Source organism: Pristiophorus japonicus, chromosome 16 (assembly GCF_044704955.1).
Source record: "Pristiophorus japonicus isolate sPriJap1 chromosome 16, sPriJap1.hap1, whole genome shotgun sequence".
Classification (NCBI taxonomy): domain Eukaryota; kingdom Metazoa; phylum Chordata; class Chondrichthyes; family Pristiophoridae; genus Pristiophorus; species Pristiophorus japonicus.
Genome location: NC_091992.1, coordinates 45476991 through 45765348, shown reverse-complemented (window position 1 = coordinate 45765348; position 288358 = coordinate 45476991). Strand labels below are relative to the sequence as shown.

The 288358-nt window shown below is 47.6% G+C and overlaps 1 protein-coding gene across 1 annotated transcript; it reads left to right on the top strand.

Moving 5' to 3' along the window:
• Positions 1 to 192164: 192164 nt before the first annotated feature.
• On the top strand, positions 192165 to 193922 carry LOC139226163 (frizzled-9). The gene has a single exon (XM_070856801.1). It carries the CDS (start codon positions 192165 to 192167, stop codon positions 193920 to 193922), a length of 1758 nt encoding a protein of 585 aa, XP_070712902.1.
• Positions 193923 to 288358: the final 94436 nt, after the last annotated feature.

Here is a 288358-nt window from a genome sequence, read left to right as displayed (position 1 = left end):
TGTAATGTACCCAAGTTTTCTATGATACAAAGATGGGTGGGAAAGCAAATTAAGAGGAGGACACAAAAAATCTGCAAAGGGATATAGACAGGCTAAGTGAGTGGGCAAAAATGTGGCAGATGGAGCATAATGTGGGAAAATGTGAGGTTATCCACTTTGGCAGAAAAAATAGTAAAGCAAATTATAATTTAAATGGAGAAAAATTGCAAAGTGCTGCAGTACAGAGGGACCTGGTGGTCCTTGTGCATGAAACACAAAAAGTGAGTATGCAGGTACAGCAAGTAATCAGGAAGGCAAATGGAATGTTGGCCTTTATTGCAAGGGGGATAGAGTATAAAAGCAGAAACGTTCTGCTACAACTGTATTGGTAAGGCCACGCCTGGAGTACTGCGTACAGTTTTGGTCTCCGTATTTAAGGAAGGATGTACTTGCATTGGAGGCTGTTCAGAGAAGGTTCACTAGATTGATTCTGGAGATGAGGGGGTTGACTTATGAAAGATAGGTTGAGTAGGTTGGGCCTCTACTCATTGGCGTTCCAAAGAATGAGAGGTGATCTTATCAAAACATGTAAGATAATGAGAGGACTCGACAAGTTGGATGCAGAGAGGATATTTTGACTCATAAGAGAAACTAAAACTAGGGGACATAGTCTCAGAATAAGGGACCACCCATTTAAAACTGAGATGAGGAGGAATTTCTTCTCTCCGAGGGTTGTAAATCTATGAAATTCTCTGCCCCAGAGAGCTGTGGAGGCTGGGTCGTTGAATATATTTAAGGTGGAGATAGACAGATTTTTGAGTGAAAAGGTAATAAAGGGTTATGGGGAGCGGGCAGGGAAGTGAGCTGAGTCCATGATCAGATCAACCATGATCTTATTGAATGGCAGAGCAGGCTCAAGGGGCCAGGTAGCCTACGCTTGCTCCTATTTCTTCTGTTCTTATGTTCTTAAGGCAGTTTGGCTGTAGTGATATTCAGGAACAGAGGAGGATCACAGGATCAACCCATTTTTCCTCTGCATTGCATCTGTTTTTCAGGTGCTATTTGGAAGCAGGGCAGAGAAAAATTGTCCCTGTGGTGTGTTGAGTGTACCTTTAATCAAAGATTGACTGCAGTTGAGCAGTCTACTATTTTATTAATATTTCCTCATCTTGTTGCATGCTTTCTCATTCAGTCGGAAAACCAGGAAGTCCTGCGTTCCCAATCTGCCTGTGGCAACTCTTCAAGATAAGTGGTTTGAATTAACTTTAAAAAATCAGAGGAAGCGACTGCTGTAATTGGTTTAAACACTGCCCTTTGACATCTCAATTTAATCTGGTGCAGACTGATAGGATGAAAGTCTCCTCAGTCAGCTGTTACTGAAATTAATTTGGAATAGACTAACCCCTGATCCCAGTGGGCGCAACTCCCCTGAAACAAAGTTGCTCACAAGACACGAATCGCACTAAAGTGACAATCTCAATCAAAAGGTAACATGAAGGAAGCTGTGAGACATTAAAATGCCATATTGGTGTCAGGTGTGCTTGGCTCAGTGATAGCACGCTCACCTCTGAGCCAGTCGGTTGTGAGTTCAAACCAATGCTGACCGCCCCTGATGAGCAGAAATAATTACCATCAACTTATGAGAAATATATCTAAGTGTAATTACACTAAGCAACAAAGCACACTTATGATTTGATAGCACGTGACTGAATTGCAGGTAGTTGTCTAAAATTCAAGGCTGTAGAACTGGTCGTCCTTTCTGTTTCCAATTTTCTGCTGCCTACCCCGAGGGCACTGACCTAAACTAAACTATGGCTCATGAGTACTGGCCAAGCTCCAATACTTAACCTATGCTGGAGTACAGATCCAAAAGGATGTACAGTCCTCCAGTTCCTACCTCAAGTTGGGGTATAATTCCATGAGTACTGGCAGTCTTCCAGTTTCTAACCCAAGGATGAGATTGGTTCCATGAGTGCCGAGCCTTTAGTATTTAACCCAAGTGACCATGATCGTGAGCCACAGCTCCCTCTGTAACCATGAGGAAAATGAGAAGCCCGATCCTGGTCTCACCTGAATGCCCACCTACACGTCACAACAGGAATGACGGGATAGCAGTCAGGAGGATTTTTCTTTTCCCTTGGTCAAGGGCACTGAGGCTCGTTGCAGTTGCGCTAGTGCCATTGTGACTAAGATCAGGTAATTCAGCACAGCCTGGAGAGTGAAGCTGGAATTTCCAGGATCTATCCAGCTCAGAACCACACTATGGGCTGTATTTCCTCACTTAGTCAGAAGAGGCACCAGGGTCAGCCTTTCTCTCTTCTTTCCCAACCTACTGTATAGATGTGAGCCTGCTATTGCTTTTCACACCTTAAAGATATTAATGTTTCGATTCCAGGTCCTTTAGTATTTGTTTAACTTTATTTTTATAAAACCAAAAGCTGTGCTGTTTATACAGAAAGTGACTCCTTTGATGAGGAAACTGGCTGTAATGTTGTTTTTCTAAATGGAGCCAGTTTAATTTCAAACCAGGGGCCGTCTATCCCCCGAGGTTATCCACCAACGCACTGCGGCGACTTCAATCGGCTTTGGACAGAATGGCTGAGAGCTCATTAAGAACGAGGAATTGTGCACAGGTATGAAGGAACTCAGCCTTAAAGAAAGCTGCCATTAAAGTACAGGCCTGTGCTCCCCAGTTGATCGGCGATTTCAGTGATTGGATCGTGGCCTCGTGTTTGATGGGTTCATTGGATTGTCATCGAGGCGAGCAGACTGTCTGAAGAAAACCTGCCAGACAGTAGGAATATAAGCACTCAATGAAATGTAGACCACAACCCCGCAGCAAATCAAATGGGACAGCCCCAGGCTCTTATCAAATATGTATGATTCTTGAATTATTTAAATTCATATTAATTAGCAGATGTGCTTCCTATTGTGATGGGTTAATGGTGAGATGTTGCGATGTTCCTGTCCAGTGTTGTTACTGTTAGGTCCTGTTCGCACACACTTAGTCAAGGTTTTCAATGTTGTTACTGTTATGTTCTTTACAGCACACACTCAGTCAAGATGCGACCAGTTAGTCCAGTCAAGATGTTCTACACAAGCCTCCTCCCACCCCTCTTCATCTAACCCTATCAGCATATACTTCTATTCCTGTCTCATGTGTTTATCTAGCTTCCCCTTAAATGCATCTGTGCTATTTTCCTCAACTCCTCCACGTTGAGCAAATTCCACATTCTAACCACTCTCTGAGTAAAGAAGTTGCACCTGAATTCCCTTTTGGATTTATTAGTGACTATCTTACATTTATGGGCCTTGGTTCTGGTCTCACCCACAAGGGAAAGCATCTTCCCTATGTCCAGTTGTAAAACAATTGCCACAAAGTTCAATAAGAAAATCTGTGTGAGCGATGGTATCAGGAGAAGACTAAGGCAAACTCAACTCAGTCGAGCTGCAAACTCCTTCTCTCTGACATCTGGGAGCTGATGCTCCAGTTGGGAGAGCTGGCCCATGGTTTAGTCAAGTAACAGCCTCCCCAGTTCATGGGATGCTCTTAACTCCCTACTCAGCCATCACTGTGGGCAAGTGATGAGCAGAGGGGTTCAGGAAGAAACATTAATCACAGCCCTGGCAGTTCACCCTCTCAAGTGTAGTCGGTACATGGTTTGGGAGACTAAAGGATGGGGAGAACAAATGCAGTCTACTCTCACAATAAGCAAAAAACATCAAAATATTCATCTATCTTTCCTCTCAGATGGCAGAGACACCATCTTTGGCCTACAGAGGGTAAAGTTTACCTCAATACCCACTCCTGGTTGCTATCCAGTGACTCCTGCTGGAAAATATCTGTATCTGGACAGGATCAGATTCAGATATGATGCACCCTGCAGTCAAATAGCCAGCTAATATTTATTGTCTAACACAGGGATAATGCTCTGTTGGATGAGGCATTGGAAGTGGCTCAGCTGCAACTGGGTTATAGCAAGAGTCAGCCACTTTGGGAGAAGAAGTTGGAGGAAAAATCTATAACTTACAATTGCATCTTCCTGTGTGGAATAAAGTCAGCACTTAACATCTGGGAGCTTTGGTTGTCTGTTACCACTGATGCCAGTCATAACACATGATATAAAATCATGTCTGTGGAACACTATGTGGAGTTTAGGGAAGATTGTTCTGGCTCAGCTTTCTAAATTACTGTTTTTCATTTCAACAGTCTTGCAGCAATTCTCATGAGCAAACCTTCCCCATTATGACCTGGACACTTCGGTTTGTGTTATTTTCCCTTGCAGCGGTTGTGTTACCCAGGGTGAACAATTAGTCCAATTGCAATATACCATGCATTAAAAGTTGGATGTGGTATCTTTACATTTTCAGTCATTGACAATGCAAAATATTAATACAGACTTATGTCCCAGAATAACTAAAATGCTCCTAAACCATTTAAAATGAATCAGAATTGTGCAGTATTAAAAATGACTTTACAACAATAATTAAACATAGCATCAGTTATCAAGCTCAGTTGTTTTTCAATATGGTTGTGCCTGCAGGATTGGGAATGTTCCTCCATGTCAAATAATCGGACTCAGAATGGTTGCTTCACTCGCCTGTATCAGACTTTGTAGATGAATGTTAACTCGAAACCAATTGTCTCCCAGATAATCTCCTCAGCTGCCTCAGTTTTTAACCTTGAGTTCTCTTTGATATCAGAATTAACCAACAAGCTGCATATTAAAGGGACAGTGGACTAAAAACAGTTGGATACAATGGATTGATTGAATGCAAAATATTGGGAAAGCCTAATGTTTTATGCAAATCTATAAATGCATTGTCCTGAATCAGCAGCAGTGCCACATGGCCAGCCGTTGGTGCAGCTGCTTGCCAGATGTTTGCATTTCTGCAACCAGCAATCAACCACGCTCATCCTGTCATCAAATTTACACTTCAAGCCATCGACCCAGCTCATCACCATTCCAGACTGCTGGCAAAGCGACAGGACAGTTTAACTTTCTGTTACGTTAGATTTTTCAAACATATATATAGCTATCTATTAAGGCTATCACAGGAAATTGGCAGCAACCACATCACTGAAGCACTGGCTAACTGGGATCGGGGTTTTGCACTTAAATCTTACAACAGCAGGATCTGCAAGAGTGTGGAATGGAACATAGGCGGAAAGTGATTTCTTCGATACACTGAGGGCAGTGCTCAGCTCTGGCCTGTGCTTATCTGGAGTCAGTTTGACTCGCTCCATCACACAAAGCACCACTGTCTCAATCACACAGCCCTCCAGAAAATAAACCCTTTCTCTTCACTTCTCATTTGTAATTATGGATCATCCTACAAATACTTTCTTTTGGAATGTTTTTTGAAAACATTATACCTTGGAATCGTTCTCGGGCTGAAATCTGTTTTGAATTTCATGGTGGATCTGGTGGCCGATTTCTTCCTTATTAAGTCCTTCCGAAGCAAAAACACATCCTTTCAATTTTTTATTTCTCTTATGTTTTGCTATAGGCTAAGCATAACAATAGCATCTGCCAAATCGGAAGCAATATAATCAGATTGGAAATAGTTCCAGTTAGATTTTACTTAAAACATTCATTCACTATCTGAACATGGCACCACAAGAGGCCCCTGGGTAGGCGAGAACCCAAAAAGCTGCTGCAGTAAGTAAAAAACACTTTCCTTAATTCAGAGGTTGACTTTGGACCATGAAAAGCCTTATATAAGACCAACGTTAAACTCATACTGCACATATTTTCACTGAAAAACAAAGACTACAATTGCACACAGAGTCAAAGCCAAATGCCTGAATTAATAAGGGTAACGCTTAGAAACCCAATCCCAGACCGGGTCAACAAGCCATTCACAGCACAATTCAACAGTAAAACTGCTAAAGGCATCGTTACATGCGATAGACAGAGACTGTTGAAGGAAACACGCCTCATTTTTACATGGGAACAGAAGTAGGTTATCCAGCCCCTCGAGCTTGTTCTGCTATTCTGCTATTTAATTAGATTGTAGTTGATCTGTACCTCAACTCCATTTGCACTGTTCTCAGTTGCAAGTTTAATGCTCCTTGCAGGGTGACATGCCAGTTGAGGGGAAATAAACACTTCCTATTTCAGGCACACAAGCCTAGAAATTGGTTATGACCAACCGAGAGGCTGGAGCTCAACCCAAAATTGGGCCTCAAGTTTCAATGACGATGGCCTGGAAGTCCCGGCCTCCCCGGGAAGACATCGCAAAATCCAGTTTTCCGTGCACAATGCGCAGGTACTGAAAACCGGCTTTTCCAATTTATCAAGCTGGAGCTTGACAAATCTTCTGCATCTTGGGAGCAAGGACATTTGCCAGGGCAAGATTGCGGTATTTACCCATATCTTGCCCAGCAAATGTCCTTAAAATTCTTGTGCCTGATAAAAGCAGGCACATAGACTATTTTTACAGGCGTAAGAGTTTTAAAACATACAAAAATATAATTAAATTAAATTTAAAAAACACATTATATTGTTAAAAACCCTGCCCACTAAGGTAAGTTTATTTTTAACCCTAATTACAAAACTTTTTTAAAAATCGGAAAAATATATATTTTTTCTGAGGCATTTATTAACTTTAATTTCAATTAATTTTAATTATGTGAGATGTGTTTTTATTTTTTATTATGATGTTTAGTGTGTTTGGGTTTTTTTTCTCATTAATAGCAATGAGAACTTGTAGATACGGAGTTCCCATTGCTATTAATGAGAAAGCTGTGGAATACTGTACCTGTTGGTTGAGCAGTCACACATGACTGCACCTTCTGCGTGGGAACCTGGAGGATGGGAGCGCGCTTTGCAGCACGGGAAGAGAAGGCCTCCCCACCAGAATCCCACGCTCCTCTGGGACCATCAGGTACTTTCGTAGAAATGTTTCAGGTCGGAGGCATCCGCCCGTGGGAAGCCTCTGACTGCAATCATTGGGACCAGTGCCTGTCATGGCCCCCACAGATAACTCACCCATATTGAACATCGGGCCACCAGCCTTATCAGCAATGGGCCAAAGCTAAATTTGGGGAGGGGTCTGGTGGAGTGGCAATTGCGGGCGAGGGCGAGGGCGATCGAGAGTACTTTGGAGGGAGGGAGAGCAATCCCACTCCTCCTGGCTCCACCTCAACAAGTTTTGTTTTTTAAAATGCACCTTATAATGGAGGTCGTTGCTTAGGCTGCAAAGCGACAGCTCAAGAATCCCAAACTCTGCAAAATCCAATTTAGTAGAGGGGCCTAAAATGGGACCTAGGCCTTTCATTTACAAAGAGAGGGGACGAGCACCTGTTTTGGGCTGCTGGCAGAAACGTCAGACAGGCGTCGTTGGGTTGCTGGACATTGGTCCCTGAAATTATCCCTCGTTCCACTGTTTTTACGTCTTTAAACCTAATGCAACGAGGTCCAATTTCTACATTGCACCAGTGACTTCAGAAATACTGTAAAGTGCTTTAGAACATCCTAAGGTCATGAAAGCAGTTATCTAAATACAAGTTGTTTTTTTTAATCTCACAGTGTCAAGCACTACCTGATCAGGTACAGCAGGGTTAGATACAGAGTAAAGCTCCCTCTACACTGCCACAGGAATGAGCCTTGGTCCTAACCTCAGAATAGTGTTCCCTACTACAGCAGTGTTGTATTTGTTCCAGTTCTTTCACCATCCATTCTCTAGTCTGTCTGAAGGGATTGTCGATTAGCTTTGTACTGTAGGTCCATGTCCACTAGTAACTGGGTTGAAATTGGTGATTTTTTCAACTAATTTTAATGAATGGAGACTCATCACACTCCCGGTGGACAAGGTTCCATGCCAGGAAGGCTCACATAGAAATTGTACCCATTACAGCCATCAAAGAGGAGACTGATTGATAGGAACATTGGGAACAGGATTAGGCCATTCAGCTCCTTAAGTCTGCTCTGCCATTCAATGAGATCATGGCTGATCTGCACGTCAACTCCATTTTACAGCCTTTGCTCCATATCCCTAAGTAACAAATATCCACCAATCTCATCCACCAATCTCAGTTTACCAATCTCAGTCAACCAATCTCATCCACCAATCTCAGTCCACCAATCACAGTCCACCAATCTCATCCACCAATCCTAGTCCACCAATCTCAGTCCACCAATCTCAGTCCACCAATCTCGGTCCACCAATCTCATCCACCAATCTCAGTCTACCAATCTCAGCCCACCAATCTCAGTCCACCAATCTCAGTCTACCAATCTCATCCACCAATCTCATCCACCAATCTCATCCACCAATCTCGGTCCACCAATCTCAGTCCACCAATCTCAGTCCACCAATCTCAGTCCACCAATCTCAGTCCACCAATCTCAATCTACCAATCTCAGTGAACTGAGCACAGGGTATCTTCCCTGCTCTGGAATGGATAGATCCGAGGTACACTCGAGGTGCATCCTGTGACATCTTTCACGCAGCTTCCCAACCACTTCAGTCATTGAAGTAGTTTTGAAGTATAGCCATTGTAATAATGTAGGGATACCATCGACAGGGTGAAATAACTACTGCATTTTTACAGCATTTCAGTTAAGCAGACATTGGCACAGACATGCTGACCCAACTATTGAAGTACTTAGTTGCTTAGCTCGAAGCAATGTATTCCACTGGCCAGTGCCAAAGGGTATACTGTATGACTAGAGCTCATCTGGGGCACACTGTCCAAGCAAAGATTAAAAATCTAATTTGTACCTTAACCATTGTATTATGCATCATGGAATCGTACAATGATGCAGCATAGAAGGAGGCCAGTCGGCCCATCATGCCTGTGCCAGCTCTTTTAACAGCTATCCAATTAGACCCAAATTCCCCACAGCCCTGCAAATTTTCCTTTTCAAATGCAGTAGTTATTTCACCCTGTTGATGGTCCTTACAGATAGGGGCCACCGTGCTGAATGCCGGGTCGGGCCGCACGTTGCTCCATCGGCAGGTCAGGGTCTTTAAAGGAGCATACCACTTCAAGGTACAGCGCGTGCTGGAGAGCGACGGCTGTGAAGAAGGCAACTGGATTGGACATCACCAAGGTCCAGGTCACTGATTGGAGCGTGGGCAGGTACAGCAGGAGTGGCGAGGTCGGGCGAAAGAGCGGTGAGGTCAGGGCGCAGGAGCGATGAGGCCGGGGTGAAGGAGCAGCAAATGATCGTGGAGCGACGTGATCAGGGCCCAGGAGAGGCGTGAGTTCAGGACACAGAAGGGACGAGGGCCCAGGTACAGCACGGGCCAACCCACACTGTGATATGTGTGCGCACTAGGCCCGTGCAGCAGAGCTGGTCTCCAGTTGTCTTGGTTAATCCTTGCCACTGGACCAAGACCTAGCTCTGTCAAGCCCGTGTGGTGGCTAGTGTGCAACGGCCACCACACGTTAAAAAAATCCATGCATAGGCATCTTCCACCCTTCAACATGTAGTTCAGGACCTGGAGTATTAGGTCCTTCATTGAAACATCTGTGAACCTTTTTGGCGTGGAAGCAAGTCATCCTCGACTCAAGGAACAGCCTATGATGATGATGATGTAGGGATACGAGTACTAGCTGTCCCCCTGCAGTGTTCTAAGTGTGACTCTCTCATCACTTGGGTAGCGTTCTGACACTTTCCCAACACTGTGGTTAGATATTTTTTTGGCAGTTATACTGTAAGACAAAGAAACTAAAACATTATTTTTATTTCCCAAACCACAGATTTCAACAGAATTACTGAAAAAAGAACACATGAACTGATTGAGCAAGAGCCTCGCACGCAAACCCCTTCCATGCGCATTGTTGTAAAAACCCATCTGGTTCACTAACGTCCTTTAGGGAAGTAAATCTGCCGTCCTTACCCGGTCTGACCTACATGTGACTCCAGACCCACAGCAATGTGGTTGACTCTTAATTGCCCTCTGAAATGGCCCAGGGAGCCACTCAGTTGTAATAAATCACTACAAACAACAATAATAAGAATAAAACCGGAGCGACCACTAAGCATTGGTCTAGGCACCGGCTTCGGACATGACAACAGCACACCCAGCCCAGTCAACCCTGCAAAGTCCTCCTCTCTAACATCTGGGGATTTGTGCCAAAATTGGGAGAGCTGTGCCACAGACTGGTAAAGCAACAGCCTGACATAGTCATACTCACCTTTCAGTCAATGACCCAGACTCTTCCATCATCATCCCTGGGTATGTCCTGTCCAAGCGGCAAGACAGACCCACCATGGGTGGCGGCACAGTGGTATACAGTCGGGAGAAGAGGCCCTGTGTGTCCCCAACATTGACTCTGGACCCCATGAAGTCTCATGGCATCAGGTCAAGCATGGGCAAGGAAACCTCCTGCTGATTACCACCTACCGCCCTCCCTCAGCTGATTAATCAGTACTCCTCCATGTTGAACACCACTTGGAAGCAGCACTGAGGGTAGAAAGGACAGAATGTACTCTGGGTGGGGGACTTCAATGTGCATCACCAAGAATGGCTCGATAGCACTGCTACTGACCAAGCTGGCCGAGTCCTGAAGGATATAGCTGCCAGACTAGGACTGTGGCAAGTGGTGAGAGAACCAACAGGAGGGAACAACCCACTTGACCTCATCCTCACCAATCTACCTGTCGCAGATTGTCCATGACAGCATTGGGAGCAGTGACCACCACACAGTTCATGTGGAGACAAAGTCCCGTCTTCACACTGAGGACACCCTCCATCGTGTTGTGTGGCACTATCACCGTGCTAAATGGGATAGATTCAGAACAGATCTAGCAGCTCAAAACTGGACATCCATGAGGCGCTGTGGACCATCAGCAGCAGCAGAATTGTATTCCACCACAATCTGTAACCTCTTGGCCCAGCATATTCCTCACTCTATGATTACCATCAAACCAGGGAACCAACCCTGGTTCAATCAGGAGTATAGAGGAGTAGGCCAGGAGCAGTACCAATGAGGTGCCAATCTGGGGAAACTGGAACACAGGACTGCATACATGCTAAACAGCAGAAGCCGCATGCTATAGCCAGAGCTAAGCAATCCCACAAACAGTGCATCAGATCAAAGCTCTGCAGTCCTGCCGCATCCCATCGTGAATGGTGGTGGACAATTAAACAACTACTGGGAGGAGGAGTCTCCATGAATATCCACATCCTCAATGATGGGGGAGCCCAGCACGTGAATGCAAAAGACAAGGCTGAATCGTTTGCAAACACCTTCAGCCAGAAGTGCCGAGCGGATGATCCATCTCGGCCTCCTCCTGAGGTCCCCACCATCACAGAAGCCAGTCTTCAGCCAATTTGGTTCACTCCACGTGATATCAAGAAACGGCTGAACGCACTGGATATAGAAAAGGCTATGGGCCCCGACAATATACCGGCTGTCGTGCTGAAGATGTGTGCTCCAGAACTAGCCGCGCCTCTAGCCAAGCTGTTCCAGTACAACTACAACACTGACATCTACCCAACAATGTGGAAAACTGCCTAGGTATGTTCTGTCAGCAAAAAGCAGGACAAATCTAATCCAGCCAATTACCGCCCCATCAGTCTACTCTCAATCTTCAGCAAAGTAATGGAAGGTGTTGTCAACATTATTATCAAGTGGCACTTACCAATAACCTGCTCACCGATGCTCAGTTTGGGTTCCGCCAGGACCATTTGGGTCCAGACCTCATTGCAGCCTTGGTCCAAACATGTACAAAAGAACTGAATTCCAGCGGTGAGGTGAGAGTGACTGCCCCTGACATCAAAGCAGCATTTGACCGAATGTGGCATCAAGGAGCCCTAATAAAACTGTAGTCAATGGGAATCAGGGAAAAACTCTCCAGTGGCTGGAGTCATAACTAGCACAAAGGAAGATGGTTGTGGTTGTTGGAGTCCAATCATTTCAGCCCAGGATATCACTGCAGGAGTTCCTCAGGGTAGTGTCCTAGGCCCAAGCATCTTTAGCTGTTTCATCAATGACCTTCCCCTTCTTTATAAGGTCAGAAGTGGGGATGTTCGCTGATGATTGCACAGAGTTCAGTTCCATTCGCAACTCCTCAGATAATGGAGCAGTCCATGCCCACATGCGACAAGTCCTGGACAGCATTCAGGCTTGGGCTGATAAGTGGCAAGTCACATTTGTACCACACAAGTGCCAGGCAATGACCATCTCCAACAAGAGAAAGTAACTATCTCTCCTTGACATTTAATGGCTTACCATCGCCAAATCCTCCACCATCAACACCCTGAAGGTCACCATTGACCAGAAACGTAACTGGACCAGCCACATAAATAATGTGGTTACAAGAACAGGTCAGAGGCTGGGTATTCTGCAGTGACTGTCTCACCTCCTGACTCCCCAAAGTCTTTCCAGTGTCTACAAAGCACAAGTCAGGAATGTGATGGAATACTCTCCACTTACCTGGATGAATGCAACACTTCAGTAGCACCTTGCAAACCCGTGACCTCTACCACCTGGAAGGTCAAGGGCAGCAGACGCATGGGAACACCACCACCTCCAAGTCACACACCATCCTGACTTAGAAATGTTTTGCAATTCCTTCATTGTCACTGGCTCAAACTGCTGGCACTCCCTGCCTAACAGCACTGTGGGAGTACCTTCACCACACGGACGCCCACAGCCCAATTAATAAAAAAATGTAGAATACAGTAATACTCATGGATTGGTTGGAATGAGGTCCATTTGATCTCGTCCTTCCAGAATCCCAACCCTACACTCTTCCCATTACAGCGTTCAGCTGTTTTTATAATGAATTCAGTGTCCTGACTTCAATCACCCTTCTTGGTAACTCATTATAAGCGAATGAATGGGAATAAAAATAAAATAATTATTTGCCCCAATATGTTAATAACTTGCTTCAAGTAGATAATAGCCCAGAAATTGTGGTCGGATGTCTCCGACCTGAAACATTTCTACGAATTTACCTGGTGGTCCGGGAGGAGCATGGAATTCCGTTGGGGAGGCCTTCTCTTCCCGCACTGCGGAGCACGCTCCCGTCCTCCAGGTTTCCCACGCAGAAGGTGCAGTCACGTATGACTGCTCAACCAATCAGGTACAGTATTCTACAGCTTTCTCATTAGTAGCAATGGGAACTCTGTATCTACGAGTTCTTATTGCTATTAATGAGGGGAAAAACCCAAACACATTAGACACCATAATAAAAAATTAAAAACACACCTCACATAATTAAAATTAATTGAAATTAAAGTTAATAAATGCCTCAGAAAAAATATATATTTTTCCAATTTTTTAAGAAGTTTGGTAATTGGGGTTAAAAATAAACTTACCTTAGTGAGCAGGGTTTTTAACAATAAAATGTGTTTTTTAATTGTATTTTATTATATTCTTGTTGTTTTCAAACTCTTATGCCTGTAAAAGTAGGCTTTTATCAGGCGCAAGAGTTTTGAGGACATTTGCTGGGCAAGATATGGGTAAATACTGCAATCTTGCCCGTGTGAATGTCCTGGCTGCCGAGATGTAGAGGATCTGTCAAGCTACAGCCGGTTTTCAGTGCATGCGCATTGTACGCTGAAAACCGGCTTTTGCGGGTCCTCCCCGGGTCCGGAGACACTCCGTACGGACCCGGGGAGGCGGGATTCCAAGGCCAATGATCACAGAATGAAGCAAGGATGATCGGTAATGTCAGTCCCTGTTAGATTGCAATTACTGAGTTCATGGGAAATTAAACGGCAAAACTTAAAAAAAATCTTTTTGGTAAACATAGGCAAAGGAAGGACTTCAGTGCTGTTTACTGCTAGGCTGACCTGGTTTCACACTCACTCATCCTCCCACCAACATCCCTGATATCTGAGAGAACTGAGAAGCTTTCAGACAAATCACTGAAGACACACCATCAGATACCCCCTTGTCCTTCACACCCAGGGTTTTAATGGAAGCCTCCACTAAGCATTGCAGCTGAGCCTGAACCCCAAGACATAGACAGGCTAAGTGAGTGGGCAAAAATTTGGCAGATGGAGTATAATGTTGGAAAATGTGAGATCATGCATTTTGGCAGAAAAAAATCAAAGAGCAAGTTACTATTTAAATGGAGGAAGATTGCAAAGTGCTGCAGTACAGCGGGACCTGGGGGTACTTGTGCATGAAACACAAAAGGATAGTGTGCAGGTACAGCAAGTGATCAGGAAGGCCAATGGTATCTTGGCCTTTATTGCAAAGGGGATGGAGTATAAAAGCAGGGAAGTCTTGCTACCGCTATACACGGTATTGGTGAGGCCACACCTGGAATACTGCGTGCAGTTTTGGTTTCCATATTTACGAAAGGATATACTTGCTTTGGAGGCAGTTCAGAGAAGGTTCACTAGGTTGATTCCGGGGATGAGGAGGTTGACTTATGAGGAAAAGTTGAGTAGGTTGGGCCTCTACTCATTGGAATTCAGAAGAATGAGAGGTGATCTTATCGAAACGTATAAGATTATGAGGGGGCTTGACAAGGTGGATGCAGAGAGGATGTTTCCACTGATGGGGGAGACTAGAACTAGAGGGCATGATCTTAGAATAAGGGGCCGCCCATTTAAATTTCTTCTCTCAGAGAGTTGTAAATTTATGGAATTCACTGCCTCAGAGAGCTGTGGAAGCTGGGACATTGAGGCAGAAATAGACAGTTTCTTAAATGATAAGGGGACAAGGGATTATGGGAAGCGGGCGGGGAAGTGGAGCTGAGTCCATGATCAGATCAGCCATGATCTTATAGAATGACGGAGCAGGCTCAAGAGTCCATATGGCCTACTCCTGTTCCTATTTCTTATGTTGTTATGAAAGAGGATTACCTTTGTCCCTCTGGTCCTCTCACGTGCTGTAAACAAGAACAAAAGAAAAATTTGTATTTATATAGCGCCTTTCACAACCTCAGCACACCCCAAAGCACTTTGGAGCCAATGAGGTATTTTTGAAGGGTAATTACTGTTGTAACATAGCAAATGTGGCAAGATCCCACAACAGCAGCGTAATAATGACCAATAATCTGTTATTCAGTGTATGTTGAGGGATAATCGGGATGCCGGGCAGAATTCCCCTGCTGTTCTTTGAAATATGCCAAGGCATCATTTACTACTAGGTTCAAGTCAGAGGGGAGATGGGGGTTTCGGTTTAACGTCTCATCTGAAAGAGGGCACTTCCAATAGTGCAGCATTCCCTCAGAACTGCACTGGAGTGTCAGCCTGCATTTTGTGCTCAAGTCCCTGGACTCAGAGTTCTATCAACTGAGCCATAGCTGACATATCAAAAGGAAAATATGGAGAAAGAGAGAACAGCCTCACCACATAGCTTGGAAGAGACACAGTAGGGGTGTGGGTGGGATGGAATCAGATGGAGCGCTCCATTGCTTCAGCAGGTGAATGGTAACTGTGGTCTCTGAGCTGCTCAACTTTCACACATTGGAGATGTTGTGCGAGTCCACATAAAGGGCCCGAAATTGATGCTTTGCCGCCGACTGCCGCCGACTGCCGCCCACTGCCACCCACTGCCGCCCACTGCCACCCACTGCCGCCCACTGCCACCCACTGCCGCCCACTGCCACCCACTGCGGCCCACTGCCACCCACTGCGGCCCACTGCCACCCACTGCCGCCACTACCGCCAACTGCCACCCACTGCCGCCACTGCCGCCGACTGCCGCCCACTGCCGTCCACTGCCGCCCACTGCCGCCCACTGCCGCCCACTGCCGCTGACTGCCGCCCACTGCCGCCCACTGCCACCGACTGCCGTCCACTGCCGCCCACTGCCGCCCACTGCCGCCCACTGCCGCCGACTGCCGCCCACTGCCGCCCACTGCCGCCGACTGCCGCCCACTGCCGCCCACTGCCGCTGACTGCCGCCCACTGCCGCCCACTGCCACCGACTGCCGTCCACTGCCGTCCACTGCCGCCCACTGCCGTCCACTGCCGCCCACTGCCGCCCACTGCCGCCCACTGCCGCCGACTGCCGTCCACTGCCGCCCACTGCCGCCGACTGCCGCCGACTGCCGCCCACTGCCGCCCACTGCCGCCGACTGCCGTCCACTGCCGCCCACTGCCGCCCACTGCCGCCGACTGCCGCCCACTGCCGCCCACTGCCGCCCACTGCCGCCGACTGACGTCCACTGCCGTCCACTGCCGCCGACTGCCGCCCACTGCCGCCCACTGCCGCTGACTGCCGCCCACTGCCGCCCACTGCCGCTGACTGCCGCCGACTGCCGCCCACTGCCGCCCACTGCCACCGACTGCCGTCCACTGCCGCCGACTGCCGCCCACTGCCGCCCACTGCCACCGACTGCCGCCCACTGCCCCCCACTGCCACCGACTACCGTCCACTGCCACCGACTGCCGTCCACTGCTGCCGACTGCCGCCCACTGCCGTCCACTGCCGCCCACTGCCGCCCACTGCCACCGACTGCCGTCCACTGCTGCCGACTGCCGCCCACTGCCGCCCACTGCCGCCGACTGCCGTCCACTGCCGCCGACTGCCGCCCACTGCCGCTGACTGCCGCCCACTGCCGCCCACTGCCACCGACTGCCGTCCACTGCCGCCCACTGCCGCCCACTGCCGCCCACTGCCGCCGACTGCCGCCCACTGCCGCCCACTGCCGCCGACTGCCGCCCACTGCCGCTGACTGCCGCCCACTGCCGCCCACTGCCACCGACTGCCGTCCACTGCCGTCCACTGCCGCCCACTGCCGTCCACTGCCGCCCACTGCCGCCCACTGCCGCCCACTGCCGCCGACTGCCGTCCACTGCCGCCCACTGCCGCCGACTGCCGCCGACTGCCGCCCACTGCCGCCCACTGCCGCCGACTGCCGTCCACTGCCGCCCACTGCCGCCCACTGCCGCCGACTGCCGCCGACTGCCGCCCACTGCCGCCCACTGCCGCCGACTGACGTCCACTGCCGTCCACTGCCGCCCACTGCCGCCCACTGCCGCTGACTGCCGCCCACTGCCGCCCACTGCCGCTGACTGCCGCCGACTGCCGCCCACTGCCGCCCACTGCCACCGACTGCCGTCCACTGCCGCCGACTGCCGCCCACTGCCGCCCACTGCCACCGACTGCCGCCCACTGCCCCCCACTGCCACCGACTACCGTCCACTGCCACCGACTGCCGTCCACTGCTGCCGACTGCCGCCCACTGCCGTCCACTGCCGCCCACTGCCGCCCACTGCCACCGACTGCCGTCCACTGCTGCCGACTGCCGCCCACTGCCGCCCACTGCCGCCGACTGCCGTCCACTGCCGCCGACTGCCGCCCACTGCCGCCGACTGCCGCCCACTGCCGCCCACTGCCGCTGACTGCCGCCGACTGCCGCCCACTGCCGCCGACTGCCGCCCACTGCCGCCCACTGCCGCCCACTGCCACCGACTGCCGTCCACTGCCGCCGACTGCCGCCCACTGCCACCGACTACCGTCCACTGCCGCCCACTGCCACCGACTGCCGTCCACTGCCGTCCACTGCCGCCCACTGCCGCCCACTGCCACCGACTGCCGTCCACTGCTGCCGACTGCCGCCCACTGTCACCGACTGCCGTCCACTGCCGCCCACTGCCGCCCACTGTCACCGACTGCCGTCCACTGCTGCTGACTGCCGCCCACTGCTGCTCACTGCCACCGACTGCCATCCACTGCCGCCGACTGCCGCCGACTGCCGCCCACTGCCGCCCACTGCCACCGACTGCCGTCCACTGCCGCCCACTGCCACCGACTGCCGCCCATTGCCGCCCACTGCCACCGACTGCCGCCCACTGCCGCCCACTGCTACCGACTGCCGACCACTGCCGCCCACTGCCACCGACTGCCGCCCATTGCCGCCCACTGCCACCGACTGCCGCCCACTGCCGCCCACTGCCACTGACTGCCGCCCACTGCCACCGACTGCTGTCCACTGCCGCCCACTGCCGCCCACTGCCACCGACTGCCGTCCACTGCCGCCGACTGCCGCCGACTGCCGCCCACTGCCACCGACTGCCGTCCACTGCCGCCCACTGCCACCGACTGCCGTCCACTGCCGCCCACTGCCGCCGACTGCCGCCCACTGCCGCCCACTGCCGCCCACTGCCGCCCACTGCCACCCACTGCCGCCGACTGCCGTCCACTGCCGCCCACTGCCGCCGACTGCCGCCGACTGCCGCCCACTGCCGCCCACTGCCGCCCACTGCCGCCCACTGCCGCCGACTGCCGTCCACTGCCACCGACTGCCGCCCACTGTCACCGACTGCCGTCCACTGCTGCTGACTGCCGCCCACTGCTGCCCACTGCCACCGACTGCCATCCACTGCCGCCGACTGCCGCCGACTGCCGCCCACTGCCGCCCACTGCCACCGACTGCCGTCCACTGCCGCCCACTGCCACCGACTGCCGCCCATTGCCGCCCACTGCCACCGACTGCCGCCCACTGCCGCCCACTGCTACCGACTGCCGACCACTGCCGCCCACTGCCACCGACTGCCGCCCATTGCCGCCCACTGCCACCGACTGCCGCCCACTGCCGCCCACTACCACTGACTGCCGCCCACTGCCACCGACTGCTGTCCACTGCCGCCCACTGCCGCCCACTGCCACCGACTGCCGCCCACTGCCGCTGACTGCCGCCCACTGCCGCCCACTGCCACCGACTGCCGTCCACTGCCGTCCACTGCCGCCCACTGCCGTCCACTGCCGCCCACTGCCGCCGACTGCCGCCCACTGCCGCCCACTGCCGCCCACTGCCGCCGACTGCCGTCCACTGCCGCCCACTGCCGCCGACTGCCGCCCACTGCCGCCCACTGCCGCCCACTGCCGCCGACTGCCGTCCACTGCCGTCCACTGCCGCCCACTGCCGCCCACTGCCGCCGACTGCCGCCCACTGCCGCCCACTGCCGCTGACTGCCGCCGACTGCCGCCCACTGCCGCCCACTGCCGCCCACTGCCGCCCACTGCCACCGACTGCCGTCCACTGCCGCCGACTGCTGCCCACTGCCGCCCACTGCCACCGACTACCGTCCACTGCCGCCCACTGCCACCGACTGCCGTCCACTGCCGTCCACTGCCGCTCACTGCCGCCCACTGCCACCGACTGCCGTCCACTGCTGCCGACTGCCGCCCACTGCCGCCCACTGCTGCCCACTGCCGCCGACTGCCGTCCACTGCCGCCGACTGCCGCCCACTGCCGCCGACTGCCGCCCACTGCCGCCCACTGCCGCTGACTGCCGCCGACTGCCGCCCACTGCCGCCGACTGCCGCCCACTGCCGCCCACTGCCGCCCACTGCCACCGACTGCCGTCCACTGCCGCCGACTGCCGCCCACTGCCGCCCACTGCCACCGACTACCGTCCACTGCCGCCCACTGCCACCGACTGCCGTCCACTGCCGTCCACTGCCGCCCACTGCCGCCCACTGCCACCGACTGCCGTCCACTGCTGCCGACTGCCGCCCACTGTCACCGACTGCCGTCCACTGCCGCCCACTGCCGCCCACTGTCACCGACTGCCGTCCACTGCTGCTGACTGCCGCCCACTGCCGCCCACTGCCACCGACTGCCATCCACTGCCGCCGACTGCCGCCGACTGCCGCCCACTGCCGCCCACTGCCACCGACTGCCGTCCACTGCCGCCCACTGCCACCGACTGCCGCCCATTGCCGCCCACTGCCACCGACTGCCGCCCACTGCTACCGACTGCCGACCACTGCCGCCCACTGCCACCGACTGCCGCCCATTGCCGCCCACTGCCACCGACTGCCGCCCACTGCCGCCCACTGCCACTGACTGCCGCCCACTGCCACCGACTGCTGTCCACTGCCGCCCACTGCCGCCCACTGCCACCGACTGCCGTCCACTGCCGCCGACTGCCGCCCACTGCCACCGACTGCCATCCACTGCCGCCCACTGCCACCGACTGCCGCCCACTGCCGCCCACTGCCACCGACTGCCGCCCACTGCCACCCATTGCCACCGACTGCCGTCCACTGCCGCCCACTGCCGCCCACTGTCACCGACTGCCGTCCACTGCTGCTGACTGCCGCCCACTGCCGCCCACTGCCACCGACTGCCATCCACTGCCGCCGACTGCCGCCGACTGCCGCCCACTGCCGCCCACTGCCACCGACTGCCGTCCACTGCCGCCCACTGCCACCGACTGCCGCCCACTGCCGCCCATTGCCACCGACTGCTGTCCACTGCCGCCCACAGCCACCGACTGCCGCCCACTGCCACCGACTGCCGCCCACTGCCGCCCACTGCCACCGACTGCCGTCCACTGCCGCCCACTGCCGCCGACTGCCGCCCATTGCCGCCCACTGCCACCGACTGCCGCCGACTGCCGCCCACTGCCGCCGACATTCCTCTTGAAGTTGCACCCAGTGCCATTTTCCATTTGGTGTGGAGCGGGCGGGAGGGGCAAACCGCCGGGAACCGCCCGCTGATATCAGCGGATGGCCGAGTGGCGCAACTGACCTCCCGCCCGCCGTGATGCCATATTGATGCGGGCGGGTGTTGACGCCAGAACGGGGAAGGACCACTGGCTGGAGGCTGTTCTAAACCCGACGGTGAGTATGAAGAACTGAAAAAAAAGTTTGTAAACATTTTTTTTTTATTTTTTAACAGCGACTTACCTGGATGCGGTCCCCTGAAGATATTCTGATGGTTTTTTTTGATGATTTTGCTTTTCAGGTCTTCGACCCTCCGTGGGCCTGACTCCATCCTCGGCGGCACTTGGGCGGCAAGTGCCTCTGCCGCTGGGATTGGGAGCTGCCGCCAAAATTGGCGGCATAAGTCATTTATTTGCCACCTGTGCCCTTTCAAGGAACTTTTTGACGAAAACCCCACCCAAAGTACCGTCAGTTACATTGACGGCCATCGGTGGTCCTTTGGGCGGCACTTGGGCGGGCGGGGGCCTTCACCAATTTCGGCCCCAAAGGGACTTGCTTTCCTTTGCTAAAACTGCTCATTATTCCAGGGTCATCCTGGAATGCAAAGATAACCCCCCAGCTTCCTTTCTCTACTGCAGACTGTCTTCTTAAACCCCCCTCCCCACTCTCCACCTTCACCTCCAACAGGTGCGAGGATCTCATGGACTTCTTTGTCACTAAGATTGAGACCATCTGATCAGCTGCCTCTGCCACTTTCCCCCCTTCCCGGGCTAAACTCCCACTAAGGACCCCCCTGCCCTAGCCCTGAACTCCCATCTTTCTCCAGTTTCTCTCCTATCTTCCCCAATGCCCTCTCAGAACTCATGCTGTCCATGAGACCCACTTCCTGCTCCCTTGACCCTATTCCCACCAAACTGCTGACCACTCAACTTCCCTTCCTGGCTACTGCTGATATTGTTAACGGTTCACTCTCCTAAGGTACTGTACCCCTCTCTTTCAAATCTGTCGTCATCACCCCGCTCCTCAAAAAACCAACCCTCGACCCCTCTGTCTTTGGAAGCTACCACTCCATCTCCAACTTCCCTTTCCTCTCCAAAGACCTTGAACGTGTTGCTGCCTCCCAAAAATGTGCTCATCTTTCCCAGAATTCCAAGTTTGAATCCCTCCAAACAGCTTTCCGCCCCTGCTACAGTACCAAAACGGCTCTCATCAAAGTCACAAATGGCATCCTGTGTAATTGTTATAAACTATCCCTCCTCATCCTTCTCGACCTGTCTGCAACCTTTGACACAGTTACCCGGTTGACCACAACATCCTCCTCCAACCGCGTCCAGCTGGGTGGGACTGCACTCACCTGGTTCCATTCTCATCTATCTAATCATAGTCAGAGAATCATCTGTAATGCCTTCTCTTCCCACTCCCGCATCGTTACCTCTGTTGTCCCCCAAGGATCTATCCTTGGCCTCCTCCTAATTCTCATCTACAGGCTGCTCTTCAGCAGCATCATCCGAAACCACAGTGTCAGTTTCCACATGTACGCTGATGACACCCAACTGTACCTCACCATCACCTCTCTCGACTCCTCCACTGTCTCTTAATTTTCAGATTGTTTGTCCGACATCCAGTACTGGATGAGCAGAAATTTCCTCCAACTAAATATTGGAAGGACTGAAGCCATTGTCTTTAGTCCTCGTCTCAAACCCCATCCGCTAGCCACCGACTCCATCCCCCTCCCTGAAAACTATCTGAGGGTGAACCAGACTGTTTGCAACCTTGTGTCGCATTTGACCCTGAGATGAGCTTCCGACCACATATCTGTACCATCAATAAAACCTCCTAATTCCACCTCTGGAACATCGCCCAACCCTGTCCCTGCCTCAGCTCATCTGCTGCTGAAACCCTTATCCATGCATTTGTTATCTTTAAACTTGACTAGTCCAACACACTCCTGGCCGGCCTCCTACATTCTACCCTACTTAAACTTGAGGTCATCCAAAATTCTGCTGCCCATGTCCTAACTCGAACCAAATCCTGTTCACCCATCACCTCTGTGCTCGCTGACCAACATTGGCTTCCGGTTAAGCAACGCCTCAATTTAAAAATTCATATCCTTGTTTCAAATCCTTCGATGTCCTCGTCCCTCCATATCTCTGTAATCTTCTCCAGCCCCGCAACGCTCCGAGATATCGGCGCCTCTCTAATTCTGCCCTTTTGAGCACCCGTGATTTCAATCGCTCAACCATCGGTGGCCGTGCCTTCAGCTACTTGGGCCCTAAGCTCTGGAATTCCTCCCTAAACCTCTCGCCTTTCTTTCCTCCTTTAAGACGCTCCTTAAAAGCTTTTGGTCAACTGCCCTAATATCTCCTTACGTGACTGGGAGTCAGATTTTGTTTTATAACGCTCCTGTGAAGCACCTTGGGATGTTTTACTACACTAAAGGCTCTATATAAATATAAGTTGTTGTTGTTGATTCAAGATGATCCGATGAGCAGAGAAGTCAGGACAAAAGGAACGGGATAATTAGACAGGGAAAGGAGGATAAGAAAGAGGAGAGTAGAACACCTCAATGCCCGTGGCTGTGTCCTGCAACCATGTGACAGAACCAGTTTCCCACTATGGTAATATTTTGGGCACAAGACCACATCTCAGCCACATGATTTGCTGACATTTGTCCAATGCTGACAAACCTGCATTCCTATACAGCGGAATATACCTGGCAAACTAATGACTAAATGTTACTTTTAGAGAGAGAAGGAATTCAACCCGCTGCAAATATGTCTAAATTGCACACATGTTCAGTGTCCAAAGCCTTCATTATTGAGCCTAATTGTTGGTTTAGTTAGCGATTTTCTACTTGGCTGCTAATCCTTAATGCCTGAGATTAATTCTCAGTGGAAAAAATGATTGCAGTAACATCACCAAGGCATATTCAATGTCTCAAAAAGGCAAACTTACAATCAGCTAGCACAGTCAGCACTACTCCACAAAAGTACTGAGTTTGTTTCCTCCTCTGCTCCATGTGCCAGGAACTGTCCAGTACCTCACCCTCAAGTGACTGCTCTTCCTCTGTAAGTCCAGGCAGTGAGTATCCGCAGGGGATTTAACTGTGGAGGACCCCAGCAACTACCTGCAAGAATGTCATCAGTCAAGAGCCACATTTCCCATCCTGGCTAGAGAAGTGAAAGCCCTGTTTTGCTTTTCCTAAACCAGTTTACAGAGGCCAATTGTAGCACTGCAACTGCAAAGCCAGCTGAGGTCAGGAAATTCTGTCTAATTCTGTGTAATTCCACTCTCTGGGAATCAATGTCGGGACCTTTAGACCTGTGTCACACTGGGCAGCGGCAGCCTCTGAGCCACCAGGGTAACTCTCTGTGGGACTCTGAACAGCGCGGCATGCGGAGAGATTAGGCAATGCCTTTGCAGATGTGATAGTCATTCGATTGTACGTGTGTTGGGGGTGAATTCACACGCAACGGGCTCACAGCCAATCGGCAGCTCATTTTACACCGAATCTCATTCCTGCTGACTTCGATGGAAAGGAGAATGGGAGCCGGTATAAAACCGGCTGCTGATTCGCTGTGAGCCCATTCACGTTGCTGGCGTAGACCAATTTCACCCCCCCCCACCAACCCCCCCACTTGTCTTTGACAGTGTGCCCCTGTAGTGCTGTGACTGGACAGAATCAGGGCCCTCAGCTTAGATAGTGCTTGAGTTTTTAAAAAGTGAGAAATACTCTTTTCATCGGCTGTGAGGATTTTCAGGGAGTGCACAATCCCGAGGATCAGGTGTCAGCCCTCAGACCTCAGCACACAGCAGATAAACACCTCTGAAAACAACCTCACTGAGCAGCAGCACACCGGGCGTGCAGTACTGGTCCTGGGCCCACTTGGCAGGCCCTGCCCCTATCTTTCTTCAGCACACATTCCAAGCACACAGATGTGTCGGTTCACTGGACTCGGAGTCTAAACTTCTCACTGGCAGGCTGAATGATAACTTAAGAAGAATAATTGATTTGGATCATAATCTCCACAGAACAGCAATGCGGGACAGGAGCCTTCTGTGTGAGTCTGGCTGTCTTTATTGGTCTTGAACAAAGAATGTTATAGCAAGAGTTGTGCTATTTTATGGAATGAAACAGATTTGTGTTCCTGTGAGCTTCAACCCGCTGTGCACTGGGTAGATGAAGGGAGCGGCACAGTGCAGATACCTTGAGCTGTGACTTTGAACGGAACCAGCTGTGTGCTGATCCGGACAGGCTTCAAAGTGGGTTTTTTTTTGGGGGGGGGGAGTGATAGGGGTACAAAGTTCATGAGAGGTCAGGTTTAAAGGACTGGGACAGTCTGGGAAGGGAGCATTTGGCAAGGTCTAGGAGGGCAATTTTCCTGAGGTTTAGCACCCAAACAGCACCTGGAAAACTGGTGCCTTGCACAGGAAAAATAGGTGGTAATTGGGTGCTTACATTGTGCGCTTAAATAGCATTGCAGCTGAATTTCCTGCATGTTTTCTCAGGTAGTGTCAGCTGTAGCTCAGGGTAGCACTCTTGCTTCTGAGCCCCACTCCATAATCCAGGCTGACTGTATTGGAGGCCTCGGCTGCCCTCTCAGGTGGACATAAAAGATTCCATGGCGTTATTTCGAACAAAAGCAGGGCAGTTCTCCCCGGTGTCTCGGCTAATAGTTATCCTTCAACTAACACCTAAGGCAGGTGATCTGGTCATTTACTTCATTGGTGTTTGTCAGAACTTGCTGTACACGCATTGCCTGCCACATTTTCTACACTACAGCCAGGGCTTTAGGAGCTATGGAGAATGGTTGAGAAATAGGAGGGATCAGAGAGGGGACAAACACAAAGCAGTCGAAACTGGGTTTGAAGTGCAAGTATGTAAATGCACGGAGCGTGGCGATCTGCAGGCACAAGTTGCCATATGGGACTAAGATATAGTGGCAATAACAATGCAAAGAAGGGGAGGATTGGGAACTTAATATTCCTGCCTGCAAGGTATTCAGGAAGGATAGGGAACGGGAAAAAGGAAGGGGGGTGGGGGGGAGGGTAATTAAAGAAACTATTATAGCACTAGAGAGGGATGATGTAGTTGAGGGGTCAATAAGGTCTATTTGGTTAGAATTAAGGAAATATAGAGGAGCTATTCTGCTACTGGGTGTATAACTACAGGCCACCAAATAGTAGAAAGAAAATAGAGGAGCAAATTGCAAGCAAATTACAGAAAGATACAAAAACTACAGAGCAGAGATAATAGGGGACTACAATTATCCTAACATAGACTGGAATAATAACAGTGTAAAGGGCAAAAAAGGGGAGGAATTCCTGAAATGTGTACAAGAGAACTTTTTTGACCACTGTGTTTCCAGCCCAATGAGGAAGGAAGCAGTGCTAGTTCTTGTTCTGGGGAATAAGAACATAAGAAATAGGAACAGGAGTAGGCCATACGGCCCCTCGAACCTGCTCCACCATTCAATAAGATCATGGCTGATCTAATCATGGACTCAGCTCCACTTCCCCACCCGCTTCCCATAACCCCTTATTCCCTTATCGTTTAAGAAACTGTCTATTTCTGTCTTAAATTTATTCAATGTCCCAGCTTCCACAGCTCTCTGAGGCAGCAGATTCCACAGATTTACAACCCTTTGAGAGAAGAAATTCCTCCTCATCTCTGTTTTAAATGGGCAGCCCCTTATTCTAAGAGTATGCCCTCTAGTCTCCCCATCAGTGGGAAAAACCCCTCTGCATCCACCTTGTCAGGCCCCCTCATAATCTTATACGTTTCGTTAAGATCACCTCTCATTCTTCTGAATTCCAATGAGTAGAGGCCCAACTTACTCAACCTTCCCTCATCCCCGGAATCAACCTAGTGAACCTTCTCTGAACTGCCTCCAAAGCAAGTATATCCTTTCGTAAATATGGAAACTAAAACTGCACGCAGTATTCCATGTGTGGCCTCACCAATACCGTGTATAGCTGTAGCAAGACTTCCCTGCTTTTATACTCCATCCCCTTTGCAATAAAGGCCAAGATACCATTGGCCTTCCTGATCACTTGCTGTACCTGCATACTATCCTTTTATGTTTCATGCACAAGTACCCCCAGGTCCCACTGTACTGCGGCACTTTGCAATCTTTCTCCATTTAAATAGTAACTTGCTATTTGAATTTTTCTGCCAAAGTGCATGACCTCACACTTTCCAACATTATACTCCATCTGCAAATTTTTGCTCACTCACTTAGCCTGTCTATGTCCTTTTGCAGATTTTTTGTGTCCTCCTCACACATTGCTTTTCCTCCCATTTTGTATCGTCAGCAAACTTGGCTATGTTACACTCAGTCCCTTCTTCCAAGTCGTTAATATAGATTGTAAATAGTTGTGTCCCAGCACTGATCCCTGCGGCACTCCCACAAGTTACTGGTTGCCAACCAGAGAATGAACCATTTATCCCGGCTCTCTGTTCTCTGTTAGTTAGCCAATCCTCTATCCATGCTAATTTATTACCCTCAACCCCGTGAACTTTTATCTTGTGCAGTATTCTTTATGTGGCACCTTGTCAAATGCCTTCTGGAAGACCAAATACACCACATCCACTGATTCCCCTTTATCCACCCTCTTTGTTACATCCTCAAAGAACTCCAGCAAATTTGTCAAACATGACTTCCCCTCCATAAATCCATGCTGACTCTGCCTGACTGAATAACATAAGAACATAAGAACATAAGAATTAGGAACAGGAGTAGGCCATCTAGCCCCTCGAGCCTGCTCCGCCATTCAATAAGATCATGGCTGATCTGGCCGTGGACTCAGCTCCACTTACACGCCCGCTCCCCGTAACCCTTAATTCCCTTATTGGTTAAAAATCTATCTATCTGTGACTTGAATACATTCAATGAGCTAGCCTCAACTGCTTCCTTGGGCAGAGAATTCCACAGATTCACAACCCTCTGGGAGAAGAAATTCCTTCTCAACTCAGTTTTAAATTGACTCCCCCGTATTTTGAGGCTGTGCCCCCTAGTTTTAGTCTCCCCGACCAGTGGAAACAACCTCTCTGCCTCTATCTTGTCTATCCCTTTCATTATTTTAAATGTTTCTATAAGATCACCCCTCATCCTTCTGAACTCCAACGAGTAAAGACCCAGTCTACTCAATCTATCATCATAAGGTAACCCCCTCATCTCCGGAATCAGCCTAGTGAATCGTCTCTGTACCTGCTCCAAAGCCAGTATATCCTTCCTTAAGTAAGGTGACCAAAACTGCACGCAGTACTCCAGGTGCGGCCTTACCAATACCCTATACAGTTGCAGCAGGACCTCCCTGCTTTTGTACTCCATCCCTCTCGCAATGAAGGCCAACATTCCATTCGCCTTCCTGATTACCTGCTACACCTGCAAATTAATTTTTTGGGATTCATGCACAAGGACCCCCAGGTCCCTCTGCACCGCAGCATGTTGTAATTTCTCCCCATTCAAATAATATTCCCTTTTAGTGTTTTTTTTCCAAGGTGGATGACCTCACATTTTCTGACATTGTATTCCATCTGCCAAACCTTTTAACCTATCTAAATCTCTTTGCAGCCTCTCTGTGTCCTCTACACAACCCGCTTTCCCACTAATCTTTATGTTATCTGCAAATTTTGTTAAACTACACTCTGTCCCCTCTTCCAGGTCATCTATGTATATTGTAAACAGTTGTGGTCCCAGCACCGATCCCTGTGGCACATCACTAACCACCGATTTCCAACCCGAAAAGGACCCATTTATCCCGACTCTCTGCTTTCTGTTCGCCAGCCAATTCTCTATCCATGCTAATACATTTCCTCTGACTCCGCGTACCTCTATCTTCTGCAGTAACCTTTTGTGTGGCACCTTATCGAATGCCTTTTGGAAATCTAAATACACCACATCCATCGGTACACCTCTATCCACCATGCTCGTTATATTCTCAAAGAATTCCAGTAAATTAGTTAAACATGATTTCCCCTTCACGAATCCATGCAGCGTCTGCTTGATTGCACTATTCCTATCTAGATGTCCCGCTATTTCTTCCTTAATGATAGTTTCAAGCATTTTCCCCACTACAGATTTTAAACTAACCAGCCTATAGTTACCTGCCTTTTGTCTGCCCCCTTTTTTAAACAGAGGCGTTACATTAGCTGCTTTCCAATCCGCTGGTACCTCCCCAGAGTCCAGAGAATTTTGGTAGATTATAACGAATGCATCTGCTATAACTTCCGCCATCTCTTTTAATACCCTGGGATGCATTTCATCAGGACCAGGGGACTTGTCTACCTTGAGTCCCATTAGCCTGTCCAGCACTACCCCTAGTGATAGTGATTGTCTCAAGGTCCTCCCTTCCCACATTCCCGTGACCAGCAATTTTTGGCATGGTTTTTGTGTCTTCCACTGTGAAGACCGAAGCAAAATAATTGTTTAAAGTCTCAGCCATTTCCACATTTCCCATTATTAAATCCCCCTTCTCACCTTCTAAGGGACCAACATTTACTTTAGTCACTCTTTTCCATTTTATATATCTGTAAAAGCTTTTACTATCTGTTGTTATGTTTTGCACAAGTTTACCTTTACCCTCGTAATCTATCTTTCCTTTCTTTATTGCTTTTTTAGTTGAAGTGGGGCAAGTGGAGCATGTTTCAGTGGGGGAGCATTTGAGGAACAGTGATCATAATATCATCAGGTTTAGAATAGTTATGGAAAAGGACAAGGAAAAATCAAGTGTAAAAATACTTAACTGAAGGAGCCCTAACTTCAATGAGTTGCAAAGGGATCTGGCCCAGGTGGATTGCAAGAACAAATTGATATGCAATGCAGTAATTGAACAGTGGATGGGGGGAGGGGAAGGGGGTTGTTATGTCTTTAATACTCTTATGAATGACTCCACGAGGTCTAGTATTGTACTTGAACTGTTGTGAACTTAGTCCCATTTATTGCAACTCCAGAGAGAGGCACAAGCATGGTAGGCAGCCTATTATACTGGGCCCGGCACACCTATGGATGTGACCCTCAGGTCTCCCACTGCAGTGACCTCTAGTGGCACACATTATATGACTATACAGTTAGTATACATACATGACATCACATCCCCCCCTAAGTCTTTAATGCAAGTTGACTCGTACATTGATGGTGACCTGGGCTTTGCTCTTCCTGGTTGACCATTGGAGGATCACTTCTAGCTTGGTTGGGTTGGTAGTGAGGTTTGTTGCCAGTGGAGGTCCCAGTGGTTTCTAGTTGTGAGTCCATGACTACTCCATTCTCCCCCCACACAGAGATCATGCTAATGGCCCATTACAAGCAAGTCGCATTCAAGTTCATCACATGGGTTTTACATTTACATCTTGGTACATTTGGGTGGATTACAGTTGTGTTTCTTTTTGTGTGGTACATTTACATGATCAGTACAGGTATATCAGTGCAGGTACACAAGGACAGTCTAGTTCCAGCACGGCCGGATGAGTTCCGGGTCGTCTGGTGGCAGTGAATGCTAGTGGATCTGTGGGCGAGGTGAGCTCATTTTGCTCGAGTTGCCAGAGCTCAGGGTTCTTGCCGTTACTCCTAGTGTCAGGCAGGCTCAAAGACAGCTGATGTGTCTGTGACCTCCCTGTCCTTTTCATTTGCACAGTGTTGCTGCTGCTCCCTGGGAAGCGGTCTGAGTGAGTGAGCGTTTCGTCTAAGCGACAGTCGGGCTGCTTTGTCTTGTCTAGCAGTTCGCAGGGGACTGCTGACTCGCTTTCCTTGAGGGCACCGTTGTGAGCACGCTCTAGTTTGGGATCCTGGCTGGTCCAGGTCCCATTCGGAGGAGCCATTGCGGATGACCCTTCGCTCTTGGGCATTGCCGTGATAGCGAGTGGGTTTGTGGGCTGTACCTTTTCCACCCGGGTGGTGGGCGACGGTAGCTGACTGCGAGCATAGGCGCAGTTTACTGTTTCTGGCCCGTGGCGGTTCATACCATCGGGTGCCTGCAATATTAAACCGATCTGAGGCAGGGTATCGCGACCAGTGCCTCTGCTCTCCGGGGATCGTTTACTCTGCAGCTTGTCTACTTCTGTCAGCTGTAGGGATACTTTATGATACATCGTTCTGGTCCCGGGTACTCAGGCTACAGCATTGGGTAGCCCGCTGGACCTGTATACGAACGTAAGGTGTTCGCCCGCTACATTGGCTGATTGCAATTTGCACCCGACATCGCTCAACAACATTTTGCTCGTTACAGCTGAATTTTACATTGGTTACCAAATTCAAGCAGTTCATTCAAAAATGGTGGTTTGCTGGCCTCCTTTAAAATGCCTTACTACTTTTACTCCAATCATCGTCCTTGTGTGGAACCATGTGTCGTTGCTTCATTAATGCTGCACCTCGTGGTTTGGACACCATCTTTTCCCTGTCCATGATGTCGACTACCGCGATCTTCTTTCCCAAGGATTCTGCCACTGAAGCTGGGAAGGCGCCCTCAGATCCAATCTTTCTCCCCAGGAGTCCTGCCACTGACACTGGGAAGTTGCGTTCGGGTCATCTCGCCACGCTGTCATGATGAGCGGTCTGTGTCTCGGGGGCTGCGTGGATCTGCTCTCCGGTGCCTGGTCCAACCGAAGGTGGGGGCTTGCTCTGCCTCTGAGTACGAGGGACGCTGATCGTTGGGGGGGGCTGAAGTCTTCCCAGTTCCACTGAATCTTCCCCATCTATCTTCTTCCAAGTAGCGTTGGTCCATCACATAAAACAATCCACAATGGTAAATTGTGCACCGCGCCATCATGGGATACACTTACATCCGCACTACCAACAACTGATATCAGTGCCTTGGTGAAGGTGCGCAGTTTTGCCTGAACCGGGACCAGCTTGGGTCGTTCAACTTGATCATTCCATAGCCTCTTCCTGGCTCATTACTGACTGACTCGTCCCCGTGTCCACTTCCATGAAGACTGGAATGCCATTTATCTTGACTTCCATTATCACTGGAGGACAATCTGTGGTGCAGGTATATACTCCATACACTTCATCTTGGGACTGAGCTGCCTCTCTGGCCATCTCCTCGTAATCCGCGCTGGATTCACAGACATCTGCTGACTCCTCTTCCATGTGGTGAGTCGCAGCTGTTTTGCACATTCGCTGGAGGTGGCTCTTTGTGCTGCAGCCTTTGCACACATAGTCACTGAACCGACACTGATGAGCCTGTGATTACCTCCGCAACGCCAGCATGGTGCTACTCGACTTATGTTTGCACCCCTCAGTGGACTCTGAGTTAAAGGACTCAGGGGCCTGTACGCTCTGCCCTGGGCAGATTCACATTCAACAGTTCTGCCTGTGAAAGGCGCCATTCTATTTACAGTACTTGCCGGGTTTGAGTGCTGAGAGTGAGTCATCATCTGCTTGGAGCTGCAGCTTGAGGTCATGAATGCCTGGCTGATACTGATGGTCTTCTGCAGAGTGACGGTTGTTTTGGCAGACAGCAGCCTGTGAAGAAGGGACTCATGACCAATGCCAATTATGAAGACGCTCCACAATGCATCGGCGAGAAATGCATCAAATTCACACGGTCCTGCCAGCCTCCTCAGGTCGGCAGCGTACTTCGTGATTTCCTGGCCCTCGGAGCGGCGGTCTGTACAAAATCGATGCCTGGCCGTGAGGATGCTCTCCTTCGCTTTGAGTTGGTTCCGAATTAGCACTTTCAGCTCCTCGTATGACTTGGTCATTGTTTTCTTGGGTGCAAGCAAGTCGCTGCCGTGTAGACTGCGGGCCCACAACTGGTCAACAGGATAGCTCCGCGCTTATCTGCCAGTGTGCCCGGATCATTGCCTACCAGGTCGTTTGCTACAAAATATTGGTCAAGCCGTTCCATAAAGGCTTCCCAATCTTCACCCCCTGAGAACTTTTCTAATGCACCAACGTTAGTCATTTTTGCGTGAAAGTTCGTAATCTCGTCGCCAGTTATTATGTCTTTAATAGTCATGAATGACTCCACGAGATCTAGTATTGTACCTGAGCTGTTGTGAGCTTAGTCCCATTTATTGTAACTTCAGAGTGAGGCACAAGCATGGTGGGCAGTCTTTTATACTGGGCCCTACACACCTATGCAGGTGACCCTCAGGTCTCCCACCGCAGTGCCCTCTGGTGGCACACCTTATGTGAACATAAGAACATAAGAACATAAAAATTAGGAACAGGAATAGGCCATCTAGCCCCTTGAGCCTGCTCCGCCATTCAACAAGATCATGGCTGATCTGGCCGTGGACTCAGCTCCACTTACCCGCCCGCTCCCCATAACCCTTAATTCCCTTATTGGTTAAAAATCTATTTATCTGTGAATTGAATACATTCAATGAGCTAGCCTCAACTGCTTCCTTGGGCAGAGAATTCCACAGATTCACAACTCTCTGGGAGAAGAAATTCCTTCTCAGCTCGGTTTTAAATTGGCACCCCGTATTTTGAGGCTGTGCCCCCTAGTTCTAGTCTCCCCGACCAGTGGAAACAACCTCTCCGCCTCTATCTTGTCTATCCCTTTCATTATTTTAAATGTTTCTATAAGATCACCCCTCATCCTTCTGAACTCCAACGAGTAAAGACCCAGTCTACTCAATCTATCATCATAAGGTAACCCCCTCATCTCCGGAATCAGCCTCGTGAATCGTCTCTGTACCCCCTCCAAAGCTAGTATATCCTTCCTTAAGTAAGGTGACCAAAACTGCACGCAGTACTCCAGGTGTGGCCTCACCAATACCCTATACAGTTGCAAAAGGACCTCCCTGCTTTTGTACTCCATCCCTCTCGCAATGAAGGCCAACATTCCATTCGCCTTCCTGATTACCTGCTGCACCTGCAAACTAACTTTTTGGGGTTCATGCACAAGGTCCCCCAGGTCTCTCTGCACCGCAGCATGTTGTAATTTCTCCCCATTCAAATAATATTCCCTTTTAGTGTTTTTTTTCCAAGGTAGATGACCTCACATTTTCCGACATTGTATTCCATCTGCCACACCTTAGCCCATTCGCTTAACCTATCTAAATCTCTTTGCAGCCTCTCTGTGTCCTCTACACAACCCGCTTTCCCACTAATCTTTGTGTCATCTGCAAATTTTGTTACACTACACTCTGTCCCCTCTTCCAGGTCATCTATGTATATTGTAAACAGTTGTGGTCCCAGCACGATCCCTGTGGCACACCACGAACCACCGATTTCCAACCTGAAAAGGACCCATTTATCCCGACTCTCTGCTTTCTGTTAGTTAGCCAATTCTCTATCCATGCTAATACATTTCCTCTGACTCCGTGTACCTTTATCTTCTGCAGTAACCTTTTGTGTGGCACCTTATCAAATGCCTTTTGGAAATCCAAATACACCACATCCATCGGTACACCTCTATCCACCATGCTCGTTATATCCTCAAAGAATTCCAGTAAATTGGTTAAACATGATTTCCCCTTCATGAATCCATGTTGCGTCTGCTTGATTGCACTATTCCTATCTAGATGTCCCGCTATTTCTTCCTTAATAATAGCTTCAAGCATTTTAAACTAACCAGCCTATAGTTACCTGCCTTTTGTCTGTCCCCTTTTTTAAACAGAGGCGTTACATTAGCTGCTTTCCAATCCGCTGGTACCTCCCCAGAATCCAGAGAATTTTGGTAGATTATAACGAATTCATCTGCTATAACTTCCGCCATCTCTTTTAATACCCTGGGATGCATTTCATGTCACTATAGAGTTGATATACATGGCCTACATACATGATGGGGGCCTCAAAGAGGAGGTGATTCGGGTACAGAGTAGACACAATCCCATGAGTGGGAAAGAAAGGACATCCAAAGCTAGAGCTCCCTGGATGATTAAATAATGTACAAGTTAAAATGAGGCAGAAAACATTATGACTACTGTAAGGTTCAAAATATAATAGAGAACCAAGCTGAATATAGACAGTACAGAGATCTAAAAAAGGGAATAAAAGGGGTAAAGGGAGAATATGAGAATAGATTAGCGGCTAACATAGAAGGGAACCTAAAAGGTGATTATAAACACATGAATAGTAAAAGGGTAGTCCACGGAAGGATGGGGACAATGAAGGACCAAAAAGGAGATATTCTTGTGGAGGCAGAGGGCATGGCTGAGGTACTAAATCAGTACTTTGCATCTGTCTTCACTAGAGAACAGAATGCTGCCAATGTAGCAGTAAAGGAGGAGGCAGTAGCGATATTGGATAGGATAAAATTAGATAAAGAGGATGTAATGAAAGATTGGCGGTCCTCAAAGTAGAAACATCCCCCGATCTGGTAGGAATGCATCCGAGGTTTCTGAGGGTGGAAATTGCGGAGGCTTTAGCCACAATCTTCCAATCCTCCTTCGATATGGGGGTGGTTCCAGAGGACTGGAGGATTCCAAATGTTACACCTCTCTTTAAAAAAAGGGGAGAGGGATAAACCCAGCAACTACAGGCCAGTCAGGATAACATCGGTGGTTGGGAGACTTTTAGAGACATTGGCCCCAAGTTTCCACACGCGGCGAAAAAGGCGCACCTCAGGGCTGGGCGCCTGTTTTTCGCGCAGAAAACGGCGCCAGAAAAAAAGTGCGGTATTCTCGAGCTCCTTGGAGCTCGATGTCTGCTTGGCGCGGCGCACAGGGGGCGGAGCCTACCACTCGCGCCGATTTTGTAAGTAGGAGGGGGCGGGTACAATTGAAATGAGGCTTCTTGGTGCCAGCAACCCTGCGCGTGCGCGTTGGAGCGTTCGCGCATGCGCAGTCTGAAGTAAACATTGGCACTCGGCCATTTTTAAAAGTACTGCAGAAAAAGTGAAGATTTGTTTCTTGGACCCCTGCAAAGGCTTGTATTTTAATTTTCTTGATATTTCTGTGTGTGAGGGAGTGCTTTTAGCAGCACTGCTGAATAAATCACCTGCTGAAATCAGTGAGTTCAGCTTTTCACTGCTAAACTTGCAGAACCGGTGCCTGCAAATTAAGGACTGTGTGTTTGGAGAAATAAAAGTGCCAATTCAACTTTACAATGGATCAATTTCCACCAAGAACAAAGAATTTCTTGCATGAGGAAGCAAACCATTGCATAATATGTGGTGTTGACAATGCAGCACCCATTCTGCAAATTTAAATATAAAGATGTCGATGTGGCTGCCTCTCCCTGTCCAAATGGCCTCAGTCAGTCCCCCTCACAGCTCGAAGGCTGCTGCTGTTCTTTCTTCGGCTCCCGGCCAGCCACTGACGTCGCTGCAATCCCATGGCCGAATGGCCTCACGTCCACTCCTGATTCTTTGGCTGCCTTCAAGCCACTGACGCCGCCCCATAAGCGTGGCCGAACGGCCTAAAGAATTTTAAATCTGCAGCTGCGTGTGTCCTGTGTTCATTCTTCGGCTCCCGGCCAGCCACTGACGCCGCTGCAATCCCATGGCCGAATGGCGTCAAGTCCGTCTGGGTGCTGCATCGTCGCGGGGAATGAAGGCCTCTCTCAAGCACCGCAGCTCAGCTCGAAGGCTGCTTGCTGCCTGCCGCTGCCGTCGAGACGAGACACTGATGCCACACCGCTGCCTGTCTCCAACATGAAAGGCCTGCCTCAAGCACTGCAGCTCAGCTCGAAGGCTGCTTGCTGCCGCTGCCGTCGAGACACTGACGCCACACCGCTGCCTGAAAGGCCTGCCTGAAGCACTTTCACACAGGTAGGAACATGGTTTATTTAATCTTTTCTTTGCTTATAAATTTTTATTCAGGTTGGATTTATTTGTATAATATTTGTATAAGTATAACTAAGGATTGATTGTAGAATTTAATGACTTCCCTTCCCCCCCTCCCCCCCCCCCCCACCTCGTTCCCGACGCCTGATTTGTAACCTGCGCCTAATTTTCTAAAGTGTAGACAAGGTTTTTTCAAGCGTACAAAAATCTTCACTTACTCCATTCTAAGTTAGTTTGGAGTACGTTTTCACTGTGGAAACTTTGAAATCAGGCGTCAGTGGCCGGACACGCCCCCTTTTGAAGAAAAAATTCTGTTCCAAAGTGAAACTGTTCTACCTGACTAGAACTGGAGGAAACTAAGGGCCCAAGTTTCCACAGGATAAAAAACGGGCGCCCCTCTGAGCTGGGCGCCCGTTTTTTGCGCCTAAAACGGAGCCAGAAAAAAAACGCGCTATTCTCGAGCGCTTTGCAGCTCCTTGTCTGTTTGGCGCGGCGCCCAGGGGGGCGGAGCCTACACTCGCGCCGATTTTGTAAGTGGGAGGGGGCGGGTACTATTTAAATTAGTTTTTTTCTTGCCGGCAATGCTGCGCGTGCGCGTTGGAGCGTTCGCGCATGCGGAGTGTGAAAAAAACATTGGCACTCGGCCATTTTTGTAGTTCTTTGTAGCTGTTTAATTTTTGAACATTTTTTAATAAAAGCACATTGCCATCAGCACTGAGGCTTCTTGCAGCCTTCTCACTGTCTCCTTCCCCTCCCCACCCTCCGCGGCAACAAACGGCGGTTTCCTCCCCCTCCCTCCCCTCCGCGGCGGCAACAAACCGCTGTCTCCTTCCCCTCCCTCCCCTCCGCGGCGGCAAACCGCTGTCTCCTTCCCCTCCCTCCCCTCCGCGGCGGCAAACCGCTGTCTCCTTCCCCTCCCTCCCCTCCGCGGCAACAAACCGCTGTCTCCTTCCCCTCCCTCCCCTCCGCAGCAACAAACCGCTGTCTCCTTCCCCTCCCTCCCCTCCGCGGCAACAAACCGCTGTCTCCTTCCCCTCCCTCCCCTCCGCAGCAACAAACCGCTGTCTCCTTCCCCTCCCTCCCCTCCGCGGCGGCAAACAGCGGTTTCCTTCTCCACCCCCCGCGGCAACGAACGATGGCTGAAGCACTTTCACACAGGTAGGAAGATGGTTTATTTAATCTTTTCTTTGCTTATAAATGTTTATTCAGGTTGGATTTATTTGTATAATATTTGTAGAAGTATAAATAAGGATTGATTGTAGAATTTAATGACTTCCCTCCCCCCCCCCCCCACCCCCCACCTCGTTCTGGACGCCTAGTTTGTAACCTGCGCCTGATTTTTTAATGTGTAGAACAGATTTTTTCAGTTCGACAAAAATCTTCACTTGCTCCATTCTACTTTAGTTTGGAGTACGTTTTCACTGTGGAAACTTTGAAATCAGGCGTCAGTGGCCGGACACGCCCCCTTTTGAAGAAAAAATTCTGTTCCAAAGTAGAACTGTTCGACCTGACTAGAACTGCAAAAAAAAAAATGGCCCAAGTTTCCACATGATTTGCGCCTGATTTTTAGGAGCAACTGGTGGAGAACGGACTATCTTAGAAATCGCAATTCTCCACATTTTTTTTTCTGCAGTTCTAGTCGGGTCGGGTCCAGTCGGGGGGGGGGTTGCGGAGCGGGAACAGGAGCGCAGGTCGGGTCCAGTCGGGGAGGGGGTTGCGGAGCGGGAACAGGAGCGCAGGTCGGGTCCAGTCGGGGAGGGGGTTGCGGAGCGGGAACAGGAGCGCAGGTCGGGTCCAGTCGGGGAGGGGGTTGCGGAGCGGGAACAGGAGCGCAGGTCGGGTCCAGTCGGGGAGGGGGTTGCGGAGCGGGAACAGGAGCGCAGGTCGGGTCCAGTCGGGGAGGCGGGGAGTGGGAACAGGAGCACGTTCGGGTCGGGTCAGTCGGTGGGGGGGTGGGGGGCGCAGGTGTCAGGTCTGGTCCGGAGGCAGGCGGGCGGGGAGCGGGTGTCGGGTCTGGTCTGGTCCGGAGGCGGTGGGGGGGGGGCGGGGACCGAGTGTCGGGTCTGGTCCGGAGGCGGGGGGGGGGGGGGGAGCGAGTGTCGGGTCTGGTCCGGAGGCGGGGGGGGTGGGGAGCGGGTGTCGGGTCTGGTCCGGAGGCAGGGGGGGTGGGGAGCGAGTGTCGGGTCTGGTCCGGAGGCAGGGGGGGTGGGGAGCGAGTGTCGGGTCTGGTCCGGAGGCGGGGGGGTGGGGAGCGGGTGTCGGGTCTGGTCCGGAGGCAGTGGGGGGGGGGGCAGGGAGCGGGTGTCGGGTCTGGTCCGGAGGCAGGGGGGGTGGGGAGCGAGTGTCGGGTCTGGTCCGGAGGCGGGGGGGGGGGGGAGCGGGTGTCGGGTCTGGTCCGGAGGCAGGGGGGGGGGGGGGGGAGCGAGTGTCGGGTCTGGTCCGGATGCAGGGGGGGGGGGGAGCGAGTGTTGGGTCTGGTCCGGAGGCAGGGGGGGGGGGGGGGAGCGAGTGTTGGGTCTGGTCCGGAGGCAGGGGGGGGGGGGAGCGAGTGTCGGGTCTGGTCGGGGGGAGGAAGCTGGAGCTGGCCGTGGGAGGAGCCTTATTCACGCAGCCCCAGTGAGGCCATTGGGCCAGGGCTAGGGGCTGCGTGCTTCGGGCCCCTCCCACACAGTTCGGCGCCTGGAGCTACTGCACTTGCGTGCCGACTGTAGCGCGCATGTGCAGAGGTCCCGGCACTGTTTTCAGCGCAGGGACCTGGCTCCGCCCCCCCACAGCTCGTACTGCGCTGTGCCGAGGGCCAGAGGACCTGCAGAGAATACGGAGGATTTTTTTAGGCGCACTTTGTGGCGCAAAAAACGGGCGTCCAGGTCGGGACTGCGCCGTTCTAGGCGCGTGTGGAAACTTGGGCCCTAAATGTGGAGAATTCCGATTTCTAAGATATTCCGTTCTACACCAGTTGCTCCTAAAAATCAGGAGCAAATCATGTGGAAACTTGGGGCCATTAATCCTGGACAAAATTAATTGGTATTTGGAAGAATATGGGCTAATAAATGAAAGTCAGCATGGATTTGTTAAAGATAAATTGTGTATGACAACCTTGATCGAGTTCTTTTATGAAGTAATGGAAAGTGTTGATGAGGGTAATGCGGTTGATGTGTAAACGGTCTTTCAAAAGGCGTTTGACAAAGTATCACATAATAGACTTGCTAACAAAATTGAAGCTCATGGGATTAAAAGCATAGGTGCAGCATTGATACAATATTGGCTAAGGGACAGAAAGCAGAGAGTAGTGGTGATGGGTTGGTTGTTTATCAGACAGGAGGAAAGTGCACAATGGTGTTCTCCAGGGGTCATTATTAGGACTACTGCTCTTATTGATATATATTAATGACCTGGACTTGGGTATACAGGGAATAAATTCAAAGTTTGCAGATGACATGAAAGTCACAAATATAATAAATAATGAAGATGATAGTAACAGACTTCAGGAGAACATAGACAGACTGCTGAAATGGGCAGATGAAATTTAACAGAGAAGTGTAAATTGATGGGTTTTGGTAAAGAATGAGGAGAGGCAACATGCACTAAATGGTACAATGTTAAAGGGGACAGGAACAGAGAGACCTGGGTGTGTGCGCACAAATCTTTGAAGGTGGCAGAACAAGTTTAGAAGCCTGTTAAAACGACATATCGGATCCTTGGCTTTATTAATGAGAAATAGAGTACTAAATCAAAAAAGTTATGCTAAATATCTATAAAACACTGGTTTGGCCTCAGCCGGAGTATTGCATTCAATTCTGGGCATCACACTTTCGGAGGGATGTCAAGGCCTTCGGGAGGGTGCAGAAGAGATTTACTAGAATGAGAGACTTCGGTTATGTGGAGAGACTCGAGAAGCTGGGGCTGTTTTCCTTAGAGTAGAGAAAGTTAAGATTTTATAGAGGTGTTCAAAATCATGAATGGTTTTGATAGAGTAAATAAGGAGAAACTGTTTTAAGTGGTAGAAGGGTCAATAACCAGATGTTCAGGAATGCACTGCCTGAAATGGGTGGTGGAAGCAGATTCAATAGTAACATTCAAAAGGGAATTTGATAACTACTTGAAGGGAAAAAGATTGCAGAGCTAGGGGGAAAGAGCAGGGAAGTGGGATTAATTGGATAGCTCACATCATCATCATAGGCGGTCCCTCGAACAAGGATGACTTGCTTCCACATGAGTTCACAGATGTTTCAATGAAGGACCCGATGTTCCAGTACTGAACTCCAGCTGAAGGGGTGGAAGATGGCTGTGTGTGGATTTTTTTAACGTGTGGTGACTGTTGCAAATCAGCCACCACATGAGCTTGACAGAGCTGGGCCTTTATCCAGTGGCAAGGGTTAACCAGGATGACTGGAGACCTGCTCTGCTCTACCAGAGAGCCGGCACAGGCACGATGGGCTGAATGGCCTCCTTCTGTGCTGTATTATTCTATATGGGCCTGGCCAAGTAGACGTGCAATGCTTTCCCTGAAGGATATTGGTGAGATGCCTTATTTGGAGGAAGATGGGGAGCAACAGTCATAGATTCTCTTGACAGCTGCTGAAGATACCTGACAGGCCCCCTCCAGAGTTATCATCAACTGCTTTGTTAGTCAAGGGCAGGAATCTGCTCACTGTTCCATGCAATGGCTCCATACCACAATCAGTGCAAGGAGAATCCTCACTGTCAAACTTGCATTCTCCTCCTATTCCAAATGAAGCACATACACACTTGCACCCATGTTCCCTGTTCATCTGTAGCAAAATAGCACGAGTAGAACAGCAATCTTTTACAACACGCTGTTTACGGGGTGTTCTGGGTGTGGGGCTATCATAGTGATGTTTCAACATGAACTCCCACTGCCAGGAGGCAAAGCTGTGGCTCTGGTACATGGTGCTTGGAATGAGGTGCCCCACAATCTCTTCAAGCACAGACTCCAGATAGTCCCACTGCAGGATCTGAATTCTCTGCAGGTATGGGACAGTCTGGCCCAGCCTGCCTTCTGGCTCTTACACAGACATGGGCATTGTGAAGCTATCCTTTGAGAGACCAAGTCTCGCCTTCCTTGGCCACTAGCCTCCCAACTGCATGTCAAGGCTCCATGTCACCATGCCCTCTGATCCGCAGGTGCACAGACATGATCGCTTCAGTGACATCATAGATGCCTAAACCCACCTCGCCTCATTTGGGCAAGTTCATCAGTAACCATGCCGAATGAGGGGGGGGGTGGTGACAGTGCAGCCCAAGGCTTGAACCACAGCTGTTTGAGTTGTCACCACTACAGGAGGTGAATTCTCTGGCAGAGGGCTGTGCTGCAGAGGCCCTGGAGTTGGCACTGTATCACAGGACCCCTTCAGCTTCTCAAGCCACCTCTCAGCACCTAACTTATGTGGTTGTGTACTCCCGTACACTAGCTGCCTTTTGTTGGAATCTTCGCCAATGATCTCTATCGTGCTCAGAATGCAATCTTCAAAAGCTGGGCTCGAGAGTCCCCTGGCCCGAGGGCAAGGAGGTGATCTCAATCTTCAGCTAGAGGCTCCCTCCTCCTCTTCTTCCACATGCTCCTGCCCACCCGTGCTCCGCTATTTGCTGCCACCCATTTTGCCCAGCTTCTCTGCCACATCCTTTGCCCTCTGACAGACAGTTCACCTCCTGTAGTGGTGACAACTCAAACAGCTGTGGTTCAAGCCTTGGGCATGTGCACGCGACTGATGGTCCGTGAGGAAAGAGCTGGGCAGTGACAAAAAGGCAGGAAAATGGGCAGAAAGAGAAATGAAATAAGAGAAATCACGAGAGACAACTGTAGGGCCAAGGCAAGGGACTAGGACATATCAGCCAAGAAACCCAAGCATAGAGACATAGGGAAAGTGAGACCATAGACGGAAAAAGATTGCTGTCACAAAGGACAGATAGCAGACTGTAATGACCTTACATGTTGTAATTATGTTGGGCGCATTTATCGATCTATGATATTGCAATGTGCAGTTCAGACTGAGGTTTGTTTCCTATGTTAAACATTTGGATTGTTTCCAGGATGTTTTGTTTGAGGCTGATAATTAATTGTTTGTTACAAGGAGTTGAAATGAAAGCTATATCAAAACACTAGAGACCTGTTATACTCGAAGTGGTGCTTTAATATGTGTTCATTTAATTGTGCAAACTTTTCCCATTCATAATCCCAGTGATGGGAGATGTGTGCAGGACTGTGCAATGGCAAAAGTACATTGATGAAAGACAGCCTGAGAATGCAGCACACCCATAGGCAGAGTCCAAACTGCAGACCTGTCTCAAGTGAGGAGGAGCTCAGTCCCTCCATTAATGCTTCATTGTCGTTGTTCCAGGATGGTTTTCTCCAAGCTGGAAGGTATAATTAAGTTATCTATTAACAGAGAATATTATGCTTTAGTGAAATAACAAAACTGATCGCCAGGATCACAGCAGAAAGTGGCAGCAATTGGCCATATCACAGATTTCACCAAGTGCTGAGAGTAGTCCTGGTCGCTGCCATAACTCCAGACTCAGGGCGAATTAGCTGTTTTTAATATTTCACTTTTCAGCCAATTAATGTTCACGCCAGAGATAAAGAATAGTGAGAGCAAGCAGTGAGAGAAGAGATATCTACCCTGTAGTTAAGTATGGCTGAGGCACAATGATTCTCCTCTGTATTGTGCCCTGTGAGTTCCTAATTCCAGGGCGGGGTGCCCAGGACAAGGGACGGAGGCCAGCTATGTTGGGTCGCCACCCCTTTGTGTTTACATGTATTTTATGTGGAATCCCCAGGTGTGGTTGAGGAGTCCTCCCCAAAATAGGAGAGTGCATTTAAATTGAATACTGATTATGAGAGTGACTGCACAATGCTTCTTGAATCATTTTCTTGTGTTTTCAGCACCGCTGGGTGACGGACAGCCAAAGAGAAGGATTGCTCAGAGAATATGGGCCTTAGAGGTCGTGGCCAGCCCCTTCATATTGGGGGGATTTGGCAAGGAGCTGCAGCAGCCTCCTCCGCTCTTTGATGGTGATGGTGTCACTTTCTTTATAAGGAACATCGGACCAGGAGTAGGCTAGTTAACCCCTGGATACTGTTCCGCCATTCAGTCAGATCATGGCTCATCTGTGGCCTCATTCTATATACCTGCCTTTGCCGCATGTCCCTTAATGTTAATGGGGTCACTCTCTTTATAAGGGGTGGTGGTGATGATATCACCAAGTTATGTTAACTTGTCACACTGCTTGTCTGATAACCAGTATTGGATGAGCAGAAATTTCTTCCAATAAAATATTGGGAAGATCGAAGCCGTTGGTCCTGATTATAACTTTGCGACGAGCTGGGAGCGGAGCTGTCCGATAACACGCCGACAAACCCAGAGTAAGTGCAATGTGTCTGACAGTGACTTTCTAACTCAGCCAGCTCGGTATAGGTTTGCTGGCAAGTTTCCCGTCCAATCAGCGACAGCCGGCATGATGTGGACCTGCATGATGCAGTAGCAACTCCAGTGTTTAAAGGGATGATCCAAACACGCAAGTTGAATGTGTCGGGAAGAAAAGAGAAGCAAGTGTCTGAATGGATGCCACACAGGCAAAGGCTACATCTCGTTTCCATGACAACTCCCTGGATGTGCTGCTGGGTGCTGTGAGGGTCCGGAGAGAGATACTCTTCCCCACCAGCAGGAGGAGGAAGCCTGCAGCTGACACCAAGGCACGGTTGGAGGAAGCGGAGGAGGTCAGCAGCAGCTGCGTAGTGCCATGCTCCTGGACCAGTGTAGAAAGAGCCAATCACCTAACCAACTACAACTTGTATTTATATAGCATCTTTAACGTAGTGGAACGTCCCAAGGTGCTTCACAGGAGAATTATGAGATAAAACAATTTGACACCGAGCCACAAAAGTAGAAATTAGTGTAGGTGACCAAAAGCTTGGTCAAAGAGGTAGGTTTTAAGGAGCGTCTTGAAGGAGGAAAGAGAGGTCAGGAGGCGGAGAGTGTTGTGTATGTATAATATAAATATACTCTCTGTACACTCAATGTACAGACTACTGGAAGTACCTTCACACTGTATACACTATGCTTGTACCACCAGAGGGTGCAACTGGTGAAGACCTAGGGGTCACCTGTACACAATAGGTAACCAGGTATAAAAGGGAACTCACCATGCTGTACCCTCACTCAGGAACTGTAATAAATGGACTAAGGTCACCACAGTTCAAGTACAATACCTTGCCTCATGGAGTCATTACTAGAGTGCTTACAGACACAACAACTGGCGACGAGATTACAAATCTCATTGCGAAAATGGCTAACCTTGGCACGTTTCATCAATTCGCCGATGGGGAAGATTGGGAGGCCTTTGTGGAAAGGCTCGAACACTTTTTCATTGCGAACGACCTGGCCGGAGACAACCCGACCTCGCTGATAAGCGCAGAGCTATCCTGCTCAGCAGTTGTGGGCCCACCATCTATGTCCTCGTCAGCGGCTTGCTAGCCCCAGATAAGACAACAACCAAAACATAGCCTGAGCTCGTGACGATGATACAGGAACAGCTCAAACCTAAAGAGAGCATCCTCACAGCCAGACACCGGTTCTACACCCACCGGCGGCCCGAAGGCCAAGAAATTGCAAAATATGCTGCAGACCTCAGACGATTGGCTGCACCGTGTGATTTGGCGACCACCTCACCGAAGCACCGCGGGACATCTTCGTTATTGGAGTCGGCCACGAGGGCCTTCTCCACAGGCTGCTCTCTGTGGACATCACGGTCACCCTGCAGAAGACAATTAATGTGAGCCAGGCGTTCATGGCCTCGGCCTGCAATTCCAAGCGGATGACTCACCCCCAGGACTCTAACCCTTCAAGTACTGTGAACCGACTGCCGCCTGTTAGAGGCAAGGCTGCTGCAAGCAGTCTCTCTCAGGGAAGAGAGAACAGAACCCTGAGTCCCGCAACCCTGAGTCCGCCACATGGGGCCAACCGGCCAACCCCATGCTTGCGCTGTGGAGGAAATCACAGGGCTCACCAGTGCCACTACAAAGACTATACATGCAAAGGCTGTAACACGAAGGGCCATCTCCAGCGAAAATGCAAGAGAAATTGTACTCATCGAGTCGATGAAGAGTTGGCCGATCATCCGAACTCCAGCGATGATGAAGAGAGAGTCCATGAGGCAGCTCAGCCCCACGATGAGGTGTACGGAGTGTTTACCTGCAGTACTGGAAGTTCCCCGTTGAAAATGGAAATTGAAATCAACGATGCTCCAGTCACGATGGAGGTGGACACAGGGGCGAGCCAGTCACTGATGAATCAGGCGGCCTTTGAGAAACTCTGGGACAATCCAGTTGAACGACCTGAAATGATCCAGATCTAAGTGAAGCTGCTCACCTACACAAATGACACCGTCCCAGTCATTGGCAGCGTGAATGTCCAGGTGTCCCATGACGGCACTATGCACAAGTTACCTTTGTGGATTATTGCTGGTGATGGTCCAACGCTGCTAGGAAGAAGATGGATGAAAAAGATCCGTTGGAGCTGGAAAAACCTCCAGCCTCTGGCAATCGACGTCCTCTGTGGCCCCGAAGTTGGATCCAGCACAGCACCTGAAAAACTAGCCGCTCAACTCGACTGTGTGGAGATGACACAGACCGCTTAACCCAACTGTGAGATGATCCAGTCGAAACAACCCAACCTCACCTTCCAGGCTCCAGTGGCAGGACTCCGGAAGAAGAAAATTGGTGCACTTCCCTGCTACCATGGCAGAACCTGGGGAGAAAAGGATCACCGCAGCCTACCTCGTGGAGAGAAAGAAGATGGCGCCCGAACCATGAGGTGAAGTGCCTGAAGTAAAGATGGCGGCGGCCAGACCACGAGGGGCAGCATTGATGGAGCAACATGTGATGCCTAGCAGCGAACCGGATTGGGGTAAAGATTGCAAGGCCCTCTTAAAGGAGACCGGCAACCCATCACAATTAAAGGGACAGTTCCACTCTTTATACAGCGATGCCGGTGATACATATGTAAAAGATGTAACTGACAAATTCAAGTTTGCAAATGTAACTAACCATAATAAGTTGGGCGATTGCGGTCGGAACCAATGTATTGTGAGAGTAAATGAAGTGATGATGTGCGATGCCGGGTTCTGCATGTATGCCGACAAAACTAAGGGCAACCTCCCGTCAGAAGCACCCAGGTCCAGCGGGCTACCCGATCATGTAGCCTGCGCCTCCGGGATCAATGTGATTCCCCAGGGAGCGTGGCCACACACAGAGGGAGCATACCAGCTGCAGGGCCAGCGATCAGCGGACGGCAAAGGCACTACTACTGGGGTACCCTGCCCCAGATCGGCTCTACCTCTCTGGCCACCTGGGCCAGTACCAGGAGCAAGAGGCTAGCACTCTCCAGCTCTCCCAATGGGACCTGGGATGACCAGGCTCCCACTATCGCTGAAGGGCAGCAAAGAGACACCACAGCCCTCAAAGGAGGACAGGGAGGCCACACACCCCTGTGGCTCTGCCCACCACTAGGCCACGGCAAAGGCCCTGAGACTCAGCCAGGTGAGCGATCCCAGCTGGCAATGGACGCAGCGCCGCCATCAGACAACCGAGACACAGTCCGCTCACTCGGGAACTAGTGTCCTCACCCACCTGCACCTACAACCCAGGGGCAAGACTGTGATACCACATATGTACCTTACCTGTAAAATGTACTTGTTCCACTACTGCAGAACCCAAACAGTGATGTAATTAATCTTATGTTTTTTTTTTAATTCTTTCTTTTTGTACATGTATGCACATGGTCTATGTATGGGGGGGGGGGGGAATGGATGGATGTAGCCATGGATACATATGGATCACACCCAGAACCCACTCAACCCCCACTGCAACCTCAAACCGTCCACTGCTGACCATTTCCCAATGTTGCGGCAATAAGGACTTGGGGGTCAACAGGGAGAGAGCCAAGCCAAAGCATAGGCAAGGTGCAAGGGCTTTGGGCACTCAAGTCTAGGGCCAGAGTACACAATGCAAAGGCCAGTGGCACAAGACTTAGGGAAGAGTGATGTTGTGTATGTATAACATAAGTATACTTCCTGTACACTCAATGTACAGTTACATAAGACTACTGGATGTACCTTCACACTGTACACACTATGCTTGTACCACCAGAGGGTGCAATTGGTGGAGACCTAGGGGTTACCTGTACACGACAGGTAACCAGGTATAAAAGGGAGCTCACCATTCTGTACCCTCACTCAGGAGCTGTAATAAATGGACTTAGGTCACCACAGTTCAAGTACAATACCTTGCCTCATGGAGTCATTACTAGAGTGCTCACAGACACAACAGAGAGGTTTAGGCAGGGAGTTCCAGAGCTTGGGGCCTAGACAACAGAAGGCACGTCCACCAATGGTTGAGCGATTATAATTAGGGATGCTCAAGAGGGCAGAATTAGAGGAACGCAGATATCTTGGTCTACCAGGTCAGGAAAGCTGAGTACAGTGACATATTCACCTACATCCTGCTGTGCACATCATCCCAGCCCCTCGCTCTGCCTTATCAAACCTACTCCAGCACATTATTCCTCACACCCACTTACCTTACAGTCTGCACTTCCTCACATCCCCATCTACCCATCCACCACTCCCACTCACCCTCATCCTTATCAAATGTCACGCCTCTCCCACATGGTCACCCTCACCGCATGCACTCCACCCATCGGATGAACACCTAATTACTCTCACTCATGTCTTCTTTCCTTCCTTTCAGAAGAGAGAACCGAACACCAGGTAGAGGGACAGAGTTGCATGGGGCCCTCCAAACATTTTGCACCTGAGAAGCACAGAGGTGGAGGCATTGGAGTTCACTGGAGTTTCGGCATTCCTGGCCGTGTGAGCTGGGGAGACGGGGAGCTCCCAGCTACCCGGTGACACAATTAAGTAAAAGCCACTCATACCCATATGTCATACGGCACTCGATCATGTTGACTTGATTTCAACAGCAAGTGAAATATGGTCATCTTCATAATGATAACTTGCAACATATTCCTACCTCGCCACAACTAATACCTTTTAGCTCTCACAGGGCGCTCTTGCAGGCTGCAGCAGTCGGTGGAGGTCGCTGATGATGATTCCTCTCAGGAGCTGGGTCCTTGTGAGGGTGGGCCATCACAGGACTCTTGCACCAGCTCAGATAGACACACTTCGTTGGGACCAACAAGGCAGATAGTTGGGTTTTCACCTGGTGACTCACACTTCACAAGTGAGCAAGAGCAGACGGCGGTGCCGGGGGCAGCAGTGCAGAGTCCGTGTGGGAGGGTGCAGCGCACTGTAAGCTCTGCTCCGCTGAACACGCATGCCGTATCTTGGGGGCCGACAATGAAGAGGAATCATTGAGCAGCAGCAGAAAATGTGCGATGCACTGACAGGCCTTCAAAGTGGAACCACCATGCTTGCAGAGATTGGAATGGTCCACCTCAAGCATGAGGGGGTTGTTGTCACAGGCCACTGAGATGACATCTTCTTCCTTACAGGGCTGCACTGATCTGCACCAAAGTGTTCTCCAGCACAGTGGTGACAGTGAAGTGTGGCTGGGCCATGAAAGGGTTTAATAGGATTCGGTTATCTAAATGACATTTTCTCAGACACCCATGTGCATACCCTTGTGCAACTTGATGGCAAAAGGGATCATGGAACTCCACTTTGCCTCTCACCCCCAGCCCATCTCTCAGCACCCCACATGCTGTCGTGTCTCCCGATGGCCGAGTCGGTACCTGCACAGGTTGAGGTGGAGCAGTCTTTGGTGGGGCTCTCACGGGCTCCAAATCCGAGAGGATGTCCGCCCAGCGCATCTGAGCAGTCAGTGCGGGGGTATGAGCAGCCTGCCTCTCACTCTACATCGGAGCAGCCTGCGTCTACCTCTACTAAGGCACTGGGTGGCACCACGCAGGAGCAGCAGAGAAGGGAAGAGTGACGCTTTGTAGTTGCACAAGGGTATAAGAACATAAGAACATAAGAAATCGGAACAGGAGTAGGCTATACGGCTCCTCGAGCCTGCTCCGCCATTCAGTAAGATCATGGCTGATCTCATCATGGACTCAGCTCCACTTCCCCGCCCGCTCCCCATAACCCCTTATCCCCTTATCGATTAAGAAACCGTCTATTTCTCTCTTAAATTTATTCAATGTCCCAGCCTTCACAGCTCTCTGAGGCAGCGAATTCCACAGATTCACAACCCTCGGAGAGAAGAAATTTCTCCTCGTCTCTGTTTTAAATGGGCGGCCCCTTATTCTAAGATCGTGCCCTCTAGTTCTAGTCTTCCCCATCAGTGGAAACATCCTCTCTGCATCCACCTTGTCAAGCCCCCTCATAATCTTATACGTTTCGATAAGATCACCTCTCATTCTTCTGAATTCTAATGAGTAGAGGCCCAACCTACTCAACGTTTCTTCATAAGTCAACCCCCTCATCCCCGGAATCAACCTAGTGAACCTTCTCTGAATGTATGCACATGGATGTCTGAGAAAACGTAGTGTAGACAACTGAATCTTATTAATAAGGGCATCCTGACAATGATAAGGGCAACAATGTGGGCAGCTAGGGGTGCACATCCCTCATCACCCTCCTCCTTCTTCCTTTTCCCATTCCGAATCGTCTGAGGAGCAATTGAGCTCTTGGCCTTGCTCCTCCTGCAAGTCCAAGCCTCACTGTTGCACAATGTTGTGCAGAGCGCAGCAAGCCAGGAGACCCTGGCTGGTGTGTACTGACGGGCGCCTCCAGATCGGTCCAGACACGTGAAGTGCTTCTTCAGCATGCTGATGGCTTGTTCGATCACACATCTAGCCGTGATGTGGCGTTCACTGTAGCGTTGTTGGGCTTCAGTGATCGGGTTTCTGACGGGCGTCAGGAGCTAAGTTTGCACTGACTATTCCTTGTCTTCGAGCAGCCAGCCCTTCCACATCTGACAAGGTCAGGGAGCCTGGACTGCCATCATGGCAGCTGCCCAGGAATCTTGTGCACATCTGCGAAAAGGACTTTTTGTGGTTGCACACTAGCTGCACATTGATGGAGTGGTTGCCCTTGCAGTTACCAAATACTCCAGTTGTCCTGGGGGTGCCCGGATTGCCACATGTGTGCAGTCGATGGCGCCCTGCACCCATAGGCCACCATGCTAGCGTGGAGCCACGTGATCGGGGCCCAAGAGAGGCGTGAGTTCGGGGCCCAGCTGAGGCGAGGGCCCAGGGGCAGCACGGACCAGCCCACACTGCGATATGTGCGCGCTCAGTCTGTGCAGCAGAGTTGGTCTCCAGTCTTCTTGGTCAATCCTTGCCACTGTGTCAAGCCCATGTGGTGGCTGGTGTGCGACGGCCACCATACGTTAAAAGAAATCCACGCGCAGGCATCTTCCACCCTTCAACATGGAGTTCGGGACCGGAAATTGAATATCAGGTCCTTCATCGAAACACCTGTGAACTCATCCCTTTTTGATGTGGAAGCAAGTCACCCTCTATACGAGGGACCACCTAAGAAGAAGAAAAAGAAGCAGCCGTGGGAAGCCAGACAGTAACCCAAGCCAAGCGCCCGCTCATTGTGTCTGGCATCATCGGTCACCACACGTTAAAAAAACTCACGCACAGGCAACTTCCATCCCTCGATTGGAGTTCAGGACTGGAACATCGGGTCCTTCATCGAAACACCTGTGAACTCGTGGAAGCAAGTCATCCTCGTTCGAGGGACCGCCTATGATGATGATAATGAAGCCTTATGCATTTCTGTGCTGCCGGAGATCCTATATATGTCTGCGGCACAGCCCTGGAAGGGTCTGGAGGCAAAAAGGTTGAGGGCAGTGATGGCTGACAGCCACTGGTAACGTGTGGCTACCAGGTCCAGCAGGGAGCAGGTCTTCTTCGAGGTGGCTGCAGATATCTGTCACCACCCAATGCGATGTCCTGAACCTCCTGAGACACTGGTGATCAGATATGTCAAGGAAACTGATCCTCTGCCTGTAGACCTTGTTTTGTGGGTAGCTGCACCTCTCTGCTGGTCCTCTCTCTGGGGCGCAGCTACAGGTCTGTGAACTGCAGGATACTGCAGCACTGTTGCTGGTCATCTTGGCTCTCACCAGAGATCCAATCAAAGGCAGTATAAGCAGCATCTTTGCCTGAGATTGCTTCAACCCCCTCAATTGTCACTGTGCACTCGTCTTGGTTTCACAGGCAAGTTTCAGGAAGCCCCAGAAACCTCTGGACCCGACGTTAAACTGAAAGCAGTTCGTCAATATCGCTTCAATTGAGCGATTAGCTCAAATGGGACATCAGATTATGAACGGTCAGGTTCAGCCTCAGACAGTGGCAAGGGAGAGGGATGGAGTCGATGGCTAGGGAACGGAGATTGTGGCAGGGTCCAAAGAAAATGGCTTTGGTCTTCCCAGTCTTCAATGGAGGAAGTTTTTGTTCATCCAGTACTGGATGTCGGACAAGCAGTTTGATATATCAGAGGTGGCATTGACGTAGAGCTGGGTGTCGTCGTGAAACAGGAATGGTAGCATAGTGGTTATGTTACTTGTCTAATACTCCAGCAGAGACCTGGATTGTCCTCCTCAATCGCCTTCTCCCAGTGGCTGAAGAGCTCCTTCCAAAGTCGCAATGTGGATTCCGCCCAGTAAGGGGCACATTGGACATGATCTTCACTGCCCGTCAAATTCAAGAAAAATGCAGGGAGCAGCACCAGCCTCTGTACATGGCCTTCTTTGCCCTCACAAAGGCCTTCAACACTGTCACCCGAGAGGGATTATGGAATGTCCTCCTCAAATTCGGCTGCCCTCAAAAATCCGTCTCGATCCTTCAGATGCATGCCATGATCCTGACCAATGGATCCATCACAGACCCAATACACATGCGGACTGGGGTTAGAAAACATGGAAACATAGAAAATAGGTGCAGGAACAGGCCATTCGGCCCTTTAAGCGTGCACCATCATTGAATATGATCATGGCTGATCATTCAACCTCAGTACCCCACTCCAGCCTTCTCTCCATATGCCCTGATCCCTTTAGCCGTAAGGGCCACATCTAACTCCCTTTTGAATATATCCAATGAACTGGACTCAACAACTTTCTGTGGCAGAGAATTCCACAGGTTCACAATTCTCTGGGTGAAAAAGTTTCTCCTCATCTTGGTCCTATCTGGCTTACCCCTTTTCCTTAGACTGTGCCCCCTGGTTCTGGACTTCCCCATCATCTGGAACATTCTTCCTGCATCTAACCTGTCCAGTCCCGTCAGAATTTTCTACATTCCTATGAGATCCCCTCACATTCTTCTAAATTCCAGTGAGTATAAGCCTAGCCGATCCAGTTTTTCCTCCTATGTCAGTCCTGCCATCCCGGGAATCAGTCTGGTGAACCTTCGCTACACTCCCTCAATAGCAAGCATGTCCTTCCTCAGATTAGGAGACAATATTCCAGGTGTGGTCTCACCAAGGCCCTGTACAACTGCAGCAAGACCTCCTGCTCCTATACTCAAATCCCCTCGCTATGAAGGCCAGCATGCCATTTGCTTTCTTTACTGCCTGCTGTACCTGCATGCCTACCTTCAATGACTGATGTACCATGACACCCAGGTCTCGTTGCACCTCCCCTTTTCCTAATCAGATAATAATCTGCCTTCCTGTTTTTGCCACCAAAGTGGATAACCTCACATTTATCCACATTATACTGCATCTGCCATGCATTTGCCCATTCACTTAACCTGTCCAAATCCCCCAGCAGCCTCTTAGCATTTTCCTCGCAGCTCGTACTGCCATCCAGCTTAGTGTCATCTGCAAACTTGGAGATATTACATTCAATTCCTTCGTGTAAATCATTCATGCATATTGTAAATAGCTGGGGTCCCAGCACTGAACCCTGTGGCACCCCACTAGTCACTGCCTGCCATTCTGAAAAGGACCCGTTTATTCCCACTCTTTGCTTCCTGTCTGCCAACCACTTCTCTATCCACGTCAGTACATTACCCCCAATCCCATGTGCCTTAATTTTGCACACTAATCTCTTGTGTGGGACCTTGTCAAAAGCCTTTTGAAAGTCCAAATACACCACATCTACTGGCTCTCCCTTATCCACTCTACTAGCTACATCCTCAAAAAACTCTAGAAGATTTGTCAAGCATGATTTCCCTTTCATAAATCCATGCTGACTTGGACCGATCCTGTCACTGCTTTCCAAATGAGCTGCTATTACATCTTTAATAATTGATTCCAGCATTTTCCCCACCATCGATGTCAGGCTAACCGGTCTATAATTCCCTGTTTTCTCTCTCCCTCCTTTTTTAAAAAGTGGTGTTACATTAGCAACCCTCCAATCCATAGGAACTGACTCTGTCATCGCACCAATGCTCTTCTCGATCTTCCTTGCTGCAATGCTCCATCTCACCCTCAGTAAGCTAATCTACAGAAAAAAATGGAAAGTATTCAACCTCCGCTGCCTCCAGGCCAGATCCAAGGTCATCCCATCCTCTGTTATTGAATTACAGTACTCAGACGACGCTTGCATTTGCGCATACTCGGAGGTCGAACTCCAAAACATCGTCAACACCTTCCCCGAAGTTTATGAGAGCATGGGCCTTACACTAAACATCCGTAAGAAAAAGGTTCTCCACCAACCTGCCCCCACCACACAGCACTGCCCCCTGATTATCAAGATCCATGATGAAACCTTGGACAACGTGAACTATTTTCCATATCTCGGGAGCCTACTGTCAACAAGGACAGACATTGATGACAAAGTCCAATACCACCTTCAGTGTATCAGCGCAGCCTTTGGTTGTCTGAGGAAGAGGGTGTTTGAAGACCAGAACCTCAAACCTGGCACCAAGCTCATGGTCTACAGAGCAGTAATGATACACGCCCTCCTATATGGTTAAGAGGCATGGACTATGTACAGCAGGCACCTCAAAGCACTGGAGAAGTGCCACCAATGCTGCCTCAGGAAAATCCTGCAAATCCATTGGCAGGATAGACGCACCAACATCAGTGTTCTCGCTCAGGCCACCATCCCCAGCATCAAAGCACTGACCACGCTCGATCAGCTCTGATGGACGGGCCACATCGTCCACATGCCCGATACTAAACTCCTAATACAAGCACTCTACTCAGAGCTCCAACACGGCAAGCGAGCCCCAGGTGGGCAGAGGAAACCTCAAAACATCCTTGAAAAAATGCAACTTCCCCACTGACACCTGGGAATCCCTGGCCCAAGACTGCTCAAACTAGAGGAGAAGCATCCGGGAAGGTGCCAAGCACCTCGAGTCTCTTCGCTGGGAGCACGCAGAAGCCAAGCAGGAAGGAGCGCACAACAACCCAAGTACCCCACCCACCCTCCGCCCCCACCTGTGACAGAGACGGTAGGTCCCGCATTGGACTCATTAGTCACCTGAGAACTCATTTTAGTGTGGGAGCAAGTCATCCTCGACTCCGAGGGACTGCCTAAAGAAGAAGAAGCCAGAGGCCCAGACTAATGATCTGGAGACATGAGTTCAGCTGGAGAATTTCAATTCTGTTAATTAAATAAATCTGGAATAAAAAGCTAGTATTAGTAACCGTGACCATACCGGATTGTCGTAAAAACCCATCTGGTTCACTAATGTCCTTTAGGGAAGGAAATCTGCCGTCCTTACCGAGTCTGGTCTACATGTGACTTCAGCCCCACAGCAATGTGGTTGACTCTTAACTGCCTGCTGAAATGGATACTCAGTTCTAACAAACCTCTACAAGAAACAATAATAAGATTAAAACTGGACGGACCACGCAGCATCGACCATGGACTTCAATTTTACTAGTGCTCCTTGACGCCACACTCAGTCAAATGCTGCCTTGATGTTGAGGGCAGTCACTCTCACCCCTCCTCTGGAATTCAGCTCTTTTGTCCATGTTTGAACCAAGGCTGTAATGAGATCTGGAGCCAAGTGGTCCTGGCAGAACCCAAACTAAGCATCGCTGAGCAGGTTATTGTTGAGTAAGTGCTGCTTGATAGCATTGTCAAATGGAATTGGGGGAAAGACTCTCCACTGGCTGGATTCATACCTAGCACAAAGGAAGATGGTTGTAGTTGTTGGAGGACAATCATCTCAGCCCCAGGACATCGCTGCAAGAGTTCCTCAGGGAAGTGTCCCTAGGCCCAATCATCTTCAGCTACTTCATCAATGACCTTCCCTCCATCATAAGGTCAGAAATGGGGATGTTCGCTGGGGATTTGAGAAGGGAGCAGGGAGGTCTTACTGCAGTTGTACAGGGCCTTAGTGAGGCCTCACCTGGAATATTGTGTTCAGTTTTGGTCTCCTAATCTGAGGAAGGACGTTCTTGCTATTGAGGGAGTGCAGTGAAGGTTCACCAGACTGATTCCCGGGATGGCAGGACTGACATATGAGGAGAGACTGGATCGACTGGGCCTGTATTCACAGAAGGATATGAGGGGATCTCATAGAAACATATAAAATTCTGACGGGACTGGACAGGTTAGAGTCAGGAAGAATGTTCCCAATGTTGGGGAAGTCCAGAACCAGGGGACTTAATCTAAGGATAAGGGGTAAGCCATTTAGGACTGAGATGAGGAGAAACTTCTTCACTCAGAGAGTTGTTAACGTGTGGAATTCCCGACCGCAGAGAGTTGTTGATGCCAGTTCATTGGATGTATTCAAGAGGGAGTTAGATATGGCCCTTATGGCTAAAGGAATCAAGGGGTATGGAGAGAAAGCAGGAAAGGGGTACTGAGGTGAATGATCAGCCATTATCTTATTGAATGGTGGTGCAGGCTCGAAGGGCCAAATGGCCTACTCCTGCACCTAGTTTCTATGTTTCTATGTTTCTATGTTTCTATGACTACACAGTGTTCAGTTCCATTTGCAACTCCTCAGAAAATGAAGCAGTCCATGCCCGCATGCAACAAGACCTCAACGACATTTAGGCTGATAAGTGGAAGGAAACATTCGCGCCACACAAGTCAGGCAATGACTATCTCCAACAAGAGAGAGTCTAACCACCACCATTTGATATTCAATGGCATCACCATCGCCCAATTCCCTAATATCAACATCCTGGGAGTCACCATTGACCTGAAACTTAACTGGACCAGCCACATAAATGCTGTGGCTACAAGAGCAGGTCAGAGGCTGGGTATTCTGAAGAGAATGACTCCTCAAAGCCTTTCCACCACAAGGCACAAGTCAGGAGTGTTGTGGAATACACTCCACTTGCCTGGGTGAGTGCAACTCCAACAACACTCAAGAAGCTCTATACAATCCAGGACGAAGCAGCCCGCTCGATTGGCACCCCATCCACCACCTTCAACAATCACTCCCTCCACCACCAGCACACCGTGGCTGCAGTGTGTACCATCTACAAGGTGCACTACAGTAACTCGTCAAGGCTTCTTCGACAGCATTGCCCAAACCCCGACCTCTACCAGCTAGAAGGACAAGGGCAGCAGACACTTGGGAACACCATCATCTCCAAGTTCCCTTCCAAGGCACACACCATCCTGACTTGGAAATATATCGCCATTCCTTCATAGTCATTGGGTCACAATCCTATAACTCCCTTCCTAACTGCATCTGTACCTTCACCACATGGACTGCAGCAGTTCAAGAAGGCGGCTCACCACCACCTTCTCAAGGGCAATTAGGGATGGGCAGTAAATGCTGGCCTTTCGAGCGACGCCCACATCCCAGGAATGAATAAAAATAAACCTGATGTTTTTTTGGATGATGTCACAGAAGGGCAGCATGTAGATGAGAAATAGGAGGGAGCCAAGGATAGATTCTTTGGGGACTGCAGAGGTAATGGTGCTGGTGATTCTCTGGCTACAACTGGCTAGATAAGAATGGAACTAGGCAAGGGCAGTCCCACCCAGCTGAATGACAGTGGATAGGCGTTGGAGGAGGATGGTGCAGTCAACTGTGTCAAAGACCGGTCGAAAAGGATGAAGAGAAATAGTTTACCATGGTCACTGTTACATAGGATGCCCTTTGTGATTTTGATAAGAGGGAGGGGCAGAAACCTGATTTGAGATGTTCAAACATTTGTTTTGGGAAAGATGGGCATGGATTTGGGAGGCGACAACATGTTCAAGGGCTTTGGAGAGGAAAGGGAAGGTTGGAGATGGGGTGTTGGTCGTTTGCAAGGACAGGGGTAATGGATGTTTTTTTTGAGGGGGTTGATGATGGCAGATTTGAGGGGCCAGGGGGGATAAGTACCTGAGGAGAGGCAGCTGAACGGATGGTCTCAATCTTAAAGAAAATGAAGTCCATGAGTTCCTCGCACTACTGTTAGAGGCGAGGGTGGAGTGGGCAGGGGAGAGAATTTAAGAAGATGATTTGTACTGGAGCAGAGAAGCCAGGGTTATTTTGTATTCCAGGATGATCCTGGTGAGAGAGAGTATGGTTCAAATGGGTACAGGGGCATCAAAGCTGGAGGTGAGAGTTTGATTGAACAGAAATATTTGATTGAGCTGCAGAAATGCCACGGTCTAATGAAAATGCTGTTTTAAGTAAGTTCCAGAGTTTTTTCTGGGATGGCAACCCTTTAAGATCTCTGCACTCCTCCAGTATCCCGATTCCCATTGCCACACCAATGGCGGCCGTGCTTTTAGCTGCCTAGTCCCTAAATCTCTGCCTTTCCACCTCTCTCTCAAGGCACTCCTTAAACCAAGTTTTTGGTCACCTGCCCTAATATCTCTTTATGTGGCTCGGTGTCAAATTTTTTCTGATAACAGTTCTAGGAAACACTTTGTTAAAGGTGCTATATAAATGCTGTTGTATGTATGGTTGTTGTATATTAAGGATCCTGCTGATGAGACTTTTTTATAAGGGATCTCACCTTGAAAGCAAATATCTTGAAGTACTGGTTAGAACATGACTGGAGGAAAATGCTCATCAGAAAGATTTATTGGTAAATATTTTTTCTGCTGCAGAGGCTTTTATTCGTGCCACCTTCAAGTCTGTACTTTGATGCTGAATGTTTCCCTTCAGTCTCCAGCACTCTTTCTCTGACAAGCTTCCCAATCATTTCTTGCCAATGGAAGCAATACCTCATCAGGTTGTCCTGTGTTGATAGCTTGCCGTCGCCCTGCTTCATCAGAGAGTTACATCACAAGCCACTGAACTGGGAAAAATAACAGCTCGTTAATCCAGGCAGATACACGATCAGAAGCGTGCACCCAACCGAATCAGCCATGGGGGCTACTGCCAGAGAACTACACCCTGCTCATTCTCCACGAGACACTGAGCTCCTTTGTTATCCTATACAGACCTCATTCAGCAAGTTCTGAACTTAACTGGGTCCCAGTTATAGGAAATAAAGATAGGTCGAGGGGCTGCTATATTATTTTGACGGTAGTCGATATCTTAGAAAATCTTGATTTCATATTTACATTGCATTAACATTGTTATCCAGAGGCAACCTCCCTTAAAATTGAAAATTAACATAGAATGATGCTTTGGAAGGCAAGATTCATAATAGGCAGATTGAGTGAAATGGAGCTTCAGGACTGGGCTGTAATAGGCAGGGTGGGTGACTGATAAATCAGTTGGGGGCTGTAATAAGAACATAAGAACATAAGAACATAAGAAATAGAAGCAGGAGTAGCCCATACGGCCCCTCGAGCCTACTCCGCCATTTTATACGATCTTGGCTGATCCAATCATGGACTCAGGTCCACTTCCCTGCCCGCTCCCCATAACCCCTTATATCCCATAACCTAACCATTGGTAAGGCCTCACCTGGAATACTGTGTTCAGTTTTGGTCTCCTAATCTGAGGAAGGACGTTTTTGCTATTGAGGGAGTGCAACAAAGGCTCACCAGACTGATTCCCGGGATGGCTGGACTGCCATATGAGGAGAGACTGGATCAACTGGGACTTTATACACTGGAGTTTTGAAGGACGAGAGGGGACCTCATAGAAACGTATAAGATTCTGATGGGACTGGACAGATTAGATGCGGGAAGAATGTTCCCGATATTGGGGAAGTCCAGAACCAGGGGCACAGTCTTAGGATAAGGGGTAGACCATTTAGAACTGAGATGAGGAGAAATTTCTTCACTCAGCGAATTGTTAACCTGTGGAATTCCCTGCCACAGAGAATTGTTGATGCCAGTTCATTGGATATATTCAAGAGAGAGTTAGATATGGCCCTTACGGCTAAAGGGATCAAGGGGTATGGAGAGAAAGCAGGAAAGGGGTACAGAGGGAATGATCAGCCTTGATCTTATTGAATGGCGGTGCTGGCTCAAAGGGCCGAATGGCCTACTCCTGCACCTATTTTCTATGTTTCTATGTTTCCCTTATTGGTTAAGAAACTGTTTATCTCTGTGTTAAATTTTTTCAATGTCCCAGCTTCCCCAACTCTCTGAGGCAATGAATTCCACAGATTTACAACCCTCTGAGAAAAGAAATTTCTCCTCATCTCAGTTTTAAATGGGCGGCCCTTTATTCTAAGATTATGCCTCCTAGTTCTGCACAGGACGGGAGAATGGAGAGCACCAGTTCAAACTGTCACAGGACAGAGAGTGGAGAGCACCAGTTCAAACTGTCACAGGACAGAGAGTGGAGAGTATCAGTTCAAACTGTCACAGGACAGAGAGTGGAGAGCATCAGTTCAAACTGTCACAGGACAGAGAGTGGAGAGCACCAGTTCCCACTGTCACAGGACAGAGAGTGGAGAGCACCAGTTCCCACTGTCACAGGACAGAGAGTGGAGAGCACCAGTTCCCACTGTCACAGGACAGAGAGTGGAGAGCACCAGTTCAAACTGTCACAGGACGGGGGAGTGGAGAGCACCAGTTCAAACTGTCACAGGACGGGGGAGTGGAGAGCACCAGTTCCCACTGTCACAGGACAGAGAGTGGAGAGCATCAGTTCAAACTGTCACAGGACAGAGAGTGGAGAGCACCAGTTCCCACTGTCACAGGACAGAGAGTGGAGAGCACCAGTTCCCACTGTCACAGGACAGAGAGTGGAGAGCACCAGTTCCCACTGTCACAGGACAGAGAGTGGAGAGCACCAGTTCCCACTGTCACAGGACAGAGAGTGGAGAGCACCAGTTCCCACTGTCACAGGACAGAGAGTGGAGAGCACCAGTTCCCACTGTCACAGGACGGGAGAGTGGAGAGCACCAGTTCCCACTGTCACAGGACGGGAGAGTGGAGAGCACCAGTTCCCACTGTCACAGGACGGGGGCGTGGAGAGCACCAGTTCAAACTGTCACAGGACAGTGAGTGGAGAGCACCAGTTCCCACTGTCACAGGACAGAGAGTGGAGAGCACCAGTTCCCACTGTCACAGGACAGAGAGTGGAGAGCACCAGTTCCCACTGTCACAGGACAGAGAGTGGAGAGCACCAGTTCCCACTGTCACAGGACAGAGAGTGGAGAGCACCAGTTCCAACTGTCACAGGACGGGAGAGTGGAGGGCACCAGTTCCAACTGTCACAGGAGCATCCAGTCGTGCCCCGGTAACTGCCCCCAAAGGAAGTGGAGTGTGGGAAATTGCACTCCGCTTCCATTGTGGGGTGGAAGGCCAATTCTGCGGCGGGAGCAGGACTTCCACGCTGGGAGTTAAAATTCCCGGCCCCAGAAGGTTACCGCCCCCAAGATGGGAGCCTGTGCGGGGAGGCAGAGGGAAGTGGAGGGGAGACGGGGGCGGGGGATGGACGGGAGAGTGGTGGAGGTGGAGGGGCGGAGAAACCCAGGGCGGCGGGGCGGGAGGGGCCACATTGCAGCGAAGGTCTGAGGGGGCGAAGTGTGTTGGAAGGGCGGGCCTGGGAGCTCTGTGCCTCGGTGCGGGGAGTGTTCGGAGTGGGGTGGACGGGTTGACTGCGCAGATGGCAGTTGGTGGATGTGGTGTGGTTGGCGTCGCAGGGGCGTGGCTCCGGGGTGGCCTGGGCTGGGGGGCTCAACATCCGGGGGTGTTCGGCATTTGGGAAGGTTTCTGACGGGACGGGGCGGGTTGGGTGCAGGGGGAGTGTTCCCGATGTTGGCTGGGTCCGGAGCCAGGGGAGGGGGGCACGGTCTTGGGATGGGGGGTGGGCCGTTTGAGGCTGGGATGGGGAGAGACTTCTTCACTCGGGGAGTTGTTGACCTGTGGGATTCCCTGCCGCGGAGAGTTGTTGATGCCAGTTCAGTGGATGTGTTCGGGAGGGAGTTGGATGTGGTCCTTGCGGCTGGGGGGGTCGGGGGGTGTGGAGGGGGCGTGGGGGGGGAGGTGCTGGGGTGGGTGATCAGCCATGATCTTGTTGAATGGCGGTGCAGGCTCGAAGGGCCGAATGGCCTATTCCTGCACCTATTTTATATGTTTCTATGTTTCTATGTTCTAGTCTCCCCCATCAGTGGAAACATCCTCTCTGCATCCACCTTGTCAGCCCCCTCATAATCTTATATGTTTCAATATGATCACCTCTCAATCTTCTGAATTCCAATGAATAGAGGCCCAACCTACTCAACCTTTACTCATACGTCAACCCCCTCATCTCCGGAATCAAATCAACCTACTGAACCTTCTCTGAACTGCCTCCAAAGCAAGTATATCCTTTCGTAAATATGGAAACCAAAACTGCAAGCAGTATTCCAGTTGTGGCCTCACCAATACCTTATATAACTGTAGCAAGACTTCCCTGTTTTTATACTCCATCTCCTTTGCAATAAAGACCAAGATTCCATTGGCCTTCCTGATCACTTGCTGTACCTGCACACTAACCTTTTGTGTTTCATGCACAAGTACCCCCAGGTCCGGCTGCACTGCAGCACTTTGCAATCTTTCTCCATTTAAATAATAACTTGCTCTTTGATTTTTTTCTGCCAAAGTGCATGACCTCACACTTGGGAGGGTGGGTGAATGATGGATCAGTTGGGGGCTGTAATGTTTTCAATAACTGTTTACAGGAGTGGGTAGTCATTCCGATCAGTGCAAGAGCCATGCTCCTAGTCCACTCCAGGAACACTGAGAAGCACAAAAGAATCCAGACTGACACTCCAGTGCAGTGCTGAGGGAGTGCTGCATTGTTAGAGTTGCCGTCTTTCAGATGAGACGTTAAACTGAGGCCCCGGCTGCTCTCTCAAGTGGACATAAAAGATTCCATAGCACTATTTTGAAGAAGAACAGGTTAGTTATCCCTGGTGTCCTGTCCAATATTTATCTCTCAATCAACATAACAAATACAGATTATCTGGTCATTATCACATTGCTGTTTGTGGGAGCTTGCTTGTGCACAAATTGGCTGCCGTGTTTCCCACATTACTAACAGTGACTACACTCCAAAAGTACTTCATTGGCTGTAAAGCGCTTTGAGATGGCGGTGGTCGTGAAAGGCGCTATATAAATCCAAGTTTCTTTCTTTCTCTTTACATGTACATGATACCTTTTGTGGCAACAATAGGTTTCCAGAGGATGAGATGGGATTGCATTGTCGCAGGCAGCTATCTGAATGCTGGAATACGATCAGACATTGTGCATGCCTGACACCACAGTGACTCCTCACACTGACTGACAGTAACCGTGCCTCTGGTACTGCACCCGAGTGATTATTCTTCATGGGCTGAATGTTACGATGGGCCCTCCCCCGCTGGGAGCTCGTATCGGAAACCAAAGGCCTACTCCACATGATTCTCTGTTCAGTTTCATTATTGCAATATTATTGCCACTCAGTCTTCTGTTGCAAGAGGACGACAAATAATTGCAGTCAACAGAGAAGTGCCAGTTTTCAAAATGGATTCTCAATCTTTCTCCGCTAAAATATTGGGAACACACTTGCAGCACAGAGGGTGAAGAATGCTCCTCTTGTCTAACTGGACACGGTGGCATCGATGTTTGTCTTCACTGGAGTAATCTTCCAGATCACCCACCCATAGGAACAGGAGTAGGACATTCAGCCCCTCGAGCCTGTTCCACCATTCAATTAGAATCATAGTTGATCTGTATCCTAACTCCATTTACCCACCTTAGTTCCACATCCCTCAACTACCCTTTATGTGAAAAAGTGCTGTTTGACTTCACCCCTGAACGACCTAGCTCTAATTTTAAGGTGAAGCCCCCTTGTTCATGACTCCGCACTAAGGAAAATAGTTTTTCTCTATCTACTCTATTAATTCCTTTAATCATTTTAAACTCCTCAATTAAACCACCCCTTAATCTTCTATGCTCAAGGGAATACAGGCCTAGTCTATTATACCTGTCCTCATAATTTAACTCTTAGCCCCGGTATTATTCTGGCGAATCTGAACTGCAACTCCTCCAAAGCCAGTATATCCTTCCTGAGGTGAGGTGCTCAAAACTGAACACAGTACTCCAGATGTGGTCTAACCAGATCTTTCTATAACTGTTGCATAACTTCTACCCCTTTGTATTCCAGTTATAGAACTGAACTCGTTATGGAACCTACCAGATTTTCATTCTACAATTTTCCAATTCCCCGTATAGATAACACTCGGAACTGGGACCACCTGATTATGAAACCTTCCCTAATATATCATTCTCTATGGGGAGCTTTTAGTAAACTTGAAGTTTTAGATCAAAGTACATTGATTGACAACTGCTATCAAAATATCTGTGGGCCCAAGTCAGCAGGACATAATTATTTTCCAACTGAGCTGTTGTCTGTAATGTGTGCGTCATATTCAATGGGTGGAAGATATAACCCACGTCTTCAACCTGTTCTCTTGGCTGAGGAAGGTGGTGATACTTTTTTTGTGGTAGGGAGAGGAAGTCAGGTTCTAATGGTGAAACGAGTTCTTCAAAAGTTTAGTTTGTTCAGAACTTGCAGAAGTTTCCTTTTTAGGACAATAACCAAAAACCGTATTTCTTTCATTCTATTTTTATAGGCTTTATATGTTCATCGATGAATTTTCTTAGAGCTGCAGTAATCCTTTAAAAAAAATAATAAATAAATACATAAAGGTATTCAAGACCTGGCTGGTGCTTCCTCCATATGTCTGTGGTTATAAAAATTGATCATTTTGACGTGAGCGGCAAACATTCAGCCCAAGCCAAGAAGCCTCTGTCAGTCTTGTGATTTATGTCTCTGAGTACATTAACAAATTAACTGTATAATATGTTGCAGCATTTATGCGATGCAATTCTGATACTTTGACGGGTCTTGCAGCCTGATTTATAACCCCTAAGGTCACCAGCATCTGCAGGGAAATCTGTTTTACCTGGGGAGACCACTTAAAAATGTTAATGTGTAAGCGCAATAGACCAGTAATAATGCTGCTGAGATGTTGAAAGTAGCTTTGTTACTGTAACCATACACTTTTATAGATGAAAAACTTAAAAGTAGTTAACTATGTTTATTCTACTATTCTATTCTCTTCCCTCCTTTTTAAAATTTTGTTCATTTTGTGATCTTCATGTTTTAGTTTAAATCTCTTTCAACAGATTTTCTGTTATGTATGTAAATATTGTAACTGTGTAAGACTTGCCACCAGAGGGCGCAACTGTTGGAGGCCCAAGGGTCACCTGCACACCTCGTGCAAGGGAGTATAAAAGGTTGTCTGCCATACTGCTTACGCACTCTAGAGTTGTATTAAAGAGACTAAGGTCACATCAGTTTTAGCTCACAGTACTCAGTCTTGTGGAGTTCTTCCATACCTAACAATTGGCTACAAGTAACAGATTACGAACTTTCACATGGTCATGGTTGCCGTTGGTATTTTAGAGAGATTTGTAGAGGGTGATGATTGAGAAGCCTTCATTGAGCATCTCGACCATACTTCGTGGCCAACGAGCTGGATGGGGACGATAAAGCGATCATGCGCAGGGTGATTCTCCTCATCGTGTGTAGGTCCACAATATACAGTCTCAACAAGAATCTGCTACCACTGGAGAAACCAGCGGAGAAGACATATACAGAGTTGTGTACGCTGGTTCGGAACCACCTCAAGCCGAAGGAGAGTGTCTTAATGGCCAGGTATCGCTTCTATATGCACCACTGCTCCGAGGGCCAGGACGCGGTGAGTTATGTTGCCAACCTGAGACGCTTTGCGGGAACTTGCAAATTTGCTGGATTTTTGGGGGAAATGCTGCAGGACATTTTTGTGCCTGGCATTGGCCACGAGATCATTCTTTGCAAGCTGCTATCCGCCGAATCCCTAGACCTAAGTAAGGCCATCACGATAGCCCAGGCATTCATATCCACGAGCGATAATACCAGACACATATCTTCCCAGCATTGAAGCTCACCGGCAAGCACTGTGCTAGCAGGCAGAACTGCATATGGCAGGGCCTACACGTCTGCAGCTACAAGACCTAGGATGACTCAGAGTCCGCCATCGGGCGTGAATGCAAATCCATTAGCACCATGTTGGCGCTGCGGGGGTTATCATCGAGCCCATCAATGTTGATTCAAGCACTATGTGTGCAAAGGCTGCAAAACAATGGGGCAGCTCCAGCGAATGTGCAAGAGTGCTGCGACTCACCACGTGGCAGAGTCGGCAGAGGATGATCGATGCAACGCGGATCACGCAGAACAAACAAGAGAGGCAACTCAACCCGAGGAAGAAGCGTATGGGGTCCACACCTTCACCACCAAGAGCCCTCCTATCATGCTGAAAGTCAAACTGAACAGTATTCCGGTACCAATGGAGTTGGACATGGGGGCAAGTCAGTCAATTATGAGCCAGAAGGCTTTTGAGAAATTGAGGGGCAACAAGGCATAAAGGCCCAAACTGAGCCCGATTCAGACAAAGCTGCGCACCGACACCAAAGAGCTCATACCAGTCATTGGCAGTGCGGCAGTTAAGGTATTGTACGATGGAGCTGTGCATGATTTATCACTGTGGATTGTACCAGGCAATGGCCCAATGCTATTTGGCAGAAGCTGACTGGGAAAGATTCGATGGAACTGAGATGACATCAAAACACTATCTTCAGTGGATGATGCCTCGTGCGCCTAAGTGCTGAGCAAGTTTCCATCGCTATTTGAACTAGGCATCAGCAACTTCGCAGGCGCCAAGGTGCAGATCCATCTAGTCCCCGATGCAAGGCCCATTCATCACAAGGCTTGAGCGGTTCCATATATGATGAGGGAGAAAGTCGAGATCGAACTGGACAGACTTCAACGAGAGGGAATCATATTGCCAGTCGAGTTCAACGAGTGGGCCAGTCCGATTGTTCCGGTGTTAAAAACCAATGGCACGGTCAGAATCTGTGGAGACTACAAGGTAATGATCAACCGAGTCTCGTTAAAAGACCAGTACCCGCTACCCAAGGTGGATGACCTGTTCGCAACGTTAGTGGGGGAGGCGGGGGGGGAGTCATTCACCAAGTTGGACCTAACCTCCGCCTACATGACACAGGAGCTGACTGAATCTGCGAAAAGATTGACGTGCATCAACACACACAAAGGACTGTTTATATACCACAGATGCCCTTTTGAGAGTCACTCGGCTGCTGCCATCTTCCAGAGGAACATGGAGAGTCTGCTGAAATAGGTTCCGCGCACTGTTGTGTTTCAAAACGACATCCTGATCACCGGTTGTGACACCACCGAACACCTGCACAACCTGGAAGAGGTTCTAAGTTGACTAGACAGAGTGAGACTCAGGTTGAAACGCTCCAAGCATGTTTTCCTGGTGCCAGAGGTCGAATTTTTGGGGAGAAAGATTGCGGTAGACGACATCAGACCCACGGACTCAAAGACAGAGGCCATCAAGAATGCACCCAGACCACAGAATATGATGGAGCTGCGTTCGTTCCTGGGACTACTCAACTATTTAGGTAACTTTCTACCCGGGTTAAGCACTTTGCTGGAACTGTTGCACATGTTGCTATGTAAGGATGATGACTGGGTTTGGGGTAAATCTCAAGAGACAGCCTTTGAGAAGGCCAGAAACCTACTTTGTTCTAATAAGTTACTTGTACTGTATGACCCATGTAAACGATTAATGCTAGTTTGTGATGCATCTTCGTATGAGGTCGGCTGTGTGTTACAGCAAACCAATGTATCGGGCAAACTGCAACCGGTTGCTTACGCATCTAGAAGTCTGTCTAAGGCTGAAAGAGCCTACAGAATGGTCGAGAAAGAGGCTTTAGCATGTGTATATGGGGTTAAGAAAATGCACCTGTACCTATTTGGACCGGTTTGAGCTTGAAACCGACCACAAACCACTCATTTTGCTGTTTTCAGAAAGCAAAGGTATAAACACTAATGCTTCGTCCCGCATCCAAAGATGGGCACTAACATAGTCTGCCTATGTCTATGTAATCCGCCATAGACCAGGCACTAAGAAATGCGCTGATTCCCTCAGTCGGTTACCATTGTCCACTACCGGGGTGGAAATGGCGCAGCCCACAGACTTGCTTCTGGTCATGGATACTTTTGAGAGCGAGGGGTCACCGTTACTGCTTGCCAGACCAGGACCTGGACCAGCCAGGATCCTATGCTATCACTTGTAAAAAGTTGCGTCCTCAAATGGGAGCTGGTCGGCCGTTCCCGGGGAAATGCAAGATGAAATTAAGCCGTTTCACCGACACAAAGATGAAATGTCCATCCAGTTGGATTGTCTCTTATAGGGTAATCACGTGGTTTTGTCAAAAAAAGGCAGGGAAACGTTTATACACAAACTACACAATACCCACCCAGGCATAGTCATGATGAAGGCTATAGCCAGATCGCATGTTTGGTGGCCCTGCATTGACTCGGACTTAGAGTCATGCGTACACCAGTGCAACACGGGCTCACAATTGAGCAATGCACTAAGAGAGGCTCCATTGAGTCTGAGGTCATGGCCCTCCAAACCGTGGTCCAGGATCCACGTAGATTTTGCTGGCCCCCTTCTCGGAAAGATGTTTTTAGTTGTAGTGGATGCTTACTCTAAATGGATTGAATGCGTAATCATGTCAGCCAGCACATCCACTGCCACCATTGAAAGCCTCCGGGCTATGTTCATCACCCATGGCTTGCCCGACGTCCTTGTCAGTGACAATGGACCGTGTTTCACCAGCTCGGAAATCAATGAGTTTATGACCCGCAATGGCATCAAGCATGTCAGGTCTGCCCCGTTTAAGTCCGCATCCAACGGTTAAGCGGAACGGGCAGTCTAAACTTGTTTAGAGCTTGAAACGCGTGACGGAAGGCTCTTTGCAGACCCGCTTATCTCAGGTTCTGCTCAGCTACCGGACGCGACCCCACTCGCTCACTGGGGTTCCCCCTGCAGAATTGTTAATGAAGAGAGCGCTCAAAACCAGGTTCTCCCTTGTCCACCCGGATCTGAATGATCATGTGGAAACCCGGCGTCACCGGCAAAACATGTACCACGATCGCGCGGCTGTATCGCGTGACATTGATGTTAACGATCCTGTGTTTGTCCTTAATTATGGTCATGGTCTTAAATGGGTCACTGACAATGTCTTGGCCAAGGAGGGGAATAGAGTGTTTATAGTCAAACTATTGAAAGGACAAACGTGCAGAAAGCATTTGGATCAGACCAAACTGCGGTTCACCGACAACCAGGAACAACCTGAAGAGGACATCACCATCATCGATCCACCAACAAACACCCAACCTCGCTGTCAATCAAGAGGATGAACCCACCATTCCCAACAGTCCTGTCAGACCAGCCGCGCCGCAGTGCAGCAATGGTCTGACCAACTCACCCATGCCAGAGTTTGAACTCAGACAATCAACCAGGGAGTGTAAGGCCCCGGATCGTCTCAAATTGTAAATAATTTGAATCAAAGACTTTGGGGGGTGGGGAGTGATGTTATATATGTAAACATTGTAACTGTGAAAGACTTGCCACCAGAGGGCGCAACTGTTGGAGGCCCAAGGGTCGCCTGCACACCTCGTGCAAGGGAGTATAAAAGGTTGTCTGCCATGCTGATTAGGCACTCTGGAGTTGTATTAAAGAGACGAAGGTCACATCAGTTTTAGCTCACAGTAAACGTCGCAACTGTCCCTCCATGGGGCTCTCCGATACTCTAGTTCTTTGCTGCGCTCTGCTTGTTAGACCCCCTCTCCAAGTACTCTACTTCCTGTTGTGCAAGCTCCTAGGACCCCTGCTGTACACTTCTCCTTGGCTTCCTCTCCCCACTTTCCACCACTCCCAGGCTCAGAGTGGTAATTCAGTAAATGACGCAACTGCCTTACAGACCTCAGAACAACGCTGAGCAACACCTAGAAGAGATAAGCCTGTGGATGGAAAATGTTAGGTATGGAAGAACTCCACAAGATTGAGTACATGGAGGGACTAGAGAACTGGCTACCAAATTTTGAAATTTAAACTGTTGATCCGAGAGATGTGAGGACTTGCCTGACGAATAGAGCTGTGGACATGGGAAGAATTCTGAAGAGAATTCCTTTCCCCTGGATTTGATTTCTAATCGGAAGGCTGTATCTGGGAGGAAAGGTATTGTTTTCCCATTCCAACACTTGGGCTGTGTCATTTCGAGCACCAGTATTAGACGCAGTAGATGATGCCAGCTTTAACCTGTAATATGGGAGTTTTAGTTTGCTACATGTACAGGACAACACTGGTGCATTCTGGGAGTTGCAGCGAGTTGCTTGGTGAAGCTTCTTCATTCAAACAGGAACAATGTAATCTCGGGAAATGCAGCTGATCTAGGCCCAGGGATTTCTAACATACAATGACCATATGGGTCATTTTTTGTTCCCCACCAAGTGTTTAATTTTGAATGTATATATTATGTCAGGTATTTTTAGCTGTATAACGTGGGCTTTGTAGAGGACCAAAATTGTCTCTGTGATTTGTGCAACTTTGTTTTCAAGCATTTGATTGGTTTTGTGGCAGTTTCTTCTTCCTGATTAGTAGCTTTGATACAAATTGAGCTTTTTCTACTTATTTATATTTGAGCAGGGACAGCACGGGCCAGCCCACACTGTAATATGTGAGCACACTAGGTCCTTGCAGCAGAGCTGATCTCCAGTCGTCCTGGTTAACCCATGCCACTGGACCAACTCTTGGCTCTGTCAAGCCTGTGTAGTGGCTGGTGTGCAACGGCCACCACACGTTAAAAAAATCCACACACAGGCATCTTCCACCAATTGGAGTTCAGGACTGGAACATCGGGTCCTTCATTGAAACATCTGTGAACTCATCCCTTTTGGTGTGGAAGCAAGTCATCCTCATTCGAGGGACTGCCTATGATGATGATGATCTGTGGGTATTACAATGTGGGCAGAATCCTATCAGGTTTGAGGGTCAGATCCTGTGAGATCCTTCAGTATTCGCTGTGAAGGTCATAGGAATTTTCATGCTCTCTAGTGGCAAGGACTGAAATCCTCCAGAATATTTTCCCCAGAGCGCTACATTATATGCCACATGTTGGCACAACATGGTGCCAAAGAAAATAAGCTGTCAACGTGTTCAGAAATAATCGCCTGAGAGTTGACGCTTGTCAACTTTCCCTGTCGTAAGGCAGCACTCAACGCTGCAATCGGAATGAGATTCGAGATGGCCAGATGATGTCAGGAGGTGCACACACAAGGCCAGATGTAAAGCAATTGCAAATGTGACCCAGCCAATGATCCATGGCCTTCGTTGACACTTCCCCTTGGCTCTCGCAGGGCTGCTTTTCCAGGCTCCAGGCACCTCCAGCGATTCTCACATCTGATAAACACCAGCAGATTGGCTCTGGGATAATTTTCCAGACTCCTGAAGAGAAATAAAGGAATTCTTTCAGTGGAGCCAGGCTCCTGCTCCAGTCCCTGTTATTTTTGGCCTCCTGATCTCCAGTATGGTTCAGACCTCATTCTGTGTCATTTCAAAAGCCTTTTTTATTTAGTTCCCTATATAGAGCCCAGCCTGTGTGAATGATTAAATTGCTGCAATTTACTATAACTCTTTGAATTTCAGGGCCCGTTAGTCCTCGAACAGATTTTTCTTTGGCCCAACTAGCAGCTATATAATGTACTAATTCTTCAAAAAAAGAAAACATGTTAAGTGGCGTTTTGGCTCCCCCTGTTTATATGTGGATACAATATAGCCCCTTGTTCCTCGGAATGGGATAGCGTTACTGGGGCTGATTTTCCGAGAATTTTAGGAAAAGAGCTCGACTTTCGGTCAGCCCCTTTTTTTTTAAACTTGCAACAATAAAAATGTCAAAGATCAAGAATATTTTGTTGCAAGAAACAATAAGTTAAAAAGCTCCATTTTCCCTTTTGATTTTCTATACAACTCCCCTGCCCCTCACCTTCAGCCTTGCCCTCCCCTTCCCCTCTCCTGATGGATGTTACTCATGCTGGACGACAGTGCCACCATCACTCTCCCAACACCTCACCCAAGTGAACATCCTTCACAATGTGAGTGCAAGTGTCAGCAGATTATTGGCTCAGGCAGTTGACCCCACCTAATCCAATTCCGTCCTCACCTGACAGCTGCACACACAAACACGTTCCAGCAGGGGGCACTGGGTAGCAATTAGGCCTGATTTATCCTCTGTCACTCAGAAGGGGATGTCATCCCAGCTGAGACCAGTTAACTCAGCACACAGACTGTGAATTGAACCTGCAACCCTCCCACTCTGAATGGAGCAGTTCCACCCGAGGCAGTGGGCATACAGAGTGAACCATTGAGATTATTCAAAGGTATAAGATTCTGAGGAGGTTTGACAGGGTAGATGCAGAGAGGATGTTTCCTCTCGTGGGGGAGTCTAGAACTAGGGGGCAGAGTCTCAGAATAAGGGGTCACCTATTTAAAACGGAAATGAGGAGGAATTTCTTCTCTCAGAGGGTCGTGAATTTTTTGAATTCTTTACCCCAGAAAGCTGTGGAGGCTGGGTCATTCAATATATTTAAGTTGGAGATAGACAGATTTTTGAAAGATAAAAGAGTCAAGGGTTATGGGGAGCGGGCAGGGAAGTGGAGTTGAGGCCAAGATCAGACCAGTCATGATCTTATTGAAAAGTGGAGAAGGCGCGAAGACCAAATGGCCTACTCCTGCTCCTATTTCTTATGTTGTTATTGAGAGTCCAATAACCCCTTCTAACCTGTTTAATCGCACCCTTAATGAGACATTGGTTGCCCCAGTGTCATCAACCCAAAAAAACAAACAAAATGCCCCTTTTAGAGGGGGCACAAGTAATAAAACCCAAATCACACAAAAGAAAGGAAACTTAATTAATTACAACATAATATTGTTTCCACTCATCCACCACTGATGATGTCGACTCATCATCATAGGCAGTCCCTCGAATCGAGGATGATCCACTTCCACGCCAAAAAGGGACGAGTTCACAGGTGTTTCAATGAAGGAGCTGACATTCCAAGCCCCGAACTGCATGCTGAAGGGTGGAAGATGCCTGTGTGTCAACTACACAACCAGTCGCTATGGTCCCCACCGATCGCAGAAGTAGCTCGTTCTTTACAAACAGACATCCATATTGCTCATGACTGGGGACAGGATGCACTTGATTGAATGTGGAACTTATTTTCCATTGTTTGTTTAAGACACTTGATATTCATGCTGAGGAGGGGTCTACATCAGAGCAGACAAGTGAAATGAACACTTCTGGGTAGATTTAAATAAGTGGAACACTTTGGAACACAAATGAGTGTACTTACACCACTGAAGTCACAGCTGGACGACGCTGGGAGTGATAATCATTCGATTCTGGTCTAAAATTTAAGACCTTATTTTCAGCATGTCACCCCTCAAAGTGAAAACAGCTGCACATGTCTGAATGAATTTGCAAACATCACGATTTCTGGTTATGATCCTCACACCGAACATATCGCCGCGATTCAGAGCTGCGATGAAAAGTGCGCAGGGATAATGTCCCTGGCAGCAGCCTCATCAGCCCTCAGAAAATGGTCTCTTCTATTACAGTGTGAATGGACAACAGAGTGAGAGGCATAAGTAGAAATTAACGCGGCATGGACACTGGCTTTCCACTTCTGGATTCTCAAAGGAAAGAACTAACTTGTATTTATAGCACACCACCTCACACCTCTCAGGATGTCCCAAAGCACTTTATAACTAATGAATTACTTTGAAGTGTAGTAACTGTTGTGATGCAGGGAAACACAGCAGCAAGTTCACTATGGGTTGAATGACCACTTTATTATTTCTGTTAGTTAAGGAATAATATTGGTCAGGATACCAGGAGAATCTCTGCCTTTTATTCTTATTCTTTCCTATAGGGATTTTTACCATCCACCTGAGCAGGCAGATAGGACCTCAGTTTAATACACTGATGTGAAGGATGGCACCTCTGACAATGCAGCACTCACTCAGTACTGCACTGGATTGCCAGCCGAAACTATGTGGTTGAGTAAGCGCCAGCCCAGACTGAGTGGTCAGTCTCCTTCCTCTCTCGATCACTTGGCTTTACCGATCCTACTTCAAATGAGTCTGGGCGCCGACAGTCCAGTTCCTTGTGTGCGCGGGCCTAGCAACAGCATAAACCCTACCCCTAATTCTACAAATCAGGAGAGCTCCTCAGAGGGACTGCTCCTGGGCCTAGCCAAGATGGCCATCCACAACTCCATGCAGCGTGCGGTCGAGGGGATTGTTCGGCCATGTCCGCGCCCGGTGTCCCTGGAGATGGAGCACGCGGTATTCGCAGGGACGGTTGAGGCCTTCTGCGGCCGGTGGGACTGGCCTGCATCATCAACACCAAGGATAAAATTTTGAGTTAATTTGTTGAGTTTTGTTTTAAGGTTAATTAACAGTTTATTGTTTGTGCCCCTTTAAAAAGAGGACACTTGTTAACTCTTAATGATGACGACGATTAAGTCATTGGAAATTTAAAGAGTTAGTCCTTATTCAACACTAACTGGCAAACTCATTCAGTGAGGTCACAGAAGCAGATGGAAAAATGTCACAATGGCGTTCATCTAAGGCTGAGATAGTGGCACATTGTTCCGGCAGAGTAGGAGAAACTTTACTCTGCATCTGACTATACAAACCTGGCACTGAAGTGCTTGATGCAGACACTAGAAGCACTGAAGGGCATCGGATGCTGGCTTATCTACTTATTGGGTGCATTACTGAGACTGAAAAGCTCCAAGGCATCCGATGCGTACAAAAGCTGTGCAAGACTCATTTGGATCGCCAATTTACTTACATTTGGACATAATACGACTGGAGCACCTCAGATTAGGCCTGGGTACTTCAGTGTACATCCAGAGTAGGGGGAACTTTACTCCTGGAATGACTTTCTCCCTGGTATAGGGCCGCCTTTCATTTTCCTGAACTTTATTCCCAGCCTTCAACAGCCACATCCAGCAGCGGGACTTTAATGCCCAGCAACTATAAGGTTAAAACTGGCAGCAAGTTTCAGGCAGTCAGCAGCCCTTTAGCGGCTGCTGCCACCCGACATTTTAGCCCCAGTGCCCCATGGTTGCAGTGGGTCACGCTGAGAGCGCCACTAAATTATTTAAATGAGCTGACCATGCATAATTATGAGCTCATTATGACACTTCATCAGTGGCCGAATGGTTTTCTACTCTCCACCAATAACACTTTCCTTAATAAACACAAATTTCAACATTTTAGCCTCTAAAATGTGTCCATCTAAAATAATTAAACGAACACATCCAATCATATGGCTTAATTTTCTTGATGTCCCTGGAATGGTGAAAATTCCCTTGCTGTGATTGGCTTTGACTACATCTATCCAGCTTTGGGCTCCCTGTGGGATCCTTGCCCCCTGAGAGCGAATATCCTGGTAACATTCCTGGTGTGGAAAACAAGAAAAGTTAAAGGAAATGGAAGGTTTGCTCAGTCAACATGCCGCAGCCAGCAAGGTAGGCCCAGAGTGAGGGGACGAGGAGGCAGACTGCAAGGGTCTGCGAGGTAGAATGTGGGCCGCACTGGTCTAGTCCATGCCTGACTGTGTCCTCATGTCTCATGTCAATAAACCTTGTGTATCAGATGCACCAGGACAGAAGGTGCAGTTGTCTCAGGTTGCTGTGCAGAGAGAAACGTGTCCTAACTTCAACCTCAACCTGAATAGAGCATCCCTTATGTGTGAATGTTTTTCCTTTTCCTTATTTTGCTATGTGTAAATGAGGTTGCCTGGTTAGTGCTAAATTATTCATTTTTATCTCACATCGCGAGAAGTTCGGATGAGGTTGGCCAAATCCATGCCATGTGACTGCAGAGTGAAGAGATTTTTCATTCACCAGCCTGGACCTACTCCAAGCCCAGGTCTCATAGGTGTGGGAAAAGCGAGTTAACCCACGACACCAGCCAGTCTGTGGACGCCACTAACCATTCTGGGCTGAAACAGAGAAACATAAGAACATAATAAATAGGAACAGGAGTAGGCCATACAACCCTCGACCCTGCTCCGCCATTCAGTAAGATCATGGTTGATCTGATCATGGACTCAGCTCCACTTCCCTGCCCGCTCCCCATAACTCTTTATTCCCTCATCGCTCAAAAATCTGTCTATCTCCACCTTAAACATATTCAATGACCCAGCCTCCGCAGCTCTCTGGGGAAAAGAATTCCACAGATTTACAACCCTCTGAGAGAAGAAATTCCTCCTCATCTCAGTTTTAAATGGGCAGTCCTTTATTCTGAGACAATGACCCTAGTTTTAGTTTCCCCTATGAGTGGAAGTATCCTCTCTGCATCCACCTTGTCGAGCCCACTCATTATGTTATATGTTTCAATAAGATCACCTCTCATTCTTCTGAACTCCAATGAGTATAGGTCCTCAAACTATCTTCATAAGTCAACCCCCTCATCTCCGGAATCAACCTAGTGAACCTTCTCTGACCAGCCTCCAATGCAAGTATATCCTTCCTTAAATACAGAGACTAAAACTGTACGCAATACTCCAGGTGTGGCCTCATCAATACCCTGTACAGTTGTAGCAGGACTTCTCTGCTTTTATACTCTATCCCCCTTGTAAAAAAGGCCAACATTCCATTTGTCTTCCTGATTACTTGCTGTACCTGCATACTAACTATTTGTGTTTCATGCACAAGGATCCCCAGGTCTCTCTGTACTGCAACACTTTGCAATTTTTCTCCATTTAAATTATAATTTGCTTTTCCATTTTTTCTGCCAAAGTGAATAACCTCACATTTTCCCACATTATACTCCATCTGCCAAATTTTTGCCCACTCACTTAGCCTATCTATATCCCTTTGCAGATTTGTTGTGACCACCTCACAATTTGCTTTCCCACAGCTTCTAGATCCGAGTTGTCTGAAATTCCGAGAGTTTTACTCTGAAAGTTCAAGTGCAACGGAGCAGAACTCCAGTATGTCGAAGGATGCAGACCCTTGTCCAAGGTTTTGGCAGGGGATCGTTAGCATGCTCAGAGTGGGCGGCCCACACCTGGAAAGGTGCTTCCGAGACACCCACAGCCATTGCGATGGTGGCTCAGAGACTGAGGACTGGCCCGAGAGAAGAGGGGCAAGAATTTAAAACTGTTCCGAAGGGAGTTCTGCGACACCAGTGGAAAGGAAATCAATTCCTTCAATGATTAATTTCCTTTGCCTTACTGACTTCTGGGGCCTTTCCAAGGCCCTCTGTGATCAATTACCTTTGTCTTACTGTGAGGCCTTTTCCAAGGGCCTCAATGGAATTCATGCCAGCTCTCAGCTGGCTAGAGTTACCTTGAGGCCTTACAAGGACATAATGGGTAGAACTCCCAAAGTATACCGTGCGCACTCCTAGACACTGCCCCTTGTTGTGAAGAGTATGGCTGTAAGGCACCCCCATTAGCTCCCCACTCATCCGCCCCCTCCCCAGACCAAAATTAAAGGTGAATGTTAAATAGCTTAGGAAGCTGGTGGAACCAATGCACTCTCTCTCCACCTTCGCCATCGGCAGATCTTTCAGGCCCAAGCATTATTTCCACTGGAGCGTAGATGGTAAAGGGATGATTTAATAAAGGTTTTTTTTTAATTATGTAGGATTTTGGTAGAGCGAATGGGGAAAAACTATTTCCTCGGGTTGGAAAGTCACTTTAAAATTGTCACCAAGAGAGTGCGGACAGAGGTTAGAAGAAGTTTCTTTACACAGAGGGGTGTTGGCGCTTTGCCACAGGGAATGGTTGAAGCAGAGACCATTGTACCTTTTAAGGGAGAAATATGTAAAACAGAGGGAAATACAGGACTAAGGGGAGAGAGGAATTTATTCCGGGTTGCTCTAGTAAAGAACCAGCACAAACACAATGGGCCAAGTTCGATGCTGTAAACTTCTGTTCTTTAAAAGGGATCATGCTGGTGAGGCTCCCTTTAACGGGGTCAGTTCAAAGTATACAGGTGTCAGCACAAAGCCACACAATAGCAGGGGAATGGAAATGCTGCTCGTGGTGATGGACTTCCTTCTGGGAGAGGGGGTGGGGTGAACTTTGACCCTACTGACACGGAGTGATATTTTATCAGTTACGGTCAGGACTGAGCTGGACATTCCTCACAGGGTGCAAGGCAGATAATCGATTTTCTGCGGTTCGGTGCCCAAAACATTTTTTTTATGTTAATAAAATAAAGAAACGTGAGGTTTCTGAATAAGCCTTGAATAAAAGGTGTTTTTTTTTATTTTACAGATATGAATGGGACTCTTGTCAGCTGGTGCAGCTTGAAGTAACGAGCTTCCTTTGCAAAGCTCTTTCCCCAGTCTGATAATAAACAGGTGGGGAAAGCACACACTGACGGCATCTTATACGGTGGCAGACGAAAGTGAATTGGTTTTATTGGGCCTGCTCAAGGCAAGGTCCAATTAGTGGATTGCAATTAAGCATTCACTTCCTGCCATTTAAGGTTCTCGTTGTGGGCAAATCCCATTGCAGCTGATTTCACTTAAACAAATGCCAGATAACACTGAATTCGAACAGACTTTCACATCTCTCTGATTATGCTCAGAGCTCATCTAAACTCTCCCCTCATGATCCTCCTAAGCCCCGAGTAACCCATCCCACCGACTCTTCTTCCTCACTGTGTTGGACTCAATGGTTAGGCTCAGTGATGTATGGGCCATCGTGGATGGGAGTGGGAGCTATAGAAGCGGCCAATAATATTAGGGTGTGTCAACGGGCAACATTGTGTCCTCTGGTGTACAGGTGCATGAACGAGTGGGAGCAGTGGTTGGAACTCAGTCTCCCAGCATTTGACCAGGAGTGTGTAATTTGATCCAGTCAGTGGCAGTCAGGCTGCAGACAGGCAGTGCAGCCTTCAAGCTCTGCCTAACAACACAAAGATAGGTACCAGTCTGTAGTGGCATTGCAAGCATAACCACTCATAGTTCAGATAACGTACAGCGCTAACTCTCGGTTCAGATAACACACAGTACTAACTCTCCCCATAGTTCAGACAATGCACAGTACTAACACTCTCTACAGTTTAGAGAATGGGAGGAACGCATTAACAACAACAACAACAACTTGCACTTATATAGAGCCTTTAATGTAGTAAAATATCCTAAGGCATTTCGTAGGAGTGTTATCAAACAGAATTTGATACCGAGCTACATGAGATATTAGAAAAGAGTTAAGTTTTAAGCAGTGTCTTAAAGGAGGATAGAGAGGCGGAGAGGTTTAGGGATGAAATTCCAGAAATTAGGGCCTTGGCTACAATGAAACTTGGGGATTTACTCCATCTGCTGCAGTTTTGCCCATTCTCTTCACCTTTCCATATCCCTTTGCAACTTTCTGCTCCCATCTACCCTACTTACTGTCCTTCCTAACTTAGTGTCATCAGCAAACTTGGATATACTGATCCTCTATTTCTTCATCCAAGTCATTTATAAATATAGCGTGAAGCCTAGTCCCCATTCTCCTACTTCCTAACCAATTCCCTACCAAACAAAGTCCCTATGATTCTTCTTACTTAACGAGCCACATAACTGGTTTAAATCACCGAGCCACTTAATTGGAGTACAAAATTGCAGCAGAAAATTGGGGAGCACCGGCAGAGAACACCATGTTTAGTCAATCAGGCTCCAGAGGCCCCGATAATCTACCTGACGGAGAATGGGAAACACATCTTTGTTGAGGAAGGATGGCCCCCAATATGCAAAAGGGGAGGTAAACGAGAGATTACTTGATAGAGACAGGATCACTTCTGTACCAATCAATAAGAGGAGCTCAAGGGAATAAGAATAAAGATAACACTGTCAAATGGTAGTGCGGGACCTCCATGGATATAATGGAACATTGTACCTGCAAAAGGTATGAAAAAAGTTGTTCTGACATGGGGAATGTTGAAAATGATTGTGTAGTGTATGGAATGATACAATGAACTCCGTACTGTGAGCCAGTGACTAGGTGTAACCTGGTCAGTATTTAATGGCTTCCAGAAGTGAAGATGCAAAGGTGAAGTTCAGGTTATATACCGGGCCCAGCACGAGTGTACCTGTTACCCTAGGACCTCCGACAGTAGTGCTCCCTATTGGTGGGCAGACTGTATGTACATACATTATATCATTCCCCCCCCAATTCTTGTCACAAGTCCATATTACAAGTTCAGACGGTCCGGAGCCCTTCGCTCCCTGGTTGACCGTCTCAGTACAATCCCAGTGCTTTCCGAGTCTCTCACGACTTGGGGCTGGGCGTTGACCACAATGGGTTTTTCTGATGGCTGGACGTGAGTTGGTTGGTCATCTAAGCTCGCGGTGTCTTCTTCCAACTGTTCCGTTCCGTCAGTGTGTCTTAGCTTGATTTTATCAATGTGTTTTCTGCACATCTGCCCATTCTTGAGCTTAACCATATACATCCGGTTACCCTCCTTATCCATAACATTGCCCGGGAGCCACTTGGGCACTTGACCATGGTTAAGTACATACACTGGGTCATTTACAGATATATCGCATGACACTGCGGCGCGGTCATGATACCACTGCTGGCGTTGACGCCGGGTTTCGACATAATCGTTAAGGTCAGGATGGACTAGAGAGAGCCTGGTTTTGAGGCCGTGCTTCACCAATAGTTCTGCAGGCGAGACCCCGGTGAGCGTTGTGGCCTTGTCCTGTAACTGAACAGTATGCGTGACAGGCGTGTCTGCAAGGAACCATGAGTTACGCATTTCAGGCTCTGCTTAATGGTTTGAACTGCCCGCTCTGCTTGAGCATTGGATGCGGGTTTGAAAGGGGCTGACCTCACGTGTTTTATGCCGTTGCGTTTCATGAACTCTTGAAACTCCAGGCTCGTGAAACACGGTCCGTTGTCGTGGACAACGATGTCTGGCAGACCATGTGTGGCAAACATGGCTCTCAGGTTCTCAATGGTGGCAGTGGAAGTGCTGGATGACATGATCACACATTCTATCCATTTGGAGTATGTATCCACCACCACAAAAAACATTTTACCGAGGAAGGGGGCCCGCAAAGTCAATGTGGATTCTCGACCACGGTTTGTAAACCTGTAATTATCATGTCTAACCACCAGAGGGCTTATCCCCTGGAGTCCCAAGGGATCCCACAATCCCTTGGGACACCTGTATATTAAGAGGCCTCACAGGCTGGAGAGGCACTCTGAGATCTGTAATAAAGGACTACGGTCACACTTAATTTGAGCTTGCAGTATCTAGTCTGACTCCTTATCCAGGACATAACAACTGGCAACAAGATACAGATCACAAACCCCAACGCAACAATGCAGAGAACTGTGGGCATCCTGGAGAAATTTTCGGAGGGAGATGATTGGGAAGCCTTCATGGAGCGACATGACCAATACTTCATGGTCAACGAGCTGGAAGGAGAAGCTGCCAAACGAAGGGCGATCCTCCTCACCGTTTACGGGGCACCAACGTATGGCCTCATGAAAAACCTGCTCGCTCCAGCAAATCCCACAGACAAGTCGTACAATGAGTTGTGCACACTGGTCCGGGAGCATCTAAACCCGAAGGAAAGCGTTCTGATGGTGAGGAATCGGTTCTACACGTACAAGAGGTCTGAAGGCCAAGAAGTGGCGAGCTACATCGCCGAGCTAAGGCGCCTTGCAGGACATTGCGAATTTGAAGGACACTTGGAGCATATGCTCAGGTACTTCTTTGTATTTGGCATTGGCCATGAAGTAATACTTCGCAAACTTTAGACTGTAGCAGCCCCAACCTTGAGTAAAGCCATAGCGATAGCCCAGGCTTTTATCTCCACCAGTGACAATATCAAACAAATTTCCCAGCACACTAGTGCTACTGCAAGTACTGTGAACAAAGTAACATTGTTTTCTAATCGAAATGTACATGGCAGGTCTTACACGCCTGTAGCTGCGCGTCCGCAGATGACTCAGATTTCACCATCAAGGGTGGTGAATACAAGGCAATTAACACTTTGTTGGCGCTGTGGGGGTGATCATCGATTCCATTCATGCCACTTCAAAGGATATATTTGCAAGGGCTTTGGAACAATGGGACACCTCCAATGTATGTGTAGGCGAGCTGCAAACCCTGCTAATCCTGCAAACCACCATGTTGCAGAGGAGGACAGATCCACGGTGGATCATGACAAACCAGAGCCTCAGACCGAGAAGGCAGAGGTATATGGGTACACACATTTACCACAAAGTGTCCCCCGACAATGCTGAAGGTTGAATTAAATGGACTCCCGGTGTCCATGGAGCTGCTCACGGGCGCAAGCCAGTCCATAATGAGTAAAAAGACTTTTGATAAGTTATAGTGCAACAAGGCTTCAAGGCCGGTCCTGACTCCCATTCATACCAAACTTAGAACGTACACAAAGGAACTGATTATCGTAATTGGCAGTACTACCGTAAAGGTCTCCTACGATGGAGCGGTGCACCATTTACCACTCTGGGTGGTACTGGGCGATGGCCCCACGCTGTTCGGCAGGAGCTGGCTGGGAACGATACGCTGGAAGTGGGATGACGTCCGAGCGCTTTCGTCCGTTGATGATACCTCATGTGCCCAGGTCCTAAGCAAGTTCCCCTCACTTTTGAACCAGGCATCGGGAAGTTCCAAGGAGCAAAAGTACAGATCCATTTGATTCCAGGGGCGTGACCCATCCATCACCAGGCGAGAACGGTACCTTACATGATGAGAGAGAGAGTGGAGATCATTTCACCGGTCGAATTCAATGAGTGGGCCAGTCCAATTGTTCCAGTCCTCAAGGGAGACAGCACCGTCAGAATCTGTGGTGATTATAAAGTAACTGTCAATCGTTTCTCACTGCAGGATCAATACTCGCTACCAAAGCCAGACGATCTTTTTGCGACGCAGGCGGGAGGGAAAATGTTCACGAAGCTGGACTTGACCTCGGCCTACATGACACAGGAGCTGGAGTAATCTTCGAAAGGCCTCACCTGCATCAACACGCACAAAGGTCTTTTAATTTACAGCAGATGCTCATTTGGGATTCGATCGGCCGCGGCGATATTCCAGAGGAACATGGAAAGCTTGCTGAAGTCGGTCCCGCGCACCGTGGTCTTCTAGGACGACATCTTGGTTACAGGTCGGGACACCGTCAAGCACCTGCAGAAGCTGGAGGAGGTTCTTAGTCGACTTAATCGTGTGAGGCTCAGGCTAAAACGCTCGAAGTGCATTTTCCTGGCACCTGAAGTGGAATTCCTGGGGAGAAGAATCACGGCAGACGGCATCAGGCCCACCGATTCGAAGATGGAGGCAATCAAAAACGCATCAAGACCACAGAACGTGACAGAGCTGCGGTCGTTTCTGGGACTCCTGAACTATTTTGGTAACTTCTTACCGGGTCTTAGCACATTGTTAGAACCCCTGCACTCTTTACTGCGTAAAGGAGTCGAATGGGTATGGGATAAAAGCCAAGAAAATGCCTTTGAGAAAGCTAGGAAGCTGTTAATTTCAAACAAATTGCTTGTGTTGCACGATCCATGTAAACGTTTGGTACTAGCATGTGCTGCATCGTCGTACGGGGTTTGGTGTGTATTGCAACAAGCTAATAAATTTGGGAAATTGCAACCGGTTGCTTCTGCATCCAGAAGTCTGTCTAAAGCTGAGAGGGCCTACAATATGATCGAAAAAGAAGCGTAAGCGTGTGTTTACGGGGTAAAGAAAATGCATCAATATCTGTTTATCTGTTCGGGCTCAAATTTGAATTGGAAACCGACCATAAGCCACTTATATCCCTCTTTTCTGAAAATAAGGGAATAAATACAAATGCTTCGGCCCGCATCCAGAGATGGGTGCTCACGTTGTCCGCATACAACTACGCCATCCGCCACAGGCCAGGCACAGAAAACTGTGCTCTCAGTAGGCTACCATTACTCACCACCAGGGTGGAGATGGCACAGCCCGCAGATTTAGTTATGGTAATGGAAGTATTCGAGAGTGAGCAATCACCTGTTACCACCCGACAGATTAGAACCTGGACGAGCCAGGACCCCTTACTGTCCTTAGTAAAAAACTATGTGCTCCACGGGAGTTGGTTTAGTGTCCCGTTAGAGATGCCCCAGGAAGAAATAAAGCCGTACCAGCGGCGCAAAGATGAAATGTCTATACAGGCAGACTGCCTCCTATGGGGTAATTGGGTAGTTGTGCCAAAAAAGGACAGGGACATTTTCATTAGTGATCTCCACAGTACCTACCCAGGCATTGTAATGATGAAAGCGATAGCCAGATCCCACGTGTGGTGGCCTGGTATCGATGCAGACTTAGAGTCCCGTATGCACAAATGTAATACATGTTCCCAGTTAAGCAATGCACCCAGGGAGGCGCCATTAAGTTTATAGTCTTGGCCCTCCAAACCGTGGTCCAGGGTCCATGTCGACTATGCAGGCCTATTCTTGGGAAAAATGTTTTTAGTGGTTGTAGATGCATACTCCAAGTGAATTGAATGTGTGATAATGTCGGCAAGCACGTCCGCTGTCACCATTGAAAGCCTACGGGCCATGTTTGCCACGCACGGCCTGCCTGATGTCCTTGTAAGTGACAATGGGCCGTGCTTTACCAGTACCGAATTCAAGGAATTCATGACCCGCAATGGGGTCAAACATGTCACATCTGCCCCGTTTAAGCTAGCGTCCAATGGTCAGGCAGAACGAGCAGTTCAAACAATCAAACAGAGCTTGAAAAGGGTAACTGAAGGCTCACTGCAGACTCGCTTATCCCGAGTGCTGCATAGTTACCGCACAAGACCCCACTCGCTCACCGGAGTCCCTCCCGCTGAACTGTTCATGAAAAGGGCACTTAAGACAAGGCTCTCGTTACTCCACCCTGTTCTACACGAACAGGTAGAGAGCAGGCGGCTTCAACAGAATACATATCATGATTGCGTAAATGTGTCACGCGAAATTAAAGTAAATGATCCTGTATTTGTGTTGAACTATGGACAAGGTCCTAAGTGGATTGCTGGCACTGTTTTGGCCAAAGAGGGGAATAGGGTGTTTGTGGTCAAACTCGCAAATGGACTCACCTGCAGAAAACACTTGGACCAAACCCAACTCTGATTTACGGACTATCCAGAACAACCTACAATACACTCTACCTTTTTCGATCCTCCAACACACACATAAGTGGCAACCGACCCAGCTGTTGACCACAAAGCAGAACCCATCACCCGCAGCTGCCCAGCAAGGCTTACCACCCCCAGCAGTCCAGCAAGGCCAGCTGCACAGCAGCAGCGAAGGCCCAACAAACGACTCACCAACAGCAGCATTTGCACCGAGACGATCAAGCAGGGAAAGGAAGGCCCGAGATCGACTCACATTGCAAATAGTTACACTATTGACTTTGGGGGGGGGGGGAGTGTTGTTATGTATGTAAACCTGTAAATACCATGTCTAACCATCAGATAGCTTATCCCCTGGAGTCCCAAGGGATTCCACAAACCCTTGAGAGCACCTGTATATAAGGAGGCCTCACAGGCTGGAGAGGCACTCTGAGATCTGTAACAAAGGACTGCGGTCACACTTACTTTGAGCTTGCAGTATCTAGTCTGACTCCTTATCCAAGACATAAGAGTTTGGATGGCCATGATCACAGATTGAGCGGAGCTTCCTTTGCTTAACTGCACGCAAGTGCTGCACTGATGCACGCATGACTAAGTCCGAGTCAATGCCAGGCCACCAAACATGGGACCTGGCGATGGCCTTCATCATGATAATACCGGGATGCATACTATTTAACTCCCATACAAATCTCGCCCTGCCTTTCTTGGGCATTGCAACACGATTACCCCACAGTAAACAGTCGGACTGGATGGAAAGCTTATCTTTGCGACGGCTGTACGGTTTGGTTTCATCACCCATTTCCTTGGGTATGGTCGACCAGTCCCCGTTAAGAACAGAACATTTTACGACCGATAAGATCGGATCCTGGCTGGTCCAGGTCTTAACTTGTTGAGCAGTGACACACGACCCTTCACTCTCAAAGGCACCATGACCATGAGTAGCTCTGTGGACATTGGCGTTTCCACCTCCGGTGTGGGCATTGGTAACCGGCTCAATGCATCAGCGCCTGGTCTATGGCGAATGACATAATCATGGCAGATAATGTCAGTGCCCACCTTTGGATGCGGGACGAAGCGTTGGTATTGATACCTTTATGTTCCAAGAACAACGATATAAGCGGCTTGTGATCGGTTTCCAGCTCGAAGCAAAGCCTAACCAGGTACTGGTGCATTGTTTTACCCCATAAACACATGCCAAAGCCTCGTTCTCTACCATGCCTTAGGCTCTTTCCACCTTGGATAGGCTTCGAGACACGCATGCAACTGGTTGTAGTTTGCCTGACTCATTGGCTTGCTGGAGTACGCAGCCGACCCCATAGGATGACGCATCACAGGTCAAAACTAGATGCTTGCATGGGTCATACAGTACCAGTAGCTTGTAGGAACACAACAGATTTCTAGCCTTCTCAAAGGCTCTGTCTTGAAGTTCACCACACACCCAGTCGTCTCCTTTCCTGAGCAGCTTGTGCAAAGGCTCTATTACTGTGCTCAATTTGGGTAAGAAGTTACCGTGGTAGTTGAGAAGACCCAGGAATGAATGCAGCTCCATCACATTCTGGGGCCTTGGCGCATTTTTGATGGCCTCTGTTTTTGCGTCTGTAGACCTGATTCCGTCTGCAGCAATCTTTCGTCCAAGGAATTCGACCTCTGGTGCCATGAAAACGCACTTCGAACGTTTCAGCCTGAGTCCCACTTTGTCCAGAACCTCTTCCAGATTGTGCAGGTGCTCGGCGGTGTCACGACCTGAGACTAGGATGTCGTCTTGGAATACCACGGTCCTGGGGACGGATTTCAATAGGCTCTCCATGTTTCTCTGAAATATGGCTGCCGCCGAACGAATGCCAAAAGGGCACCTGTTGTAAATAAACAATCCTTTATGCGTGTTGATGCACGTAAATTTCTTTGATGATTCAACCGGTTCCTGTGTCGATGCACGTAAATTTCTTTGATGATTCAACCGGTTCCTGTGTCATGTAGGCTGATGTTAGATCCAATTTGGTGAACGATTTTCCCCAGGCTAGTGTTGCAAACAGGGTCATCAGCTTTCAGTAGCGGATACTGATCTTGTTTTGAAACTCGGTTGATCGTGACCTTGTAATCTTCACAAATTCTGACCATGCCGTCGCTCTTTAACACCGGAACAATGGGACTAGCCCATTCATTAAATTCAACCAGTGAGATGACCCCCTCGTGTTGTAGCCTGTCCAATTCAAGCTCGACCTTTTCTCTCATCATGTGCGGGACTGCCCTGGCTTTGTGATGGATGGGCCTTGCGTCTGGGCCTTGGTGAATCTGCACCTTGGCTCCCTTGAAGCTGCCAATTCCCGGTTCAAACAACGAGGGAAATTTGCTCAGTACTTGAGCACACAAATCATCATCCACTGATAACAAAGCTTTGATATCATACCATTTCCATTTTATTTTCTCGAGCCAACTCCTGCCGAATAACGATGGGCCGTTGCCCGGGATAATCCATAATGGTAGATCATGAACCGCTCCCTCGTATGACACTCTTACTGCTGCACTACCGATCACTGGTATGAACTATTTGGTATAGGTACGCAACTTCGCATTTATCGGAGTCAGCTTGGGTCTCTCTGCTTGGTCTCCCACTGTTTTTCAAAAGTCTTCTGGCTCATTATCGATTGACTCGCACCCGTGTCGAATTCCATGGATACCGGCACGCTGTTTAATTTTACCTCCATCATTATCAGTTGGCTCTTTATTAGTAATTTTACCTCCATCATTATCGGTTGGCTCTTTGTTAGGAATGCACGTACGCTATACACTTCCTCCTCGGAGCTCACAAATGCCTCGGGCTGCATCGCCAGATCCACCCTGAATTGATCATCATCCATGTGGTGTGTTGCAGCTCGCTTGCTCCACTGCGGACACGTCCACTGAAGATGCCCTGTCTTCGCACGCCCTCTGCATACATACTGCCTGAAGCGGCACTGATGGGGTTGGTGATTTCCCCTGCAACGCCAACACATTGAGCTCGGATTTGCGCCCGATGGCAGGCTTTGAGCAGCTCCCGTTCTTGCATACGCAGTCGTGTAGGCCCTCGATGGCGAACTTTGAGCGGCTCCCGTTCTTTCATATGCTGTCGAGTAGGCCCTCGATGGCGAACTTTGAGCATCTCCCATTCTCGCAAACGCAGTCGAGTAGCCCCTGCCATGTGCAGCTCTGGCGGTAATCGATACAATTTTGTACACAGTACTTGCCGTGGAGTTCCTGTTTTGTCGCGATATCTGCTTCGTGCTTTTCTGTGTGGACATGCAAGCCTGAGCGATGGTGATGACCTTGCTGAGATCCGGCGTCTCCGCAGCCAGCAGCTTACTTAAGATCGCCTCGTGGTGGACCCTGATCACGAAAAAGTCACACAGCATGTCTTCCAACGCGGGCCCAAATTTGCAAGGCCCTGCAAGACGTCTCAGGCTCAGGTCGGCAACAAATGCCACTACATCCTGGTCTTCTGGACAAACGTGCTTATAGAAGCGATATCTGGATAGGGATTCCTTCTGTGGGTTTAAGGTGTTCCCGAACTAGAGTACACAGTTCTTTGTAATCCTTTTCTGTAGGAAGAGTGGGTGAGAGCAGATTCTTGATGAGTACATAGAGCGTGGGGCCACAGACGGTGAGAAGAACTGCCCTGCACTTTTCTGTATCCTCGTCTTTGTTCAGGTCGTTTGCCACGAAGTACTGGTCAAGACGATCCGTGAAATCTCCCCAATCCTCTCCCTCACTGAATTTCTCGAGAATTCTAACAGTACTCAATCGTGCTGTGCTCACACATAAGTAAAGGCATAATTAAATAATTAAATGGACAATTTGTGGACTCCAGTTTGCAGTCCACTCAAACGTGAGCAACTATTGGGGACTTGTTCAGAGGGACAGGTTGGAAGGTGCTGTGTCCATGCAAATTGGAAGACAGCCCAATGTCATAGCAAATACCGTGGAATTCAGACATTCTATGATTTACATGTCATATATCACACGAACATGTCCAAAACAGTGATTGTGCACAAGTATGTAATAGTGCATGATATACGACCCAGTCCAAATGGACCAGTGTGCTTATTTATTCATAATGTACCTTTTATTCACAAGGACATAAGTAACAGTTCTGTGACTTAGGACACTCAGGGCTGTGCTTGGGCCTAGTTTAAGGTGTACAGAGGCAGAGACTATCACATTATTTCAAATGGATTTGGGAAAGTATTTGAAAAGGAAGAGTTATAAAAAGATACGAGGCATGGGCTGGGAGCGGGATTGGAGTAGGCAGCTGCAGTTCAAGATCCAGCAGTGCCATAGGTGAGATGGGCCCTTGGAGACTAGGCCTTGTCTGCAGTGCTCCCTTTCACTATATCCAGGCTGTACTGTGTTTAAATCAGCAAGTATCTGCTTCCAGGAGAGTTAGTGCCATGGCGAGGGCTGAGAATGGCTTGCATTTGCCTCCAGATGTGGCCCAGATGGCTTGATTCTGATATGTATTTGTTATTTTTTGTAATCCCATCGACAGGGTTCCTCTGTTTGGCGAGGAGGAAGCACCCTAGTTGTGTCAGCACAAGATCCTTTAATATCTCGGCCTCCTCTTGCCGCTTCAGTCTGGGTTTTGTTCCCCTCGGATTAATTGCCATCCGTTTCCTTTCCTTTTCTCTCAGTTTTGACTAGTATTTGCAAAAACTTGAGGGAAACTGGGTGGCATCTAAGCTAAGCAGACATCCCGAGGCAAGTGCCTCTCATTGTTGCTCCTGCCAGCTGTATCAGCTGTGGCTCAGTGGGTAGCACTCTTGCCTCTGAAGGTTGTGGGTTCAAGTCCCACTCCAGAAACTTGAGCACATAAATCTAGGCTGAAACTACGTTCATTGACTGTGAAGCGTTTTGAGACGTCCGGTGGTCATGAAAGGTGCTATATAAATGCATGTCTTTCTTCCTTTCTGCCCTCGGAGACTTCTTGCCTCTGAAGTGAAGAGAAGCTGAAAATCTGAAACCATCTACCCGGGCCTGTTTGATTCAGTTCACTGTTATAATCGTTGCTGCTGTTTCTGGGATTTCTCGGATTTCTCTCTGCCGACATCACTGACGCTTCCACAAGCACCTCACCAAGTGGATCTTCTTCACGTGTGAGCCTATACAATGAGCGTTGGCAGGCATGACGACCACGAAGGGCATCGCTGATGAGTTAAATCTCTCCACATACACATTTCCCAGTGAGGATCATTGAATGGCAGGAAAGACAAGGAGCCCGAGGCTGACCTTTCTCCTCCTAGAGTCCAGAGATGCTGAGGCTAATTGTAATACCCCTCAAGCAAGCTCCGCATTGACTGCGACAAACTTGGGGCCTTCCCAGACTGTTTCGTGACTTGTTGTGTCAGCTTTGGAACAAACCAATTTAGGTCAAACATAACTGTATGAAAATGGCACTGGTCTGTTTCACAGTGATGCCCACCACAGTAAAATAGGCTCACTAGCTGCTCGGGGAAGGTGTCACAGCCTGGTCAGCATCGGTATGGCTGTACCCGGCAAGACACAGCAGCTTCAGGAGAGATGAGGAGAAAAATGAGAGCAGAAATGAGGAGTCACGTGCTGCTATGTGACTCTGTGTAGTTGCAAATCCATTGGCAGGATAGGCGCACCAACGTCAGCGTTCTCTCTCAGGCCAACATCGCCAGCATCGAGGCATTGACCACGCTCGATCAGCTCCAGTGGGCGGGCCACATTGTCTGCATGCCTGATACTAGAGTCCCGAAACAAGCACTCTACTCCAAGCTACGTCACGGCAGGCGAGTCCCAGGAGGGCAGAGAGAACGCTTCACGGACACCCTCAAAGCCTCCTTGAAAAAATATAACAGTCCCACTGACTCTTGGGAATCCCAGGCCCAAGACCACTCAAAGTGGGGGAGAAGCATCCGAGAAGGCACCGAATACGTCGGGTCTCTTCGCCGGGGGCACGCGGAGGCCAAGCGCAAACAAGCGGAAGGAGCGCACGGCAACCCAAGCACCCACCCACCCGTCCCTCCAACCACCGTCTGCCCCACCTGTGACAGAGATGGTAGATCCCACATTGCTCTCATCAGTCACCTGAGAACACATTTTAGTGTGGGAGCAAGTCATCCTCGACTCCGGGGACTGCCTAAATAATAATAATAACTTTTATTTATATAGCACCTTTAATATAGTAAAACGTCCCAAGGTGCTTCATAGCACTGTTACAAGACAAAACACAAAAGAAGAAATTAAGGCAGATGACCAAAAGCTTGTTGAAAGAGGTAGGTTTTAAGGAGCGTCTTAAAGGAGGAAAGACATATAGAGAGGCGGAGAGGTTTAGGGAGCGAGGGAGAAGAAGAAGAAGGGAAGACTCCAAGCAGTGAAAGAGTAAAACCCGAAGGTTTTCACGCAGTCCTGTCAGAATTACTCACCACTACCTCTGATACATCCTTACTATACAGTATAAATGCACACGAGGCCCATGCTTGAGAGAAGGTCAGTCTGTGACCTGTCCTTTATTCCATAGCACTCAAGTGATGGAAGTGGGTGGAGCTTCCCCTTTTATATCTGAAGGTCCAGGTTAGGAGTGTCTCTCACAAGTTCACCACCTAGTGGTCATTCTTCTCACAGTGTACAACTTAGGTCAGATTATACATGGGTTACAATGCTGGTTGAGTACATGACATCACCTCCCCCCCCCCCCAAAGTCTTATTGGGATCACAGGTTGAGTCTCTCTGGTGGTTTACACTCTCTTGTAGAGCGCCTGAGTTGGGGCTCCGGTTGTTGGGCGCTGGCCTGAGTGTCTGCTGTTTGCAGTGCCTCAGGCCTGTCCGGACTGCCCACAGTGACTGGGCTCTCCTCCCTTTGGTTCCTGTGTTCGGTCACCTGTGGAGGAGTGAACTCGATATCGTGTTCTTCCTCTGCTTCTTCTATGGGGTTGCTGAACCTCCTTTGTGTTTGATCCACATGTTTGCAGCATATTTGTCCATTGGTAAGTTTAACTACCAGAATCCTATTTCCCTCTTTGGCAACCACAGTGCCTGCGAGCGATTTGGGCCCTGCAGCGTAGTTGAGGACAAAAACAGGGTCATTTACATCAATACATCACGCTCTCGCATTCTTGTCATGGTAGTCATATTGTGACTGGCGCCTGCTCTCGACAATTTCTTTCATGGTGGGGTGTATAAGGGTTTTGAGCGTCCTTTTCATTAGCAGCTCTGCGGGTGGAACCCCTGTGAGCGAGTGTGGTCGGGATCTGTAGGCCAATAGGAGGCGAGATAAGCGGCATTGTAGGGAACCCCTTTGGATTCTGAGAATCCCCTGTTTGATTATCTGCACTACTCGTTCTGCCTGGCCGTTTGAGGCCGGCTTGAACGGTGCTGTTCTGACATGGTTAATTCCATTGCCTGCCATGAAGTTCTGGAATTCAGTGCTTGTGAAGCACAGGCCATTGTCGCTGACCAAGATGTCCGGTAGACCATGGGCGGCAAACATTGCCCGTAGACTTTCTACCGTGGCAGAGGATGTGTTTGAATTTAAAATGTCACACTCGATCCATTTGGAGTAGGCGTCTACTACAACCAAAAACATTTTTCCCATAAAAGGACCTGCGTAGCCCACATGGATGCGTGACCATGGCTTGGCGGGCCAGGACCAGGGGCTAAGGGGGGCTTCCCTAGGCGCATTGCCCAGCTGGGCACACGTGTTGCACCTGCGAACACAAAGTTCCAGATCTGCGTCTATCCCTGGCCACCAAACATGTGACCTGGCAATTGCCTTCATCGTGACAATGCCCAATTGCTCATTGTGGAGTTCTCTGATGAACATCTCTCTGCCCATCTGGGGCATGACTACGCGGTTTCCCCACAGTAGGTAATCGGCCTGAATCGAGAGTTCATCACTGCGCCTGTGAAATGGTTTAAATTCCTCAGGGCATACCCTGTACGTGGCTGCCCAGTCCCCATTCAGGACACATTTCTTGACTAGGGACAATAGCGGGTCTCTATTTGTCCAGACTTTAATCTGACGGGCTGTCACAGGTAAGCCTTCGCTTCTGAAAGCTTCAACAGCCATGACCATCTCAGCAGCATGCTCGGTAGCCCCCTCAGTGGTGGCTAGTGGAAGCCTGCTGAGTGCATAAGCGCAGTTTTCAGTGCCCGGTCTGTGCCAAATTGTGTAGTCATAGGCAGCTAACGTGAGTGCCCACCTCTGTATGCGGGCCGATGCGTTTGCATTTATGGCCTTGTTTTCGGCCAAAAGGGACGTTAGGGCTTTGTGATCTGTCTCCAGCTCAAATTTCCTGCCAAACAGGTACTGGTGCATTTTCTTTACCGCATATACACATGCGAGCGCCTCCTTTTCTACCATCCCGTCGCCCCTTTCTGCCTGGGACAGACTTCTAGAGGGGTAAGCTATCGGCTGTAACTGACTCTTGGCATTGATATGCTGCAACACACACCCGACATTATAGGACGACGCATCGCACGTTAACACATGTTTCTTACATGGGTCATATAGTGTTAACAGATTGTTGGAACATAACAAATTGCGTGCTCTATTAAAAGCCCTTTCCTGGCTGTCCCACCAGACCCATTCGTGACCTTTGCATAGGAGCACGTGTAGCGGCTCTAGCAGCGTGCTCAATTTGGGAAGAAAGTTACCAAAATAGTTCAGGAGCCCCAGAAATGAACGCAGCTCCGTCGTGTTACGGGGTCTGGGTGCTCTCTGGATCGCTTCCGTCTTGGACGCAGTAGGGCTGGTCCCGTCTGCTGCTACCCTCATCCCCAGGAATTCTACCTCTGGGGCTAGGAAGATGTACTTCGCCTTTTTCAGTCGCAGCCCTATCCGGTCCTGTCTGCGTAGCACCTCCTCCAGGTGGTGGAGGTGTTCTTCAATATCGTAACCCGTGATGAGGATGTCGTCCTGAAAAACACCGTCCCTGGAATCGACTTGAGGAGGCTTTCCATATTTCGTTGGAAGATCGCGGCAGCCGAGCGAATCCCGAACGGACATCTGTTGTACTCAAACAACCCCTTGCGTGTCGTGATGGTAGTCAGCTTCTTCGACTCACTCGTCAGCTCCTGGGTCATGTAAGCTGAGAACAGGTCTAATTTTGAAAAATGTTTGCCACCGGATAGCGTCGCAAAGAGGTCCTCCACTCTCGGTAGCGGGTACTGGTCTTGGAGTGACACCGGATTGATGGTGGCCTTGTAATCGCCACATATCCTGACCGACCCATCCACCTTGAGCACCGGCATTTTGCTGGTTGACTACATGATAACCTCAACACTCCTTGCTACTCAAAAGCAAACCAACAGAAGCACCACTCACACACTCTGTACACAGGCACCATTCACACACACTCTGTACACTGGCACCATTCACACTGTACACAGACACCATTCACACACACACTGTACACAGACACCATTCACACACAAACTGTACACAGACACCATTCACACACTCTGTACACAGGCACCATTCACACACACTCTGTACACAGGCACCATTCACACACTCTGTACACAGACACCATTCACACACTCTGTACGCAGACACCATTCACACACTCTGTACGCAGACACCATTCACACACTCTGTATGCAGGCACCATTCACACACTCTGTACGCAGACACCATTCACACACTCTGTACGCAGACACCATTCATCACTCTGCACACAGGCACCATTCACACACACTCTGTACACAGGCACTATTAACACACACTCTGTACACAGGCACCATTCACACACTCTGTACACAGGCATCATTCACACATTCTGTACACAGGCACTATTCGCTCACACACTGCACACAGGCACCATTCACACTCACTCTGTACACAGGCATAATTCACACACTCTATATACAGGCACAATTCACACACTCTGTACACAGGCACCATTCACAAACTGTACACAGACACTATTCACACACACTCTGTACACAGGCACTATTCACGCACACTGTACACAGACACCATTCACACATTCTGTACACAGGTACTATTCACGCACACTCTGTACACAGGCACCATTCACACACTCTGTACGCAGACACCATTCACACACTCTGTACGCAGACACCATTCACACACTCTGTACGCAGACACCATTCACACACACTCTGCACATAGACACCATTCATCACTCTGCACACAGGCACCATTCACACACACTCTGTACACAGGCACTATTAACACACACTCTGTACACAGGCACCATTCACACACTCTGTACACAGGCACCATTCACACACACTCTGTACACAGGCACCATTCACAAACTGTACACAGACACTATTCACACACACTCTGTACACAGACACTATTCACACACACTCTGTACACAGACACTATTCACACACACTCTGTACACAGACACTATTCACACACATTCTGTACACAGGTACTATTAACACACACTCTGTACACAGGCACCATTCACACACTCTGTACGCAGACACCATTCACACACTCTGTATGCAGGCACCATTCACACACTCTGTACGCAGACACCATTCACACACTCTGTACGCAGACACCATTCACACACTCTGTACGCAGACACCATTCACACACACTCTGCACATAGGCACCATTCATCACTCTGCACACAGGCACCATTCACACACACTCTGTACACAGGCACCATTCACAAACTGTACACAGACACTATTCACACACACTCTGTACACAGACACTATTCACACACACTCTGTACACAGACACTATTCACACACTCTGTATGCAGACACCATTCACACACTCTGTACGCAGACACCATTCACACACTCTGTACGCAGACACCATTCATCACTCTGCACACAGGCACCATTCACACACACTCTGTACACAGGCACTATTAACACACACTCTGTACACAGGCACCATTCACACACTCTGTACACAGGCATCATTCACACATTCTGTACACAGGCACTATTCGCTCACACACTGCACACAGGCACCATTCACACTCACTCTGTACACAGGCATAATTCACACACTCTATATACAGGCACAATTCACACACTCTGTACACAGGCACCATTCACAAACTGTACACAGACACTATTCACACACACTCTGTACACAGGCACTATTCACGCACACTGTACACAGACACCATTCACACATTCTGTACACAGGTACTATTCACGCACACTCTGTACACAGGCACCATTCACACACTCTGTACGCAGACACCATTCACACACTCTGTATGCAGGCACCATTCACACACTCTGTACGCAGACACCATTCACACACTCTGTACGCAGACACCATTCACACACTCTGTACGCAGACACCATTCACACACACTCTGCACATAGGCACCATTCATCACTCTGCACACAGGCACCATTCACACACACTCTGTACACAGGCACCATTCACAAACTGTACACAGACACTATTCACACACACTCTGTACACAGACACTATTCACACACACTCTGTACACAGACACTATTCACACACACTCTGTACACAGGCACTATTCACGCATACTGTACACAGACACCATTCACACATTCTGTACACAGGTACTATTCACGCACACTCTGTACACAGGCATCATTCACACACACTCTGTACACAGGTACCATTCACACACTCTGTACACAGATACCATTCACACACACTCTGTACACTGGCACCATTCACACACACTCTGTACACAGGCACCATTCACACACACACTGTACACAGACACCATTCACACACACACTGTTCACAAACACCATTCACACATTCTGTACACAGGCACTATTCACACACACTCTACACAGACACCTTTCACACACACTCCGTACACAAGCACTATTTAACAACACTACACTCCCAATCATGGTTTGATCTAAATGTACATTGTTCTCCTTCATGGGACAACCAAGGAACACCCAGATGGTTTTAGGGAGCCTAGAGCAGTGGAAACTTTTGTGAAGACTGTCATAGAAATAGTACTTAGTCTCCAACGTTACCAGAGACACATGAACCAATAAAAGGTTAGAAAGTTCCACTCGATAATGAGCTGCGGGTGAACAGCTTTCCAGGGCTGGCCCAGACAGCCAGATTCCAACCCATGAAATGAAGAGATGATGATAATACAGGGGAAACCAAACTCTTGTTGAGCAATCACAGCAGTGATGTGCCAATTGTACAAGGGTAAGGAACAAAATCTGTACTCAGGAGGAAATGTGATCCTAACCAAAAATACATTTTTGCCGCAGTTTTCAAAGTATTTTCTCTTCCTTTTTTAGTTTTGTTTCTCACAATATGCAGTGTTCCCCAGGTGGCCATGCCCAATCACCGGTCCATGGGTGTACTTGTGCAAGAAACACAGAAAGCTAGCATGCAGGTACAGCAAGCAATAAGGAAGGCAAATAGCACGTTGTCCTTTACTGCAAGGTGGTTGGAGTATAAGAGTAAGGAAGTCTTGCTACAATTGTACAGGGCCTTGGTGAGACCACACCTGGAGTACTGCACACAGTTTTTGTCTCCTTATCTAAGGAAGGATATACTTGCCTTAGAGGCGGTGCAACGAAGGTTCACTAGATTGATTCCTGGGATGAGAGGGCTGTATTATGATGAGAAATTGTGTAGCATGGGCCTATACTCTCTGGAGTTTAGAAGAATGAGAGGTGATCTCATTGAAATATACAAGATTCTGAAGGGGATTGGCAGGGTAGATGCCGAGAGGTTGTTTCCCCTGGCTGGAGTGTCTGAAACCAGGGACACAATCTCAGGATAAGGGAAAGGCCATTTAAGACAGAGATGAGGAGGAATTTCTTCACTTGGAGGGTTGTGAATCTGGAATTCTCTGCCCCAGAGAGCTGTGGATGTTGAGTCTCTGAATATCTTCAATGCTGAGATAGATCGATTTTTGGGGTCTCGGGGAATCAATGGACTTGGAGATCGGGCGAGAATGTGGAGTTGATCAGATCAGCCATGATCTTATTGAATGGCGGAGCAGGCTCAAGGGGCCATATGGCCTACTCCTGCTCCTATTTCTTACATTTTTATATCCAAAAGTGTTCATGTATATTGTATGACTTTGTTGTGCAAAGTCAGTTTCTATGTAAGAAAACAAAAAATGTGAAAGTGGGGAGAAAGCAAAATAAGAGCTTAAAAATCATTTCAAGTTTCAGTTTTCCAATCTTCCCTAGTATTGGTCCCTCCTCTCTGCAGGTGCCAAATCACACTGAGGTTCAGTGCCATAGAAGCTGAGCCACCACCAATACCTTGGCCAAGTGACTACTCTTCCTGTGAGGATCGAAGCAGTGAGCATCGGCAGGCTCATGATCTGCAACAACAACAACTTGTATTTAACTTAGTCAAACGTCCCAAGGTGTTTCATAGGAGTATTCTCAGACCCCCGAAAAAATAACTGCCTTGGGCAACACAGCAGAGCCCTGAAGTGTCTGCATTAGGAGGTAGATTTTCATCTTCATTGACTGGGCGGTAATCTGACGGGGAAGATCAGATGGCCTTCATAAAACCAGCCTGATTTTCATTCCATTGGTTTTAGGCAGGCTCTATAAAGAGCAGGCGATCCACCCAGTCAGATCAGCGCCCTTTGGAGACAACGGTCTGCCCTCAGATATCTACATGGGCAACAAGTTCAGGTCACTGGCTGACAATGGAGAAGAGACCCTGGCTGATGTCCCCACTCTTTAACTAAGGCGCTCCAAGGGAAACTGTAGCATCCTGCTGTGGTGCCAGCTGTGATCAGCATACACAGCAAAAATTGGCAATCACACCCGGGGGCTTGTCATCCATATATCATTTGTGGTCCAGCTGTTATCAACTGAGGTGTCAGGAGGGCCTCGGGAGGTGAGGGGGTGGGGGGAGACTAGAGAATGAGAGTGGAGGGGGAGAATGAGAGTGGAGAGGGGGAGTGGGGGCTCGGGGAAGAGAGGCGCAATAGGGGTCAGTGGATGGGGAGACTGGGGAATAGGGGTCAGTAAAAGAGGGAAGATGGGGATCAGGGAGAGGGTAATGAGGTCAGAGCAAGAGGGAAATAGGGGTCCGGAGGAGGGAAATTGGGTCAGGGAGAGGGGAATGGAGTTTGGAGATGGGCGAACACCAAAAGATTGATATCGATGGTAATATTTCCTTACTATACAGTATAAATGCACACGAGGCCCATACTTGAGAAAAAATCACTCTGTGACCAGTTACCTTTATTACCAAGACCTCAAGAGGCAGACGATGGGTGGAGCTTCCCCTTTTATACCGGAAAGTCCAAGTTAGGAGTGTCTCCCACAAGTTCGCCCCCTGTGGTCAGTGTTCTCAAGATATACAACTTAGGTCAGCTTATACAGGGGTTACAATGACAGTTGAATAAATGACATCACCTCCCCCACAAAGTCTTATTGGGATCACAGGTTAAGTCTCTCTGGTGGTTTACGCTCCCTTGTAGAGCGCCTGAGTTGGGGCTCCGTTTGTTGGGCGCTGGCCTGAGTGTCTGCTGTTTGCGGTGCCTCAGGTCTGTCCGGACTGCCCACAGTGACTGGGCTCTCCTCCACTTGGTTCCGGTGTTCGGTCACCTGTGGTGGAGTAAACTCTATGTCGTGTTCTTCCTCTGCTTCTTCTATGGGGTTGCTGAACCTCCTTTTTGTTTGCGGCAGATTTGTCCATTGGTAAGTTTAACTACCAAAACACCCTATTCCCCTCTTTGGCAATCACAGCGCCTGCAAGCCATTTGGGCCCTGCAGCGTAATTAAGGACAAAACAGGGTCATTGACATCAATACATCGCGCCCTCGCATTCCTGTCATGGTAGTCACATTGTGACTGACACCTGCTCTCAACAATTTCTTTCATAGTAGGGTGTATAAGGGATAACCTAGTTTTGAGCATCCTTTTCATTAGCAGCTCTGTGGGTGGAACCCCTGTGAGCGAGTGTGGTCGGGATCTATTGGCCAACAGGGGGAGGCGTGATAAACGGCTTTGTAGGGAACCCCCTTGGATTCTGAGCATCCCCCGTTTGATTGTCTGCACTGCTCGTTCCGCCTGGCCGTTTGAGGCCGGCTTGAATGGTGCCATTCTGTCATGGTAGATTCCATTGCCAGCCATGAAGTCCTGGAATTCAGTACTTGTGAAGCATAAGCCATTGTCGCTGACCAAGACATCCGGTAGTCCATGGGTGGCGAGCATTGCCCGTAAAGTTTCTACCGTGGCAGAGGATGTGCTTGAATTTAAAATGGCATACTCAATCCATTTGGAGTAGGCGTCTACTACAACCAAAAACATTTTTTCCATGAAAGGACTTGCGTAGTTCACATGGATGCATAACCATGGCTTGGCGGGCCAGGACCAGGGGCTAAGGGGGGCTTCCCTGGGTGCGTTGCCCAGCTGAGCACACGTGTTGCACCTACGAACACAAAGTTCCAGGTCTGCATCTATCCCTGGCCACCAAACGTGTGACCTGGCAATTGCCTTCATCATGACAATGCCCGGGTGCTCATTGTGAAGTTCTCTGATAAATACCTCTCTGCCCATCTGGGGCATGACTACTCGGTTTCCCCATAGTAGGCAATCGGCCTGAATCGAGAGTTCATCCTTGTGCCTATGAAATGGTTTAAACTCCTCAGGGCATGCCCTGTATGTGGCTGCCCAGTCCCCATTCAGGACACATTTCTTTACTAATGATAGTAGCGGTCTTTATTTGTCCAGACTTTAATCTGACGGGCTGTCACAGGTGAGCCTTCGCTTTCAAAAGCTTCAACAGCCATGACCATCTCAGCATCACGCTCAGCTGCCCCCTCAGTGGTGGCTAGTGGGAGCCTGCTGAGTGCATCGGCACAGTTTTCAGTGCCCGGTCTGTGCTGAATTGTGTAGTCATAGGCGGCTAACGTAAGTGCCCACCTCTGTATGTGGGCCGATGCATTTGCATTTATGGCCTTGTTGTCGGCCAAAAGGGACGTTAGGGGTTTGTGATCTGTCTCCAGCTCAAATTTCCTGCCAAACAGGTACTGCATATACACATGCTAGCGCTTCCTTTTCTACTATCCTGTAACCCCTTTCTGCCCGGGACAGACTTCTTGGAGGCATAAACTAACGGATGTAACTGACCATTGGCATTGACATGCTGCAACACACACCCGACCCCATAGGATAACGCATCACACGTTAAAACTAGTTTCTTACACGGGTCATATAACGTTAACAGTTTGTTGGAGCATAACAAATTGCGTTCTCTATCAAAAGCCCTTTCCTGGCTGTCACCCCAGACCCAATCGCGACCTTTGCGTAGGAGCACATGTAGCGGCTCTAACAGCGTGCTCAATTTGGGAAGAAAGTTGGCAAAATAGTTCAAGAGCCCCAGGAACGAACGCAGCTCCGTCATGTTACGGGGTCTGGGCGCTCTCTGGATCGCTTCCGTTTTGGATGCAGTAGGCCTGATCCCGTCTGCTGCTACCCTCCTCCCCAGGAATTCTACCTCTGAAGCTAAGAAAACGCACTTCACCTTTTTCAGTCGCAGCCCCTACCCGGTCCAGTCTGCGTAGCACCTTGTCATATATCTTACATTATTACATATAATTGTATTCTAACATGCTATACATGACTGTAATAAGATATGACCTGTAACCACCAGTATACCTTACCACCAGGGATGCACTTGCAAGAGACAGGTATATAAGGACAGGTCTCAGGCAAGTGCAGCATTCCAGAGCTGTGAAATAAAGGTCCAGGTCCAGAGTGACCTTAACTTCACTACATGCCTCGTGTGAATCTGTACTGAGGGGACAGGACTTTACAGTGGCGACGAGTTACGGGATTGCAGAATCCACAGAATGGCGAACAACGGATCAGATGAAAAGTACAATGCTGGAGACAATTGGGAGGACTTTATAGAAAGGCTCCAGCAAAGCTTTGTAACCAAAGACTGGTTAGGAGACAACAAAGCAGACAAGAGAAGAGCCCATCTCTTCACCAGCTGTGGCTCGAAAACATACGCTTTAATGAAGGATTTGCTGGCACCTGAGAAACCAGCAAGCAAGTCGTTTGAAGAATTGAGCACACTGGTAAGAGACCACCTGAAGCCAGCGAGCAGCCTACACATGGCCAGACACAGGTTCTACAACTACAGACGCTGTGTGGGCCACAGCATACCCGACTTCGTGGCGGAACTTCGGAGGTTGGCTAGTTTATGTGAGTTCTCCGATGAACTGAGGAGAGAAATGCTGAGAGACTTTTTCATTGAAGGAATAGGCCACGCAGGCATATTTCGAAAGCTCATAGAGACCAAGAACTTGACCTTAGAGGCAGCAGCACTGGTTGCACAGACATTCTTGGTGGGGGAAGAAGAAACGAGGTTGATTTACAATGCAGGTACGACAACTAACGAAATAATGGAACAAGAAGTTCACAGCATTAAACAAGCTGCTACCCCCACACACAGACAAAACCGGGAGAATAGGCTCTCGACAGCAGGCAGTGGTACCAGAAGCCATCAAGGGCCACAGGAACGGCCGTTCACACCTCATCAACCCACAATGCGAGCAATCAACTACAAACTGAGAGAAGCTCAAGAGAGATCAGCCAGACGCAGCTCATTCTTTGCAAGCAGTTTGTGCTGGAGGTGTGGGGGTGGGCACTCATCAAGGGGATGTCGATTTTAGCAGGCTGTTTGCAGGAACAGTGAATATACAGGGCATTTGGTCCGCATGTGCAAAGAAATGACAGTTCGGCTGGTATACGAATCGGATGAGTCGGAAAGCAGACCAGAAGACGGTGGGGACAGTACCCGGGACACCGGTGTACAGCGGGTCAACACGAACAATGGCCGCTGCTCCTACAACAGGATGCCTCCTATAATGATGAGGGTCCTACTCAACGGGATACCTGTCAACATGGAGCTGGATACGGGAGCGAGTCAATCTCTCATGGGCGCTCAACAATTTGAACAACTGTGGCCGCAAAAAAGAGACAGACCAAAACTCACAAGGGTCGACACCAAACGAAGGACCTATACCAAAGAAATCGTACCAGTCCTCAGCAGCGCCATGCTCTCTGTCACACACAAAGGGACAGTGAACCGACTTCCCCTGTGGATTGTCCCCGGAGACCCCCCAGCACTGCTGGGGAGAAGCTGGCTGGCAAAACTAAACTGGAAATGGGATGATGTCCATGCCATGTCATTAGAGGAATGGACCTCCTGCTCAACAGTTATAAAGCGATTTGAACATCTCTTTCATCCAGGTGTGGGCACTTTCAAAGGGGCCAAAGTCAAAATCTACATCACACAGGATGCGAGACCGGTCCATCACAAGGCCAGAGCTGTACCCTATGTGATGAGGGAAAAGATTGAACACGAACTAGACAGGCTTCTGCAGGAAGGCATTATATCACCTGTGGAATTTAGCGACTGGGCAAGTCCCATCGTCCCAGTCATGAAGCCTGATGGATCTATACGAATCTATGGGGACTACAAATCTACCATAAGCAGAGTCTCCCTACAGGACCAGTACCCGCTGCCCAGAGTGGAGGACTTATTTGCCACATTGGCTGGAGGTAAACTTTTCTCAAAATTAGACCTCACATCTGCGTATATGACGCAAGAATTGACAGAGGAATCCAAGCCACTCACTACCATCAACACACATCGAGGCCTTTTCATGTACAATCGATGCCCATTCGGCATCAGGTCGGCAGCTGCCATATTCCAGCGCAACATGGAGAGTCTGCTCAAGTCCATCCCGGGGACAGTTGTATTTCAAGACGACATACTTATCACGGGCAGGGACACCGACTCCCATCTCCGTAATTTGGAGGAAGTACTAAAGCGGTTGGATCGGGTAGGCCTACAAGTCAAGAAATCCAAGTGCCTGTTTCTCGCACCCAAGGTTGCATTTTTGGGCAGAAGGATTGCCGCTGATGGAATCCGCCCAACAGAGTCCAAAACAGAAGCAATTCGCCTGGCACCCAGGCCCCGGAATGTCTCAGAACTGCGCGCCTTTCTCGGGCTACTCAATTACTTTGGGAACTTTATGCAGAACTTAAGCACGCTGCTGGAGCCTCTCCACGTGCTACTCAGGAAGGGGTGCGATTGGTTTTGGGGGGACGCGCAGGAACGCGCCTTCAATAAGGCACGCAACCTTCTGTGTTCCAACAGTGTTTTGACTTTCTTTGATCCAGGTAAAAAGCTAGTTCTCACATGCGATGCGTCAGCATATGGAGTCGGGTGCGTTTCGCAACATGTCAATAGTGCAGGTAAATTACAACTCATAGCTTATGCCTCCAGGTCACTTTCGCGGGCGGAGCGCGGGTACGGAATGGTAGAGAAAGAGGCGCTCGCGTGCGTGTACGGTGTCAAAAAGATGCACCAATACCTTTTTGGGGCCAAGTTCGCGTTAGAAACCGACCACAATCCCCTCACGTCCCTCCTATCCGAGAGCAAGGCAATAAACGGCAACGCCTCGGTGCGAATTCAACGGTGGGCACTCATGCTGGCGTCCTACGACTATACCATAAGGCACAGAACAGGTACAGACAACTGTGCCGACGTGCTCAGCAGGCTACCCCTGGCGACCACGGAAGGGTCTGACGAACAGGACTATGAGATAGTCATGGCAATCAATGCCTTTGAGTCCACAGGTTCGCCCATGACGGCTCGCCAAATCAGAGCCTGGACGGCCAGCGACCCCACGTTATCCTTAGTAAAAAGATGTATCCTAACCGGTGACTGGGCAGAGGCTCGCGATGCTTGCCCCGAGGAATTAAAACCCTTTCACAGGCGTATGCATGAGCTATCACTACAAGCAGACTGTCTGATGTGGGGCAGCCGAGTAGTCATGCCTCTGCGAGGCAGAGAGGCATTTGTCCGGGAGCTCCACCGCGAGCATCCGGGGATTGTTCTCATGAAGGCCATAGCCAGATCCCACGTCTGGTGGCCTGGGATTGACGCGGACTTGGAGCTCTGTGTCCGAAGGTGCACCATTTGTGCCCAACTCAGCAATGCCCCCAGGGAGGCTCCACTGAGCCCCTGGCCCTGGCCTAACAAACCGTGGTCGCGGGTGCACGTAGACTATGCGGGCCCATTCATGGGCAAACTGTTCCTCGTAGTTGTAGATGCATTTTCAAAGTGGATCGAATGCACCATTTTAAACTCGAGCACAACCTCCACCACTGTGGAGAGCCTCGCAACCATGTTTGCAATGCACGGAATCCCTGACATATTGGTCAGTGACAATGGTCCATGCTTCACAAGTGCAGAATTCCAAGACTTTATAATTGACCACGGCATAAATCACGTCAAGACGGCACCGTTCAAGCCGGCCTCCAACAGCCAGGCAGAGAGAGCAGTGCAAATCATTAAACAAGGCATGCTTAAAATCCAAGGTCCCACGCTGCAGGGTCGCCTGTCGTGACTGCTGCTGGCATACAGATCTCGTCCGCACTCACTGACTGGGATCCCCCCGCGCAACTGTTGATGAAAAGGACTTTAAAAACAAGGCTCTCATTAATCCTCCCAGACATGCACAAAATCGTTGAGGCAAAGCGCCGTAAGCTGATTGAGTACCATGACAGAAATTCGAGGGGGAGATGGAATGAGATAGGGGACAAAGTGTACTAAACTATGGCAGGGGTCCCAGATAGCTTGCAGGGACAGTAATGGGCAAGGAAGGAAACAGGCTACTGGTAGTACAAATGTACAATGGCAAAACTTGACGGAGGCATGTAGACCAAGTCAAAAGCAGATTTACCAACAACATTGCGGAACCAGAGGCAGACTACAATGTGGAACTCGCATCACACCTGGTGGACAGACAGAGGGAACAACATGAGGAAAGGGCAATCCCAACAGACAGCCCAGACGAGTCAACAACAATCACACCAATCGAAACAGACAGCCCAGGCGAGATACCAGCCACCACACCCAAAGAAAAACAGACACCAAGGCAAACAACTGAATCACAACTCAGACGCTCCACGTGAGAGCGTAGACCACCTGAGAGACTGAACCTATAAAGACAATAAGACCTTGGGGGAGGGTGATGTCATGTATCTTACATTATTATATATAACTGTATCCTAACATGCTATACATGACTGTAATAAGATATGACCTGTAACCACCAGCATACATTACCACCAGGAGTGCACTTGCAAGAGACAGGTATATAAGGACAGGTCTCAGGCAAGTGCAGCATTCCAGAGCTGTGAAATAAATGTGCAGATACAGAGTGACCTTGACTTCACGACATGCCTCGTGTGAATCTGTACTGAGGGGACAGGACTTTACACACTTGCTCCAGGTTGTGGAGGTGTTCTGCAGTATCGCGACCTGTGATGAGGATGTCGTCTTGAAAAACCACCGTCCTTGGAATCGACTTGAGGAGGTTTTCCATATTTCGCTGAAAGATCGCAGCGGCCAAACGAATCCCGAACGGACATCTGTTATAATCAAACAACCCTTGTCTGTCATGATGGTGGTCAGCTTCTTCGACTCACTCACCTGCTGCTGGGTCATGTAAGCTGAGGTCAGGTCCAATTTTGAAAAAAGTTTGCCACCGGATAGCGTCGCAAAGAGGTCCTCCGCTCTCGGTAGTCTTGGAGTGACACCCAATTGATGGTGGCCTTGTAATCGCCACATATCCTGACCGATCCATCCGCCTTGAGCACCGGCACGATCGGGCTCGCCCAGTCACTGAATTCGACTGGCGAGATGATGCCTTCCCTCAGCAGGTGGTCCAATTCGCCTTCTATCTTTTCCCGCATCACGTACGGCACCGCTCTGGCCTTGTGGTGTACTGACCTGGCGTCCGGGTTTATGTGAATCAATACCTTGGCCCCCATGAAAGTGCCGATGCTGGGTTGAAATAATGAGTCAATTTGTCGAGAACCTGTGAGCATGATACTCGCTCCACAGAAGAAATTGCATTGACATCGCCCCATTTCCAGTTCATGACAGCAAGCCAACTCCTCCCCAGTAGTGCGGGACCATCCCCCGGGACAATCCAGAGTGGCAACCTGTTCTGTGAATCTTTGTGGATCACGACTACCATGGCGCTGCCTAGCACCGGAATGATCTCCTTTGTATATGTCCGTAGCAGTGCGTCAATCGGCAATAATTTTGGCCTCCTGGTCTTGGCCACCCACAACTTGTCGAACTGTTTGATACTCATCAGGGACTGGCTGGCCCCCGTGTCTAGCTCCATTAATACTGGGATGCCATTGAGGAGCACTTTCATCATTATCGGTGGCGTCCTTGTATATGAACTGTATATGTGCTCCAAATGAACTCGCTGAACTTCAGCTTCCAACGATTTCCCCCAGTATTCATTTGGCCTCGTTGGGCTTACATCGGGCCCGTCCTCCTTGTACAACAACCTGGCTGCAGGCTTCCTGCACATACGCGCCAGGTGACCACTGACGTTGCAGTTTCTGCAGGTATATTGCTGATACCTGCAAGCTCTGGCTGGGTGTTTACCTCCATACCTCCAGCATGAGCTGGAGTCCCCATTGTTGGAAACAAAAGGTCCATTACCAGTCGTTCGTCTCTGTCTCTGTAACTGTCCTTAAGCGCACCATTAACACCTGTTGATGGCCCGATTACTGGCCGCATTGTCCATTGCTCTGGCATGAATCGCCGTTCAGCTAGCCATTGTCTCTGTTGAATTCCCCCTTTGGGTTCGACTGCATGCTGGGGCATGTCCGATTGCCCTTGTCTGCCTGGAGAACTGTGTGCCACGTTAACAATGTTGATTCCCTGGTCATTTGCCGCATTTGAGCCAAGATTTTTGCCATAAATCATTCTGGTCTCTTCCTCCCCTGAGATAATTGTCTGGACTATCAGAGCTGCCGCTTCCAAGGTCAAGTCTTTGGTCTGAATCAGTTTCCTGAAAACCCCAGCATGCCCGATGCCCTCAATAAAAAAGTCTTGCAGCATCTCCGCTCTGCATGCATCTGGGAACTTACATAGGCTCGCCAGTCGCCAGAGATCTGCCACGAAGTCTGGAACGCTTTGCCCTTCTCGCCGCCAGTGCATGCTGCTCGCCGGTTTAAGGTGTTCCCCGATCAACTTACTGAGCTCTTCGAACGTCTTGTCTGCCGGCTTCTCTGGCGCTAGAAGGTCCTTCATCAGGGAGTACGTTCTGGATCCACAAACCGTCAGGAGATGAGCCCTGCATTTGTCGGCCGAATCCTGTCCCAACCATTACTTAGTGACAAAACTTTGCTGTAGTATCTCAATAAAGTCATCCCAATCATCACCAACACAGTACCTCTCTTCTGTGCTGCTAGTGGCCATGCTCGCGTGGTTTAAATCCCAGTTTCTCGTCACCAATAATATGTCCTTACTCTACAGTATAAATGCACACGAGACCCATACTGGGACCAGTTACCTTTATTACCAAGCCCTCAAGAGGCAGACAGTGGGTGGAGCTTCCCCTTTTATACCGGAAAGTCCAGGTTCAGAGTGTCTCCCACAAGTTCGCCCCTTGTGGTCAGTGTTCTCAAGGTATACAACTTAGGTCAGCTTATACATGGGTTACAATGACAGTTGAATACATGACAGATGGATTTTTGGGCACCAAGGAAATTAAGGGATATGGGGACCGGGCGGGAAAGTGGAATTGATGTAGAAGTTTAGCTATGATCTTACTGAATGATGGAGCAGGCTCGAGGGGATATATGACCTACTCCTGCTTCTATTTCTTATGTTCTTTGGTTATCTTTGCTCTCATAAGAGCATATCTGAACTGTGAGGAAGTTGTGCGCATTCTGAATGGAAGAGACTTTGCAGCAACGACGATGATATGCAGAAAGCTGTCAGATGCCCCTGCTCACTGATTTCCTGTTGTGGCCCTGGGTGCAGATCTGGGGCAGACTGCTCCATAAACACTTGACGTTACTGCACCCTGAGCTGGCATTTCGGTGTTTAAAGAGACAGGCTGGTATTGTAAGGTAAGATCCTTATTTTTGACTTTCTGAATAAAAAATTGGTACTGTGGCTAAAGTCATTATTGCAGGGTGCTGTTTGCCTTAATGATGGAGGCTGCACCTTTCTCTCTTTGCTGTTTGGCTTATTTGGATAAGGGGAAACAACCATAAGCCTTCCTGACAGCTGCAGAACTTATTTATCTGGCCCTCTCCTGCGCTGACAATAGATGTTTCCCTTCCGCAGAGTATCGGTCCTTCCCCTAACAGTATTCCATCCCACCCAGAACAAAAAGACAACCCTCACAGTCAGACCAGCAGCCTCCTCTTACTCCCACATGACCCACACTTGTTAACCCTGTACCCACAGCCTAAGCTTGACCGCACAGTGCCATGGTCTTACCAGCTCCCAGACTGCGGGGGAGTCCAGACTTCCTGGTTGAGGAGCACCTGCTATTCCAGCAGGAAGGTATTTACGGGGCAAACACATTGCAGTAATCCAGAACAGCGGCAAATATTTGCCTGTGGCTGGCATAATAAATAATAGCGCTCCCAATTACTCAGAAGCAGCTGATGGTATAAAAAAATCAAGCTTCAATAAACAGTAAGAACCAGCTGTATCAGTATAATTCGGATGTGGGACTTGTGCTATACCAGTCCCTTAAAAGGTACCTTGGAAAGTTCAGATCGTGGGGTTCTGCTCAACCAAGGGAGGATGCCAATGCCAGGAATGTACCAATTCAGGACTTATTGAACTAAGTCACATCATCTAGCACTCCCAGCTCAGTTGTATATGAATTAAATGCAAGAGTAAAGCTCTCTCCACACTACAGAGTAAATATTTCAATTCCGTGCTCCCAGGCTGACATTCACAGTGTATTACATGTACAGGAGTCCAACTAGCTGATGATGTTGTTGCTGGATTGGTGCTGGGACGCAGCCCCTCAGATAGATAAAGACCTCTGTACCTCACACAAACCACCAGTAGTAGCGGGAGTTATATTCTCAAATGATCCTCTGCTATAACTCACCTCAGAGTTCTTGGTAATATTCAGGTAAATGCAATGACACTGTGCTCCCATAACAAGGGAGTAAGGGCTAGAGGATTGACAGTAGAGTTTTTGCCCCTATCTCTGACCCGTGTTCCCTTCAAGCGATGCTCCCTGTCAGATCAGTGACTGAGCCCATATATTACCAGGTATTCTCAGGTCTGCTACAGGGCTGGATATTTGCAGAGTAAAGCTTCCTCTTGTGCACAGTACATGGCCCTTTGTAAGAAAGCTGGTTGTTTGTGCAAGCTCATCATCATCATAGGCGGTCCCTCGGAATCGAGGAAGACTTGCTTCCACTCTAAAAGTGAGTTCTCAGGTGACTGAACAGTCCAATATGGGAATTACAGTCTCTGTCACAGGTGGGACAGACAGTCGTTGAAGGAAAGGGTGGATGGGGAGTCTGGTTTGCCGTGTGCTCCTTTCGCTGCTTGCGCTTGCTTTCTGCATGCTCTCGGCATCGAGACTCAAGGTGCTCAGCGCCCTCCCAGATGCTCTTCCTCCACTTAGGGTGGTCTTTGGCCAGGGACTCCCAGATGTCGGTGGGGATGTTGCATTGTATCAAGGAGGCTTTGAGGGTGTCCTTGAAACATTTCCTCTGCCCATCTGGGTCTCGCTTGCCGTGTAGGAGTTCCAAGTAGAGCACTTGCTTTGGGAGTCTTGTGTCAGGCATGTGAACAATGTGGCCCGCCCAACGGAGCTGGTCAAGTGTGGTCAGTGCTTCAATGCTGGCGAGGTTGGCCTGATCGAGGATGCTAACGTTGGTGCATCTGTCCTCTCAGGGGATTTGCAGGATCTTGCGGAGACATCGTTGGTGGTATTTCTCCAGCGATTTGAGGTGTCTATTGTACATGGTCCACGTCTCTGAGCCATACAGGAGGCTACCGAGTCATTCACTGATCTGAGGGATAGCTTCCTAGCATTGTCCGCCTTTGCTATAACCCTTTAACAGGGTCCATCTCATTGAGACAGGTTGTGCCGATTTTGTGTGCCCCCACCTGGCGTTCGCAGCCTCAAAATGCCGCCGGTCGCCTTAATGCCCCATTAACACCGGTGATGTGGCCAACTCCATTTTAAAAGGAGTCTACCACCAGGTGTCCAAAGCACCTGCCTGATTCAGGTGATAGGCCCCTTTTAATATGGTAATCCGGGTCTTATGAGATAAGTAGGACCCTGATTGTCATTTTAGATAGAAACTGGTTTGAGTCTGCGCAGTTCACACTTCCATGAGCAATGGAAGGGAAGAGGCCCAGCAAAGGTAAATCTTTAATTATTTTTGTGGGGCCAGTTATTAAGTGAGTAATGTATTGGGGTTAGGAGTGGGTGGGAGTGAGTTATTGCTCTGGTTAGTTTGGTTGTGTGGGTGGTAGTGACTAATAAGACTGTACATTCACCGAGAGGTTCAGCTGTCTCTGTAAACCATGCAAGAGACCAGAGAATAAATGGCATACTGCAAGTCACTCTCTGCTCACTGTTACTTTGGATTTAATGCAAATAAGGGGCCTAAAGCCTGTTTGAGGCCCCTTCTGCAAAATTGGGCTGGCGCCGTTCAAGAAAACCAGGCCTACGTGAGGCCTAGCTGACAGTCCCTGCAGGCTGACACCATAAAGGTAAGTTGGTAAAAAATGTTTATCTGACTGTGAAGTTGGGAGGTGCACATTAAAACCACGGGATATTGCCGACGCCCATTCACCACTCCCCTGGACCCCTCACGTCCCAATGTCCCAATCAGCACCGTCCTCAACCGCGTCCCGTCCTGATCACCTGGTTGCACTCCCTTTCCCAGTCACCCTGTTTTTCCAGGTTGCCCCTTTTCCGATCGCACCTCCTTCCCCTTTAATAACCTGCGAGTAAGTCTGGCCATGTAGTGGCCTGAAATTCAAAGCCTCTTCTCCCGCCTGGGGACACCTAGCAGTTGTCATTGAAATGAGGCCCGAATGCCAATATTGGGTGTACTTTGGGTCTACCCATGTAGGCACAGGTGACCGAATTTCTAGGCCAAAATAACCTCTGCTAAGTGCACCACCCAGTCTAGTACTGAGCTATATAGAACAGGGTCATCGCAGGTACAATCCTTGGTCCATGCCAATTTAACTAACCTTGGGCGGGCATTTATAAAGGCAACAAGAGTGTCCTCAGTACATTGGGTTAGCAGAATTAACTTTATTGCAATGGTTTTAAACTTAAAATAATATCAGAAATATTAGGTAACTTAATTCACTAGAAAAACTCAATTGTAAATGTAAGGAGTTTTTTAATAAGTTTAATGGGATTTTTTACAGGCACTATTATTCCATTGCATATTTGCGAACATTGCAAAGGAAATGCCTGTTGAGGTTTAGAAGGACCTATTGTGGCCAGAATCCCCCACAGAGTCACTCTCTGGATGCAGTGGCACATCAGCCCATGTTAGGAAAGAAAGAAAGACTTATATTTAAATAGCGCCTTTCATGACCACCGGACGCCTCATAACGCATTGCAGCCAATGAAGTACTTTTGGAGTGTAGTCACTGATGTAATGTGAGAAACGTGGCAGCCAATTTGCGCACAAGCAAGCTCCCACAAACAGCAATGTGATAATGACCAGATAATCTGATTTTTTGTTATGTTGATTGAGGGCTAAATATTGACCGGGACACCAGGGATAACTCCCCTGCTCTTCTTAGAAATAGTGCCATGGGATCTTTTACATCCACTTTAGAGAGCAGAAGGGGCCTCAGTTTAACGTCTCATTTGAAAGACGGCACCTCCAACAGTGCAATGTTCCCTCAGTACTCCACTGGAGTGTCAGCTTATATTTTAGTGCTCAGTCCCTGGAGTGGGACTTGACCCACAACCTTCTGACTCAGAGGCGAGTGTGCTACCCACCGAGCCACAGCTGACACGTTACCTGACAACCCCCAGAGACTAGCTGTTGGAGAGCTCAAGAGAAACCTTAAAAAGAACATGCGAGAGCCAGCAAGGGCTAGTCGACTAGTTTCTGACCATTGAAGTGTGCAGATTAATGAATGGGCCAAGCTTCTCCATCAACTGCACCTAGACATACCCACAAAGTGATGTAATATTGTTTCGTTACTCTGTGTCTGGCTGCGACTGTTTAGCAGGAATTTGAGAGAGAATCCGGATCTGCTGAGGTCCTTCCTCATTTACGCTTCGTAAGCCCACTCTCCTTGCACCACAGAGACTTTGGCCTCTTGGCCTCTTGTCCAATTAATCCCAGACATAGAAACATAGAAACATAGAAGTTTACAGCGCAGAAGGAGGCCATTTCAGCCCATCGTGTCCACGCCAGCCAACAAAGAGCCACACGGCCCTCGGTCAGCCCTGAAGGTTACATGTAAACCTATGAACAATGGCGGAAATGTAAAGAGCATCTGGCCCAACCAGTCCGCCCCACACAACTGTGACACCCCTTGAACCGAAACATTGTACACTCCACCCCAACCAGAGCCATGTGATCTCTTGGGAGGGGCAAAAAAAAGATAAAAACCCAGGCCGATTGGGGGAAAAAAATCTGTGAAAATTCCTCTCCGACCCATCCAGGTGATCAAAACTAGTCCGGGAGATCACCCAGACCTACGCAGAGCAGGTGTAGGTTCTGTACTGGGCCTTCTGAAAGCCGCAAAGGTATTTCGCAGCAAAGGGAATCAACCCCAGAGGAAATTGTTTTAGCTCCTTTGTAGGCGTGGGCTGCACATTCCGAATATTAAAATAAGAATTTGGGATGGGTTCATCTGGTACATTAGGCGACAGAGCAGGCAGGGTTAAACCTAACCCATTTGGATGAACAAGGATTGGATCCTGATTGGAAGGGGGAGAATGGCAGCTATCAATTAATTGTTTAGAAAAGCGCAGCCTGTGGCACTGCAGTCTACCCACAGACAAACGTCCCTTATTTTGAGTTTTAAACAGATGGAGGAACAAGCTAGCATTCTGGTCACCTTATCACTCTCCTTGAGACAATTTAGAGGGAGCAACAAAAATTGGAGGCGGACTCAATCACAGCTTTCAAAAGGGAATTGGATAAGTACCTGAAGGAAAGATATTTGCAGAGCTACGGGGAAAGGGTGGTGAGTGGGACTAACTGAAGTGCTGTTGTAGAGCTGGCACGGGCTCAATGTTCCAAATGGCCTTTTTCTGTGCTGTAACCATTCTATGATTCTATGAAAAATGATTCCTGGAATTGATCAGCAACAAGTTACTGTTCAGGAAGTTGGGTTTGATTTCTTTGGTAAAAAGGGAGACTTCAAGGTGACCTTGAATGTTATGACAGAACTAATCCAGACAAATTGTTTGTGATGATGAAATGGGCACAAGTTGAAAATTACACGATTTAGGAGAAAGAAGGGGAGTCAGGCAGAAGTTATTGTTTAATAAAGTAGTAGAATATACCAGAGAATGACATTTAAGCAGACCTGATGAATGGCAAAAGAGGTCGGGGGTAGAGGTTGATTTTGTGACACAGTGTAAAATGGGTAATAGCAATTATGCAGCTGATTAAAGGAACTAAAAATTGGGAGAGATATAAAAAGGACTATCACCGTTTTACACTGTCGCACAAAGTCAAGATGTGCCCCAAAATGTTGCATTTCTGGAGAGCGAAGGGATTGATGGGTCTGATAAGAACGTTCCTGGGTGAGGCCGATTTAACAAATGGGGATGAGCTAGGTGGGCCTGACCTGTGTCTAATCCGTCTTATGCACTAAGGAAGGGCTCAGTGGGGGGGGAAGAAACTCGGCTGAATGTTCACAGTTAGGAGTCTGTCAGTGAAATTTGTAACTCAGTGTAATTTTACCAGAAGCACTGCTCCCAGTCCAGTCTTCATTCCATAGCCTCAGAACAATCCCTCTCTTTCAATGAACAGCTTCCACTGTAGGCTCGCAGAGCTCGAAGGGATTAAGTTTCAACCACATGGGGACAGGGTGAGAGATGTTGGGTCTAACACTATTTCTTTCCAAGTTCTCCTTTTCCTTACTGTACTGTTACCTATCCTGAACTCTGACAAGCGTAAATTTGTTTCAGTCAGAATCTGACTGAAGTTTATCTGTGAATTATAATGATCATCAGCTTTTATTGCCTAATCCTACTTTTCCAAAATTACCCAGAGGATTAAAGTGTGATTATCTTTCAGGCTCATATCCTTTCCTGTTGAGTGAATAGATTTAATTTTTTTTTTAAAACAATGTGGTCTAACAGAATCATCACCCTTCTTGTAAAGACAGGGCATGTGCAACAGCCTGTATGTGATTTGCACCTGGAAATCACGTGATGCGATGTTGGTAACGAACGTGATGGAAATCCCTTGCTCCGTAATTTTAACGAAGGCATTTGTGGCCCACGCATGACGGAAACCCCTTTCTAGCTTCCTTTTCACAGGCTTTTGCCCGGATTTTCCTCTGGTAATGGCGTTGAAACTGTCAGCGTTTGCCATAATTACCCCTCTGAAACCGACAGCAACTTCAGGATGTGACGCGTGCGCAGATAAACTTGGAAATCCAGAAGTTGCGGTCGATTATTCCCTGTTCCGCCATTGGTTGCACTGTGGAACCCCCCCCAGAGCCGTCAATCAGTTGAAATCACACTGAAGGATGAAAATTTCCCCTGTAACGCTGGAATATTGCTGTTAAAGTCCCACTGAAAAAATTAAACCTCATTGAAAGAGGTGTAACTTGGTTTTTAACGGCGTACTGACTGCTGAACAACTGTTCTGGGCCTGAAAACTAATTTTATATTTGTGGAATTTCAAATGTTTCCATTAATATGATTAAGAAGTACATTTGTTTTTAAAATAATGTTTTAATTTGTTTATATTTCAGTTTCCACCTTAATCTTATGTGTCTGTCTCAATCTTTATTTCGCTCTCTGTAAAATTTATAAAAAACTAATTAGAATCTGTGCATTTTATTTCCTGGTTTGCTGTCTGTGAGAGTTCTTCAATGTGATTGGCTGCTTAGCAAGCTTGTTGACATCACTGTTGCGAGACGCTGGAGGTTCATTGAATTTAGCAAGGTCGGGAGAGCTGAAATCAACACCACAGAGACCGCTAGATCTTTGTGGGCAACTTTCTTTGGGGTCAGCGGCAAACGCTGTCACTTTGCCACTGACCGCAAATTCCGAGCCAATGTTTTAAAGCAAGCTATCTTTTCCTTTCTGCCCGCATAGAAGATTACTGCTTGAAGGCACTGTGGGGTTAGTTGGTATCACATTTCAGGATTATTTGAACATTTTTCCACAGGAAGGATGTGACAAAGCATAGTGTATTTCAAACAAGATTTTTTTAAAGCTGAGATGATAGTTAAGATGCAGGTGTGCTGTTATTGCCCCATAGATTGTAAATAAAAAGACATTGGTTAAATTTTCTCGGCAATGGGAAAACGCCTCGGGGTGGAAATTCGGTCGGGCCTCTGTTGCGGCGTTAATCCAGGCGGAGCGGTAAATTTTGCGCCGGAAAATGGTTTGTGTCTCCAGCCGCAAAATTCACCAGCTGGGCCCTGAGTGTGGAGCGGAGCGCTAAGGGAGGCGTTCCACACCTCTTTTAGAACATTAGGCCTGCTGAGCAACTGAAAATCCCGAGCTAAACAGCCGGCCTTGGGGCGCCTAAGAGAGCCTTCCGTGGACAAAAAAATATCTGACAAAAAAAACCCACCAAAAACATTCCCAATACACCACATCAATATAAATCTCAGAAATAAAAACAAAATAAACAATCACATTTACCTCAGGTCGACATTACTTCACTGACTGCGGCCGGTACAGCTCGGATCGCCAGCTTCCACAGGCCAGCTTCTGGGCGTTACGGATCGGGCGCGGACCAAATATCGAGCCGGTGTCACAACCAGAGACGTTACACACCGGCTCGCCTCTCCCGGGCGGTACTGCTCCGCACCCCCTGAAAACACGGCACTGAATGTCCCGGCGGGGCAATGGAATCTGGCCGCCCGCCCGGAAATGCTTCCCGCCGCCATTACCGCCCCCTCCGGAGTGAAAACAGAGGCGGCAACAAACCGGAAATCCAGCCCATAATACCCACCATGTTGGATGGCCGTTGATCCCCATTTTCTGGCTGTGAGCAGCAAGAGATAAAAAGATAGAAACAGGTTGGCAGAGAGAGAAGCCTTTTCCAACAGGATGCTGCACAGGCAGGCAGCTTTTAGAGAGACAGCTGCGAGGGCCTTCACAGGGGTTCAGGTCAGAAATGCCAGAGGAACAGTTAGAAGTAATTTTGTTTCAGTCAAGTAAAATAAAATGACTGCAGAAGCTGGAAACCTGAAAATAAAAATAAAAATGCTGGAAACACTCAACAGGTCAGGCAGCAGATGTGGAGAAAAATCAGAGTTAATGTTTCAGGTCGATGACCATTCAGTTCTGATGAAAGAAGCATTCACTCTGTTGCTCTCTCCACAGAGGCTGCCTGACCTGCTGAGTAGTTCCAGCATTTTCTGGTTTTATCAAAGCCCACTGAAGTGGGCTGGCATGGCATGTAGTGTATTTTGTGTGATTATGTGAGGATAAAATGTACCGTTTGAATTCATTGAGTAGGATCATATTCTGTATGTTCCTCTTGCTATGAAATAAAGCAGCTTATTGATTAATATCAGGCCTCAGCTCCCCATGTCTTTGCTTGGTGCACTGTCGGAGAGGACACATGCAAAAGACATGCACTTCCAGTCGCAAGGGGACTCTATTTTAAAAAATCCATGCACAGGATGTGGGCGGCACTTGCAAAGCTGGCATTTATTGCCCAATCCTAATTTCACCTTGAGAACTGAGTGGCTTGCTGGGCCATTTCAGAAGGCAGTTAAGAGTCAACCATAATGCTGTGCGTCTGGAGTCAGATCTAGGCCAGACCAGGTACGGACGGCAGATTTCCTTCCATAAAGGACGTTAGTGAACCAGATGGGTTTTTACGACAATCCATTAGTTTCAAGGTCACCATTACTGGGACTAGCTTTTTATTCCAGGGATTGGGGACCTATGAGGTTGGTGGCCATGGAAGGAAGATCTCCAGAGGAGGTGAGATCAATGACTTGGAAATGATAGCTTGATGTTCGGTAGTGGGGTCATGGTCCAGGGGGAGGTAGGAGGAGGTCAGAGAGTTGCCGTTCAGCCTCCACAAGGTAGAGGTCGGTCGCCAAATATCAGCACTGCCACCCTTGTCAGCAGGTTTAATGACACTTAGGTAGGATCTGAGAGAGCGGAGTACTGCAAGTTCAGAGGGAGGTAGGTTGGAGTGAGTGAGGGGAGCAGAGAGGTTGAGCTAGTAGGACTCCACTACATATAATACACTGGGAATGTCAGCCAGGGAGCACGGATTTAGCATATTTACTCTGTAGTGTGGAGAGAGTTTTCTATTGCAACTAACTCATATATAACTAAGCTGGGAGTGCTGGGTGATGGACTTAGTCCAAAAAGTCCTGAATTGGTCCATTCCTAACATTGACATCCTCCCTTGGATGAGCAGAAGATTAACCCCACTATCTGAACTTTCCAAGATACTGAGTTCTAAACATGACCAAGTAAGAAACCTCTCAGCCACAAGCATTTTCTGAAGGTTACAAAGCTGACTTTAAATCAGTTGAGGAATGTTGGGGTGGAAGGTAGAGGGATTGGCTAACAGGAAAATATTTTGGCGGACGGAAAATCATAAAGCTGAATTTTATGCCGAGTTGCTCCAAGCTAGAAGCAATTTACTCCTTGGATCAAATATGTAGCTTGTGGTTGGCCAGTAATGGGCAGCTCACATTACACTGTTCTTATAGTTTATTCTGCCTCCCAGCAAAAGCTGGAGAGAACAATGATCATCAGTGAAGGGGATTAAACTGAGATACCTCAAGGACACCCCAATTAAATAAACATACATCTCCTGTTGGAATACTACAGACACTATAATCAGCAAAGGGCAACTCCGCCAGGAGCAAGCTGCTCAACTCCAATTCAAAGTAAGAAAGAGAGGGCTGAATTTTCGGCTTTGATGTTTTTGGGGTGATAATGGCGATGGGGCAGAAAAGTTAGAGGCCGGGAACAGTTTGCGCCTCAGTAGGTAAGTTTGGGCATCTGTGCCTTGCGTCAGGGGGCGCAGCACTAACGGAAGCGTTGTAGACCTCTCTTAGGGCATTAGGATGGGAAACTCCCGAGCTAAAGAGTCGGGCCGGGAGTGCTCCGAGAGACGCCTGGGGGAACCTAAAAATAATACCACAAAAACATTCCCAAAATATTGCCCACGCCTCCACAACACAAATCGCAAAACAAGCTAAAAGAAAAAATAAACTTACCTTAGGAGTCCATTACCCACCTCTCCGCTGTCAGGATGGTTGGATCGCCCTGATTTCCCAGGCAGTCATTGCGAGGCGCGCTTTGCGGCGGACGGGTCGGGCAAGAATCAAAACTCACGCCGGTGTCACAACCAGGGGCGTTGCACACCGGGAGCAGCTCTTCCAGGCAGTGCTACTCCGCGCCATCGCTAAACCGGATTCGGGGATCGCTGCAGGGCGCTGGAGGCTGACTGCCCGGCCAAAATACCTCACCGCCGCCATTGCCATCGCTCCAGGCCAAAAAACGGAGCGCTGAAGATCCGAAAATTCAGCCCTATAGAAATAATTTAACTATTGGGTCATTTTCTGATTCTCCTTTCTTGTTGGGGAGCCTTGCTCACCAGCACTACATATCAGAACTTCAGGCATAATGTGCACATTTTTCCAATCATTTATAATTACCCTTTATAATTGACAGAATCTTGGAGTTACATTCAATGTGGAATATTTTGAGTAGTGTTTTGGACTTTAACAAGGGGAGTGTCATTCAAAGGGGGATTAACCGGAACAAGGGGAGCGTGGGGCCTATTGGCAGAAAAGAGTAAACAAAATGTTTTTCCCATCAGTGAGTTTTTCTGGTATCTTACACGCCGTAGTGAGGGTAAATCCATTGTGATACTCGAGCAGATAGTAGATTGTATTAGAGTATTGTGCATCTTGGCAAATTCCAGCAGGGTGAGAGTTAGCATTTCTAAATCGTTGGCTAAATCCTTCATGGCAGAAAGATGATGGCCAGAAGACAACAATAGAAACTTTAAATTATGTGCATATGTGGTGTGCCCAAGAATCAATGCTTCACCAGATGTGCTGCTAAGTCATACCAACCATAAGTTGCCAGGTTTTATTCCTGTCTTTACCGTGTTAGTTCATTTCAGCGAAGTGGCAATGCTAATGTGACAGTAGGGTGCGACAGCCTGACTTAACCATGACCCCCCATCCCCTACCAAATAAGGCAAAACCAGCCAGGCTTCCTGCTGTTGACTGCCATCCTGTGATCTATGCTGGAAAATATAGTTGTGCAATTGTTTGGTGAGGATGTGCTCGGGTGCACTCTGGTTACCCAATCTGGTTACAGTGCAGAATCACCAGAATTATACCAGGGCTTAAAGGGATTTATATTATGAAGACAGTCGACGTAAACTTGGCTTCTATTCCTTGAGTTTAGAAGATTGAAGGGGTCATCTAATTGAGGTTCAAAATGGTAACAGGATTTGATGGAGTAGATGCAGAGAATACTTCCTCTGGTGGGGAAACTAAAAATTAGAGCTAGACCATTCAGGAGTAAAATCAGGAAGCCATTTATTACAGAACAGGTAGTCAAAATCTGGAATCCTCTTCCCCAAAAGACAGTTCGATGTTGAGTCAATTAACATTTTCTCCTGAAATCAACATATTTTTAATGATGTATCTTTAAAGATATATAAAGATAGGGATCAAAGGCAGGTAAATGACGTTGAAGTACAGATCAGCCATGATCTGATAAAATGTCGGAATGGGCTTGAGGGGCTGAATGGCCTACTCCTATTCCAATATTCCTATTTCCTATTTTCTAATCATCGTTAATGAAATGCCAGTGTTAACCTATGTAAAATAAATGTTACTGTCAGCAGTAGAATAGTGCCAATCAGAAGATCGGGATTTCCCTGCCCAGGCTCACACATAGAGAATAGACTCCTGAGCAAGGCATCAAAAGGTTCCTACACTGTTCTAATGAAGCTCAACGCAAGCTCGAGGAACAGCACCTCATCTTTCGTTTAGGCACTTTACAGCCTTCTGAACTCAACATTGAGTTCAACAATTTCAGACCATAACCTCTGCCCATATTTGGTTCCCCCCCGCCCAACCCTCCCCAATCTTATGTAATTTTTTTCTCTTTGCCTCCAATGGTAGTTGGTGATTATTCTGTTATTCACACCCTATCTAGACTAATATTTTTCTAACTTCTGCCATTACTATTTCAAGCCAGCCCATCATCCCTTTTGTCTCTCTAATCTCTCCTGTCTTCCACCCTATCACAGACCTTCCTTTTTGTTCTTTCTTCCCTCCCCCTTTCAGTGCTGGTTAAAAATCTGTTATTTTCGAACATTTACCAGTTCTGACGAAGGGTCATCGAACCGAATCGTTTTCTCTCCACAGATGCTGCCTGACCCGCTGAGATTTTCAGCATTTTCTGTTTTTATTTCAGATTCCAGCAGCCGCAGTATTTTGCTTTTGTATCAAAAGGCTTCTGGCTCTTGTGGAATTGTAGTCTTCAGTGGAGCAGGGGGAGAACATGCGTATTCCATGATCAGTGCAACTACCCACTTGACGTGACTACATTGCATTCTCTGCAGGAATGTGGTTGAGACTAACAACTCAGGACAATTCATCTTTCACCCTCTATTTACCAATCCCAAAGTCTACGTCACTCACAATCAGTATTCATTCATCTCTTTTGCCAAGTCCTCAATAAGGGTCATATACATGAGAATTTGGTAATATCTCATCGTATAATAGTTGGGTGAATGAAATTGTTGAAATATCAGCAGACATTTTTGGCAAATGAGCAAATCAACCACTTCTGAGCTATGTGTAAAATTTCCCTCATTGTGAAATCTTTCCCAAATACTTTGAGAACCAAATCAGTACCAGATGGACTGAGGTGTCAGCGCATGGTGTAAATCCCACCAGTGTAATCGCCACACGAGGAGCAAAGCACAATTTTCCTGAGTAATCTGTAGCAGCCAAGGACAAATTACCGCTTCCCTTCATCTTCCATGCCTTATTGTTGAGGAGCGCACACTGATTCATAATTTGGCATTCCCCTCTCCTTCCCAAAATATCTGACTCCCTCTATTACCACATCTGCGTGACTCCTCCTCTATTACCTCATCTGTCTGACAGCCCCCCCCCACACACCATTATCCCATTTGCCTCACTCCCTCTATTACCCCATCTGCCTCACTCCCTCTATTACCCCATCTGCCTCACTCCCTCTATTGCCCCATCTGCTTCACTCCCTCTATTGCCCCATCTGCCTCACTCCCTCTATTGCCCCATCTGCCTCACTCCCTCTATTGCCCCATCTGCCTGATTCCCTCTATTACCCCATTTGCCTCACTCCCTCTATTACCCCATCTGCCCGATTCCCTCTATTGCCCCATCTACCTCACTCCCTCTATTACCCCATCTGCCTCACTCCTTCTATTACCCCATTTGCCTCACTCCCTCTATTGCCCCATCTGCCTCACTCCCTCTATTGCCCCATCTGTCTGATTCCCTCTATTACCCCATCTGTCTGATTCCCTCTATTACCCCATCTGTCTGATTCCCTCTATTACCCCATCTGTCAGACCCCCCACCATTACCCCATTTGCCTCACTCCCTCTATTACCCCATCTGCCTCATTCCCTCTATTGCCCCATCTGCCTCACACCCTCTATTACCCCATCTGTCTGATTCCCTCTAGTGCCCCATCTGTCTGACTCCCTCTAGTGCCCCATCTGTCTGACTCCCTCTAGTACCCCATCTGTCTGACTCCCTCTAGTACCCCATCTGTCTGACTCCCTCTAGTACCCCATCTGCCTGATTCCCTCTATTACCCCATCTGCCTCACTCCCTCTATTACCCCATCTGCCTCACTCCCTCTATTGCCCCATCTGCTTCACTCCCTCTATTACCCCATCTGCCTCACTCCCTCTATTGCCCCATCTGCCTGATTCCCTCTATTACCCCATTTGCCTCACTCCCTCTATTACTCCATCTGCCTGATTCCCTCATCTGCCCGATTCCCTCTATTACCCCATCTGCCCGATTCCCTCTATTGCCCCATCTACTTCACTCCCTCTATTACCCCATCTGCCTCACTCCTTCTATTACCCCATTTGCCTCACTCCCTCTATTGCCCCATCTGTCTGATTCCCTCTATTACCCCATCTGTCTGATTCCCTCTATTACCCCATCTGTCTTATTCCCTCTATTACCCCATCTGTCTGACCCCCCCACCATTACCCCATTTGCCTCACTCCCTCTATTACCCCATCTGCCTCACTCCCTCTATTGCCCCATCTGCCTCACTCCCTCTAGTACCCCATCTGTCTGACTCCCTCTAGTACCCCATCTGTCTGACTCCCTCTAGTACCCCATCTGCCTGATTCCCTCTAGTACCCCATCTGCCTCACTCCCTCTAGTACCCCATCTGTCTGACTTCCTCTAGTACCCCATCTGTCTCACTCCCTCTATTGCCCCATCTGTCTGACTCCCCCTTGAACAACTTGCGTTTGTCCTCATAGTTAACAGCAGGTATGATGAATGCTAAATACCCTTTTTTCATTTATTTCTCCTGAGAAATGTGGCATTAGTTTATTACCATCTTTTAACAGCCATTAACATGGTTAACAATCTGTAAATGCGGTATTCCCTTATAAATAGAAAAAGAACTGCAACTGTTAGAAATAAAAACAGAAAATGCCAGACACTTTCACTCTTTTGCCCTTTCTGTGTCTTCATTTCCTCAGTGATGATCCTCTATGTCATTGAACAACTTTCCATTTAGCAATTTGTGGGTCTTTGAACCCAACAGCAACTTGCATTCACATAACATCTTTAATGTAGTAAAACGTCCCAAGGTACTTCACTAGAACATTATCAGACACAACATTGATGTCAAGCCAAAGAAGGAGATATCAGAACAGATGGCCAAAAGCTTGGTCAAAGAGGTAGGTTTTAAGAAAAGAAAGAGAGACAGGCACATCTGCCAATGGAGGACTGGGGGATGCTGAAGAGGCCAGTATTAGAGGAGTGCAGGGTTCTTGGGGGTTTGCAGGGCAGGAGGAGATTACAGAGATAGGGGTTGGGGGTAATATATCAGCATGGATAGAGGATTGGCTAACTAACAGAAAACAGAGAGTCGGGATAAATGGTTCATTCTCGGGTTGGCAACCAGTAACTAGTGGGGTGCCACAGGGATCAGTGCTGGGACCCTAACTATTTACAATCTACATTAACGACTTGGAAGAAGTGATGGAGTGCAACGTAGCCAAGCAATGTGTGAGGAGGACATAAAAAATCTGTAAAAGGACATAGACAGCTAAGTGAATGGGCAAAAATTTGGCAGATGGAGTATAATGTTGGAAAGTGTGAAGTCATGCACTTTGGCAGAAAAAAAATCAAAGAGAAAGTTATTATTTAAATTGAGAAAGATTGCAAAGTGTTGCAGTACAGCGGGACCTTGGGGGTACTTGTGCATGAAACACAAAAAGTTAGAATGCAGGTACAGCAAGTGATCAGGAGGGCCAATGGAATCTTGGCCTTTATTGCAAAGGGGATGGAGTATAAAAGCAGAGAAGTCTTGCTACAGTTATACAGGGTGTTGGTGAGGCCACACCTGGAATACTGCGTGCAGTTTTGGTTTCCATATTTACGAAAGGATACACTTGCTTTGGAGGCAGTTCAGAGAAGGTTCACATGGTTGATTCCAGGGATGAGGGGGTTGACTTATGAGGAAAGGTTGAGTAGGTTGGGCCTCTACTCATTGGAATTCAGAAGAATAAGAGGTGATCTTATCGAAACGTATAAGATTATGAGGGGGCTTGACAAGGTGGATACAGAGAGGATGTTTCCACTGATGGGGGAGACTAGAACTAGAGGGCATAATCCTAGAATAAGGGGCCGCCCATTTAAAACTGAGATGATGAGAAATTCCTTCTCTCAGAGGGTTGTAAATCTGTGGAATTCGCTGCCTCAGAGAGCTGTGGAAGCTGGTTCATTGAATAAATTTAAGACAGAAATAGACAGTTTCTTAAACGATAAGGGAATAAGGCGTTATGGGGAGCGGGTAGGGAAGTAGAGCTGAGTCCATGATCGGATCAGCCATGATAGTATTAAATGGTGGAGCAAGCTCAAGGGGCCGTATTGCCTACTCCTGCTCCTATTTCTTATGTTCTTATAGGTAGCTGCGAGACCATGGAGGACAGTGAGCTCAGAGGAGAGAGGGTAAGGTGAGTTGAGATGACAGGAGATAACCCATTAACTCGCTCTCAGCCTTTGGGGCATCTGATGATTCTCTCCCTACCCAATTTTCTCTGTAATTTTCCAATGTAACAAAAATGCCTGCCATCTCTCAATCTTCAAATCTGATAAAAGGTGCACAGCCGAAATGTCATAGGTTGGATTTTGCTGGAAAAATAATGTTACGGCTAACAGCACTGACCATTATTTATGTGTAAATTGGACAGCACCTTCTGGCAACTGCACACGTGCAGCTATACACGGAAAGCAGGAAGTTTCTGTCCGAGGTGCCCTGCTCCTCCCAAAGCTGTGCAATAATGCTATCTTGCAGTCTTATTCATCATTCAAATACATTGAACGGCATGAAGTTCTTGTACTTTATCCTCATAGATATGGACTAAACTTACCAATAAAAGTGAAGATTGTCCATTCCTGTGTAAGTACCCAAAACTGGAATCTTAATTACTGTCAAACTACCTCCCTGGCACTGAAAATTAACTTTTACAAGTGTGGAGTCTCATTCCCTCAGCTTTTAATTATTGTTGGCTATTTTTTTTAAAACTTTTTCTTTCTGACTCTTTTATATCTTTTAATCCAATCCTTCTTTCCATCTCTATTTTGCTTTCTGTATCTGATTTGACATTGAATTAACTATTCTAATTTACACTTCCTAGTTTAGACTCTGCACTGCTCAGTAACGATTCTTCAATCTGATTGGTGAAGGAGATACATAGTTGCTTGCTCTGTTCACACAGGTCCCAGATGCCCTGTAGAGGGCGCTGTGCTTTTTGGATGGTCAGCTGACAGGAACTTGTCGTGCAAAACCCCACAGAAAGTCTTTGAGCGAGTGTAAGTCTAACCAATGGCTGGTGCTGTTCATTCATCACTGAGAGCAAGTTTGACCCATCAGCTGTATTCTCTTGACTTATACAGACTGACTCATTGTGTATTTCCAGCATTTTTTATTTCTCTCCCTGTTACTTGTCTTTCAGCACTGTAATCAACCTGTCAGAAGCTATGCTGTTGGAAATAAACTTACAACATCTTCAATCTTCACTATTTTACTCAGTTCTTTGATTTAGTTACAATTTATTCCAGCGTTGATGACGAAAATGCATATCAGGGGGTCGTAACTTTGGCAGAAAAGCTGCAAAGGTCCTGGAAAACAGCCTCATCATCATTTACTGGGACTTCTGCAGCTTTTATGTAAAAGTTACGGCGATTGGGAGAATTCTGTGGAAATGAAGAGAGACGGCCTACGTAAGATGGGATTGGTCAGCCTTACTCCAGATGCTAGTGGGCACAGGTCTACAGCAAAAGACTGCCATGAATTGGGCACTAAAGTGGCAGTCTTACTCAACAAGCCCATAGGATGGCTTGTGTGTAAAATAGAAAACTGCCTCACAGCTGCAGTAAGAGGCACTCTCCTTACATTCTGGGGGAAATTAGGAGGAGCTTTTCCCAGCATCTAATCTGTGCTGTGCATGAGCTTGATGAGGCTGTGTAGAGGCAGCTTTACTCTGGATCTAACCTATTCTACAACCTGGAAATACTTGAGGGAGCATTATTCTGTGTCTAACCCATACTATACGTGACCAGGGATTGTTTAATGTGACGTGTAGAGGGTGCTTTACTCTGTACATGCTGTGGGAGTGTTTAATAGGACAGTGTAGAAGGAACTGTATTTGGTATCTAACCTGTGCTGTGCCTGATCTGGGACAGTATAGAGGGAGCTTTACTCTGTACATAACCAGTGGTGTACCTGACCTGTGAGTGTTTGATGAGACGGTGTAAAGGGAGTTTTACCCTGTATGCAACCCGTGCTGCACCTGAACTGGGAGCGTTTGATGAATCAGTGTAAAGGGAGCTTTACCCTATATGTAACCTGACCTGGGAGTGTATCTGACTGGGAGTGTCTGATGGAACAGTGTTGAGGGAGCATTACTCTGTATCTAATGCGTGCTGTACCTGACCTGGGACCGTTTGATGGGACAGTGTTAAGGGAGCTTTACTCTGTGTATAACCAGTGGTGTACCTGACCTGTGAGTGTTTGATGGGACAGTGTTAAGGGAGCTTTACCTTGTATGTAACCTGTGGTGTACCTAACCTGGGAGTGTTTAATAGGGCAGTATAAAGGGAGCCTTACCCTGTATGTAACCTATGGTGTACCTGACCTGCGAGTGTTTGATGGGACATGTACTTGAAATGGAAATGTTAATTCCCAGCACTAACATTCCTAATGTTAATGAGAAGAAAATTCCCAACAATAAGTGGCTAGAAATTGCGTAGCGCTCCGTTTGGGGTGATAACTTTTGTGGGAGTGCAAAATTATCGCCGGCACTAAACGTTTGAATCTGCCAGGAACTTCTGCTTTAGCGCTCCGAGTGGGAAGTGGAATGCTAAATCAAGCACTACCACTTCCCTTAGAGTGCTAAAGGGAGTGAGAGGGATGGTAGCGGCAGAGTGCTGCACAATGTTCCATGCAGTGCTCCAGTTTTACAGGCTCCTTCCCTCCCTAACAGTGAAGGGCCAATGCTGCATTGAAGGAATCCTCAGGCTGTGGACGTCGGACGACGGCGCCTGTAATACGCGCATAGCCGCTCCAAGCACTCTAACAGAGTGCCGGACTGAGCAATCGCGGGTTGCAAGGAAATCAAAATGTAGCGCATTGGGGACAGAATTTAATTTTGGCCTACCTGACCACCACTGCCTTTAATTAGCGCTCCCCAAGCGGCTGGCCGAGGTGACAACACCTCCTGCAGCTGCCACTGTTGACGCCTGGCGATGCTGCAGGGAGCGGAAACGAATTTTACATCCAGGGCGATAACAGGGTGCAATGCGTCAGATGACGTCATGATCTCTAGAGCGCAGGAGATTGAGGCGGTATGTTTTATCCCCAGCGCAAACTCACCAGGGAAATCCCCGGCCGTCGGTAATTTCGCCGCTCCTGGTCAGTAACCCCTCAGCGACCCGTTACCGACCCCTGGATGTACTAACGGTAGGTGCAAAGGAGGCCAATTCCTCCCCCAGGTTTTTTATAAGTGTGGAAGCAGGAATGTGTCATTAGCTGACTGCTGTTGCCGACAACATTTTGCCCTCAGTGCCAACATTTCTGAACAGAATAGTTAATGGTTTGACTGCCAGAATAAATAAGCAGAAGGGCAAGGTTGTTTTGCCAAATACCTCTCTCCGCTCTTAATGCTCAAAAGCGATTGTGATTCAAACAGAAGGAATGATTGCGATCTACACACGTTTATTATTACATTTATAAAAACTTTCACCAAAGCCTAAGTGACATTGACACGAACGGGGAAAAGTGTTTGATTTCATGAGAACTTCAAGAGCATCTGCAAGATTAAGAAATGAGCTTTAAGAATCTTCTGTTAAACCTCTTAAATTTGGGGACTGAACTTTCTTGTTTTTCCCCCAAAAAGGCTTTTTTTCCACCCAAGATTAACAAATGGCCCAAGTGATCACAAGACTGTTCATGTTCCAAAATCCTGCAGGTTGTGAAAATGTATTGAGAGATCACAGGGGCAAGTGGTGTCTCCAGACTGTGACTGTGTCCAGACATGTTCATGCTAGTAAGGGAGGAGAGCTTGGAAGGTGTAGGCTCTATGGAGGTTGGGAGATCACACAGAACATCTTGTATTTCAGATGCACAAATATTTTGTGATTTGCATATGTTACATGAAATTGGCAACATATATCAACTGTGCCCAGGTGCACCATGGTAAGAATGCAGGACCCAATTGGAGGGAGCTTATAGTGTTCTCTTCACAAAGCAAAGCGAACCCAGGCACCCTCCAACCGACCCAGACACCCTCCAACTGACCCAGACACCCCCGACCGACCCAAACACCCCCGACCAACCCAGACACCCCCGACCAACCCAGACATCAACCGAACCCAGACACCCTCCAACCGACCCAGACACCCTCCAACTGAACCCAGTCACCCTCCAACTGAACCCAGACACCCCCCAACTGAACCCAGATACCCGCCAACCAAACCCAGACACCCAGTCGGGTCCACTGTATCCCCAGTGCCTGGCCAGTTGGCTCTGCAAGTACCCATCAGTAGGGGAGCACTGAGCCAAGGCAATCAACATGAGGAAGTTCACAACACGAGAGTAGCAACTGTAACAGCAAAACCCGTTAAACATGTACACCACAAGCACTGCAGCACTTGGTGAATTTTAAATAAATATAGTAGTCTGTTCTTTGTGCAGAAAAGAAAGCACCAGATGTACAAAGTAAATCTAATAGAACATATGCAGGACTCTGCAAAAACTATACAGGCAAAATAAATAACAGCTTCGTGACTGTAAATCTGTCAATAGAAAGAAATTGAGCCCAGTTGTAGAGCTCAGTTGCAGACTGGGTAATGAGTTCCTGGCAGGGCCTGTCTCTATGCCTGGTTTGTTCCAATCTTCCATCCCCTCCTGCTCATCCACATGTTGCAGCAAATCCTCATCCAAATCCATTTTCAGGCTTTTGCCCAAGGCAATAAAGTGCATCATGCAGCACACTGCTCTATTAGCACTCCACTCTATTAGCACTCCCTACTTCAGTTAATGCCTTCTCTGATTTTTTTTGTTCGTTCCTGGGATGTGGGCGTCACTGGCAAGGCCAGTATGTATTGCCCATCCCTAATTGTCCTTGAGAAGGTGGTGGTGAGCCGCCTTCTTGAACCGCTGCAGTCCGTGAGCTGAAGGTACTCCCACAGTGCTGTGAGGGAGGGAGTTCCAGGATTTTGACCCAGCGACTATGAAGGAACGGTGATATATTTCCAAGTCAGGATGGTGTGTGACTTGGAGGGGAAGGTGGAGGTGGTGGTGTTCCCATGCGCATGCCCTAGTGACAGTGGTAAAAGTTGTTACCAAGTCCTTCAGTTCAAGTGGCTGGAGAGGGGGAAAACTCGGTCAGTGTTCCTTCTCCTGATCACTATCCAGTGACTGCTGATGAAAAGTCCACCCATAAGGGTAGGTTTGGGCTTGGCTCTGATGCCCACACAGCTGAATTGTAACACTCTTGAATGCGATAGTGGAGGATGGCCGGTATTCATCAAGTCACTACCATATGGAGGTTGGAGGGGGTGGTGGTGGGGAGAACTGGGGGAATATTTCTCAATATTCATTTTAAGGCTCACTATCGAGGTTGAATAGAGGGAGCTAGCATTTGCATCTGGTTGTGACATATTTGACCTGTGAGTCTTCGATGCCGGAACCACGTGCCAAGAATGGAACAATCTCCATTCCCAGCTTATGGGATTGAGACTTGATCCCACAGCCGGAGCTGGATTTGATCCCAGGTAAAGGGAGAGCTTGCTGCACCACCCATTCCCACAGGAGATCATGCCTCTACTCTGTATGATGTGTGTTGTAATGTCAAGTTCTGCTGTTGCTAGCAACTGTGCTTGCCAATGACCGAGAGTTACGCTGCACCAGATGCTTTGCTGTGAGGCCTCTGTCCCTTTCAGAACTCATTCCCCACACCGATGGTCAGCTGGTTAGGGCCAGGAGTTGCTGAGCTGCACAGGCCAATCAGGTCCCAAGTTCAATCTCTGGCCTGTACCAAGTGAACTGATCCCAGCCAGACACAATTGGCCTCAGTGCCTGTGGATTAGGGAGGGTGAAATTGGCCAGGACTTTCACTCCTGGTCCCTATCCAGTGGTCACTGCTGGAAAACTCATCGGTGTAAATAGAATCATAGAATAGTACTGCACAGAAGGATATTCAGCCCATCGAGTTTGCACTGGCTCTTTCGAAGAGCAATCCGGTTAGTCCCACTCCCCCACTCTTACCCATATCCCTCCAATTTTTTCTTCTTCAAGTAGTTATCCAGATCACTTTTGAAAGCTATTATTGAACCTGTATCCACCACCCTATCAGGCAGTGCATTCCAGATCCTAACCACACATTGTGTAAAAAAGTTTTCCTTCATGTTGCCTCTGGTTCTTTTGCCAATCGCCTTAAATCTGTATTCTCTGGTTATAGACTCTTCAGCCAGTTTCTCCTTAGATATAATAGATCAGAAGCAAAATACTGCAGATGCTGGAATCTGAAATAAAATCAGAAAATGCTGGAAATCTCAGCAGGTCAGGCAGCATCTGTGGAGAGAGAAACCGAGTTAACGTGTCGGGTCGATGACCCTTCGTCAGAACTGGAAAACTTTGAGATGTAACAGGGGCAGTGAAAGGGGGAGGGGAGGAAAGGACAAAAGGGAAGGTCTATGATAGGGTGGAAGGCAGGAGAGATTAGAGAGACAAAAGGGCTGATGGGCAAAAATGAGATGGTAATGGCACAAGTTAGGAAACAAAAGATGAGTCTAGATGGGGTGTGAATGGTGGAATCATCACCAGCTGCCCTGGGGAAGAGAAAAAAAACAGGGAGTGGGGGTTTGTAAAAAAAAAAAGGAGGAAAGGGAAAACAAAATATAGCAGAGGTTATGGTCTGAAATTGTTGAACATAAGAACATAAGAATTAGGAACAGGAGTAGGCCATTCGGCCCCTCGAGCCTGCTCCACCATTCCATAAGATCATGGCTTATCACGATGTTGAGTGCAGAAGGCTCTAAAGTGTCTAAACGAAAGTTGAGGTACTACTCCTCAAGCTTGTGTTGAGCTTCATTGGAGCAGTGTCGGAGACCAAGGACGGAGAGGTCAGAGTGGGAGTGGAGCAGGGAATGAAAGTGACAGGTGACCAGAAGCTCGGGACCACGCTTACGGACTGAACAGAGGTGTTCTGCCAAGCGATCACCCAATCTGCGTTTGGTCTCCCCAATGTAGAGGAGATCACATTGTGAGCAGCGAATACAGTATACCAAATTGAAAGAAATACAAGGAAATAGCTGTTTCACTTGGAAGGAGTATTTGGGGCCCTGAACAGTGGGAAGGGAGCAGGTAAAAGGGCAGGTGTTGCATCTCCTGCGCTTGCACGGGAAGGTGCCGTGGGAAGGGACGGGGTGCTGGGGGTGATTGCAGAAAGGACCAAGGTGTCGCAGAGGGAGCGGTCCTTTCGGAATGCTGAGAGGGGAGGGGAGGGGAAGATGTGATTGGCAGTGGGACCACCCTGGAGTTGCTAGTGCTGTAATAAATCACCCTGATTAGTAAGTCTCAGAGTCAATCCCCAGTCTGTGCTGAATTAACTCATTTCCACCAGGGTAGCACTAAAAGACACCACAGTTGGACCTAAAGCTGTTGAGGGGTAAATTAGCATGGGCTCCTGCTCCTGATGGCTACATATTGATTGATTTTGGTTAAGAATACTACTAAGCTCAACTGTACAGTCAAATAGCTTCCCAACATTAACTGCCTAGATTCACATATGAAAAATGGTCAGTTGGATGAGGAACCAGAGGCCTGAGGAGGTAGACAGGCACGAGTTAACATCTTCAGGAGAGATGGGAAGAAAATTGTGGTCATAAAATACCGTCCTGGTACCTCGTGTGCTTCCCTCTAACGCCCGCGTATGCCTTCCTTTAACTGGATAAAAGACCACAGAAATATAGGGGCACACCCAGTATACAATGAGTTCATGTGAGCATCCTGAAGATATAAGCACCCTGAGCTGTGTCCTGACACTTGCCATTCATGATGTGAGTTTATCTCTTAAATTACAAAAAGAAATGTGAATGTAGGTTTGTACTGAAAGAAACTCAAACGTGTTTGAAAACATAGTCAAACAGAGATTAGACACCGTCTCTGAAGCATGGTGCAAGGGGCCTGCTGGCTCTGAACCACTGTTTATATTAATGGTTCTGGGCCCGAAGGTGAAGGGTTTAATGTTTTAAGTTTGACTGCATTGTCCACAAGGTTTGAATAGTTACCTGGTAGTGTCACTTCATCATGAATACTGGGATAATGATCTGTTTGGTGTAAAAATGGAACGGACACAGTCGACTGTTGAGTGACAAATAACCCCAACATTTTACACTACAGGATTAACCTTATGAAAGTGGATATATCAGTAACATTCAGCAACAAATATCTGTCTTTGATCATTTATTTCACATTTACATTAGAGTTCAAGTCCAAAATGTTGCAGCCCTATCACTTTAAGAACAGTTTCATTAAATAGTGTTGGATCGTTTGCCTCAAAGACCTTGGGGTAAGGGTGTGGGTGTCATCTTATCCACCTCACAAATTATCATCATCATCATCATAGGCGGTCCCTCGAAGTGAGGATGACTTGCTTCCACACCAAAAAGGGATGAGTTCACAGGTGTTTCAATGAAGGACTTAATATTCCAGGTCCCGAACTACATGCTGAAGGGTGGAAGATGCCTGTGCGTGGATTTTTTTTAACATGGGGTGGCCATTGCGCACCAGCCACCACACGGGCTTGACAGAGCTAGGTCTTGGCCCAGTGGCAAGGATTAACCAAGATGACTGGAGACCAGCTTTGCTGCACGGACCTAGTGCGTGCACATATTGCAGTGTGGGCTGGCCCGTGCTGCCCCTGGGCCCTCGCCTCTTCTGGGCCCCGAACTCATGCCTCACAAAGCAGCTCTGGTGACACCCTTGATCAGAGGTTTATCTGTTGTATGCTTTCCGAGTCACCAGAGAGCTTAGTCAGTGTACATTGCCTGGAGAGCTCAAGAGATGGTGATGCTCTGTCTCAGGACCAATGACATACACCGAGATCACTGAGGGCCAGGAACACACTTGGGTTAGGATTCCCTCACCATAATTAAGCTTATGGCACTCGCCTTGGTGTACTCTACAACGGAGTACTGCTCTCCAGCATGGTTGTCAAGTCCGCCTGTCAAATCCATTGACGTCCAGCTGAATCCTATTATGAGAATTATCACTGGTATGCTTTTATCGACATCAACACCTCGGCTCCCCATGCTTGCAAACATCGCACCACCATACCTATTCCGTAAATATACAGTCTTCAGAGAATACAACCACTACACCATCAAAGACATGCCGATCTAGGCCAACTTGAACAATCTACCATCAACCACTCTCAAATCTAGAAGGCCATTTTGGTCCATCGCTGAAGCCCTTCAGCATTCTCCCTTGAGACCGATGGTGAAATATTTGAAAGAACTGTGACATATGGAATGGATTCCTTATAAAGGACCCCACAGTACAACGTGAAGGATCAAACCTTCCTCGCAAACAGTGGACAATCATCAACCAGCTCAGAACCGGCCATGGTAGATGCTGCCACCTTCTCCATAGGTGGAAGATTAAAGCCTCCCCATCATGTGACTGTGGAGTTCCTGATCAGACCCTGGAACACATCATTGAGCACTGCCCTCAGAGGGAATTCGCAGGCAGCCTACAAGATATCCACGCTGTTACACTGGAAGCTTTGGCCTGGAGATCCAACTTGGATATTGACTTTTGATTTGCTTTGCTGCTACCAGATGAAAGAAGTGGATTCCCTCGCTAATTAAGACTTTGCTTTTTAACTGTTGTGGTGGCTTTGGCCCTTCACTACTTTCCTAAAGTTACTTAAAGATATTAAGGACTTATAACGACAGCAGTGCTAGCCCAACCAATAGACATGACAATTGTTAGTGGCCTTGGTCAGCATCTGTAAGTCACCTTCCAGCCTTACGCAACACTTACTGTTAGGGGTGCTAATTGATGATTTGTTAATAATGTTCATTGCAGCACTGTCCATCATAAAGATATACAAGATGTGCAGCGTAGCTCAGTTTCTGGAATGTTCAGTGCCCCTCCCACCACTGACCTCTGACCCTGAGTGGACTCCTCAGCAGGACGGAGCCCAGGGGATGTCAGTAACACGAGTTGCTGCCTGTACACTGGAATCCATTAACTGTGGGGAGATCAGAGGACAATCGGTAGGACTGGGAGACTTTGACGCCATACAGCAAATATTTTTTGGCCATTGTTTTCCCACAGTCCTCTTCTGGGAAGGGAGGCACTGATTTCCCAAATTCACCTGTGGCTTTAAGGAACCACCAAGATCTGGCCAGTTTCTACACATGGGCATGGAGTGAAAGTGGGAGGTAGGTGTGGAGCCCCTTTGGGAGCCTCCCAGTAAAGCACAAGACTGAAACCTCGAAGCTGCCTGATGACTGTGTGTATAAATACAACAGAGAGCGGTTCTATAGAGATATACAGACCACCAAGGTCACAGGGTCAATTGTTTATCTGTGTTGAGTTAGCTGATATCAGCCGGGGTGGGGGTATTAGGGATATTACAATTGGGAGCCATAGGGGTGAGGTACTGGAGGGTGACAGGGGCCCATGGACATGGGAAGGGGGGTACAGGAGGGTGACAGGGGCCCAGAGACATGGGGGGGGGGGTGGGGGGAGGTACTGGAGGGTGACCATAATATGGTGGAATTCTACATTAGGATGGAGAATGAAACAGTTAATTCAGAGACCATGGTCCAGAACTTAAAGAAGGGTAACTTTGAAGGTATGAGGTGTGAATTGGCTAGGATAGATTGGCGAATGATACTTAAGGGGTTGACAGTGGATGGGCAATGGCAGACATTTAGAGACCGCATGGATGAACTACAAAAATTATACATCCCTGTCTGGCGTAAAAATAAAAAAGGGAAGGTGGCTCAACCGTGGCTATCAAGGGAAACCAGGGATAGTATTAAAGCCAAGGAAGTGGCATACAAATTGGCCAGAAATAGCAGCAAACCCGAGGACTGGGAGAAATTTAGAACTCAGCAGAGGAAGACAAAGGGCTTGATTAGGGCAGGGAAAATAGTGTACGAGAGGAAGCTTGCAGGGAACATTAAAACGGACTGCAAAAGCTGCTATAGATATGTAAAGAGAAAAAGGTTAGTAAAGACAAACGTAGGTCCCCTGCAGTCAGAATCAGGGGAAGTCATAACGGGGAACAAAGAAATGGCAGACCAATTGAACAAGTACTTTGGTTCGGTATTCACTAAGGAGGACACAAACAACCTTCCGGATATAAAAGGGGTCAGAGGGTCTAGTAAGAAGGAGGAACTGAGGGAAATCTTTATTAGTCGGGAAATTATGTTGGGGAAATTGATGGGATTGAAGGCCGATAAATCCCCAGGGCCTGATGGTCTGCATCCCAGAGTACTTAAGGAGGTGGCCTTGGAAATAGCGGATGCATTGACAGTCATTTTCCAACATTCCATAGATTCTGGATCAGTTCCTATGGAGTGGAGGGTAGCCAATGTAACCCCACTTTTTAAAAAAGGAGGGAGAGAGAAAACAGGGAATTATAGACCGGTCAGCCTGACCTCAGTAGTGGGTAAAATGATGGAATCAATTATTAAGGATGTCATAGCAGCGCATTTGGAAAGAGGTGACGTGATAGGTCCAAGTCAGCATGGATTTCTGAAAGGGAAATCATGCTTGACAAATCTTCTGGAATTTTTTGAGGATGTTTCCAGTAGAGTGGACAAGGGAGAACCAGTTGATGTGGTGGATTTGAACTTTCAGAAGGCTTTCGACAAGGTCCCACACAAGAGATTAATGTGCAAAGTTAAAGCACATGGGATTGGGGGTAGTGTGCTGACGTGGATTGAGAACTGGTTGGCAGACAGGAAGCAAAGAGTAGGAGTAAATGGGTACTTTTCAGAATGGCAGGCAGTGACTAGTGGGGTACCGCAAGGTTTTGTGCTGGGGCCCCAGCTGCTAACATTGTACATTGATGATTTAGACGAGGGGATTAAATATAGTATCTCCAAATTTGCGGATGATACTAAGTTGGGTGGCACTGTGAGCTGCGAAGAGGATGCTATGAGGCTGCAGAGTGACTTGGATAGGTTAGGTGAGTGGGCAAATGCATGGCAGATGAAGTATAATGTGGATAAATGTGAGGTTATCCACTTTGGTGGTAAAAACAGAGAGACTGACTATTATCTGAATGGTGACAGATTAGAAAAAGGGGAGGTGCAACGAGACCTGGGTGTCATGGTACATCAGTCATTGAAGGTTGACATGCAGGTTCGGCAGGCGGTTAAGAAAGCAAATGGCATATTGGCCTTCATAGCGAGGGGATTTGAGTACAGGGGCAGGGAGGTGTTACTACAGTTGTACAGGGCCTTGGTGAAGCCACACCTGGAATATTGTGTTCAGTTTTGGTCTCCTAACTTGAGGAAGGACATTCTTGCTATTGAGGGAGTGCAGCGAAGGTTTACCAGACTGATTCCCGGGATGGCGGGACTGACATATCAAGAAAGACTGGATCAACTGGGCTTGTATTCACTGGAGTTCAGACGAATGAAAGGGGATCTCATCGAAACGTTTAAAATTCTGACGGGTTTAGACAGGTTAGATGCAGGAAAAATTTTCCCAATATTGGGAAAGTCCAGAACCAGGGGTCACAGTCTAAGGATAAGGGGTAAGCCATTTAGGACTGAGATGAGGAGAAACTTCTTCACCCAGAGAGTGGTGAACCTGTGGAATTCTCTACCACAGAAAGTTGTTGAGGCCAATTCACTAAATGTATTCAAAAAGGAGTTAGATGTAGTCCTTACTACTAGGGGGATCAAGGGGTATGGCGAGAAAGCAGGAATGGGGTACTGAAGTTGCATGTTCAGCCATGAACTCATTGAATGGTGGTGCAGGCTCGAAGGGCCGAATGGCCTACTCCTGCACCTATTTTCTATGTTTCTATGTTTCTATGTTTCTATGTGACAGAGGCCCAGGGACATGGGAGGAGGTACTGTAGGATGGCAGGGGCCCATGGACATGGGGGGGGGGTTACTATAGGATGGCAGGGGCCCATAGACATGTAGGGGGTGGGGGGTACTGTAGAGTGGCAGGGGCCGATGGACATGGTGGGGGGAGGAGGTGCTGGAGGGTGAAAGGGGCCCAGGGCCATGGGGGAGGTACTGTAGTGTGTCAGGTGTCCATGGAGCCACATGTGAATTTCCATCATCTCCTTACATCCTGGAACGGCTCCCTGGTTGAAAGCAGCGGTGGCACAAAGTTCAGCACTCCGCGAGACCTCCTTATGCTCAGCCACTCGGGCTTGCCATTTCAGCCAGTGGCAACAGATGAGAGGACAGCTCAAGATGGAGGTGAGATACGTGAGTAGCAATAAATCTCCCTCCTGCTCTGATCCAGGTCTGACTGCATGGAGAGAGAATTGGCTAACTAACAGAAAGCAGAGAGTTGGGATAAATGGTTCATTCTCGGGTTGGCAATCAGTAACTAGCGGGGTGCCGCAGGGATCAGTGCTGGAACCCCAACTATTTACAATCTACATTAACGACTTGGATGAAGGGACCGAGTATAACGTAGCCAAGTTTGCTGACGATACAAAGATGGGAGGAAAACCAATATGTGAGGAGGACACAAAAAACCTGCAAAAGGACATAGACAGGCTAAGTGAGTGGGAAAAATTTGGCAGATGGAGTATAATGTTGGAAAGTATGAGGAAGATCAAATTATTATTTAAATGGAGAAAAACTACAAAGTGCTGCAGTCCAGCGGGACTGGGGTCTTGGTGTATGAAACACAAAAGGTTAGTGTGCAGGGACAGCAAGTGATGAGGAAGGCCAATGGAATCTTGGCCTTTATTGCAAAGGGGATGGAGTATAAAAGGTGATCTTATCGAAACATATAAGATTATGAGGGGGCTTGACAAGGTGGCTGCAGAGAGAATGAATTCACTGATGGGGGAGACTCGAACTAGAGGGCATCATCTTAGAAAAAGGGGCCGCCCATTTAAAGCTGAGATGAGGAGAAATTTCTTCTCTCAGAGGGTTGTAAATCTGTGGAATTTGCTGTCTGAGTGAGCTGTGGAAGCTGGGTCATTGAATAAATTTAAGACAGAGATCGACAGTTTCTTAAACGATAAGGGGTTATGGGGAGCGGGCAGGGAAGTAGAGCTGCATCCATGATCGGATCAGTCATGATATTAAATTGCGGAGCAGGCTCGAGGGGCCGTATGGCCTACTCCTGCTCCTAGTTCTTATGTTCTTATGTTCTTATGACTGACCTGTTCCGTTACGTTCAAAGCTCGATGTAAGTGCAGGTTGGTGTTGCGAGTTCCCTCTCAAACACATCCATGTAACCATGGCAGAATTCTGGGTCCTACCTCTCAGCTTGCCCCCGGTTTTATTTTTGGAGTCCCACCACTGAGAAACGCAGCCGTGGAGCTCAGGATTCCCAGGCCAGCAATACGGCCGGAACCTACCCTTTGTACAGAAGGCAGCACCGCCGCCCTAAAAATGGCTACCCAAATTCTGTTCTTCTGTGGCTCAGTGGGTAGCATACTCGCCTCTGAGTCAGAAGGTTGTGGGTTCAAGACCCACTCCAGGAACATGAGCACATAAATTGTCATGTATTTCACCATCTTGCAATGACTATAAGTATGTAGCTGTAATTCATGCAGACTGTACCTGTACCCTTGTAATGCACACCCTGACCACAGGGAGTGAGCTCCTCACCTGGGCTTCCAGGTATAAAAGGGGAGGTCCCACCCAGGATCAAGACTCTTCAGTCCTGGAAATAAAGTGAAGGTCACAGAGTGACCGTGTCTGATATATCCATGCCTCGTGTGAGTTTGTAACAAGGTGCAGAGACACTACATCTGGCGACGAGAATCGGGAATCACCGAACCACGAGGATGGCCACTGGTGGCACAGAGGAACGCTACTGTGTGGGTGAGGACTGGGACGACTTTGTGGAAAGACTCCAGCAGAGCTTTGTCACAAAGGACTGGCTGGAAGAGACAGCGGTTGACAAGTGGAGGGCGCATCTACTGACCAGCTGCGGTCCACAGACGTATGCGCTGAAGAAAGACCTGCTCGCACCCCAAAAGCCAGCGGACAAGTCCTTCGAAGAGCTCAGCCAGCTGATCAGTGAGCAGCTCAAGCTGGCAAGTAGCGTACACATGGCCCGGCACCGGTTCTACACACACCAGCGTCGGGAGGGTCAAAACGTCTCGGACTTCGTGGCGGAACTGCGGCGTTTGGCCAGACTCTGCAAGTTCTCCGATGCCTGCAGGGGGGAGATGTTAAGGGACTTTTTCATCGAGGGCATTAACCATGCCGGCATTTTCAGGAAGCTCAGAAAGACCAAGGATCTGACTTTAGAAGGGGCAGCGTTGATAGCTCAGACCTTCATGGCAGAGGAAGAGGAGACCAAGCTAATTTATGCACACAGCCCTGGTTTCAATGTTGCGATGAACCAGGGAGTTAATGTTGTAAAAAGGACACAGAACCCCACAGGCAAGCAAGGGCAATTTAACACCGTCCAGGCAGGCAGGCAAGGGCAATTCGACACCGTCCAGGCAGCAACTAGCTCCAGGGCGGGCCTGCAACAGGGACAAGGGAAAGGGGATCGGCAATTCACGCCATCACGAGGAACAATGCATCCCATGATGGGACAATTAACACCCTCCATCAGAGTGCTTAGAAACAGCCAAACGAGCCATCAGAGAGGAATGCCTGGGAATAGCCCCTTTGTTAACAGCAATCCCAGCTCATGTTGGAGATGTGGGGGCAGACACACTGCAAAAAGCTGCTGGTTCCAACTTTACACCTGTAGGATTTGTAATGTCAAGGGACACCTGACCAGGATGTGCAAAAAGGCAGTAGCGAGGCTAGTCTGCGAGACAGAGGAACCAGGCAAGGGGTCTGCAATGCAGGATGAGGCCTGGGGAACAACCATGGATGCTGAAGTTCAGAGAGTTCATGTGGCCGACATCCACAGCTCATACACCAAAACGCCACCCATGATGATGAAAGTCTTACTGAATGGCATCCCGGTGCACATGGAGCTGGATACCGGAGCTAGCCAGTCCCTCATGAGCGCCCAACAATTTGAGAGACTATGACCACACAGAGCTAGCAGGCCCAAATTGGAACGCATTGAGATGCAGCTACGTATGTACACCAAAGAGATCATCCCAGTGCTGGGCAGTGCAAACTAGGTGGTAACACATAATGGATCACAGAACCGGCTGCCACTCTGGATTGTTCCGGGAAATGGCCCCACGCTCTTGGGGAGGTGTTGGCTAGCTGAGATGAATTGGAAATGGGGTGATGTGCACGCCATTTCATCCATGGAGCAAAGTTCATGCTCGCAGGTATTGCAAAATTTTGAGTCACTCTTTCAACCCGGTGTCGGAACGTTCAAGGGCACTAAAGTAGTGATACACATCACTCCGGACGCCAGACCAGTGCACCACAAAGCCAGAGCGGTGCCATACCTGATGCGTGAGAAAATTGAAGGTGAATTGGACAGGCTGCTCAGAGAGGGCATAATTTCGCCCATTGAATTCAGCGACTGGGCAAGTCCCATTGTTCCCGTCCTCAAAGCAGATGGCTCGGTTAGGATTTGTGGCGACTACAAAGCCAACATCAACCGAGTGCCGCTGCAAGACCAATACCCGCTCCCGAGAATGGAGGACCTTTTTGCCACGCTGGCAGGTGGTAAGCTGTTCACAAAGCTGGACCACACTTCGGCCTACATGACTCAGGAACTAGCTGAAGAATCCAAGTTTCTGACCACCATCACGACACACAAAGGATTATTTGTTTACAATAGGTGCCCGTTTGGCATTCGTTCGGCAGCGGCTATATTTCAGCGAAACATGGAAAGCTTGCTCAAATCCATCCCTGGAACGATCGTGTTCCAAGACGACATCCTTATAACGGGTCGAGACACTGAGGAACACCTCCGCAACCTGGAGGAGGTACTACGCCGATTGCAACGGGCAGGCCTGCGGCTGAAAAAGGACAAGTGCGTGTTTTTGTACCCAGAGGTCGAGTTCCTGCACAGGAGGGTTGCCGCAGACGGGATCTGGCCCACTGAATCAAAAACGGAGGCGATCCGCTGGGCACCCAGGCCTGGCAACACATCGGAGTTACGATCATTCCTGGGACTCTTGAACTATTTTGGGAACTTCCTGCCGAACTTAAGCACATTGTTGGAGCCGTTATACATGCTCCTCCGTAAAGGTTGTGAATGGTCTTGGGAGGATTGTCAAGAACGGGCTTTCAATGAGGCGAGGAACCTGCTGTGTTCCAACAAACTGTTGACTTTGTATGACCCCTGTAAAAAAACTGGTTTTAACATGCGATGCATCATCCTATGGGGTTGGGTGTGTTTTGCAGCAGGGTAACGATGACGGCCGACTCCAACCGGTAGCTTACGCCTCCAGGTCGCTCTCCCAGGCAGAGCGTGGATACGGCATGGTCGAGAAGGAGGCACTCGCGTGTGTGTACGGTGTGAAAAAGATGCACCAGTACTTTTTCGGTAGACGGTTCGAGCTAGAGACGGACCACAAGCCATTAACATCCCCGTTGTCCAACAGCAAGGCTGTCAACGCTAATATGTCAGCTCGCATACAGCGCTGGGCCCTCATGCTGGCTGCATATGACGACACCATACAGCACCGGCCAGGCACCGAAAATTGCGCTGACGCGCACAGTAGGCTCCCACTGGCCACCACCGAGGGGGCGTCGGAGCAGAACGCCAAGATGGTCATGGCCGTTGAGGCTTTTGACACTGTGGGCTCCCCCATCACAACCCACCAGATCAAACTCTGGACCAACAGGGACCCCCTCCTATCCATGATAAAGAAATGTGTCCTGACTGGGGACTGGGCGCCCGCACACTGGGCGTGCCCCGAGGAAGTCAGGCCATTCAAAGACGGATGGATGAACTCTCCATCAAAGCCGACTGCCTGTTATGGGGCAGCCGGGTAGTCATGCCCCAGAAAGGAAGGGAAGCGTTCATCAGGGAACTCCGCAGCGAGCATGTTAATGAAGGCCATTGCCCGGTCACACGTGTGGTGGCCGGGGATTGACTCAGACCTGGAACACTGGGTTCGTAGGTGCACGACGTGTGCCCAGCTGGGCAATGCCCCCAAGGAGGCCCCACTCAGCCCGTGGCCCTGGTCCACCAGGCCATGGTCACGTATTCATGTGGACTATGTGGGCCTATTCATGGGAAAAATGTTCCTGATCGGTGTCGATGCATATTCGAAGTGGATCGAGTGCATCATATTGAACTCGTGCACGACATCCATCACTGTGGAGAGTCTGCGTACGGTTTTCACGACACACAGCTTGCCGGACATCCTGGTCAGCGATAATGGCCCATGTTTTACCAGCCATGAATTCCAGGAGTTTATGTCGGGCAATGAGATCAAGCATGTCTGGACAGCGCCGTTCAAGCCGGCCTCCAATGGCCAGGCGGAACGGGCAGTCCAAGTCATAAAGCAGGGCATGCTACACATCCAAGGACCCTCCCTTCAGTACCACCTATCCCGCCTCCTGCTGGCCTACAGGTCCCGGCCGCACTCACTCACGGGAGTCCCACCAGCGGAATTCCTCATGAAACGCACGCTCAAGACACGGCTGTCCCTCATTCACCCAGCCCTGGCAGATATTGTTGAGGGCAAGCGCCAGTCCCAAACCGAGCTCCATGATCGAGCTCAAGGCGGAGGTGTATAGAAATCGATGACCCGGTATTTGTTCTTAACCATGCTTTGGGACCCAAATGGCTTGAGGGCACCGTAATTGGCAAAGGAGGAAACAGGATCATGGTGGTCAGACTAAACAACGGGCAGATATGCCGCAAACACTTGGACCAACTAAAGACAAGGTTCAGTGCAGACACGGAGGAACCGGAAGAAGAGCATGATGAGATAGCACCCACACCACAGCCAATGCACGAGCAACAAAAGCAGCCCTCAGCATGCACAGTCCCTGCGGCCAGCCCGGACAGGCCGGAATCACCTCAAGTGACAGAGATGCATGCTGAGGCTCAGCCACCAGAGCCACAACTGCGGCGCTCCACGAGAGAGCGTTGACCAGCCGATAGACTTAACCTCTGAAACTAAAAGACTTAAGGGGGGAGGTGATGTCATGTATTTCACCATCTTGCAATGACAATAAGTATGTAACTGTAGCTCATGCATACTGTACCTGTACCCTTGTAATGCACATCCTGACCACAGGGAGTGAGCTCCTCATCTGGGCTTCCAGGTATAAAAGGGGAGGTTACACCCAGGATCAGCACTCTTCAGTCCTGGAAATAAGTCACAGAGTGACCGTGTCTGATACATCTGATACTTCCTTACTATACAGTATAAATGCATGCGAGGCCCATGCTTGAGAGAAGGTCAGTCTGTGACCTGTCCTTTATTCCTTAGCACTCAAGTGATGGAAGTGGGTGGAGCTTCCCCTTTTATATCTGAAGGTCCAGGTTAGGAGTGTCTCCCACAAGTTCACCACCTAGTGGTCATTGTTCTCACAGTGTACAACTTAGGTCAGATTATACATGGATTACAATGCTGGTTGAATACATGACATCACCTCCCCCCCCCCCAAAGTCTTATTGGGATCACAGGTTGAGTCTCTCTGGTGGTTTACGCTCTCTTGTAGAGCGCCTGAGTTGAGGCTCCGGTTGTTGGGCGCTGGCCTGAGTGTCTGCTGTTTGCGGTGCCTCAGGCCTATCCGGACTGCCCACAGTGACTGGGCTCTCCTCCCCTTGGTTCCGGTGTTCGGTCACCTGTGGTGGAGTGAACTCTATATCGTGTTCTTCCTCTGCTTCTTCTATGGGATTGCTGAACCTCCTTTTTGTTTGATCCACGTGTTTGCGGCAGATTTGTCCATTCGTAAGTTTAACTACCAGAATCCTATTTCCATCTTTGGCAATCACAATGCGCCATTTGCGCCCTGCAGCATGGTTGAGGACAAAAACAGGGTAATTTACATCAATACATTGCGCCCTCCTGTCATGGTAGTCATATTGTGACTGGCGCCTGCTCTCAACAATTTCTTTCATGGTGGGGTGTATAAGGGATAACCAGGTTTTGAGCGTCCTCTTCATTAGCAGCTCTGCGGATGGAACCCCTGTGAGCGAGTGTGGTCGGGATCTGTAGGCCAACAGGAGGCATGATAAGAGGCTTTGAAGTCCTGGAATTCACTGCTTGTGAAGCACGGGCCATTGTCGCTGACCAAGATGTCCAGTAGACCATGGGTGGCAAACATTGCCCGTAGACTTTCTACCGTGTCAGAGGATGTGCTTGAATTTTAAATGTCACACTCGATCCATTTGGAGTAGGCGTCTACTACAACCAAAAACATTTTTCCCATGAAAGGACCTGCGTAGTCCACATGAATGCGTGACCAAGGCTTGGCGGGCCATGGCCAGGGGCTAAGGGGGGCTTCCCTGGGCGCATAGCCCAGCTGGGCACACGTGTTGCACCTGCGATCACAAAGTTCCAGATCTGCGTCTATCCCTGGCCACCAAACGTGTGACCTGGCAATTGTCTTCATCATGACAATGCCTGGGTGCTCATTGTGGAGTTCTCTGATGAACACCTCTCTGCCCATCTGGGGCATGACTACGCGGTTTCCCCACAGTAGGCAATCGGCCTGAATCGAGAGTTCATCCCTGCGCCTGTGAAATGGTTTAAATTCCTCAGGGCATGCCCTGTACGTGGCTGCCCAGTCCCCATTCAGAACACATTTCTTGACTAGAGACAATAGCAGGTCTCTATTTGTCCAGACTTTAATCTGACGGGCTGTCACAGGTGAGCCTTCGCTTCCGAAAGCTTCAACAGCCATGACCATCTCAGCAGCATGCTCGGTAGCCCCTTCAGTGGTGGCTAGTGGAAGCCTGCTGAGTGCATCGGCGCAGTTTTCGGTGCCCGGTCTGTGCCGAATTATATAGTCATAGGCGGCTAACGTGAGTACCCACCTCTGTATGCGGGCCGATGCATTTGCATTTATGACCTTGTTGTCGGCCAAAAGGGACGTTAGGGGTTTGTGATCTGTCTCCAGCTCAAATTTCCTGCCAAACAGGTACTGGTGCATTTTCTTTACCGCATATACACATGCGAGCGCCCCTTTTTCTACCATCCCTTGGCCCCTTTCTGCCTGGGACAGACTTCTGGAGACATAAGCTACCGGCTGTAACTGGCCCTTGGCATTGACATGCTGCAACACACACCCGACACCATAGGTTGACGCATCGCATGTTAACACAAGTTTTTTACATGGGTCATACAGCGTTAACAGATTGTGGGAACATAACAAATTGCGTGCTCTATTAAAAGCCCTTTCCTGGCTGTCCCCCCAGATCCATTCGCAACCTTTGCATAGGAGCACGTGTAGCGGCTCTAGCAGCGTGCTCAATTTGGGAAGAAAGTTACCAAAATAGTTCAGGAGCCCCAGGAACAAATGCAGCTCCGTCGTGTTATGGGGTCTGGGTGCTCTCTGGATCGCTTCCGTCTTGGACGCAGTAGGGCTGATCCCGTCTGCTGCTATCCTCATCCCCGGGAATTCTACCTCTGGAGCTAGGAAGACGCACTTCGCCTTTTTCAGCCGCAGTCCTACCCGGTCCAGTCTGTGTAGCACCTCCTCCAGGTTGTGGAGGTGTTCTTCAGTATCGTGACCCGTGATGAGGATGTCGTCCTGAAAAATCACCGTCCCTGGAATTGACTTGAGGAGGCTTTCCATATTTTGTTGGAAGATCGCGGCGGCCGAGCAAATCCCGAACGGACATCTGTTGTACTCAAACAACCCCTTGTGTGTGGTGATGGTGGTCAGCTTCTTCGGCTCACTCGCAAGCTCCTCGGTCATGTAAGCTGAGGTCAGGTCCAATTTTGAAAAATGTTTGCCACCGGATAGCGTCGCAAAGAGGTCCTCCGCTCTCGGTAGCGGGTACTGGTCTTGGAGTGACACCCGATTGATGGTGGCCTTGTAATCGCCACATATCCTGACCGACCCATCCGCCTTGAGCACCGGCACAATCGGGCTCGCCCAGTCACTGAATTCGACTGGCGAGATGATGCCTTCCCTCAGCAGGCGGTCCAATTCACCTTCTATCTTTTCCCGTATCACGTACGGCACCGCTCTGGCCTTGTGGTGTACCGGCCTGGCGTCCGGTTTTATGTGAATCACTACCTTGGCCCCCATGAAAGTGCCAATGCCGGGTTGAAATAACGAGTCAAATTTGTCCAAGATCTGTGAGCATGATACTCGCTCCACAGAAGAAATTGCATTGACATCGCCCCATTTCCAGTTCATGACAGCAAGCCAACTCCTCTCCAGTAGTGCGAGACCGTCCCCCGGGACAACCCAGAGTGGCAACCTGTTCTCCGAATCTTTGTGGGTCACGACTATGGTGGCGCTGCCTAGCACCGGAATGATCTCCTTTGTGTATGTCCGTAGCTGTGCGTCAATCGCCGATAATTTTGGCCTCCTGGCCTTGGACGCCCACAACTTTTCGAACTGTTTGATACTCATCAGGGACTGGCTGGCTCCCGTGTCTAGCTCCATTGATACTGGGATGCCATTGAGGAGCACTTTCATCATTATCGGTGGCGTCCTGGTGTATGAACTGTATACATGCTCCACATGAACTCGTTGAACTTCAGCTCCCAGCAATTTCCCCCAGCGTTCATTTCTGCAATTTCTGCAGGTATTTTACTCATCTCTGCAAACTCCGGCTGAGTGTGTGCCTCCATGCCTCCAACATGAGCTGTTGTTGGAAACAAAACGTCCCTTGCCAGTCGATCGTCCCTGACTGCCCCTGTTATTGTCCTTGAGTGCGCCATTAACAGGTGTTGATGGCCCCATTACTGGCCGCATTGTCCCTTGCAATGGCGTGAATCGCCGTTCAGCTTGCCATTGTCTCTGTCGAACTCCCCCTCTGGGTTCGACTATATGTTGGGGCATGCCTGACTGCCCTTGTCTGCCTGGAGAACTGTGTGCTGCTTTAACAATGTTGAAAATCTGTCCCAACCATTCCTTAACACAGTACCTCTCGTCTGTTCTGCTAGTGGACATGCTCGCGTGGTTTAAATCCAGTTTCTTGTCGCCATTGATACGTCCTTACTATACAGTATAAATGCACGCGAGGCCCATGCTTGAGAGAAGGTCAGTCTGTGACCTGTCCTTTATTCCTTCGCACTCAAGTGATGAAGGTGGGTGGAGCTTCCCCTTTTATACCTGAAGGTCCAGGTTAAGAGTGTCTCCCACAAGTTCACCACCTAGTGGTCATTGTTCTCATAGTGTACAACTTAGGTCAGATTATACATGGGTTACAATGCTGGTTGAATACATGACAATGTCCATGCCTCGTGTGAGTTTGTAACAAGGTGCAGAGACACTACATAAATCTAGGCTGACACTCCAGTGCAGTGCTGAGGGAGTGCTGCACTGTCGGAGGTGCCATCTTTCGGATGAGACGTTAAACTGAAGCCCCGTCTGCCCTCTCTGGTGGATGTAAAAGACCCCATGACAATATTTCAAAGAACAGGGGAGTTATCCCCGTTGTCCTGACCAATATTTACCCCTCAATCAACATAACAAAAACAGATTATCTGGTCATTGCTGTTTATGGGAGCTTGCTGTGCGCAAATTGGCTGCAACCTTACAACAGTGACTGCACTCCAAAAGTACTTAATTGGTTGTAAAGCACCTTGAGATGTCCGGTGGTCGTGAAAGGCGCTATAGAAATGCAAGTCTTTCTTTTTTCTAGCAGAGTGCAGTGATGCACTTGCACCTGCATTGGATGAGTTAGGTGGGAGGGCACAGCACGTTCTCCAATGAGCTGCAAGGGACACGTTGGGGGCAGTGCAGCGACCGTCTCCTATGTGTGACAGGTTCACCCTTGGCCGAGCTGTGGGCCGCACTGTTTTTGTTGAAGATTGCTATTGATTTTGGACTGTAATAAGCTGGCCTACACAAGTGCAAACATTTGCTTAAGTTGATGTGCGTACGAAATCCTGGGTGAGTGGGCGGATTGACCTGGGTCGGCATGGTGGCCTGTGATAGGTGCGCTGCCAATCCCACCCAATCCTCTCCACACCTCGCACAAGAGACGGGGCAGCGATGAAACCTCTCTGTGACAGAGAGTGTTCCATTTGCTCCCTCGTGCGCTGCTCATTTGTTAAATGCCATTGGATTTCTCTCTCCTGGTCTATAGCGTGCCAGCAGCAGCTCACAGCTCCTCTCTGCGCCGTTTCAGACAGTTCGCCCACATTAGCAATCGAGCAACCCATCAGAAAGCATTTAATACTGCAGCATCTCCCAGCCTCCTGCTTAACAAGCAATTAAACGCGATAAAGAGTAACGAGAGCTGATTTTCCAAGTCGCACTCCTGGTGGGAATTTTACCCACCAGGCACACAATTTCCTGTCCAGATAATCGATGATCTCCTGATTTGGCCGATTGGCTGCCAAGTTGGCAACATGACCTTAACGGCATGAATCCAGCAGTGTGTGCCCAGCGCAAAGGTCAGTCCCAGAAAAGCTGTCGCAGATTACAGAGGATGGCAGAAGGAAAGACTTGCATTTATATAGCGCCTTTCACGACCACAGGACGTCCCAAAGTGCTTTACGGCCAATGAAGTACTTATAAAGTGTAGTCACTGTTGTAATGCAGGAACTGCGGCAGCCAATTTGCACACAGCAAGCTCCTACAATCAGCAATGTGGTAATGACCATATAAACTGTTTTAGTGATGTTGAATATGGGATAACTATTGGCTAGGACACCGGGGATAACTTCCCTGCTCTTCGAAATAGTGTTGTGGGATTTGTTACGTCCATCTGAGAGAGCAGACAGGGCCTCGGTTTAACGTCTCATGGAAAGACGGCATCTCCGACAGTGCAGCAACTCCCTCGGTACTGCACTGGAGTGTCAGCCTAGATTCTTGTGTTACAAGTGTCTGGAGCGAGACTTGAACCCTGTTATGTATGCAATAAAGGTCCAAACTGAGTACTATTTAACTAAGCAAGGTACAACCTTGCTTCTGCTTTAATACGGCCCAAAGTGTCTGACTCACAAAATGGCTGGCCTTTTTTACCTGAGCAGCACCATGTGCATGCTGCTCAGTGGCCTCCAACAATGACGCCATCTGGTGGCTACAAACAAAATGTACATACATGACAATACCCCCCTTTGAGATCTTATCACAGTCTTTCACATGTTGAGACGGTCCGGTGCTTTGTGCTCCCGGGTTGACCGTTTCAGTTCAATTCCAGCCTTGGATGAGTGTGCTGATGATTGGATGACTGACTTGTTGAGGGTGGTAGTGGCCATGTCAGGAATTGCAAGTCCATTTTTATTGAACAAGTCTTTGATGGAAATTCTAGGTTCACTGATGACCCTTGAGTCCACTGAAGACTGCTGGTAGGTTGGTTGGTCGTCGATGGTTTCTTCGTCTGACTGCTCTGGCTCGTCTGTGTGCCTCAGATTTGTTTGATCCATGTGTTTCCTGCAAGTTTGCCCATTCTTGGGCTTAATAACAAATACTCTGTTGCCTTCCTTTGGCCATGACCGTTCCAGCGATCCATTTGGGACCCTGACCATAATTCAACACATATACAGGATGATTAACAGAAATCATGCGTGACACAGTTGCGCGATCGTGGTACCCTTGTTGACTCTGTCTTCTGTATTCAACATGATTTCTTAAATCCGGGTGTGCAAGAGATAACTTGGTCTTAAGACTTCTTTTCATCATGAATTCAGCAGCCGAGACCCCTGTGAGTGTGGGTCTTGTCCTGTAACTCAGCCGTATGCAAAATAAGCGGGTCTGCAGTGACCCTTGGGTTACTCTCCTTATGCTTTTCTTGATAATTTGTACTGCATGTTGGACGCAGGCTTGAACGGTGCTGATCTTACATGTTTTATGCCATCAAGTTTTACAAATTCCTGAAACTCCTGGCTGGTGAAGGACGACCCAATGTCGCTCACCACTATGTCAGGCAGACCATGTGTCGCGAACATGACATTGAGATTCTCTATGGTTGCCGTGGACGTACAGTTTGGCATGATTATGCATTCTATCCACTTCGAATAAGCATCCACCACCACTAAAAACATCTTGCCCAGGAAGGGACCTGCAAAATCTACATGGATCCTGTACCAAGGTTTGGATGGCCATGACCACAGACTCAGCGGCGATTCTGCTGGTGCTTTGCTGAGCTGCATGCAGGTGTTGCACTGATGCATGCATGCTTCCAGCTCAGAATCAATTCTTGGTCACCATACATGGGACCTGGCGATGGCCTTCATCATCACTATACCAGGATGTGTGCTGTGTAACTCACTCACTAACTTCTCTCTCCCTTTCTTAGGCATTACAACACGATTGCCCCACAATATGCAATCTGTTTGAATAGACAGTTCGTCCTTGCGATGAATGTACGGTTTGGTCTCCTCGCACATTTGATTAGGTATGGCAGGCCAATACCCTTTGAGGATGCAATACTTTACCACCGATAATATCGGGTCCTGGCTGGTCTAGGTCTTAACTTGTTGAGCCGTGACAGGGGTACCTTCACTCTCAGAAGCATCTATGATTAACATTAAATCTGCCGGTTGTGGCGTTTCCAACTCCAGTGTGGGCAACGGCAACTGACTCAAAGCATCGGCACAATTCTCTGTGCCATGTCTGTGGCGAATGACATAATCATAGGCAGATAATATCAGCGGCCATCTTTGGATGCAGGATGAAGTGTTGGTATTGATACCTTTGCTCTTGGAAAACAACAAAATGAGCAGCGTGTGATCAGTCTCTAATTCGAACCTCAGACCAAACAGGTATTGATGCATCTTTTTAACATTGTACACACATGCTAAAGCTTCTTTTCCTACCATACTATAGGCTCTTTCTGCTTTAGACAAACTTTTGAATGCATACACGACAGGTTGAAGTTTCCCCGACTCATTGGCTTGTTGTAACATGCAACCAATTCCATATGGCGATGCGTCACAGGCCAAAACTAAATGTTTACATGGGTCATAATGTACCAGCAGCTTGTTCGAGCAAAGCAGATTGGTGACTTTCTCGAAAGCTCTGTCTTGCAATGCGCCCCACATCCAGGTGTTCCTTTTCTCAATAACATGTGCAGTGGTTCAAGTAAGGTGCTCAATTTAGTTAGGAAGTTACCAAAGTAGTTGAGTAGACCCAGGAACGAACGCAGCTCCATCACATTCTGTGGCTTGGGTGTATTCTTGATGGCTTTGGTTTTCATGTCAGTAGGTCTGATGCCGTATAGGCTGATGTCAAGTCCAGTTTTGTGAACAACGTCCCTCTGGCTAGCATCGCAAACAAGTCATCAGCCTTCGGTAACAGGTACTGATCTTGTTTCGAAACCCTGTTGATCGTAGCCTTGTAGTCTCCACAGATTCTGACTGTGCCAACACTTTTCAGCACAGGAACAATGGGGCTGGCCCATTCATTAAATTCGACCAGTGATATGATCCCTTCACGCTGGAGTCTGTCCAGTTCGATTTCGACCTTCTCCTTCATCATATACGGCACTGCCCGAGCTTTATGATGGATGGGGTCTTGCATCTGAGTCCACGTGGATCTGCACCTTGGCTCCCGTGTAGTTGCCGATACCCAGTTCGAACAACGAGGGGAACTTGGTCAATACTTGGGCACATGTATCATCCTCCGACAACGCCTTTATGTCGTTCCAGCCGCATCTGATTTTCTCCAAACAGCTCCTGCCGAGCAGCGTTGGGCCATTGCCTGGAACAATTCACAGCGGTAACTCGTGAACTGCACCGTTATACGACACATTAATTTGTGCACTGCCAATCACCTTTATCAGTTCTTTGGTGTACGTGCGCAGCTTGGCATTAATAGGGCTCGGCCTGGGCCTCACAGTCTTAGTATCCCACAGGTTATTAAATGCCCTCTCATTCATGATCGATTGACTCACCCCTGTGTCCAGTTCCATCGATACCGGTATCCCGTTAAACTTCATGTTAATCAAAATTGGTTTCCTCTTGGTTATGAAAGAGTACAGTCCATACACTTCCTCCTCTGGCATCTCGGATTGCGTATCCGGATCCACGCTAGTCTGATCATCCTTCACGTGGTGTTTCACAGCTCGCTTGCTCATCTGCGGATACTTGCGCTGGAGATGCCCCACTCTCAGACAGCCTTTGAAACTATATTGCTTAAATCGGCACTGCTGGTGCCGATGATTTCCCCCACAACGCCAACACAGAGAAGTCAGATACATTCCCGCTGGCGGACTTTAGGCAGCCACAGGTTTCGCGAATGCAGCCAGATAGGCCTTGCCATGTGTCGCTCTGCCGAACGCCGAATCAATCGCATTTACAGTACTCGCCGAGGTTCGGTTCTTCACCGATATTTACTTTAAACTCCTGTCCGTCGTCATACATGATTGAATGATCTGGATGGTCCTTTTTAAATCCAACTCCTCCACCGCCAGAAGTTTGCGCAGGATCACCTCGTGGTTGATACCGATAACAAAGAAGTCCCGCAGCATGTCTGCCAACACCGTCCCGAACTTGCATGCTCCCGCTGGACGTCTCAGGTCGGCAACTAATTCCGCTGCATTCTGGCCCTCCGATCGAACGTGTGTATAAAACCTGAATCTCGCGATGATGATGCCGTAATCTGGCTTGAGGTGCTCCCGTACCAATGTACACAACTCCTCGTACGTTTTCTCTGTTGTATCACTAGGCATGAGTAGATTCTTTATCAGACCATAGATCTTTGAACCGCACACAGTGAGGAACACGGCCCGGTGTCGATCTGCATCGTCGACCCCCTTCAATTTGTTAGCCATGAAATACTGGTCCAAACGGCTCACAAAGTCTGCCCAATCTTCTCCCTTTACAAATCTCTCTAAAAATCCAATCATGCTCATTTTGCAAACAAAGGTTCTTGTATTCTCATCGCCAAATGTTATGCATGCAATAAAGGTACAAACTGAGTACTGTTTAACTGAACAAGGTACAACCTTGCTTCTGCTTTATTGTGGCCCAAAGTGTCTGACTCACAAAATGGCTGGCCTTTTTTACCTGAGCAGTGCCATCTGGTGGCTACAAACAGAATGTACATACATGATAAACCCACAACCTTCTGACTCAGAGACAAGAGTGCTAACAACTGAGCTGCGGCTGTCACTGTAGCAGGAAACAGTGAGGTGATCTCTGTGGGTTGGAAGGGCAAGGCCTGGCCATCAGAGGTTCTTGGAGGTTAATCATGGTGCCTGCAACCTGGGAAAGGGCTGCAAGAGAAAGTGTCCAATTTACAGAATGTTAACTGACAATTAGCTCCCGCAGGCACTTTCAGAAAAACTTATCCTCATCAAGGTGAGGGACATTAGTACTGGAAAAATGGAACATGTTCCCTTTTCAGGCACACCGGGGATTAAATCCAACTTGGGTGGGGCCACAAATGGGCGGTAATGGACCATTCTCCTGTTATACACCCCAGCCCATTTCCTTTTCTATGAGGTCAATGGAAAGGAAAATAGGACGGGGGGGTGTATAACTGGCAGCCAATCCACCACTGACTGCTTTGTGCACTGCCAGAGATGGATTTTACCCCCACAGGGAAGCAGAATTACCCAGAATTAGCAAAGTAAGGTGAAGCCCATCAGTATCTGTGTGATAGAAACTGGATGATGCAGGGGGTTAGACATTGGCCTTTTATATCTGAGACCTGAGTTCGAATCCAGCCCAGGCTGATGGGATGTAAAGGTCCCACGTGAAATGAGTTTGGCTGGTCTCAGTCCAGTTCCTTGTGCACGCTAGAGTTGCTAGAGTTTAACCAGCACAACTGCACAGCTTACCAGCACAGAGCACTGGTGAGTTAACAGAGAAATCTGGGACGGAAAGGGAAGAACCTTAGCCCTGGTATCGGACCTACCCCTCTGGTATCCCTCAAGGAGCCATTCTGGAAAGAGAACCATGCAGGGCCAGCTCAGATCCGTGCCTTAATTCCTGGCATATGCAGCACTGATGTTTGAGCCATGTAATCTATCCCGATATGTAAACCTCCAGAAAGTGCAGGCAATGCCCAATGTGGCAGGTATGTGTGCAGTGAATAAAGCTTTGGAAGGCGCAATGCTTCTGAGTGTCTCTCAGGCATCACCTAAATTCCTAAAGACTTCAATACGATTCAGTCAGTGCAACTTAGAGGAAGTATAAGGTGGCCGTTTCTCCGGGAAACCAAACTGGTTGGGAATGTTCACCCGTTTGCTTCATTCTTGGGAACTAAAACATCTTGGCTGTGAATTCCTGCTTCAAGCAAATTCTTTTTGACCACTTTTACCAACTTTCCTTCAGCGTAATTTCCTGCGTCCCTTCTGTGGTAACAGTTTGTTTTAAGATACAGGCAGAAAAATTTGAGGCCATGCAGGGATAAGGGACGTCAGTTATGTGGAGAAGCTGAGATTGTGCTTAGAGAAGAGAAGGTTAAGGGGATATTTAATAGAGGTGTTTCAATAGAGTAAATAAGGAGAAACTGATTCCACTGGCAGGAGAGTCATTAATCAGAGGGTACGGATTCAAGATAATCAGCAAAGGAAGCACATGAGAGGAGAAGAATTTCTTTTAAGCAGCGATTTGTTATGATCTGGAATGCACGGTCTGATAAGGTGGTGGAAGCAGATTCAATTGTAACTTTCAAAAGGGAATTGAATAAATACTTGTGACAGAAAAATTTGCAGGGCTATGATGAAAGAGCGGGGGAGTGGGACTAATTGGAAAGCTCTTTTAAAGAGCCAGCATAGGCACGATGAGCCAAATGGCTTCCTTCAGTGCTGTATGATTCTATGATTTTGAACCAGTTAATTCATTGCCCAGCTTTATTCCCAGCTCTTTCCCTCCTCTCCTGAATATACTGACCCTTGCTGTGTCAGCAGCCCCCCGATAACTCGCCCAGTCATGCGTGTGTTCATGAATGAGTCTGTATGGTGAGTACCAGCTGGCTATTCATCAAGGGGGAGGGGCATCGCAGCCGAACCCAGTCCTGTTGTCGTGCAATGTACATTCACACTACGTTCAAGCTGGGATCACTGGATAGCAATCAGACGCAGGTACCCTGCCTGATTTTATTCCCCTGTCACAATAAATCGTAGCACGACTACTGCTGCCCTAGCTGGGGTCAGGTAACTCTGCACTGATCAGTGAGTAAGGCTGGGGCAAACCTGGCCACAATGACTTCGTGCTACACCAAACAGTGTCTCTCTTTTACCGATGAAGTCATCAGGGGAGTTCCTAATTGTATTCAACTGCCCCCAGTACAAGATCATTGGGAGAAAGAAAAAAATGAAAGAACCTACATTTATGTAGCACCTTGCACAACCTCAGGACGTCGCAAAGCGCTTTACAGACAATGAAGTACTTTTGAAGTGCAGTCACTGTTGTAATCTAGGAAATGTGGCAGCCAATTTGAACACAACAAGCTCCCACAAACAGTAATGTGATAATGACCAGATAATCTGTTTTAGTGATTTTGGTTAAGAACATAAGAAATAGGAGCAGGAGTAGGCCATTTGGCCCTTGAGCCTGCTCCGCCATTCATTAAGATCATGGCTGATCTGATCATGGACTCAGCTCCACTTCCCTGCCCACTCCCCATAACCCCTTACTCCCTTATTGCTCAAAAATCTGTCAATCTCTGCCTTAAATATATTCAATGACCCAGCCTCCACAGCTCTCTGGGGCAGAGAATTCCACAGACTTACAGCCCTCTGAGAGAAAAGATTTCTCCTCATGTCAGTTTTAAGTGGGCGGCCCCTTATTCTAAGACTATGTCCCCTAGTTTTAGTTTCCCCTATGAGTGGAAACATCCTCTCTGCATCCACCTGTCGAGCCCCCTCATTATCTTATAAGTTTCAATGAGATCACCTCTCATTCAGGTTGAGGGATAAATATTGACCTTGGACACCGGGAAGAGCTCCTTTGACATGGGATATTTTTACGTCCATCAGAGAAGGCAGGTGGCTCCTCTGACAGTGCAGCACTTCTTCAGCCATATTGTGCTTGAACCCACAACCTTCTGACTCATAGGTAAGCCTGCTACCACTGAGTCTGCTACCACGGCTAACACAGGAGGCAAGTTAGTCACTTAATCAAAAAATTGACAGTACTTTTGAACTGAGGGCTGCAGTGGTGTGAAAATCTCGCCTGCTTCTGTCACAGTTTTCAATTGGAGGAACAGACTGGCACTGTTCTCGGTTCCATGGCACCTCACAGCTCAAACCTAGTGTTTGGCTGTGAGTCTGAATCATGGATGAACTCCCAGAACTCTAGGCCGGCCCATGATATATTACTTTGCTAATTTGTCCTTTTCTTTTTTTTCTAATTTTTCCTTTTATCTGGGTTGCATCTGCAGAGATACGATTTTACCTGCGGTGTAAGAATGGTGCTCATCGAAATCAGAAATGCAATGCGTTGTTCTAGGCAGTAGTGTATGGCTCAGTGGGTAAATGCAGTACTGAATCACACACACCAGGTCAGGTCCACGTTTGATTCCTCTCTCTATGCTGAATTAGCTGCTCAGATATCTCATGCTATTGAGTCGTTTATTGACGTATTATCTGGGGTCACACCATAGCAGAATAATACCAAATAATGTTCATGTACATTGTGCCACTCTCTTAGCGCCCAAACTGACTATGATTTCTATACATAATGTCCCAATGTTCAATTACTTAAGGGAAGTTATCATTTTTTTTCTGGTGAAAGACACACTTCCTTTCAACATTGCACCTTATCATATCTCAGAAAGGTCTGAAAGTTCTTCAAATACAAATAATTGTTTTGTAATGCAATGTTTTTAAGCTTGGAAACACAGCAGCCATTTTGTGCACAATGAAATTCCACAAAACAGCAACATTATGAGTGACTAATGATCTATTTTTTGATGGTGTTACATAGAATCATAGAAATTAGGTGCAGGAGCAGACCATTCGGCCCTTCGAGCCTGCACCGCCATTCAATAAGATCATGGCTAATCATTCAACCTCAGTATCCCTTTCCTGCTTTCTCTCCATACCCCTTGATCCCTTTGGCCATAAGGGCCATATCTAACTCCCTTTTAAATACATCGAATGAACTGGCCTCAACAACTTTCTGCGGTAGAGAATTCCACAGGTTAACCACTCTCTGAGTGAAGAAGTTTCTCCTCATCTCAGTTCTAAATGGCTTACCGCTTATTCTAAGACTATGACCCCTGGTTCTGGAACTCCGCAGCAACGGGAACATTCTTCCTGCCTTTAACCTGTCCAATCCCGTCAGAATTTTATATGTTTCTATGAAAAACCCTCTCATTCTTCTAAACTCCAGTGGATACAAGCCCAGTTGATCCAGTCTCTCCTCATATGTCAGTCCTGCCATCCCGGGAATTAATCTGGTGAACCTTCGCTGTACTCTCTCAATAGCAAGAACGTCCTTCCTCAGATTAGGAGACCAAAACTGAACACAATATTCCAGAAATGGCCTCACCAAGGCACTGAACAACTGCAGTAAGACCTCCCCGTTCCTATACTCAAATCCTCTAGCTATGAAGGCCACATGCCATTTGCCTTCTTCACCGCCTGCTGTACCTGCATGCCAAACTTCAATGACTGATGAACCATGACACCCAGGTCTCATTGCACCTCCCCTTTTCCTAATCTGCCACCATTCAGATAGTATTCCGTCTCCCTGTTTTTGCCACCAAAGTGGATAACCTCACATTTATCTACATTATACTGCATCTGCCATGCATTTGCCCACTCACCTAACCTGTCCAAGTCACCCTGCAGCCTCTTAGCATCCTCCTCACAGCTCACACCACCACCCAGCTTAGTGTCATCTGAAAACTTGGAGATATTACATTCAATTCCTTCATCTAAATCATTGATGTATATTGTAAATAGCTGGGGTCCCAGCACTGAACACTGCAGCACCCCACTGGTCACTGCCTGCCATTCTGAAAAGGACCCGTTTATTCCAACTCTCTGCTTCCTGTCTGCCAACCAGTTCTCTATCCACATCAATACATTATCCCCAATACCATGTGCTTTAATTTTGCACACTAATCTCTTGTGTGGGACCTTGTCAAAAGCCTTTTGAAAGTCCAAATACACTACATCCACTGGTTCTCCCTTGTCCACTCTACGAGTTACATCCTCAAAAAATTCAAGAAGATTTGTCAAGCATGATTTCCCTTTCATAAATCCACACTGACTTGGACCGATCCTGCCACTGCTTTCCAAATGCTCTGCTATTTAATCTTTAATAATTGATTCCAACATTTTCCCCACCACCGATGTCAGGCTAGCCAGTTTATAATTCCATGTTTTCTCTCTCCCTCCTTTTTTAAAAAGTGGTGTTACATTAGCTACCCTCCAGTCCATAGGAACTGATCCAGAGTCAATAGAATGTTGGAAAATGATCACCAATGCATCCACTATTTCTAGGGCCATTTCCTTAAGTACTCTGGGATTCAGCCTATCAGGCTCTGGGGATTTATCAGCCTTCAATCCCATCAATTTCCCGAACACAATTTCCTGACTAATAAGGATTTCCTTCAGTTCCTCCTTTTCGCTAGACCCTCGAACCCCTAGTGTTTCTGGAAGGTTATTTGTGTCTTCCTTACTGAAGACAGATCCAAAGTTCCCCATTATAAATTCACCTGAATCTGACTGCAAGGGACCTACGTTTGTCTTCACTAATCTTTTTCTCTTCACATATCTATAGAAGCTTTTGCAGTCAGTTTTTATGTTCCCTGCAAGCTTCCTCTCGTACTTTATTTTCTCCGTCCTAATTAGACCCTTTGTCCTCCTTTGCTAAATTCAAAATTTTTCCTAGTCCTCAGGTTTGCTGCTTTTTCTGGCCAATTTATAAGCCTCTTCCTTGGATTTAACACTATCCCTAATTTCCCTTGGTTAGCCACAGTTGAGCTACCTTACCCTTTTTATTTTTACTCCAGACAGGGATGTACAATTGTTGAAGTTCATCCATGTAATCTATAAATATCTGCCATTGCCTATCCACTGTCAACCCTTTAAGTATCATTTGCCAATCTATCCTAGCCAATTCACGTCTCATACCATCGAAGTTACCTTTCCTTAAGTTCAGGACCCTAGTCTCTGAATTAACTGTGTCACTCTCCATCTTAATAAAGAATTCTACCATATTATGGTCACTCTTACCCAGGGGGCCTCGCAGAACAAGATTGCTAATTAGTCCTCTCTCATTACACAACATCCAGTCTAGGATGGCCAGCTCTCTAGTTGGTTCCTCGACATATTGGTCTAGAAAGCCATTCCTAATACACTCCAGGAAATCCTCCTCCACCGCATTGCTACCAGCTTGGTTAGCCCAATCTAGATGTAGATTAAAGTCACCCATGATAACTGCTGTACCATTATTGCATGCATCCCTAATTTCTTGTTTGATGCCATCCCCAAGCTCACTACTACTGTTTGGTGGTCTGTACACAACTCCCACTAGCGTTTTCTGCCCTTTGGTATTCTGCAGCTCTACCCATACAGATTCCACATCATTCAAGCTAATGTACTTTCTTACTATTGCGTTAATTTCCTCTTTAACCAGCAACACTACCCCACCTCCTTTTCCTTTCTGTCTATCATTCCTGAATGTTGAATACCGCTGGATGTTGAGTTCCCAGCCTTGGTCACGCTGGAGCCATGCCTCTGTAATCCCAATTATATCATAATCGTTAATAGTTGCCTGTGCAGCTAATTCATCCACCTTATTACGAATACACCTCTCATTGAGGCACAGAGCCTTCAGGCTTTGATTTGTGCCTTGGGTTTCTCTGCCCTCCACTTTTACTGTTCTCCTTTCTATCTTTTGCTTCTGCTCCCATTTTATTTCCCTCTGTCTCCCTGCATAGGTTCCCATCCCCCTTCCATATTAGTTTAACCCTTCCCCAAAGCACTGGCAAACACTCCCCCTAGGACATTGGTTCCGATCCTGCCCAGGTGCAGACCGTCCGGTTTGTACTGGTCCCACCTCCCCCAGAACCGGTTCCAATGTCCCAGGAATTTGAATCCCTCCCTCTTGCACCACTTTTCAAGCCACGTATTCATCTGAGCTATCCTGCTATTTCTACTCTGACTAGCACGTGGCACTGGTAGCAATCCTGAGATTACTACCTTTGAGGTCCTACTTTTTAATTTAACTCCTCGCACCCTAAATTCAGCTTGTAGGGCCTCATCCCACTTTTTACCTATATCATTGGTACCTATATGCACCACGACAACTGGCTGTTCACCCCCTCCCTCCAGAATGCCCTGCAACCTCTCTGAGACATCCTTGACCCTTGCACTAGGGAGGCAACATACCATCCTGGAGTCTCAGTTGTGACCGCAAAAATGCATATCGATCCCCCTTACAATAGAATCCCCTACCACTATAGCTCTCCCACTCTTTTTCCTGCCCTCCTGTGCAGCAAAGCCACACACGGTGCCATGAACTTGGCTGCTGCTGCCTTCCCCAGGTGAGCCATCTCCCCCTACAATATCCAATGCGGTATATCTGTTTTGGGGGGAGATGACCGAAGGGGACTCCTGCACTGCCTTCCTACTCCTGCTCTGCCTGATGGTCACCCGTTCCCTATCTGCCTTTGTAACCTTTACCTGCGGTGTGACCAACTCACTGAATGTGCTATCCACGATATCCTCAGCAACTACGAGTGCACATGCTCCAGAGTGAATCCATCCACAGCTCCAGTGCCGTCATGCAGTCTAACAGGAGCTGCAGCTGGATACACTTCCTGCATATTGGAAGTGTCCCTGATTTCCCACATGGCACAGCGGGAGCATGACACGGGTCTGGGCTCTCCTGACTTAACCCTTAAAATTATCTAATTTGGCAACAATGCCAAAGGTTTCTTACTGACAACTGTTGGTTGAAAGAGGAATATTGCCCAAGATAACAGAAGAACTTCCTGCTCTTTTTTCAATAGTGTTGACGATTCCTGTTTCCAATGTTGTATGACTGAAGGAGCAGCCTCCAATTTAAACCCGAACTTATGCTTAAGAGTATCTAAACCACACTACTGAGAAATCCATATGGGTAACATTTCTAATTGCCCGATGCAGAGTGCACGCACCCGCCACACAGGAACTGGCCTAAGCATAGAGGAGCTAAGGCCTAGCAGGTAACACTTAGACTTAAGGACCTGCAAGTGTATACAGAGGTCCTGCTGGAGTTTAATCAGCCATGATCATACAGGTTACCAGAGCACGCCAACGGTAAGCTTCTTGCTGCTTGTCCAGTCAGGAATATCAAACACGTCAAGGCAATGTCTTGCAAGTCTAAGAAAAATCCCAGCCCACTGTGATGGGTCCATCTCTCCAGGGTTCAACAATAAGCCAAGCTGAAAACCACCTTTGAATATTGTAGGCCTGCCTGGATGCGTTATAGGATTATTGAGTCCAAGACAAATAATTTACTCCAATTCAATCTCCCATCACCAGGTGTGCTATCTTGGAACCAATTCAACCCAAAAGAGACCGTCCTTTGCTCCCCCGAGGGGATTCCTCACTAGCTGGTCATTAGTCAGATGACACGCACATATCTTGTCAGGTAAAGAGTAGGTACCAAGAAATCATCCCAAGCAGCATTGGGAGCATTACAACGCACCATGAAATGTACGGTTATACCCCATTATACCCTTGATAGACCAAAATAGGACCACATCCACCTCTTTATTACCAAATGAAGCTTCAGAGAGGAGTTTTTTTAGTTGACCAATATTATTGACATCCTTTGATGGAAATCTACTTGTGCACTTTTTGTGGTGCAGCTTGTGCAACACACTGTAATATATAGATCCGCCTAGTGGATGGCTGTGGTAATGCAGCCTCTGCTGTTTACAACATGAATAAAAGGAACGGAGCCACCTTGTAAAGTCTGAGTGTGTCGTGAGGTCATAAAGAATATATCACATTGGCGACGAAGGATAGGATTCCTGGATTCCCTAGCTGAAATTTTTATTGGTGGATGAGTCAGCCAACCAATGGAGACTTTGAGAGCTTCTTTGTGCAGAACAGCTAAAAATCTAAGGTAAATTTTAAGCACACTTGGCTGAACTGAAGAGTCAAGATGGCCACGTCTATGGGAATAATAGGGCACTTGGGTCAATTCCATCGCGACCGTAGAACTTCCGGAGCATATGTCGAGCAGTTAGAAATGTTTTTCACTGTGAATACTATCATTGAAATCCCCGATGATGAAAACCGTAACTGGGTGGTGTTGGAAAGAAAACGGGCTATTTTCCTGACCGAAGCAGGCCCGAGGTTTATGAAACCCTGAAAAATGTCCTTGTTCCCGTCAAGTCAAAGAATACATCACTTACAGAGATTCTAAGAAAGGTAGAACAGCACTACGAGTCCTGAGCCCCTGGAAATTGTTGAAAGTTATTGTTTTGGAATATGAGATCAGTTAACTGACGAGAGTATCAGTGAGTATATTGTAGCATTAAAGAAGCTATCCATTCAATGTCATTTCGGAAACTTTCAGGACCGAGCATTGTGTGACCGCTTTGTTTGTGGGATGACAAATGAAGCGATCAGAAGAAAGTTGTTGACAACCCCTAACTTGACTTTTGATTTAGCTTGTCAGAAGCTATGTCAATGGGTATGGCCAACCAATATTCCTGAGAATTTCATACCATTTCCAGTCATCAGAAAACCGAGGTGAATTGCCTGCAGGTTAAAACTAAAAGGCAGTTGGGTCCCAAGACCTCAGCAACTGGCCAAGATAACAATACATTGAAGCCATGTTATTGGTGCCTGGGACAACACATTGCTCAACGTTGTCCATATATGAAGGCAGAGTGTTTCTTCTGTAGGAAAACTGGGCACCTTACGAAGGCATGCCAACTGAAGAGTAAACCAACTTTCAAGGCTTTAAGTAGAAATCCCCAGAGACTACATAACATGGAAGAAAAGCAACAGGATGAGGAGGTTTTAGAGCTACACATCATCAGGAGCACGAGGGTATCTAACAGCGATTCAAAAAGTATTATCATCCAAGTAGATGTTGCAGGAACCAAGATACCTATGGAAATTGACACTGGTGCATCCGTGAGCGTAGTACTGGAATCGCAATATCTCAACAAATTGCGCGATTTCCCATTGGAGAAATCCAAGATAGAGCTGCGAGGCTACTCAGGAGGGAACCTTCCTGTGGTAGGTCGTATCACCATACCAGTGAAATTCAAGGATCAATTTCAGAGCTTGCCTTTCTTAGTAATGGCAGGAGATAAGCCTGCTTTACTAGATAGAAATTGGTTGGGATCACTGAAGCTGGATTGGAGAGAGATTTTTCGTGTTGAAAGGAGATTTGCATTGAAGGATGATGTCATCAAGAAGTATCCGAAGGTGTTCTGTGAAACAGGCAGTCCTCATCCAAGGCTTCAAGGTAAGTGTCAGGGTACAGAAGGACGCTAGACCAGTTTACTGTAAACCCGTACCATATTCACTCAAAGAGAAAGATGAGCAAGAATTCAAAAGACTAGAGACTGAGAACATTATCTCGAAGATAGATCGATGTAATTTGGGCTACACCCATTGTTGTTGTACCTAAATCCGATGGTAAGGTAAGGTTGCGTGGTGATTATAAAGTAACCATAAACCAGGTTCTAAAGGGTAATCTCCCCAATACATTGCCAAATGTAGAAGATTTGTTCACAACACTGACAGGTGGTCAGATCTTCTCAAAGTTAGATCTTACAAATGCCTACTTACAGCTTAAACTAGATGAGGAATCCAAGTCATACTTGACTAGAAATACTCATCTAGGTCTATATCAATTTAATATGCTATAATTTGGAGTGTCTTCCACCTCCGCCATATTCCAAGGGGTGATGAACCAAATTTTGCAAGGCATGAAGGGATAGTATGTTATTTAGATGACATAGTAACAGGCAAATCCATAATAACGTTTTGAATGAAGTGCTCAAATGACTAGAGAAGCACAGAGTATGAGTGACTGCTCGCAAGTGTAAGTTATTTCAAAACTCAGTGGAGTACTTAGGGCACAGAATAGACAAAGATGGTTTGCATCCAACCAAGAGAAAGCTGGATGAAATTAGAAATGCACCCACTCCCAAGAATGTCACTGAACTTAGATAATTTTTGGGTCTTTTGAACTATTCTGGGAAGTTCCAGTGTTGGAACTTTGGCTACAGTGTTAGATCCGCTGAATGAGCTGTTGAAAAAACAGGGTCAGTGGAAGTGGTCAGAAGAAAGCGATGCAGCATTCAAGGAGTGTAAAAGCCAATTGGTAAAGAGCACCATGTTAGTTCACTATGACGTATTTAAAGAGAATCATGATATACGAAGAGTAAGAGAGGGAAGTGTGAAATTAAATCAGAAGGTGAGAGTGAAAAACCATCACCATAAATGGTTAAAGTGGTTACCAGGAAGAGTGGTGAAAATATGTGGTCCTCCCACAGATTTGGTCAAGATGTTTGATCATGGACAGGTTAGGTTTGTTCACATTGATCATATTTTACCTACAGATGTGGAAGGAGTTGAAAGTTGGAATGATTTGATTATTTCTGACTCATCAGATAGTCTTATTACAAGTACAGTACCAGTAGCATATCCTACATCAGATGCACTAGAAACAAGTTCAAGAGAAAGTCAGAATTTAAGTCTGAGTGTGAGTCAGGCAGGCAAACAGCCTGAAGTTGTAGAGAGTTCAAATGTAGATCAAGGACATCCCTTGGAGTCAAATTCTCCTCAGGATCAGCCTAGAATGAGTCTAAGTTCGACACCATGTTTGGAAGATTCTGTTCAAGAGCAAAGGTATCCTCTTCGAAACAGAAAACCAGTGGTTAAGTTTGATTTATAAATAAGGCAAAATAAGTCCATATCTTTTGCTATGTATAACCATGCAAGTTATGTATGATGATTGTTTGTTATAATTACTTCTTCATTAAGGAGGGAGGTGTAACATAGTTCCACCTAGTAGACTACTGCTACTGTGGTAATGCAGCCTCTCCTGTTTACAACAAGAGTAAAAGGAATGGAGCCACCTTGTAAAGTCTGAGTGTGTTGTGAGGTCGTAAAGGATATATCATGCACGAGCAGACATTGAGAGGTAATATTAATATGTGACTTCCCAGTCCCTTGGCTGACATTCTGCTGACATGTTTAGAGCAACACATGGTCAGCCTTGCTCATGCTCATTAACCCGATTAGCAACAGGAGAGCTCTGCATACAATGTGGTTCATCTGTGAAGTATCAACAGAGCTGCTCAATAGAATTGTTAGGAAAGTCACTGAATGGCTTCACAAATCACTTTAGACATTTGCAATGCTCCAGTTGGAGTTGACACAAGGCAACAGTATTATTGAAATCACAGTGTTGCTGCTCTTAGCATTTCTGGGTCATGGGAAAGGCACATTGATTGACTGATACCACAGTGATCTGGCTGATGCCACTGAACAGAGTTGACTGATAAATGCCAGGACCAAGGTGAACACAGCTGTCAACCCGACTGTGACTATCCAGGAACAAAGGGCTGCTCTTCAAAATCTATCTACAGCACATATTAATATTACCTCTCAATGTCTGCTCGTGCGTGATATATCCTTTACGACCTCACAACACACTCAGACTTTACAAGGTGGCTCCATTCCTTTTACTCTTGTTGTAAACAGCAGAGGCTGCATTACCACAGTAACAGTAGTCTACTAGGTGGAACTATATTACACCTCCCTCCTTAATGAAGAAGTAATTATAACAGCCTACAGCGGGGCCCACCAGTGTACCGTCAACTGGAATATTGTTAATTAGTGAATTTAATATACAAACCCTTAGCATACTCATGCTGCATTACTACATAAAATTACAATGTTCTTCTGTTTGCACTTCCTGTCAAATTTTCCTATTTTCATAATTATGTGCACATTTTTAATGGAAACGGTCTATGTATGCTTGTCACATTGTTAGACCTTCCTCAACCAGTACAGGCACTTCAGTGGCAAAGTGTAGTTGCAGTGTGAGAAATGTACAAAGTATAGGGTGCCATATTGGGTGTGATGGAACCAGCCTGTGTACAGGATAGGGTGTGATGGAACCAGCCTGTGTACAGGATGGGGTGTGATAGAATCACCCTGTATACCATGCTCCACCTCACAGTCAACAAGCTCCCCGCGGAGTGGAACTAAACTACAGAACCAGTGGGAAGCTGTTCAACCTGCACCGTCTCCGAGCCAGATCCAAGACCACCCCAACCTCTGTCGTCGAGCTACAGTACATGGATGACGCCTGCGTCTGTGCACATACAGAGGCTGAACTCCAGGACATAGTCGACGTATTTACTGAGGCGTACGAAAGCACGGGCCTTACGCTAAACATCAGTAAGACAAAGGTCCACCAGCCTATCCTCACTGCACAGCACTGCCCCCCCCCCACCCCCCGCCAAATGATCAAGATCCACGGCGCGTCCCCTGGACAACGTGGACCACTTCCCTTACCTTGGGAGCCTCCTATCAACAAGAGCAGGCATTGATGATGTGATCCAACACCGCCTCCAGTGCACCAGTGCAGCCTTCGGCCGCCTGAGGAAAAGAGTGTTTGAAGACCAGGCCCTCAAAACTGCCACCAAGCTCATGGTGAATAGGGCTGTAGTAATACCCGCCCTCCTATATGGCTCAGAAACATGGACCATGTACAGTAGACACCTCAAGTCGCTGGAGAAATCCCACCAATTATGTCTCCGCAAGATCCTACAAATTCCCTGGGAGGACAGACGCACCAACGTTAGCATCCTCGACCGAGCCAACATCCCAAGCATTGAAGCACTGACCATACTTGATCGGCTCCACTGGGCAGGCCACATAGTTCGCATGCCAGACACGAGACTCCCAAAGCAAGTGCTCTACTCTGAACTCATTCACGGCAAGCGAGCCAAGATGGACAGCGGAAACGTTACAAGGACACCCTCAAAGCCTCCCTGATAAAGTGCAACATCCCCACCGACACCTGGGAGTCCCTGGCCAAAGACCGCGGTAAGTGGAGGAAGCGCATCGAGAGGGCGCTGAGCTCCTCAAGTCTCGTCACCAAGAGCATGCAGAAACCAAGCGCAGGCAGCGGAAAGAACATGCAACAATCCAGTCCCACCCACCCCTTTCCTCAACAACTGTCTGTCCCACCTGTGACAGCAACTGTGGTTCCCATATTGGACTGTACAGCCACCTAAGAACTCATGTTAAGAGTGGAAACAAGTCTTCCTCGATTCGGAGGGACTGCCTATGATGATGATGTACTGGATGAGGTGTGATTGAATCACCCTGTGTACTGGATGTGGGACCTCGTCGTCGATGTCTGCCCTTGCTCATAGTCGGCTCCCGGGATATAGAAAATGGTCGATGTTGTCCAAGGCCACGCCGTGGATTTTGATGACCGAGGGGCAGTGCTGTGTGGCAGGGTCAGGTTGGTAGAGGACCTTTGTCTTACAGATGTTTCATGTAAGGCCCATGTTTTCGTACGCCTCGGTGAAGGTGTTGACGATGGCATCGAAGCACTGACCATACTCGACCAGCTCCACTGGGCAGGTCACATCGTCCGCATGCCCGACATAAAACTCCAAAAGCAAGCGCTCTATTCGGAACTCATACACTGTCAGCGAGTCCCAGGTGGGCAGAGGAAACGTTACAAAAACACCCTCAAAGCTTCCTTGATAAAGTGCAACATCCCCACCAACACCTGAGAATCCCTGGCCCAAAACCGCTCAAAGTGGAGGAAGAGCATTTGGGAAGGCGCTGAGCAGCTCAAGTCTCGTCGGCCAGAAACCAAGCGCAGGCAGCGGAAGGAGCGTGCGACAAACCAGACTCCCCACCCACCTTTTCCTTCAACCACTGTTTGTTCCACCTGTGACAGGGACTGTAATTCCCGTATTGGACTGTACAGTCACCTCAGAATTCACTTTTAGAGTGGAAGCAAGTCTTCCTCGATTTCAAGAACTGCCTATGATGATGATGACATATGGGATGAGTTGTGATAGAATCACCGTGTGTACGATGGTACACCTGTGTACCATTGTGGGCCACCCCGACCTGTGTGAGAACATCTCCGCAGTTCGGGGCTTCAAAAAGAGCTGGAGTAAGCCACTGCAGCTTCCAGTGCGAGCTGACACAAATGTGCGACGGCTTCGAGGTGGGCGACTGGGTGACATCATCAGGACCCAGGTCACCATTTGTAGCGTGGACAGGAACATCGGCCGGGCCCTGGTCCAGCAGAGGAGTGGGAAGGTCGTGGCAGATTTGCAATGAGTGATCAGGGCGGAGGAGCAATGAGGAATCGTGGCTGAGATTTGGTGGATGATCGTGGCGGCGGTTCTGCGAATGTTTGGTGCGGAGGTACAGCGGGAGATCATGGTGGAGGTGCGGCGAGTGTTTTTGTGGCAGAGGAGCGGCAAGGGATCGGAGCAGAGGTGTAGCGGAGGAGCGGCGAGAGATCATGGTGGAGGTGCGGCGAATGAGGGTATGGGGCCCAGAAGAGCCGAGGGCTCAGGGGCAGCATGGGCCAGCCCACACTGCGATATGTGTGAACACTAGGTCCATGCAGCAGAGCCGGTCTGCAGTTGTCCTGGTTAACCCTTGCCACTGGATAAAGACCTAGCTCTGCCAGGCCCGTGTGGTGGCTGATATGCAACGGTCACCACACATTAAAAAAATCCATGCACAGGCATCTTCCACCCCCTCATTTGAAGTTCAGGACTGAAATATCGGGTCCTACATTGAAACATCTGTGAACACATGTGGAAGCAACTTGTTCAAGGGACCGCCTATGATGATGATGTACAGGCTGGGGTGTGATAGAATCAACCTGTCTACTGTCTATTATCAAGGGCAGACATCGACAGCGAGGTCCAACATCACCTCCAGTGTGCCAGCGCAGCCTTCGGCCGCCTGAGGAAGAAAATGTTCAAAGATCAGGCCTAAAATCTGGCATCAAGCTCATGGTCCACAGGGCTGATTTGATACCCGCCCTCCTGTATGGCTCAGAGACGTGGACCATGTACAGTAGACATCTCAAATCGTTGGAGAAATACCGCCAATGATGTCTCCGCAAGATCCTGCAAATCCCCTGGGAGGTCAGATGCACCAATGTCAGTGTTCTCGATCAGGCCAATATCCCCAGCATCGATGCACTGACCACACTCGACCAGCTCTGTTGGGCGGGCCACATTTTTCCGCATGCCCGCCACAAGACTCCCAAAGCGATCTACTTGGAACTCCTAAACGGCAAGCAAGACCAGGTGGGCAGAGGAAACATTTCAAGGGCACCCTCAAACTCTCCTTGATAAAGTGCAACATCCCCACCAGCACCTGGGAATCACTGGCCAAAGACCGCCCTAAGTGGTGGAAGAGCATCCGGGAGGGCACTGAGCACCTCGAGTCTCGTTGCCGAGACCATGCAGAAATCAAGCACAGGCAGTTGAAGGAGTGTACGGTAAACCAGACTCCCCACCCACCCTTTCTTCCAACGACTGTCTGTCCCAGCTGTGACATAGACTGTAATTCCCGTATTGGACTGTTCAGTCACCTGAGAACTCACTTTTAGAGTGGAAGCAAGTCTTCCTCAATTTCGAGGGACTGCCTATGATGATGATGGTAGAATCATCCTGGGTACAGGATAGGGGGTGATAGAATCACCCTGTGACATGGGTGTGATAGAATCACCCTGTGTACTGGATAGGATGTGATAGAATCACCCTGTGTACTGTATAGGATGTGATAGAATCACCCTGTGTACTGGATAGGATGTGATAGAATCACCCTGTGTATGGATAGGATGTGATAGAATCACCCTGTGTACTGGATAGGATGTGAGAGAATCACCCTGGGTACTGGATAGGATGTGATAGAATCACCCTGTGTACAGGATAGGATGTGATAGAATCAGCCTGTGTACAGGATAGGATGTGATAGAATCACCCTGTGTACAGGATAGGATGTGATAGAATCACCCTGTGTACAGGATAGGATGTGATAGAATCACCCTGTGTACAGGATAGGATGTGATAGAATCATCCTGTGTACAGGATAGGATGTGATAGAATCACCCTGTGTACTGGATAGGATGTGATAGAATCACCCTGTGTACAGGATAGGATGTGATAGAATCACCCTGTGTACTGGATAGGATGTGATAGAATCACCCTGTGTACTGGATAGGATGTGATAGAATCACCCTGTGTACTGGATAGGATGTGATAGAATCACCCTGGGTACTGGATAGGATGTGATAGAATCACCCTGAGTACTGGATAGGATGTGATAGAATCACCCTGAATACTGGATAGGATGTGATAGAATCACCCTGAGTACTGGATAGGATGTGATAGAATCACCCTGAGTACTGGATAGGATGTGATAGAATCACCCTGTGTATGGATAGGATGTGATAGAATCACCCTGTGTACTGGATAGGATGTGATAGAATCACCCTGGGTACTGGATAGGGGGTGATAGAATCGCCCTGTGTACAGGATAGGATGTGATAGAATCACCCTGTGTATGGATAGGATGTGATAGAATCGCCCTGTGTACAGGATAGGATGTGATAGAATCACCCTGTGTACTGGATAGGATGTGATAGAATCACCCTGTGTACTGGATAGGATGTGATAGAATCACCCTGTGTACTGGATAGGATGTGATAGAATCACCCTGGGTACTGGATAGGATGTGATAGAATCACCCTGAGTACTGGATAGGATGTGATAGAATCACCCTGAGTACTGGATAGGATGTGATAGAATCACCCTGAGTACTGGATAGGATGTGATAGAATCACCCTGTGTATGGATAGGATGTGATAGAATCACCCTGTGTACTGGATAGGATGTGATAGAATCACCCTGGGTACTGGATAGGATGTGATAGAATCACCCTGAGTACTGGATAGGGGGTGATAGAATCACCCTGTGTACTGGATAGGGGCTGATAGAATCGCCCTGTGTACAGGATAGGATGTGATAGAATCACCCTGTGTACTGGATAGGATGTGATAGAATCACCCTGTGTACAGGATAGGATGTGATAGAATCACCCTGTGTACTGGATAGGATGTGATAGAATCACCCTGTGTACAGGATAGGATGTGATAGAATCACCCTGTGTACTGGATAGGATGTGATAGAATCACCCTGTGTACAGGATAGGATGTGATAGAATCACCCTGCGTACTGGATAGGATGTGATAGAATCACCCTGTGTACTGGATAGGATGTGATAGAATCACCCTGTGTACCGGATAGGATGTGATAGAATCACCCTGGGTACTGGATAGGATGTGATAGAATCACCCTGAGTACTGGATAGGATGTGATAGAATCACCCTGAGTACTGGATAGGATGTGATAGAATCACCCTGTGTATGGATAGGATGTGATAGAATCACCCTGTGTACTGGATAGGATGTGATAGAATCACCCTGGGTACTGGATAGGATGTGATAGAATCACCCTGAGTACTGGATAGGGGGTGATAGAATCACCCTGTGTACTGGATAGGGGCTGATAGAATCGCCCTGTGTACAGGATAGGATGTGATAGAATCACCCTGTGTACTGGATAGGATGTGATAGAATCACCCTGTGTACAGGATAGGATGTGATAGAATCACCCTGTGTACTGGATAGGATGTGATAGAATCACCCTGTGTACAGGATAGGATGTGATAGAATCACCCTGTGTACTGGATAGGATGTGATAGAATCACCCTGTGTACAGGATAGGATGTGATAGAATCACCCTGCGTACTGGATAGGATGTGATAGAATCACCCTGTGTACTGGATAGGATGTGATAGAATCACCCTGTGTACTGGATAGGATGTGATAGAATCACCCTGGGTACTGGATAGGATGTGATAGAATCACCCTGAGTACTGGATAGGATGTGATAGAATCACCCTGTGTACTGGATAGGATGTGATAGAATCACCCTGTGTACAGGATAGGATGTGATAGAATCACCCTGGGTACTGGATAGGATGTGATAGAATCACCCTGTGTACTGGATAGGATGTGATAGAATCACCCTGCGTACAGGATAGGATGTGATAGAATCACCCTGTGTACTGGATAGGATGTGATAGAATCACCCTGTGTACAGGATAGGATGTGATAGAATCACCCTGTGTACAGGATAGGATGTGATAGAATCACCCTGTGTACTGGATAGGATGTGATAGAATCACCCTGTGTACTGGATAGGATGTGATAGAATCACCCTGTGTACTGGATAGGATGTGATAGAATCAGCCTGAGTACTGGATAGGGGGTGATAGAATCACCCTGTGTACTGGATAGGGGGTGATAGAATCACCCTGTGTACTGGATAGGGGGTGATAGAATCACCCTGTGTACTGGATAGGATGTGATAGAATCACCCTGAGTACTGGATAGGGGTGATAGAATCACCCTGAGTACTGGATAGGGGTGATAGAATCACCCTGTGTACTGGATAGGATGTGATTGAATCACCCTGTGTACTGGATAGGATGTGATAGAATCACCCTGTGTACTGGATAGGATGTGATTGAATCACCCTGTGTACTGGATAGGATGTGATGCCATTGCCCTGAAACACTCGAGGTCCTGAGGAATGCCTTAATGATGCAGTTCATCTTTAATAACCATACATTGGACAAAAGTAAAAAAACATCAGTGTGAGATTTCCCTCTCTGTCTCTTTTGTGTTTCTGGCAGCAACGGGGTCCAGTGCTCCTCTGACTACGTGATATCTCTTCCCTTGCATGCTACTCAGGGAAGCTGTGCATTTTATCAGCAGCAGGTTCTGATCTGCAAGTTGGAAATTGCCTGTAATGCAGTCTCTCTAAGTAATGCAGAGAAACAAATTCCTGCTGATCTCTCTGCCTGTCATAAGCTTCCCACGCTCAAAGTTCCACACTGGGAGTCCCATTCCATATTGGACCAGAATTTGTTGTCAAAATAACGGTGAGGCTAACGGCGCTGATCGTTATTTATGGTTTGGCAACTCCAGGCGAGGAGCAGATGCGCGGTTAAATCCAAAGCTTGCTGATCGAGTTGCGCCGCACCACCGTTAGCTTCACCGATTCGACATCTCACTGTCTGGCTCACCATCAGCATGCTGTGACTGTTATGAAGTTGCTGTATTTGCACATTAGATACAAGCTAAACTCGCCACATATATTTATGGTGAGCAATTAGTAGCGTAAGTACCCTTTTAACAACATGATACTCCAGCTTCGAACAATCCCTGTCCCACGTCCCTATGGACGACAAACTGATCCTCCTCGTCGACTTCAATACCAGAGTCGGTAAGGCCACAGACCTCTGGGGAGGCGTGATTGGCAGAGAGGGGGTAGATAAAAACAACTCCAGTGGTACCCTGCTCCTGATAAATTGTCTAGAACACGACCTTGTCATCACCAACACTTTGTTCCACCAGAGGGACAAGTACAAGGCATCGTGACAACACCCTTGCTCCAAGCACTGGCACCTGCTCAACTACTGTCATCATTCGAGCGAGAGATCACAAGGGCATGCGCATCACCCGTGCCATGACAGGAGCTGACGACTGCTGGACGGACCACCGCCTAATCCGTTCCGTCATCAACATTAATATAAACATCAAGCAGGGCTGCGCCATCGCGCCAACCCTCTTCTTGATCTTCCTCGCTGCAATGCTCCACCTCACGCTCAACAAGCTCCCCGCTGGAGTGGAACTAAACTACAGAACCGGTCGGAACCTGTTCAACCTTCATCACGTCCAGGCTAGATCCAAGACCGTCCCATCCTCTGTCATCAAGCGACAGTACGCGGACGACGCTGGCATCTCGCACATTCAGAGACTGAACTCCAAGTCATAGTCAACATTTTCACCGAGGCGTACGAAAGCTTGGGCCTTACACTAAACATCCGTAAGACAAAGGTCCTCCACCAACCTGACCCCGCCACACAGCACTGCCCCTCAGTCATCAAAATCCACGGTGCAGCCTTGGACAATGTAGACCACTATCCATGCCTCGGGAGTCTACTATCAGCAAGGGCAGACATCGACGACGAGATTCAACACCACCTCCAGTGCGCCAGCACAGCCTTCAGTCGCCTGAGGAAGAGAGTGTTCGAAGACCAGGCCCTCAAATCTGGCACCAAGCTTATGGTCGACAGGGCTGTAGTGATACCTACTCTCCTGTATGGCTCAGAGACGTGGACCATATACAGTAGATATCTCAAATCGCTGGAGAAATACCACCAACGATGTCTCCGCAAGATCCTGCAAATCCCCTGGGAGGATAGACACACCAACGTCAGTGTTCTCGATCAGGCCAACATCCCCAGCATCGAAACACTGACCACACTCGACCAGCTCCGTTGGGCGGGCCACATCGTCCGCATGCCTGACACAAGATTCCCAAAGTAAGTGCTCTACTTGGAACTTCTACATGGCAAGCAAGCCCCAAGAGGAAATGTTTCAAGGACACCCTCAAAGCCTCCTTGATAAAGTGCAACATCCCCACTGACACCTGGGAGTCCCTGGCCAAAGACCGCCCTAAGTGGAGGGCGTTGAGCACCTCGAGTCTCGTCGCCGAGAGCATGCAGAAACCAAGCGCTGGCAGCGGAAGGGGCGTGCGACAAACCAGACTCCCCACCAACCCTTTCCTCCAATGACTGTCTGTCTCACCTGTGACAGAGACTGTAATTCCCATATTGGACTGTTCAGTCACCTGAGAACTCACTTTTAGAGTGGAAGCAAGTCTTCCTCGATTTCGAGGGACTGCCTATGATGATGATGACTTGTTAATTATTGCCAATCAATCTCTCTGGCCTTGAAATTGAACTACTCCTAGTGTGGAGTCTCATTCCTTCAGGTTGTGAATTGTTTCAGGAGATTTTTTTTTAATTTAAAAAAATCGTACTTTTCCTTTCTGTCTCTTTTCTCTCTCTCTTAATCCAATCTTTCTTTCCCACTCTTTATTTCTCTCTCTGTACCGAATTTGACATTATATTCACCAACTCTAATTTACACTTCCTTCCCAGTCCATGCGCTGTTTATTTCCCAATCCTTCAATCTAATTGGTTAAGGAGATAATCCTGTTCACTCAGGTCCGTTTCCCTCGCTGCCCTGTTATCAGCTCGCACTTTCAGAAACTTGGTGGACTTTTTTTTGCGCTGAAGGCAAGTCTAACTAACAGCAGACGCCATTAGATGTCTGTCTACTGGCCCAATATGTATAGCCTCATCAGTAACCTACCAGTTGTGTGTGTTGCAGTGTGGTGGGTAAACACTTGGGGGCACTACAATCCAAACTCTGATCAGCTATAAGAGGGCTTGTTAAACACACCTTTCTGGTAAGCCATGACAGTCGATTCCTGTCAATGATCAATAGGCCCAGATCTTCCAACTCACCCACATTTCAGAACAATTATCTGCTGACCTGTATTTTTCTAAGGTACATATTGCACAGTCATCACATTTACTTTATATTTTTTATCCAACCATTCAAGTTTCTGTGACAACCTTCGGTCCTGCCAGCATGGCCGGGTATGAATCACTGGCTGCTCCGGGTTTAGTTACCCAACCAAACTGCAACTGATAGAACAGATATGCCACAAACTCACCAATCAAAGCAGTACAGAGGTAGGGGTCAAAGAGTTAAATCAGGTGGGTAAGAATGGGGTGTGTGGGACAAGTTTGGTGAGAGCATCAAGCACGGACGATACTGTACAAATATTTCATTGAAAGAGAGGCAAGGGAAGGATAGAGCTCAGAATCCCAGATCTGGTACATCCTCGAGGGACCGAAAGCCCCAAACTTATTTGGCCATTATCTCATTTCTTCAGCACTTCGTATTTCTCAATCTCTTAAATCTTAGTTGGGTTTCTGTCCAGGTTGCATGCAATAACTGCACAATGTGGGATTAGAACAATACATAGAAACATAGAAAATAGGAGCAGTAGTAGGCCTTCCTGCCCTTCGAGTCTGCACCGCCATTCAATATGATCATGGCTGATCCTCTATCTCAACACCATATTCCTGCTTTTTCCCCACGCCCCTTGATGCCTTTTGTTCCTAGAAATCTATCTATCTCCCTCTTAAATATATTCAATGACTTGGCCTCCACAGCCTTCTGTGGTAGAGAATTCCACAGGTTCAACACCTCGCCGAGTGAAAAAATTTCTCCTCATCTCTGCCCTAAATTTCCTACATGCAGTAACTGCACCAGTGTGAGATTAGAGCAATACATGCAGTAACTGCACCAGTGTGAGATTAGAGCAATACATGCAGTAACTGCACCAGTGTGAGATTAGAACAATACATGCAGTAACTGCACCAGTGTGAGATTAGAACAATACATGCAGTAACTGCACCAGTGTGAGATTATAACGATACATGCAGTAACTGCACCAGTGTGAGATTAGAGCAATACATGCAGTAACTGCACCAGTGTGAGATTAGAACAATACATGCAGTAACTGCACCAGTGTGGGATTAGAGCAATACATGCAGTAACTGCACCAGTGTGAGATTAGAACAATACATGCAGTGACTGCACCAGTGTGTGATTAGAACAACACATGCAATAACTGCACCAGTGTGAGATTAGAGCAATACATGCAGTAACTGCACCAGTGTGAGATTAGAACAATACATGCAGTAACTGCACCAGTGTGAGATTAGAACAATATATGCAGTAACTGCACCAGTGTGAGATTAGAACAATACATGCAGTAACTGCACCAGTGTGAGATTAGAACAATACATGCAGTAACTGCACCAGTGTGAGATTAGAGCAATATATGCAGTAACTGCACCAGTGTGAGATTAGAACAATACATGCAGTAACTGCACCAGTGTGGGATTTGAGCAATACATGCAGTAACTGCACCAGTATGTGATTAGAACAACACATGCAATAACTGCACCAGTGTGAGATTAGAGCAATACATGCAGTAACTGCACTAGTGTGAGATTAGAACAATACATGCAGTAACTGCACCAGTGTGAGATTAGAACAATACATGCCGTAATTGCACCAGTGTGAGATTAGAACAATACATGCAGTAACTGCACCAGTGTGAGATTAGAACAATACATGCAGTAACTGCACCAGTGTGAGATTAGAGCAATACATGCAGTAACTGCACCAGTGTGAGATTAGAATATTACATGCAGTAACTGCACCAGTGTGAGATTAGAGCAATGCATGCAGTAACTGCACCAGTGTGGGATTAGAACAATACATGCAGTAATTGCACCAGTGTGAGATTAGAGCAATACATGCAATAACTGCACCAGTGTGAGATTAGAACAATATATGCAGTAACTGCACCAGTGTGAGATTAGAACATTACATGCAGTAACTGCACCAGTGTGAGATTAGAACATTACATGCAGTAACTGCACCAGTGTGAGATTAGAACATTACATGCAGTAACTGCACCAGTGTGAGATTAGAACAATACGTGCAGTAATTGCACCAGTGTGAGATTAGAGCAATACATGCAATAACTGCACCAGTGTGAGATTAGAGCAATACATGCAATAACTGCACCAGTGTGAGATTAGAACAATACATGCAGTAACTGCACCAGTGTGAGATTAGAACAATACATGCAGTAACTGCACCAGTGTGAGATTAGAACAATACATGCAATAACTGCACCAGTGTGAGATTAGAACATTACATGCAGTAACTGCACCAGTGTGAGATTAGAACAATACATGCAGTAACTGCACCAGTGTGAGATTAGAGCAATACATGCAGTAACTGCACCAGTGTGAGATTAGAACATTACATGCAGTAACTGCACCAGTGTGAGATTAGAACATTACATGCAGTAACTGCACCAGTGTGAGATTAGAACATTACATGCAGTAACTGCACCAGTGTGAGATTAGAACAATACATGCAGTAACTGCACCAGTGTGAGATTAGAACATTACATGCAGTAACGTTGTGGGAGCTTCCTTCTGCACAAATTGGCTGAAGCGTTTCCTACATTACAACAGTGGCTACACTTCAAAAGTACTTCATTGACTGTAAAGCACTTTAAGACAACCAGTCGTGAAAGGCGCTATATTAATCCAAGCCTTTCTTTCTTCCTTTCATTGTGGGGCTGCATTATATGTGCAATAGCTGCAAGGCTGGTTTTGTTACAAAAAATTGAACTTTGGTTACAGATATCCTTTTTAATATCTCCCTAACTATTGATGGTCTTGATACTGAATTTCATTATCTGATGGACAATGATGTCAATATAAGAAACTTGTTATTGTCGAATTATTCGTATTTACTCCTCTTTGTCACTGAAGGAGATTAATGATTGACACAAACCACAATTTGAGGTGTTATAAATGTGAGATTCACACCTGCTGCAGTTCCACAGCTCCCCTTATCTAAAGTTATAAACAGGGGCTGTTATTGTGTAAGTCCTTACAGCTGAGCACCAGCGGAAGGTCTCTCGCCTGGTTTCCAGCGCAGCTGCTAACACAGTTTTATTTCTCTTTACAAAAAAATTCAGATGGCTTAAAAGCAATTTGCTCATTTTCCCCTCAGTTTTTCCCCTCCTCCCCTAAAGGTTCTAAATCTCACTGAGGGAGAGCCCTCTGGCACCCAGCCTAAGTGATCATTTTTCATATGTGAAAGAAAGACTTGCATTTATATAGCACCTTTCATGACCAGCGGACGTCTCAAAGCACTTTACAGCCAGTGAAGTACTTTTGGAGTGTAATCACTGTTGTAATGTGGGAAACATGGCAGCCAATTTGCGCACAGTAAGCTCCCACAAACAGCAATGTGGTAATGACCAGATAATCTGTTTTTGTTATGTTGATTGAGGGATAAATATTGTCCAGGCTTTGAAACACCTGTGAACCCATCCCTTTTTGCCATGGAAGCAATTCATCCTTGTTTCGAGGGACTGCCCATGATGATGATTGGCCAGGACACCAGGGATAACTCCCCTGCTCTTCTTCGCAATACTGCCATGGGATCATTTACATCCACCTGAGAGAGCAGATGGGGCCAAAAGACGTCTAATCCAAAAGATGTCTAATCCAAAAGACGGCAAATCAATGCGTGTCAGCAGGCTATTCAACTGTGGAGGGCATTACAGCCGAGTCTGATCCCACTATCACCAATATCTGTGCACGTGCACATTCCAGAAGAGGTCCTTGGGTAGCAATCAGGAGGAGCAACCCTGACTTATTGTCCTCTCTCCAACTCAGAAATGCAGAGGCTAGTTGCAGCAGTCCCCACTGTTGCTCCAGCTGAGGTCAGTTAACTCAACACAAACTGGGATCAAACCGTGGCTCAGTGGTAGCGCGCTCGTCTCTAAGATCAACAATTTGTGGGTTCAACCCCCACTCCAGGACCTGAGAACATAAATCTAAGGCTGACACATCAGTGCTGTACTGTTGGTGGTGCCGTCTTTCGGATGCGATATTAAACTGTCTACCTCTCAAGTGGCCGTAAAAGATCCCATGGTACTGTTTGAAGAAGAGCAGGTGAGTTCTCCTGGTGCCTTGGCCAATATTTACCCCTCAACTAACATCACTAAAAACAGATTATTTGGTCATTATCACATTGCTGTTTGTGGGATCTTGCTGTGCGCAAATTGGCTGCCGCGTTTCCTATATTACAACAATGACTGCACTTCAAAAAATATTTAATGGCCTGTGAAACGCTTTGGGACATCCTGAGGTCGTGAAAGGCGCTCTATAAATGCAAGTATGTCTTTCTTTAGGACTTTTTGCTCCATATGGCTTCATGCTACACTAGGCGGTGACTTTTTAACTTAACCCTTTAGTTCCACCTTGTTCCCCTGCTGCTAATTTTCCCTAAGTCATTGAGTCCTTGCTGGGGTTCAGGTCCGGGGTGCCGATTGTCCAGCCATTTTCACAGTTGAGTCTGGAGAGTGAAGGTGATTTACTTACTGGTTTGTTGTGGAAGCTCACTCTCACATCTCCTTATGATCTTTTCACCCCAAGGCCATCCTGGTCTCTGCAGTGTCCCTATCAATTGTTTTGGCTCTTGCCTTAAATTGTCTCTCTGGTACAGCGGTGCTGGTCACTCCCATAAGCAGTCCAAACACCTTTTGTTCAGGGGTGTACCCACACTCCTTAATATCTGATGGTGCAAGAGAGTGACCCAGCATTGGAGCAATAGGACTCCTTTGTGATCTGAACTGGTTATTGTGTCTTTCACACATGCCCTTGTGCACTCCTCTACCTTTCTAAAGGTGGACTGAGAAACACTTGGTGTGACAAGGCCAGATATGAATTGTGAGCTGATTATTTACAGGCAGCCAGTGAACATATAGAGTAACAGTCAAAGCAAATTCCACTTACTTCACTCAATCTCACTTCAACAACAACTCGCATTTATGTAGCGCCTTTAATGTAGTAAAACATCCCAAGGCGCCAAAGAAGGAGACATTAGGAGAGGTGGCCAGAAGCTTGGTCAAAGAGATAGGTTTTAAGGGGAGTCTTAATCGAGGAGATAGAGGTGGAGAGGTTTAGGGAGGCTGAAGGCGCCTGGTGGGGCGAAGAGGCCAGAGTTGGAGGAATGCAGAGTTCTCAGAGGGTTGGAGGGCTGCAGGAGGTTACAGAGAAAGGAAGGGGTGATGCCATGGAGAGATTTGAAAACAGGCTTAGGATTAGCCTGCTGCTACCTTCTTCGTGGCCCTGTGAGATGCCTGAATAGGCTCTGCTCGATGACATGCTCTGGGCTGGAGCTCTGTGACGTGCCCTGGGTTGGAGCTCTGTGACGTGCCCTGATTGGAAAGCTCTGCCCTTTGGCATGCCCGAGAGCCCTGCAGTGCAACAAGTCCACATCTAACATTGGGGTTGTGTCTATGCAGCTGATCTCTGGGAATGAGTCTCAACATTAGCAAAACTTTTAAAACCAAAATGTAACGATTCATCTTAAACCTGCTTTCTAGCTGTTTCATGGGTGGTTATCTCTTGTTTCCCATCTGCTCCCCACCACTACTGAAAATAGTAAGTCCCACTGTGGTACTGTCTCCGGCTGCTCCCTCCCAATACCTCACACATCGGGGCCAAGACAGTGAGCGTTGGCAGGTATTCAATCACAAAAAGGTATGGTAGCACAGTGGTTATACTACTAGACTACTAGGGGCCTGGGCAACAATCCAGCAAATATAAATTCAAATCCCACCAGGGCAGTTTGAGAATTTGCATTCAGTATAAATGTTCTAGAGCTATTGTTAAAAGTGACTATGAAGCTGTAGAATTACTGTCAAAATCCAGCTGGTTCACTAATGTCTTCACCAATGTGCTTTAGGGAAGGAAACCAGGCCTATGTGTAGCTCCCACAATGTGATTGACTCTTACTGCCTTTTGAATTGGCCTATCAACCACTTAGTTGCATCAAACTGCTACACTGAAGTGGTTCATAAAGAAGGCTAAATTTTCCACTATTTTAGCATGCTTAACACCCACTTAACGTCCATCTTACCGCTGAAATGACGTATAATGCCCATATATCGCCCATTTAGGCACAAAATGGAAATTGACGGGCATTTTTCGGAAACTTATCGCAGAGCGTTACTTTTCCCATGTGCGTAACGCCGGGAAAAAATACCGCCCGTCCACTTTTTTGGGGCGGAATCATCAGAATGGGCGAAATCAACGCCCATAATATCGGCCAGCGTTACTTTCCGCATGGAATTAACGCCAAGATTCAATAATACCGACCGCCCACTAATTTTTTGTCGTAAAGATCATATTTGCCAAAACTAGCGGCCATGAGATCGCCCAGCATCACTTTCACCACCTCGCACACATATCGCCCACAATATCGCTCGCCCAAAAAACCACCCGGAAAAAGTGGAACTAACCGGAACTAATCACAGCGTTATGGACACCATGTTCTACATCACATGTGCATCCTTTAAAAGGCTGTTGTGCTTCAACCTCGTTGGGAGTTCGGATGTACTCTGGAGGTCGTTGGAGTTGATGTGAACATCTGTACAAACATCTTGACCATAATGTGACCGATTGGAATTTAATAGGTGTCTTCATGGGGACATTCATTGTTTGTGGCCAATCGGTGGAAAACAGGGAGCTATTGCAATGGGGGCCTGTCCTTTCTCAAACTCTCTTGATGACCAGTTACATGCTGCAGACTCGAGATGGCTGAAGGTACGCTCCACAGCATTATGTGCCCAATGTAAGGCATGCCAGACTGATGAGGAGGACCAGACGTTACACCCCCCGCAAGTACAGGGACAAGCGGTCTTACCTCAACTTGCCCGACACCACCTGCCTTCGGAGACTGCCCTTCCACAAAGAGGTTATCACTGAGGAATGCCAGCTCATAAGGGGAGATCTGCAGCCTGCCAGCACCATCAGTACTGCACTGTCCATCGAGGTCAAAGTCACCGCGACACTGTCATTCTACACCTTGGGTCCTTTTCAGGCCTCAGCTGGTGATTTTTGCGGTCTGTCTCAGTATGCCACACATTGCTGCATTAGACTAGTCACTGAAGCCCTGTATGTACACAGGAGGGACTTGATCAGCTTCCCTATGGAACGCACAGAGTGAGAGGACTTGGGGATTCTCCAGAATTGCAAACTTCTCCAAGGTACAGGGAGAAATAGACTATACGCACATCGTGATGCAGGCACCTTTTCAGGATACAGAGGTTTTCAGGAACCGCAAGGGATTCCACTCCCTGAATGTCCAACTCACTATCGACCACCAGCAAATTATAATGGCAGTGAATGCTAAATTTCCGGGCAGCATCCATGAGAGCACTGCGTGAGAGCACTGTATCTGACTTGTTTAACAATCAACCACAAGGTCAATGCTGGATGCTTGGTGACAAAGGATCCAGCCTTGCCATCTGGCTGAAGACGCCCCTGCGTGACACCCACATCGAAGCCGAGAGGCGATACAACAAGAGCCACAGAGCCACTCGCAATATTGTGGAGAAAACCATTAGAGTGCTTAAGCAGCGCTTTAGATGCCTGGACTACTCTGCATCCTGAAAAGGTGCCCGCATCATGATGTGCGTACAGTCTATTGCTCCCTGCACCTTGGGGAAGTTTGCAATTCTGGAGAATCCTAGAGCTCTCTCACTCTGTGCCTCCCTGGTTATAGGGAAGCTGATCAAGTCCCTCCTGTGTGCGTACAAGGCTCCAATACCACCCTGAGCAGGTAGCTCAATTCATGGTGGTGTGCTCCATGCTGCACAACTTACCTATCAGGAGGGGACAAGAATTGCCTGATGAGTCTGACAGTCCACCTCACCAGAGAGCGGTAGAGGAGGATGAGGAGGCTGACGCTGACATCAGCCCAGACAATCAGGCTGATGCTGAAGCCATGTCCCTGCCTCCCTGTAGACCGCATGAAAGGGCCCATGGTGGTATGATAGCTGCAAGAGCCTTATGTCAGGAGCTCATCAATGAGCGCTTTGCCTGAAAGAACGTTGGTGTTATTTACAAGCCTGACACACTGTTGGGTGTGCAGGTCATACATCAATGGTGGGCATCACCTTGGTGACAGTTAAAGTTTAAGTGATTGAAGTTAAGTGTAATTATATGCTTTGATTGTTAAGGAATCACCAGCGTGTAACGATGCAGCGATCTGAACCAATGCGCAACAAGGTTTTGTTAAATAAAAAATATTTAAACCAAACAGTTGTCTGAAATCATCAGTATTTTTTGTAAAACCAATCCTCCTGACTCCAAGCCACCTGGCCGAGGAGCTCCTCAGGTGATGCTTCATTGGGGGGGGAGCGGCGGAGTTGGCGGATGATAGCCAAACCGCTGCTTGGACGGATACGGGAGAGGACAGTCCCAAGGTTAGAACGTGCTCCGAGCCAGAAGCAAGATGTTGCTCCTGGCTCTCATGTGTGGTTGGCAATGGGGAGTGCGGCACCTTGGGGTGCAGTGCTGCGCTCCAGGACCACTGGGAGCCCTCTGCCACAGTGTTCCTGGTTACCCGCTCCAGGGCCTCCACCATCCCTTCCATGTTATATATTATTTGTTGGACAAAAACTCGGTGCCAACTATGTTCTTGGTGCTTAGTAGGCTTTTTGCTGCTGGTGAATCTCCCTCGTGCCTCCCACAACAGCCATACAAGCACACACCACAGCCACACATGCTTTCAGTCCCTCTCAGCTCTCTGTCTCTCTGTCTCCTCTTCTGTGCATGTCATGATGACCCTTGACCTCCTGAATCACAGGAATCAAGCGTTGCTATGCTGTTGCTAAGGATCGCAACACTTTATGGCAGAAGGTCAGCGAGAGTTAACGCTACCACCCATTTCATATCGCTCGCGGTAATGCCCAATTTCAAAAATGGATACTAGGTGCTTTTGAGAATGGGCGAGTAACCAGCGATCTGAAAACACATTTTTACTGCCCACGCCAGAAATAACACCCATTTTGGGGCGATGTGCACAAAAGTGTAAAATCTAGCCCTTGGTCCCCACTACCTCCCTGGTTGAGATCAGTTAGCTCAGCACAGGCTGAGGATAAGCTTTGGAGTCCTCCTGGTCTCAATCCACTTCGTGTTTGATTAAGTATACCGAAACAGTGAAAGCTGGAAGTGCTGTATCCTTTGGTATTCCCATCTTTATCAGTCACTTTTCAGCATAAACATTGAGCTCTTTCCTAATCAATTTGAAAACAAACCTTTAGTGTCGGGAACATCACTTCCTCTGTGCTGTAGTGTACATGTAAAACTGCTGGGGTTCTGTCCTCAAGTTTATTTGGTATTTTGGATTTTTTACACTTGAAAGAAGCATAAAACCTCAAAGAAGTCCTAGGGTTTGCTGAGAATGATGAGATTGTCATAAAAGGAGGTGTGTTTTGCCTCTATCTGCCTCTAGCATACACTGCACCCTCCTTCAAAGTGTGAGTAGGGAGCGGGGAGGTTGTAAAGACATTGACCCGAACACTCAGACAAATAAGAACAAAAGGAAAAGATAGAATGAGAAGGATGGTGCATTATTCCCTGCTCCACTCATGAACAATCCGCTCCACTGTTAGGTACACTCAGGCCCACTGCTGGGTCTGCAGCCCCACTTACTGGGGACAATCTGTCCAATCTCCCAAGGAAACAATTCCGCAAAGTTCCTTCTTTCCTCCCAAAGGCAGCCAGAACCTGGAGTAGCTCGCAGCCTCTCACCATGCTTTTCTAAATCCTCAACTGACACTCTCTGTGGCATGACATTTTCATGCTCCCAGCTGATAGGAACCATTAGTTGCCAAAGTGAGATTCATTAATCTGAGAGAGAATGCAATCCTTCTAATCCCTGTTCATGTTATACTTGCATCTCCTACTTCGGAAAATCAAGAAATAGAATTGGTTTGAGTGGGGCTAAGAAACAGCAAGGGGCAGAACACATTGGTGGGAGTAGTTTATAGGCCCCCAAACAGTAGTGGTAATGTAGGGTACAGTATAAATTAGGAAATTAGAGGTGCATGTAACAAAGGTAACACAATAATCCTGGAGTACTTTTAATCTACATATAGACTGGGCAAACCAACTTGCAGTAATAGTGTGGAGGATGAATTCATGGAATGTATACAAGATGGTTTTATAGATTATTATGTTGAGGAAACAACTAGAGAATAGGCTATTTTAGATCTAGTATTGTGCAATAAGAAATGGTTACTTAATAACCTTGTAATAAAGGGGCCCTTAGGGAAGAGTGACCATAATATGATAGAATTATACATTACATTTGAGAGTGATTTAGTTAAATATGAAACTAGGGTCTTAAATCTAAAAAGAAACTATGCTGGTATGAGGGGAGAGCTGGCTATGGTAGATTGGGAAACTACATTAAAAGGTATGATGGTAGACAAGCAATGGCTAGTATTTAAAGAATGAATACATAATTTGCAACATACATACATTCCTTAAAGGCACAAAAACCCCACAGGAAAAGTGGTCCAACCGTAGCTAACAAGAGAAGTTAAAGATAGTATTAGATCAAAGGAAGAGGCTTATAATGTTGTCAACAAGAGCAGTAAGCCTGAGGAATGGGAGGATTCTAGAATTCAGCAAAAGAGGACTAAGAAATTGATAAAGAAAGGGAAAATAGAATATGAAAGTAAACTAGCAAGATGCATAAAAACAGACTGTAAAAGCTTCTATACATATGTAAAAAGGGAAAAATTAGCAAATATAAATGTGGGTCCCTTATAGGCTGAGACAGGAGAAATTATAATGGGGAATAAGGAAATGGCAGAGAAATTAAACAAATATTTTGTGTCTGTCTTCACGGAAGAAGACACAAAAAACCTCTCAGAAATAGTGGAGTACCAAGGGTCTAGTGAGAATGAGGAACTGAAAGAAATGAGTATTAGTAAAAAAAAAGTAGTGGAGAAATTAATAGGACTAAAAGCTGATAAAAAAAAAACCCTGGACCTGATGGCCTACATCCTAAGGCTTTGAAAGAAGTGGCTATAGAGATAGTGGATGCATTGGTTGTCAGCTTTCAAAATTCCATAGATTCTAGAATGGTTCCCGCAGATTGGAAGATAGCTAATGTAACTCCACTATTTAAGAAAGGAGGGAGAGAGAAAACTGGGAACTACCAGTTAGCCTGACATCAATAGTGTCAAGTGCCCTGGCCAATATTTATCCCTCAATCAACATAACAAAACAGATTATCTGGTCATTATCACATTGCTGTTTGTTGGAGCTTGCTGTGTGCAAATAGGCTGCCGCGTTTCCTACATTATAACGGTGACTACACTCCAAAAAGTACTTCATTGGCTGTAATGCGCTTTGAGACGTCCAGTGGATTTGAAAGGTACTATATAAATGTAAGTCTTTATTTTAAGTTTTTCTTTTATATAGATCGATTATTTGCCTATTGACGGTGTCTTGTAAGAAGGTACCATAAGAACATAAGAACTTAAAAAATAGGAGCAGGAGTAGGCCATTTGGCCCCTCGAACCTACTCTGCCATTTAATAAGATCATGGCTGATCTTCTACCTCAACTCCACCTTCCTGCACTATCCCCATATCCCTTGATTCCCTTGATATCCAAAAATCTATCAATCTCTGTCTTGAATATACTCAAAGACTGAGCCTCCGCAGTCTTCTGGGGTAATGATTTCCAAAGATTCACCACCCTCTGAGTGAAGAATTTTCTCCTCATCTCCATCCTAAATGGCTAACCCCTTATTCTGAGACTGTGATCCCTGGTTCTAGATTCCTCAGCCAGAGGAAACATCCTCTCTGCATCTACCCTGTCAAGCCCTGTAAGAATGTTGTGTTTCAATGAGATCAGCTCTCATTCTTCTAACCTCTTGAGAATATAGGCCTCGTCTACTCAATCTCTCCTCATAGGACAATGCCCCCCATCCCAGGAATCAGTCTGGTGAACCTTCGTTCACACAATACTCCAGGTGCGGTCTCACCAGGGCCCTATATAATTGCAATAAGATGTGTTTACTCTTATACTCAAATCCTCTTGTAATAATACCATTTGCTTTCTTAATTGCTTGCAGAACCTATATGTTGACTTTCAGTGATTCGTGTACAAGGACACCCAGGTCACTCTGAGCACTAATATTTCCCAATCTCTTACCATTTAAAAAATACTTTGCTTTTCTATTTTCCTACCGAAGTGGATAACTTCACATTTCTCCACATTATACACCATTTGCCATGTTCTTGACCATTCACTTAGCCTGTCTATATCCCCTTGAAGTCTCTTTGCATCCTCCTCACAACTTACATTCGCACCTAGCTTTGTATCATCAGCAAACTTGGATATATTACATTTGGTTCCCTCATCCAAATCATTGATATAGATTGTGAATAGCTGGGACCCAAGTACTGCTCCTTGCGGCACCCCACTAGTTACAGTCTGCCAACATGAAAATAACCCGTTTATTCCTACTCTCCGATTTCTTTTTGTTAACCAATCCTCAATTCATGCTAGTATATTACCCCCAATCTACTGAGCCCTAATTGTGTTCAATAACCTTTTGTGTGGCACCTTATTGAATGCCTTCTGAAAATCCAAATACACCATATCCACTGACCCCTCCCTTATCTATTCTGCTAGTTACAACCTCAAAAAACTCTTAACAGATTTGTCAAACCTGATTTCCCTTTCATAAATCCATGTTGACTCTGTCCAATCCTATTATTATTTTCCAAGTGCCTGGTTACCACATCCTTAATAATAGATTCCAGCATTTTCCCTACTACTGATGTCAGGCTAACTGTTCTGTAGTTCCCACTTTCTCTCTCCCTCCTTTCTTAAAAAGCGGGGTTACATTTGCTGCCTTCCAATCCGCAGTAACCATTTTAGAATCTATGGAATTTCCTGACTATTTGTCCTGTCCTCAAACAGAACATATAAAGAAAAAAATGGTTAAATATCAAGAACTCAATGCAAAGCTCTACAGCAGGAACTTGAAGGAATAGCCAGGCATTGGGACTACAATCATCCAGAGAGGCAGAGAAAGCCAGTGAGAAAGAGAGAGAAACACACGACAAGGTCAGATAAATCAGTTAGGCAATGTCCGGGAAGAGAGAGAGTAAAAGACAAATAAGAGAGAAAGAGAGATATGGCTAAAGGCTGAACAATAGAATGTGAAGGTAAAGAGCAAAATAGATTAAAGGAACCAGCAAAGAGACAGAAGCTGATTTCTGTGTTAGAGACATGGATACAGAAAGATACACTTACAGAGACAGACTGATAGTGAGAAAAAACATGCAGCGAGAGAGGGGTAGATAGATAGATAGATAGATAGATAGATAGATAGATAGATAGATAGATAGATAGATAGATAGATAGATAGATAGATAGATAGATAGATAGATATAATCAAATAGATAGATAGATAGATAGATAGATAGATAGATAGATAGATAGATAGATAGATAGATAGATAGATAGATAGATAGATAGTAGATAGATGTTGTCAGATAGATAGATAGATAGATAGATAGATAGATAGATAGATAGATAGATAGATAGATAGATAGATGTCGTTAAATAGATATAGATAGATAGATAGATAGATAGATAGATAGATAGATAGATAGATAGATAGATAGATAGATAGATAGATAGATAGCTATCAGTAGAGAGATAGATAGATAGATAGATAGATAGATAGATAGATAGATAGATAGATAGATAGATAGATAGATAGATAGATAGATAGATAGATAGATAGATAGATAGATGTTGTCAGATAGATAGATGGTAGATAGATAGATAGATAGATAGATAGATAGATAGATAGATAGATAGATAGATAGATAGATAGATAGATAGATAGGTAGATAGATAGATGTCGTCAAATAGATAGATAGATAAATATCATCAAATAGATAGATAGATAGATAGATAGATAGATAGATAGATAGATAGATAGATAGATAGATAGATAGATAGATAGATAGATAGATAGATAGATAGATAGAGTCAAATGGATAGATAGTCAAATAGATAGATAAATAGATAGATAGACAGACAGACAGAAAAGCTAGACAGAAAAGTGATAGAAAGATGGAGGGAATAAGGTTGATAGACAGATAACCCCTTTTATTTTCAATATTCCTATTTTCATCTCAAAAAGGGCAAAGCATTGTTTGAATGAAAGGCGGCTGTGAGACTGAGAACAGAAGCACTTTGAAAGAGAGAGTGTGACAAATGCAATCGCGCAAAGATCTGCCCCAAATCCCAGCTCCTTCCTCTCACTCTCTCCCTGGGGTTCCATCCTTTTTTGTCATTGTCTCCAATCGCCTCTTGTTGTGCCCTCCGCAGAGGTGAAAAGACTTTTTGGAAAGCGAGCTAATGGCATTCACAGCTCCTTCTTTTTAATTCTTCGGCGCTTCTTTAAGGACGGTCTCCTCAGTGACAGGGATTCAAAGGAGAATTAAAGGAGACTGATCCATTCTGACAGAATGGACATTTTTTTTTAAAAAAACAGCAGCTTTGGAGGCCACAGCAACAGCAGCACAAGCAACAGTCTGTTTCCAAATAACGTGTACAGTGGGACTGAAATTTAAAAATAACGCCAGATTAAATAACTGCAGCTCCTGTATGGAAACAGGAAAACTGCAAGTGGTGAAAATCTAAAATAAAAACAAAAAATGCTAGAAATAGCGGATCTGTTAACATCTGCAGAGCGGAAAAGTTAACAGTTTCTTTGTTTATTTATGTTTGTTGGCAAAATGTTAAACATCGAGGGGACAGGTTTAATCACTGAGAACCTTGTCTCTCTATCCCCGAGGATAGATTCAGGGGGAAAGAGTGCTGCAGAGCGTCTATTTGGAACATTTTTCCACTGTACATTAATTATCCAGTTTCTCTGCTCCTACCGATGGGATAGATAGGGGAGAAACATTGCACAAAGATCTTGCATTGTTCGACGTTTATTTTAACGTTTAAGTTACGTTTTCGAAGCAGCTTAAAGCAGCAAATGTTAATCTCCCTCTCCCCATTCTCAAACGAACAAGACATTTTGTGGAATCCTTTGGAAAAATGCAATTTGAGACAATTAAATATTTCTTATAATCTGATTTTTATGGCTAAACCTGTCGGCCAGTACGTGTTGGTTCTATCCACCGCTCAATATCCATGTAACTTGCCGAAGACCTGTTTCACAGCATTTAAAAGGAAATCAGTTTCGGGGTAAAAAGGTGATTTTAATTCTCTCAACACTTTGCGTCTCACCCAGAGACAAGTGACTTGAAATTTAGCCCTCCCTCAGCTCTCAGACCTGTCGCTGCAGCGAAATAGTTGGTAGAATTTGAAATGTGAGAAATCGAATACAATAAATGTTGCATTCTTCCGAGCGATACCAGAAGAGTTTAAAACATAGAGCTTTTGCATTAGCGAAGAAAGTTTCAAGGTGAAACTTGCACAAACATGCTGTACTTTGCCAACTTTTTGGAAGCATTAAGGAAGGATCAGAATATTTTAAGACTTTTTTTTCTGAATTTATATATATATATTCAAAAGAAAACGGAATTCAAAAGATAAAGTCGGCTCACTCCGTCAGCAGGGGGTGACACCAATTGGAAAAAAGGCTCCACTCCGCAGCTCTCTTTTGCAATCCCTGTCTGTCGGCTCAAAATGTGACTGACAAGGTAGAGCCGCCCCTTGGCGCTTGAGTGGCAGGGGAGACAGCCAATAATATCGCCGGTAGTGCAGCAGGCGCGGTGTGAGGGCTTCGTGGGAGCCAATGGGAGGCGGGCAGGGAGGGGCGGGGCTCCAGGTGGCTGGGCCCCGCCCCCCCCCCCCCCCCGGGACTGGTGGTGTTGCCAGGATCAGTTTCTTGGTCAGTTTCTGCAGCTCGGGCAGCAAGAAGAGGCAGACAGGCAGCGTGGAGCGGGGCTGTGCATCCACTCTAACCCAAGCCACCCCCACACCCACCCAGCCAGCGGCACTGTCACCCCCTCCCTCCACCCCCTGCCCTGCCCATCAATCTCCCCGGGACTCCCGAGCCACAGAGCTGGCGCCAGCATCTGCAGCGTTCAACAAAGACCAGAGAGACAGAGCGAAGTGCAGAGCTGGCGAGCAGTTGTGGGGGGTGGGGAGGGGGGAATCTCTCCTGTGTTTGCTAAACAAAAAAAAAGGTCATTTCATATCAAAGCCGCTGAGGATTTGGATCGGATCCCCTGTTTTGTGAGCGCGGTGCAGGTTCTAAACAACACTGAAAGCGCCGGGGCTTGTGTTGGAAGCGCTCACTGGAAAGTTTGACAATTGCCTAACTTGGAAGGATTGAATGAGTCGGCGGAAGTATTTAAACGGGTCGTTTATCTGAAGCTCGCAGTCGGTTCCGCAGCACCGTGGCTTCTCTGCATTCTGCGAGCTGGGGGAAGGAGATGCCGGTGTGAGCATCCGCCAAAGTTGACGCCACGGACTCTGTGGGCAAGGATGTTGAGAATGGAGCGCTTTCTGCGCAGCCTATGCATCGCAGCACTGTCCCAGGCTCTGCTGCTCGGGACCTGCTCGGCCATCGGCGCGATCGAACACGAGAGAGGCAGAGAAGCCAAATGCGAGCCGATCGAGATCCCCATGTGTCTGGGAATTGGGTACAACATGACCAGAATGCCCAACTACATGGGCCACCAGAACCAGCGGGAGGCTGCGATCAAGCTGCACGAGTTCGCCCCGTTGGTCGAGTATGGCTGTCACGTCCACCTCCGGCTCTTCCTCTGCTCGCTCTACGCCCCCATGTGCACCGACCAAGTGTCCACCTCCATCCCAGCCTGCAGACCCATGTGCGAGCAAGCCCGCCAGCGCTGCGCCCCCATCATGGCCCAGTTCAATTTCGGGTGGCCGGAGTCTTTGGATTGCAGCAAGCTCCCCACCCGCAACGACCCCAACGCCTTGTGCATGGAAGCGCCCGAGAACGCCACCGGCGAGCCCCAGAAGGGGCAAGGGATGCTGCCTGTGGCTCCCAGGGCCAGGCTCCCCGGGGGCGGAGAGGGCAGGAATCAAGGGCCGCTCGGCTCCTGTGACAACCCCGACAAGTTCCAGTACGTGGAGAAGAGCTTGACCTGCGCCCCCAAGTGCTCCCCTGGGGTGGACGTTTACTGGTCCAAGGGGGATAAGGACTTCGCCTTCATCTGGATGGCCGTCTGGTCCACGCTGTGCTTCGTCTCCACCGCCTTCACCGTGCTGACCTTCCTGCTGGACCCCCATCGCTTCCAGTACCCCGAGCGGCCCATCATCTTCCTGTCCATGTGCTACAATGTCTACTCGGTGGCCTTCATCATCCGCTCGGTGGCCGGGGCTGAGAACATCGCCTGTGACCGGGAGAATGGCGAGCTGTACGTCATCCAGGAGGGCTTGGAGAGCACGGGCTGCACCATCGTCTTCCTGGTCCTCTACTACTTCGGCATGGCCAGCTCGCTGTGGTGGGTCATCCTCACCTTGACCTGGTTCCTGGCGGCGGGCAAGAAGTGGGGCCACGAGGCCATCGAAGCGCACAGCAGCTATTTCCACATGGCTGCCTGGGGTGTCCCGGCCATGAAGACCATCATCATACTGACCATGAGAAAGGTGGCGGGCGATGAGCTGACGGGCCTGTGTTATGTGGGCAGTATGGATGTCAGTGCCCTCACTGGCTTTGTGCTGATCCCCCTGTCCTGTTACCTGGTGATCGGCACCTCCTTCATTCTGACCGGCTTCGTGGCTCTCTTCCACATCCGCAGGATCATGAAGACCGGGGGCACCAACACTGAGAAGCTGGAGAAGCTGATGGTGAAGATCGGAGTCTTCTCCATCCTTTACACCGTCCCGGCCACCTGCGTCATCGTCTGCTACTTCTACGAAAGGCTGAACATGGGTTATTGGAAAGTGCTGGCGTCGGAGCAACCGTGCCTGGCCTATCCGGGGAGAAGGACCCTGGACTGCACGCTGGACACCTCCGTGCCCACGGTGGCCGTCTTCATGCTGAAGATCTTCATGTCCCTGGTGGTGGGCATCACCAGCGGCATTTGGGTCTGGAGCTCCAAGACCCTGCAGACTTGGCAGAGCTTGTGCAGCAGAAAGCTGTCGGTGAGGACTCGAGGGAAGCCCTGCAGTGGGGTCAACTGCTCTGCCAGCCACTGCCACTACAAGGCACCTTCTGTCATGGTCCATATGAGCAAAGCCGACCCTTACCTGGACAATCCAACCCATGTGTAACTCATAGCAGGTAAAAACACCAGCAGGACAGTCGGCCAGTGTGAGCCCACGGCCCAGGGACCAGCCCCCTTGGCCAGGCGGTTTACTAGATCTAACAGTCATATTACTGAAGTCTCTTAACCTGTAGGATTTGTTTAGGAATTCCTGTAAAATCCATGCAAAGGTTTAAAGATAATTCCCGCTCTAATACACATTGGCGTGTAGAATGCTGGGGGACTGGAATACAGAGAGACAGAGAATAGATGGTCTCCCCAACATCGCCCCACCAAACCTCTGGCCCAAGAATGACCCAACCGCCGCTTAGATCAGACCCCGGGAGGAAGAGGGTTGGTTTATTTTCAGCTGAAACTAGAAATATGTTTTTATTTCTTGAGCGCCGAGTGCTTCTGAATGTCACCGTGCCAACCCTGTAGAAGGGAAAATGTTATCAAACTCTCTTTGCAGTCATGCAGTGCGGAGCAGTCATATTTTCAAAACTTTGTCGTCGAAGTGCGGGATTGTACAGTATCAAAGTGTGTAACGACAGTACTAAATATTGATCATGTTTCAAATGTTATTTTTTAATTCCAAACTTCATTTTTTTACAATAATTTCTCAGTCATTCCCAAAAATACTAATTATTATTTTTAAAATCTCTGGTCTTTCGCCACAATATTCTCTTCGAATAAACTGAAAGCTCCTTCAAGGAGCTTCCTCGGGCAGTGTAAAGCAGCGAGGAGCAGGGGGTTTAATTCCTGGGATGTGCTGTCAGTCGGGGGCGGGGCTGCAGTTGGGCTCTGCTCCGCTGGAAGTCCGGGAACCAGTCGCTGTTTTCCGCTGCTCTCCAGCGCCTCCTGCTGGGAGTGCGACTGTTGTGTCAGGGCAGATGTGACGTCCTCACCTTGTGTTCCAGTAACCCACTGTCAGGGGAGGAGGGGGAATCAGTCATGAGGAATGGCCATTTGTTCAGTGGACTAGGAGGGAGGAGGGGGGGGGTGTCACTCAGGACACCAGTACCCGTGGAGAGTATCACAGGGTCTGTTAATGCCTTCTGGAGAGCAAGACAAAAAGATAGCAAAAAATTCCTAAACTAATCTGACAACCGTAAGATTTACTTTCCTGGGGCTTGTTCGGTTCTCCAGCCCAGCCGACTCCCACCCCAATGTAAAATATCCAGTATGAAAATGTTTCTTTTCCCTACATTTAATATTTTCCATATAAACACTTCATTCTTCCAATAAAAACATTTCTAACTTGCGTTCGCATTTCAGCACAAGGGACTTTTTTATTTTTCAGTTTCTGTCCCATAATTTTTTTTAAACAAAATATTTAACTCTATCAAGTGAAGAAGATAAAATGAGGTCACAGTGTTCAAGTGCCAGTGAAACAATACTGACCCTAGGTATGTGTGATATAACTATTGGGCAATAAATGATCTGTTTAACTGTTTCTACAATATATAGATAATGGCAGTGATACAAACTCGCTTTATATCAGCACAGTCCTGTAACTACTGAAGGTCCCTTGCCTACTGATTCTTTTACTAACGTGTTTTTTAATCTCGATACAATGCTACCGAGTGGGTGTGAGGTGGTGACTAATGAAGGGAGATGTGTTCCCGCAAATATTTTCTGTCATAGGTTATGTCTCCCACTGCCTCCCCATCCCAAATCCTGATATTCCCTCAACTCCATTCATTGTCTCTCTCTACTGAGCCATCCAGACTAGGGGGAGGGTCCCAAGTTTGATCCCCTGTCTGAGCTGACTTCAGCCAGCTCAGAGTCCAGCGGCCCGGGCTAGGCAGGGTAAAACACGCCAGTGACCTGGTTACTGATTGCTATCCAGCCACCCGTACTGAAAAGTGTGGGCGCCGTCGGGTGAGGACGTGATCAGGTTCGGTCGTGATGCCCCTCGTAGTCGAATATCTTGCCATTCCTTGCTGTCCAGACTTACGCAAGGCAACTTGTGCAAGCTGAGAGAGAATGACACACTCTAGCGCCAGTCTTCAAGAGAGGTGAAGGGGAGAAAAATGGGTGGGAAATCATTTTAAATTGCAGTATCAAAAATAATCCGGCACATTTCTCCCTGGATTCCAGTTTTGGAAATTTTTACTTTCTTTAAAAAAATCACTCCCAGCGCCCTGCCCACGCCCCAACCCCTGCAGGTGTAACTTTATTCACTGAACATATTGGTAGTTTATTTCTTTCAGCTGTTGTCAGTAATGCGCTGTTGTGTGACCTCCTTCATGTTAGTGAGGGTGAATGGTTATGATGTGGTAACACTTTGTCCGCATTGCTGGACAGCTATTTTTCAGGAGGATAATCAGCAGATACTGATTCCAATGGAGCTCAGTACAGAGCCTGTAAAACACAGGCCCACTCACTCACAGTGACTTGATGGGGGCGGGGAGGGAGTGCCAGCTCATAATGGACGATGCCGTCTCCTCAGCTGGGGTCATTACATGCAAAATGGAGTGGAGGAATTATCAGCCTTAAATTATACCCTAATCCCCCCACCCCTGAGTTTCCTATTGTGCAATATAATTCCTTTTGAAGGGAGCGAGAGAAAGAGAGAGCTCCCATCCTTTTCTGCTATTCGATTGCGTCTTGCGTTTACTTTTACAGTTGTATATCTGCTTTGTATGTTGGTTGTCATTTTTTTGTGGTGATTTTGAATTCACTGAACCCCCCTCCTCCCCATGCTGAAGTGGATGGGAGCGAGGTGCACAGGCGAGCTGTGGTGGGGGAGGGGGGAGTGGTCGGATTGCCTGAGAGTGTCTCTGGGAATGTCATTGCATCTTATTGTGTGGGATCACACTGTGAGCTGCAGAATGTCCTGCTGCTGGCTCAAACCGTCCCCCAGTAAAGCCCTTACAGGAAATGTTTGCAGGTTTTGATGGGGGTGGGATGGGGGAGGGGAGGTAGGCGTCACTGATTGCTTCTGCCACCACTAATAATGTTCTGTTTTAATATCTAACTCTAAAGGAAATGGAGGCCATGTGATGAAAGCTTTCACTGCACCAGATGTGGCATCAGGTAGATCCCAAACTTATCCGTAGCATAATCTCGCGCTGAAGGTCTCACGGCTGTTATTTCAGACACTGCTCCCAGCCTGTCTGAAATATCCCCCTCTGGCAAAACTGTCCCTTTAAACAGCCGAATACACCAACACTTCCCCTTTAAACAACTCAATACATCAACACTGCCCCTTTAAAAAGCCCAACTCTTCAATACTTCCCCTTTAAAAAGCCCAACTCTTCAATACTTCCCCTTTAAACAGCCCAACACTTCAATGGTGCCTGTTTAAACGGCCCAATACATCAACACTTCCCCTTTAAAAAGCCCAACTCTTTAACACTGCCTATTTAAACAGGCCATCAACACTGCCTGTTTAAACATCATCATCAACATCATCATACATCAGCACTAACCCTTTAAACCATCCAACACATCAACACTGCCCTCTTAAACGATCCAAAACCATCAATTACATTTTATTAACCTCTATGAGGGTCCTTCTCCTGTTTTAGAGATAAGACCAATTTCTGTCATATGGTATCTACACATACCTGCAGTGAGGGTACTCGGATTACTGGGGAGTACTGGCAGCACAGGGGGTGCACCAATGCCCTGTGCCACAAAGTAGTATGGGTGAGGGGGGCTCATGTACACCAATGTGGAGAGCCGCCGATCTTAGCGGGAGATTCAGCACCCACTGCACTCTCGCACTTGCAGAAGGAGCAAGTTATCTGTTGTTACCCTTTGCCTCAGGGAGACATACAGGAAGAGGAATCCGGATTTACTGTTTATAAATGGGTGGAGTGAATAATAAGGGAACAACTAAAAGAAAAGGGACTGGGCAACTTTGCAATAGTTTTGGAGACAAGTTCCATTATTGGTCACTTATCTGTGCTGTAAGGATTGCACTTAGCTCCTGCAACACTTTCCTGGCCACACCTTCCTCATCACACTTTGTTGAAAAGACCCCTATACAACAGCATGAGCAACAATACCAGAGGTCTGCTAGTGTATGTATATAAACATTGGGAACTGTTACACTGCATGTGTGATGCTATCACAGACACAGATTTCTATGTCACACGTTCGATCCGTGGCCTTAAACGAACAGGCTACATTACATACAATTTACCTGTATCAGCAGAATGATACCCTGTGCATTAGGTGGTGATAATTCTGTCATTATGAGCAATTCCACAGGAGGTCTTCTAATCTAGTTTTATTTCAGTATTGAAATGGTCCTTTAAAGTGATATTCCTGAATAAAGCCTCCAGAGCTCAGGACACGGGTATTGGGGGGGATGGGGGGGGGGGGGGGGTGTTATAATTATGCTTCTCTATTTTATCTCAATGAATATTTCAATGAATAATGAGCAGATCAGTCCGAGCTGGGTTTGCTGACCTCAGTCAGGCAAATTTGCCCTCAGCACCCCACGGCTAAGGAGCAATAAATCAGCCAGCATTTCCACTCCTGCTTGTTGGCTAGTGTCACATCTGGAAAGTTGCATGTCAGCATCCGGGGAGAATAGGATGGGGCTCTGCTGTGATGCTCCCTGTGGGTGAATAGTCTATTGACACTTTAGGCTCACACATGAAGGATGGTCACTTGAGCAAGCTACCAGAAGCCAACCAGTGCCAGTGGATCCGAACCCAATGAGAGTCAGCACCTTCAGGAGACTGGGAAGGAAATTGGCCAAGGGAAAGGATTTCCACATTTTTTTATGTTTCTTACCATTAAGACTCTTCCAAATGAAACCATGCTGGAATCCTTCAATGGTAGCCTCTCCTGGATGAGACTGGGGTGTGTGAGTAATGGGAAAGTAAAAGCAGTAAGTTGGGAATTAAGTATACTGGCTGCATTTAACTTTGAACCGGTCTGAAAGGTTGTCACCAAAGTTGTCCCCCCTTTCCAAAGTGTAGAGTGTTTATTATTCATTTTCACCTGCTGCCTAAGGTAAGGAAGGTTTTATGCCAGGAATATCTTTCTTGGTGACCATATCCTTGTAGCCTGTTTATTTTAGGGGTGCGTGTGACAATTTCAGAATTCCAACTGGCGAGTGAAAGGAAGATTTTCTGAATGGGTTCTGTGGGTGGGGTGTCTCACCTTCCGGCCTTGCAGAACGGGAAAGCATAGGCCTGCTACCCATGCTTTTCCAAGGGTCAGTTTGGCTCACTTGGTAACATGCTTGCCTCTGAGTCAGAGATGGTGGTTTAAGGCCCACTCAAAACCAGAGCACATAATGGTGCAGTGCAGTACTGAGGGAGTGCTGCATTGTCAGAGGCATTGAATGAGATGTTAAATCAAGGTATTTGGGTATTGTGCATTGGAAAAATTGTCTCTCAGCCTGTTTTAAAATAGCAGGCCATTTTTCCCTCTCTGTCTTTAGTTTGGAAGTTAGTGATGAATCCAATGAATCTTGATCAACAGCAAATGAAATTTCCTTGGCCCTAATGAGCTGGATTTGGACCTGACTCACAGGATGGCCACTCCGGTAGGAACCTATTCAGGGAAGAGCCCAGTTTGAGGTAATCTTGAAAAATACCCATCCCTCCCTCCCAATTTTCTCCCTTGGTGTCCTGAAGATGTTGGGATCAGATGTTGGGATCCAGTGGGAATCAGCCGCCCTCCAGCACGTCACCCAAGTGGCATGAGTCTGAGCATTCAGGGAAGACAAAGAGACTGGAAAGAAGTTGAAGTGATGGATGAGGTTTGATGTGGGTTTGTGACAATAGCCGTCGGAACAAGTGTATCCTCCTCTGTTTCTATTTCCATGATCATTGTCTGTCATAGCCGGACCCTGTACAGGAGGCTGTGCATTTGGATTGTACTGCCTGTAGTTCATTTCTCTCTGTCCACTCGATGATTGTAGATTTATTAATTTATGTTAAGACAAACAATAGAATATCATTTTTGTATATGTTTATGATAGTTTAAATGCAAATATATATTTTTGGGTTCTTTTTTTGTAAACCGTGTCCACCTTTTATTTCTGCATCACACTCTCCAGACCCCAAGTGAGGGGCAGGTTCAAATGAACTGAGTTCACTGTAGCTGAGATAAGATGAGAAAAGGCGGCTCCTCGGGTAAATATTTAGACAGGACAATCAATCACTCTGAAGATATTCAGCTTCTACAGAATGAGTTTCAGCATCAGGCTATTTTTCACAGAGGGAGCCTTTTATATTAAAAAAAAAGATTTTGTATGAATTTTATGCTCATTATGATGAGGGATTGAGAATAAAGCATTTTCCACTTTGGGCATTAAGCACTTCCTAGGTCGGGTACAGCACAGAATTAGATCCAGAGTGAAGGTCCTTCTACCCCAACCTCAGCACCCACTGCCAATCTGACACTACACCAGCTATCCTGTGCCCTCCTGAGTGAATTTGCCAATTTAATGCAATTAGTTCAAATCAGGGGCCATCTTGTGTTTGGGGCCCATGCTCACAGGACCTGGATTGAGACATATCATAAAGGACCTTACAACCAGCAGTCAGGGCTAGATTTGAACCCAGATCTTAAAGTTGAAAGGCCAGGCTCTAATCCATTGCCTCAACCAGTCACCCTCTCATCACCAACTGTTTAAAAACCACTTGCAAAGGGTTATCATTAAACTGTTAACAATTCTTCAATCTATTTGTCTAATTATGTTTAAAAAACATATATATGGTGCTGCTCTGAAGGCTCATTCGGCAACGTCACAGCCTGGTCAACAACAGGTAACTCGGCCATTTTATAATGGTGAATGTTGTAGGTCCCTAAAGAGAGAAAGAAAATGGGAGGTGGGCAGGTTGCAGGCCGGCAGTGGTCTCAGGAGTGCTGTCGAGCCAGGAAGAGCACTGCTCCTCATGGTTCCACATCAAACTTAAAAACCTACCCTTTTGGTGAAGGTGCTTACTAGGCCACATCCACTCCTAGAAAACTTGACCAGAGCAGGCCCGATGATTGCCAAGCTTAGGGTGGATCAATTTCTCTTGAGAGGTCCAAAAACAAGCACCAGATAACCCCCCCCCCCAATCCCCATTAATATATGCAAGGGGCCCATCACCTGTTTTAGGTGGCTGCCTTGGATGCCTAAAAAATGGCTAACCCGATAATTGGGTCAATGTTTTTCAGGCATCCTTGGGACACAGGATGGTGGTCCCTAAAGTTGAAGCCCGTTGCATTCATTTTATGTTTGTGAAGCAGGCACAACGAAGATCAATTTGTACCCCATAAAGTGCACAAAATACTTGACGGGAAGGAGGTGATCAGACATCTTGTAGGAGTTGTCAGAATTATTAGGGAAGGTGACCAAAAGCGTTGCCAAAGATGAGGCTTGGAGGAAGCTTTTGGGAACCCAGGTGCAGGATGCAGGAATTTCAGAATGCGGAAGCAGGATGGCGAAAGTAGACCAGAGTCGTAAGATCAGAGGCTGTGGGCTGGGATGTAAGGCTGGTAATGATTACAGAAGTAGGGCAGGACAAGGCAAGGGTCAACACAAAATTGGGGCTCATTTGCAAAACCAAGCACCCTCAATTTCCAAAATATCAAACCCATGCAGAAAACATGCAAGCCAGTTGATGAAGATCGCAGTATGCTGTCCATGGAGTGCCCTGTATGGTGGGTGACAATGTAATTTTCCTCCTATGCTGAAGTTCCACGATCCTGCCCTCGCAGTAGGCCAGTCACACTCGCAGGGCATATGAATCTGAGCTAGGGATATCCCTGCTGTCTCGTACTGGGGGACACTCCCATGTACACCAGCCACCCTTCAGTACCTTGGCCAAGGGGTATTCTGCACATGTGGGCCTAGACAGTAACTGTCATAAGAACATAATAAATAGGAACAGGAGTAGGCCATTTGGCCCCTCGAGCATGCACCGCCATTCAAAAAGATCATGGCTGATCTGATCATAGACTCAGTTCCACTTCCCATGAGCAGCACCACAGTTGATTTGACCATGTGCTCACCTGACAGGCACATGCACAGTTGCCCTCAGGAACCACTGTGCAAGAATCCGCAGGGCCTGGTTATTTTCCTCTCCCTGGCTCAGGGCGCTGTGGTCAGTAATCGGTCTTCACTGCCATCCTCGCTTAGATGGGCTAACCTGGCAAAGAATGACTGCTTTGGATCTTTCAGCAAGCACTGCTTTTGCCCAATGGCAGTAATGGCAACTCTCGCATGGAACAAATTCCTCGCACCTGCGCAGTTCATGCACGGTCTCGACGTGCACCTCCCGCAATTTTGGAAGGGGCGGGAGATGGTTTGTAACTGCCGCCGGGTGGTAGACCCAGACTTTTTAAATCCCCCGCCCCGCACCACTCCTGGCAACCTGTGGATCATGTCGGCGGCAGTCGGTCCAGAGACCAGAACCGGGAGCTGGGCCTCTCCACCCTCGTATACGGTGATAGTGAGAAGCACAGCCAGACGGGGCTCAGTTTCCACTTCGACTTCCAGCTGGCCTCGCAGGTAAACAGGTGGTCGGGGATTGACTGTAGCGGGAAACTTGGCCCTGAGGCTGAAAGGGGAGCGGAGCAACCAGGGCTAATCTGTTTGGGGCTGTTTTTGGGTGAGGGGTGGGTATTGGATTAGTGGGGGTGGGTTTGGGGGTGTGGAGTAAGTTTGCTGGGGTGGGGATTGGGGTGGGTTTGGGGTGTGGGATGAGTATCGGGGTGGATTTGGGGTGTGGGCTCGGTATCGGGGTGGATTTGGGGGTCTGGGGTGGATTTGGGGGGTGTGGGGTGGGGTGTGGGTGGGTTTGGGTGTGTATTGGGGTGGATGTGGGGTGGGTTTGGGTGTGTGCGGTGGGTATTGGGGTGGGATGAGTATCTGGGTGGGTTTGCGGGTGTGGGCTTGGTATCGGGGTGGGTTTGGGGGTGTGGGCTGGATATTGGGGTGAGCTTGGGGTGGCCTTTGGGTGTGTGGGGTGGGTTTTGGGTGTGTATCTGGGTGGGGGGATGGGTATTGAGGTGGGTTTGGGGGTCTGGGGTAAGTTTGGGGGGTGTGGGTGGGTTTGGGTGTATATCGGGGTGGATGTGGGGTGGGTTTGGGTGTGTGCGGTGGGTTATCGGGGTGTGATGGGTATTTGGGTGGGTTTGGGGGTGTGGGTTGGGTTTTGGGGTGTGTATCTGGGTGGGGGGATGGGTATCGAGGTGGGTTTGTGGATTTTGTAGTGTGGGGTGGGTTTGTGGATATGGCTTTGGGGGTGTGGGGTGAGTTTGGAGGTGTGAAGTGGATATGGAGTAACTCTGTCACAGAGACAGAGAGAGAGATACCACATGAGAGGACCAGAGAAAGAAGTGAGGTAGGAATCAGTGCAAGCTGGGCAGTATCCCCCACCGGTCACCTGTTGCATGCCCCGCCCGATAATCAGTTTTATTGATTTCAATGGATCCAGAATCTATTACAGCAGCAAGGGTTTCTGTGCAATCACGGGCTCCAGCGGTTTATAGGGGAGAGGAGGCTCGCTAACAGAAGTTATAGGCACTATCCCTATCACTATTCTTTTTATTTTCTCTCCCTCGTTACCTGTGCCCTTTCAAACAGTGGGGTTGATCTTGGCTCACTATGACAACAGGAGTTGTGCTTAACCAAGGAGCCGTGTCTAGCTGGTTTCACCAAGCCATCCACAGGCACACCTCAGGTTCCTTCTCGCACTTGTCCTCCCTGTTGCATCAGCTGTCGGGTGGCACCTGACACAAATCCATTGGATGCCGGCCTTAGCCAATGTAGTTCTTCTTGTGGCAGGAAAAATATAGCACTCAATACCCGGGAGAGACAGGCCACTGGGAGTGGGAGTGGAATCCCTGACATCGGGGAACTCACTCCTAATGAGATGCGGGCAATGGATGGGCAGCCACTCAGCATTGGCTATTGGTGAGAGAAGTCAGTGGACTGTGTCGGCTATACGTGAGTGTGCGTTAAGCGGTGCGAGCAATTGCTAGTCGTTTACTGAACCCAGCAGCCAGAAATCACAGCGTTGCTGCCTCGAATATGCCACAGTCTCTAGCTGCTGCATACTCATTCTTAGCTCCTTTCCTCTTTTTCCATAAATCCTTCACAGCCAAGGGGGAAGATGAGAAAGAAGGAGGAGAAGGAAGCTGATCACTCAGCTTCAGGCCGCAGCCTTTGTCTTTCACACCTTGTGTCACTCTGTTCCATTCACCAGCTCAGAGACGTCCGCTTGGGGGAAGAAAGATAGTGGGGATGAAGAATTATTGCAGGAAGATTCAAGGAGCACGAAGGAGTCAGAGGAGTGGAAGTGGAAGAGAAGTAATTCATGGAGGCAACTGAGGCTGCAGAGATGGCTGGCCTAGATTAAGGAGCCAGTGGACTCAGATCTTTTATTCTGAAAATAAGCCTTTGGAGGATACAGTAGCCTCGTGATTATATACTGGATTACCGTTCCAGATCATAAGTTCACGTCAAGACTGAGACAGATACATTTTTGATGAATTCAATAAATCAGCCACCGGCAGACTGGCAGGAAAGTGGCATATGTGAGCATCAAGTGAAGACAGGATCTGGCTCAGCTATGCTGTCCTCACTGGAGAATAACCCATTGAAACTCCCACACGAACAATGGGACTTGAGTGAGGTACCGGAGGGCTGTCACTGCTAATGCAGCCAAATCCCAGGAAGAGTGACCTTCACAACAAGGGGAAAACTGAAGGAATGTGACAAAAGTGAAAAAAGATTAAGAAGCCGACGCCTTGGTATCCAGATTGCAAAGATTACACTGATGAAGGCAACAAGCCACAAAGCTCTTGTCACTGATGTTACTTTGCTAACACGTGGGCTGGCAAAGTAAAAAAGGAAATTTTTGGAAGAACTTTGATTAAAAAGATCGTTACAGCTCTGTTTTATTTCCTCTTGTTTTCAGGCAAACTCATTATCTGCCTGCCCACGGGCATTATTCTTCAAGTTTTTGATGTGCAGGCACGAAAGTAGCTTCAATTGAGTACTGAGACAGGTCGAAACAGGGCCTGTCCCAACGCAACCCTCTCTCCCTTTCTCTCTCTCACTCTGATGACTCTCTCTCTCTACCTCTGTCTCTTGGACTCTTTATTTTATTGCAAGCATTGGGTCATACTCTAATCAGGTTGGAAAGTTTTTCTGTTGAATCCAATTGTGATAACATTAAGTTTATTTTTTTTAAAGCCCTAATGAGGTGATCATAGCATAAAAAGAGCCTTTATGAAGTTTTTGACGTTCCCTGCGTTGGCAGAGATTTCTATGTCAAACAATTAATTCAATCCGTACACTTTCATTCCACACACCTTCGATACAATGCGCGCACCTTCAATGACAACCCCTCGATAATCGAGTAAGTTTGTTTTGCAGCATAAAAGAAAACTGATTCCGATTTCAAGATTGGCCTGGTCTTTGGTGAGCATTTAGATGGCTTTGTAAATCAATCCTAGAGGGACATATGTTACCACATGTGAAAGATAATGCAGTTAGTAGTGTAGTCACAACAAACTGACATTCTTTCCTCTGACTGCGTTTCTCATTTTCTTTGTCAATCCTAGCTTGTTCAAACTCATTAACAGGATATATTGTCAAAAATAGGTGCAATGAGGTTCCTTTTCTTATCATTAGTACCCCTACTAGGTCTGAAACTATGCTGGGTTTCAGGAGGAACCTTTTCTGAAAGTATTAGAACATAAGAACATAAGAAATAGGAGCAGGTGTAGGCCATTTGGCCCTGCGAGTCTGCTATGCCATTCAATAAGATCATGGCTGATCTGATTTTGACTTCAATACTTTCCTGCCAGTTCCCCATAACCCTTGACTCCCCTATCGTTCAAAAATCTGTCTATCTCCACCTTAAATATATTCAATGAACCAGCCTCCACTGCTCTCTGGGGTAGAGAATTCCAAAGATTCACGACCCTCAGAGAGAAGAAATTTCTCCTCATCTCCGGTTTAAATGGGCAATCCCTTATTCTGAAACTATGGCCTCTATTTCTAGATTCCCCCATGAGGAGAAGCATCCTCTCTGCAGCTACCCTGTCAAGCTTCCTCAGAATTTTATACGTTTCAATAAGATCACCTCCCAGTCTTCTAAACTCAAATGAGTACAGGCCCAACCTGCTCAAACTTTCTTCATAAGACAACTCCTTCATCTCAGGAATCAACCTCGTGAACCTTCTCTGAACTGCCTCCAATGTAAGTATATCCCTCCTTCAATAAGGAGCCCAAAACTGTACGCAGTACTCCAGGTGTGGTCTCACCAACGGTTGTAGCAGGACTTCCCTACTTTTATACTCCATCCCCCTTGCAATAAATGCCAACATTCCATTTGCCTTCCTAATTACTTGCTGTACATGCATACTAACTTTTTGTGTTTCATATACAAGGACTCCCAGATCCCTCTGTACCTCAGCATTTTGTAATCTCTCCCCATTTAAATAATAATTTGCTTTTTAATTTTTCCTACCAAATTGGATAACCTCATATTTTCCCACGTTATACTCCATCTGCCAAATTTTTGCCCATTCGCTTAGCCTATCTATATCCCTTTGCAGATTCTTTGTGTCCTCCTCAGAACTTGCTTTCCCACCTATCTTTTTATCATCAGCTATTTGGCCACATTACACTCGGTCCCTTCATCCAAGTTATTAATATGATTGTAAATAGTTGAGGTCCCAGCGCTGATCCCTGTAGCACCTCACGTGTTACAGTTTGCCAACCTGAAAATGACCCATTTATCCCAACTCTGTTTTCTGTTAGTTAGCCAATCCTCTATCCGTGCTAATATATTACCCCCGCCCGCCCCGCCCCCAACCCTGTGAGCTCTTATCTTGTGCAGTAACTTTTTATGTGGCACCTTATCGAATGCCTTCTGGAAATCCAAATACACAACATCAACTGATTCCCCTTTATTCACCCTGCTCATTACATTTTCAAAGAACTCCAACAAATTTGTCAAACATGATTTCCCTTCCATAAAACCATGCTGACTCTGCTTGACTGTATTATGATTTTCTAAATGTCCTGCTACTACTTCTTTAATAATGGACTCCAGCATTTTCCCAATGACAGATGTTAGGCTAACTGGTCTATAGTTTCCTGCTTTCTGTCTCCCTCCTTTCTTAAATAGGGGTGTTACATTTGCGTTCCAATCCGCTGGGACCTCTCCAGAATCCAGGGAATTTTGGTAGATTACAACCAATGCATCCATTATTTCTGCAGCCACTTTTAAGACCCTAGGATGCAGGCCATCAGGTCCACGGGACTTGTCCACCTTTAGTCCCATTAGTTTGCCTAGTACTTTTTCTCTAGTGATAGTGATTGTTTTAAGTTCCCCCCTTCCTTATAGCACCTTAATTATTATTGCAATGCTTTTAAAGTCCTCTACCATGAAGACTGATACAAAATATTTGTTCAAAGTTTCTGCCATTTCTCTGTGTCCCATTATTAATACCCTCTAAGGGACCAATGGGTACTTTAGCTACTCTCTTTCTTATTGATAATAATTAGCCTATGTTCAGAACATTTACTGAGGAGAAGGAGATCATTATGAATGACTTTTGCAACATCATCTTTACCAATGACACCGCACCACAGATCTGCATCGTTGCCAACTCCAGCTTTGAAATTGCTCATTAGGATAATTTTGTCTTCTTTATGAACTGATGTTAGGATGTTCAGAGTAGAAGTTCTCCTTATCTTCGTCCTGAGTGTCCATCGTTGGGGCTTGTGCACCAATGACTACAGAGCGATCAACTTTTGTTTTTGGAATATGGAAGGTCCTGAGTCATTCATTATACCAACTGGCATTTCTGCTAGACGAGACTTAATGGCAAAGCTCACACCACACAATTGGCAATCACTAGCCAATTTACCTTGAAGGCAAAACAGTACCATCAGGTATCCTTCACCTGTCTCACTGATGGCAGCAATACCAACATTGTATCTTGATAGTTCCCTTGAAATAAGTGTGGTTCTGTGTTCAGATCCATTATCTTGCAAGTCCATTAGAGTTCGAAGATTGCAAACAGTTAAGGGTTTGTACTTTTTGTTTTGACCACTACTATGGGCAACCTTTCTGGATGCAGTTACCCAGTCCAGTTCACTGAGGCGAGCTATTTTTAGGGCACCTTTTCTAGTCACCCCTCCCTCACCCCCACTGACCAGGTTGAGAAGATAGGATCCTAAACTGGGCCATTCAGTTATGCCAGCTGTTTCTGGATTGCATTGCCGTCTTGAAATCCTGGCACAAAACGGCCAATGGATCATACCGCCTAAGTGCAGGCTCATGACTGAACTCCCAGCAGTCACCTTAGCCTGTCCACATCGCTACAGGACCTTGGGAAACCGGAAAAAAGAAACAAAAAAAGAGAAGAAAATGAAAAGCTGAGAAACGCCTGTGCGTGTTATTTTTGTACCACTTCAGGCGGGTGACATTACCACCTGCTCAGCAAAACAGGTTAAGATTGAAGACAGCACAATCCACGTGGCACGTCAGCAGGTAAGTCACCTGCCCGATCTTAACTGCCTGCCTGGTTTTCGCCAGGTGGGTAGGGTTAAATTCAACCCTCAAGTTCCACTCCTGGGACAGGGGCCATAATATGCTACCTGTATGTAATATACACATGTCCTGCTAGTTTCTATAATATACACAGGGTTGTTATAAATGGTGTTGTGATAGCTAAAGGTGAAGGTAAAAGAACTGGGAGCCTTAGTAGACTCAAAGGGCGAGAAATTCATATACTTAGCGACATTGATACTCGAAAAAAATGTCGGCCGCCGCTTTTGCAGCAGCTGGAGGTGGACCCCGCGGCAACCGCCTTTTCCGTGGGCCCCTGTTTATTAAAAAAAATGGCGGTGTAGTGTCGTGCATACCAACTTAATGTTACCTATGCGAACTTCGACCCTAGCTCTCAATTCAGCGCTGGGTCCTAAGCATTCCAGGTTAACCTGCCGTGCAAGCAGTTGGACAGACGCTGACTGGCAATATCTGTAGCTGTTAATAGGACACACCCATTAATCAGGTAAGTTTGAATGTAAGGGCTTGGACTTTTTTATTTTATTGAAGCGGTGGCTTGCTGCAGTAGATGTGAAAGTTTCTTTAAGTATTTTGGGAGTACTGCTTGCAAGGGCGCGGAGGATAAGTGAACACCTTTGAGAAGACCGAACATGCTGCGAATACTCGGGTCACATTTCAGATCGACCTGCTGCCTGACCAACTGAATATTTGCAGCATTTTATGCAGTCATTTCACATTTACAGTGTCCGCTCGCAGCGGGAAGAGGAAGACGCAGAAGAGGAGGAAGCCGAAGAGGAGAAATCAGACAGAAGGATGCATTCCAGACAGCCCTTTATGGTGGGATATCCAGGATGGAATCATCGACCTGCGGTCCCACTGGCTGGGCAGGCTTCATTTCTTGGGTGTGTGAAATGAGGAAGACACAAAGTTGGAAGCACTCATTATATTGTGTACCTAAGTGTGGAATACCTTTATGTTGTTGCCATAAGTATGAACTAGCATTCAGAATATGCCTGATGGCTCAGTTGGCAAGTGCACTGTCCTATATAGAAATTGCTCCAAGGGTCAATCCCCAAACTGTGTTGAGTTAGCTGATCCACCCAAGGAATTGGTGGAGATGCTAAATTTGTCCCCAAGCTCTGGCCTGGTGAGGGGGTGAAATCAGCCAGGGCTCCCACTACTGATTGTTGTTCAGTGACCCCCTGCTGGAAAATGTGCCTGTGCATGTGTGCGTGAGGACAGGTCTGCGCTTGGCTGTGATGCCTATTGTGATAGAGCAGTCTGCCAATGTTCGCTCTCCACATTCCCACATAAAGAATAACAACTTGGATGAGGTACCAAAGGGGTGAACAGTACTGCAAGAGTCAGCTCCTTCAGGAGAAGAAAGGAAAAACAGGAGGGGGTTTGAACAATTGTAAGAGACAGCAGAGAAACTGCAACCAATCGATGAAGACACACGATTGATCTATAGCCCGCAGTTGGTGATGTAATGCCAATCCCTTGAGTGTGCTGCAGGCTTGTCACAGGCTGCTAGTTCTCCATTACCCTGTATTTAACAACCTTGAAGTCCGTGCAGTCAATGCTTTTGTATAAACACAATGAACTGTTACAAGGTTGAAGACTTGCCAATGTTCTGAAAACACCGTTCTGCTCCAGTCGATTCCACATAAGCATGGTCCATATCTGACTGACACGGGGTTTGGATTCAAACAAAGAATTCTAGCCCATTCCCACTTCTCCCACGCTTTTAGTCAAAATCTTATTTTTTCCACCAGAAAAGCAAGTTAACGTGCTTTGTACAATCACTTAAGAAGCGAAGAAAGTTTGTTTGGAGTATTCACTCAGCTCTGACTTAAAAAGACATATATAGCAAAATATCTATATAGTAATAAATCTCTATACTAATAACTTTATGGTAAATATAAATAATAATAAGTGTATGTCTATAGTACTGAATTTTTTACAGGAATAACTCTATATACTTAAAATGTTGATATATGTAGTAATAAATTTATACGTTATAAATAGATATAATAATAAATTATACAGTCAAAAATAACTATACCTTAATAAACATTTTGGCATGAAATTCATAATGGGCAGTAGCACAAATCGGGTGATGGTGCATTTGGAGTTTAGTTCCTGCTGGCAATTACTTTTGAAAACCAAGAGGAAAAATGTTTAAAGCATTGTTGAGAGAAAATTTATGCGGAGCATTAAAAAAAACTGTTTATGTATATGTGTGTGAATGTGAGAGATAGAAATGACTGATACACTTAGAAACCTGTTGTAGCTTTTGTTTTGTGTTCTATAGACTTTAGAAGGTGTATTAAGCTGAGAGAATGGGCCCAAGGTAAATTTCTCCCTCTTTATGTCTGTGCTCACTTTATGTCTAAACAACTTGACTTCGTGTTGTTGTTTGTATCTGTCACACTTTTACATTTTGGTTTAAAAATTACATATTTTGTTTACATATTTCGTAATAGCGTGATTAAACATTTTCATTTGTGCCTTTTCATTTCTTCATTAAACTTTTTACTTGAAGGCCTCAGTCTCTCAAAAGCCTAGGCTTGGGTTTGCCTTGAGCCGACTTTCTGAGCTGAATTTGGATTGTGCAGTACAGCATGTGCAGTGTAACTAACTTCTCCGGATGAATCAGTACCATTCTGTCGGCTATACTAAGGGCAAGTTTCCTTTTAGCTTCTAGCACTTCCTGCTCAGTAACTTTTCTTCAATTACGTCTGAAAGCCAAGAGGAAAAATGTTTAAAGCGTTGTTGAGAGAAAATTTATGCAGAGCATTTTTTTTAAACTGTGTGTATGTATATGTGTGTGAGTGTGAGAGATAGAAATGACTGATACAATTAGAAACCTGTTGTAGCTTTTGTTTTGTGTTATATAAACTTCAGAAGGTGTATTAAGCTGAGAAGGATAGAATGGGATCAGAGTGAGAGAGACATAGAGATTGGTTCAGAGAGAGAGGAAAGCAAGTGAGGAGGTAAAGACACAGAGTTTTTATTTATTTTAATTATTTAAATTTAAAATAAAGCACTAGTTAAATTTAGAAGCCAATTAATTTCCTCAGTTTTTTATTGCCAATTGGTAAAGGTCAACACTAATTGCTTACACCTCTGAGCCAGAAGAAGAAAGAGGCAGGAGAATAGCAGACAGACAGGATATTTCCTCATTCTAATTTTATTTATTAAATAAAAAGTAGATTTTTTTTTAAAGTCTCTTAAAATGAAATTGATAGGAAGGGGGAAATGGAAGAGATATCACTATGAAGGTGAGATACCTCTTGCCATTTACCCTTGTGGAAGTGACTGGAAGTGGGGGCCTGAAGGTGCAAGGTTGGTGCAAGGTTCAGACTCGGGTCTGTGCAAAGCAAGTTAATCCCAATCTAGACAGCAGTGGAATGGGAGGCAGGGGTTACAATTGGCATCAGCAACCCAGGTTAGTGAAGGATAAAATTCAGCCAGGCTACCTGCTCCCAATCGGTAATCCGGCGACTCCTGCTGGAAAGTCCATGTGTATAAGTATCAGGAGAGGACAGTCTTGGGCTTGGCTCTGATGCTCACCATGGCACGGTAGAATATCTTGATATATATGTCTAGGCTCACATATGAGAAATAGCCATTTAGGTGAGATACTGGCAGGGTGACAGTGCTCAAGGAACTGGACTCCGACAAGAACAGCAACAACAATAACTTGTATTTATGTAGAATCTTTAACATAGTCAAATGTCCCAAGGCGCTTCACAGGAGGCTTATCAGAAAAAATTGACACTGAAGCCACAAGAAGATATTGGGACAGGTGACCAAAAGCTTGGTCAAAGAGATAATTTTTAAGGAGAGACTTAAAGGAGGAGAGGTAAAGATGCGAAGAGGTTTAGGGAGGGAATTCGAGAGCTTGGGCCCAGGCAGCTGAAGGCATGGCCACCAATGGTGGGGCATTTAAAATCAGGGATACGCAAGACCTCAGAATTGAAGGAAAGCAGTTCTTGGAAGGTCTTAGTGCTGGAGGAGATTACAGAGTAACTCCAGCACAAGTTACAGCCTTCCAGAGAGAAAGGAAGAAAAGTGGAATGAGAATCCCATTAGACTTACCTTCGACTTTCTAGACTGAATGAAAGGGCTGACACGTAAGCTACTATGATCATTTATTTAATATATATCAAACATACAATCAGTCTACAGAGCTCCTGAATAAGCCATAATCCTATCCAACCATAACATATTCTGGTAAAGCAGAATTGAGTGGAATTACCCAGAATTTCTGTCTCCCACCAAACAACTTTGAGGTTTTACAAATTCAAACTTTCATAAAGCAGGAGCCTCAACCTGCACCCCCACATTTCAAAGTTAAATTTATTAATGCAGACAGGTTGTGACGCCAGCTCTACCTGCTCCCATTCACATCCTGCTCATGAAAGTACAGCAAGCAGTCTGTGGTGAGCTTCCAAAACTGATGAATGGGACTCTTGTCAGCATATTAATTGGGAAGTGGTCTGTGGTGTTTATTAACACTTTGAAGTCAGAAAAGGCATTTCCGACATTTATAAATACCTGGCGGTTCCACGAGGCAGAAGAGGCGGGGTGCAGTTCAATTAGGGGATTTCTCTTAATTTGAATGATGCTCTGCCATTCTTGCTCACTCCTCTAGTTAGACAACAGCTCCTAAAAATGTATTTGTTTCCAATTTTCTCCTTCTCCCCTGCTGGGGTGAATCCTGCTGGGTGCAGAGCTCTCCTTTCCTCCCCTGCTGGGGTGAATCCTGCTGGGTGCAGAGCTCTCCTTTCCTCCCCTGCTGGGGTGAATCCTGCTGGGTGGCGAGTTCTCCTTTCCTCCCCTGCTGGGGTGAATCCTGCTGGGTGGCGAGCTCTCCTTTCCTTCCCTGCTGGGGTGAATCCTGCTGGGTGGAGAGCTCGCCTTTCCTCCCCTGCTGGGGTGAATCCTGCTGGGTGCAGAGCTCTCCTTTCCTTCCCTGCTGGGGTGAATCCTGCTGGGTGGAGAGCTCGCCTTTCCTCCCCTGCTGGGGTGAATCCTGCTGGGTGCAGAGCTCTCCTTTCCTTCCCTGCTGGGGTGAATCCTGCTGGGTGCAATCTCCTTCTCCCCTGCTGGGACAGTTACGCACTATTCAGCCCTCTTTTCCTATCCTTTTTCAAGTGACTACTCTTCACGTGGGAGCCCTGACAGCGAATATTGGCTGGTGGAGTATCACCCAACCCTCCACTGACCCGATGACATGCAGAGATCACTAAAAAGAAAAGAAAGACTTAAAAACATAAGAAATAGAAGCAGGAGTAGGCCATTCAGCCCCTCGAGCCTGCTCTGCCATTTAATAAGATCATGGCTGATCTATCTCAACTCCACCTTCCAGCACTATCCTCTTATCTCTTGATTGCTTTAATATCCAAAAATCTAGCGATCTCTCTCTTAAATATACTCAATGACTGCGCATCCACAGCTATCTGGGATAGAGAATTCCAAAGATTCACAACCCCTTGAGTGAATAAATTTCCCCTCATCTCAGTCCGAAATGGCCGACCCCTTATTCTGAGACTGACTCCTAGTTCTAGTCTCCCCAGCCACGAGAAACTTCCTCCAAGCATCTACTCTGCCAAGCCCATTAAGAATTTTATGTTTCAATGAGATCACCTCTCATTCTTCGAAACTCAGGAAATATACGCCTAATCTACTCAATCGCACCTCATAGGATAATTCCCTCATCCCATGAATCAGTCTAGTGAACCTTCGTTGCACTCCCTCAAAGGTAAGTATATCCTTCCTTGGATAAGGAGACCAAAACTGTTCACAGTACTCCAGGTGTGGTCTCGCCAAGGCCCTGTATAATCGTAGTAAGACTTCTTTACTCTTTTACTCCAATCCATTTATAATAAAGGCAACTTATCATTTGCTTTCCTAATTGCTTGGTATCTGCATGTTAACTTTCTCTGATTCGTGTACAAGGTCACACTGGTCCATCTAAATACCAACTTGCATTTATATAGCGCCTTTCACAACCACTGGACGTCTCCAAGCGCTTTACAGTCAATGAAGTACTTTTGAAGTGTAACCACTGTTGTAATGTGGGAAACGCGGCAGCCAATTTGCGCACAGCAAGCTTCCACAAACAGCAACGTGATAATGACCAGATAATCTGTTTTTGTTATGTTGATTGAGGTATAAATATTGGCCAGGACACCGGGGATAACTCCCCTGCTCTTCTTTGAAATAGCGCGGTGGGATCTTTTACGTTCACTTGAGAGAGCAGACGGGACCTCGGTTTAACATCTCATCTGAAAGACAGCACTGCAGTGCAGCGTTCCCTCAGCACTGCACTGCACTGTCAGCCTAGATTTTGTGCTTAAGCCCCTGGAGTGAGTCTACAACCCACAACCTTCGACTCAGATGCAAGTGTGAGCCACAGCTGTCAGTGATCAGCAGTGTCTACGCTGGCTGAATTGCCCTGCCTAACCTGGTTGTGTGCGTGCATGTATGTGCATGAACATGCGCGTGCACATTTGTGTGCATGCGCACATATGTGAACAGGTGTGTGCGCATGTGTATGTGTAGTTCAGATGCGAACAGGATCAGGTGTCGTTGCAGTGCCCCCCGGTGAATAGAGTGCCAACACTCACTGTCATGTAGGGAGGAGCTTGTGAATTAGTGCACTGTGGGCAGACCCTCTCGCTGGGCAGCAGCCCAAGCAGTGTGGGGCCCGGGTTTCAAAGATTAAGTAGCACATAAACATGTTTCAACGTAGCTTCTGATTTATTTTTACTGTGCAGTTAAATCTTAATAACCTTCAGCAACTGTGCCAGGAAATGTCGCTTTGATCAAGATTTTTATAAACAGACACTTGGAAAATCCCAGTACATTGCCACCACGCAGCAAGTCAGTCAGGAACTGTGCCACCGCGCAAACAGCAGTGGGTTCTGGGTAGTGGCACACTCCACACAAAGTGATCAGAGCCCGACTGTGCTCCTCTCCCCAGCACAGCACAGCCAATGAAGTGGTTGCATTTAGTGTTGCCAGCATTGAGAGTGGTGGGTAAACCTCCTGATTGTACATTCGCAAGCTCGGAGCTTCGCCCCACGGGGGCACACCTTAGGAAATTGCATGTGTGCACAACCAATGATTTTCAAATGACGTTAAAACAGGGCGCACAGATGGGAAAGAGGATGCAGTTGATGATTTCTCCTGATCATTATCAGTCGGGTGTGTTTGACTCGCCTGTTCTCCTGAAGGTGCTGTCTCACTGCATGCAGTTCCATAGTCCCCAGCATCTCACGCAAGTGGCCATTCAAGTGAAAGATGGGACAGTGTGCATCTCTAGGTTATTGACTTACATTGGCTTCTGGTCCACCAACGCCTCAATTTTAAAATTCTTATATCAAGAAAGACTGGATCAACTGGACTTGTATTCACTGGAGTTCAGACGAATGAGAGGGGATCTCATAGAAACGTTTAAAATTCTGACGGGTTTAGACAGGGTAGATGCAGGAAGAATGTTCCCAATGTTGGGGAAGTCCAGAACCAGGGGTCACAGCCTAAGGATAAGGGGTAAGCCATTTAGGACCGAGATGAGGAGAAACTTCTTCACCCAGAGAGTGGTGAACCTGTGGAATTCTCTACCACAGAAAGTTATTGAGGCCAATTCACTAAATATATTCAAAAAGGAGTTAGGTGTAGTCCTTACTACTAGGGGGATCAAGGGGTATGGTGAGAAAGCAGGAATGGGGTACTAAAGTTGCATGTTCAGCCATGAACTCATTGAATGGCGATGCAGGCTCGAAGGGCCGAATGGCCTAATCCTGCACCTATTTTCTATGTTTACCCTTGTGTTCAAATCGCTCCATGGCCTCGCCCCTCCCTATCTCGGTAACCTCCTTCAGCCCTACAACCCTCTGAGAACTGTACATTTCTCCAACTCTGGCCTCTCGTACATCCCCCACTTCCTTCGCTCATGACTTCCACCGTCCAGGCCTTAAGCTCTGAATTCCCTCTCCAGATCTCACCACCTCTCTATCCTCCCTTAGATGCTGCTTAAAACCTACCTCTTCGACCAAGCATTTGGTCACCTGTCCTAATATCTCCTTCCTTGGCTCAGTGTCAATTTTTGTCTGATTATGCTCCTGTGAAACGCCTCAGGATGTTTTACTACATTAAAGGCGCTATACAAATGCAAGTTGTGGTGTTGTCAATTGCGGGGACTTGTATTGAAAATGTGGAGTGCGCAGTGTGGACTGACTCTCTGACTTATAATTACTGGTTGATCTCATATGGCTTTACCCACAGAAAGTTGTGGCAAAGTATTGGTGTTACATAATAACAATTCTTCATTTCTCAACCAGAGCTCAGCTATGCACTGCAGTGTGCCAATGCACTGAGCCATCTAGGTCACATCCAATGTGTGTGTGTATATTGGGGGTGTGTAAGGTGAAAAGACTGTAATTATCTGTGATGTTATATAGGTTGTATAACATCTCATTAAATGTGATGTTCTATAGGTTGTATAATGTAGCAGAGCTGGTCTCCAGTTGTCTTGGGTAATCCTTGCTACTGGACCAAGACCTAACTCTGTCAAGCCCGTGTAGTGGCTGGTGTGCAACGGCCACCCCACGTTAAAAAAAAATTCATGCACAGGCATCTTCCACCCTTCAGAATGTAGTTCGGGTCCTTCATTGAAACACCTGTGAACTCGTCCTTTTTTGACGTGGAAGCAAGTCATTCTTGTTTCGAGGGACCGCCTATGATGATGATGATGAAGGGTTATTTGACTGTACGATATTTCGCAGCCTGATCCTGTTCCATCCATTTACACAGCAGGGGCCACTGGACAGTGATCATCGGGAGTGTGGCTGAATTTCTTTCCACGATGCAGAAGCACTGAGGACAATTCTAGCTCCCCAGCCACCACCCGGCTGAGATCAGTTAGTTTGGCACTGTCTGGTGCTCGAACCTGGGACTTTCCTAAACTGCATGAAGCTTACTTCTGGGGAAAGCACTTACCAAATGATGCATTGGCGCGGCCAAAAATACTTCAAGAGCAGTTATAATGGAGTTTTTTTTAGTAGGAGTTAAGAGCCCCTCTCCCTCCCTTCCCCACTGTGGCCGACAGGCAGAGTGAAACCATACTGTGTGTGATTGGATTCTAGCCCTGGGTGTTGAATTAGTAAAGAGATCAAATCGAATGCACATATCTAAATAATAAAAGTCTGCCCAAGGCCATCAGTCAGTCTGCATCCAATGAGAGGATAATTGCTACCTTCCCAGGGACTCATCCGAGACACACACACACTGCAGACAAATTAGGTCGAGGCACACAGGACATTAATAGCTCGCATAAGAAAGGCATTGCCTGCCTTTGAAGGCAGTGTAATGTTTCATTCATTCAGATTGCCTCCAGTACCAAATGGAAAATTGGTGCATTTAGAAGAACAAAAAGATCAGAGGATAGTGTCAGTACTTAAAGGAGCCAGTGACACTCCATTGGTAAAGCGAGTGGGTAGCTGAGCCACACAGGCCGGAAGGTCCCAGGTTGCAGTCCCCTGCTTGTCCTAAGTTAACATGACCTCAGTTGGGATATTATATTTTGGCTCCATGCTACTAGGCTAGCGAAAAGACAACCCGCCCAGGATTCCACTGCTGATCATGATCCATTGACCCCCCTAAACTGGAACATTTGCAGGATCTTGCGGAGACATCGTTGGTGATATATCTCCAGCGACTTGAGGTGTCTTCTGTCGCTGGAGATATATCACCAACGATGTTTCCGCAAGATCCTGAAAATCCCCTGGGAGGCCAGGCACACCAACTTCAGCGGCCTCGTCCAGGCTAACATCCCCAGCATTGAAGCGCTGACCACATTCGATCAGCTTCGCTGGGCAGGCCACATAGTTTGCATGCCAGACACGAGACTCCCAAAGCAAGTGCTCTATGCGGAGCTCCTTTATGGCAAATGAGCCAAAGGTGGGCAACGGAAAAGTTCCAAGGATACCCTCAAAGCCTCCCTGATAAAGTGCGACATCACCACTGACACCTGGGAGTCCCTGGCCAAAGACCGCCCTAAGTGGAGAAAGTGCATCCGGGAGGGCGCTGAGCTCCTCGAGTCTCAACACCGAGAGCATGCAGAAATCAAGCGCAGGCAGCGGAAGGAGCAAGCGGCAAACCAGTCCCACCCACCCCTTCCCTCAATGACTGTGTGCCCCACCTGTGACAGAGTCTGTGACTCTCGTATTGGACTGTTCAGCCACCAAAGAACTCACTTCAGGAGCGGAAGCAAGTCTTCCTCGATTCCGAGGGATTGCCTATGATGATGATGATAACTGGAACATGTCTGTGCAGATGTCAAATGCAGATTCAGCTGTGCTGCCCTCCACATAGCCTGCCAAAACCGACTGTCTAAACTCCCATCATCACGGCAACTCCAGCAACACAGCACACCCTCAGTACTGATCATCATCATTATCATAGACAGTTCCTCGAATCGAGGATGACTTGCTTCCATGTCAAAAAGTTTACAGGTGTTTCAATGAAGGACCTAAAATTCCAGGTCCCGTGTGCGTGGATTTTTTTAACGTGTGGTGGCCGTTGCACACTAGTCACCACACGGGCTTGACACAGCAAGGTCTTGGTCCAGTGGCAAGGATTAACCAAGCCAACTGGAGACCAGCTCTGCTGCACGGACCTAGTGCGCACACATATCGTAGTGTGGGCTGGCCTGTGCTGCCCCTGGGCCCTCGCCTCTTCTGGGCCCCGAACTCGTGCCTCTCCTGGGCCCTGATCTCATCCCTCTACAATCTCTCATCACTCCTTTGCCCCGACCTCGCCACTCCTGCAGTACCTGTCCACGCTCCAATCACTGACCCGGATCTTGGTGATGTCCCGCTTTACTGCCGTTGCTCTCCTGCTCCAGCATGTGCTGCTCCCTGGAGTCCAGTGCAGAACTGGAGTGCCAGCCTACATTATGTGCTCAAATCTGTGACGTGGGACTTGAACCCACGACCTACTACCTCACTGAGCCAAGGCTGACAGCTGGATCCATTACATGGGCTGCAGGAATGGCTGTCTTGTCCCCACTGATGTGGTTGCTCCAAGTCACTGGTTTTCTAATAACAGCTCATTTGAGAGTGACTCCTGATTACTATAGTGAGAAACATTTCAGCCAATTAATTACCTGCTTGACATCACCTAGTGGGCATCAGCTACAGTACACATCAGCTGGCGTGAAGTTCATCCAAATAAGGTTCAGTTTTTAAGATATAAAAATACTTGATCCGACACTATGTCCTTTACTGCACAAGAGTCATAATACTAGAATGTTCTCTCTTACCCTTTTCCCTCCTCTCTCATCCCTACTTCTCCGTCTCTCTAATCCTTGGCTGTCCTTCTCTCTGATCCATATCACTCCTTTTTTAATCCTGACTACTCCTCTAATCCCTACCTCTCCTTCTCTCTAATCTCTGCCTGACCCCTGGATGTTAATGGTGGGGATTCGGCGATGGTAATGCCGTTGAATGTCAAGGGGCGGTGGTTAGATGCTCTCTTGTTGGAGATAGTCATTGCCTGGCACATGTGTGGTGCGAATATGGAACTTTCAAGGCCACATGTGTTCTGCCAATTGCTCCCTGCAACCAGTGGGAACCCTTCCAGTCTATAATATGGGCTGCTTCCTCTTTGTTTTGCAGATTCCATTGAAAAGGCAATAAATGGCGAGGTCCACGGGAATAGAACTTCAGTAGAATGACGAGGATTAGAGAGAAGAGGCAGGGATTAGCGTGAAGGAGAAAAAGACTTGCATTTATTTCGCACCTTTCTCAACCATCAGACCTATGAAATACTTTTTGAAGTGTAGTCACTGATGCAATGTAGGAAACGCAGCAGCCAGTTTGTGCACAGCAAATTCCCACAAACAGCAATGTGTTAATGACCAGATAATCTGTTTTAGTGATGTTGATTAAGTTATAACACCGGGGATAACTCCCTGCTCTTCTTTGAAATAGTGCCGTGCAATCTTTTACATCCTCTTGAGAGGAGACGGGGCCTCGGTTTAATGTCTCATCCGAAAAAAAGGTAAGGATTAGAGAGAATCCTGTGGTTACAATGACGGGTCAGAGGCTGGGTATTCTGCGGCGAGTGTCTCACCTCCTTGTTCTACCATCTACAAGACACAAGTCAGGAGTGTGCTGGAATTCTCTTCAATTGCCTGGATGAATGTAGGTCCACTATACTCAAGATGCTCGACACCATCCAGGACAAAGCAATAAGAACATAAGAACATAAGAATTAGGAACAGGAGTAGGCCATCTAGCCCCTCGAGCCTGCTCCGCCATTCAATAAGATCATGGCTGATCTGGTCTTGGACTCAGCTCCACTTACCCGCCCTCTCCCCGTAACCCTTAACTCCCTTATTGCTTAAAAATCTATCTATCTTTGACTTGAAAACATTCAATGAGCTAGCCTCAACTGCTTCCTTGGGCAGAGAATTCCACAGATTCACAACCCTCTGGGAGAAGAAATTTTTTCTCAACTCGGTTTTAAATTGGCTCCTCCATATTTTGAGGCTGTGCCCCCTAGTTCTAGTCTCCCCCACCAATGGAAACAACCTCTCTGCCTCTATCTTGTCTATCCCTTTCATGATTTTAAATGTTTCTATAAGATCACCCCTCATCCTTCTGAACTCCAACGAGTAAAGACCCAGTCTACTCAATCTGTCATCATAAGGTAACCCCCTCATTTCTGGAATCAGCCTAGTGAATCGTCTCTGTACCCCTTCCAAAGCTAGTACATCCTTCCTTAAGTAAGGTGACCAAAACTACACGCAGTACTCCAGGTGCGGCCTTACCAATACCTTATACAGTTGCAGCAACACCTCCCTGCTTTTGTACTCCATCCCTCTCGCAATGAAGGCCAACATTCCATTTGCCTTCCTGATTACCTGCTGCACCTGCAAACTAACCTTTTGGGATTCATGCACAAGGACCCCCAGGTCCCTCTGCACCACAGCATGTTGTAATTTCTCCCCATTCAAATAATATTCCCTTTTACTGTTTTTTTTCCCCAAGGTGGATGACCTCACACTTTCCGACATTGTATTCCATCTGCCAAACCTTAGCCCATTCGCTTAACCTATCCAAATCTCCTTGCAGCCTCTCTGAGTCCTCTACACAACCCGCTTTCCCACTAATCTTAGTGTCATCTGCAAATTTTGTTGCACTACACTCTGTCCCCTCCTCTCGGTCATCTATGTATATTGTAAACAGTTGTGGTCCCAGCACTGATCCCTGTGGCACACCACTAACCACTGATTTCCAACCGGAAAAGGACCCATTTATCCCGACTCTCTGCTTTCTGTTCGCCAGCCAATTCTCGATCCATGCTAATACATTTCCTCTGACTCCGCGTACCTTTATCTTCTGCAGTAACCTTTTGTGTGGCACCTTATCGAATGCCTTTTGGAAATCTAAATACACCACATCCATCGGTATACCTCTATCCACCATGCTCGTTATATCCTCAAAGAATTCCAGTAAGTTAGTTAAACATGATTTCCCTTTCATGAATCCATGCTGCGTCTGCTTGATTGCACTATTCCTATCCAGATGTCCCGCTATTTCTTCCTTAATAGTTTCAAGCATTTCCCCCACTACAGATGTTAAACTAACTGGCCTATAGTTACCTGCCTTTTGCCTGCCCCCTTTTTTAAACAGAGGCGTTACATTAGCTGCTCTCCAATCCGCTGGTACCTCCCCAGAGTCCAGAGAATTTTGGTAGATTATAACAAATGCATCTGCTATAACTTCCGCCATCTCTTTTAATACCCTGGGATGCATTTCATCAGGACCAGGGGACTTGTCTACCTTCAGTCCCATTAGTCTGTCCAGCACTACCTCCCTAGTGATAGTGATCATCTCAAGGTCCTCCCTTCCCACATTCCTATGACCAACAATTTTTGGCATGGTTTTTCTGTCTTCCACTGTGAAGACGGAAGCAAAATAATTGTTTAAGGTCTCAGCCATTTCCACATTTCCCATTATTAAATCCCCTTTTTCATCTTCTAAGGGACCAACATTTACTTTAGTCACTCTTTTCCGTTTTATATATCTGTAAAAGCTTTTACTATCTGTTTTTATGTTTTGCGCAAGTTTACCTTCCTAATCTATCTTCCCTTTCTTTATTGCTTTTTTAGTCATTCTTTGCTGTTGCTTAAAATCTTCCCAATCCTCTAGTTTCCCACTAACCTTGGCTACCTTATACGCATTGGTCTTTGATTTGATTCTTTCCTTTATTTCCTTGGTTATCCACGGCTGGTTATCTCTTCTCTTGCCGCCCTTCTTTTTCACTGGAATATATTTTTGTTGCGCATTATGAAAGAGCTCCTTAAAAGTCCTCCACTGTTCCTCAATTGTGTCACCGTTTAGTCCTTGTTTCCAATCTACTTTAGCCAACTCTGCCCTCATCCCACTGTAGTCCCCTTTGTTTAAGCATAGTATGCTCATTTCTGACACAACTTCCTCATCCTCAATCTGTATTACAAATTCAACCATATTGTGATCACTCATTCCGAGAGGATCTTTTACGAGGAGATCGTTTATTTTTCCTGTCTCGTTACACAGGACCAGATCCAAAATGGCTTGCTCCCTTGTAGGCTTTGTTACATACTGTTCTAAGAAACAATCCCGTATGCATTCTATGAATTCCTCCTCCAGGCTACCCCCTGCGATTTGATTTGACCAATCTATATGTAGGTTAAAATCCCCCATAACTACTGCTGTTCCTTTTTCACATGCCTCCATTATTCCCTTGATTATTGCCCGCCCCACCATGAAGTTATTATTTGGGGGCCTATAAACTACGCCCACCAGTGACTTTTTCCCCTTACTATCTCTAATCTCCACCCACAATGATTCGACATTTTGTTCATTGGAGCCAATATCATCCCTCACAACTGCCCTGATATCATCCCTTATTAACAGAGCTACCCCACCTCCCTTCCCTTCTTGCCTATCTTTCCGAATCGTCAGATACCCCTGTACGTTTAATTCCCAGTCCTGGCCACCTTGACTGGCATCCCATCCTCCACCTAAACATTCACTTCCTTCACCACCAGCCCACCAGTGTGTACAATCTACAAGCAACTCCCCAAGGCTTCTCCGGCAGCACCTCTACTACCTTGAAGGACAAGCACCAGGTGCTTGGGAGCACCACCACCTCCACGATCCCGATTCCCTCCACGTCATATACCATCCTTACTTGGAACTATATCGCCGTTGTTCATCGTCGCTGGGCCAAAATCCTGGAACTTCCTCCCTAACAGCACTGAGGGGAGATCTGTGGATGTTGAGAAGCTTGTCATTTTTTAAAAATTCATTCGCAGGATGTGGGCTTGGCTAGAAAAGATGGCTTTTATTGCCCACCCCTAATTGCCCTTGAGAAGGTGGCGATGATCCACCTTCTTGAACTGCTGCATCTGTGTGGCTGACTTTGTTGTCACAGTTGGTACAACTGAGTGACTTACTAAGAGTCAGCCACATTGCTGTGAGCCTAGAGTCACATATAGACCCAGACCAGGTAAGGATGGCAGGTTTCCTCCCCTTGTGAACCAGTTGAGTTTTTGCCACAATCCAGTAGTTTCATGGATCACCATTGCAGGTGCTAGCTTTATAATTCCAGATTTATTTAATTAAGTGAATTTAAATATTGCAAGTTGCTGTGGTGGGATTTGAACTCGTCTCCAGATTGAACTTGTCCAAGTCTCTAGGTTACTAGTCCAGTAACATAACCACGATGCTACCATACTCCTGCATAACATGACAAATTTCTTGCATTGTGTTGTAGCTGTGTATGGTGGACACCTCACACTTTTCCATCATCTCACCAATATGTGTGAAAACCTTCTCCACTGCCCGCACATGAGAACAGTGCTCGTGAATCATTGCTCTTTTGTAGACTAGGTCCCTGAGAACTCCTCAGCCCAGCGCAGGAGTTTCGTGCCCTCAGTTGAGGTGCCACTCGCTCTCCCTCTTTCATTCCCAGGTCCTCATGGCCACTCAGTGCTCCTCAGAGTGAAAACCCTGCTGACTCGCTAATCACTTCCTCCTGAGTGGGTGTCTCAAGGCTATTGGAGTGTATAAGATGCCACGGCGGAGTGGGTGAGGATAAGAACATAACATAAGAAATAGGAGCAGGAGTAGGCCAAACAGCCCCTCGAGCCAGCTCCGCCATTCAATAATGTCATGGCTGATCTGATCATGGACTCAGCTCCACTTCCCTGCCCGCTCCCCATATCCTCTTATCGATTAAGAAACCATCTACTTCTGTCTTAAATTTATTCAATGTCACAGCTTCCACAGATTCACAACCCTCTGAGAGATCCTGACAGACCGCGTTGCAGAATTAGAGCTGAGGGTGGATTCACTCTGGAGCATCCACGATGCTGAGAATGACGTGAGTAGCACGTGTAGCGAGTTGGTCTTACCGCAGGAGAAGGGTCCACAGCCAGCTAGGGAATGGAAGACCAGCAGGAAGAGTAGTGCAAGGAAGGTAGTGCAGGGGTCCCCTGTGGTCATCCCCCTGCAAAACAGATACACTGCTTTGAGTACTGTTGAGGGGGATGACTCATCAGGGGAGGGCAGCAGCAGCCAAGTTCCTGGCACTGTGGCTGGCTCTGTTGCACAGGAGGGCAGGAAAAAGAGTGGGAGAGCAATAGTGATAGGGGATTCAATTGTAAGGGGAATAGATAGGCGTTTCTGCGGCCGCAACCGAAACTCCAGGATGGTATGTTGCCTCCCTGGTGCAAGGGTCAAGGATGTCTCGGAGCGGGTGCAGGACATTCTAAAAAGGGAGGGAGAATAGCCAGTTGTTGTGGTGCACATTGGTACCAACGACATGGGTAAAAAAAGGGATGAGATCCTACGAAACGAATTTAAGGAGCTAGGAGCTAAATTAAAAAGTAGGATCTCAAAAGTAGTAATCTCAGGATTGCTACCAGTGCCACGTGCTAGTCAGAGTAGGAATCGTAGGATAGTGCAGATGAATACGTGGCTTGAGCAGTGGTGCAGCAGGGAGGGATTCAAATTCCTGGGACACTGGAACCGGTTCTGGGGGAGGTGGGACCAGTACAAACCGGACGGTCTGCACCCAGGCAGGACCGGAACCAATGTTCTAGGGAGAGTGTTTGCTAGTGCTGTTGGGGAGGAGTTAAACTAATATGGCAGGGGGATGGGAACCAATGCAGGGAGACAGAGGGAAACAAAAAGGAGACAAAAGCAAAAGACAGAAAGGAGGAGATGAGGAAAAGTGGAGGGCAGAGAAACCCAAGGCAAAGAACAAAAAGGGCCACTGTAAAGCAAAATTCTAAAAGGACAAAGGGTGTTAAAAAAACAAGCCTGAAGGCTTTGTGTCTTAATGCAAGGAGTATCCATAATAAGGTGGATGAATTAACTGTGCAAATAGATGTTAACAAATATGATGTGATTGGGATTACAGTGACATGGCTCCAGGATGATCAGGGCTGGGAACTCAACATCCAGGGGTATTCAACATTCAGGAAGGATAGAATAAAAGGAAAAGGAGGTGGGGTAGCATTGCTGGTTAAAGAGGAGATTAATGCAATAGTTAGGAGGGACATTAGCATAGATGATGTGGAATCTATATGGGTAGAGCTGCAGAACACCAAAGGGCAAAAAACGTTAGTGGGAGTTGTGTACAGACCTCCAAACAGTAGTAGTGATGTTGGGGAGGGCATCAAACAGGAAATTAGAGGTGCATGCAATAAAGGTGCAGCAGTTATAATGGGTGACTTTAATATGCACAAATATAACCAAACTGGAAGCAATACGGTGGAGGAGGATTTCCTGGAGTGCATAAGGGATGGTTTTCTAGACCAATATGTCGAGGAACCAACTAGGGGGGAGGCCATCTTAGACTGGGTGTTGTGTAATGAGAGAGGATTAATTAGCTATCTCGTTGGGGAAGAGTGACCATAATATGGTGGAATTCTGCGTTAGGATGGAGAATGAAACAGTTAATTCAGAGACCATGATCCAGAACTTAAAGAAGGGTAACTTTGAAGGTATGAGGTGTGAATTGGCTAGGATAGATTGGCGAATGATACTTAAGGGGTTGACTGTGGATGGGCAATGGCAGACATTTAGAGACCGCATGGATGAACTACAACAATTGTACATTCTTGTCTGGCGTAAAAATAAAAAAGGGAAGGTGGCTCAACCGTGGCTATCAAGGGAAATCAGGGATAGTATTAAAGCCAAGGAAGTGGCATACAAATTGGCCAGAAATAGCAGCGAACCCGGGGACTGGGAGAAATTTAGAACTCAGCAGAGGAGGACAAAGGGTTTGATTAGGGCAGGCAAAATAAAGTACGAGAAGAAGCTTGCAGGGAACATTAAGGCGGATTGCAAAAGTTTCTATAGATAAGTAAAGAGAAAATGGTTAGTAAAGACAAATGTAGGTCCCCTGCAGTCAGAATCAGGGGAAGTCATAACGGGGAACAAAGAAATGGCAGACCAATTGAACAAGCACTTTGGTTCGGTATTCATTAAGGAGGACACAAACAACCTTCCGGATATAAAAGGGGTCAGAGGGTCTAGTAAGGAGGAGGAACTGAGGGAAATCCTTATTAGTCGGGAAATTGTGTTGGGGAAATTGATGGGATTGAAGGCCGATAAATCCCCAGGGCCTGATGGACTGCATCCCAGAGTACTTAAGGAGGTGGCCTTGGAAATAGCGGATGCATTGAGAGTCATTTTCCAACATTCCGTTGACTCTGGATCAGTTCCTATCGGGTGGAGGGTAGCCAATGTAACCCCACTTTTTAAAAAAGGAGGGAGAGCGAAAACAGGGAATTATAGACCGGTCAGCCTGACCTCAGTAGTGGGTAAAATGATGGAATCAATTATTAAGGATGTCATAGCAGCGCATTTGGAAAGAGGTGACATGATAGGTCCAAATCAGCATGGATTTGTGAAAGGGAAATCATGCTTGACAAATCTTCTGGAATTTTTTGAGGATGTTTCCAGTAGAGTGGACAAGGGAGAACCAGTTGATGTTGTATATTTGGACTTTCAGAAGGCTTTCGACAAGGTCCCACACAAGAGATTAATGTGCAAAGTTAAAGCACACGGGATTGGGGGTAGTGTGCTGACATGGATTGAGAACTGGTTGTCAGACAGGAAGCAGAGTAAGAGTAAATGGGTACTTTTCAGAATGGCAGGCAGTGACTAGTGGGGTACCGCAAGGTTCTGTGCTGGGGCCCCAGCTGTTTACACTGTACATTAATGATTTAGACGAGGGGATTAAATGTAGTATCTCCAAATTTGCGGATGACACTAAGTTGGGTTGCAGTGTGAGCTGCGAGGAGGATGCTATGAGGCTGCAGAGTGACTTGGATATGTTAGGTGAGTGGGCAAATGCATGGCAGATGAAGTATAATGTGGATAAATGTGAGGTTATCCACTTTGGTTGTAAAAACAGAGAGACAGACTATTATCTGAATGGTGACAGATTAGGAAAAGGGGAGGTGCAACGAGACCTGGGTGTCATGGTACATCAGTCATTGAAGGTTGGCATGCAGGTACAGCAGGCGGTTAAGAAAGAAAATGGCATGTTGGCCTTCATAGCGAGGGGATTTGAGTACAGGGGCAGGGAGGTGTTGCTACAGCTGTACAGGGCCTTGGTGAGGCCACACCTGGAGTATTGTGTACAGTTTTGGTCTCCTAACTTGAGGAAGGACATTCTTGCTATTAAGGGAGTGCAGTGAAGGTTCACCAGACTGATTCCCGGGATGGCGGGACTGACCTATCAAGAAAGACTGGATCAACTGGGCTTGTATTCACTGGAGTTCAGAAGAATGAGAGGGGACCTCATAGAAACGTTTAAAATTCTGACGGGTTTAGACAGGATAGATGCAGGAAGAATGTTCACAATGTTGGGGAAGTCCAGAACCAGGGGTCACAATCTAAGGATAAGGGGTAAGCCATTTAGGACCGAGATGAGGAGAAACTTCTTCACCCAGAGAGTGTTGAACCTGTGGAATTCTCTACCACAGAAAGTTGTTGAGGCCAATTCACTAAATATATTCAAAAAGGAGTTAGATGAAGTCCTTACTACTCGGGGGATCAAGGAGTATGGTGAGAAAGCAGGAATGGGGTACTGAAGTTGCATGTTCAGCCATGAACTCATTGAATGGCGGTGCAGGCTAGAAGGGCCGATTGGCCTACTCCTGCACCTATTTTCTATGTTTCTATGTTTCTATGTAGAAGACATTTCTCCTCCTCTCTGTTTTAAATGGGCGGCTCCTTATTCTAAGATTGTGCCCTCTGGTTCTAGTCTCCCCCATCAGTGGAAACGTCCTCTCTGCATCCACCTTGTCAAGCCCCCTCATAATCATATACGTCTCGAGAAGATCACCTCTCATTCTTCTGAATTCCAATGAGTAGAGGCCCAACCTACTCAACCTTTCCTCATAAGTCAACCCTCTCATTCCCGGAATCAACCTAGTGAACCTTCTTTGAACTGCCTCCAAAGCAAGTATATCCTTTCGTAAATATGGAAACCAAAACTGCACGCAGTATTCCAGGTGTGGCCTTCTCAATACCTTATATAGCTGTAGTAAGACTTCCCTGCTTTTATACTCCATCCCCTTTGCAATAAATATACCACGATACCATTGGCCTTACTGATCACTTGCTGTACCTGCATACTTTCCTTTTGTGTTTCATGCACAAGTACCCCCAGGTCCCGCTGTACTGCGGCACTTTGCAATCTTTCTCCATTTAAATAATAACTTGCTCTTTCATTTTTTCTGCCAAAGTGCATGACCTCACACTTTCCCACATTATATTCCATCTGCCAAATTTTTGCCCATTCACTTAGCCTGTCTGTGTCCTTTTGCAGATTTTTTGTGTCCTCCTCACTCATTGCTTTTCCTCCCATCTTTGTTTCATCAGCAAACTTGGCTACGTTACACTCAGTTCCTTCTTCCAAGTCGTTAATATAGATTGTAAATAGTTGGGGTAGCAGCACTGATCCCTGCGGCACCCCATTAGTTACTGGTTGCCAACCATTGAATTAACCATTTATCCCGACTCTCTGTTCTCTGTTAGTAAGCCAATCCTCTATCCATGCTAATATATGACCCCCAACCCCGTGAACTTTTATCTTGTGCAGTAACCTTTTATGTGGCACCTTGTCAAATGCCTTCTGGAAGTCCAAATACACCACATCCACTGGTTCCCCTTTATCCACCCTCTTTGTTACATCCCCAAAGAACTCCAGCAAATTTGTCAAACATGACTTCCCCTTCATAAATCCATGCTGACTCTGCCTGACCGAATTTTGCTTATCCAAATGTCCTGCTACTGCTTCTTTAATAATGGACTCCAACATTTTCCCAACCACAGATGTTAGTCTGGGAGTTGGGAGGCGGAGCGGCAGTGTGGTAAGGCCTACAAAAGGCCAGCGTTCATCGGAGAGTCCCAGCAGGGAGTCGGGAGGCGGAGCAGCATTGTGGTGAGGCCTACAAAAGGCCAGCGTTCGTCGGAGAGGCCCAGCAGGGAGAGAAGGCAAAAAAGAAGTAGAAAGAAATTGAAAGGTGACGTCACAGCCAAGGGGGTAAGTGATTGGCTGGTGATTGGTAAGTAGTTTTTCTTTTTCTTTTCTATATCAGTAAGTAACATTTAGTATTGTTGTTGCCAAATTAAGTTAATCTCGGGTTTAAGTCATGGCAGGACAGCTCGGACACGTGTTATGCTCCTCCTGTACTATGTGGGAAGTCAGGGACGCTTCCGGTGTCCCTGACGACTACATGTGCGGGAAGTGTATCCACCTGCAGATCCTAACCGACTGCATTGCGGCACTGGAGCTGCGGGTGGATTCACTCTGGAGCATCCACGATGCTGAGAATGACGTGACTGGCACATTTAGTGAGTTGGTCTTACAGCAGGAAAAGGATACACAGCCAGAGAGGAAGAGCAGTGCAAGGAAGGTAGTGCAGGGGTCCCCTGCAGTCATCCCCCTGCAAAACAGATACACCGCTTTGGGTACTATTGAGGGGGATGACTCATCAGGGGAGAGCAGCAGCAGCCAAGTCCATGGCACCGTGGGTGGCTCTGCTGCACAGGAGGGCAGGAAAAAGAGTGGGAGAGCGATAGTGATAGGGGATTCAATTGTAAGGGGAATAGATAGGCGTTTCTGCGGCCGCAAAGAAGACTCCAGGATGGTATGTCGCCTCCTGGTGCTGGGTCAAGGATGTCTCGGAGCGGGTGCAGTACATTCTAAAAAAGGAGGGTGAACAGCCAGTTGTCGTGGTACATATAGGTACCAACGATATAGGTAAAAAACAGGATGAGGTCCTACGAGACAAATTTAGGGAGCTAGGAGTTAAATTAAAAAGAAGGACCTCAAAAGTAGTAATCTCAGGATTGCTACCAGTGCCACGTGCTAGTCAGAGTAGGAATCGCAGGATAGCTCCGATGAATACGTGGCTTGAGCAGTGGTGTAGAAGGGAGGAATTCAAATTCCTGGGACATTGGAAGTGGTTCTGGGAGAGGTGGGACCAGTACAAACCAGATGGTCTGCACCTGGGCAGGACCGGAACCAGTGTCCTAGGGGGAGTGTTTGCTAGTGCTGTTTGGGAGGAGTTAAACTAATATGGCAGGGGGATGGGAACCCACGCAGGGAGACAGAGGGGAATAAAAAGGTGACAGAAGCAAAAGATAAAAAGGAGAATAGTAAAAGTGGAGGGCAGAGAAACCCAAGGCAAAAAACAAAAAGGGCCACTTTACAGCAGAATTCTAAAGGGTCAAAGTGTGTTAAAAAGACAAGCCTGAAGGCTCTGTGCCTCAATGTGAGGAGTATTCAGAATAAGGTGGACGAATTAACTGCGCAGATAGCAGTTAACGGATACGATGTGATTGGCATCACAGAGACATGGCTCCAGGGTGACCAAGGCTGGGAACTCAACATCCAGGGGTATTCAGTATTTAGGAAGGATAGACAGAAAGGAAAATGAGGCGGGGTGGCGTTGCTGGTTAAAGAGGAAATTAATGCAATTGTAAGGAAGGACATTAGCTTGGATGATGTGGAATCGGTATGGGTGGAGCTACGGAATACCAAAGGGCAGAAAACGCTAGTGGGAGTTGTGTACAGGCCACCAAATAGTAGTAGTGAGGTTGGGTACAGCATGAAACAAGAAATAAGGGATGTGTGCAATAAAGGTACAGCAGTAATCATGGGCGACTTTAATCTACATATTGATTGGGCTAACCTAACTGGTAGCAATGCGGTGGAGGAGGATTTCCTGGAGTGTATTAGGGAAGGTTTTCTCGACCAATATGTCGAGGAACCAACCAGAGAGCTGGCCATCCTAGACTGGGTGATGTGTAATGAGAAGGGACTAATTAGCAATCTTGTTGTGCAAGGCCCCTTGGGGAAGAGTGACCATAATATGGTGGAATTCTTTATTAAGATGGAGAGTGACAAAGTTAATTCAAAAACTAGGGTCCTGAACTTAAGGAAAGGTAACTTTGATGGTATGTGACATGAATTGACTAGATTAGACTGGCAAATGATACTTAAAGGGTTGACGGTGGATAGGCAATGGAAAACCTTTAAAGATCATATGGACGAACTTCAACAATTGTACATCCCTGTCTGGAGTAAAAAATAAAACGAGGAAGGTGGCTCAACCGTGGCTAACAAGGGAAATTAAGGATAGTATTAAATCCAAGGAAGAGGTATACAAATTAGCCAGAAAAAGTAGCAAGCCGGAGGACTTGGAGAAATTTAGAATACAGCAGAGGAGGACAAAGGGTTTAATTAAGAGGGGGAAAATAGAGTACAAGTGGAAGCTTGCCGGAAACATAAAAAATGACTGCAAAAGCTTCTATAGATATGTGAAGAGAAAAAGATTAGTGAAGACAAACGTAGATCCCTTGCAGTCGGATTCGGGTGAATTTATAATGGGGAACAAAGAAATGGCAGACCAATTGAACAAGTACTTTGGTTCTGTCTTCACATAGGAAGACACAAATAACGTTCCGGATGTACTAGGGGACCGAAGGTCTAGTGAGAAGGAGGAACTGAAGGATATCCTTAATAGGCAGGAAATTGTGTTAGGGAAATTGACGAGATTAAAGGCCGATAAATCCCCAGGGCCTGATAGTCTACCTCCCAGCGTACTTAAGGAAGTGGCCTTAGAAATAGTGGATGCATTGGTGATAATTTTCCAACAGTCCATCTACTCTGGATCAGTTCCTCTGGACTGGAGGGTTGTTAATGTAACACCACTTTTTAAAAAAGGAGGGAAGAGAGAAAACAGATAATTATCGACCGGTTAGCCTGACATCTGCAGTGGGGAAAATGTTGGAATCAATCATTAAGGATGAAATCGCAGCACATTTGGAAAGCAGTGATAGCATTGGTCCAAGTCAGCATGGATTTATGAAGGGGAAATCATGCTTGACAAATCTTCTGGAATTTTGTGAGGATGTAACTAGTAGAGTGGACAGGGGAGAACCAGTGGATGTGGTGTATTTGGATTTTCAAAAGGCTTTTGACAAGGTCCCACACAAGAGATTGGTGTGCAAAATCAAAGCACATGATATTGGGGGTAATGTACTGATGTGGATAGAGAACTGGTTGGCAGACAGGAAGCAGAGAGTCGGGATTAACGGGTCCTTTTCAGAATGGCAGGCAGTGACTAGTGAAGTGCTGCAGGGCTCAGTGCTGGGACCCCAGCTCTTTACAATATATATTAATGATTTAGATGATGGAATTGAGTGTAATATCTCCAAGTTTGCCGATGACACTAAACTCGGTGGCGGTGTGAGCTGTAAGGAGGACGCTCAGAGGCTGCAGAGTGATTTGGACAGGTTAGGCGAGTGGGCAAATACATGGCAGATGCAGTATAATGTGGATAAATGTGAGGTTATCCACTTTGGGGGCAAAAACACGAAGGCAGAATATTATCTGAATGGCGGCAGATTAGGAAAAGGGGAGGTGCAGTGAGACCTGGGTGTCCTGGTTCATCAGTCATTGAAGGTTGGCATGCAGGTACAGAAGGCTGTGAAGAGGGCAAATGGTATGTTGGCCTTCATAGCAAGGGGATTTGAGTATAGGAGCAGGGAAGTCTTACTGCAGTTGTACAGGGCCTTGGTGAGGCCCCACCTGGAATATTGTGTTCAGTTTTGGTCTCCTAATCTGAGGAAGGATGTTCTTGCTATTGAAGGGGTGCAGCGAAGGTTCACCAGACTGATTCCAGGGCTGGCTGGACTGACATATAAGGAGAGATTGGATCAACCAGGCCTTTATACACAGGAGTTTAGAAGGATGAGAGGGGATCTCATAGAAACATATAAGATTCTGACGGGACTGGACAGGTTAGATGCGGGAAGAATGTTCCCGATGTTGGGGAAGTCCAGAACCAGGGGATACAGTCTTAGGATAAGGGGCAGGCCATTTAGGACTGAGTTGAGGAGAAACTTCTTCACTCAGAGAGTTGTTAACCTGTGGAATTCCCTGCCGCAGAGTGTTGTTGATGCCAGTTCATTGGATATATTCAAGATATGGCCCTAGCAGTTAAAGGGATCAAGGGGTATGGAGAGAAAGCAGGAACGGGGTACTGAAGGAATGATCAGCCATGATCTTATTGAATGATGGTGCAGGCTCGAAGGGCCGAATGGTCTACTCCTGCATCTATTTTCTATGTTTCTATGTTTCTATGTTAGGCTAACTGGTCGATAACTTCCTGCTTTTTGTCTGCCTCCTTTTTTAAATAGGGGCATTACATTTGCAGGAGTTGTACTGCTCGGTTTGCTTGGCTGCTCCTCCGACTGGCCGTTCTCTTCCTCCAAGCCATTCCTAGGATGTTCAACACATAAAAGCTTCTGGAGCTATGCAAACAGTCGCAGGGAGTAATCTTCACCTTCACCACTAATCTGACAGAGCAGACCACCCACTCGTGTAGAATTTGTTCGATTTTCAGCCCATCATTTCAATCTATCAGAATATCTCCCAAACAGTGAAGGCGAAAATTATTCCCCATGTCTCTTTGAAGAAATAATGACTGAGCCAAAGCCTGCTTAAATCCTTCGACATTGCATACGATGCTGCCATTAACTCTCTCTTGCCTTCCCTATGCCAATGCACGCTCGGCACTTCACCTGCTACTTCCCCAGCTCCCACAGCCTTGCCTGCTTGGCCTTCAATAAGCTGCAACGCTTCCCCCTCAAGGACATTTCGGGGGTGAATTTCCGCTGGGGATTCTCCTGCTTGTTACCTGTAACATCGTGAATGAGGCTTACGCCTTTCTTCCGGGATTCCTGTAGCTCTTCTGCCGAAGTTAAGGTGGACGAGGGAGGGAAGTCCAGTGGAAATTCCTGCTCCAGTTGCATTTCTTTGTCTCCGGTTGAGTGCAATCTTTTCCTTTTGAAAGGGGAGAGCACATAAAGGAATGTGAGCGGCAATTACACCTCCTTATCCAGGTGTCTGCATCTGCTCCATGATAATGCTTGCAGGTGCAGGCTGCCTTTAAACACCTCTCCTTCAAAATTAACACACACCCTTAGGGCAGGGAAAGTAAGTTTGGACAGTAGTAAGAGTTAACAAGGAGCATTGCTAGTTCCAGAGGTTTCTTGCGAATGGTGCAGTTTTCCTTTCATCCAGTTAATGACACAGAGAGAGCATGGTAGAGGGGGCAAGAGGGAAGAATCCTACATCAACCATTGTTACAGATTGTGTAAATGGAATATGCCTTCACTTACTTTGGCCCACGCTGCAAGGTCAGTAAATCTCTTTCTGCACTGTGCGACAGATCCTGAAGTAGTTGACGGTTGCACTGGCTCACCGCAATTTTCATCCCAGTTTTCGTGAGGGAACAGGACGCAGTCAAATTCGAAATGCAGAACTTACTGCCCAATTCCCATCATAAGTCCACCCGCATATCTCATCCCATCAGTCTGGACTACAATTGATCCAAACTCCCAGAGACGGAAGGCTTACGCTGGTGAAAGGATGAAAACAGGTGCTAAGTGGGTGCTGTGCTACTTTACTGATGGCAGGTGTCATCGCCAATTAGGAGAGAGCAAGTGCGCCTTTTAAAGGGGGAAAACCAATAAACTGTAAATTAAACAAACTTTTAAATGAAACTTAATAAATCAAATTAAAATTTGGTCTCGGGGAGTGATGAAGCACTCCAGTTCCTCCAGTGCCCACCGGCCACAGAAGGCCTCGAGCGTGCCGATGGACACCGCGTGCTGATAACCAAGCACTCCCTTTCTCCCGGTGACTCCGATCATTATCATCATCATCATCATCATAGGCGGTTCCTCGAAACGAGGACGACTTGCCTCCACGCTAAAAAAAAGATAATGAGCTCACAGGTGCTTCAATGAAGGACCCAAACTACATCCTGAAGGGTGGAAGATGCCGGTGCGTGAATTTTTTTAACGTGGGGTGGCCGTTGCACACCAGCCACCACAAGGGCTTGAAAGAGCTAAGTCTTGGTCCAGTGGCAAGGATTACCCAATACGACTGGAGACCAGCTCTGCTGCACAGACCTAGTGTGCACACGTATCGCAGTGTGGGCTGGCCCTTGCTGCCCCTGGGCCCCTGAAGGGCCATGATGATTTTATACCAGATTATTAAAATACTGATGCATTACAGAGCTAGGTTGTTCATGGTTACAGCTAGGACAAGCAGAATGATCAACAGGAAACAAAGCCCACGTCATTAATACTTCCGTCCCAGTTGGAAAGGGTCACTTGCGTCTCTTTCAACCTTTAGCAAGGAGGTGTAAAAAAAAAAAAAAAAATAACAAAGCAACAAGCCAATAGGCACTATTAGTGTCCAGCCCTGTGCCTCCAATACTGCAGGGTTTTATCCAGCCCCACTCCACCCCACCACCAATTGAATTGATCTTTGTTGGCCTGTTGCAGCTGCTCCCTAAACTAATGACCAACCTTTCTCGAACACATTGTGTTTGAGAAAGATTGGTCATTAGTGACTCCTATAAGGTAGAGTAGCACAGCATGTACTCTATTTAGGTGAAGTCCTCAGAGAATTTCCAGATTACATGTTGATAAGAGTGTTTGTGAAGTCTTGACAAAGTGTCCCAGAAAGTCTCCCGATGTGTTTCAAAAGTCCTCTTTAAACCTCCAGCAGCAAGTGAACAGTGAAAGATGATATACCATTAAATAATGCTCGAAATCCCGAATAAAAAGTAGTTTGCTCCCAATCAGCTGGTCGCTGTTCGGAGAGGGCATTGGGTCAAGCGCTAGTCACCAAAATTCCGTGGAGCCTCCTTAATGAACGCGAGCTTGCAATTTAAGTGGCAATCAGCCCCTTAACGAGCGTCCAGGCAACCATTCCGAGTGCAAGCTTCATCTCCTTTACCTGCAATTTCTGCGGTCTGGAGGAGTCCGTGTTCCATGTTTTTATGGAATGCACAAGGTTGCAGCCCCTGTTTTATTATTTGAAGGGGCTGCTCCTGAAATTCTGGCTGCACTTCAGTCCCACTCTCCTGATCTTTGGGCACCCTGTGCAGAGGGGAGCGGGTAGGTCCGAAGGCCTCCTCGTAGGACTGCTCCTGGGCACGGCCAAGGGTGCCATCAGCCGGTCCAGGCAGCGGGCGGTCGAGGGGGTCGTTCAACCTGACTGCCTGCCTCTCTTCCGCTCTTACATCCGGTCCAGGGTGTCCTTGGAGATGGAGCACGCGGTGTCCACCGGTACGCTCGCGGCCTTCCGCGAGAGGTGGGCACCGGAGGGACTGGAGTGCATCATCACGCCCGGCAACCAAATTTTAATTTGATTTTACGTTTTAAAGTTTAATTTGTTTTAATTGCCGGTGCTTTTAGTGTCTCCTTCCCTTTTATAGGGGGCACCGGAGAAATTGTGATTTTAGTGCCCAAAAAAAAAAACCAAAAACCAAAAACACAAAAAAAAAAAGGAAAAAAAGGGCCTTGTAAATGTCTGGTGTGTCACCCAGGTCGGGTGGCACAGTTTAATGTTTATGTTTTGCAGGTAGACTCTAAAAGAGTTTCATCTCCTTTACCTGCAATTTCTGTGGTCTGGAGGAGTCCGTGTTCCATGTTTTTATTGAGTGCACAAGGTTGCAGCCCCTGTTCCATTATTTGAAGGGGCTGCTCCTGAAATTCTGGCTGCACTTCAGTCCCATTCTCCTGATCTTTGGGCACCCTGTGCGGAGGGGAGCGGGTAGGTCCGAGGGCCTCCTCGTAGGACTGCTCCTGGGCACGGCCAAGGGTGCCATCAGCCGGTCCAGGCAGCGGGCGGTCGAGGGGGTCGTTCAACCTGACTGCCTGCCTCTCTTCCGCTCTTACATCCGGTCCAGGGTGTCCTTGGAGATGGAGCACGCGGTGTCCACCGGTACGCTCGTGGCCTTCCGCGAGAGGTGGGCACCGGAGGGACTGGAGTGCATCCTCACGCCCGGCAACCAAATTTTAATTTGATTTTACGTTTTAAAGTTTAATTTGTTTTAATTGCCAGTGCTTTTAGTGTCCCCTTCCCTTTTATAGGGGGCACTGGAAAAATGTGATTTTAGCGCCCAAAAAAAAAAACCAAAAAAAATGAAAAACACAAAAAAAAAAGGAAAAAAGGGCCTTGTAAATGTCTGGTGTGTCACCCAGGTCGGGTGGCACGGTTTAATGTTTTATGTTTTCGCAGGTGAACTCCAAAAAGAAGTTCATCTCCTTTACCAACATGGCGTCTTGCGCTAAATGTGGGCTCAACTGGCATTTCAGCTTAAGACTCATGTTGGCCTCCTCGAAGGTACTTTAGTGATTAAAGTATCCAGGGAAAATCACCTCCCTAATGTCTAAATGACTGCAGCACCCCATCCCTATTCAATATTTGTGTATGCTGGGATCAATTTCTTGGTCGATGTGTCTCTATTTTTCATGGAATTGAGGCAAGTGGTTGCTCCTGGCAATGTGCTTCACTCATGTTCTGTTGGAGTGGATGTCTATTTAAGCACACAACCAGCATGCTGAGGGACGTGAAGTTCTTGTTCCATTGTTCCAGCAGAATCTCCGACTAGCAACACTTCCAACCCTGGTAACCAGGTATTTAAAGGAAAGCATTGTAAAGTCTCCGTTCATTCAAAAAAAAACATAGAAACATAGAAACATAGAAAATAGGTGCAGGATTAGGCCATTCGGCCCTTCTAGCCTGCACCGCCATTCAATGAGTTCATGGCTGAACATGCAACTTCAGTACCCCATTCCTGCTTTCTCACCATACCCCTTGATTCCCCTTGTAGTAAGGACTTCATCTAACTCCTTTTTGAATATATTTAGTGAATTGGCCTCAACAACTTTCTGTGGTAGAGAATTCCACAGGTTCACCACTCTCTGGGTGAAGAAATTCCTCCTCATCTCGGTCCTAAATGGCTTACCCCTTATCCTTAGACTGTGTCCCCTGGTTCTGGACTTCCCCAACATTGGGAATATTCTTCCTGCATCTAACCTGTCTAACCCCGTCAGAATTTTAAACGTTTCTATGAGGTCCCCTCTCATTCTTCTGAACTCCAGTGAATACAAGCCCAGTTGATCCAGTCTTTCTTGATAGGTCAGTCCCGCCATCCCGGAAATCAGTCTGGTGAACCTTCGCTGCACTCCCTCAATAGCAAGAATGTCCTTCCTCAGGTTAGGAGACCAAAACTGTACACAATACTCCAGGTGTGGCCTCACCAAGGCCCTGTACAACTGTAGCAACACCTCCCTGCCCCTGTACTCAAATCCCCTCGCTATGAAGGCCAATATGCCATTTGCTTTCTTAACCGCCTGCTGTACCTGCATGCCAACCTTCAATGACTGATGTACCATGACACCCAGGTCTCGTTGCACCTCCCCTTTTCCTAATCTGTCACCATTCAGATAATAGTCTGTCTCTCTGTTTTTACAACCAAAGTGGATAACCTCACATTTATCCACATTATACTTCATCTGCCATGCATTTGCCCACTCACCTAACATATCCAAGTCGCTCTGCAGCCTCATAGCATCCTCCTCGCAGCTCACACTGCCACCCAACTTAGTGTCATCCGCAAATTTGGAGATACTACATTTAATCTCCTCGTCTAAATCATTAATATACAGTGTAAACAGCTGGGGCCCCAGCACAGAACCTTGCGGTACCCCACTAGTCACTGCCTGCCATTCTGAAAAGTCCCCATTTACTCCTACTCTTTGCTTCCTGTCTGACAACCAGTTCTCAATCCATGTCAGCACACTACCCCCAGTCCCATGTGCTTTAACTTTGCACATTAATCTCTTGTGTGGGACCTTGTCGAAAGCCTTCTGAAAGTCCAAATATACCACATCAACTGGTTCTCCCTTGTCCACTCTACTGGAAACATCCTCAAAAAATTCCAGAAGATTTGTCAAGCATGATTTCCCTTTCACAAATCCATGCTGACTTGGACCTATCATATCACCTCTTTCCAAATGCACTGCTATGACATCCTTAATAATTGATTCCATCATTTTACCCACTACCGATGTCAGGCTGACCGGTCTATAATTCCCTGTTATCTCTCTCCCTCCTTTTTTAAAAAGTGGGGTTACATTGGCTACCCTCCACTCCATAGGAACTGATCCAGAGTCAATGGAATGTTGGAAAATGACTCTCAATGCATCAACTATTTCCAAGGCCACCTCCTTAAGTACTCTGGGATGCAGTCCATCAGGCCCTGGGGATTTATCGGCCTTCAATCCCATCAATTTCCCCAACACAATTTCCCGACTAATAAGGATTTCCCTCAGTTCCTCCTCCTTCCTAGACTCTCCGACCCCTTTTATATCCGGAAGGTTGTTTGTGTCCTCCTCAGTGAATACCGAACCAAAGTACTTGTTCAATTGGTCCGCCATTTCTTTGTTCCCCGTTATGACTTCCCCTGATTCTGACTGCAGGGGACCTACGTTTACTAACCATTTTCTCTTTACATATCTATAGAAACTTTTGCAATCCGTCTTAATGTTCCCTGCAAGCTTCTTCTCGTACTCTATTTTCCCTGCCCTAATCAAACCCTTTGTCCTCCTCTGCTGAGTTCTAAATTTCTCCCAGTCCCTGGGTTCGCTGCTATTTCTGGCCAATTTGTATGCCACTTCCTTGGCTTTAATACTATCCCTGATTTCCCTTGATAGCCACGGTTCAGCCACCTTCCCTTTTTTATTTTTACGCCAGACAGGAATGTACAATTGTTGTAGTTCATCCATGCGGTCTCTAAATGTCTGCCATTGCCCATCCACAGTCAACCCCTTCAGTATCATTCACCAATCTATCCTAACCAATTCACACCTCATACCTTCAAAGTTACCCTTCTTTAAGTTCTGGAACATGGTCTCTGAATTAACTGTTTCATTCTCCATCCTAATGCAGAATTCCACCATATTATGGTCACTCTTCCCCAAGGGGGCTCGCACAACGAGATTGCTAATTAATCCTCTCTCATTACACAACACCCAGTCTAAGATGGCCTCCCCCCTAGTTGGTTCCTCGACATATTGGTCTAAAAAACTATCCCTTATGCACTCCAGGAAATCCTCCTCCACCGTATTGCTTCCAGTTTGGTTAACCCAATCTATGTGCATATTAAAGTCACCCATTACAACTGCTGCACCTTTATTGCACGCACCCCTAATTTCATGTTTGATGCCCTCCCCAACATCACTACTACTGTTTGGAGGTCTGTACACAACTCCCACTAACGTTTTTTGCCCTTTGGTATTCTGCAGCTCTACCCATATAGATTCCACATCATCCAAGCTAATGTCCTTCCGAACTATTGCCTTAATTTCCTCCTTAACCAGCAATGCTACCCCACCTCCTTTTCCTTTTATTCTATCCTTCCTGAATGTTGAATACCCCTGGATGTTGAGTTCCCAGCCCTGATCATCCTGGAGCCACGTCTCCGTAATCCCAATCACATCATATTTGTTAACATCTATTTGCACAGTTAATTCATCCCCCTTATTGCGGATACTCCTTGCATTAAGACACAAAGCCTTCAGGCTTGTTTTTTTAACACCCTTTGTCCTTTTAGAATTTTGCTGTACAGTGGCCCTTTTTGTTCTTTGCCTTGGGTTTCTCTGCCCTCCACTTTTCCTCATCTCCTTTCTGTCTTTTGCTTTTGCCTCCTTTTTGTTTCCCTCTGTCTCCCTGCATTGGTTCCCATCCCCCTGCCATATTAGTTTAAATCCTCCCCAACAGCACTAGCAAACACTCCCCCTAGAACATTGGTTCCGGTCCTGCCCAGGTGCAGATCGTCCGGTTTGTACTGGTCCCACCTCCCCCAGAACCGGTTCCAATGCCCCAGGAATTTGAATCCCTCCCTGCTGCACCACTGCTCAAGCCATGTATTCATCTGCGCTATCCTGCGATTCCTACTCTGACTATCACGTGGCACTGGTAGCAATCCCGAGATTACTACTTTTGAGGTCCTACTTTTTAATTTAGCTCCTAGCTCCTTAAATTCGTTTCATAGGACCTCATCCCTTTTTTTACCTATGTCGTTGGTACCAATGTGCACCACGACAACTGGCTGATCTCCCTCCCTTTTTAGAAGCTCCGAGACATCCTTGACCCTTGCACCAAGGAGGCAACATACCATCCTGGAGGAAGTGACTGTTAACATATTGTTTTAAGGATTTCTCATTGTTCAACTAATGTTTGATATATTTTTCTTTGCAAATAATGTTTATGACTGATTTATTCTACGGTTATTAAGTGTATGAATTTCATTTTTCTTTTCAGCTCATATTTCCTGAATTTGTGAAGTGTTTTCCAGATCAGACCCATGGTCGGAATGTTTATGTAATAAATGAAAGAAGCAATTAATTCTTCCCAATATCACAGAGAAATTGACTGCGGGTCAGGAAGATCCTTAAAGAAGCCAGGATCTGTGAAATATGTCCCCCAATACCATGGGGGCAATGTTCTCCTGATAGTGTAGGCGATGAAGATACTTCGAGGTGGCCAAGATGGAGTCTTGAGCTGAAATGCCGGTTTAGCCCACGTTTGGTGCAAGACACCATCTTGGTAAGAGTTGAAGCATGCGCTCGGAATGGCTGCCCGGAGGATGGTTAAAGCGGCTCATTGCCACTTAACTTGCCTTCTGGTGCTCATTAACAAGGCTGCATGGCATTTTGGTGGCTAGTGCTTGACCTAACAGCGATTGGGAGTAAAAGGGACAGGAGGGCGAGTTGGCTCCTTCCCCCGAGGGTAAAGGACATCCCTCCCGCTCTAGACTTCCTCCAACAGGACCTCCAGTGCCATATCCAAGAACCTGTGCGCCCTCTCCCTTGGTCCCTAATTGTCCTTGAGAAGGTGGTGTTGAGCCGCCTTCTTGAACCGTTGCAGTCCGTGAGGTGAAGGTACTCCCACAGTGCTGTTGGGGAGGGTGTTCCAGGATTTTGACTTAGTGACAATGAAGGAACGGCGATATACTGCCAAGTCAGGGTGGTGTGTGACTTGGAGGGGATCTTGTAGATGATGGTGTTCCCATGCGCCTGCTGCTCTTGTCCTCAGTGGAAATGGGCAAGTGGAGCCAAGATCTACTGCTCCACGAAAATTGCGTATAATCAGCGCCTGAGTGCTAAACCTGCAGGTGTCTGTTTAGTACCTCCATGTAAGTTCAAGAGAGAGTCTAACCACCATCCCTTGACATTCAACGGCATTACCATCATCAAATCCCCACCATTAACTTCCTGGGGGTCACCATTGACCAGAAACTTAACTTGACCAGCCACATAAATACTGTGGCTACAAGAGCAGATCAGAGGCTGGGTATTCTGGGCTGAGTGTCTCACCATCTATCAGGCACAAGTCAGGAGTGTGAGAAATACTCTTCACTTGCCTGGCTGAGTGCTGCTCCAACAACAGTCAAGAAGCCCGCTTGATTGGTACGCCACCTGCCACCTTAAACGTTCACTCCCTCCATTCCTGGCACACCGTGGTTACAGTGTGTACCATCTACAAGATGCACTGCAGCAACTCGCCAAGGCTTTTTCAACAGCACCTCCAAAACCCGCAACATCTACCACCTGGAAAGACAAGGGCAGCAGGCGCATGTGAGCACCATCACCTGCAAGTTCCCCTCCAAGTGTGACTTGGAAATATATTGCTGTTCCTTCATCGTTGCTGGATCAAAATCCTAGCACTCCTGTGCAAGTACCTTCACCCCACAGGCTTCAGCGGTTCAAGAAGGCGGCTCAATGGCAACTAGGGATGGGTAATAAATGCTGGCCATGCCAGCGATGCTCACATCCCATGAACGAATAAAAAAAAAACTCACTCCACTCGATTAAACGCCCTCACTATAACACATCATCACTATAACACGCCCTTCTATTAACACACTCACTATAACACACATCAGTTTAACACATCTTCACTGTAATACATGCTCATTATAGCACAGATACTATAACATACTCACTATAACACAAACCTCAATTTAATTTATTCATTCACATGATGTGGGCATCGCTGGCAAGGCCAACATTTATTGCCCATCCCTAATTGTCCTTGAGAAGGTGGTGTTGAGCCGCCTTCTTGAACCGTTGCAGTCCGTGAGGTGAAGGTACTCCCACAGTGCTGTTGGGGAGGGTGTTCCAGGATTTTGACTTAGTGACAATGAAGGAACAGCGATATACTGCCAAGTCAGGGTGGTGTGTGACTTGGAGGGGATCTTGTAGGTGATGGTGTTCCCATGCGCCTGCTGCTCTTGTCCTTCAAGGTGGTAGGGGTCGTGGGTTGGAGGTGCTGTCGAAGAAGCCCTGGTGAGTTGCTGCAGTGCATCTTGTAGATGGTGCACACTGCAGCCACTACAAAGACTGAATATTTAAGGTGGTGGATGGGGTGCCAAATATGCGGGCGGTTTTGTCCAGAATTATGTCAAGCTTCTAGAGCGTGGTTGTTGGGAGGACAGACGCACTAACATTAGCGTCCTCGACCAGGCCAACATCCCCAGCATTGAAGCATTGACCACACTTGATCAGCTCCGCTGGGCAGGCCACATCGTTCGCATGCCAGACACGTGACTCCCAAAGCAAGCGCTCTACTCGGAACTCCTTCACAGCAAACGAGCCAAAGGTGGGCAGAGGAAATGTTACAGGGACACCCTCAAAGTCTCCCTGCAACATCCCCACTGATACCTTAAGTGGAGGAAGTGCATCTGGGAGAGCACTGAGCACCTAGAGTCTCATCACCGAGTGCATGCATAAATCAAGTGCAGGCAGCGGAAAGAACGTGTGGCAAACCAGTCCCACCCACCCTTTCTCTCAACGACTAACTGTCCCACCTGTGACAGGGATTGTTCAGCCACCTAAGGACTCATTTTTAGAGTGGAAGCAAGTCTTCCTCGATTCCGAGGGACTGCCTATGATGATGATGATGATGGAGCTGCACTCATCCAGGCAAGTGGAGAGTATTCCATCACACTCTTGACTTGTGCCTTGTGGAAAGGCTTTAGGAACTCAAGAGGTGAGTCACACACTATAGAATACCCAGCATCTGCCCTGCTCTTGTAGCCACAGTATATATATGTTATTTACTAGAACATCCTCTCACTAGAACACAAGCTCACTATAACACGACCCCTGGTGCTTAAATATACTTTTGACACCTTGCTCTTTTAAAATCAGGACTTGCCTAATCTGGACCCCCAGGTCCTTTAGTCTGGAGCAATGGATCCTGACAGTCGAGTCAAAATTCCTCCTCCTCAATTCCAGCCCCCAGCTACTACTGCTCACTCATGCTCTGCGCGTCACCTAGTGCCCTTCTCTCTAATTCCCCAGGGCAGATTTCTCTGAACTCATGCTAGCACAGGAGAGAATGAGGGATTCCATGTGTTCTTAAGTGCTCACACACTGGTACCTGGTTCATTTTCTTCAAGTATATCCAGAGGAGGACGAGATGTTAGAATATGCTGTTGAGGAGTTGACTTGACCTGTAACTTTCAGTGAAAAGGTTCTTGATATGGTTTGCTGGCAGACAATGTGAGGTATCTTTGGATAAGAAGGAGAAGTTCATCTGGAATTTGGGGATTCCTACTTCTCCATCTCTGACATGGTTCCCTCTTGACAGAACTTCTTCCTCAGAAGCCTTTTGAGGCCAAACGTTTGGTGGCTGCTATTGTGTTCCTAACACAGATGCGACTGCACACAGGGAGGTTAAAGTAACAGTGACCTCAGTCTTTATCAAGACACTCCAGAGTGAGGAACAGGCCTTAGGGGCCGGCTTATATATAGTGCTCTCAAGGGATGCTGGGATCCCTTGGGACTTCAGGGGATGCACTCCCTGGTGGCAGAACATGGGAGTGCATGCTTTACAGATACACAACATCACTCCCCCCAAAGTCAAAGTGAAAACTATTTACAAGGTGAGGCGGTCGGGAGCCTTTCTTTCCCTGGTGGACCACCTCGGTACAAATGTCTGTTCTGGTGTGTTGGCTGTACCCTCGCTGGGCTGGCGTGTTGTTGGGCCTGCAGGGCTGCTGGGTGAGCCTGGCCTTGCTGGGCCGTTGGTCGTGATGGGTTCGATTTCCTAGTCCGGGGTGGTGTCATTGATCCTTTGGGTGTGTGTTGTGGGCTCGAAAAAGGTGGTGTCTGCTGTGGGTTGTTCAGGGCAGTCAGTGAACCACAGCCTCGTTTTGTCCAGGTGCTTTCTGCAAATTTGTCCATTGTCTAGTTTGACTACAAACACCCTACTCCCTTCTTTAGCTATCACCGTGCCCACGATCCACTTGGGACCATGTCCATAATTTAGCACATACACAGGGTCATTCAGATCAATTTCGCATGACACAGTGGCGCGACCATCGTTTACATTTTGTTGCTGCCGCCTGCTCTCTACCTGATAATGCAGGTTGGGGTGAACCAGCGAGACTCTGGTTTTAAGTGTCCTTTTCATGAGTAGCTCAGCTGGGGGCACCCTGTGAGTGAGTGGGGTCTCATGCGGTAGCTGAGCAGTACTCGGGACAGGCGGATTTGGAGTGAGCCTTCTGTGACTCGCTTAAGGCTCTGTTTGATTGTTTGTACTGCCCGCTCTGCCTGCCCATTGGAGGCTGATTTAAATGGGGCCGAGGTGACATGTTTGATCCCATTGCGGGTCACGAATTCTTTAAATTCGGCACTGGTGAAACATGGCCCGTTGTCATTGACCAGTATGTCAGGCAGGCTATGGGTGTCAAACACGGCCCTCAGACTTTCAATGGTGGTGGTGGCGGTGCTTCCCGACATTATTTCACATTCAATCCATTTTGAAAAAGCTACCACCACCACCAGGAACATTTTACCGAGAAGCGGGCCCACATAGTCGACATGGATCCTCGACCATGGTCTGGAGGGCCAGGACCACAAACTTAGTCGTGCCTCTCTGGGCGCGTTGCTCAACTAAGCACAAGCGCTGCATTGCCGTACACAGGACTCTAAGTCAGAGTCAATACCGGGCCACCACACGTGGGATCTGGCTATCGCTTTCAGCATTACTATACCCGGGTGTGTGCTGTAGAGATCCGAGATGAACGTCTCCCTGCCCTTTTTGGGTAGCACTACGCGGTTACCCCACAACAGGCAGTCTGCCTGAATGGACAGCTCGTCCTTTCGCCGCTGGAATGGCTTGATTAGCTCTTGCATTTCAACGTGGATGCTGGCCCAGCTCCCATGCAGTACACAGTGTTTCACTAGGGACAGCAGAGGATCTTGGCTGGTCCAAGTCCTACTCTGGCGGGCCATGACAGGTGATTTATCATTTTCAAATGCTTCCATGACCATCAACAAGTCTGCGGGCTGCACCACCATCAACAAGTTTGCAGGCTGCGCCATTTCCACCCCCGTGGTGGGCAATGGTAGCCGACTGAAAGCATCCGCACAGTTCTCGGTGCCTGGCCTGTGGCAGATGGTATAGTTATACACTGATGGCGCGAGTGCCCACCTTTGTATGCGGGCTGAGGCATTAATATTTATCCTCTTGTTTTCAGTGAACAGTGATATGAGGGGCTTGTGATCGGTTTCCAGCTCAAATTTGAGGCCATACAGGTATTGATGCATTTTCTTTACCCCGAACACACACGCTAATGCCTCTTTCTCAATCATGCTGTAGGCCCTCTCGGCCTTAGACAAGCTCCTGGAGGCATAGGCGACAGGTTGCAACTTCCCTGCAACGTTGGCTTGTTGTAATACACACCCGACTCCGCACGACGACGCATCACATGCTAGCACATGTCTTTTACAAGGGTTATACAATACAAGCAACTTGTTGGAGCATAAAATGTTTCTGGCTATCTCAAAAGCAATTACTTGTTTTTTTCCCCATATCTTTGGTTAAAGATGAAATCAATGCAATTGTAAGGAAGGATATTAGCCTGGATGATGTGGAATTGGTAATTGGTATGGGTGGAGCTGCGGAATTCCAAAGGGCAGAAAACGCTGGTGGGTGTTGTGTATAGACCACCAAATAGTAGTAGTGAGGTTGGGGACAGCATCAAACAAGAAATAAGGCATGTGTGCAATAAAGGTACAGCAGTAATCATGGGCGTCTTTAATCTACACATTGATTGGGCTAACCTAACTGGTAGCAATGCAGTGGAGGAGGATTTCCTGGAGTGTATTAGGGATGGTTTTCCAGACCAATATGTCGAGGAACCAACCAGGGAGCTGGCCATCCTAGACTGAGTATTGTGTAATGAGAAGGGACTAATTAGCAATCTTGTTGTGCGAGGCTCCTTGGGGAAAAGTGACCATAATATGGTAGAATTCCTTATTAAGATGGAGAGTGACAAAGTTAATTCAGAAACTAGGGTCCTGAACTTAAGGAAAGGTAACTTTGATGATATGAGGCGTGAATTGGCTAGAATAGACTGGCAAACGACACTAAAAGGGTTGACGGTGGATAAGCAATGGCAAACATTTAAAGATCACATGGATGAACTTCAGGAAATGTACATCCCTGTCTGGAGTAAAAATAAATCTGGGAAGGTAGCTCAACCATGGCTAACAAAGGAAATTAAGGATAGTGTTAAAGCCAAGGAAGAGGCATATAAATTGGCTAGAAAAAGCAACAAACCTGAGGACTGGAGAAATTTAGAATTCAACAGAGGAGGACAAAGGGTTTAATTAAGAGGGGGAAAATAGAGTACGAGAAGAAGCTTGCAGAGAATATAAAAACTGACTGCAAAAGCTTCTATAAATATGTGAAGAGAAAAAGATTAGTAAAGACAAATGTAGATCCCTTGCAGTCGGATTCAGGTGAAATTATAATGGGGAACAAAGAAATGGCAGACCAATTGAACCAATACTTCGGTTCTGTCTTCACGAAGGAAGATACAAATAATCTTCCGAAGGTACGAGGGGACAGTGGGTCGAGTGAGAAGGAGGAACTGAAGGATATCCTTATTAGGTGGGAAATTGTGTTAGGGAAATTGATGGGATTGAAGGCCGATAAATCTCCAGGGCATGATAGTCTGCATCCCAGAGTGCTCAAGGAAGTGGCCCTAGAAATAGTGGATGCATTGGTGATCATTTTCCAACAGTCTATCGCCTCTGGATCAGTTCCCATGGACTGGAGGGTTGCTAATGTAACACCACTTTTTAAAAAAGGAGGGAGAGAGAAAACGGGTAATTAGCTTGACATCAGTAGTGGGGAAAATTTTGGAATCGATCATTAAGGATGAAATAGCAGCGCATTTGGAAAGCAGTGGCAGGATCGGATCAAGTCAGCATGGATTTATGAAAGGGAAATCATGCTTGATGAATTTTCTAGAATTTTTTGAGAATGTAACTAGCAGGGTGGACAAGGGAGAACCAGTGGATGTGGTGTATTTGGACTTTCAAAAGGCTTTTGACAAGGTCCCGCACAAGAGATTGTTGTGCAAAAGCAAAGCACATGGTATTGGGGCTAATGTACTGACGTGGATAGAGGACTGGTTGGCAGACAGGAAGCAGAGAGTCAGGATAAACGGGTCCTTTTCAGAATGGCAGGCAATGACTAGTGGAGTGCCGCAGGGCTCAGTGCTGGGACGCCAGCTCTTTACAATATACATTAACGATTTGGATGAAGGAATAGAGTGTAATATCTCCAAGTTTGCAGATGACACTAAACTGGGTGGCAGAGTGAGCTGTGAGGAGGACGCTAAGAGGATGCAGAGTGACTTGGGCAGGTTAGGTGAGTGGGTAAATGCATGGCAGATGCAATATAATGTGGATAAATGTGAGGTTATCTATTTTGGGGGCAAAAACACGAAGGCAGAATATTATCTGAATGGCGGCAGACTAGGAAAAGGGAAGGTGCAACGAGACCTGGGTGTCATGGTTCATCAGTCACTGAACGTGGGTACGCAGGTACAGCAGGCGGGAAAGAAGGCAAATGGTATGTTGGCCTTCATAGCTAGGGGATTTGAATATAGAAGCAGGGAGGTCTTACTGCAGTTGTACAGGGCCTTAGTGAGGCCTCACCTGGAATATTGTGTTCAGTTTTGGTCTCCTAGTCTGAGGAAGGATGTTCTTGCTATTGAGGGAATGCAGCGAAGGTTCACCAGACTGATTCCAAGGATGGCTGGGCTGTCATATGAGGAGAGACTGGATCAACTGGGCCTTTATTCACTGGAGTTTAGAAGGATGAGAGGGGATCTCATAGAAACATATAAGATTCTGACTGGACTGGACAGGTTAGATGCGGGAAGAATGTTCCCGATGTTGGGGAAGTCCAGAACCAGGGTACATAGTCTTAGGATAAGGGCTAGGCCATTTAGGACTGAGATGAGGAGAAACTCCTTCACTCAGAGAGTTGTTAACCTGTGGAATTCCCTGCCGCAGAGAGTTGTTGATGCCAGTTCATTGGATATTTTCAAGAGGAAGTTAGATATGGCTCTTACGGTTAAGGGGATCAAGGGGTATGGAGAGAAAGCAGGAAAGGGGTACTGAGGGAATGATCAGCCATGATCTTATTGAATGATGGTGCAGGCTCGAAGGGCCAAATGGCGTACTACTGCACCTAATTTTCTGTGTTTCAATGTTTCTATCCCGTTCTCACCTTTACGCAATACACATGTAGGGGCTCTAAGAGGGTGCTTAACCCCGTTAGGAAGTTACCAAAATAGTTGAGGAGTCCCACGAACGACCGCAGCTCCGTGACGTTCTGTGGCCTGGGCGCGTTCCTGATAGCCTCTGTTTTGGCGTCTGTGGGCCGAATGCCGTCCGCCGCGATCTGTCTCCTGAAAAACTCCACTTCTGTTGCCATGAAGACGCATTTCGACCTCTTCAGCCGCAGCCCTATGCGATCCAGTCGCTGGAGGACCTCCTCCAGGTTTTGTAGGTGCTCGACGGTGTCCCGACCCGTGGCCAATATGTCGTCCTGAAAAACCACCGTGCGTGGTACTGATTTGAGTAGGCTCTCCATGTTTCTCTGGTAGATCGCTGCAGCCGACCGAATTCCAAACGGGCATCTGTTGTCGATGAACAGTCCCTCGTGCGTGTTGATGCAGGTGAGGCCCTTCGAAGACTCCTCCATTTCCTGCATCATGTAGGCCAAAGTCAGGTCGAGCCTTGGTGAACGTCTTACCTCCTGCCAGCGTCGCAAATAGGTCGTCTGCCTTGGGTAGCAGGTATTGGTCCTGTAACGAGAAACAATTAATAGTTACTTTATAATCGCCACAAATCCTAATCGTGCCATCACTTTTGAGTACTGGAACAATCGGGCTGGCCCACTCGCTGAATTCCACTGGTGAGATGATGCCCTCGCGTTGCAGCCTGTCCAGTTCGATTTCCACTCTCTCCCTCATCATGTGAGGTACCACTCGCACCTTGTGGTGAATGGGTCTTGCCTCTGGGACCAAGTGGATCCGCACCTTCGCCCCGGAAAAGTTTCCAATGCCTGGCTCAAAAAGGGAAGGAAATTTGGTAAGAACCTGGGTACATGAGGCCCCATCAACATGTGATAGCACTCGGATGTCATCCCAGTTCCAGCGGATTTTGCCCAGCCAGCTCCTTCCAAGCAGTGTGGGGCCATCGCCCGGGACAATCCAGAGTGGCAGTTCGTGCACCGTGCCCTCGTAGGTAACCTTGACCATGGTGCTGCCCAGGACAGTGATGAGCTCTTTGGTGTATGTTCTCAGTTTCGTGTGGATGGGGCTCAGGGCTGATCTGAGTGCCTTGTTGCACCACAGTCTCTCAAACATCTTTTTACTCATGATGGATTGGCTATCGCCAGTGTCCAGTTCCGTGGCTACGGGTAAGTCATTCAATTTTACATTTAGCATTATAGGTGGACATTTCGTCGAAAATGTGCGCACCCCGCACTTCAGCATCTGCCTCCTCTCTCTGAGGTTCGAAATTGCTTTGATCCACAATGGACCGATCTTCCTCTGTCAAGTGGTGGTTAGCAGGTTATGCAGAGCTTGCAGCTCATCTGCAAGCTCGTTGGAGGTACCCCATTGTTACACAGCTCTTGCAAACATACGCTTTGAAGCGGCATGAATAGGCTGAATGGAAGCGTCCACAACGCCAACAAGGTGTGAATTGCCTTGCATTCATCCTTTGTTGCGGACTCTGAGTCATCTGGGTCACTTGAGGCCTGCTGGCAGTTGCAGACTCATGGTTTCTGCCCTGTACATTTCTGCTCGCAAACACAGTTCCAATTAATTTATGAACATTGCTAGCACTTGTGTGTTATGTGTTGAGAGATTTGTTTGGTATTATCACTGGTTGACATAAACGCCTGTACTATCGCAATGGCCTTACTGAGGGTCGGTGTCTCTACAGTCAAAAGTTTTCGTAGGATGGTCTCATGGCCAATGTCCAGTACAAAAAAGGCTCTGAGTATCTGCTCTAGGTAGCCATCAAACTCACATTGTCCTGCAAGTCACCTTAGCTCGGCGACGCAGCGCGCCACTTCCTGACCTTCAGATTGCTGGCACGTGTAGAACCGATACCTCGCCATCAGCACGCTCTCCCTCGGGTTAAGATGCTCCCGAACCAGTGTGCACAGCTCCTCATATGACTTATCTGTGGGTTTCACCAGAGCCAGAAGATTCTTCATGAGGCTGTCGGTTGGTGCCCCGCAGACCGTGAGGAGGACAGCTCTCCTTTTTGCAGCGCTTCCTTCTCCGTCCAGCTCATTGGTTACAAAGTACTGGTCTAGCCGTTCGACATAGGCTTCCCAGTCCTCACCCTCCGAGAACTTCTCCAGGATGCCCACAGTTTGCTGCATCTTTGCGTTGGATTCGTATTCTCGTCGCCAGTTATTGTGTTCCTAACACAGATGAGGCTGCACACACAGAGTTTAAAGTAACAGTGACCTCAGTCTTTAATAAGACACTCCAGAGTGAGGAACAGGCCTTGGGGGCCGGCTTATATACAGTGCTCCCAAGGGATGCTGGGATTCCTTGGGACTTCAGGTGATGCGCTCCCTGATGGCGGAACATGGGAGTGCATGCTTTACAGATACACAACAGCTACTGCCTGTCATGTTCTCATTCTCATGTCATCAGCTGTCTTGTCCTTTTAAAAAAGAATGTAAAAAGTCAATTTTCTTTGTTTACTTGACTTGGGTGTGGTGACAGATGTTTGCACCGTGCAATTAGATTCCATGCAAGGCTTTCAGTGGGATGAGGTCATGAGAGAAGGAAAGCTTCCAGGAGAAGGCTGGGGTGTAAAGGGCACTGTGCTACCTCCGGGGCATTGATGGTAAAACAATTAAAATACCTTAACAAAGTGCGAGGAAGTGTACTGTAAGTGGCATGGATGCTTGGTACAGTGTCAATCCTGGAAAGTGTGGTAGCTCCTGTTCTCTTTCCTGGCTTGGTAAGGTCATGAAATGTTTCCTGTCAGGGGCTGATCAAGCATGGGATGTTGGAGTTGGTGCTCAGTACTCAGGTCACCAGCTTCTGTGGCCCACTTTTTACTTGCTGCAGAGAGGTGCATGTTAGGTCTCACGGCTCGTCGCCTAATTTTCCAGGACACCCGCCATTGCACCACCCTCTCTGTAACACTCTCCCTCTGTGTATTGTACTGTTTCCCTGCAGCTAAAGGCAGTTCTGTTTGGACCCACTGAGCTCATATGTTTCCTATCTTATTGTGGCTTCAGAGTTAATATGCTGTGTGTTTATTATGCTGAAGATTATAATGTGGAATATGAAGTGTAATTTGAGTAATAGATGGCACCACAGGACATGTTTCAGCTCATAATAAGAGCTCACAGTGAATAAAATGAAATATTGTCAGTCATGTTTTCATTTATTTTATTTAGCTGCTGAGGTGCTACTGAACTTGACAGGTTCACATCTGAAAGAAATTACATCCTCCTAACAATGCTTTCAATGAGTGGAGAAATCGCCATAAAAATAAGTGCAACGCCAGCAATAGCCTGGGAATATTTCCAGTTGGGACACAGTCTGTGATTTCAGTGATAGCCAACCAACCATTCATGACTTCCAACTTTCATTCACTGTTTTATTGAGGAAATGCCAAGGTTTAAGTGCCCAACACCACCAAGGCACATGTACCCGATATCACCAGGGCCCATATACCCGATATCACCAGGGCCCATATACCTGATATCACCAAGACCCATATACCCGATATCACCAGGGCCCACATACCCCATTTCACCAGGGCCCATATACCTGATATCACCAGGGCCCATATACCTGATATCACCAAGACCCATATACTCGATATCACCGGGGTCCATATAACCGATATCACCAGGGCCCATATAACCGATATCACCAGGGCCCATATACCTGATATCACCAGGTCCCATATACCTGATATCACCAGGGCCCATATACCTGATATCACCAGGGCCCATATACCTGATATCACCAGGGCCCATATACCTGATATCACCAGGGCCCATATACCCCATTTCACCAAGACTCATATACCTGATATCACCAGGGCCCATATACCTGATATCACCAGGGCCCATATACCCCATTTCACCAGGGCCCATATACCTAATATCACCAGGGCCCATATACCTAATATCACCAGGGCCCATATACCCCATTTCACCGCGACCCATATACCTGATATCACCAGGGCCCATATATCTGATATCACCAGGGCCCATATACCTGATATCACCAGGGCCCATATACCCCATTTCACCAGGGCCCATATACCCCATTTCACCGGGGCCCATATATCTAATATCACCAGGGCCCATATACCTGATATCACCAGGGCCCATATACCTGATATCACCAGAGCCCATATACCCCATTTCACCAGGGCCCATATACCTAATATCACCAGTGCCCATATACCTGATATCACCAGGGCCCATATACCCAATTTCACCAGGGCCCATATCCCTAATATCACCAGGGCCCATATACCTGATATCACCAGGGCCCATATACCCGATATCACCAGGGCCCATATTCCTCATATCACCAGGGCCCATATACCTGATATTACCAGGGCCCAAATACCCCATTTCACCAAGACCCATATACTTGATATCACCAGGGCCCATATACCCAATTTCACCAGGGCCCATATCCCTAATATCACCAGGGCCCATATACCTGATATCACCAGGGCCCATATACCCGATATCACCAGGGCCCATATTCCTGATATCACCAGGGCCCATATACCTGATATTACCAGGGCCCAAATACCCTATTTCACCAAGACCCATATACCTGATATCACCAGGGCCCATATACCTGATTTCATCAAGGCCCATATATCTGATTTCATCAAGACCCATATAACTGACATCATCAGGGCCCATATACCTGACATCACTAAAATGTACCTAGTCTTTGGTACCACGAAGGTCCACATACTCGCCAGCAGATTACCAAAGACCACTAAAGCCCAAGTGACCAACACCACCAAATCCTGTAGTGCTGGACAGCACCAAAGTGTAAAGATAAGATGAGGTGAATTAAGAAATAATGTTTAGGTGATGTTAAGCGTAGGTTTTAAATGGCAGCTGATTGTAGGAAGAATGAAGAAGTGAGGAATTCCACAGGTTTGAAATCCTGTGAAAGAATGAACCAGTAAAAGATGCAATGCTTTCCACACAGTGAAGAGAAAGGAGGAGGAAGTGTCGAACAGGGTATTTGGAGTTTAGGAGGAGTAACAGGAAAGGCCAGAGCAACAATGACCATTGTAGTATTACTCAGAGTTTCCTGGTTCCAGCACTATACTTACCACAAAAAGAAACATTTGCATTTATATAATGTATTTTACAACTACCGGACGACTCAAAGCGCTTTACAGCCAATGAAGTACTTTTTGAAGTGTAGTCACTGTTGTAATGTAGGAAACGCGGCAGCCAATTTGCGCACAGCAAGCTCCCACAAACAGCAATGTGATAATGACCAGATAATCTGTTTTTTGATAGTTGATTGAGGGATAAATATTGGCCAGGAGACCAGGGATAACTCCCTTGCTCTTCTTTAAAATAGTGCCATGGGATATTTTACATCCACGTGAGAGAGCAGACAGGACCTCGTTTTAACATCTCATCGAAAGACAGTATCTCCGACAGTGCAGCGTTCCCTCAGCACTGCACTGGAGTGTCAGCCTAGATTTTTTGGGCTCAAGTCCCTGGAGTGGGGACTTGAGCCCACAACCTTCCGACTCAAAGGTGAGAGTGCTACCCACTGAGCCACAGCTGATTTGGTGTCTGCAAATTGTCATTATATCCAGCACATGTAACCCTTTCATTAGCAATCACTTGAGGTGATTTAATATTTGTCACAGGGTCCTGGGGCAGTAACGCTCCAAGACCTGTGACCTCCATCTTATTGTATCATCAACGTTCTTAATGCAATGGAGTACGAGAAGAAGCTTGCAGGGAACATTAAGGCGGATTGCAAAAGTTTCTATAGGTATGTAAAGAGAAAAAGGTTAGTAAAGACAAACGTAGGTCCCCTGCAGTCAGAATCAGGGGAAGTCATAACGGGGAACAAAGAAATGGCAGACCAATTGAACAAGTACTTTGGTTCAGTATTCACTAAGGAGGACACAAACAACCTTCTGGATATAAAAGTGGTCAGAGGGTCTAGTAAGGAGGAGGAACTGAGGGAAATCTTTATTAGTCGGGAAATTGTGTTGGGGAAATTGATTAGCTGTTTACATTGTACATTAATGATTTAGACGAGGGGATTAAATGTAGTATCTCCAAATTTGCGGATGACACTAAGTTGGGTGGCAGTGTGTGCTGCGAGGAGGATGCTATGAGGCTGCAGAGTGACTTGGATAGGTTAGGTGAGTGGGCAAATGCGTGGCAGATGAAGTATAATGTGGATAAATGTGAGGTTATCCACTTTGGTGGTAAAAACAGAAAGACAGACTATTATCTGAATGGTGACAGATTAGGAAAAGGGAAGGTGCAACGAGACCTGGGTGTCATGGTACATCAGTCATTGAAGGTTGGCATGCAGGTACAGCAGGCGGTTAAGAAAGCAAATGGCATGTTGGCCTTCATAGCGAGGGGATTTGAGTACAGGGGCAGGGAGGTGTTGCTACAGTTGTACAGGGCCTTGGTGAGGCCACACTTGGAGTATTGTGTACAGTTTTGGTCTCCTAACTTGAGGAAGGACATTCTTGCTATTGAGGGAGTGCAGCGAAGATTCACCAGACTGATTCCCGGGATGGTGGGACTGACCTATCAAGAAAGACTGGATCAACTGGGCTTGTATTCACTGGAGTTCAGAAGAGTGAGAGGGGACCTCATAGAAACGTTTAAAATTCTGACGGGTTTGGACAGGTTGGATGCAGGAAGAATGTTCCCAATGTTGGGGAAGTCCAGAACCAGGGGTCACAGTCTAAGGATAAGGGGTAAGCCATTTAGGACCGAGATAAGGAGAAACTTCTTCACCCAGAGAGTGGTGAACCTGTGGAATTCTCTACCACAGAAAGTAGTTGAGGCCAATTCACTAAATATATTCAAAAGGGAGTTAGATGAAGTCCTTACTACTCGGGGGATCAAGGGGTATGGCGTGAAAGCAGGAAGGGGATACTGAAGTTTCATGTTCAGCCATGAACTCATTGAATGGCGGTGCAGGCTAGAAGGGCTGAATGGCCTGCTCCTGCACCTATTTTCTATGTTTCTATGTTTCTATGTTCAGAGGTGCCTTTTCTCCTGTTGGAAGGCACACGCCCACAATTCCCATTGCTACAGGGGACGGAATCCAGCTCTGCGCGATCTCTTTTAAACAGAGACTTTACAGCAGCCTATGAAATGTGGGACAATGTGGACCTCCACTAATATTGAAACAAAAAGATGGTTAGGTCATTTATATTGACAGTGTTGATGAGACAGCTGAACTCTCATCACTAAAACATCTTTACATTTATGAGATTTTGGGCTCAATCCTTTTATTACCTTCGGCCTCCCTCTCCTCAGGTGCAGATTGTTGATGCCAACCAATCATCCTCTGGTACCATGTCTGTCCTTCATGCATGAACCTAGACAGTGGGTGGTGATGGGCTGTCCCACTGTGCTGTCAAGTGTCTTCACATGCACACTTTCAAACTGGAAGCACTGGATGGTGACCAGGAGTGCAAACCCTGATTGATTATTCCCTTCTCTAGTTCAGGAGTTGCAAAACTAATCGTAGCGCACTCAACCGTGTCCCGCCTGAGATTGGCTAATCCAGCACAGAATGGGAATCAAACCTAGGGCCTTAGACTCTACAATATTTAGTTGTACATCAAATGGTGTACTTGTCCATGAAGCCATTTTCTAAATATACCAATGTAAACAGCTCTGAGACTGTCCATGGGGAGGGATGCAGGGACAGAATGTACTGAGCAGACACAGGTTGGTCTGAAATATATCCTTGCAGTTTCAGCAGAGAATTGGTGGAAGCCTGGAGACAGCTCCCCTCACAACCGCATTGCCAAGGAATGGAGCACTAAGTACCTACAGAGAGAAGGAAAATGTAAAAACATTGGCAGTTATTGAGTCTGGGTAACTGACGCCACTCTGGTTAAGTATATAAGTTGCTTCTCAATGCATGAACACTGCTGCAGTCTTCAAAGGGCTCAAGGGGCCTGAAACAGTTTACAAAGGCACATTATAGAGCTGCGAGTGTGATGTGAGGGCCAGTCAGCTGAGCAAGTAAGGAGGGGAAATAAGTAGACTCCTGGATGTTTAACACACACTAACGTACTGCGGAATGTCTCAGCTCAAGCCTGCTCAAACGGCCTGTTATGTTTAACAGTGTGGGCCTGTAGTGTGTTACATTGCCACAAAATGTCTCGCAATCCTTCACAAATTTGATGCAATTCCGCTCGGAAATTGCAGGCAGGATATTAGGCGCGTGAGCGCAAATCTTCAACAGTGATCGTTATACGACTGACGTCCATGTGCGCCTCTCCTTCGATGAGTTTACACTGATACAGACTGGTACGTCGGCCAATCCGCTTATTGCTTTTGAATTAATTAGTGATTGTGATTTATGTTCATCTCTAAGTTTCTCCCCTCCCGTCCTGAAGGCATTGACTTCACCTGGGCTTTGATTCCACAGCAATGTGATGCCTCGGGCACCGTACTAGAAAAAGGTTGTTTTCCCACATCCAGCTGCTCGATTTGGTTGCTTGTCTCTCTCTCTCAATTTTATCAGAGCCCCTCTGTGGGTCTCCAACACTCTGCCCAGGTTTATCAGTAAGAAATACCAACAGATTGTTTCCAAGTACCAGCGACATTACTTCAGATTCTGCCAATGCTCAGCAGTGAGATTTTCGTGCATGTGTTGCAAGTTCAAACACATCAGTGCTGCAGACAAGCTTAGTAACTGCCCGCCCTTCTCTTCTAAAGGCTTTGGACTAGATTTTAACTTTCACTACCAGTTGAAGAAGAGGCAGTAGTGGTTCAACCTCCCGTTATGCACTGCTCAATTTTCCAGAAAGGAAAATCGGTGGAGACTCAGCCCATCCGTTGCTGTGCTTCCCGCCGATGGTGGAAGTTAAAATCTAACCCTGTATTTCTTGCTGTGGTACAATCCTGCTTTAAGGAGATGGGTATGCTGCCTGGTGTCGAGGAGACTAGTTAATGTAATGCCTGAACCAGGCAGGTCCATGGCATTGATAGTCCCTGACCAACCAAATTGCATCAGTAATAGAACTTAGCACGTTTTCCTGGCCAATATTTATCCCTCAACCAACATCACTAAAACACAGATTATCTGGTCATTCTCACATTGATGTTTGTGGGAACTTGCATGAATTGGCTGCCACGTTTCCTACATTGCATCAGTGACTACATTTCAAAAAGTATTTAATTGGCTGTAAAGCACTTTGAGACATCTGGTGGTCGTGAAAGGTGCTCTAATCCCTGCCTCTTCTCTCTAATCCTTGTCTTTCTACTGAAGTTCTATTCCCGTTTATTACCTTTACAATGGAATCTGCAAACAAAGAGAGGGAGCAGCCCATATTATAGACTGGAAGAGTTCCCACTGGGGCAGGGAGCAATTGGCAGAACACAAATGGACTTGAAAGTTGCATATTCGCACCGCACATGTGCCGGGCAATGACTATCTCCAACAAGAGAGTTTAACACTGCCCCTTGACATTCAACGGCATTACCATCACCAAATACCCACCATCAACATCCGGGGGTCAGGCAGGGATTAGAGAGAAGGAGAGGTAGGGATTAGAGGAGTGGTATGGATCAGAGAGAAGGACAACCAGGGATTAGAGAGATGGAGAAGTAGGGATGTGAGAGAAGGAGGGGAAAAGGTAAGAGAGGACATTCTAGTATTATGATTCTTGTGCAGTAGAGGATGTAGTATTGGATCAATTGAACCTTATTTAGAAGCTTGCTGAGCACAAATTGGCTGCCGCGTTTCCTACATTACAACAGTGACTACTCTTCAGAAGTACTTCATTGGCTGTAAAGTGCTTTGGGATGTCCTATGGTCGTGAAAGGCGCTATATAAATGCAAGCTCTTCCCATCAGTCTCCAGATGACCCTTCGACCAATGCCCTGATGAGCAGAGTGCTTCATGCTAAGCAAACAGTGAGAAATTACCATGGTCTGCATTAGTAGTCTGCGCACTTTGGGGGTAAAATTGGCCTTTTTTATAGCCCCGATAGCACCTCCTCAAGACAATTTTTGCTTGGGGGAGGGGTACTACCTGCTCCCATGAAATTGCCCAGGAGTTTGCAGAGGCGCTGCCATGGCAGTGCCGCACTCCGCGGTTAGCGCCACGGACCGCCATGCAACCGCTGATGTCATCGCCGTGCGCGGCAACCCCTCATCTACCCGCACCGACCCTGTAACATCACTGCGAGGCTCGCGCGAGCAGATGTCAATGCCACTTTTCAGGTCATGAAGCAAGCCGACATCCACTCTCGTGGCAGTGCTTAAAGGGGAGGGCACCAGCGCCCCAAGCCGCCATCTTTTTTTGTCATCCAACTCTCAGGTCGGCTCAAATATGGTGGCCCTAGCGTGGTCTAGGCTGCCATCATGCAGCCCGGCACTCCGTCTTGGGTGCTAGGCTTCTGGTCCGGTCGTGCGCTGCCCTGGTGGCCCAGTATTGCCCATCAGAGGCCAAGCAGAGTGGTGTTGAAGTGCATCAACTCAACGCAGAGCATCCACGTAGCGCTTGACTCCCCATCCCAGTAGCACCCCGGTTACCGCACCCAAAGGAAGTGGAGCATGGGAGATTGTGCTCTGTTTCCTTTCAGGGTGGGAAGGGCAATTCTGCGTCGGGGGCAGGACTTCCATGCCGGAGTTACGGCCCCCAATCGGGGCGCAGGGCAAATTCGCTCCCAAAGGTTTAACCTCCAAGAGTATCTTGTGTTTATTTGACGGTCCTTCTGCCAACCTGCAGCTCAGCTCTCTGAGGGTATGTTTCTAATGAAGGAGAGTGTGCCCTCTGTATTGGGCATACAGACAATCTACACTAGCTTGGTTTGGAAGCTCGTAAACATGGTAAACGGCTTCCTGCCGGTCAGCCATCTGGTATCAGCAGTCCCCCAGGCCCTCATCCAAGTGAGCATTCGCCATGCGTGAAGCTTGACAAGGAGTGCTGGCAACCATAAAGGGCATTGTGGCCAAATCCGATCCTGTCCTCGCCTGAGGCCCAAACACGCACGGCTTTCCCGCAGGAGTCACTGGACCGGGAGAGAGCATCTACGTAGCTCTTTACCTCCCTAGCACAGGAGCACTGAGGCAACCGGAGCAACCCAACTGCTACCCCGGCTGGGATCAGCTGCCGCAACACACAGTAGGTTTCAGACCGAGGAACCTCCAAGCCCTGTGGCCCAATACTTCCACCATATCGGGTGAGTAGAGCTCGCTCCTGAATATCCTCGGTGATGTGCCTGTGATGTGGCTGACACGATTTGAAAACCATCACTCCCGGAAGCACCCTTGGCTACATCACAGATCTATCTCCAGAAAACTGACAGGGCAACAGAAGGCCAAGCTTGAACTTTATATTTCTGCAAGATCAAGAAAGCTGGGAAGAACATGAAAGGCTTTGGCTAATCATGAAGAGTGAGCTATTTAATATTACCTGGGTGTCTTATAATGCGCCTGAGGACTGGAATGCACAGGCTGTGTTATTAAACAGTGTCCCTCAGGCTCTGTAGAGGGAAACAATGCCCCTAGTGTCTGATGGTAGAGCATCAGTGAGGATCTAAAGCACAGAATGAGCTGTCAATCAAGCAAACTGTGAGCAGTTTTAATAAGAAGCAGTTCTTGCACGAGAAGAGACTGTAGCCAGCCAGACAGGGTAAGGCATGTTAATTAAAGGGGAATATTGAATGGGACACTGGGCAGGGCAGAAGATTTGAGCCATGGATGACTGGCAGTATTTTGTTTCACGTTTCAAGCCAAGAAAATTTGTTATTGCCAATTTTTGCCCAACTTCTCTCTTCCCGAAGACTATGGGCTGCTATTGCTATAACATTTATGTTATTTCACCCAAGAAAAGCATTCTTCAATTGTGAGCCGAGACAGTGTGTGTCAGTGATGAATCAACCGTACAAGGCATTACAGCTGAGACCAATCTCACCTTTTGTTTCCTTATGTGACGAAGGATATACTTGCCTTAGAAGCAGTGCAACAAAAGTTCACTAGATTGATCCCTGGGATGAGAGGGTTGTCTGATGAGGAGGGATTGAGTAGCTTGGGCCTATACTCTCTGGAGTTTAGAAGAATGAGAGGTGATCTCATTGAAACATGTGACATTCTGAGGGGTATCGACAGGGCAGATGCTGAACTGTTGTTTCCCCCGGTTGGGGAGTCTAGAACTAGGGGGCATAGTCTCAGAATAAGGGGTCGGCCATTTAAGACTGAGATGAGGAATTTCTTCACTTAGAGTGTTTTGAATCTTTAGAATTCCCTGCATTGTTGAGTATATTCAAGCTGAGATAGATTTTTGGACTCGAGGGGAATCAAGGGATATGGGAATCGGGTGGGAAAGTGGAGTTGAGGTCGAAGATCAGCCATGATCTTATTGAATGGCAGAGCAGGCACGAGGGGCCGTGTGGCCTACTCCTGCTCCTAATTCTTATGTTCTTATGGCTTCACCAAATGTCCGCATATGTGCACTTTCCAGCAGAATAGCGATCAAGAGCAAAAACCCATCAGTGTTTGCCCCTCCCCTGTCCAGTGGTGCTGAGGCCAATGACAACATCCTAACTGCTATCCTGGTTGTAGCTGTAAGATAGCTGAGTAGCTGGGCCTTCTGGTTTGTATGACTTAGTTGCACATTCACTTCACCGGCTCAGCTACTGCCTGAGGTAGTTTTTCATCTTTGAGCCAAGAAATTAATCTGTTCATAAAATAAAATCTGCCTCCGCACCGACTGAAGTAAGAGCTCTGAAACCTAGGAAACACGGGGCTGTCCCCAGCCACTTTACCACAGGGGAATTCCAACAGGATGGTGCGGTGGGTGGGCACTGCTGTTGCATGGAATGGATTGAGGGAAAGGTTGAAACATGGAAGAATGGGGAATGATAAAGGGATATAGGGGTTGCAGGATTGATGGATGAAGGGATAGAAGGAACAAGGGCTAACGAGGGAATGAGCGATAAATTAATGGAGCAAAAGGGATAACTGGAAGGATAAATGGATAAAAGATAGATAAATAGATGGAGCGATGCCGTCATGGATGCACAGGAGGGTATGCACAGAGGAATAGATGCACTGATAGATAAATGGATGGGGTATGAAGGTTGATGTATCGAACAAATGGACTGAGTGATGGAAGGATGTAATGAGGGATTAAAGACTAAATAGATGGACATGTGAATGAATGGGAAATGTATGGATGCAGGGATTATTACATTGATTGATAGATGGGTGGGTGAAAGGTTATAATAGATTGATAGATGGATGGAATGAGCAATGGATAAATTGAGGAAAAGAGATATAGATATATAGATAGATGGAGAGATGGATGGGCAGACAGGTGGATCAAGGGAATGAGGATAATTGGATGAATAGATAGATAGGTATTAGATAGATATGTTTGAACAACTAGTCGCATTTATATAGCACCTTTAACATAGTAAAACAAGGTGCTTCACAGGAACATTATAAAACAAAATTTGACACCGAGCCACCTAAGGAGATATTAGGATGTGACAAAAAGCTTGGTCAAAGAGGTAGGTATTAAGGACCACCTTAAAGAAGGAGAGCAAGGTATAGAGGTTTAGAGAGGAAATTCCAGAGCTTACGTCCTCGACAACAGGAGGCAGGGCCACCAATGGTGGAACAATTACAATCGGGATGCACAAGAGGCTAGAATTGGAGGAGTGCAGACATCTCGGAAGGTTGTAGGGCTGGAGGAGATTACAGAGTTAGGGAAAGGCGAGGCTGTGGAGAGATTTGAAAACCAGAATGAGAAATTTTAAATTGAGGCGTTGCTGGACCAGGAGCCAATGTAACTCAGCGAGCACAAGGGTGCTAGGTAGTCACTGTTCTAATATAAGAAAGAGTACTTCATTGCCTGCAAAGCGCTTTGGGTCATCCTGAGGTTGTGAATGGCACGAGAGGGCTAGACTTTCCAGAGAGCCCCTCAACGCCTGATTGCCCGCCCAGAAAAAACGCTAACGTTTGGTAAATAATGCTGGTGAAAATTTACACTTTTAAATTAAAACTAATTAAAATTAATTGCCCAGCGAGAAAATGGGTCTTACACCATTATTCTCAGCGGTTAAGTGGAAACTAAGTAAAACGGGCGTTTTAAAAAAAATTTAGTCCGAGGCTGCGGTTGGGCCTAGGGAGCGGGGGAACCTTTTTACAAAAAATTTCACTTAAAAAAAAAGTTAAAAAACCTTCCCAAGATACTTTTACACATAATTGCCGTTTTAAAATTTAAAATAAATAAAGAACCTTTAACTCACCTTTCTTTGCAGAGTACTCACCTACCGCCCTGTTTAAGCAGCTTTCACAGGCCGGTTCCCTCGGCGATCTGGACGGGCTTCCGTTGAGACAAAACTTACGCCCTGGCGATTTTCTCGGCAGTGCACGTCGGCGGTTTGGTCCCGGCGGGCGTTTTCAGATTTGGGCGATAACATTGAAAAACAAAAAGGGGAAACTTTCGCCGGGCAGAAAAACAACTGAGAAAATCACCGAGAACCCACCAAAAATGAAAGGAAAGTTTAGCCCATAAAAATGCAAGTCCTTCTTTCTTTATAGATTGATCAAATGAAACATAGATGAATGGTGGGACTAAGGGGGGTGGAGGGTGGATTATAGGGCAGCATAGTTGGATGGATGGAAATAAGGATGGAAAAAATGAGAGATGAGTATGGTCTTAGGTTTAATCATTGGTCTTTGTTGAACCAGCTGATCTCAGCAGAGGCAGCAGCAATGATCCTACACTTGGGCTCAGCACCCCTAGACTAGGGACACAACGAATTTGTCAGGTTTCCTGCTCCAAAACATTCTTTAGCAACCCCTGTGAGAAAGTCTGCAGCTGGACATCAGGTGAAGGCAAGATTGGATTGGAAGTGCTGCCCTTACAGTTGAATAGCCTATTGAGACTCAGGATTGGATTTTCCTCCACTTTGCAGCCCTAAATCAGGTAAAATACATGAAGAAAAGACAGAAGAGTTGGCCAGTGGGGCCGATTGCTGTATTTCCACTCCATTTTCCATTTAGGAACTTAGCAACTGTTACAACATTACCAAATCAGATTATCTAGTCATTTATCTCATTGCTGTTTCTGGGATCTTGCTGTGCGCAAATCTGCTGTTACATTTCCCTACATTACAACAGTGACTAGTCTTCAAAAGTACTTAATTGGCCATAAAGCACTTTAGAGCATTCTGAGATTGCGAAAGACGCTATATAAATGCAATTCTTTCTTTCATTACGAAGAAATCCTTATCCTGCTGATTATACGAAAACTCTGTACAGTTACACAGTGATCAACCCTCAGTCTGTGGTTACTAGCAGTTTGAAACGTGAACTTCAAGACAGATTTTCCTTCTGTTTATTTTGAGAAAGTTGAAATTATCGACACAATAAAAATAAAACTGTTAAATAATAATAAGCACTGTGAAAACTTCAGCTTCTGGTGCCTGAATCCAAAGACAGAGTATGGAAAGAATGTGTGAAAATGTAAGCAGAGACTCTGTGTCTGTTTTTATCCATAATGTACATAAATACATAAATGAGATACGCGAGGGTGATAAAGTCAAGTTATCAATGATGCCTGTGTGTTGAGCCCTGCCTGTAAACTACGTTCATCATTAGCACTTGGGGCACCAGTAGCAGACTCTGAATAAAGGATTTATATAAAATTAAACTTCATATACTGAAGTAAACTGTTTTAGCAACATGGTCAGCTGATTTGCTGCTGTCCACAGGGGGTTGGTATAACTCCTGGATTCTCCCAACATACACTCCAAATCAGAGCTGTTCATGATCTTCAACTGCTTGAGATTGTTACGTGCTGGACCTTGGAGGAGTTGACCCTCGTGAGGTCACGCATGGATACCTCACCCAAGTGACCATTCCTCGTGCATAAGACTAGACGGTCAAGGTCAGAAAGCTGTCAACTGTAGGTGGCATCATACCCATATCTGATCCTGTTCACCAATGACCACGTGTGCACTTTCCAGTAGGCAATCACTGGATAGCAATTTAGAGCAGCAACCCTGTCTCTTGTGTCCGTACTCTCCCATTCCCGTCTCCTTAGCCCAGAGGCACTGAGGCCAACTATAGTGACTCAGCTGAAGCTAACTTGGCACAGACAGTGAATTGGACTTGAAAAGTCACTAACTTGTGTGAGATTTACAGGATAGATAAAGTTTAAACTTGAACTCAGAGTCATCAATCGCAGCAGCTTTTATTCATTAAAATATACTAAATAAAACTGTGGTGTCTGTTTTCCTCATTAGAAATAGGAGTAAAGTTTTCACATTTCTGGTCATGTTTAGCAGCTGTCAAAGTGACTGATGTTCCTGGGTTTCTCTATTGGCTCCAATTGGGTAACCTCACCTGAGCGAAACCATCCGATCAGCATTGCCGTCCATGGTGGTCACTTCTTAAACCGCTAATGAGCTGATTAATTGGCAATAAAAAGAAAGAAATTACATTTATACAAAACCTTTCACATCCACAGGACATCCCAAAGCACTTTACGGTCATTCAATGGCTTTTGAAGTGTAGCTACTGTTGTAATGTAGGAAACACACAGTCAACTTCCGCACAGCATCCTCCCACAAACAGCCAGGAAGGTTGCTCGCCACCGATGAAAAATGCCCAGTTAAACTGTTTTGGCAACATTGATTAGCCAAAATGCTGGGAGTTTCCCTGCTTGTCTTGCAATAGTGCCACGGGATCCTTTACATCCATCTGAGAGGGCAGTTAATGCCTCAGTTAGTGCCGCACTGGAGTGTCCACCTAGATTTATGTGCTCGAAGTTCTAGGAATGGGGTTGAACCCACAAGCTTGTGACCTCAGAGGCGAGAGTGTTACCACTGAGGGGACAAGAATCGCCAGAAGGGACTGATGGACTCTGTGAAAAGCAGGGTGGACTATTCGGATCAAGTTCAATGCCTTGGCTGCCTACTCATGGGGCTAGATTTTACACTTTTTTTGCATACATAACTCCCATTTAAGGTACATTTTACCACTGTAATAACGTATAACGCCCAGATATCGCCCATTTAGCCACAAAATGGAAACTGACGCCCTTTTTTTGACACTTATCGTCGAGCATTACTTTGCGTAACGCCGGGAAAAATAATATCTCCCGCCCACTTTTTTGGGGCGGAATCATCAGAATGGGCGAAACCAACGTCCATAATATCGGCCAGAGTTACTTTCTGCACGTAATTAACGCCGAGATTCAATAATAACGACCGCCCACTTTTTTTTGTCGTAAAGATCACATTTGTCAAAACTAACGCCCAGGAGATCGCCCAGCATCACTTTCACCACCTCACACACATCTCACCCACAATATCGCTCGCCCAAAACACCACTCAGAAAAAGTGGAACTGTTCTGAATGAATCACAGCGGTGTGGACGCCATTTTTAAAATCGCAAGTCGCTTCATTCAAAAGGCTACTTTCAACTTCGGGGAAGTTTGCATTGACTCTGGAGTTCTTCTCAGGTGAAGTGACCATCTCAACAGACACATTGGGGGTTTACTGTAGGTGTATTTTAGTGAGGAAATTATTGCTTCTGATCAATTGCTATTATACTTTCATTGCAATGGGGCCAGCCATTTCTCAGCCTGCATCAATTAACACGCAAATGCTGCAGAACGCAAATGGCTCAATGTGTGATGCACGTCATTATGTGCCCAATTTAAGACATGCCAGAATGAAGAGGAAGTCCAGACCATACACACCCCGCACGTACAAGGAAAAGAGGTCTTACTTCGACGTGTCCGAGCACACCTGCCTTCGGAGACTGCGCTTCCACAAAGTGGTGATCAATGAAATATGTGAGCTCATCAGGCCACTTATGCAGCCTGCCATCAGGACATCAGTGTCGGTCGAGGTCAAAGTCAACGTGGCACTGCGTCCGGTTTCTTTCGGGCCTCCGCGGTCGAGATTTCGCATCTGTCTCACCATGCCACCCATCGCTGCATTAGACAGGTCACGGAGGCCCTGTACGCGTGAAGGATGGACTTTATCAGCTTCCCCATGACCACGGAGGCTCAGACTGACGGGGCTAGAGCATTCCAACACATTGCTAAGTTCCCCAGAGTGCAAGGAGCAACACAGTGCATTCACGTTGCCATGCGGCCACCTTCTCAGGACCCAGAGCTTTTTCGTAACTGAAAAGGATTTCACTCCCTGAAGGTCCAACTAGTTGTCGACCACAACCAGATCATAATGGCAATGAATGCCAAATGTCCGGGCAACTTCGATGAGGCTCACATCCTGCATGAGAACGCTGTCTCTGACATGTTTAAAAGTCAGCCACAAGGACAATGCTGGATGCTTGGTGACAACTGATATGGCCTTGCCACCTGGCTGATGACCCCTTGCGTGACACCCACACCGAGGCCAAGAAGCGATACAATGAGAGCCACAGAGACACACGCAATGTGGTCCAGAAAACAATAACTGTACTTAAGCAGCGCTTCAAATACCTGGACCACTCAGGAGGGGAGCTACAATACAACCCTGAGCAAGGGTAATTCGTGGTCATGTGCTCCATGCTGCACAACCTGGCTATCAGGAGGGGACAAGAATTGCCAGAAGGGACTGATGGTCCACCTCAGGAGAGAGAGGAAGAGGAGGACGAGGGGCCGGACACTGACCTAGGACCAGACAATCAGGCTGGCTATACAACCATGCCCACTCCCCTCCAGATCGCAGGAAAGGGCCCGTGGTGGCTACATAGCTGCAAGACTCTTACAAGGAACTGATAACTGAACGATTTGCCTGAAAGAACGTTGCTGTGAGTGACAACGCTGACACACTGCTGTATGTGTGTAGCTCAGACATCAATGGTGGCCATCACCTTGGTGCCAGTTAAAGTTTAAGTTGAATGAAGTTAAGTTTTACTTAACCCTTTCATGTTAAAGAATCACCAGTGTTTAACGGTCCAGCTATCTGAGACAATGCGCAACAAGGTTAAGTTGAATAAAAAATTTTTTATATCAACATTGGTCTGAAATCATAAGTATCATGGCCAAAAACACCCCACCCCCATCCACACCCCACTTTTACCACCATTGACATCAATCAAATGGTCAACATGTCCAGCAACACAGAATACAAAGGCAAAGCAGGAGAGTGGCCCCCTCCCCCCATACATTATAACAAATTGCATACACCCAGATGGCGATATAACACAGCCATCACCTGTGCACATGCACCTCACTTTCCTTCCCCCCTCCCCTTCTTCTCCCCACCTCTACCCCTTCCCCTCCTCGCTCTACGCCGCCTGGCCGAAGAGCTCCTCAGGCGGTGCCTCATTGGGGGGGGATGAAGGCAGGGGCGGTGGTTGCATGGGTACGGGAGCGGGGGGATGCAGAGGGGGCAACATTCTCTGATCCAGAAGCAGGATCTGGGTCCTGCCTCTCATCTGTCGTTCGCAGTGGTGGTGCGGAATCTAGGGGTGGAGTGCCGCGCTCTTGGACCACTGGGAGGCCTGTGCCAGTAGTGTTCCTGGCTATCGCTTCCAGGGCCTCCGCTATCCACAGAATGTACTCGGTCAGCTGCCGGGATATTCCCCCCAATGCATCGAGGATCTGGTCACCAATGTCTGCATTCCTCCTGGACAACTGTGCCATCTCTCCGCTCTCATGTGGTGCTCGTGGACCAGACCTGTCATGTCCACGAAACCTCCGCGGGGTCGGCGCCGTCCTGGGGACAAATGGGGTGCCCTGTGGCGAGATGCTTGAGGCCGGTACCTCCAGAGTGGAGGCGGGAATGACCAGAGGAGCACTAGATGGCCTTGGGGTAGAATGGCTTCTGGAGTGTGGCGATGCAGGTTCCTCAAAGTCCGCAGAGAACAGATCCAGCAGATTGAGGAGCGAGAATCGGAGCTCCTCAGCACCAGATGTAGGATCATCTGGCCCTGCATCCCCACCTTCTGGCCTCTGTGGTCTTGCCTGGGGCCGCGCTGCTGGCTGAGCTGCAAAACACAAATGAGGTTTATTATGTCTGCAATTACCAATGAATAACTCCACGAGGCTTTGTGAGTAAAAGCTGTGTGACTTCAGTCCATTTAATACGACTGCAAAGTGAGAGGCAGCATGGCTGGCTGCCTTTTATATGCTCCTGCACACCAGGGCAGGAAACCCCTGGGCCTCCAACAGCAGCGCCCTCAGGTGGTACATCGTACATAATTACATGGTAAAACAAAGAGTTTGCATACATGACATCATTTCCCGCTTCCCCCCCTCCCCGCACCCCCCCCCCCCCGCCAAGTCTTTGACGCGAGTTGATTACAGGTTAAGGCGACCTGGAGCCTGCGCTCCCTAGTTGACCGTTTGAGTGTCGCTTCTGGCCTGGGTGAGTTGGTTGGGCCACTGCTGTCTTGCAGCGCGACTGGTTGGGCTGGGCTGTTGGGGATGGTGGGATCATCCTCGTGGTTGGCAGCGAAGCGTGTTATCGATTGGGCGTGTGTTGGTGGGTTGCTGAAGATGAGGTCCTCTTCCGGTGGTTCCTGGTTATCTAAGAATCGTAATTTGGTTTGGTCCAAATGTTTTCTGCACATTTGACCGTTAAGCAATTTGACTATGAACACTCTATTCCCCTCCTTGGCTAATACAGTGCCGGTGACCCATTTGGGGCCCTGGCCATAATTCAGCACAAACACAGGGTCATTTACAGTGATGTCGCGTGATACAGCCGCGCAATCATGGTACGTGTTTTGTTGATAACGCCTTGTTTCCATCTAATCAATGAGGTCAGGGTGTACAAAGGAGAGCCTGTTTTGACTGCTTGTTTCATTAGTAATTCTGCACTAATTACTAGTAAGTGAGTGGGGTCATGTTCTGTAGCTCAGCAGTACCCGGGACAGGCGGGTTTGTAGGGAGCCTTCCGTGACACATTTCATGCTCTGCTTTATGGTTTGGACTGCCCGCTCCGCTTGGCTGTTGAATGTGGGCTTGAACGGGGCAGATCTGACATGCTTGATGCCATTATGGGTCATAAATTCATTGAATTCCGAGCTGGTGAAGCACGGATCATTGTCGCTGACAAGAATGTCGGATAAGCCATGGGTGGCAAACATGGCCCTGAGGCTTTCAATGGTGGCTGCAGATGTGCTGGGTGCCATTATTGCACATTCAATCCATTTGGAGTAGGCATCCACAACAACCAGGAACATCTTTCCCAGAAAGGGGCCCACATAATCCACATGGATCCTGGACCATGGTTTTGGGGCCAGGACCAGAGGCTAAGTGGAGCCTCCCTGGGAGCATTGCTCAGTTGTGATCATGTGTTACACTGGTGCATGCACGACTCCAGGTCCGAGTCAATGCCGGGTCACCAGATGTGGGACCTGGCGATAGCCTTCATCATGACTATGCCTGGGTGGGTGCTGTGTAGGTCATGTATGAAGGTTTCCCTGCCTTTCTTTGGCAAGATAACACGGTTGCCCCATAAGAGGCAATCTGAATGGATCAACATTTCGTCCTTACGATGGTGAAATGGCTTGATATCGTCTTGCATGTCTCTGGGGACCGCTGACCAGCTCCCATTGAGGTCGCAACTTTTTACAAGGGATAGCAGAGGATCCTGGCTGGTCGAGGTCTTAATTTGGTGAGCCGTTACGGATGACCCTTCACTATCAAAGGTATCCATGGCCAGTAGCAGGTCTGCGGGCTGTGCCGTTTCCACCCCGGTGGTGGGCAACAATGGTTGGCTGAGAGCATGGGCGCAGTTTTCAGTGCCTGGCCTGTGGCGGATCACATAGTCGTAGGTAGTCAGTGTTAGTGCCCATCTTTGGATTCGAGATGAAGCATTGGTGTTTATGCCTTTGCTTTCCGAAAACAGTGAGATTAGGGGCTTGTGGTCCGTCTCTAACTCGAACCTGAGTCCAAACAAATATTGGTGCATCTTTTTTACACCATAAACACAGGCTAAAGCCTCCTTTTCGACCATGCTGTAGCCTCTTTCGGCCTCTGATAGGCTTCTGGACGCATATGCAACTGGTTGGAGCTTGCCCACTGCGTTGACTTGCTGCAAAACACACCCGACACCGTACGACGACGCATCACATGCTAAAACTAGACGTTTATATGGGTCATATAATACCAACAACTTATTCGAGCACAGCAGGTTTCCGGCCTTCTCAAAGGCTACCTCTTGATTTTTACCCCAATCCCAGTCATCTCCCTTGCGTTTCAGCTTGTGCAATGGTTCCAGCAAGGTGCTCAACCTTGGAAGAAAGTTACCAAAATAGTTGAGGAGTCCCTGGAACGAGTGCAGCTCCGTTCCATTACATTTCGTGGTGTGGGTGCATTCTTGATGGCCTCTGTCTTCGAGTCCGTGGGTCTGATGCCGTCTGCCGCAATCTTCCTCCCCATGAATTTAACCTCTGGCGCCAGGATGACACATTTGGATAATTTCAACCGGAGTACAACTCTGTTTCGTCGACTTAAAACTTCTTCCAGGTTGTGCAGGTGTTCGGAGGTGTCGCGGCCAGTGATGAGGATGTCGTCCTGAAATACGACGGTGCGTGAAACCGATTTCAACAGGCTCTCCATGTTTCTTTGGAATATGGCCGCAGCCGAGCGAATCCCGAACGGGCACCTGTGGTACACGAACAGTCCTTTGTGCGTGTTAATGCATGTTCATTTTTTCGACAACTCAACCAGCTCCTGGGTCATGTAAGCGGAGGTTAGATCCAGCTTTGTGATTGCCTTTCCCCCTGCTAATGTCGCAAAAAGGGCAGCGGCTTTGGGTAGTGGGTACTGGTCCTCCAACAAGACTCGGTTGATCGTTACTTTGTAATCGCCGCAGATTCTGAACGTGCCATCGCTCTTTAGTACCGAACAATCGGGCTGGCCCACTCGTTGAACTCGACTGGCGATATGATTCCCTCACGTTGAAGTCTGTCCACTTCGGTCTCCACTTTCTCCCTCATCATGTAGGGGACCCCTCGAGCCTTGTGATGAACGGGCCGTGCCTCGAGGACCAAGTGGATCTGTACTTTGGCGCCTGTGAAGTTGCCGATGCCTGGTTCAAATAAAGATGGGAACTTGCTCAGCACTTGAGCAGAGGAAGCATTGTCCACTGACGATAATACTTTGATGTCTTCCCAGTTCCACCGAATCTCCCCCATCCAGCTTCTGCCAAGCAACGTTTGCCCATCGCCTGGTACAATCCAAAGTGACAGCTCGTGTGCCTCTCCATCATAGGATACTTTTATGTTCGCACTGCCAATAACTGGTATCAGTTCCTTGGTGTAAGTGCGTAGCTTTATCTGAATCAGACTCAGCTTGGGTCTTTGTGCTTTGTTGTTGACCCACAGCCGTTCAAATGCCTTCTGGCTCATAATTAACTGACTCGCCCCTGTGTCCAGCTCCATGGATAGAGGAACGCCATTTAATTTGACTTTTATCATCATGGGAGGACTTTTTGTGGAGAGGGTGTGCACCCTGCACACTGCTCCCTCGGGCTGAGTTGCCTCTCTAGCTTGTCCTTTGTGATTCACGCTGGATCGGGATTCTTCTGCCGACTCCACTGCCATGTGGTGAGTCGCAGTACGTTTGCACATTCGCTGGTGGTGGCCCCTTGTTCTGCAGCTTTTGCACGCATAGTCTTTAAATCGACATTGATGGGCCCCATGATTGTGGTCTCTTTGAGGGGGTCAGGTTCCCTTCTGACCAACTTGAGCGGTTCGAATCGCTCCCACTCCCTTGGGTTCTAGACTCTGGATTTATTTGGGGGATGTGACAAAAATACAAAGGACACTGGTTTGGTGCAAAAGAACTTTGATTTTATTACAGTCAAGAAATTACAAACTTATAATTACTCGAATAAGAAAGTACAATGTCAGAACTTATTCAAACTTATTAAAGAAACAATACCTTACACACTCAGAGGGGGTTACAATAGTTTAGAATGACTCTAATAGAGAACAACACATTACATTCAAAGGGGGTTACAGTAGCATTACACCCCCCACCTCCCAATACCTAATTCTAGCTAGGTTGGGCTCAAGTGCAGGCAGGGACTATGCTTACCAATCCTTTTGACAGTTAGCAGTAGATCACAGTTTTGGGGTTCGCTAGATGTGGTAGGGTCTGCTTGCCATACCCCGAATGTCGGAGAAGACTTCTTGCTGCGCAATCTTCAGTTGGGTTGAGTCCGCTGATGCGGTAAGGTGCGTTTTGGATCTGTGGGGTAAGTACCAGTTTTCTTTGGTTAGAAATAGGTTTCTACAGCCTGTTAGGTAATGTTTTACCCGTTGGTAGGTCAGGATTAGATTGTAGTGTGGAAACTTTTCGATTCTTCGGTTTTTCCCCGTTGGAGTTTCGTTTCGAGTTTGGTCGATCGTGGTGGTTTTCGTGGATACCATGTTGGTTGTGATTGGTGGCTGCCGAAATGGTGATGTGCTTCCTTCCTTCAGGACTTCAGGACTTCAATGCTGGAGAAGTTAGTTTACAACTGTCGCGATGGTTTCTCTCCTTGTCTTGATGACACCACTAGTCTGTCAGTCATACCCTATGTTGAAAACAGGGGGCCAGTCATATGGTTTGAATGGTTCTAATCTTGGCGCCAAATCTGTTCAGAATTCTTTGTTTAAATTTGGCGGGCTTGGCTCTTCTTTGTAATATCTTGGCGGGCTCATTAAAAGTTGATATGTTTTGGGTGGGTTGACGTTCGAAAACTGTTTCCTGATGGAAATATTAGCTTGGTAATTGCAATGTCCTTTTGTGCTTAGTTTTCGCGTACAGGCTGGATTGGGCCTCTTTGTGATGCATATGCTGAAATGGTATTCCAGTTTCAAGTTGATGGTTAGCTATGTCTGGGTCATGTTGTAATGTTAATGTCTCTTGTGGAGAAGAATTCTCGAATACCCATTTCTCCAGACAGGTCACTTTAGTCCTCACACCCAGGTAGTCTCACTGATCAGGTTGTCTCCTGTTAGTTCTTTAGGCCCGCCCACAGCCTTTAATTTGTCTTGTAAAAGTTCAAAATTCTATTAAAGTTCATAGTTTCTTCCATAAGCACTTTAGGGTTCCAAACTTTTCGGTAGATTGTCCCAAATTAAATTTCCTTTCGAATGAGCCCAAACACTGGGGGGTTCTTGTGAATTTTGCATCCCTTCACCCCGCAACGCCAGCATTTTGTTAATGATTTCGCATTTACACCCCTTGGCGGCCTAGCAGCAGCAGGCATGTAGGCTCTGCTCTGTACAGTTCTTATTAGTTCAACAGTTCTGCCTGCAATCGGCGTTATTTTACGTACAGTATATGCCAGTGAGCTCCGATTCTGGTAGGAAGTCATCTTTATGGTAGCGCGAATTAGTTCAGTCAGCTCATCGTATGTCTTATCCTTGGCCTTCGTGGGTGCCAGCAAGTCCCTGATGAGGCGGTACACCTCGGGCCCACAACTGGTCAGCAGTATAGCCTTGTGCTTCTCCGCCAATGTGTCCGTCTCCCCTGCCAGGTCGTTTGCCACGAAATATTGCTCAAGCCTTTCCGTGAAGGCATCCCAATCATCAACCTCTGCGAAGTCTTTTAGTGTGCCAAAGGTAGCCATAATCGCTTGAAAGTCCATATTCTCGTCGCCAGTTATTATGTCTGCAATTACCATTGAATAACTGCATGAGGCCTTGTACTGTGAGTAAGAGCTGTGTGACTTCAGTCCATTTAATATGACTGCAAAGTGAGAGGCAGCATGGCTGGCTGTCTATTTTATGCCGCCTGCACACCAGGGCAGGAAACCCCTCCAACAGCAGCGCCCTCAGGTGGTACATCATACATAGTTACATAGTGAATACAAAGAGTTTGCATACATGACAAGGTTATTAGAGGAGAAGGGGGTGCTAGGGTCACAAGGTGATTCCAGCGCTACACACAGTATATGTACGACAAAAGATCCACCGCTATCAAAATCATCACAGACATCTCTTTCCATGACCATCAACACATTCTGCATTGCAATGATTTTCATTAGGACAGCATTATTACATGACAATTTTATAGATCATCTATCATATATGATTGTTCGGATGTGAGTGGGTGTGGCATCTATGGACTTTACATGACGCAATGGTGTAAGCTTTACTTACGTGGCATCACTTCAGGGTCTGCAGATGCTTGCGTGGCCCTCCAGGGGTGCTTCCCCATGAGTGCGAGCACTCGCTCCTCCATCTCAGTGATGTCGCTGATGACTGGTGGCCCCCCACCTGTTCGTCTCTGCACTCATTGTCGATAGCTTCTTCTGTAAAAGGTGACAGGACGACATGGCATGAGATCATTGCGTAATATCATTGCTAGGTACTGTCACAGAGACTGATACAACACATACTTTGGTTCTGTCTTCATGAAGGAAGACACAAATAACCTTCCGGAAATACTAGGGGACCAAGGATCTAACGAGAAGGAGGAACTGAAGGCAATCCTAATTAGTCATGAAATTGTGTTCGGGAAATTGATGGGATTGAAGGCCGATAAATCCCTGGGGCCTGATAGTCTGCATCCCAGAGTACTTAAGGAAGTGGCCTTAGAAGTAGTAGATGCATTGGTGATCATTTTGCAACAGTCTATCGACTCTGAATCAGTTTCTATGGACTGGAGGGTAGCTAATGTAACACCACTTTTTAAAAAAAGAGGGAGAGAGAAAACAGGGAATTATAGACCAGTTAGCCTGACATCAGTAGTGGGGAAAATGATGGAATCAATTATTAAAGATGAGATAGCAGCGCATTTGGAAAGCAGTGACAGGATCAGTTCAAGTCAGCATGGATTTATGAAAGGGAAATCATGCTTGACAAATCTTCTGGAATTTTTTGAGGGTGTAACTAGTAGAGTGGACAAGGGAGAACCAGTGGATGTGGTGTATTTGAACTTTCAAAAGGCTTTTGACAAGGTCCCACACAAGAGATTAGTGTGCAAAATTAAAGCACGTGGTATTGGGGGTAATGTATTGACGTGGATAGAGAACTGGTTGGCAGACAGGAAGCAGAGGGTCAGGATAAACGGGTCCTTTTCGGAATGGCAGGCAGTGACTAGTGGACTGCCGCAGGGCTCAGTGGTGGAACCCCAGCTATTTACAATATACATCAATGATTTAGATGAAGGAATTGAGTGTAATATCTCCAAGTTTGCAGATGACACTAAGTTGGGTGGTGGTGTGAGCTGTGAGGAGGACGCTAAGAGGCTGCAGGGTGACTTGGACAGGTTAGGTGAGTGGGCAAATGCATGGCAGATGCAGTAAAATGTGAGGTTATCCACTTTGGTGGCAAAAACATGAAAGCAGAATATTATCTGAATGGCGGTAGATTAGGAAAAGGGGAGGTGCAACGAGACCTGGGTGTCATGGTACATCAGTCATTGAAAGTTGCCATGCAGGTACAGCAGGCGGTGAAGAAGGCAAATGGCATGTTGGCCTTTATAGCTAGGGGATTTGAGTATAGGAACAGGGAGGTCTTACTGCAGTTGTACAGGGCCTTAGTGAGGCCTCACCTGGAATATTGTGTTCAGTTTTGGTCTCCTAATCTGAGGAAGGACGTTCTTGCTATTGGTTCACCAGACTGATTCCCGGGATGGTAGGATGACATATGAGGAGAGACTGGATCGACTGGGCCTGTATTCACTGGAGTTTAGAAGAATGAGAGGGGATCTCATAGAAACGTATAACATTCTGACGGGCCTGGACAGGTTAGATTCAGGAAGAATGGTCCCGATGTTGGGGAAGTCCAGAAGCAGGGGTCACAGTCTAAGATAAGGTGTAAGCCATTTAGGACCGAGATGAGAAACTTCTTCACTCAGAGAATTGTGAACCTGTGGAATTTTCTACCGCAGAGAATTGTTGATGCCAGTTCGTTAGATATATTCAAGAGGGAGTTAGATATGGCCCTTACGATAAAGGGATCAAGGGGTAAGGAGAGAAAGCAGGAAAGGGGTACTGAGGTGAATGATCAGCCATGATCTTATTAAATGGTGGTGCAGGCTCGAAGGGCCGAATGGCCTACTCCTGCACCTATTGTCTATGTTTCTATAACCAACAGATGTAATCATGATTTATGATGATAATTATCATTCTTTACCTAAAGATGTGCACCGTGACCGCAGGCTTTGACTACAACATTCCTGGTAAAAGTGAAAGACCTCACATCTGCTGATAGTCACTCATGACTGTTACAAATCAAATTATATAAATACATAAGTACATGTAATCGTGGCTGATCTGATCTGATCACGTATTCAGTTCCACTTCCCTGTCCGCTCCCCATAACTTCCCTTATCGCTCAAAAATCTATCTCCGCCTTAAATATATTCAATGAGCCAGCCTCCACAGCTCTCTGGGGCAGTGAATTCCACAGATTTACAATCCTCAGCGAAGAAAATCCTTCTCATCTCAGTTTTAAATGGGCGGCCCCTTATTCTGAGACTATGTACCATAGTTTTAGATTCCCCCATGAGTGGAAATATCCTCTCTGCATCCATCTTGTTGAGCCCTCTCATTATCTTATATGTTTCGATAAGATCACCTCTCATTCTTCTGAACTCCAATGAGTATAGGCCCAACCTACTCAACCTATCATCATAAGTCAACCCCCTCATCTCCGGAATCAACCTAGTGAACCTTCTCTGAACAGCCTCCAATGCAAGTATATCCTTTCTTAAATATGGAGACCAAAACTGTACACAGTACTCTAGATGTGGCCTCACCAATACCCTGTACAGTTGTAGCAGGACTTCTCTGCTTTTATACTCTATCCCCCTTGCAATAAAGGCCAACATTCCATTTGCCTTTCTAATTACTTGCTGTACCTGCATACTGACTTTTTGTGTTTCATACACAAGGACCCCCAGGTCCCTCTGTACTGAAGCACTTTGCAATTTTTCTCCATTTAAATTATAATCTGCTTTTCTACTTTTTCTGCCAAAGTGAATAACCTCATATTTTCCCACATTTTCCATCTGCCAAATATTTGCCCACTCACTTAGCTTGTCGATATCCCTTTACAGATTTTTTGTGTCCTCACAATTTGCTTTCCAACCCATCTTTGTGTCTTCAGCAAACTGGGTTACATTACACTCGGTCCCTTCATCCAAGTCATTAATATAGATTGTAAATAGTTGAGGCCCCAGCACTGATCCCTGCGGCATCCCACTAGTTACTGTTTGCCAACTGGAAAATGACCTGTTTATCCTGACTCTGTTTTCTGTTAGTCAGCCAATCCTCAATCCATGCTAATATATTACCCCCAACCCCATGAACTTTTATCTTGTGCAGTCACCTTTTATGTGGCACCTTATCGAATGCCTTCTGGAAATCCAAATAGACTACATCCACTGGTTCCCCCTTATCCACTCTGCTCATTACATCCTCGAAGAACTCCAGCAAATTTGTCAACATGATTTCCCTTTCATAAAACCACACTGACTCTGCTTGATTGAATTATGCTTTTCCAATGTTCTGCTACTACTTCCTTAATAATGGACTCCAGCATTTTCCCAATGACAGATGTTAGGCTAACCGGTCTATAGTTTCCTGCTTTCTGTCTGCCTCCTTTTTTAACAGGGGCGTTACATTTGTGGTTTTACAATCCGCTGGGACCTCCCCAGAATCCAAGGAATTTTGGTAGATTAAAACCAATGCATCCACTATCTCTGCGTCCACTTATTTAAGGACCCTCGGATGTCAGCCATCAGGTCCAGGGGACTTGTCTGCTTTTAATCACATTATTTTACCAAGTGCTACTTCTTTAGTGATGGTGATTGTATTAAGTTCCTCTTTCCCTCTAGCCCCTTGATGATCCCCTATTGTTTTTAGTGTCTTCTACTGTGAAGACCGATAAAAAATATTTGTTCAAAGTCTCTGCCATTTCACTGTTCTCCATTATTAATTTCCAAGTCTCATCCTCCAGGGGACTAACATTTGCTTCAGCCACATTTTTCCTTTTTATGTACCTGTAGAAACTCTTACTATCTGTTTTTATATTTTGTGCTAGTTTACTTTCAGAATCTATCTTTCCTTTCTTTATTATTTTTTTAGTCATTCTTTGCTGGCTTTTAAAAGTTTCCCAATCCTCTGGCCTCCCACTAGTCTTGGCCACATTATATGCTCTTGTTTTCAATTTAATACCTTCCCTTATTTCCTTAGTTAGCCATGGATGGTTATCCCTTCTCTTAAATCTTTCCTTCTCATTGGAATATATTTTTGTTGAGAGTTATGAAATATCTCCTTGAATGTCTGCCACTGCTCATCAACCGTCCCATACTTTAATCTATTTTCCCAGTCCACTTTAGCCAACTCTATCCGCATACCTTTGTAGTCTCCTTTATTTAAGTTTCGACACTGGTTTGAGATCCGATTTTCTCACCCTTCAACTGAATTTGAAATTCAACCATATTATGGTCACTCATTCCTAGAGGATCCTTTACTAAGAGATCGTTTATTAATCCTGTTCATTACACAGTACCAGATCTAAGATAGCCTGCTCACTGGTTGGTTCCGCAACATACTGTTCAAGGAAATTTGCCGAGATACACTCTATGGACTCTTCCTCAAGGCTACCCTGGCCAATTTGCTTTGTCCAATCAATGTGAACATTAAAATCTCCCATGATTATTGCCGTTCCTTTTTTACACGCCTCCATTATTTCTTGATTTATACTCCGTCCAACATTTCAGCTACTGAATAATTGGTGACATCTTGGAACGACAGCAAATCAGGCAACACTGGCACTTGAAAGAAAAAAAGAAAGCGTTGAACAGCCTCAGGATGTCTCAAAGCGCTTTACATCAAGTAAATACTTTATGAAGTGTTATAACTTAACAAGCTCCCACAAACAGCAATGTAACATTCATCAGATAATCTGTTTTAGTGTTGTTGGCTGAGGGATAAATATTATCCTTCTCTTTGAAATAGTGCCGGGATTTTTTATATCCACCGGAGAAGGCAGACGGGGCATTTGGAGGGTCCCAGTAAAAGGGGGAATTGGGAAGGACCCCACTAAATCGGGTGATCAGCGAGATCCCCAGTAAATGGAGAAATTGGGAAAGAGCCCCAATAAATGGGGGTAGCACAGAGAGCCCCAGTAAATGGGGGGATGAGGGACAGAGAGCCCCAGTAAATGGGGGGATGAGGGACAGAGAGCCCCAGTAAATGGGGGGATCGGAGAGAGAGAGCCCCAGTATATGGGGGGATCGGGGAGAGAGAGCCCCAGTAAATGGGGGGATCGGGGAGAGAGAGCCCCAGTAAATGGGGGGATCGGAGAGAGAGAGCCCCAGTATATGGGGGGATCGGGGAGAGAGAGCCCCAGTAAATGGGGGTATCGGGGAGAGAGAGCCCCAGTAAATGGGGGGATCGGGGAGAGAGAGCCCCAGTATATGGGGGGATCGGGGAGAGAGAGCCCCAGTAAATGGGGGGATCGGGGAGAGAGAGCCCCAGTAAATGGGGGGATTGGGGAGAGAGAGCCCCAGTAAATGGGGGGATCGGGGAGAGCCCCAGTAAATGGGGGGATCGGGGAGAGAGAGCCGCAGTAAATGGGGGGATCGGAGAGAGAGAGCCCCAGTAAATGGGGGGATCGGGGAGAGAGAGCCCCAGTAAATGGGGGGATCGGGGAGAGCCCCAGTAAATGGGGGGATCGGGGAGAGAGAGCCCCAGTAAATGGGGGGATCGGAGAGAGAGAGCCCCAGTAAATGGGGGGATCGGGGAGAGAGAGCCCCAGTAAATGGGGGGATCCGGGAGAGAGAGCCCCAGTAAATGGGGGGATTGGAGAGAGAGAGCCCCAGTAAGTGGGAGGATCGGGGAGAGAGAGTCCCAGTAAATGGGGGGATCGGAGAGAGAGAGCCCCAGTAAATGGGGGGATCAGGGAGAGAGAGCCCCAGTAAATGGGGGGATCGGGGAGAGAGAGCCCCAGAAAATGGGGAGATCGGGGAGAGAGAGCCCCAGTAAATGGGGGGATCGGGGAGAGAGAGCCCCAGTAAATGGGGGGATCTGGGAGAGAGAGCCCCAGTAAATGGGGGGATCGGGGAGAGCCCCAGTAAATGGGGGGATCGGGGAGAGAGAGCCCCAGTAAATGGGGGGATCGGAGAGAGAGAGCCCCAGTAAATGGGGGGATCGGGGAGAGAGAGCCACAGTAAATGGGGGGATCGGGGAGAGAGAGCCCCAGTAAATGGGGGGATCCGGGAGAGAGAGCCCCAGTAAATGGGGGGATTGGAGAGAGAGAGCCCCAGTAAGTGGGGGGATCGGGGAGAGAGAGCCCCAGTAAATGGGAGGATCGGGGAGAGAGAGTCCCAGTAAATGGGGGGATCGGAGAGAGAGAGCCCCAGTAAATAGGGGGAATCAGGGAGAGAGAGCCCCAGTAAATGGGGGGATCGGAGAGAGAGAGCCCCAGTAAATGGGGGGATCGGGGAGAGAGAGCCCCAGTAAATGGGGGGATCGGGGAGAGAGAGCCCCAGTAAATGGGGGGATCGGAGAGAGAGCCGCAGTAAATGGGGGGATTGTGGAGAGAGAGCCCCAGTAAATGGGGAGATCGGGGAGAGAGAGCCCCAGTAAATACGGGGATCGGGGAGAGAGAGCCCCAGTAAATGGGGGGATCGGGGAGAGAGAGCCCCAGTAAATGGGGGGATCGGGGAGAGAGAGCCCCAGTAAATAGGGGGATCAGAGAGAGAGAGCCCCAGTAAATGGAGGATCGGGGAGAGAGAGCCCCAGTAAATGGGGGGATCGGAGAGAGAGAGCCCCAGTAAATGGGGGGATCGGGGAGAGAGAGTCCCAGTAAATGGGGGGATTGTGGAGAGAGAGCCCCAGTAAATGGGGGGATTGTGGAGAGAGCCCCAGTAATTGGGGGGGATCGGGAAGAGAGAGCCCCAGTAAATGGGGGGATCAGAGAGAGAGAGCCCCAGTAAATGGGGGGATTGTGGAGAGAGAGCCCCAGTAAATGGGGGGATCGGGGAGAGAGAGCCCCAGTAAATAGGGGGATCGGAGAGTGAGAGCCCCAGTAAATGGGGGGATCGGGAGAGAGAGCCCCAGTAAATGGGGGATCGGGGAGAGAGAGCCCCAGTAAATGGGGGGATCGGAGAGAGAGAGCCCCAGTAAATGGGGGGATCGGGGAGAGAGAGTCCCAGTAAATGGGGGGATTGTGGAGAGAGAGCCCCAGTAAATGGGGGGATTGTGGAGAGAGCCCCAGTAATTGGGGGGGATCGGGAAGAGAGAGCCCCAGTAAATGGGGGGATCAGAGAGAGAGAGCCCCAGTAAATGGGGGGATTGTGGAGAGAGAGCCCCAGTAAATGGGGGGATCGGGGAGAGAGAGCCCCAGTAAATAGGGGGATCGGAGAGTGAGAGCCCCAGTAAATGGGGGGATCGGGGAGAGAGAGCCCCAGTAAATGGGGGGATCGGGGAGAGAGAGCCCCAGTAAATGGGGGGATCGGGGAGAGAGAGCCCCAGTAAATGGGGGGATCGGAGAGAGAGAGCCCCAGTAAATGGGGGGATCGGAGAGAGAGAGCCCCAGTAAATGGGGGGAATCGGGGAGAGAGCCCCAGTAAATGGGGGGATCGCAGAGAGAGAGCCCCAGTAAATGGGGGGATCGGGGAGAGAGAGCCCCAGTAAATGGGGGGATCGGGGAGAGAGAGCCCCAGTAAATGGGGGGATCGGGGAGAGAGAGCCCCAGTAAATGGGGGGATCAGGGAGAGAGAGCCCCAGTAAATGGGGAGATCGGTGAGAGAGAGCACCAGTAAATGGGGGGATTGTGGAGAGAGAGCCCCAGTAAATGGGGGGATCGGGGAGAGAGAGCCCCAGTAAATAGGGGGATCGGAGAGTGAGAGCCCCAGTAAATGGGGGGATCGGGGAGAGAGAGCCCCAGTAAATGGGAGGATCGGGGAGAGAGAGCCTCAGTAAATGGGGGGATCGGGGAGAGAGAGCCCCAGTAAACGAGGGGATCAGAGAGAGAGAGCCCCAGTAAATGGGGGGATCGGAGAGAGAGAGCCCCAGTAAATGGGGGGATCGGGGAGAGAGCCCCAGTAAATGGGGGGATCGGAGAGAGAGAGCCCCAGTAAATGGGGGGATCGGGGAGACATAGCCCCAGTAAATGGGGGGATCGGGGAGAGAGAGCCCCAGTAAATGGGGGGATCGGGGAGAGAGAGCCCCAGTAAATGGGGGGATTGGACCGGGAGAGCCCCAGTAAATGGGGGGATCGGAGAGAGAGAGCCCCAGTAAATGGGGGGATCGGGGAGAGAGAGCCCCAGTAAATGGGGGGATTGGACCGGGAGAGCCCCAGTAAATGGGGGGGTCGGGGAGAGAGCCCCAGTAAATGGGGGGATAGTGGAGAGAGAGCCCCAGTAAATGGGGGGATCGGGGAGAGAGAGCCCCAGTAAATGGGGGGATCGGGGAGAGAGAGCCCCAGTAAATGGGGGGATCGGAGTGAGAGAGCCCCAGTAAATGGGGGGATCGGGGAGAGAGAGCCCCAGTAAATGGGGGGATTGTGGAGAGAGCCCCAGTAAATGGGGGGATCGGGGAGAGCCCCAGTAAATGGGGGGATCGGGGAGAGAGTCCCAGTAAAGGGGGGGATCGGGGAGAGAGTCCCAGTAAATGGGGGGATTGGGGAGAGCCCCAGTAAATGGGAGGATCGGGGAGAGAGCCCCAGTAAATGGGGGGATCGGGGAGAGAGTCCCAGTAAATGGGGAATCGGGGAATGAGTCCCAATAAATGGGGGGATCGGGGAGAGAGAGCCCCAGTAAATGGGGGGATTGTGGAGAGTGTCCCAGTAAATGGGGGGATTGGGGAGAGCCCCAGTAAATGGGGGGATTGTGGAGAGAGTCCCAGTAAATGGGGGGATCGGGGAGAGAGAGTCCCAGTAAATGGGGGGATTGTGGAGAGCCCCAGTAAATGGGGGGATCGGGGAGAGAGAGTCCCAGTAAATGGGGGGATTGTGGAGAGAGTCCCAGTAAATGGGGGGATTGTGGAGAGAGTCCCAGTAAATGGGGGGATTGGGGTGAGCCCCAGTAAATGGGGGGATTGGGGAGAGCCCCAGTTAATGGGAGATCAGGGAGAGCCCCAGTAAATGGGGGATCGGGGAGAGCCCCAGTAAATGGGGGGATTGGGGAGAGCCCCAGTTAATGGGGATAGGGAAGGATACCACTAAATGGGCTATTTCTCTAGAAAACAGAAGGCTGTGTGACCTGATAGTGGTCTTAAAATTATGAAGGGGTTCGAGAGGGTAAGCATCGAGAAGATGTTTCCATTTCCAATGGTGTCCAAAACTGGGGACTATAAATATAAGATAGTCACTAATAAATCCAATAAGGAATTCAAGAGAAACTTCTGTCTGAGGCTGAACCAAACTGTTCGCAACCTTGGTATCATATTTGACCCTGACATGAGCTTTCGACCACATATCCACAGCATAACTAAGACCGCCTTCTGTTGCCTAGGCCCCATGTTCTGGAACCACCTGCCTAAACCTCTCTACCTGTATTTCCACCTCCATAACATCGCACATCACTGCCCTTGCCTCAGCTCATCTGCTGCTGAAGCCCTCATCCATGCCTTTGTTTCCTCTAGACTTGATCAGTCGAACGCACTCCTGGCTGGCCTCCCACATTCTACCCTACGTAAATTTGAGGTCATCCAAAACTCAGCTGCCCGTGTCCTAACTCGCACCAAGTCCCACTCACCCATCACCCCTGTGCTCGTTGACTCTACATTGGCTTCCGGTTACGCAACACCTCAATTTCGAAATTCTCATCCTTATTTTCAAATCCCTCCATGGCCTTGCCGCTCCCTATCTCTGTAATCTCCTCCAGCCCCACAAACTCCATGATGTCTGCGCTCCTCTAATTCTATCCTCTTGAGCATCCCTGATTATAATCGCTCAACCATTGGTGGCTGTGCCTTCTGTTGCCTAGGCCCCAAGCTCTGGAACTCCCTGCCTAAACCTCTTCGCCTTTCTACCTCTCTTTCCTCCTTCAAGACGCTCCTTAAAATATACCTCTGTGACCAGTGCTAATTTCTACTTATGCGGCTCGGTGTCAAATTTTTGATCTCATAATACTCCTGTGAAGCGCTTTGGGACGTTTCACTATGTTAAAAGCGCTATATAAATACACGTTGTTGTTCTCTATTCGAAGAGGCAGTCCCTCGAAATCGAGGAAGACTTGCTTCCACTCTAAAAGTGAGTTCTCAGGTGACTGTACAGTCCAATACAGGAATTACAGTCTCTGTCACAGGTAGAACAGACAGTGGTTGAAGGAAAGGGAGGGTGGGACTGGTTTGTCGCATGCTCTTTCCGCTGCCTGCGCTTGGTTTCTGCATGCTCTCGGCTCGAGGTGCTCAGCGCCCTCCCGGAAGCACTTCCTCCACTTAGGGCGGTCTTTGGCCAGGGTGTTATGGCGAATAGCATAGACACATTTAAGGGGACTCTAGATGTACATGAGAGAGAAGGGAATAGAAGATATATTGATAGAGCGAGATGAAGTAAATAGTGGGAGGAAGCTCGTGCGGAGCATAAACACTGGCATAGACCAGTTGGGCTGAATGGCCGTTTCTGTGCTGTAATTCTATGTCACATATGTAAAATTGTACGTGCTCTTCAAATTCAGGAGGGAGCTTTGTTTTCTGGGTGAGATCTTTTTTAACAAGCTGTTTTCCACCACTTCAATGGGAATCAGCCTTCAAAGATCTCCGTTCTGTTAGCACATTTTGTGCTTTCCTTTGATCTGACATTTTTCCGTTTGTTTTTTTTGTAAATCACATCCTGTCAGGCAAGACGCGAAAACAGAAAAATAGCAGGAAATCATTTGATGCTGTTTCCATAATTCCCCTGACCACTGGCTGGATAGCTTTGCAGTGCGGCGCATAATCATTCATCCATATTTTGTAGAAATGCCTGCACCACAGAGGCTGACAAGCTGGCTCACACCTTAATGCAAACGTTCCCTCCAAATCACTGTCGTAGAATTGATGAGTTGGGGCAAGTTAAATGGGTACGTGTCGGCAATGGCATCACGTCAGCCACTTTGAACCGGGCCCACTCACACCTACCTACGGGGCTCCAATATTCGGTTAAGCTTGGCGGTCAGAAGGACAAGGTAGCAGCTTGTACGAACCGCGCATGAGGGAGACGGCACACGTACAGTGGCTTCAAGGTTCAGGACTTCAGAACGACTGCACGTGTGTGAATCACATGCGTGGACAGTAGGCCCGTCATTGGTGAAGCTACCTCATGGGACAGAGAGGAACAGCAGCTCATGTTTCGACAGCATTTACATTGAACACCAATGGACCCAGGACAGATTGCACAACTGATTGGGTTGGAATCATTCCCATAGTACGAAGGGCGAATAGGTGGTTACACACAGGCCTGATGGAGTGGGAAGAGAATGGATCCATTACTAGAATAGATTGGGCTAGTGGATGACGCGATATTGGTAGGTATATGTGATTGGAACTATTTGTTCGCATGGAGGGTCATCACCAACATGAGGGGGGGGATTGAGTGGGGCAGGGGATGAGGATTGTCAAATACAACAGGAGAGTGAGGGGTGGGAAAGAGCAGAGTTGGGGTTCTGTGCGTCATTTTCCACGTCATACTGTCCGCTGGGGCTCATCGCCCGGTGAGAGCTCATTTCAGAACCACAAGCCTGCAGCCAGTGTTGAATACTCTGATACACACTCTCAGTGGGCGGGGTCTGCTGCCCACGGCGGGAAGTTATAAAATCAGCATTCTGCCGTTTACTTCACTGCTGATGCCCTCTGAGAGAAGGCCTTCCTTTTAAAAAGCAGATTGTCTGCGGTAAATTTATTGGCACTCTCTCTTGAAGCAGACTCCTCTCCTGCCCTGAACGCACCTCGAGGTCCATTTCGGCCTTTGGTCGGTGTTATTTTGGGGCCCC

Coding starts and splice junctions, on each gene's coding strand:
- LOC139226163 (XM_070856801.1), top strand. CDS start 192,165: ATGTTGAGAATGGAGCGCTTTCTGCGCAGCCTATGCATCGCAGCACTG.